This window comes from Loxodonta africana, chromosome 24 (genome assembly GCF_030014295.1).
Source record: "Loxodonta africana isolate mLoxAfr1 chromosome 24, mLoxAfr1.hap2, whole genome shotgun sequence".
NCBI lineage: Eukaryota > Metazoa > Chordata > Mammalia > Proboscidea > Elephantidae > Loxodonta > Loxodonta africana.
Window position 1 is genome coordinate 16,213,210 of NC_087365.1, and position 288,358 is coordinate 16,501,567.

The window sequence follows — 288,358 nt, forward strand, 5'->3', positions numbered from 1 at the left end:
AATTCTACAGAAGAATTCTGATCAAAAGAGGGAAAATGCAGAATTTTAAATTCTCAAAGACTCCAGGCTTTCTGGACCCATGGAGGGTGAATGGAATCCCTGAAACTATTGCTCTGAGATAATTTTTAAACTTTAAACATTAAACCAAAAATATCCCTTCAAGTCTTCTTAAAACCAAACAGTAGTTTAGCTTAACTAGTAGAGAATGTCTGCCTTGATCAAACTGACAACAACTCAAAAGATTACATAGGAAACTTAGGCGGCAGTGAGTTTATGTTAAGAGAGAAGGAACAGCTTGGGAAAGGAGGGTGACAGTGGTTGCCCAACTCGAAGAATATAACCAGTGCCACTGAACTGTACGTGTAGAAATTGTTGAATCAGCATATGTTCTGCTGTGTATATTCTAAACAGTAACAACAAAAATAAGTTATTAAAAAAAATCAATCATTGGATGGGACAATTGCGTTTTCAATGCCCACTTCCTCTCCTCTTCTGCCAACAGCACGCCTTCCTGCCCTTAAGTGTTCGTGAGGAACTTTGTCATTATAATCCATTTTTACACTGATGTACCTACTGGGAGTTGTAATTTCCCCATAAAAAGCTTTCCACGCTGATCACCTTTATTCTTTAATGGGCGTTGACCATCAGGGCATATTGTTCCGTCCAGCACTGGCTCTGCGGGTTGGGTTTCTATCTCAGTGCACAACATGAAAGCTTGGGTCTATCTGTGTCATGCAAAGCCAAGCCTTTCTTGAAGTGATTTGTTTACAGTGTCATTTGATGGAGTGGAATGTTCTGTAACTCATTTGAACTGTTACAGAAGCTTTGCAAAAAGGTCACCACTCCTCTTAGAGTTTCCAAATCTGGGCACCATCTGGGAGCTTGTTAAAGATAAGGTTTTCCACTGGCTTTTTGCATACCAACTAGAGCCAATTAGTGAAGGGCTACTCTTTCAGAGAAGTTTGTGCTCACATTTAGGGAGAGGGAGAGGGAGAGAGAGGAAAATTACAGTTAGTTGCCCAACAATATGCAAGCCCACTTTGCACCACATTGGAGTGCCTGTGTTAATAGTCTTCAACCAGGGTGTCAGTCTTAAAAAAGTTGAATACAATTTGCTTCTAAATGTTCTTTATTGATATTCAAGTGTGGTCTTGGGATTCAGTGCTAAAGGAAATTGTATTTCACCATTTATTCAGAATTAAACGGGAAAATGACAACTCATTCCTGACAGTAATAAAGGTTATGTATGCTCATTGTTCATTGCTCGCTTTGCATGGCACCAACAGTTGTTTCAAGTTGTTATAACTTCACATACTCGAAAGTCTAGGCCTCAAATTGGCTTGAGTTTGCTTTCTGTCCCCTTTCTTATGAGACAAAAGTCTTGAGTTTTTCAAACCTCAAAAGCTCAGCTGTAAAACTGTAGGAGACCAGCAAGAGAAAAAGGAAAGTTTCCTTCAAAGATGTCTCTAGTCTCTGCTGGCCAGCTTTGCTCTCTCCCTTGAAACATTAACTATGTCTTTTAACCCTTGTCTTTGGAAAACATCCAAATGTAGCAAACGGCAGAAGCAACATTTCTTTACCCTCCTGCCTGGAACTTCCCATGACATGGATGAGTTCTAGCTGGTACTTTCATGGGTGGAACAAGGAAGTCAGCTACTGCCCACCATCTTCACCCACGTCTGCAGATGAGATAAGTAAACACATAATGAGATCTACCGAATTAGAAATCAAAACCCTCTCTTTTGGCTGGAACCCTTGAAAGGGCCTAGACCAAAAAGGCTGCACAGTAGCAGCTAAAACACAGGCTCATTGCCATTAAAAATATTCCTAAGAAATGTGTGTGTGTGTATTTCTAGCAGAATAGTTGGAAGAGAAGCTTAAATCCAAAACTGTATTTTTATCTCTCCAGTCCCAAGTTAAAAACCAAAAAAAATGAAACCCATTGCCTTTGAGTTGATTCCGACTCACAGCGATCCTATAGAACAGAGTAGAACTGCCCCACAGGGTTTCCAAGGAGTGCCTGGTGGATTGGAACTGCTGATCCAAGTTAGAGACATTAAAAATAGCACAATGTCTCCCTCAGTCCAATTAACCTGGTCTGGAAACCAACTTTGTCTTGAGAAAGGGGGAGAAACTCATTGCCTTAGTCATACAGTGCTGCTATAACAGAAATACCACAAGTGGATGGCTTTTACAAAGAGAAGTTTATTCTCTTACAGTCCAGTAGGCTAGAAATCTGAAGTCAGGGCACCAGCTCCAGGGGAAGTCTTTGTCTATCTGTCGGCTCTGGAGGAAGGTCCTTGTCCTCCCCTTGGTCTGGGAGCATCTCAGCACAGGAACCTCAGGTCCAAAGGACATGCTCTGCTCCCGGTGCTACTTTCCTGGTGGTATGAGGTTCCCATGTCTCTCTGCTCATTTCTCTCTTTTATATCTCTGGTGGCGTAGTGACTAAGTGCTACAGCTGCTAAACAAGAGGTTGGCAGTTCAAATCCACCAGGTGCTCCTTGGAAACTCTATGGGGCAGTTCTACTCTGTCGTATAGGGTCGCTATGAGTCGGAATCGACTCGATGGCAGTGGGTTTGGTTTTTTTGTTTTATATCTCAAAAGAGATTGGCTTAAGAGAGTAATCTTGTAGACCTCACCAATATAACTGCCACTAATCCATCTTATTACATCACAGTGATAGGATTTACAACATATAGGGAAATCACATCAGAAGATAAAATGGTAGACAATCATATAATTATACAAAGGAATCATGACCCAGCCAAGTTGAGGGAGATTTTTGGGGGACACAGTTCAATCCATGACACTCATTTATATTCTTTTTGAGGCAACAAGGGAGGTCTTTCCAGCAAAGTCTTTATGCTCCATTCAGGAACGGCAGACTTAATCGTCAAGTTCAACGCTTGTCTCATCTAGCGCTCAGGGTGTGCTGACTTCCTGCGCCGGGAATATTTCAGTTGCAAGAGATCACCAATCTCATCAATAGCTTCCAAGACCTGCAACGAAGATTGCCTCCCGTCAGTTATCTTTAAACTCCGAAGTGGCTCTGCTCTTAAGACCAAAAAAAAAAAAACCAAACCCCATTGCTGTCGAGTCGATTTCAACTCATAGTGACTCTACAGGACAGAGCAGAACTGTCCCACAGAGTTTCCAAGGAGTGCCTGATTTGAACGGCCAGAAATTTGGTTAGCAACCATAGCTCTTAACCACTATACCACCAGGGTTTTCCTGACCTTTAGAACACGTGTTAGTGGTAAGCCCCATGAGGACCCACAGCCTTGCTTTGCTAGTTTCTGTAATTCCAAGGAAAAGGAAGAAGATCCATATCATTAGGTTGTGGCTTATAAGTACTAGAGAAATGTTGGATGCAAATTCACTTTCTTCCATGGGCTAACTCCATGTTATCAATGTTTATTTTATTTTTGCGGGTGTTAGGAGTGGAATAGAAGCATCTGACCCATCCTTGGTGGTGCAGTGGTTAAGGTTAAGTGCTCAGCTGCTAACTGAAAGATCGTTGGTTCAAACACATTAATAGCTCTGCAGGAGAAAGATGTGGCAGTCTGCTTCCATAAAGATTATAGCCTTGAAAACCCTATGGAGCAATTCAACTCTGTCGGATAGGGTTGATATGAGTCGGAATTGATTGGACTGCAATGCGTTTTTTTTGGTACCCATCCTTACCCTTTAAGGCATTTTAAAGTGTAATGACATATATGTTTATGCATATGAGATAAGGTTGCAGATTACAACTGAGGTTATGTCTTCAGCAAACCAAACTGGCCAAGAACAAAACAGGACTTGGTAGGAGCAGATGAGTATCCTCCTCTATACCCCAGACTTTATCTTCCCTCTCTCCAGCCTTTAAATACTCATCTCTATGTTGCATGGCATAATAGAACTTAAAATCACAAGGGACCAAGAACTCATCTGTTTCACCCCCCTTACTTTAAAACCAAAAAACCAAACCCTTTGCTGTTGAGTCGATTCCAACTCATAGCAACCCTATTGGATGGAGTAGAACTGCCCCATAAGGTTTCTAAGAAGTGGCTGGTGGATTCGAACTGCCGACCTCTTGGTTAGTAGCCAAATGCTAAACCACTGCGCCATCAGTGCTCCACTCCCCTTAGTTTAGGGAGGTAAATGTATTTTCGTCTTACAAATTTAAGAACTGAGATTCAGAAAATAAAGGATGTAATTTTTACTTCTAGAATATCACTGATCTTATGGTATTAATCATGTCTTTGAGCTTTTCTGAACCTGTTTTTTTTTAACCTGTCAAATGAGGAGGAAGACAATATTAGGGGCTTTGAAAAAGGGAAAGTGAGAGTAGTTAACATTAGAATGAATGGTGAATGGGGCTGATGGACTTTTGTCTTAAGGAAGTCTTTCAAACTGACATTGATTAAGATGTTCACCACCATGTTAAAAAACCGGTTGCCTTCAAGGTTGATGCTGACTCATGGAGACCCCATGAGTGTCAGAATAGAGCTGTGCTCCACAGAGTTTTTAATGGCTGATTTTTTGGCAGTAGATTGCCAGACCTTTCTTCCCAGGCACCTCTGGGTGCATTTGAACCTCTGACCTTTTGGTTGGCAGATGAGCTCATTAGTGGTTTGCACCTCCAGGAAATCCACCACTATGTTAACAGTAGTTTATTTCCGAGTGGTAGGATTATGGCTTATAAAAATGTTCCTCTGACTGCCCTGTATTTTCTAAAACTTCCGGCATCAAATCTAAGTACTAAGAAGAAGTAACAAAAGTTATATTTTACATGACATCTGTCTGGAATAGTTTCTGCCTGATCCTAGGTGAAGGTGGAGGATGTAGTAACTCAGCAGTTTCCCAAGTGGAGTACCTGCACACTTTGGGGGAATATATGAGACAATTAATGGAGGATGTGGGAGAAAACATTAAGATTTCTAATCATGTTTATGTCAACCTTTTTAACTTCTATTCTTATGTCTGTTACATAATATACAAATAATATATTGGCTATAGGATTGCTATGAGTCAGAATCAACTTGATGGCAATGGGTTTTTTTTCTTTTTTTTTTTTGGTATACATATATCATTTATACATAGATTTGTGTTAAAGCCCACTGACCAAAGACCACCAGGAACACGCCTGTGGTCGTATAAAGTTATGAGCCCTGGTGGTGCAGTGGTTAAACATTCAGCTGCTAACTGAAAGCTTGGCGATTGGAACCCCCAACAGCTCTGAGGGAGAAAGATGTGGCAGTCTGCTTCTGTAAGGATTACAGCTTTCTTGGAAACTATCCTGGGGTCAGTTCTACTCTGTCCTATTGGGCTGCTATGAGTCAGAATCAACTGGATGGCAATGGGTTTTATTTAGCTTGCCCTATCGCCTGTCAGTTTGTGATACTGTGTTGGCTTGCACGTTGCTGTGATGCTGGAAGCTATCCCACTGGGATTTCAAATTCCAGCAGAGTTATCTATGGTGGACAGGTTTCAGTAGAGCTTTCAGACCAGGGAAGACTAGGAAGAAAGTCCTCGTAGTCTACTTTCGAGAATTAACCAGTGAAAACTATGGATCACAACAGAACATTGTGTGCCTTGCTTGCTTTGGACACATCATCAGGAGGCATCAATCCCGAGGCTCTTCATTGCATTTGGTGAAGTAGAAGGCCAGCAAGGGTGAGGGGGACACTTGGTGAGATGGATTGGCCAGTGGCCACAGCAACTGAACACACTGGTGATTTTGGGGATGACGCAGGGTTAGGCAGCATTTTTTTTGTCTGATACACATAAGGTCACCATGAGTCAGAGTCGACTCAATGGTAGCTATCTATCTATTTAGCTTGCTGCGGCAAGGGAGAACACATGCTTGAAGAACCATGGGGCATCTTAGTAAGGAGTTGGGAGAGGCTTCTTATAAAATTTAGGCTTGTGATTGAGATGTTTCTGAGGAAGAAAGGATCAGTTTGGGGTTCAATGCTTTCGAGAAGCAGGGGGGTTCATGGATTGGCTATATTTACAGTTTTTATCTTGATGGAGGGAAGATTAAAGTGAGGCTAGAGTTGTCACTGGTAAAGGAACAGCTGTCATTCACATTAGTCAGAAGAGGGAGATATTACATCATTTTTGTGTTTCTAGAATGGCCTACTCTCTGTCTTGTTCCAAACGTGGTTACTGAGAAGACTTGCCTAAATACTGTTTATATTCTGTGAGCATTGTTTATGTTCAGTTGCTATCTTCATGCCGTGGTGGCTCAGCAGGATCATTTTTCACTCTCTTTTATGTTTATATAGAGTGACTTGCTCAAAAATTTTTATTGGTATGGGAACATGATTTCAAAGGTTTAGGGCAACTATCTAGATGACGCATTAGTGCTCCTTTCAAACCTGGGGTCTACCAGCCCCATCATCTCTGGGAGCTTGCTCCCTGGTCATGCTCTTATCTCTCCCATGTCCACGGTGCCCCTGTCTTCATGGTCTTCTTCCCTTGATATGAAAACACACATAAATCTTTCCCCATTTCCCAGGGCTTTTTCTTAACCTATTTTTCTTGCCCTCACAGCCAAACTTCTTTGAAGACTTGCCTACTGTTTCTTATCACCAATTCATTCCATTTAAAAGAAAAAAAAAATTGTTAATGTACTGGAAATAATACACCCATTTTAAAGAATCTGGAATATAGAAGTGTATAACGAACAAGAACAATGTTCACCCAACATCTCAAAGTCTAGAGTTAGCTTACTGGTTAGCATGCCATTCAATAAAGTTTTAATGTGTACCTACTACTTGCTTAAATCCTGAGAATACAATGATAAAACAGAAAGATTTGGGCATCGAGATTCCATGTGTGTGTAACTTAAGCTCAAACTACCCTCTTTATTCTTTTGTTCCTTCTATTCTTATTTATGGAGCCCTGGTGGCACAGTGGTTTAAGAGCTCAGGCTGTTAATGAAAAGGTTGGCACTTCGAATCTACCGGCAGTTCGAATCTACCAGCCACTTGTTGGAAACTCTGTGGGGCAGTTCTACTCTGTCCTATAGGGTCACTATGAGTTAGAACCGACTTGACAGCGATGGGTTTGGTTTTTGGGGTTTGGTTTGGTGGCCCAGTGGTTAAGAGCTCGGCAGCTAACCAAAAAATCTACCAGCTCCTTCTTGGAAACCTATGAGGCAGTTCCATTCTGTTCCGTGCAGTTCTGTGAGTTGAAATTGACTCGATGGCAATGGGTTTGGTCTTGGTTTTATTATTCATGTTTTGAGTTCTCCCAAGACTGTCCTCTGTGAGGAGCATCAAGCTCCTAATAATTGTTAACCCACAGTTTCTTCTCATCTCTCATTCTACTGGAACTTTCTGCAGTTTTTCTGGACTCTTTTGGACACTTGAAACTGTCTTCTTTTTCTCATGTTTAACACTACACTAATACATTTTTTAATACGGCTTCTTTAGCTGTCTCTAAGACCAGTTCCTCGCCTATGATTGATTCCTCTACTCACTCTGGTATCCCACATTGTCACTCCACCAGAGCAGGCCTTTAACCTGCTCATTCTGACTGTATCTCCTACAGATATAATGGTAGAAGACAATCATACCTTCTACCATTGGTGTTAATGATTGCTCAGTTCCCCGAACTACAGCAGCTCCAGCCTGCATACTCTCCCAAATTCCAGAACCTGAGTTTCTCTTCCATGGATAGCTTGTACATACCTAATTTCAACGTGTCTAGAACTGAGCTAATTTTATTCCCCACTCCCATTGAACACTTTGTTTCTGACTGTATATCTTATCTCATTTAACTGCTTTACCATCATTTCATTCGCCGGGGATAGAGACCTTAAGTTACCTTTGATTCCCACACATGCCCTACCTACATCCTGTCATTTGCCAAGTCCTGACAACTCCATGCATTTGTAATAACTGTTTATAGATACATTTTTTGTTTGTTTCCACTGCCATTGAGTTTGTTGTCTCTTATTTTGTTCCAATAGCTCCATTTTAGATCTTCTTCTTGCCTCTTTCCCCTCGGATCCATTTGTCACGTTTATTTTGTGGGGATGTGAATGTCATTCCTAGTTAGAAACCTTGAATGATGCTCCACAAACTTTAAAAAAAAAAGGCCTAACTCAAAAGTCACCTTCCCTGTGAATTTTCCCCATTATAATAATCCATCCCACCTCCATGCTTCTGTAGTTCATTGTCTATATTTCTTTTTCAAGATGAATTTATTGTCTGCTATTATCATTAGTTACATATTTATTAGTATTTTCCCCTAGGCTGGAATCTCCACCAGGACAGAATTGTGTCTTTTTTGCCCCAGAGTTTTGCCCACAGTAAAACACTCAATAGTATTTGCTACACCGCACTGACATTCTGAGACAGTTTCATCAACCCCAAACTGGTTGATATGGCTTAGTTCTCTGATGTCACTCACATAAAGATTGAAATCAAAGGATAATGAAATGGAGTTTTTAAATCATTTTCACTTCAATCAGATCCGGCTTTTGTGACAGATCTGTTTTTGTTGTTGGCTTTCCAACACCTTGCTTAGTTGGGTCATTTTTTTTTTTTAAATTTTGACAGGTTTGATGGCTGTGAAAAATATCAGAATACAGGAAGTCAATGCTGAAAGAGCATGTTAGATCAGCTTTTGCATTGAAGAACAAGTAAATAGCACACCATTCATCTACTCGGTCTTTTCTGTGAAACCTAAACACTGACTTGACCCGTATTCCCTAAATTATTTTCGTGTATATCTACTGAGTTGAGCACATTGCTGGACATTGCTGTCTTACCCTTGTTTTTTAGCAGTTAGTTTCATTGGTGTTGTTTTTCTAAATCACCCAGGAGAAACCCAGGGAACTCCAAATGCTGGTTCAATGAAAGAACTTGCTCAGAATCCAAGTTCACAGCATTAGAGACCTCCGAAGGCAACAATATTAGCCTGTGGCATACTCACTGTGTCTAAATCCTCTCGTGTATGTGCTGCCGAAACACAAAACCGTGCCCGAGCTCCTGTAAGGGGAGTGGCTGGAAACCCAACGACCACCACCCCAATCTTTTTCTTTAACAGAAGCCTTGCAAAAGCCCTAAGGGAAAAGCAAAAAAAGATTAGTTGACAGAATACAGGATTATCCTGCAAAATAGCCAACCAAACAAACCAACAAAAAACAAAATGAATTTGACTAATTTACTTTGACTAATTGAGTTATGATGATAAGTAGAAAACAAAGTTATTAAAATCCTGTCAAATATGACTGACCAGGTGATGGCACAGTCAATTATTGGACACTGCCCGTGACTGAATATCTAGTATCCTGGGGCCTGATGCACTCAGTAGACAGTCGTATGTGCCGAGTCTTTGACATTTAATAGAAAATGCTGACATGTGTAACTCTGGTTTAACAAGTCTGCATTGATGTAAATCCCTCATCTTCAGGGTTCCTAGGCATAATAACCAAACATCGAATACAATGCAATTACATAAAGAAAAGGTACATATTAAATGGGCATTCATGGCCCAGAGGTAAAATTCTTACCTATCGTGTGGGAGACCTGAGTTCAATTCCCAGCCAATGCAATTAATACACGGCCATCACCTGTCTGTTAGGTGCTAAACAGGTTTTAGTGGAGCTTCAGGACTAAGAAGGACTAGGAAGAAAGGCCTGATAATCCACTTTCAAACACCAGTCAATGAAAACCCAATGGATCACAATGGTCTTATCCATAACTGCTCATGGCTCAGGACTGGACAGTGTTTTGTTCTGTTGTGCATGGGGTCACCATTAGTCTGGGGCTGACTTAATAGCAGCTAACAACAACAACAATATATTAAAGGCAAGGATACATGTTTTAAAAACTTAATACCAATCATATAATGTGGAAATTTCTAATTTGAGGACCAGGATCAGAGAGTGCAGGATCCAACCTCAAGTGATATTTCCACTCCAGGGCCATGGATTTTATTTTCCATCAAACCAGAGATAGCAAGATTCTCTTCAATTTTTTAAATGTGAATGAACACGCCCAAGTTTACTCAGAGATAATAAACCATTGAGCAGATTAAAGAGCCAAGGGGTAGTAAGCAGCTTGGGAGAGAAACGTGTGGGTAGGTCAGCTTGTAAGATAGAAGTCACGTACCTACAAAACTTTTACTGCAGGGTAAAAGCCTTTTTAAGCTATAGCTCCTTCCCCTCAGCTGGTAATCTCAGTAATGATTGTAGAATGCCAAGCTCTTAAATCTGTAAAAATCTTGTCCTGAGAGCCAATGTCAGACAAAAAGGCATGTACCCGGAAAGTCAATCTTTTCCCGTTTGGGCTCTGAAGCTCTCTGCAGGAAACCTTAATGACTGCCTCTACCCACGAGTGAGGTAAATGCCACAGATCTGTTCTTAGCATTAAGAGGTTGCTGGTGTATTGTTTTAGGCTGGAAGCCTGACAGCACCACGGAAACCGCCAGCCGGAATTCAGGAAGAACCAGACATTGAGAGTCAGTCTGCTCATCCCTTTACCTCTCTCTCCCACTGGTCAGCAGTTCTGCCTTTGCATTTCCTTATGGAGAGTGTAGTGTACCAAAGGCAGCAGTGGAGACTGCAAGGTCCACAGAGAACACAGCCTCCTGGCCCCCTGGCTTGGGCAAGGCAAGATTCGCCCTATGATTGGGGCTGGGAAGATTACGAGGAGATGAACCTTTCTAGCTGAGAAAACTCGAAAACAAAGACCGCTCTTTCTCTTTCTTGATCACCCTATGGAAGGCTGCCCACGGAACTACACAGAATGAGAGCCCAAAATTGTCTGAGAGACAAGTGAAGTGCTTTTATTGCTAGAGTACAAACCACCTGACCCATGATCTCAGGCAAGTTTTCAGGACTCCCAAAAGATCATTCCCACTGTCTGCATCTTGCCCTTTGTATCAAAGGAAGCACATTTGCCAAAGAATGCGCAGCAAAATGTATGACTCTTAATTCTTGAGGCCACTCTGGGGCTTTCCTGGAGCACTTTCGAGTTTAAGCCTTACTCTTTCAAACCTAGCCTCATTAAGTTAATGCATATGATTGCCCCAAACAGTTTATATAATGACCCTCTGAGTTTGTACTTCCCAATGCAAATTAGAGCTGGCATAGGCTGAAAGAAACTAAACTATGTGAAATAATAATAACAGTAATAATAATAATAAAAACATGAGCACTGTATTGCATGTAGCGTCGCAGCATCTTGTGTGCCGCCATATTTAAGTACGTGGCAGTGCCTGTGGAGGAAGGTGCAAAACACGTAGCAAGGAGTGAATACAACACAGTCTTGATTATTTAAGTGCATGTTTTATGTGTGAAATCACAGTCTACTAAACTCACTAGAAGATTCCAGTGGTAGAGTTGTAACTGGACTTTGTTCAAAAGGATAACTGGCTGGAGATTATATTTTCATTCCATAGTAGGTGGAAATGTGAGAAAATCCCAATTGTTTAATAAAACCAAAGGTTTTTAAATTAGCAAATGAAAGAGGTACTTATACAATTAACTCCTGGTTTCAAAACCTTCTCTACATATATGCTTTCAATTCAAGAAATACAGAATTTTTTTCCATTGTAGTAATTGATGCCTTTTGAATCATCAAAACTGACATTAAAGAGAGTTAAAAGTATACTCCATGTTGTTTTAAAGAGATGTGCATTTTTTCATGTGGACTAACACTTGAGGGGATGTGCTGTGTGTTGAAAAGAGCTGTGGCTTGGGAGGCAAAGGAACTGGGTTTGAAGTCTGGGTTGTGCTACCTATGTGTGTGACTTTTAGGAATTTTACCTGAATCTCAGTGTCTTCTCATTTTTAAAATGAGGATAAGGATCCCACCCTCAGTGGGTGTTCACAGGGTCTTCCAGCCGTAGTGAGCATATAATCAACATTCAGCAATGTTGTTGTTGTCAGCTACCACGAAGGAGGCCCCCGGCCCATGGCAACCGCATACAAGGTGGAAAAAATGATGCCCAGTCATGTGTCATTCCCATGATTCGTTGTTAATGGGACTGTCACTATCCATAGGGTTCTCACTGGCTGATTTTTCAGAAGTAGATCACCAGGCCTTTCTTCCCAGTTTGTCTTTGTCTGGAAGCTTTGCTGAAACCTGTTCAGCATTATAACAACATGCCTGTCCCCAGTGACAGGCGGATGGTGGCTGTACAGGAGGTATATTGGCTGGCTCTTCCTCATCGAAGGCAAAAGTTTCTACTACCGAACCACAACTGCCCCCCTCAGCAATGTTAGTTACTCCTTAAAAACAATCTTATGTGGAAGGAATGAAATAGTTTGACTTACTGACCGTTGAACATAGCCGATTTGATGCAGAGTATAGCAGCACTTTTATCCACTATTTTTCCAGAATTTTTATTTTTATTAATATAACCAAAGGTTGTTAAGGTTATTTTGGAGAGCCATGCAACCATGTCAGCTTAGCTTAAACTTTCACTCAGTTGAGGGTAATAATTGTATTATTAGTAGTAGTAGCAATACTACCATTGATTGAATGCTGGAAGTATGCCAAGCACTGTATTAGTGCTTCATGCCTGTTATTAATATTAATATAATTGCTAATGTTGAGTAGCTCCTAAATAGCAAGCAACATATCAAATGCTGCATAGACTCATCTTTTTTAATCTTCACAATGACCTTACGAAGTAGGTATTATTACATCCCATTTAACAAATGAGAAAACAGGGGCTTTAGAAGGTTGGGTAACTTGTCCAAGCCCCTCCAACTAGGAACAGGCAGAGTCAAAATTCTGTTTGATTCCAAACACCTCACTATGCCCTAGAGCATAACTTAAATACGAAGCTTGCCTCTCAGTTCTATTTTTATTTTTCATGTGAGCTGTTGTCCATCCAGTCTCCTGACATATAAAGGAGCAGAAGAACTCCCTCTCTCATCCTGTTCTTGGACAGTTGAATTTTTGAGCCTAAGTGCATTCATTTTTACTATTCATGGAAACTTCTCATTAGGTTTTGTTCATTTTCCCAGCTTGTTGAGATTTTAATTCTGACTTTTGCCATCAGAGTTGCAACTATTCAGCATACTCCCTACTGCCACTCCTCCAACTCTGCACACTTTATACTTGGAATAATTTGGTGCCTTCATTTGAGCGAATGATCAAATATCAGATAGACATGAGCTAAGTGTTGATTCTTTCTTGTAGAACACACCATTTCCCAACCACTCTGCATAAATGTGGGTTTTCTCTTGTGACTTCCAGAATCATATGGGAAACGGTTTTGCATTATATGCTACCTTGAATCATTGTGTCCCTCTCCCTGCCATTAGCACAGAGCAGAGTTGTGTACATTTCTGTAGCACACTGTCTTCTTCACTACTACATGAATGTTTTCTCTGACCTAGATCCATGAAGAAAGGGCTGGGAATGGTGTGGCAGAGTAAAATCCTCATGTGTGTGTTTTCAACTTGTCATGTTGCTGTGGTAGACAACATCAGAGCATACTCCAAAGAGTCAGTGATTTTAGAACTTATAGCTCAGTCCTACCCACCCTGAGTTCTCAACTAATAGGCTGGTACTTTTCTACACTCTGTCCATCAATCCAGCTGTCAGAGAGTCAAACAGGAAGTTCTGGGGATGGGGTTGTGTTGGAAGAGATTCAGGACCTCTAGAATCTGATAAATATTATGATGAATATTACTTTCTACCAAGTGCTTGGTCAGAGGCACAAATAAACATTTTATATTTAGAAGAATTTTAATGAACCCCTTTTAATAACTGAGTTAATTAGTCTCTGAAGGAGTTGTGGTGGCACAATGGGTAAGCGCTTGATTGCTAACTGAAAGATCAACAGTTCAAACCCACCAGCCGCTCCATAGGGGAAAGACGTGACTGTCTGCTTCTGTCAATCTTCACAGCTTTGGAAACCCTATGTGGCAGTTCTACTCTGTCCTATAGGGTCGTTATGAGTTGGAATCGACTCAAAGGCAATGGGTTTGGTTTGGGTTTTAATTCATCTTTAGCAAGTTTGAGTATGGCTCATTATAAAATTATCCATGCCTTAGCGAGAAAAAGCTATTTTTTCTCTTTATGCAGTTGTTACTATTGATCAATTTCAGAGTGGTAATCAGTGGAAAACAACCCAAAATGGGCTTATAGCACCTGAACCCTGTTGCTGTCAAGTTGATTCCAACTCACAGCGACCCTAAAGGACAGAGTAGAACTGTCCCTTGTGTTTCCAAGGAGCGCCTGGTGGATTTGAACTGCCGTTAAAATTGGGTGTTAATAGCATGAGCTTTAGAGTAAAATTAGGTTTGAGTTCATGTCTTGGTTCTACTACATCTTGACATGTATGACTAAAATGACTATGGGTAAGTTATTTAACTACTCTTAACCTCAGTTTCCTGATACTCAAAAGGAAAATGCCTGCCTTCCAGGATAGTCATGAGAATTCAATGGGAGAAATCAGAGAGCTTTTTACATGTTGGGAGAGACTTCAGGAATTCTCCCCGAGAAAGGTCTTGGGTCAGAATGAAGCCCGGGATAAATGTTCTGACCCCTTAATTTGCAGTTGAGGCCTAGAGACGTAAGAGAATTTCCAAAATTCACAGAGCCTGGAAAAAGTATCAGCGAGAAAAGTGAGCCTGGCACCTGATTCCCTTCTAATGAAAGCCACAGAAAGGCCCTGCTGATGGTCTGACAGGTGGCTTCTGAGGAGTTGTATGAGACCCCATTCAAAGGGCATCATCCAGTGCTTCTCTGGCATTGAGAGCACCATCTTAGCTAGATTTCCTGGGTTTTAGGTGTTATTCTGAGACCCTTGGATACTTACGCTATTTTGCCAGGCATATAAAGGAGCAGGGGAACAACAGGAGACTCCTCATTGCCATAAACAATGAATCCCATTTGTTTTAGCCTCTGTCTGAAGTATCTCGTGTTTTTTGCAAGTTGTTGTACTCTCTGCGTTCCTGAAAGGAAACAGGTATGAAATCCATCAGTTCCCACCAGGAAGAAGGAAATGAAGTTCAGGTCGACTAGGCAAGCATTTCTAAGTCTTTCTGTAGGCCCGGATCATTGGTTAGGAGGGGCTTGAAGACAGGGCAGGGAACTATCTCCTGTTGAGCAGGTTTGGGCTCTGATGCCCAGGTACTGTCATAAGCCGAGAAGGTAGGATCCAGGGGGATGCTGCTGCTAGGTGTACTGCTAGCAAGCAAAGCCAGGATGGGGTGGGGGTGGTCTGGCAGTAAGGAAGGTGAGGAACTATCATTTACTAGATACCTACTGTATACAGGCTCTGGACTAAGTGCTTTATAAACATTGACTTGGGAGAAGGTAATGAGACAAGAAGTCACACACACACATACAACATGCACACTCACACACACACATACACACAGTCATTAGAGGCTTTTTAGCAAGCTGGGCTGGCCCATTAGATTGCTCCTCATCTAAGTCTCTAATCAAAGGATTTTTCATTCAACCTGAGACCAGGGCTATTGTGTCAGCCCATTGGTAGTGGCAGAGTAATAAAGAGAAGGAAAGAGAGGGACTTCTGCTTTCCCCAGCTGGAAAAGATGACAAAAGGGCAAGCAAAGTATACGTGTTCACAGCAAGGTTACTAGTACTTCAGCTCTATCCTAAGTGTGTGATTTAGTGAGAGGGTCACACGTGTGATATGACAAAGTGATTTAAAGAGCCAAAAGAGTTCTGAAGACACCTGTCTACTCCAGTTCTCTACTTTTTGGCAGCTAAGTGAGTAATCAGCCAAAACAAGAGAGTGTTTGCTCACTGAGGAAGAATGAATATTATTGGACATTTGTGGGTGCTCTTTAGTTAAGGAAACTCATCAAGTATCAATGATTGCATTTGATGCAGAATTGCTATTTAGTAGGAATGAGATGGTACAGTTTTAGTGTTTGTCTTCGGCTGACCTCCATTTTGATTGGTCAGATTTCCATTCTAGCTTGTCAGAGCTCCTGCCTTATGGCTATTCAGTATTTTGAACACCTTCTATGGGTGTCTGTAACCTTCTAGATGGAAAATGGGCAAAAATGTCAGTAAACATGGTCATACAGCCCTTTCTTGGAGAGATGGTCCCAGGTTGTGCTTTGAGAAAGGGTTGAGCAGTGAACATCTCCTGCTCAGCATCCTTCCTCCAGGGAATTATTCAGGTAGCGTTGACCCTACCTTTCCTCTTTGCTATAGGGTAGCATCCTCTCAATTATTAGTTCAATGACGGAACCCAATCTGGCCACATTAGAGCCTTTCTTTCAGATATTCTGTGGGAAAAGTGTAAGCCTGAGGTAATCCTCAAGCTACATCTTTGCCGCCACATAGAGGAAGCCTGCTTGAGAATAATGCTGACTTAGAAGAAAGCCGAGGCACTAGACAGTGAGAGTCCCAATAGCATTATTTGAACCCTTGGGTCCAGCCACGCCTGAGTTAGTCTATCTTTTGGACTTCCCTGTTGTGTGATCCAATACATTTTTCATTTTCGCTACTTTGAGCTGGGTTTCTGCCACTTACGATCAAATGTGTCTCGAGTAATATAGGTAGCCACTAATTGGATCAGGTGGCCTTAAAAGGATAATATAATATCAACACCCACATAATAAATAGAGTGCACATATATGGAATGTCAACACTGTTATAAGAACTTAACATTTAATAATTATTTTTGTTCTCTCACAATGATTGTATGAGGTAGGTATTCTCATTCCATGTTATAGATGAAGATAAGCCAATTAACTTACCCAAGTTCACATAGTTGGTAAGTAGCAGAGTCAGAGTTTGAAATCAGCCTCTCAAGTTCTAGAATCTGTGCTATTAATCTCTACCCTATGGTGCTCTGCCCAATAGCAGCAATGGATGGCATCTGCCCAGGTAATAGCTGCTGGCTAGATTCTGATGAGAAACCAAAGCTGAGGGGAGATTGGCTGTACCAAATCAGTGGTTTCCAGGTTCTCGGTATTTAGAGAATCTCATTGCTCTGTCCCAACCAAACTTTGACCCAGGCATCAAAATTCTTCCTTCTTTTTTCATCCTCTCAAGCTCAATAAAACTCTTCTTACTGATAAATGTTTAACATCCAGAATATATAAAGAACTCTTACAACTTAACAACAAAAAGACATAGAATCCAATCAAAAAATGGATGAACACACATTTTACCAAAGAGGGTATATAACAGCCAACAAGAACATTAAAATATGCTCAATGTCATTAGTCATTAGGGAAATGCAAATCAAAACCACAATGAGCTATCACTTCACACCCACTAAGATGGCTATGATTAAAACAACGGGAAAACAACAGGTGTTGGTGAGGATGTAGAAAAATTGGAACCCTCATCCATTCTACTGGAATAACAAAATGGTTTTTTATAGCAGCTGTGGAAAACAGTTTGGCAGTTCCTTGAAAAGTTAAACATAATTGCCATATGATCTAGCAATTCTACTCCAAAGTAGATACCCAAAAAATTGAAAGCAGGAATGTAAACAGATACTTGTACACCAATGTTCATCGCAGCACTAGTCACAAGAGCCAAAAGACGGAAACATCCTAAATGCCCATCAACAGATGAATGGATAAAATGTGGTACAATAATTGACTATTACTCAGCCATAAAGAGGAAGGAAGTCCTCATACATTTACAACATGAATGAACCTTGAAAGCATCATGCTGAATAAAGTCAGTCAGTCACAAAGGGACAAATATTGTATATTCCCACTTATATAAATTATCTAGAATAGACGAGTGTATAGACACCAAAGTTTATTAGTTACCGGGGTGGGTAGGAGGAAGGGGGACAGGAAGACACAATGCTTAGGAGACACTGAACTTCTATTAAGGCTGATGGTATAATTTGTGACTGGATAAGGGTGATGGTTGAACAACATGATGAACATGTTAATGTTTCTGAATTGTGCATGTGAAGATCACTGAAATGTCAAATGTTTTGTTACATATATTGTTACCACAATAAAAAAACAGTAAGAAAAAAAGACTATGCTCGTTCTATATTTAAGGCTCAAATCCATTGAAAACTTTCAAACTCGCAATTTCTTAGAATAAAATTTCCTTTGCCACCACTAATTTTTGCAACCACGAAATTTATTTCCAAACTTATGGTTGTATATACTAATTTAACCACGAATCACTTTTTTTTGGTATTCAAAGATTATATATATAATCTTAGATTATGTATATGCAGCTAATTTATTAAAAGTATGTATACAAAGATAAAAACAAAAGAAACCAAACAAAAAAACCTCTTACCTCTGCCAGCTGTTAGGATCATAATTATACCAAATTTTTCCAGTAGAAGTTGTAAGGTTGAAGGCTAAGCAAGGCTTTTATCAGCCTCATAGTGTGAGGAGGTGAATAGGGCATCAAGGACTAGAGTCCTGTACCCACCAAAGGGGAGGCCTGGTGAGCTCTTTTCACTTCTGGGGTACCAGAAGGGCTGACCCCAAGAAGTAAGGTGAACCAGAAGTAGATAGGCCCCCACAGGACACTTTTTTTATCCAATCATCTGACAGTTTTCACTAGGCTCTATCACTACCAAAAGACCTCAGGTCTTCCTTCTAGAGTTTTCCATTGCTCATCAGAACCAAATAGACTTAACCTCTGTGGAATATTAATTGAGTTGACAACATATGCAGAGAAATGGAGATTTAGTTGAGTGGAACACCAGCCAGAGCAGGATGTTGAATACCCCAGTTGTCTAAGCTTGTTTTCTGTCACTACACTTCACTCAACCCCACCTTCAGAGAAAGATCCCTCCCCAACCCTACCATTTCAAGTAGGCAGGTTGTGATAGAGAAAACATCTGGCTTATTTTATTTTCTCTGGAAGGCTGACTTTTCAACCCCACCATCCTGGCCATAGCCAATTGATGAAGAATGCCCCGACCCAAGGGCCGTCCATTTGAGTGTTGGCCAGTAGTCATAAAGAGGTCAATCACAGGAACTTTGCCAAAGATATGATAAATATGAATTAAACCAATCAGATCCTCTTCCTGGTAGAGTGTGGATTTGAAAAATTTAGAGAGAACCAGCAATGGGTGTTAGGAGTAGAAATTGACAGCTGTGTAGGGAAAAGCAGAATCTATGAATCTACAGATGGAGGAAGCCATTGGTTAGTAGCAACTCTGGTAAATCATGAAGAAGAGAGGTAAGGCCACTTGGTAGTAAAAAGAACAGGAGAAATGGAAAAAGAGAAGAACTATAGTCTAGTTGGGGAGGCAGACATTAATCAAATAGTCACAAAAAGGAATATAAAATTGCAATGCTAACGAGCTCTGTAAAGGAGTATTATGTGGTTTATGACAGCCATATTAGAGAGATTGGACTCAGACTAAGGAAGGCAGGATACCATGAGTGAGCTGAGATCTTAAGGATGAGCAAGTGTTAACCAGAAAAAGAGCCAGAGGAGAGCATTCCAGGCACAGAAAAAGGTGCAGTGGTCTTGTTGTTTGTAGGAGGGCAGAGTCGTTGAGACCCAGGCAAGGTGTGGTTAAGTGTGGGGCAAAAGGAGACTGGAAACATCTTTCCAGTCAGATCATGTAGGACTATATTGGCCATTTTGAAATGCAGTTTTTACGGGTAAGGTAGGAGGTAGCATGTAGGGCAGGAGTGACATGATCAGGCTTATACATGGAAAAAAATTACTCTAATATCAGCTTAGAAGGCAGAATAGAAAGGGGCAAAGTGGAAACAGGGAATCCAGGTAGGATGCTGTTGTAGAAATTGGGTAAGAAGATGTCCTCTTGACTAGGGTGAAGGCAGTAAACATGGAGAGAAGAGCCTGAATGTGAGACACATTTAGGAGGTAAAGACAGACAGCAAGATCTAATGATTGATCCTGGGGAGAGTGAGAGGTAATGGTCAAGAATATTCCTATGCTTGTGGTTTGAACAACTTGATGAATGCTAATGCTATTCATAGCACCAGGCCAAATACACATGATCAGATTTGGAGATTATAAAGTCTGTCTTGTACAGGATGTCAAATGTGAGACAGATAAGTGGAACACTAAATATCAGAATCTGGAGATATGAATTTGTGGGCCATAAATAAAAAGAAAAAAAAAAGAAATTTTTTTCTTTTTATGTATATAGGTGGTAACTGAAGCACTGGGCATGGGTCAAGCTGAGGAAGAAGAAGGAAAAGGAAGGAAAAGAGAAGAGAGCAGGAATTAAAGAATCCAAGAATTAATGGTTGGAAAGAAGACAATAAGCTTATGGGAGTGGCCAAGACAAAACAGGAACATCCAAAGAGAAGACAAATCAGGAGATGCAATGGTATGCATTGGATTTATCAACATGGTGGTCATTGATAAATATTTTCTTTGGGCACCGCGGATGTGACTTTGGTTTTAAAGAAACAGGTAGATGCAAGTATGGTGTTCATATATCCTTTTCTTTTCCTACCCACCTCCTCCAAAAAAAAAAAGGTAAGCCCTCCCTACAAAAAACTCCAGATGTGCAACATGAATACAAGTAAGGAATCTGGAAAGCTGTAGAAACATCAGTGTAAATTTTCTTGCAGATATCGTCTTCTTAAAGTGTTTTGAAAAAAGAACTGTTTCATAACATGCTGCAGTGTCCCTTGGAAACTTGTATGTGTACAGAGAGTAGCTTATTTGGAGGACAGAACTAGAAATTAGGGAGGAGAATATTTGTCTTTATTTAAAAAGAAAAAAATTTCATCCATACATCAAAACTGTCCGTTTGGGGAGTGGAGAACATAAGGAGTAGGGGCAGGAGAAGAAGAAAAGGGCCAGGGGAAGGCTTGTTTTAAAGAAGGTTATTAAAACGAAGGCACAGATATACATCCCAGCCACCAAAATGTATTCCATATGGCCTGTCCCCTTTTGCGTTCAGCACTTTTGTTGATCCTTAGCTGCACAATGAACAGATGACTTCATCAGGCTGGGCCTGATGATTCTTACATGTTCCCCCTCAAAGACGAGAAGGATTTCCTGGCCTGAAAGTGCATGAATGACTTAAATTGCTTTTCCCAGTGGCATTATCTTTGCACTTGCCTGTAATGACTCATCTATCATTGGGCTGCCCAGCTACTTAATTGGCCCCGTCTGTCCCTTCTGGCTTGATTAACCCAAGTAACTGGATCACCAGCTAATGTCACCACTTCACTGCTTCTAGAGCCTTTGGAGACTTGACCAAATATCATAATATCAATCCTGGGGGCAGCTGATTTGTAAGAACTGTATGTTTTATTCTTGACCTGTTTTTCCTGTATTTGAACAATTTAGCACAGCATGGTTGACAAGCCATCATGACACACTCTGTGGTTACCCTCACATAGGTCACATAAATGCCTTTGAGGTCTTTTGTGTTGGCCAAGATACAGCTCCTCTCAATTACTCTATTGCTCACTCTTTAAAATTGTAAACATTCTCATAGTCTTGGAGGGCCAGAGGGCAAAGGGGAATTTGTACACATAAAATGCTCCTCATCTAGAGAGGATGTGGGTGATTTTATTAATTATGTTGTGCTTTGAGGTCCTTGCTTGAGGAGTGCTTTGTAAAAGTAAAAGGAATTATTTGCACTTGTATGGGAATGGACATGCCAGGGGCACCTGTGCACTTTGGAGATAAGACACTGTTGCCCCAGCTACGTCACCACACTCCAAGCCCCTAATTAAATAGCTTCTGATCCTCTGTCCAGATATTACATAGAAGATAGGGAAGGTCCCCACTGAAATGAATCAGTGAATGGGTCAGTCTCTTAGACTGTTGTTATTACCTGCTGTTGCATCTGCCCCGACTCATGGCTATCTCATGTAAAATAGGATGGAACTCTGTCCAGATCTGTGCCATTCCCATGATAAGTTACAGATCAGACTATGGTGATCCATAGGGTTTTCACTGGCTGGTTTTTGGAAGTAGATTACCAGGCGTTTCTTACAAGTCCATCTTATTCTGGATGCCCCATTGATACCTGTTCAGCGTCATAGCAACACACAAGCCTCCACTGATTGATGGTGGTAGCGGAGTATGAGACGCATTGGCTGGGAACTGAACTACCAGTGCCCCCAGTCTCAAAGGCAGGATTCCAGAGAGTTTATACAAGTGTTTATTTTGCCACATTTTGGTCCTCTGAGGAGGCTGTTGAGTGAAAAAAGAATAGGCTTTGGAGTTAAATGGACTAGGAATCAAATTTCATTTGGACAACTTAGGTTTTAAAAAATCTGTGTTTTATCTGTAAAATAGAGATAAATAAGCTTATCTCCTGGGAAAACTGGGAGAAGTAAAGGGGTTAATGCAGGAAATGGGTTTAATACAAAATGCTTCCTACTGTGCTGGCACGTGATAGGGTACTGAAAAGGTTACTTTGCTTTTTACATAGAACAGAGTCTCAACCTTGGTGGCACGTCAGAGTCATCTGGAGAGTTTTCCAAACTCTCTTGCCAGAATGCACCCCAGACCAATGAAAGGCAGATCTCTGAGTACGGGAGAAAACATCAGTCTTGGTTTCCACAGAGTGCAGCCAAGGAGACTTAGTGTCTCAGAAATAGCTGCTGTTACTGCTCCAAATCCAAGGTGACTGTACACATGGTGTTAGGTGCTTGATGCGTCCTGGTCAAACTATGCTCCTTGGTTGGGTGTGAAAAGTAAAAAGTGGGTATATTTCTTAGGTTTTTCCTCGGCATGATTCCATTCCAGCAGTTACTGAGCATTTGGGTTCTCAGAGAGCAGATTTTGAGGGGTGACCTGCTCCCCTGACAGCTAACTGCTCCAAAGGATCATTCAGCTTGAGATGAACCCACTGTCCACCTCACCCATCACGAGGGTGGATAAGGTCATGTATGAACCCATCAGCATGACTGCCAAAAGAACAAACAGATCTGTCTTGGAATAAGTACAACCAGAATGTTCCTTCCAAGCAAGGAAGGCAAGACTTCGTCTCACATACTTTGGACATGTCAGGAGGGACCAGTCCTGAAGGACATCATGCTTGGTAACGTAGAGGGTCAGTGAAAAGGAAGACCCTTAATGAGATGGATTGACACAGTGGCTGCAACAATGGGGTTAAGCACAACAACAATTGTGAGGATGGTGCAGGACCGGGCATTGTTTCACTCTGTTGTACATAGGGTTGCTATGAGTCAGAACTGACTCGATGGCACCTAACAATAACAACAACATGAACCAGTCAGTGCAGACAACCTGAATGTCACCATCTCATTAGTTCAGATTTCAAACTCTGCTGCTTAAGAGCTCTGCTAGGTTAACGGAGGCCACACATACTTTAACCTTCCCTCCAATGCTGTTAAAACAAAAACAGCTGGGGCAGGAGAAGGAAAACAAATAAAACACAAAGGGTCCCACTATAAAGCTTTGCAGTCCCCTAATAAAAACAATGGTCTGTGGCATTTCCAAAACTATGTTTGGGACAACTGAATCTCCAGAGGGCCAGAACGCATTATGGACAGTGGAGACTCCCAGAACGAGCTGTCACAAGTTAAAGAAAGAAAATTTCTACTCTGCCGAGTTGGCATGCAAAGAAAGAGAGGCATTTCCCCCATAAGACTAAGCGAAGGAGACGGATTTGATGACCTCATGGGCCAATACTACTGTCACGCTCCATTTTTTTCAGACTTTTCAAGCTCACTTTCTCACAGAGGAAACACGAATATGCCCAGTTGCCACAAGGTGACTTATTTTATTATTTCCTAGGCTTAAAAATGTACATACAGAAACACATACTGCTCACTCCCACCTCAAATTATTTAGCACACCAGCATGGTTGGAATAGTGATGGGATAGTCTAAAACCACACTTCTAGGCAGCAGTCCTTGGAAAATGTGGCCCTTCTCTTTAGAGATGGGAAGTACCCTTCCATAGAATGTTTCTTATGCTTTAAGTTGATCTTTCTGAAAAATTAACCCAAGGAAAATCAGATTGGTATGAAAGAATGCCTGCAGGGTCTAAGAGTGCCTAATTCCCTGCCTTTCCGCCTTCTCTGTCTGCCCCTGGCGTGAGGACCCATCCTGTGGGCAGCGGACGGGGGAGGGCGGGGGGAGTGATGGACAGAGGCCTTGGAGTAAATTTTCGACATGGCAGCAGGAACCCAGCGTCTGTTATTTTAAGCACTGGACACCAGACAGGACATTTTGTTTCCAACACACTCAGGGGCAGAGAGATCTCAGGAAAAGATCAAGAGGCTACAGGGCAGCAAAAGTCATAAGAATCACATTGGCAGTGACAAGCTTCCCAGGGGGATGGAGAAAACAGCGTTTGGAGTGGTTTGTGGAGAGGAACACATATTTTTATCAGGCACTGAAGCTATGCCTTTTGATGTCTAGATTCCAAGGTTACGGCATGTTTTATAGTCACATCCACATGTTCCAAGGACTCTCCTGGCAGTGCAGGCATACCATTGTGGAATGCACGGAGGAGCAGCTGGACATCGAGGGTGGATGGTGTCTGCACGGCCTGATCTCAAGGGCCTTGGGAACAGGCCCCTGCCTCCGCTTCTCCACCCACTGTTGCCATACACCTTTAGAGAGTTAATTCACAACGAGGGTTGGGAATGGACATCTAAATGGACATCTAATGTGTACCTACTATGAGCCAGAAACTGTGTTTTTTTTGGAGTCCCTGGATGATGCACATGGACAAATGGTTAATGTGCTCACTCGAGGTTCAAGTCCACCCAGAAGCACCTTGGGAGAAAGGCCTAGTGATCTACTTCTGAAAAGTCAGCCGCTGAAAACGCTATGGAGTGGGGTTCTACTCTGACACACGCAGGGTCACCATGAGTCAGGCAACAGGTTTTTGCAGATGAGGAAACTGAGGCTTGGAGGTCACTAATGCGCTACCCAGCTGACCTGGAAACTGGCCATGACTACAGGACTATCAAAGTTGGCTCTTTGGAAAGAAGTTGGCAAGTTCACTCATGATGATGTGTGAATTCCATGAGTCAAGAGTTTATACATTTCACAAATGAAAGGGAAGCACTAGGTACAGGAGCTGGGCCTGCTGATAAGGTAGGCATATCAGACAAAAAAAAAAAAATTCCGAGACTGTTTGGAAGGAAATTATCTAATAGGAGGCAAGGCAGATATCAAATAATATATAGTTGAAATATGTGACTATGAAGTGAAATAATTGAAATAAGCAGGCTTTTCATATAGTACTCCTTCACGGATATTTATAAAAGGAGTTGTAAGATTTAATATTAATTTGCATTTAAATATAGAGTGATATCTTAGTAGGTCACTAATTATGGAATTTTAGACATTTAAAAAGATACTTTAGGAAGAAAGGCCTGGTGAGCTTCTTCTGAAAATCAGCCAGTGAAATCCCTGTGTGTCACAACAGTCCAACTGACAACTGACCATGGGGATGGCAGAGGACCAGGCAGTGTTTAACTTCGTTGTGCATGGGGTTACCTTGAGTTAGGGGCCAATGCGACAGCAGCTAGTAACAACAACAATGAAGTAATTTGGGAGGCCTTCTGGGAACCTTATAAGTTAATGATTCTTAAGCAATTCTTTTCGATCACCTCATGGACATATGAAAACTGGACAGTGAATAAGAAAGACCAAAGAAGAATTAATGCCTATGAATTATGGTGTTGTTGAAGAGTATTGACTATATCACAGACTGGCAGAAGAACAAACAAATCTGTCTTGGAAGAAGTACAGTCAGAGTGCTCCTTAGAAGCAACGATGGTAAGACTTTATGTCATATACTTTTCACATGTTATCAGAAGGGACCAGTCCTTGGAGAAGGACATCATGCTTGGTAAGGTAGAGGGTCAGCAAAAAAGAGAAAGACCCTCAACGAGACGGATAGATACCGTGGCTGCAACAACGGGCTCAAACGTAAGAATGATTGTGCGGAGGGCGCAGGACTGGGCAGTGTTTCGTTCTGTGTACACAGGGTTGCTATGAGCGGGAACCAAATCAATGGTATCTAACAACAGCAACAACAAAGCAAGAGAACACACCAGAGTCTTCTGGGATTTTTTTTTTCCCCCTCAGAATTCATCCAGTAACTCTCTTTTTCCAGAGATTCTGCTCCAGAAGGACTGGGGTGGACCTTTTAGAAAATGTGTGAATAATTGCAGTGTGCATCCCCATTTAAGAACCACTGCACCAAGGCATAAATTATATTGTGGTTGTTGATTCTACAAAAATAGAAGATTGATCCTGAGGAATCAGGATATCAAAGTATTTTTATACTGAAGCAAAGGGTCTGTGTGTCAGGTTCCATCTGCCCCTTAATCTATAAACAAGCCACTAATCATCTCTGAGACTCAATTTACTAATCTGTTAAATGGGCATGATAATATGAGCTGCTCTACCTATTTCCTAGGACTTTTGGGAGGATGTTTAATTCAGCATATGTTTATTTAGTACCTGTTACAGGCAGGTGGGCTGTTGAGTTCAGTGGAGGATTAAAATGAGCATGTCTACTATTTTCAAGGGGCTTTTTCACAGTGGTTAAAAGCTCGGCTGCTAACCAAAAGTTTGGCAGTTCGAATCCACCAGCCACTCCTTAGAAAAACTATAGGGCAGTTCTGCTCTGTCCTATCAGATCTCTGTGAGTCTGAATTGACGGCAATGGGTTTCGTTTTTGTTTGTTTGTTATAGATGAGAAAAAAATAACAATCATAACAGAAGGTAGAAAATTTACTGCACCCACGTAGAGGTATGAAGAAGTGCTCTGGAAGTCTAGAGCAAGGACCTAGAGGTGGTAAGTTAATATGTTATGTACCTATGTTTGTAAAGGACTTGGGGGCAGGGTGGGTAATTTACTTGCCTGTAATGCTTAGATTACTGTCAAGAAAGAATCATGAGGTCAGATCTCTGAGAGCCATGAATACCACTCTAAGAGTTGTAATTTTTTTGGTGGGTAATGGGGAGCCATGACAGCACTGTGAGCAGATAAGTAAGATGTTTCAAAGGGTCTAAGGAGAAGAAGCTCATTGTATATAGCGCATGGATTGGTATGAGTGGAAGAGTGGAGGTGGCAAAACAAGTTACAAGGCCAGAGTGGTAACAAACGTTTGAAGTGGGTGAGAAGTATTATCAGCATCTCTTTCTATTTGTGGCAAGAAGGTAAAGGAGGTGGAAAAGGACAGGTCCTAGGCTGACTAACTGAGTTAATGGTGTTACATGAAAGCGTTCTGAGAAACAATGCAAATCAAAGTAGCCATCAGGAAGCCTTACCCGAAGCAGCTCCCTATATACTTGATACTTCTGAATTTCAAAGTATTTTCTAAAGAGGGTGCCCTGAAGAAGCCTCAGAGAGATGGGTGTGGGGAAACGCTGAGGGTGAGGTCTCGCAGGCAGAAGATCAAGCCCATCCCTCTGTCCCCACCTGCTTTGGCAAAGTGCTCAAAGACTTTCAAGCCCAATTCCCTGGGTTTAGAATCAGCTCTACTATCTTGGGCAAGGTATTTCATCTTTCTGTAACTCAGGTTCTTTATTTGAAAAATGCGGATAATGATAATAATAATGCCCATTTCATACTGCTATTATAAAAAAAAAAAACAGAGTGTCTGGCACACAATATGCCCTATATGAGTATTCATAAAAATTTTTAAGTGTATGTTTTATATAATGGACTTCTGTGTACATTTCATCTGAAAAAAAAATTATGGTTCAAAAATATTAAAAACCAGAAGTTCCTGAGTAGTGCAAATGGTTGATTGCTTGACTACTAGCAGAAAGGTTGATGGTTTGAACTTACCCAGAGGCACCTGGTGATCAGCTTCCAAAAGGTCATAACCTTGAAAACCCTATGAAGCAGCTCTACTCTGTACACATGGGGTCTCCATGAGTTGAAATTGAGTAGATAGCAAGTAACAACAATAATACAAAAACATTAAAAATCATTAATTTGAACTAAAGACTTGATTGCCTAACTTAGACCTGCTCTCTAAGGCTGGGCCCCTGTAAGAGATGTGACTAACCAATCTGGTTATCCTTGTCTGCTCTTTAGTCTTCTTGGCGCCTGGGACATTCTCACACCTTCCTATTTCCTAGAATTAAGTGTTCATCAAAATAATTTTCATTTTCAATGCTGAAGTTGAGGCAGATGATGACCGGGACTCTAACTACAAAAAGTTCCTCTATTTTATAAAGGGCTGAAAACTTTATGGGCATTAATGAGTAGTTAAGACCTAACTAGGTCCGGGCGCTTCCTGAAGAAGAGATTGGAAGAGAACGAGGGATTTGACACGAGGAAGATTCTCCATTGTGGGCTTTGAAAATGGAGGAGGCCATGTGGCAAGGAATGTGGGTGCCCTCTAGGAGGTGAGAGCCAGCAAGGAAATGGGGACCTCAGTCCTACCACCCAAATAACTGAATTTTGCCACAATCACATGAGCTTGGAAGAAGACTCAGAGTACTAGTTGAGAAGGCAGCTGGCTGCCACCTTGATTTCAGCCTTGTGAGAACTTGAAGAGAGAACATCTTGTGCCCAGACTCCTGGCTCAAGGAAATTGTGAGATAATAAGTGAGTGTTGTTTTAAGCCACTAAGTTTGTGGTAATTCGTTATGCACAAATGGAACACTAGCACATTCTTTCTAGCTCAGAGGGCATGCTGGGCTTCTCCAGGCACAAATCCACCTATCTTAGCCTTCCCTAGCTGTGGCTAGTGAGGTAGCTGGTTTTCTTAACAAACTTCTCCAAACAAGAGTGCCCCTGGGTATGGCATCCACTGCATTTAAGGTCTTTGCAGCTTAGCGGAAATGAGCCTGTGACTGGAAAAATGCCTCAATGATCTACAAAGACCAGTGTGGAACCCCAGCTCCCCTTACTCTTGAAGTCGTTGTAGACTCAATTGCTTTTTCCTTCTCCAGTTGTACTGACCCAGTGTGGGATTCTATGATGTTTCATCACAATGCCACTCCCCCCACCTCAGAGTCCTTCCACACAGGGGAAATAAACCTGAGGAGGAAGCTTCTACGGGACTCACGTTGTAAAAGGATATCTTGTTTGTACGTCAGGTGGAAGGAAGTGCCACACTATCCTTCCACCCTAATGCCACCTAAAAGACAAAAAGATTCTCTTTACATTCTTGTTAGGTACATTTTTTTTTAAAGCCTCTAAGCGAGTGCTGAATTTACTGAGCTGCCATAAAATTCCACCCTTGGCTGACTCTAAGGTGAAGGCAAACAAAGGGACAGAAGGGTGTAGAACACTTTGCTAGCCATTTCTTCACAACCAGGCAAACTTCCCCACCTAGCTAGAGCTCAGTTTGCTGGCTAATTTAGTGTTTACTAGAAAAACCCAAGTTGTCCTACATGTACTTAAGCAGCACAGGGCAGAGAGGCAATGACTGTCACCTTGCTTGCTAACCCAACTTTAGGCATGCACACACACACACACAGACACACACACGACCAGGTAGAATTTTTTTTTACCCCCCAGCACAGGTGATTAATCATGGATGGAGGCAGGCTCTCAGCTGAAAGCCAGCGGAGCGTAGCTCTCACCATCTGTTTTGCATTAGCTATTGCTGAAATGCCAGTGGCCTGAAACCATTTAGAAAACACAGCCCTGCATGCCCTCTGTCCCTTTCTCTGCCTCTCTCTGCATCTCCAGCTGGTTACCAAGTGCCAAATGTATTTAGGAAGCAGCAGCTAGCTCCTTCCTCATCAATGCCAGGGTCCTTCAACACTGGGGCCCCTCGGGTGATACATTCAAGGTAGCGTTCTCTGTGGACTCCTCTGGCATTCACTGAGGGACCAGGGAGGGACAGAAATAAGGACATTGCTGAGTTTGAGGGGAGAATCATTATAGGAGGCCGGTTTTGTATTCCTTGAATCCTCTGCTGAAATAGATGTTGAGAAACATAAGCTGACCTTTTAAAACTTAGTGTCTAATTATGCCCCCCCCCCCCCCCCGTCACAATCCTTTTTGGTGTTCCCAGTCTCTTCCTCAGAGAAGACCTAGAATTCTGAGTGACTATTAAATCTCAACCAGAACAGCAGGGTAAGTGTTATGATGAAGATGGAGCAGTGTGGTTTGTAGCCCCAAACACTGGGTGCTGAAGAAAGGCAACGTTTTACTAGAGCAGTTTGTAGCTGTTATCTCATATCAAATATCAACAGTGGGAAAGTGAGACAATTCCTCTCTTGAACGCTAATTGCTGTTATCCAGCATATTCGTTGCTTCTCCCCTCTCAAAGTCCTAAATCTTCCCACTTAGTCACTCCCATTTTTAAACCTATCAAATTCAAGTGTAAAAATATGTGTGCCCTATTCCAGGGAACAGAACAAAGGTCGAAGGTCACAGCTGGAAGGCTCTAGAGCCACTTTCTCCAAGCCCACTTTGGGTTAGAAGCAAGGGTCACTGCCTCACCTGCCAATGGCATGATACAATTTTACAAATGATCATGATGAATAAAGTAATCAATGCAAAAGGATTTAAAAACAAGGCATGGTTGTGTTTTTCTGTGAGAATGCACTATATTTTCACTCTCATTCTTTTACAGTTTATCTTAAGCTTTGTCTCCAGAAGGTAAAGAAAAAAATTATTCAGGGTCATAAATTAATGAAGTTAATTGAAAGAAATAGAAATTTTATTTAACTCTTAAAAAAAAAATCAGTGTTATGGCACAGAATGAATTATCTTAAGCAAATTTTCCCAATAGACAGAACCATAGAAGCCAACAGCTTTTATTGCTTCCAAAATGCTTAAAGTGATGAAATACTTAAAGTGATGTTGGGCAGGATCATATTTTCATACTAACTCAACTTTGATATGAGGTCTCCTCTCCAGTTTTATTTTTCTACCTGGGCTCAGAATCTTCTCTTGTGGCTGGTTCCTCAACTAGTCAAGGGCTGGGTGCAAATGTGATAAATATCAGAGGCTCAGTCCCCGTTCAAACCTGTTAGCTTGCTTTCAGTACTCTCCCCAAAGAAGGGAGTGTCCTAGAATAAACCCATCCAACTCATATAAGTAGTCTCAATGCCCATGTTTTTGAATTGCAATTTTCATTTTTCCGATAATGATGCCATTTTCTGTCCCGTCATATCCTCCCTTTCCAAAACGTATGTCTGTAATATCTGTAAGTATGTTATGATTTCCTACAGGATACATCCTCTCCTGTTCTGATCTGACTTCTGGAGCTGTTCATGTCATTTTAAGTTCTTCTGGGGAAGCATTATCTTCAGGGTCCCCTTTATGCCTCCAGAAAGTGCACAGCATGGGAATTTAGTGAAACAATAATTAAAATGACACCAATACCTGCCATCTGCCTGGGACTAAGTTTTGTGAAAAAGAAGGCAGAAGCAGTTGTAATAGAAGTCAGACTAGTAGCCTTGAGAGTCTCTATAAAAGGAAACGAGATCCGCCTTCAGTCTTTGTGATTTTATTTTTATTTTGTTCTTAGTTGCTTTTATCCTATTTCAAGTTAAGAGTTTATTTACTAAGTCAATAGGGAGAGACTGGGAAAGTGTCTAAAATATATAACGTCTTCCTAGAGCATATGTCCGTCAGAAAGTCTGGAGAATGAATGCCTTGGACTGAGGTTAAGTACTACGGCAAAGACTGGCTAAGCTATTCACCAAACCCACTTCCTCTTCCTAGTCATATAGTTAACTTAATTTCCCAGGCTCCTTTGTGGCTACACAAGGCCATGTGACTGAATTTGGCCAATGGAATGTGGGCAGAAATAAAATGTGTCTTTTCAGGCATGGCCCATGAAAACATCAACCCTGATCATTCATGCTCTTTACCCCTCTGGCAGAAAACTTGGAAGCCATATGTTGAAGCTGGAGGAGTCACAGATGGAAGGAAGCTGGGTTCCTGGAAGAGGAAGACTTACCCAGTAGGAACACTCATTTTGGGCATTATATGAGCAAAAAATAAATTTCTATTGAGGTGAACCACTGATTAGTTGGGGTTTGTCTGTTATAGCAACTAATTCATTTTAATTAATACAGATCATATACAGAAGGACACCACAGAAAACTTTCAAGAATTCAAAATACCTTTCCTTGCCTGTATGGTATAAAGGGAAACCCTAATTTTCTGTGGGAATTTTAGTATTTCAATCTCTCATTACTTGTCTCCAAGTAATGTCATGAGAACATGGAGTTTCCTGATTGAAAAAGACCATAAGTGCAAATCATCATTAAAATGGGGAGGGCAGGGAAGATGGAAAATACCATTTTAGATACTTAAGAATCAACTTACCTCCTCTATTTTAGAAATGCACTTCAACTCGGACAGAGAGGATTAGTTGGTGCCCAGTCCTCACTGATTACTACGTATAAAAAGTCAAATGCACTTTTGAATTTTGCATGGTGGCTCCCTAGAAAACCATAAGTGAGGGATTCAGCTAACTGTCTGGGTAATTAAAGGAAAAACTCCATATTTGCTTCTGCTGTTTGGGTAGCATTGGCTGAATTACTCACCTTACTCACTCACCTCTATATTTGATGGCGTCTAGACCTTAGTATGAAAAATGAAATCACTGCCTTGATTTCATTTTACTCGGATCCACAATCAACACCCATGGAAGCAGCAGTCAAGACATCAAAAGGCACATTGCATTGGGCAAATCTGTTGCAAAGAACCTCTTTCAAGTGTTGAAAAGCAAAGATGTCACTTTGAAGACTAAGGTGTGCCTGACCCAGGTCATGGTATTTTCAATTGCCTCATATGCATGCAAAAACTGGACAATGAATAAGGAAGACCAAGGAAGAGTTGATGCCTTTGAATTATAGTGTTGGTGAAGAATACTGAATATACCGAGAACTGCCAGAAGAACAGATCTGTCTTGGAAGAAGCACAGCCAGAATGCTCCTTAGAAGGGAGGATGCAGAGACTTTGTCTCATACTTTGGACATGTTATCAGGAGGGATCTGTCCCTGAAGAAGGACACCATGCTTGTAAAGCAGAGGGTCAGTGAAAAAGAGGAAGATCCTCAATGAGATGGACTGACATGGTGGCTGCAACAATGGGCTCAAACAGCAATGACTGAGAGGATGGTGCAGGACGGGGCAGTGTTTCGTTCTGTTGTACATGGGGTTTCTATGAGTCAGAGCTGACTTGATGGTACCTAGCAACAGCAGATCTTAGCACATGTAACGTAAAACCATCCATTTATCAAAAGAATAGAAAAGGAACCCTAGATTTGGGCCCATGCAAGCATTTACCCGTGAAGTGACTTTAACTCCAGTATTTGAAACAAAATAATTCTATAGGCAGCCTCCGAAGGAATGATGCTGAAATTGTTTGTAAATGATTGGATTCCAAGGCTTGTCCAGGAAATCTGCTTAGCCCCAAACCCAGTCATTCGGTACCCATTTTGTCATATATTTGGTGCCTAAGGTACAATTAATTAGCTAATCACTACCTATTTGGAGGGCTGGGTTTTCCAGGAAGGAGTGAAATAACATAATAGGAGGAAAAAAAAAACAAAAACAAAAAACCCCTGCGGAATACTGGAAGAGATAAGGGTGATTTTCTGACTAGGGCCATTGAGATAGGACTTACAAGGCTGAAAAAGGGTTTAGGAGATAAAGAAGTGGGTGCAATGGGTTGTGGGAAGAGATGAGAGTCTTCCAGACAGGAAATACCATGGGCATGCATTAACCTGTTGCTCTTGAATTGACTCCGACTCATAGCGACCCTATAGGACAGAGTAGAACTGCCCCATAGAGTTTCCAAGGAGTGCCTGGTAGATTTGAACTGCCAACCTTTTTTGTTAACAGATGTAGCTCTTAACCACTATGCCACCACGGTTTCTGAGCATGCAGTGAAAAAAAAAAAAAATTTCAGTAGGGAGGTGGAAATGCCTGGTGAGCAGCTGATAGGATGTAGCTCAAGCCAGTCAGTCAACAGGTACTGATTGAGTTTGGGAACAGTGTACCTGCCCTCATGGCCCGTAGGGGAGACAGACAATAAATAAGGAAGCAAATGCATAATCCCAGGTGGTAACAGTGCTACAAGAAAAAAAAAAAAAAAAAGATGCAGAACAAGGGAGCGAGTACCACAAGAGAAAGGGGGAGAGCTACTAGAAAGTGTAGTTAGGGATGGTTTCTCCAGGGGCACATTGAGGGTAAGGAGCACCCAGGGGCAATCTCTAAGTTGTGCCTCCCCGCTCCCAGCACACTTTCCAGATGAATAGATGTTTGATAGTGGCAACCATCAACAGAAAGGCCTTTCTCCCTCTTGTCTGGCTGCCTCAGTCAGGCGTCTTTCATATTTATGACACCTCAGAATATTATTTCATGCCTCTTCTGGTACCTCCTTGGACTTGCATCTGGGGGCAAGTGCCCCCTTTAGCCTCCTGCTTCCCCCCACAATGTCTTTAGGTCTCTCTGGGTTGGTGGCAGGAACTAGAACAGTCACTCTGACCTGAACCCCCATTATATGCTGTTCCGAGTCCAGATATAACCTGGGCTTCAAGTTTGGGCTCTGGGCCTGTCCTGAGAGATGAGCTGGTGCAGCAGAAAGAACAGGGGTACTGGAGTGTGGGCTGGGGGGGAGGGGTAAGGAAGGTCTTTGGGTGGGAGGGGTCAAGAATGAGGGAGGTCTGCAAGCCTCTAGGAAATCAGGAGCGTCCCCTATTGTCTTCTTTGATTTGAGGGAGAAATTCTCTCTTTTTTTGTAGGGCTGAGAAAATTTTTATCATTTCCAATTTTGCACTTATCTTTGTTTTTCAATAGATCTGGATTTCTTTAACAGAATATATACTCCCTCTTCTTTCATTTTTTCCTTTTTTGGGTAGAAATCAACAGTTATGTTTAGTCCCACAGATCTTCTCAGTGAGTAGAAGCAGGAATTTTGCCATTAAGAGACAGAATACTCCATTTTAATTTTAGAATAGGCAACGTCACCATTAATAGTGGCACTATATATAATATAATCAAACGTGGGTTAAAAAAGATCACTTCCTGTTCAGGAATAGTAGAGAGCTTAACCCTAGAGGATGATATTCAAAGGAAAAGAGAAGAGTAATTCCATTGGCTGGATAGCCTCATTCCCTAACCCTTCTCAAGGCAGCATGGTATATAAACAGAACTCTCAGGCCACGGTAACACGCTCCCCACAGATGGAATGTTTTGAACACTTCTCAAGTGATCCAAGAAACGAAACCTCAGAATGATTTGGTGTGAGGAGCCCTCTGTTGGTGAGCACTCTTCTTAATATCTCCTGCTCAGAACAGGAGCAGATAACATTTTTTTACTTTCTAAAGGCAAAGGAAGCCTGGCTTAAGGAAGAATTCCTTATACCCGCGCAATGGCCAAGGAAGGGCGTTTAGTTCTAATTTGCAGAATCAGTTTCCGTATCCTTCTCTTGTTGGCCTTCTTGCTGAAGTCCACCAAAATCTGGGTTTTCATGCTCTGATAGGCTTTTTTTTCTACACTGAAAGTGAAGAATTGAGGTAATCATCTGAATATCTAAGTTTGATTGATAATATCTGAGATGTTTGAGAAAGGATAACAGTAAAAGCATGACTATTTGTGTTCTCTTTTCGCAGCAAGAAATCCTGCGTACTGGATCCAGACAACATTAAATTAAAACAAAAATACTCCACTGTTGTTCCATCTAATCAAACTCCTTGAGCATCTTGTATAACCAACTGCTTTATTCTTGAAAGATCATAACTTGTCATTCTGCCTTAATTTTACCTTTAGTTCCCCCCAACTACAGACTATCCATACACATCCTCACCCAGAAACTCCTTCTGTTTAAGGGCAGAGAGGAGCCAGTGTGACTTTGAAGAAAAATAGAGAAATATATTTTTCCTAACTTTATCATTTAAGTATAAGAGATTTCATTAGCAATGATGCAGGTGTATTCTACTGAAAATGGATATTCTACATTAAGAATTGAAATTCTGTATGCATTCTCTCTTGTAAGTAAATTTCCTCTACTTATTTTCCTTCCTAGGCATTCTACTGGCCACCTGATTATATGTGGATCAAATATCTTCATGCATATGGTAGCAGAAAGTGGCTTTGTGGTCCAAAAAGTTGGTGATTACTGCACCAGGCCAGCACTGGAGTAACAACAGAAAGACGGTTGATGAATCACAGACATTGTTACTTTTTCTTTAGCCATTTTGGTGAAATAAGGGACGATTGAGCCAATGGAGCTATCCAAATTTAAGTACGGGCCTGTTAATTATAACTAGAATATTCCAAGAGTGTTCATGTCTTTGATTAAGTTTTGTATTAAAAAGATTGATTCTATACTATGAGTCGGAATCGACTCGACGGCACTGGGTCTGGGTGGGTATACAACAATTTTAAAAATATCCATGGATTTAGTTCTTCAGATAAATGAGTCTGCAGATCTAAAAACTGCCCACTGGCAAGGAGGAAAAGTAAGTGCTTGATAAGACATATAGTTGCTATTTCATTCTGATATGAACTTGAAAGCATAGCAAGAACTACAGTATCTCATATTCAATAGATGCATCAGGTTGAGCAGCCCTTCTTCTCTTAGATAAGTGCCGATATTATTTCAACTCAGTGACATCAAAATTGTGATAATCATGGCAGGAAAATGAGTAGCCAAAAGAAGGGGAATAATTACCGTATAAATTCAAGTAGACTTCACAGGTATTATAGGAAAAGCAATTCTTTCTAAGTTGAGGATATGAAACATTTTATTGTAAGTTATTCCCATTATACATCAATGCTTGGTGGTGTTGCCCACTGAGGATCTCATTTCTTGCTATACTGATTCTACCTATTGAAAATGCACTGAAGCGATACATAATTTAAATAAATACTATGAATACTACCTTGTCCATCCTAAGGGACAGGAATTATTAGAGAATTGTTGGTATCTGTGTCAGATACCTACTATCAAATCAAATAATATAATTAATGTTATGACCATGAGCTTTTAATGACTTTACACACTTCTAAAAGTTATATGAAAGCATAGGTTTAAGGGACAGCCTGTTTTGAGGCACATGCATTTCATAAAGGCAAAAAGGTCTTTGCTATTCTGATATCAAAGCACTTACAGGTGTTGAGGAGGGACATGGGAGATGCTTGCAGCAACCCACTCCCTAGGGTTGATGAATTACAGGGGTTTAAAGAAGTGGATCAAACTGTACAGAAACATAAAGGGATAATTAGGGATAGGTGCGTAATTTTTTTCAGCTATCAATGGCATTATAATTAGTATATGCAGTGAAACTTGTGGAACTTAACGGAACTGCCTTGTTTTTCTGAGTCTCACAAATTTTCCCCCTTTGACAGCATGCGGTTTACCACTTCCTATCACTCTCTATTAGTAGAAAATACTTGTGTTTTCCTTCTCTGACAGGTTTCCCCCTTACACAGGCTCTGACTTTCAAAGGTTTTACTGTAAAGGTAATGAACAAAACTAAACATGGACACAGGCAAAATTCCAAGGAAGCTGCTGACCTTGGCGATCAAGTCCAGTTGCTCAGGTGGCTGACATTAAGTGTTTAGGGATTGTGCTCAAGCTTTTTCATGAAAAGATAACCCTGGACAGATACTTTATCAGCATTCTGCATTACAGCAAATACACGACCAGTGGCTTAACGCATTTCTTGTCGACGCAACTTGAAAATATATATTGAAGGCCTACTATGTGTCAAGCACTAGTGATATAAAAACAATCGCTTCTAGCCATAAGAAATTCACAATCTTTTGGTGCCTGATGGGAGGGAAAGGATGACTACAAGGTCACTGCACAGCAGTGGTTTTCAAAGTGTGGTCCAGAGACCAGAAGCATCAGTGTCACCTGAGAGCTAGTTGGAAATGCAACAAGCATTTCTGAATCGGAAACGCTGGGGGTGGGGTCACCATCACTTCAGGTGATTCTGATGCAAGCTTAAGTCTGAGAACCATATTTACATATGAAGGAAAGAAAGCAAGTGAAGGCTCTTATGCAAGGGGAAAAGTAAAAAGGACAGAAGGTGGAATTTTGGAAAATATAGAGAAAGGAGACCTAGGAGAAAAGGCGGAGGCAGAACAGACAGAACAATAAGAGAAAAACTGGAAAAAGAAGAGCATCTCCATGAATACGAGAAGATCATTTCAAAGAGAGAGAATGGTGACCAGTAGACATGCACTGCACAGAGGTCAAGTTAAATCTGACTGGATGAGAGGCAATTGAGTAGGTGGACAGGAGTGACCTTGAAGAAGCAGTGTCCATGGAGCAAAGGGGTAGAGAACAGGCTGGAGGAGTGAAACACTGAGCAGGAAATGAGTTGGAAGCAGGGGGAAGAGGCCCCTCTTTTGAGAAGGTTTGCAGGAATGGCAGGGATGAGATTCAGTGACTGTTTAAAGAGGAAGAAGGGGTAAGGGAAGGCTTTTTAGGAGAGTAAATTGGACAAGTTCATGGTTCAGAAAAGGGACCAGTGCCTTTAGAAGGTGGAAAGAAAAGGGAGAGATTCGAGAACAGAGAGCTAAAGGAGAAAGGATTGTTCATTTGCTTAAACAAGGGGGAAAGAAAGATTCAATAATTCAACAAATATTTGTTGAGAATTTATACTTGCCAGGCACTGTTCTTGGTGCAATGAATAAAATTGCAAAATACTTGTTCTCCTGAAGTTTATATTCTAGTGAGGGAAGACAAAGAGTAAGAAGATACATATATAATTTGTCAGGCGACCTTGAATGCTATGAAGAAGACACAGCAAGGTGAAGGGATCAGAAGCACAAGGTGCGGTATTTAGGATAGGGAGGCTTCCCAATAAGGCTCAATTTGAGCAGATGCCAAAGAGAAGTGAGCCAGTGGATTGCGCAGATATTGCTCAGTGCTGGAGGGACCAACAAATGCAAAGGCCCTTTAGCAGGAACTGTGCTGTGTGTTTTAGAACAAGTGAGGAGGTCAGCTGTCTGGAGTGGACTGAGCAAGGGAATGGCAGAAAATATGGGGGACTGTATCATGAGAAGCCTTGAAAGATACAGTTTGGGTTCTACTTTGAGTAAGAGGAGAAGATAGAAATTTCTGAGCAGAGGGATGACATGGTCTGAGTTACATTTTTTTAAAGATGATTCTGGCTGCTGTGTGGAGAAGAAGTTATAAAAAGTCAAGAATAGAAGTAGGGAGAATAGCCAGGAGGCTGCTCTATTCATCTAAGTGGAAGTTGATGGAAGTGGTGGTGGAGATGGGGAGACATGACCAGATTCTAGATATACATCAAAAGAATTGCTGCAGGATTTGCTGGTGGAGTATGTGTAAGGTCTGAGAGAAGAGAAAAATTCAAGATGGATAAAAGCCATTGAAAAAATTGGAGGTGGAAGGGAAGAAAGTAGAGGAGTTAAAAATAATAGTTACTGTTAACCTTTATTGAGTGATTACTATGTATCAACCAGAATGCTCCTTAGAAGTGAGGATGGAGAGACTATGACTTGCTTATATTGGACACATCATCAGGAAAGAGCTAGAAAGGGAGATCATGTTTGGTAGAGGGCCAGCAAAAATGACGTAAACCCTCAATGAGATGGGTTGACACAATAACCAAAACAATGGACTCAAATATACCAACAGTCGTGAAGGTGGCACAGGATGGGGCAATGTTTCCTTTTGTTATATACAAGGTCAGCACCATGAATCAGTGCCAAGTCGACGGCAGCTAACACCAACAATAAAACTATCTATCAGGCATTGGGCTAAGGTCATTATATACGTGTGTGTGTATATATACATGTAATACATCATTTAGCCCTCACTACAGCCTCAATTTATAAGGAAGGAACTGAGGTTAGTCATCTTGGATTGGAACTAGCAGTCATGGGACTAGCAAGTGGAATACTGGGGACCCGTTCCCATGTGGTCCGGCACACACCCTTAACCATCCACACGATATAACCTCTGTTTTCTTTGTAAAGGAGAAGGTTACCCAGAGTTAGGGAAAAGGGGGGAAGGCAGGGCCAAGATTGGGAGTTCAAAGAGAATATTGACTGATTAATAGAGATTTAAAAAAAATAATAGCAAGATAGCTGTTGACAATGCTTTCTTTAGGGCAGACATTTGTATGGCTTGGGGCTCACTCTCCTGTGGTTGCTCATGCCATGTTTAGATGAAGAAAATGACCAAGCAACAATCATTTTGGACCTTTTCAAAAGTGATTCCAATCACTGAGAGGCCCAATAGCTCAGTAGTCCTTTCAGCTGCCACAGTGGGTGTGGAGCTGATTGCCGGCTCCCAGTCCTATGACATAAACATCCCTGCGATCTTATGTAGCATAAACACTGACCTGAAATCTAGCAGGCCGGTGAGACGGAAGTTGAATCATGACATATTTATTAAGCTGAGCACTGGGTTTGACACTCATAGGAACGCCAAATTAATTCAAGACACATTTCTTGCCCTTCAGGGGCTTACAGCATTGGTTTGGTCAAGGGGACCACCCAGCATCCATTAGGATGGAGAAATCAAATCTCCACTTTGGGCTTGCTGTACCGCATGGAGTGACAGGCCAGGAGATGAAAAGGGCCTCGGTGCATGTGGAGTACGTGTACAGCTCCGGCTCTCGGCCTGTGTGCGTTGGCTCTGTGAGCAGCCCGGCTGCAGGGGGAAGGTGGCTGTTTGTGCATAAACATTGTCATTTCACTGGGACTGCTATTTCATCTTAGAACTTTGGCATCAAAGGAGCACTGACCTTATTCCCGTAGCTTGCCTTTCTTTGAAGCGTATGGCTTTGCATTGCAGATTAAAGTGAAGACATTCATCAAGGAACAGATCTGGCCAACCGCTCTCCAATCTGAACTCAAAACAAAGCCTTCAAAGGCTCCAATCACAGTTGCAGCCAGTGGGCCTGGGATGAAGGCTCAGAGCTGGTCTCCTTTTTCTCAGACCCCGTAAAGCAGCTCTCACATGACTACAGTGCATCACTTTGAGCTTTGGGCAACTTTACCCTGAAAGCCAGTTTATCTAAGCAGAACGGGGTGAGCTAATATAGTCCTCCCAACCTGGCTGCTTTATTTAAAGCAGGCATTGTCGTAAATGAGGTCTGCGTGATAATTCACTGTGTGCCTTTGAATTCTTCAAAAGATGTATCACGCCGGTCTACCTGAAAGCTGGCTCATGATTCTATCAATTTTCTTTTCTACTATTGTTCATGCCTTTGAAAAGAAATTGTGCTGTCTTTCTCACCGGTTCTCTGATCTTTGCTCTAAGAAAACATACTGTACATGTAGCATTCTCTGTTATTATTATTGCTTTTTTTCTAAAGTGACAAGAAGAAGAAAGTGAGAAACTTTAACTGGGATGTTAAATAAAGTAAAAAAATAATTCTGTAATTATAAGGCTACAACAGAGGATGAAGAAAATGCTTCCCCCCAAAATTGGTAATAGATGACCGACCAGCCAAGGACAAGCTATTATATCTTTAAATCTTTCTGCATGTCTTTAGCTGTGATAGAATGAACAGAGCGAGTTCTGTCTGTGAAGAGGTGACAAGCGAATCCAGAGGAGGGAAGGCAATGACTGTAAAGTTGGGACCATTTAAATCAACTGATTCTGCTAATATATACATGAAAAGGTTTAAGAAATCAGTGAAAATCCTTGTTGAGACATAGGCTAATTTTCAGAATAACATTTCTCTAGTCACTTATCTTTAAAATAAGATTAAAGGATAAGACTGGATGTTACAGGTCAATGAACTTATTAACTTGTACTTTGGCTTAAATCGCCAACTGATTTTCAGTTAAATGCTTGAAGTTTAAGAAGGTATTCATATGGCTTTGTGAGAAGACACTGGTTTCAGATCAGCAGGAAGGCGCTCAAGTAGGAATGGATACAGCTCCGTTTCTAGCATCACTTTTAAGAAGGTTGAAAGAGACTTGCTTACCCAATATTCATGTTCTCCCTTAATTTGCCTACCCTCCCGTGGGAATTGCTATGTAATTGGTTTTTAACCAATGGGCTGTAAGCAGGGTAGCAAGTGTCACTTTGAAACTGATGATGCTGTCTTTCTTTCTCCATCCTGGTGACCATCATAGAGGCTATGAGTTGAGATGGCTGAGCCTCAAGCTAGAAGCAACCAGAGTTCCCACCCCCATGAAGGCGAGCTGCACCGAGAGTTGTCTGATTCTATGAGACTTGGTGCATACAAGAGATAAACCTTGGTTACGTTAAGCCACTGAGATTTCTCAGGGTTTATTTGTTATGATGGCATAGCCCAACTTTTCCTGACTAATACAGGACCTTGGAGGACATCTAGTCCTACTTCATTTCTACAGTAAGAATCCTTTTTATAGCATTCCTGAGAAGCAGTCTAAATATTTCTTGAACATCTCAAGAATAGCAGGAAATAACAGCAGCAAGTAATACATAATGCTTACTATGTAATTGTTTCCAGACACAATTTTAAGTGTCTTTCATTGATTAATTTACCTATATTTCATAATAATAATAACTCATAAATAATTATTTTCCTCATTTTACAGCTGGGAGAACTGAACACAGAAAAGTAACTTGTTCAGGATTGAACACATAAGTTACTTGCCTAAGGGCACACAGCTAACAAGGAACATCAAGGGGGGGTCAAACCAGGGGAGCTGGCTTCAGAATCTCTGACCTTAACCATTGCACTATGCTGCCTCCCTAGACTGGATTCTTATTTCCTTTTTAGACAGACCATTTCAACAAGCCATGGAATCATAAAGACAAACCTAGAAAGACCTTAGAGATCAATCAATCTAGTCATTGCATTTTACGTGGTGGAAAACAGTCACCTTGTAGGCCATTTTCTTGATTTAGTGAAAAAAGGAAGGTTCATCCTAGAGGTTTTCAAACCAGTGTTTGGGGAGCACTAGGGCTCAGGAGAAGGGCCTTAAAGGCTGTTGGTATGGGAGTGGGTAGAGATACTACTTCACCTAGACCAGCCCTGCTTCTATATAGTAGACTTATGAGTGAAACTTGTACATGGATAATGTATTTTTCTGCTTCAATAAGAATAAAAAATGATGGGTCTCTCCATACTTCTATTGAAATAGTAGGCTTGGAGGGTTTCATTAGACAATGTGGGGTGAAAGTCAGCTGGAGGTGGGGGTAGATTGTACAGCACCATGACCGGTTCTGGGGTCAGGATAATTTGCTCCTTCTGTAAATGAGTGTATTAGCTTGACTCACAGCAAGAACTACCTTATTCATCACTGTATTCCCAACTGTGTGTGATGTATAGTAGACGCTCATAAACTTTATGGGAAAAGTAGAAGAAGAGTTCCAAGAGGCATTCATTGATTAAAACAATTCTTAGAAACAAGATTAAGTTTGTTTGGGATGAACAATGTAGCACACTCTATCTCTGGTGACCCAATGTCAAGGAAATAGTGGAAAGTTATCACTGTGTGTGTTCTGGCCATATAGTCTCAAACGGTCGGTGGTGGATTTCCCTTCCCCAATCTCTGGCTGGAAAAACAAGCAAACAAAAAAAGGATTAAAAGAGTGGAAGTATTAAATTGATTAGGTTGTCTCAGAGAAACACAACTTACAGCCCCAAGCAAACATACACCTCTATTTGCTTCATTTTAGCACACTATATTATCCAAACTTACTGATCACATTGAGCTGAAGTTGAAAGTTTTCTTTGCTTTAACAAAGGTTTCTTTTTTGCTGACAGCAGTTTTAGTACATTTAGCACATGATTTGATTTATACACCGGGTTATATAAAAGAAAAGAATGTATTTGAGATGGGGGGGAGATTGGTGGGGCATAAGAGAGAGGGAGGTCTGGGAAAGGAGTTCGTGGGAGCTGTGCTCACAGCTGAACCTCTTACCTTGTGTGGTCCCATCCATTCCCATGAGGAATTTAATCGATCTGATGATTTGCTCTGATACTGGGGGACTCATAGATGTGGCGTAAACAGCGCTATGTGAGTTAACCCGTAAGTAATCCACGAGGTCCTTAAACAAAGGGGAAACCCAAACAGAAGGAATATCAGTCTCAGTCTTGGTGGTGAGAATCATATCTTCTCCTTTCCTCTTCCATCGTAGCAAAAGACATTTAATCCTAGCATCTCAAAAGATGAGTATTGTTTGGCTTTCAGTGGACATCACCAAACTTTATTTTTTCTATCCTTCTATTCCAGTCTCACCCACAATAACCCAGAAGTTATGCAAAGGTAGAATTTGGCAAGTTTGGAGTTGAAATCTGTAAGCCAAAATGAGATATATAAGGAAAAATGATTACTCTAACCTTTTTGATCACTTACTATGTGTGAACACTGGTTTAGCATTCAGAGGTATCCCAAGAATACAGGAAGTATGTCTTGACCTTGAGAATATTATATAAGATTGTGCCCATGGAAAAGTGATAGTAGGAAAAGTAACAGTACATGCAAACTAGTATGTACAACGGGGCAGTGAGATTAGAGAGGAAAGAAAGAGGGCCTCCCTAGTTGGATCAGGGAAGGCTCTAGTCAGGTAGCGGAAGTGACTAAGCCTTGAAGAATGAAGAATGAAGATAAAAAGGAAAAGAAAATTTGTGTGTGTGTGGGTGGGTGGGTAGGTGGAGCTGGCAGAAGGAAGAGGCTGATCAAAGATACAGGAAGTAGAAAAGCAGGTGACATGCATAGTAGATTGCTCTAAAAAAATGTGGCTGTAATTCTTCCTCTCTTTGTACCCTTGCACTTCTACAATTTAACTGTGCAGTTCCTTCCATCAAGAGGCGGATGAATTCAGGTTGGCCTTGTGACTTGCTTTGACCAATGGAATGTGGCAGAAGTGATGGTACATTAGTTGAGCCTAGGCCTCAAGAGAACTTGAGTGTTTTTGTTCTCTCAGAACCCTTCTCATCTGCAATGTAAACAAGCCTTAGCTAACCTGCAGGAGGATAAGAGCCAGATGGAGTGAAAAAGAGCCTTCACAGCTGAGGCCATCCATCCTAGGCCAGCCAGTCCCCAGCTTACCAGCTGTGACTGTGACATGAGGGTAAACTCAGCTGTGGCCAAAAGAACTGTCCATCTGAGCCCAGTCTAAAGTGTTGATGGGTAGAATCATGAGCTAAATAAATGGTAGCATTTTTAGTTACTAAATTTTTTTTTTTTTTTTTTGTTGAACAGAAAAAGTAACTGATATAGCATGTTTGGAGAACAACAAATGACAGACTGGAGGTTAGTGGGAAATTAAACCAAAGAGTAGGTTAGGACCAGATAGACATAAAGGCAAGGAGTTCAGAGTTTATGCTTTGGGCAGTTGAGAACTATTGGAATTTTTGTGCAACACTATTTGGAGTGCTGATCTACTACATAATTTTGGTCTTCAATGGTAGGAACAATTCTTCACCTATATGCTTGACTCCTGAGGCCCAAAGAAAACTCCCAGGTAAGTCAGCAGAGAGCCCAAAAGAAGCTCCAATAGTCTAACACCGCAATGGGGAGCACCTTAAGGTTGGCATCTGGGTTTGCTCAGTCCCTGCTGGGCAGACCATCTGTGGGCCCGCTTGTACTGGCACACGGCCTGGGATCCTCAGGATGCCCTGTAGAAAAGCTAATGGGCTGATGACAGCTCTCTGCATTAGCAGTGGGACCTGTGATGGACCAATCACTTTCTCTTTGAAGGATAGTGACAGAGCTTAGAATGCCACTTAGGTGCCTTCCCCAATAATTCCCACACAAAGGTGATCTGAGAGAAGCTCTCAGGAAGTGGAAAAGAAGCGCTGACCTGTAATCCCCAAGAAGGATTCTCTGCTTTGGGCAGGCCCATCCCCTGCTCCCCTCCTTCAGTGGCTATATCAACTGCCACCTCTGAACATATCCATTCCTACCCAAATCCTGGGACCACACCCTGCCCCTCACTTTTCCATCTCTCTTGGGGTAAGTGTGGGGCATGGTTGTTCACAAATGCTTTAAAGATTCGTAATTTACCTCCTCAGTGAAGGAGGTTGCCTGACAGGATCCCTCAACCTGACCCACAGGAGGAACAAATCGCTCTGCATTTCTGTTCTTCCTGCCTCCTTCAATGCATCCTTCCTCCTAAATCCCTTCTCTCTCCCACTCTTCCTTCTTCCCTGCCTTCCTTTCTCCCTCCTCGCCTCCTTCATTTCAGAATCTTTGTTTTTTTGTTCCTTCCTTTCCGTTTATCCCCTTTCCTCCCCACTTTCCCTCCCTGTTTTCATTTCAAATCCTCCATTCTAAACCTTTTCTTCCTCTTCATTCTAAATCAGTCTCTCTCCCTCCCTCCCTGCCTTTCTCCCTTCTTCCTTTCCTCCCCCCTTCCCTTTCATCTTTTCTCCCAAAAAGTATGTAAGAAGGACTTACATAGGGCTATGATGTGCATATGTGCTGATGTCCAAGAGGGGAGGGGGATAGAAAGGGACCACAGGCTAGACCCTGGCATCCATTATCCATTTATATAATTAAAATTGAGTTTCTGTATATTCTGTTGTTTAATGAATCTTCTAAAAACTATTGGGTGGGCTTTCACCAAATTTGAAGAGTTTGTGCTACAGCTGCTAACCAAGAGGTCGGCAGTTCAAATCTGCCAGGCGCTCCTTGGAAACTCTATGGGGCAGTTCTACTCTGTCCTATAGGGTTGCTATGAGTCGGAATCGACTGGACGGCAGTAAGTTATATTTAGGTTCATCGCCTGATTTTAGGTACTGGCTGCACAACATTCAGGATTCACTTTGGGTAAACCCAGGGGCATTGCAAAGAAAGAGGTGGCCATTTTCTAGGGTAGCTGCAACCAACCTGTCCTTCACAGTCCTACATTCAGTGCTCCTCCATGACCAGCAGCAGAGATTTTTTATTTTATGTTGAGAGTGAATGTCTCCCTGCAGAGTGCTGGGGAAGCCAAGTAGAAGAGTGGGGTGGAGTGAAGGGATCAGGATGATGGAGGCTCATGTGGACCAGTGTCAGAAAACAGGTGTTTCAAGGAAATGATTTAGCCTTAAAGGATAGGTAGGTTTGGATGGATGGAGAGGAAGGAGAAAGACACGGGTATGTGCTAAAATTAGGAATGAGGATGGTGTCTTATCAGCAAAGAATGGAGGAGTCAATTGGAAGTAGTTGGAAAAGCTAGTGCTTCTGATCCCCTTGAGGGAGGCTTGATCCAGGAATTACAAACACAGTCTCTGGAATCTGATTGCTTGGGTTCAAACTGTGACTCTGTTTTGTGACCTGGGGAAACCCTGGTGGTGTAGTGGTTAAGAGCTATGGCTGGTAACCAAAAAGGTCAGCAGTTCGAATCCACCAGGTGCTCCTTGGAAACCACGTGGGGCAGTTCTACTGTCGTATAGGGTCGCTATGAGTTGGAATCAACTCGAAGGCAACAGGTTTGGTTTTGTTTTGGTATGTGACCTGGAGCAAATTACTGAACCTCTCTGTGTCTTACTTTTCTTGAGATAATAGCAATACCTACCTCAAGTCATTACGAAAATTAAGTGCATTAAGACATATTAGTAAAATGTCTGATACGTAGTGAATACCTGATGTCGTTCACAATTATTGTTAATAGATTGCCAACTCAAAGATTCTTAGAACTGGGGTATTTTGCGGGTACGTCACTGGGTTTTTTAAAATACAAAAAGCCCTCAAAATGTCTTTATTCTACCTCCCTCATTTTGCAGAAGGTTTTTTTTTTAATGTACTAAGGTTGAAACACTAACCCACATTAGCATGCCCAGACATCAAACCAAAGATTTCAATTCCAGCTCTTCCTCCATCCTTGTTGAGGTGGTTGCAGTAGAAATGGAAAGAAAGGAAAAGAGAGGGAGATTGAAGGATTCTGAAGGGGCAGACAGGGCTAGAAGCTAACACCATAGCTGATATTCATCGCTGCTCGAGGTTCTGTTTTAAGAACTCATTAACACATTTAAGTCTCAAAATAATCCTATTGTTTGGGGACAGAGAGACACAGAGAGGATCAAGGCAACTTCTGCTTATCCTGTGGTTCTTTTCCTAATCCACAGGAATTACTCTTTTTTTTTTTTTCTTAATTCCTGATAGACTCAATTTTATATAGTACTAAATCACAGATGAATCATATTATTCTAAATATGTTTCGTGTCTATTACTCTCGTTTCTCCAAGGAAACGGAAACCTTCCTGAGGGTAGGGATGGAGTTACTCACTTCTCTCATAGTCCACAGTGGTGAATACTTAGGAGGGACTTGGTAAAAACTTACGGTGTAATGGAAAGCAAAAGGGGTTTCAGGGACAGAGGATGGCGAGAGTCTCTGACAGACATAAAAAAAAAAAAAAAAAAAACCTAGTTGCTGTTGAATCAATTCTGACTCATGGTGATCCCACGTGTGACAGAGTACAGCTGTGCTTTATAGGGTTTTCAATGGCTGATTTTTTGGAAGTAGATTGCCAGGCCTTGCTTCCAAAGCACCTCTGGGAGCTCTAACCTCCAATGTTTTGGTTAGTAGGCAGGTGCATTAAGTTTTTGCACTACCTAGGAATTCTCTGAAGAACCCGGGGGTACTAAGCTGCATTCTTAGGAATGAATGTAGCATATCCACTTGGTCTTGAGGCATCCCTGATAAAGATCAGCTGAGGAAAGAAACCAAAGTTCCTTCAATTCCTATAAAGGCTCTTTTCCCAATGTCCACATCCCCCAATTTTCTTTCATAAATTTAGAAATTTCATAAAGTTAAGGTCATGAGCACTCTTAGTATGGGTAAGTATCTTATCAGTGGGATATCACTCCCTTTTAACCTAAAGACTGTCTTGCCCATAATTTTATCTCTTCTAGACTGAGCCTGCTTCCTCCTAGAGCCTACATTTAAGGACAGGGCTAATTTGCAAGCATGGCTCAGAGACTGGGGCTCTGTGAGTAATTTCTGGAGAGCATCAAGGAAAGCCTTGATTCCCTCCTTTTGTTCCCAGACTAAGTGCCATGAGCCAAGAATTAAGAGTTGACTTTGGTCTTTTGCAAGGTGAGTCTGGGTTGTGTCTTCCTCAGGGTGGGTTAGAAGTCTCCTCATACTGAGGTTTCCAAGTTCATTTGTAAGTTTGAAATCCTGATTCGTTTCTGTATCCATAGGCCTACAGTTCAAGGGCAAGGGTGGCTTTTCTTGAGGAACTCAGACAGGAGGGTCTTAGAATAAACATCTTGATGCTCATTCCACAACCCTCATTTACTTCAAAGGGCCGTTAAATACAGCCAGGGCCAGCCCACAGGGCAGAGCTGCCTTCTGTGAGGGGCCTGCCTTCGCCTGGTGTGCAGGCTTCTGAGGCTAATGCTCACCCCAACCTTGGCTGCCCTGCTCCACTTTCCTCCTCCAGAATTCCAGCCACACAGCTAATCAATCATGAAGGCTGCCTTTGTTTCATGTATTGACAAGCCTCTGGTTTGTCTGTGGGGGCTGTGAAAGCCAGTAGTTAGCACCAGGCTTGCAAGAGGACACAAGGTCCAGGAATAGAGAAATATTTGGATCATAGAAACTGGAATCTGCAATGTTGACCATATTGCCTCAGCAACTGGATAAATAAAAAAATAAATTAAGAATAAGAAACCTAGCCCCATCAGCTCAGGCTTTCTTCAAAGAAGCTGTTCATGGCATGGGGCTCTGACGGTAGAAAGAAGTAATGACCTGACATTTCACTTCAAAGGTCCTGAGGGCTCCAGGTTGGTCTATTCACAGCTCATCTACAGCAGCTCCAAACTCAGTGAGAAAGACAGCAAAATCTTGCCAGTTCTTAAGAGACTGTTTTAGCAGTATTCTTAGGATGGGAGGAGAAGGGCGCACCCAGGGCAGTACACTCCGGTAAGCAGAGATGAATTTGTAGCACATTTTGTGAGGGGGAGGCTGGGGCCAAAACAGAAACTCTACTCTGTGGAGATACCTTAGCACCAAGCCAATTTTTTTTTTTCTCCCCTGGTTTATTGCCAAATACTTTTTTCCTACCTGACACATTGGGTTGCTAATAGAGCTCTAAGCTTGACCTATTCTACAAAGATGTCTAGCGTCTCCTAAACACTACTATTGGGCTGTTAGAGCCAAACATCCTAAACACTGTTTTTGGGAATATACTCCCTCTATCACCAATGTTGACATTGTAATTTTAAAAAAGCAGAGCTGAGCCAGACATGCTCATTTTTTTTTTTAGACTTTTAGACCCAAGTGATTATGTCCAAATCTTAAGATCCATTAAGAACCATTAACATAGTGAAATTGAAATTATTTCGGGTTTCAGAAAAATTTAAAGTCTCAGGGTATACACTTTAACCTTCTTTTTTTAGCGTTAGTTTTGTTGCTTTTCTATCCATTGGTACAAAATCCTTGATATCTTGCAGTAATAACATTTTCCCAATCTTACGTTCTTTCAGTTAAAAAGCATAGTTTAAAAATCTTCACAAAATTATTCAAAGTTTAGGGGGATAAAAACTATGACTTAAAGTGAAGCAAAGAGAAAGATGAAAACCTAAACTTATAAAACCTAAACCTCAAGATAAAATTGGTTCTCAAATTTTCAAACCATGATTCTTCAATGGAATCATTTCTTGACTATTACCAACAGTTACATTAGTGCACGCTTGTTCGAAAAACAAATTTGGAGCTGAATTGCAGAGGTTTGACACCAGAAAAAGTAAACAGCAAGTGAGAGCAGACATATCTATATTCCGTTAAGTCATGGGCTCATTAGGCTGGAAGGGAACCGTATCCTATCTGCTGTCACCACAGCCGCAGGAATCCCTGGGCAGTGCGAACAGCTAAGCGTTGACATGAGGTTGGGACTCGAGCCCACCCAGACAAAGTTGGGGTTTGAACCCACCCAGACGCACCTCGGAAAACGGGACTGGAGATCTGCTTCTGAAAGATCACAGCCATGAAAACCTGAAGGAGCACAGTTCTCTGCACACATGAGGTCGCCATGAGTTGGAATCAAGCCCACAGCAAAGGATAACATCGTAGCCTCACCAAAACCATCCCAGATAGGTGTGTATCTGATTGTTTTCGTTTTTAAATCCTCAGGGAACAACACATGCACTTTCTCAGCTGCCGCCTTAAATCCTGCTTACCCTCCATGTCTTGAAAGGACCCAATATTTTCTAGGTCTTGTGTTTTGCAGAAACCCTGCTGGTGTGGTGGTTAAGTGCTACAGCTGCTAACCAAGACGTTGGCAGTTCAAATCTGCCAGGCGCTCTTTGGAAACTCTATGGGGGATTTCCACTCTGTCCTATAGGGTCGCTGAGTCGAAATCGACTCCAGGGCAGTGGGTTTGGTTTGGGTTTTGCGTCTTGCTGTCTCAGGGCTGTGGGTTTCTGCCAAAAACTAATTCTTGGCGCCATCTAGTGGTACACAGGGGGACTGCAGTGTAATGCGGAGCGGGGAGCAGAAAGCAGAGCCCAGTAAACCTAGCGCCCTCGAGTCGATTCTGACTCATTGCGACCCTATAGGACAGAAGGGGGAAAGAGAGAAGAGGAGGGATAGGAGGGAGAAATGACGCAGCTGTCTGAATCCAAGTATGGACATGACCAGTACTTTAAAGGGCAAGCAAATGAACAGATTTACATACCTTTTTTTTTTTGCATACTGACTAATGTAAATTATAATATTTTTGCAATTGCTCAAAAAATGTAAATTATAATATTTTTGCAATTGCTCAGTAGCTATCCCAAATTAATAGCAGCTACATTTTTTACATGTAAAGAAAAAAAAATTTTTTTTCTTTACATAGTAAAGAGCAAACACACTTTAAAAATATTGCAACTAAAAGGACTTCAGTTTGAAGAGTGAGAGAGAGCCATCTTGAGCTGTGAGTTGGCCCTTTCTTCAGGCTCGTCGCCAGCTTTTTTAAAGTGGGTATCCAATGAAGAAACTCAGAGAAAAATGTGGCAACCACCAGATTTGACAGCATTTCAAAGATTCACCTGCTTCAGTTTACTCAGGTGCCTTTGGCTCAGGAAACAGTTACACATGGTTAAAAATTCTGTAGCTCAGACTGCTGTTAATCACAAAACCACGAGCTTACAAAGCAATGTAGTCTGCATAAGGGAACCCCTAAATTTGAGAACCTCTGATCCCACTGCTTTCGACAGGAACAAGAAATGGAATATTTAACCTTTTGCCAAATTTAGCTGACTTTTGTCAAAGCCTGGGCCTTCCCTCTGTTTTTAGCATTACCCAGCTAATTCCCCCAGGACACTGGAGGGCGGGTGAAAACACTGCTTTGAGCTCCAGAGAGACTAGGGCTTATTAAAGGGTAAAAAAAGACCCCTGAAAACCCTGAACATCTTAAGCATCTGTGTGTCTCCTGGCAGGCTGAGTGGCTAACATGAAACCTGTTGTTTTAAATCACAGGGTTCCAATGACAGTACTATTTTCTGCTGCGCTCCCTGGTTTGTCTAACTGGCTTATCAGGAGTCTGAACTCTTGTTCCTGCTGAAATTGGGAATTTTCGATAAGCTTTAAAAAAAAAAAAAAAATTAATAGATAAGCTACAGGAGCTGGTTTGTGCCCTGCTGTCCACTCCTGGGCAGAGACACGCCACTTTCACACAGACTCTTTGGAACAGGTGTAGGCTTGTATAAGATAACTGGTCAGGATTTGGATGAGACTGTCATATAATGGGGAAGAGGGAGAGGTAACTGGGTCCTTTACCCTCAAACCCAGGCATATCTATATAATGTATATATATTCCTGTTTCTCCTTCCCTTCCCTCTTCTTGTTAATTTCTTTCAAACATGTATTGATGGTTGTTTTATTCTAGCAACCTCCTTGATGATATTGGCAATAGAATGACAGGGATAAAGCTCACTTGGTCAGAATTTTTAGATGTTAGAGGATGATTTGACCTATGGCTTATCCAAAATTGCTGGAGAAAGTTATTTTGCACAGAAAATCACTTAAAAGCACATCTGTGATACAGCCACTGTCTTCGTGAAAATTCTTAAAGCCTAAAACTGGTAGCACAAGGGGGAAGCTCCTTAATACCTGACCTTTGCCTACTGTTGTTATTACCCTTGCTGTGTTTTTCATGCTACAAAAACCAAGCTACTTCACTTCTCTAACATCCCCTTATCATTTCTGTGGCTCGGTATACATTATTTTCTGCTTCAGACATGTAACAATTCCCCAACCCTAAACATCGGTCTAAAAGACTGACATTCATTCCAGAAGACTTGGATACTCTCCTGTCCTGCACAGTTACTTATCCCTCTTCTTTGCACTAAGTCTTTACCTGTGTAACTGCTGATGTTGTCATGTTATAAGAATGTAATTACTCATCACATCCCCCTCTTCACAGGCTGAGCTCCTGGACATTCTGCACCTGAATTGTCTGAGAATTCACTGTAGCTAAACCACGGAGCTCAAGAAAGGGGTGGTGAACTGAACTGAAGCTCTCAGGAATTCAGAGAAGTCTGGCAGACTGCATCCCCAGGGGACTCGGGTTTTACACAGACACAGGAGGCCCCCTCTTACCTTCCTTCCAGCTATGTAGCCTCCTGAGCTTCCAAAGCTTTTGCTGAAAGTGCCCATCAACACATCAACATCACGAGGGTCCATTCCAAAGAATTCCACGACACCCCGGCCGGTGGGGCCCATGGTCCCAATGCTGTGAGCCTCGTCTATGTAGAGGTAAGCCTTGTATTTATTCTTCAGAGCCACAATCTGGGGCAGGTGCACAATGGAACCTTCCATGCTAGGTCACAAAGAGAGATGCTTGTAACTAACGTGAAGCCTCCTGGGAAGCTCTGCATTAGTTCTCCTTCCACTACATCTCAGACAGCCTGCCCTGACATCAGTCGGGGTGATGAGCACACACCATTCCTTTCTTCCTTCCCTCCTTTTCTTTCCTTTCCTCCTTTTCCTCCCTTCCTTTCTTCTTTCCTCCTTCTTTCCTTTTCTTTTTCCTTCCTTCCCACATTCTCTCTCTCATCCCTCCCTCCCTGTCTTCCTTCCTTGTCTTAAAATACACCCAACATAAAATTTTCCATTTAACTGTTTTCAAGTTATAATCCAGTAGCATTATTCACACTCACAAAGTCGTACAACTATTACCACTACCTAGATCCAAAACTTTTTCATCACCCCAAACAGAAAAAAAAAAAAAAAACAGAAGCTCAGTACTTTTAAGCAGTAAACTCCCACTCTCCCTTCCCACCAGCCCCTGGTAACCACTAATAAACTATGGTCTCTATACCCTTGCCTATTCTAGATATTTCATATAATTGGGATCATACAATATGTATCCTTTTGTAACTGACTTATTTCACTCAGCATAATATTTTCAAGGTTCACCCATGTGGTAGCATGTATTAGAATTTTATTCCTTCTTATTACTGAACGGTGTTCTGTTGTACACATGTACCACATTTTGTCTGGCTACTCATCTATTGATGGATATTGGGTTGTTTTCACCTTTTGGCTATTGTGAATAACGCTGCAAAGAACACTGGTGTGCACATATCCATTTGAGTCCTTGCTTTCAATTCTTCTGGGTATAAACCAAGGAATAGAATTACTGGGTCATGTGGTAATTTTATGTTTAACTTTTTGAGGAACCACCCCTACCAGCAATGGATGTGGGTTCCAATTTCTCTACACCCTCGCCAACACTTAATATTTAATATTTTCCATTTTTTTTGAAAATTATCCTTGTGGGTGTGAAGTGGTATCACATTGTGGTTTTGATTTGCATTTCTGTAATGACTACTATGAGAAGCCCTGGTGGCACGGTGGTTAAAGTGCTCAGCTGCTAACTAAAAAGTGGGTGGTTGGAGTCCACCAGCCACTCCACAGGAGAAAGATGTGGTAGTCTGCTTCTTTAAAGACTTACAGCCTTGAAAACTCTATGAGGTAGTTCTATCCTCTCCTACAGGGTCTCTATGAGTAGGAATGGACTTGACAGCAGTGGGTTTTTTGGTTTGGTAATGACTGATAAAGAAGCCCGGATGGCACAGTAGTTAAGTTTTCTTCTGCTTAACCAAAAGGGTGGCTGTTTGAACTCACCAGCCTTTATGGGAGAAACACATGGCAGTCTGCTTCTGTTAAGACTTACAGCCTTGGAAGCCCTATGGGGAAGTTCTACTTTGTCTTATAGGGTCTCTGTGAGTCAGAATTGACTTGATAGCAATGGGTTTGGTTTTTTTAATGTCTAATAATGTTTAACATCTTTTTATGTGCTCCTGAAATTCTTTTCTTCTTAAGGCACATTTCATTTGGTTATGGCAACTTTTCCAATCTTGAAAAGACTACTCGGGCATTTCTATGCTACTTGAAAAAAAAAATTACATTCAGTGAATTTGAGTGCTTTGTGTTATTATAGCTAATTCCCAAGTAAATAATTAGCTCACTGCACTATTGATCCAATTTGACTTCATAAAGCTGACTGGTACAACTAGATAGATCATTTTGGATTCTAGGTATTTTGGTAGTTTTAATTGTATGAATCTATAAGGATCCACCATTACCAGTCTGCAGGTATCTACTTGGCCAGTTCAGTCTGACCCAAACTCTTGCTTGAATTGCTTAAAGATTAAAAGAGGGAATTAAAAACACACAAACAACATGATTTAAGACGTCTGATAGTGTTCATTAAAGCACAACAGAAAGTCCTTAGGACCTCCTTTTCAGTGCTTCCAAAACCAAACCAAATCCATTGCCATGGAGTCGATTCTGACTCATAGCGACTCCACAGGACAGAGCAGAACTCTCCCAGAGGGTTTCCAAGGAGCAGCTGGTGGATTCCAACTGCCGACCTTTTTGTTAGCAGCCGAACACTTAAACCACTAAGTCACCAAGGCTCCTTTCAGTGCTTACTGGAACAAAAATGCCTGTTTGGGTTCCTGGCAGTATTGTCTTTTTCTGTTCCTTTAGGACAGTGGTTCTCAATCTTGAGAGATCATCAAAACTGCCTCCCTACCAGTTGCCATCAAGTCAATTCCAACTCATGATGACCCCGTGTGTGTCAGAGTAGAACTGTGCTCCACAGGGTTTTCAGTAGCTGATTTTTTAAAAGTAGATTGCCAGGCCTTCCTTCCCAGGCACCTCTGGATGGACTGGAACCTTCAATCTTTGGGTTAGCAGCCAAGGGTATTAACTCTTTTGCACCACCCAGTGACTCAGAAACCCCTGCAGAGCTTGCTAAAACACAGATTGCTGGCCCTGCCCCAGAGTTTCTGGTCAATGGGTCTAGGGTGGGCTGACAATTTGCATTTCTAAGACATTCCCAGCGGAAGGTGCTATTGCTGCTGGTTGGGGACTACACTTGGAGAACCACTGCTAGAGGAACCCTTCTGTTTGATCTCTAAGTGCTTTATTTTTCATGGCATCATGAATTGGAAAACATGTCAAGTCCTTCTGCAAAGGGAAAAATATGAAGTAAAAAATAAGTAAAATTAAAATTCATATTTACACAATACCCTGGAACAAAGTGGATTTAAACAACTTTGACTTTAATGGGTTCTTGGGATACTTTGTAGGCTGTGTCTACATCACCCACAGTTTTGACTGCACTGGCAGCCAGTTCTGTGAAAACACACAACTCACACAGTCACACACACAAAGGAGCTAGTCAAACAATTCAAGCAACCTGTCAACTTAATCCAAGAACTAATCCATTGAATCAAACAGTGAGGTGAACTTTTCCCCTTTTTCTTATTAATTTACTCATTAGATGAAATTTAATGTATTTAAAAAAACATACAAGTTTAAGTGTTAGGTCAATTCAGTCAAAACAGTCCAGCTGGTTGTGCAATTACCCAGACCAAGGGGTGTTGGTTTGAAGGAAGTACAGTGATCACTGAATGTAGCATTTGTGCTTTTCACAAACTCATTTTGGCTGAGTGAGTTCAGATTTTAATAAAGACCAGGGGCTTCTTTTTTATGCAAATTTGTGAGTTAATTCCAATTTTTTCATAGATTAATTGCTTGTGAATGTCATTTCCATAGGAGGGGAGGCAATGTAGCCATCTGATTGCTTAAGCTCAGATTGTGGATAACTCACTAACTGTGAACTTGGGCAACTTACGTGACACTTTGCCTCAGTTTCCCCATATGTAAAATAAGGATGTTCACTTCGTAGGGTGGTTGCAACAACCAGACATAACGCTTGTGAATTGCCTGACACATAACGAGCTCTCAGGCAATTGTTATTGTTCTTAGAAGGAGGTGCTCAGAAGGCAATGTCAGTGGTGAGGCCTGACTTGAGAAATCCGGAGCCCGGATGATGCTCTGTGCCGAATTTTCTGGGAAAGAGGCGTGTGGGTGTCACACAAAATAAATGGCTTTGTGTTCTCAGAATTCTAGAATTTTCTGCTAACCTTGAAAATGTTACAAGTTGGTAATACAAATATGTTCAAACCTGACAAGCTGCAAATAGCCATTCTTTGTTCTGGAGCTGAGCTTGGCAGGAGCCAAAGTTAACGTCAAATGGAGCTTGCAGACACTCAGGCCAGCTAATTAGCCATCTTTTGGTGGGCTGGTCTAGCTGACGTTAAGAGCCTGCCCCACCTGGTTTATATTTCTTCCTCTAAGATTAATGACTCTATGGATACTGCTCGTTTCTGGAGTTAACCCAGGGCACGTATAGAGTCCTAGGGAGAACTTAGCTTTTATAAAGAGTTACGTTCACCCGTGTTAAGTTTTCATTTCCTCGATGTGACCAAATTTGCACTGAATCTTTACCTGCAGTGTGACACTGAGCTTGGCCTGTACGTAGAAAAGCTATCTATGTTATTCCCATGCAATACTGTCAAAAATGCAGCACCAAAAATAATAAAGAAAACAAAAATAGCTCTTTATTCTTTCTTCCTGAAAGGGAGGTTGCATTTTTCTTTTGACTTCAATATAAGAAAAACAACTAAAATACAACTGTGGGTACAGATAATTCCACCAGTTAATTTGATGCTCTGTGCAGGGACTTAAGTTATTCTCAAACCAGCAAGCCTGTGAATAATTTCTTTATATCTTTTCTATTACATAATGTATTAGCTAAGTGACAAGTCTCCTTTTTAAAAACCTCCTTCTCACCACCTTGCCTTCCACATATAAACCATATTACCTACTGGCAGGATTTGGAATGAATCCACCAGTTTGCCAACTTACATGGTAGAAAAATCTCATTGGTGGGCCCAAAGTATACCCCAAGACAAGAAAGATGGGAAGAGAGTTAAAAAGAAACTAAGACTAATTAAAAATAAAGTAATTACTATTTTCTTTTTCTTTGTCTTTATTTACTTAAATTATAGAAATATAGGACAGAGTTTACCACTAAAGTTCTCAATCCTTATATTATTTGAGGGAGGAGAATGGCTTGTGTTCTTAAAGTAGGTGATATTCTGAGAATTTAGCATATATTTATGCATGTAGTTTTGGGAAGGGCTGGATATTATTTCTATACTCATTCTATTTTGAATGTTTGGACTTGAGGTTATGTCCCAGGATATTTGGGGCCTTATATTTTTTTTCTTGCTGGTGTATTTTTGAATAGTTTTGAGATTTCTCAACCATAATGAGTTGACAAGAAACCTAGACTTCTTAAAGACACAAAACTAGAAGAGTGTGGCTTTAAAACAGTACTTGAAGGGCATACAGAACACTAAAATAATTCTATTGTACTTTTAAATAAAATCTCATGGAATTTTAGGCTTCAAGTTTCAATCCCTTACTTTACAGTTGAAGAGCCTGAGGCCCAGATGGGTTAATGACTGATGTCAAATGATAGCTGTTTTTTGTTTACTTCTTTGGATCTGGACACGTGCTGAGTCTTCTGTTTGCACTGGGTTCCTCTCTCAGCAGGGCCACAGGTTTGCATCCCAGCTCTGCCTGGTCCCAGCTCTGCCTGGTCCCAGCTATGGGTCCTGGGGAAGTTACCTGAGCCTGTAATGCTCAGTTTTTTATATCTTCACAATAACTACAGGGTTACTGGGAGGCTTACTCAAAATTGCATATATGAAGTATTTAGCAAGGAGGATTCACACGATGGAGTCCCTGGGTGGTGCAAATGGTTACCGAGCTTAGTAGCTAAATGAAAGGTCGAATGTTCTAATCTACCCAGCGGTACCATGAAAGAAAGGCCTGGTAATCTACTTCTGAAAAATCAACCTTTGAAAACCCTATGACTTTTACACATGTGATTGCCACGAGTTGGGGTCATCTGGGTGGATGAAGAGCAAACAGCTTTGCTATGCAGAAGGCTTGTTGTTTTCTGAGCTGCAACTTCTTCAGCTGAAAATAAAACACAGGCACTCCCTGGGTTACAAACATCCGAATTCCGAACAACTACTACTTGCCCTTTGATGTTATGTAAATTTGCCCTCACTTTGAAATGATTGAACTAGCCCACAACAAATTCTTCATCACAGTCGCTTTCCCTTGCTGCACTGCAGCTTTTAAAAGAGTGAAAGGCTTCGAGCCTTTTCTTGCACTAAAATAAGGCTGAATAAGAACCATATGTACTTGTTCCAACTTACCTACAAATCTGACTTAAAGACACAGCTAGGAATAGACCTCATTGGTAACCTGGGGACTGCCTGTAATGATGAAGGCAGCCACCCTTAGTTGTAGGCTTATTATGAACCAGGCCTTCTGCCAGGCACTCAGTTACATGAACTCATTTAATCCTTACAAAGAACCCTACGGAGGGCATACAGCTGTAGGTGGTAGAGTCAGAATTTGAACCCCAGGTCCTAGACCTGTCTCCAAAGTCTGGGCTCCTTTACGTTTACATATAAGTAATAATACCAAGATGACTATGGAGGGTGACATTATTATTACTTTTGTGGAGTTACTCTGACTTCTTATAGGTGGTACCTAGCCTTCCGCTACCTTGATACCTGCCTGTGACTTTCAGATTTGACTGACTATTCTCTTTTGAAGTCATGAAAAAAATTATGTAGACTCTTTGTGGTGGTGTGTGTGTGGGGTGGGGGGGGGATGTTGCCTATGGTGGCATATGACAGGCAAGAGATTTAAAGTAAAAACCTTGGAGTGAAAACTCAAACGGGGCCATGTATGGGGTATTAACAAGCTATGTGTCCACAATGCATCTCTGAAAAACAGAAGAACGTTTGTGAACTATTGACGTTGCCTTCTTACTCCTGACCCTTTGGAAAACACTGTGGGAAATGATTATATTTTCTCATGATAGCAGCAAATAGGAACATCCACATGAAGGCTATTCTTCTGAGTTTTATAGCTCCAGAAGTCCACTCTAGACTAACATTATTTTATAGATGAGGAAACTGAGATCCTGTCTAAGAGGTGGCCAGCTTCTTGTCTATAAACACAGCCTTTTAGGTCATATTCTCTTTTAAAAATCAGATTCCTGTGTGGGTGAGAGAAAAGGAACTACTTTTTGAAGACAAGTCTGTGAAAAGTAGAAACTTCACTCTGTATAAATCCCAGGTTGATTGTACCACCATGCCAGACTGCCTCAAAAATGGCTGCCTGCAATTCTCCCTATTCTTCTACACACAAGCTTCTCCTCCCATCAAAGGCTGGAGTCTGTTTCCCCTCCCCTTGAATCTGGGTTGGACCTGTGACTTGCTTTGACTAGTGGACAGAAGTGATGCTGTACCAGTTTGAGGCCTAATCTCTAAGGGGCTAGGTAGGCTCTGCTTTTGCTGTCTTGGAGCCAGGCACCATGTTGTAAGGAAGCCCTGGCTAGAGTACTGAAACTAGATAGAGAGAAAAGAGAAAGAAGAAAATGGAACACCTCAGTTCCCAGTTGATAGCCAGCACCAAGGGCCAAAATGTGTGACTGAGGCCATTTAATGTTCCAGCCCTAGCTCAACTCCCAACTGAATTCAACCACATGAGTGACCCCCAACCAAAACCACAGGGGAAGAAGAACTGCCCAGTTGGTCCAGACAAACCATAGTACAATGAAAAATCATTGTAAATCTTTGCTGTTTAAGCCACTATGCTCTAAGAAGGTGTCTTAATCTGGGTTCTCTAGAGGAGCAAAACCAGTGAAGCAATACAAAAATATATATAGGCACACCTCATTTTATTGCACTTCACTTTTATTGAACTTTGGAGATACTGCGTTTTTTTACAAACTGAAGGTTTGTGGCAACCCTGCGTGGAGCAAGCCTATCAGTGCCATTTTTCCAGCAGCGTGTGCTCTCTTCATGTCTCTGTGTCATGTTTTAGTAATTCTACCAACATATCACATCTTTTCATTATTATTATATCTGTTATGGCATTCTGTGGTCAGTGATCTTCAATGTTACTATTGTAATTGTTTTGGGATGCTATGAATGATGCCCATATAAGAAGGTGACTTAATCCGTAAATGTTGTGTGTGTTCTGCCTGCTCCACCAACTAGCCATTCCCTCGTCTCTCTCCCTTTCCTTGGGCTTCCTATTCCCTGAGACATGATAGTATTGAAGTTAGGCCAGTTAATAACCCTACAGTGGCCTCTAAGCATTCACCCGCAAGGAAGAGTCACATGTCTCTCACTTTAAATCAAAAGCTAGAAATGACTAAGCTTGGTGAAGAAGGTGTGTTGAAAGCTGAGATAGGCTGAAAGCTAGGCCTCTTGCACCAAACAGTTGGCCAAGTTGTGGATGCAAAGGAGAAGTTCTTGAAGGAAATTTAAATTGCTATTCCAGTGAACACATTAATGATAAGAAAGCGAAACAGCCTTATTGCTGATATGGAGAAAGTTTTCATGGTTTGGATGGAAGATCAAACGAGCCACAGCATTTCCTTAAACCAAAGCCTAATCCAGAGAAAGACCCTAACTCTCTTCAATCCTATGAAGGCTAAGAGAGGTGAGGGAGCTGCAGAAGAAAAGTTCGAAGATGGCAAAGGCTGATTCATGAGGTTTAAGGAAAGAAGCCATTTCATAACAGAAGTCCAAGGTGAAGGAGCAAGTGCTGACATAGAAGTTGCAGCAAGTTCTCCAGAAGATCTGGCTGAGATGACTGATGAAGGCGGCTACGCTGAACAGCAGGTTTTCAGTGTAGATGAGACAGCTTTATACTGGAAGAAGATGCCGTCTGAGACTATGACAGCTAGAGAGGAGAAGTCAACACCTGGCTTCAAAGCTGCCAAGGACAGGCTGACTCTCTTACAGGGGCCAACGCAGCTGGTGACCGCAAAGTGAAGCCAATCTCATTTACCATTCCAGAAATCCTAGGGCCCTTAAGAATTATGCTAAATCTACTCTGCCTGTGCTCTGTAAATGGAACAACAAAGCCTGGAGGACAGCACATCTGTTTACAACATGGCTTACTGAATATTTTAAGCCCAGGATTGAGAACTACGGATCTGAAAAAAAAAAAAAAAAGATTCCTTTCAAAATATTACTGCTCATTGACGATGCGTCTGGTCACCCAAGAGCTCTGATGGAGATGTACAAGGGGATTAAAATTGTTTTCATGCTTGTTAACACAACATCCATTCTGTAGCCCATGGATCAAGGAGTAATTTTTGACTTTCTAGTCTTATTATTTAAGAGATACATTTCATAGGGCTATAGCTGCCATAGACAGTGGTTCCTCTGATGGACCTGGGTGAAGTAAATTGAAAACCTTCTGGAAAGAATTCACCATTCTAGATGCCATTAAGAACATTCAGTATTCATGCGAGGAGGTCAAAATATCAACATTAGCAGGAGTTTGGAAAAAGTTGATTCCAATCCTCGTGGATGACTTTGAGGGGTTCAAGACTTCAGTGGAGGAAGTAATGGCAGATATGGTGGAAATAGCAAGAGAACTAGAATTAGAAGTGCAGCCGGAAACTGTGACTGAATTGCAATCTCACGACAAAACTTTAACAAATGAGAGGTTGCTTCTTATGGATGAGCAAAGAAAGTGGTTTCTTGAAATAGAATCTACTCCTGGTGAAGATGCTCTGAACATTGTTGAAATAACAACGAAGGATTTAGAATATTACACAAACTTAGTTGATAAAGCAGTGCAGGGTTTGAGAAGATTGACTTCAATTTTGAAAGAAGTTCCACAGTGGGTAAAATGCTATTAAACAGCATCACACACAACAGAGAAATCTGTTGTGGAAGGAAGAGTCAATCGATGTGGCAAACTTCACTGTTGTCTTATTTTAAGACATTGTCAGCAGCAACCACCCTGATCCATCAGCAACCATCAACATCAAGGGACGACCTACCACAAGCAAAAAGGCTCAGATGATGATTAGCATTTTTTATCAATAAAGTATTTTTTAATTAAGGTATGTAATTGTATTTTTAGACATAATGCTATTGCACACTTAACAGACTACAGTATAGTACAGTATAAACATACTTTTATATGCACTGGGAAACCAAAAAATTCATGCGTCTCACTTTATTGTGATATTCGCTTAATTGCAGTGGTCTGGAATCGAACCTGAAATATCTCTGAGACATGCCTGTATAGAGAAATTTACATCTAGGAAATGGGTTACACAATTGTGGGTGCTGGAAAGTCCCAAATCCATGGGTCAGGAGGTAGCTGGAGGCTTCTCCTGGCTCACCTGGTTGTGAGGTCTGGTAAATCCAATATCTGCATGTAAGGTGCAAGCTGAAGACTTATACACACTTTCGTCCCAAGAACTGGAGGTTAGGTGACAAGAAGAGTGCAAGGCTGAGAGAAAGTGAGCCTTGCCAGAACCTCCTTTTATATACTGGAGGCAGGCCATACTCCCAAGGAAACTCTCCTTTCAACTGATTGGCTGATCACATCATATCGTATCATATATTACATCATGGAAGAGCAATCACTGAGAATCACAGTCTAGCCAGGTTGACACATAACATTAACCATCATAGGTAGTTTGTCACACAGTAATTGATGACTGAGTAGTCACCATTGCTAGTGCAATCTAGGCCAGTTTGATATCACAATGGCCTTGGAGTTAGAAGTCCTCACCCAGATACTTGTCTTCCTGAGACCATGGTAGGACACAGGCCAAGCAGACCATTTATAAGGCCTGCTGCTGGAAGGGCTTCTCTGTGTAACGGATGGGGATATTTGACAGTAAAACGATGGTGGTCCACTTCATTCAGCCATAATCAAAATGCTTAAAATGCAACTTTCCTTTAGAAGAGCTTGGTATGTTTATTTTACAGTTGGGTTCTATTTACTCTGGTTAAAAGAGATGCCTGGTCTCTTCTTCCTCTGTAGATCCATCCTCCAGCTCATCCCAGCCTGAGTGACAGGTGTTTAAATAAGGGCTGTTTCTCCTTTTCCAGGCTTTACAATGTGTCAAAGTTGGCACAAATCACAGGAGCAAGAACCATGCAGGAGATTAGGCCAGCCCAGAATCAATATGGGATCATTTTTCTAGAAGTATCAGGTTCAGAGCCAGCAAGTAGTTAATTAGTCTAGAACAGGGTTTCTCAACCTCAGCACTATTGACATGGTGAGGCAGATAATTATTTGCTGCGGAGGACTGTCCTATACATTGTAGGATGTTAAGTAGCATTCCTGGCCTCTCTTCCTTAGATTCTAGTAGCACTCTATCCCAGTTGTGACATCCGCTCTAGAGTGAACTCAAGACTTCACAAACAGGAAAAATTCTTAGGGCTGCCCCTAGGTACTCGTAGATCATGTAGAAGCTGACTACTAGAAACTCGAAATGCCCACTTTGCAACCCCATGGTAACACTGGGAATACTCAGACCACTAGCCACTGGGGCAGTAAGTACTGGAGTTAAACTAAAAAATAAAATAATACCAGTCTTTTTACAATTTTAAATTTGAGAGACTCCACTTCTTCTGTTGAAAAAGGCTGGAGGCACATTTTTTCTACTGTTTATTGTTTATCCGCACAGCAGAAACAACGTGCTGCTCACAGGGATGTGTGCTCTCTCTACTGATTAGAGTTGCTGGCTGAAAGAAATGCCACTTCTGCTCTCGAGCCTCCTTTGCAGCCATATTCCTCATTGTTCATAAGTTATCATACCCTCATTTCCTCCCTTTTCATATTTTTCACTTTTCTATAATTATCTCATAGGAGACATTTGCACTGATTTCTCTAACACCAGGGTCGATTCGAGAATTGATTTAGGAACATGTGCTCTGGGATAATGTTTTCTTGGCTCTTGGACTAAGTCACCTGCAAGAAGAGACCCTTGGATGCAATTTCCATTTCAGTGACAATAGTCGATTTAAGCAGAGAATGAAGCAACTTTAATCATGACTTGCAATAAAAAAGTACAACTCTAAATGGATTAGCAGTAGTTTTGTCTGCCATTTTATAGTCGTGAGTTTTAAAAGGGCAGAAAAATTCAGGGCTGAGGATACCTTCAGATGCTAAAACCCCTGCCCCTCTTCCCCTACCACCCCCACCCCAATCTGGGGCATGAATTGTACTACAGGTTAGTCCCACCTTGAGGAAAAAGGGAAGGCCTTTTGCAGTATGGTGCCAGGTTCAGCATCTGGAGGATGGGTGTGCTATCCATAAGGGTGTTCTGATGTTGAATAACTGGGCTTCAAAAGGCCTTTGAAACTCTAGGGTAGCAAAAGGTAGTGGAAGGAATCAATGAAAGTGTAGCAGGTTGAATAATATCTCCCCAAAGTTCATGCCCATTCAAAACCTCAGAATGTGACTTTATTTGGAAATAGGGTCTTTGCAGATATAGATAAGGATCTCAAGATGAAATCATCTTGGATTTAGGAAATGTACTGCCGTTCAGGCAATTCCAACTCAGAGTGACCCTATAAGACAGAGTGGAGCTGCCCATAGGGTTTACAAGGCTGTATTCCTTATAGAAGCAGACTGTGACATCTTTCTTCTGTGGAGTGGCTGGTGGGTTCAAACTACAGACCTTTTGGTTACCAACGAAGCATTTGGTAGTCCCCAAATCCAATGACTGGGGTTCTTATAAAAGAAAGGAAAGGGAGATTTGAGACACAAAGGGGTAGAGGGGAGAAGGCCATGCAAAGATGGAGGCAGAGATTGCAGTTACACTTCTACAAGCCAAGGAAACCTGGAATCACCACAAGCTGGAAGAAGCAAGCAAAGACTCTCCTCTAGAGCCTTCAGAGGGAATATGGCCTTGCTCACACCTTGATTTTGGACTTCTGGCCTCTAGAATTGTGAGTGAATAAATGTTTGTTGTCTTAATCCACAAAGTTTGTGGTAATATGTTATGGAAGCTCTCAGAAACTAATGCAGAGAGTTAGCAATGACCTGCGGGAGGCTTCACCAGCCACGTGGCCTCCTACTTGTTCTGCCATATGTGTAGATGTTGAAAGGGACAGACCTGACAACTCACACTGGTAGTTCCACTTCAGATGCCTCTGAAAAACCTATATGTAATTCATTGGAAGCAGCAGTCAAGAAATCAAATGATGTATTGCATTGGGCAAATCTGCTACAAAAGACTTCTTTAGACTGTTCAAAGGCAAAGATGTCACTTTGAGGACTAAGGTGCTCCTAACCCAAGCCATGATATTTTCAATCAATTCATGAACATGCAAAAGCTGGACGATGAATAAGGAAGACTAAAGAAGAATTGAAGCCTTTGAATTACCGTGTTGGTGAAGAATATTGAATATACATACCATGAGCTGCCAGAAGAACGAACAAGTCTGTTTTGGAAGAAGTACAGCCTGAATGCTCCTTGGAAGCAAGGATGGTGAGACTTTGTCTCAAGTACTTGGGACAGGTTATCAGCAGGGACCATTCCCTGGAGAAGGACATCGTGCTTGCAAAGTAGAAGGTCAATGAAAAAGAGGAAGACTCTTGATGAGATGGATTGATGCAGTGGCTATAACAGTGGGCTTAAACATAGGGACAATTGTAAGGATGGTGCAGGATGGGGCAGTGTTTCATTCAGTTGTACATAGGGTCACTATGAGTCGTAACTGACTTGATGGCGCCTAACAACAATAACAATTCATTTCTCTGTTTAACTCAGAGAGGTCAGCCTTTTCCCTTCTCAGCTAGTTGTGGGCCTCAGAATGTTACAACACCTCCAGCTATGACATACCTGTAGATGCCCTCCACCAGGATGAGAATCTTTTTCCAAGCTCTGTGGGTTCGTGGCTGGCCGTAGATTACTGCATCTCTCAGGAGCTTCTCTAGATTTTTTGTGTCTTGAAATAATAGCAAAAAAGAAATTGAGTTATGAGAGGGTTTTTTTTTTTCCTCCAGACAGCTTCATATTTTTTAGGCTTAGCCTCAGACCTAAATTTTCAGAACATCGAATTGCAACTAGAAAACACCTGGGGAAAAAAAGAGGTTAAGAGCTAGTAAAGCTTAACTCTGACAAGATGAATGCTCAGGTATGTACTAGTAGACAGAGTCAACGACACACACATATATAGAGAGAGAGAGAAAGAATTATAGCAAGGAAATGGCTAACATGGTTGTAGAGGCTGGTGTGTCCCAAGTCTGTTGGTCAGGCGTCAGGCTGGAAGCTTCTCCTGACTCATGTAGCTTTAGGGGCTAAGAAGCCCAAGATCTGCAGGTCAAATGGCAGGCTACTGACTCATGGTCTATGGAGGCTGACGAATCCAAGATTGGCAGGTAAGATGGCAGGTTGCTAGCTCAAGTCCCAAGAACCAGAATCTGATGATGATGAGCGGAATACAGGGTCCAGAGCAGAGTGAAAGCCAGCGAGGTTAGCTAGAAAGTCCATATATATTGGATTCAGGCCATACACTGAAGAAAATTCCCTTTAAACTGAATGGCTGCTCATAGCAGATGATTAAATCATTACATAACTGCCAAACTACATCATAACTGTGAAACCACTGAGAATCATGACTTAGCCAAGTTGACATACAACCTTAACCATCACAGTATACCCCTTGTCAACTTGTCACCTGTACACATCTCCTTAAACCATACATAATCTCTAAATAAAGACAATTATAAAGCCATACTTGCATCCAATATGATACAATTAACATGCGTACAACTGAATACGCACTAGCCCTGTTTACATCTTATATTTTATAAGTGAGGAAAACAAAAATATTTAATGCACACATACAAAGCAGAAATACTCATTAACAATTACAGTCCTCACTTCTGCAACTGGTCATGTGGCCGTGACTTGTATTTAGATGTACCTTCTTCCACGACCCATTCTGTATTTCGTATTTCCTTTGCCCTCACCAACATCTCAGTTGGTAGTAGTTCTTTGCCTGGTGAGGTGACCCAAACCTTCATTCCTGAAGGATCTGGGTCATTGGTAGTCATGTCGGAATTGAGTTGATGTCATTTTCCGCTGACTTTAATCACAGGGCATGATAGTACTAAGAGATGCCTTAGGGTATCTCCTGCATTCCAGACATACTCTTCTTTACCTCCATATGTGATATCAATCTGATTTCCTCTTGGTAATTAAGATCAGTCACAACAGCCAATATGGTACCTCCCTTCTTTGCCTGTTAATCCAGAGGCATAAGTATCTGAAAGTGGGGAGGTGCATTCTTAGCTTCCAGTTCAATGGAATCAGTGATGTTTCTCCAGGTGGGAGCATTCCTCCCTTTGGAACCGAGACCTCGAGACAGCAGAGCATAAGGTCATGAGGACAGGAAGCAAAAATTTTTTGAGTGGTTCACTAGGAGTTATAATAAGTGGTACCACTCTCATTTCCACCCCTTGATTCCTGGATCCATGAATCCTAGACATGGGAGAAACAGCACCATATGTTGGATGCTAGTTTAGAGCATATACAGCCTCCTGGAGAACATTGCCCCAACGCTGCAAGGTACTGCCTCCTAGCTGGCACCATAATTGTGTCTTTAGAAGCCCATTCCATCATTCTATCAGGCCAGCTGCTTCAGGATGATGGGAACCTGGTAAGACCAGTGAATTTCATGAGCATGGGACCACTGCTGCACTTAATTTGCTATGAAGTGAGTCTCTTGATCTGAGGTAATGCTGGGTGGGATACCATGATGGTGGATGAGACATTCTGTAAGTCTATGGATGGTAGTTTTCACAGAGGCATTGCTTGCAGGGAAGGCAAATCAATACCCAGAATAAGTCTCTATTCCAGTAAGAACAAAATGCTGCCATTTCCATGAAGAATGTGAACCAATTTAATCAACCTGCCACCAGGTTGCTGGCTGATCACCTAGAGGAATGATACCATGTTGAGGACTCAATGTTTGTCTCTGCTGCTGGAAAATTGGACACTCAGCAGTGGCTTTAGCCAAGATGGCCTTGGTGAGTGGAAGTCCATGTTGCTGACCCCATGCATAACTTCCATCGCTGCCACCATGACCACTTTGTTCAATAGCCCTTCGTGCAATGACAGGAGTGTCTGGGGAAAGAGGATTACTGATTTCCACAGAATGCATCAGCCTTACCACTTGATTGTTAAAATCCCCCTCTGCTGAGGTGACCCTTTGGTGATCATTCACATGAGAAACAAATATCTTTATTTCTGTGGCCCATTCAGAGAGGTCTACATACATGCCTCTCCCCCACACCTTCTTGCCTCCAATTTTCCTATCATGTTCCTTTCAAGTCCCTGACTATCCAGCTAAAAAACCATTGGCCAGAGCCCATGAATACAGTTGCACGTCTGGCCATTTCTTCTTCTAAGCAAAGTGAGCAAACAGGTGCACTGCTCAAAGTTCTGCTCATTGGGAGGATTTCCCTTCTCTGCTCTCCTTCAGAGAGGTCCCAGAGAGGGGCTGTAGTGCTGCTGCTGTCCACTTTTGAGTGGTGCTGCACATCACACAGAACCATCTGTAAACCAGGCACTGGTTTTCTCTTTCTTAGTTAACTGATGTTAAGGAACTCCTCATGAAGTCATAGATGTAGACTGGGAGATGGAAGGTAATGTGACAGGAGTGGAGACCATGGGCATTTGGGTCACTTCCTCATGCAATTTACTTGTGCCTTCAGGTCTTGCTCAAGCCCATTCTCATATATATATATATATCACTTCCATTTAATGATGGAGTGCTGCTGTGTCTGTCTGACTTTATGACTCTGTGGTCAGACAACACCCAGTTCAGCTCAGGCCACATGGTGACTTGATGGCCTGTGGTTAAGCATTTAGTCTCTACTAAGGCCCAGTCATAAGCTGAAAGCTGTTTCTCAAAAAGAGAGTAGTTATCTGCAGATGGTGGGAGAGCTTATCATAAGGGTCTGCATTGGGATTCACCAATAGGGTTCTGCCAAAGACTACAAACAGTATCTCTATCTGCCACTGCCACTTCAAGTACCATTGAATCAGCCAGATTATAAGGCCCAAGTGGCAGAGCAGCTTACACAGCAGCCTGAACCTGTTACACAACCTACTCTTGATCTGGGCTCCACTTAAAACTAGCAGCTTTTTGAGTCACTTGATAAATAGGCCAGAGTAGCACACCCAAATGAGGGATATGTTGCTTTGAAAATCCAAAGAGCCCCATTAGGTGTTGTGCTTCCTTTTAAGTCATGGAAGGAGCTGAATGCAATAACTTATCCTTTACTTTAGAAGGGATATTTTGGTATGCCCCACACCACTGGAGCCCTAGAAATTTCACTGAGGTGGAAGGTGCCTGAATTTATTGTGGGATTAATTTCCCACCCTCTAGCACCCAAACATTTTACTAATAAATTCAGAGTCATTGACATTTCTTCCTTATTCAGTCCCATCAGCATAATGTTATCAATATAATGGACCAGTGTGAAGTCCTGTGGAAGGGAAAGTTGATCAAGGTCCCTGTGAACTAAATTACGACATAGCTGGAGAGTTGATATACCTTTGAGGTAGGACAGGGAAGATGTATTGCTGGTCTTGCCAGCTGAAGGCAAACTACTTCCGGTGGCCTTTTGAAACAGGTATGGAGAAAAAGGCATTAGCCAGATCTGTAGCTTCTTACCAGGTACCAGGAGATGTATTAATTTGTTCAAGCAATGAAACCACATCTGGAACAGCAACTGCAATTGAAGTCACCACCTAGTTAAGTTTTTGATAATCCACAGTCATCCTCCAAGATCCATCTCTTGTTTGCGCAGGCCAAATAGGTAAGTCAAATGGGGATGTGGTAGGAATTACCATCCCTGCATCCTCCAAGGCTCTGATGGTGGTGGTAATCTCTGCAATTCCTCCAGGAATGTGGTATTGCTTTTGGTTTACTATTTTCCTAGGTAGGGGCATTCTAATGGTTTCCACATGGCTTTTCCTATCATAATAGCCCTAACTCCACTTGTCAGGGATCCAGTGTTGGGGCTCTGCCAGTTACCGTGTCTATCTATTCCAATTATGCATCCTGAAACTGGGAAAATCACCACAGGATGGGCTTGGGGACCCACTGGACCCACTGTGAGATGAACCTGAGTTAAGACTCTATTAATAACCTGACCTTCTTACGCCCTCACTCTGATTGCTGGGCCACAGTGACATTTTGGATCTCCTGGAATCAGTGTCAGGTCAGAACTAGTATCTGGTAATCCTCGAAAAGTCTGATTATTTCTTTTCCCCAATGAACAGTCACTCTAGTAAAAGGCCATAGATTCCTTTGGGAATGCTGGGAGAAAGAGTTATCATATAAATTTTTGGCAGTGTAGTGGGGTCCTTCTTCAAGAGGACTTGGTCTCCCATTTACTCAAAGGAGTGTGGGTCTGTAAATGTCCTCTAATGTAGGAATTGATTGAGGGGCCATGATTCTTTATTTTGGTGATTTGGGTTAGACTGCCTTTCACTTGATCTAGAATTCTTCTGCTTGTACAGGTCAAGTAAATGTTTAATAGATTTCCCATCTATTTTACTCCTATGGACACCATAACTAAGTAGCCAACTCCATAAGTCCATACAAGTAGGACTATTATGGTTACTGCTTTGACTCCCCTGTCCATTATAGTAACCACGCCCAGCTTGTCTTTGGCAATTAAATGCAATTACTTGGTCCCTACCACCACGGGGTTCAATCAGCCCCATTGTAATTAGGTGTCTTGATTCAGTTAGGGCAGTTCCCACTGTCAAATCTGACTTAAATAAAATAGCAATCACAGCAGGCTTCAAGGAAGTTGGGGCTTCCTCCACAAATTTGTTTCTCATCATTGTGGTAAAAGGTGTGTCCTCTGGACACTCCATGTGTGGATCTGTGGGTCTAACCTGATAAATCCACTCTAACATGCCAATTTCCTAAGCCTTTGGATACCTTCTTCTGCAGCATACCAAGGCAGGGCTGGTATTTCAACTTGATTTAATGTAGGCCACCATGTAATCCATGCTTCAGTGACCCTACCAAATAAGCTATTAGATCCTTTCTTAACCTCTTGAACTGAAACACTGAATGAAGAATCTGTGCTTAGTGGACGCATAACAATAAACTTTGACTGATCCAACTTTATGTTCCTTGCCCCATTATTACACACCCTTAACAGCCATTCCCACATATATTCCCCAGGTTACTGTTTGTATATATTAGAAAAGTCAAGCAGTTATTTTGGAGTGTAGCATATCTCCTCCTGGGTCACACTTAGTACTTCACCTTTTGGGGCTTGTTGGGACTTAAGTCCAATTATAGGTCTAGAAACAAAAATGGGTAGTGGGGATGTGTTTTGAAAACATTCAGCAAAGCCTTGTAAGGCATTTGCCTCAGACACTGCTCCGGGCAATGACTCAGATGCCACTTCTGGAGGTGATTGAGGTGCCACAGCAGGTGATATCTCAGACAAAGGCTCTTCAGACACAGCTGGGTTAATCTCATCAGTCAGGGGTGGAGGGGCTAATGGATTTGTTGGCAGGAGTGATTCAATGGAAATTAGGGGCTTGCTGTCCCATGCTTCCTGATTATTTGCCCATATGTCCTCATTCCAAGTTTCAGGATCCTATTTCTTCCCAATCATTGTCCTCACTTTAACTTCAGACATCATTCATGGTTGGGGATTCAACTGCCATTGTAATTCAGCCACTCTTAGGATAAGATTCTGAGTTTTTTTTTTTTTTCTTCCCGGCAATGTCATCTCTGTTACTACAAGAAATAAGGCTTTCTTTTAAGGTACAAGTGGCAACTTCGAGTTCATTTATGTGTTACTTAAGCTTTGACTCTGAAGCCCTGACTCATCTCTTTCTTTTACCTCTCACCAATACAAGATCTATTGGTGGTGGTATTTTGCATATTTCTATTGCCACTTCATGCCATGGATTAGCGGTGCCCTCTTTAATACTGGAAGCAGAGTTATCAACGCCTTTAAGACTATCTAGACTTGAGAACCAATTTAGAAAACTTATCCTTACAATTTGTTTCTCTAGAACCAAATGTCTTAGGCTGGGTTCTCTCAAGAGAAGCAAAACTAGTGAAGTATATATATATATCCTTCATGTGTCCATCAGTTTGTCATACTGTGGGGACTTGTGTGTTGCTGTGATGCTCGAAGCTATGCCACTGGTATTCAAATACCAGCAGGATCACCCATGGTGGACAGGTTTCAGGTGAGCTTCAAGACTAAGACAGACTAGGAAAAAGGACCAAATGGTTTACTTCTGAAAATAATTATCCTGTGAAAACCTTATGAATAGCAGCAAAACATCATGTGATACAGTTTCAAAAGATGAGCCCCTCAGGTTGGAAGGCACTCGAAAGATGACTGGGAAAGATCTGCCTCCTCAAAGTAGAGCCCACCTGTCGACCTTAATGACATAGATGGAGTCAAGCTTTCAGGACCTACATTTACTGATGTGGAATGACTTGAAATGAGAGGAAACAGCTGCAAACATCCATTAATAATCAGAATGTGGAATGTATGAAGCATGAATCTAGGAAAATTGGAAATAATCAAAAATGAAATGGATCACATTGATATCCTAGGCATTAGTGAGCTGAAATGGACTGGTATTGGCCATTTTGAATCAGACAATCATATGGTCAGAATACACAGAGTCATTATACCAAAAAGAATTAGTCGATGTTCAACCATTTCAAGAGGTAGCATGTGATGAAGAACCGATGGTACTGAAGGAAGAAGTCCAAGCTGCTCTGAGGGCACTGGCAAAAAACAAGGCTTCAGGAATTGATGGCGTATCAATTGAGATGTTTCAACAAACAGATGCGGCGCTGGAGATGCTCACTCGTCTATGCCAAGAAATATGGAAGAGAGCTTCCTGGCCAACTGACTAGAGGAGATCCATATTTATGCCTATTCCCAAGAAAGGTGATCCAACCAAATGTGGAAATTATAGAATGATATCATTAATATCACACATAAGCAAAATTTTGCTGAAGATCACTCAAAAACGGCTGCAGCAGTTTATCGACAGGGAACTGCCAGAAATTCAGGCCAGTTTCAGAAGAGGATGTGGAACCAGAGATATCATTGCTGATGTCAGATGGATCCTGGCTGAAAGCAGAGAATACCAGAAGGATGTTTACCTGTGTTTTATTGACTATGCAAAGGCATTCGACTGTGTGGATCATAACAAATTATGGATAACATTGCCAAGAATGGGAATTCCAGAACACTTAATTGTGCTCACGAGGAACCTTTACATAGATCAAGAGGCAGTTGTTGGGACAGAACAAGGGCATACTGATTGGTTTAAAGTCAGGAAACGTGTGCACCGTGGTTGTATTCTTTCACCATACCTATTCAATCTGTATGCTGAGCAAATAATACGAGAAGCTGTACTATGTGAAGAAGCACAGGGCATCAGGATTGAAGAAAGACTCATTAACAACCTGTGTTATGCAGATGACACAACCTTGGTTGCTGAAACTGAAAAGGACTTGAAGCACTTACTAATGAAGATCAAAGACCACAGCCTTCAGTATGGATTGCACCTCAACATAATGAAAACAAAAATTCTTACAACTGGACCAGTGAGCAAAATCATGATAAATGGAGAAAAGATTGAAGTTGTGGAGGATTCCATTTTACTTGGATCCACAGTCAACAGCCATGGAAGCAGCAGTCAAGAAATCAAAGGACGCATTGCACTGGGTAAGTCTGCTGCAAAAGACCTCTTTAAGGTGTTGAAGAGCAAAGATGTCACATGAAGACTAAGGTGCACCTGACCCAAGCCATGGTATTTTCAATCGCATCATATGCATATGAAAGCTGGACAATGAATAAGGAAGACCGAAGAATAAGAATTGAGGCCTTTGAATTGTGGTATTGGCGAAGAATATTGAATATACCATGGACTGCCAAAAGAATGAACAAATCTGTCTTAGAAGAAGTACAACCAGAATGCTCCTTAGAAGCAAGGATGGCGAGACTGCATCTTATATAATTTGGACATGTTGTCAGGAGGGATCAGTCCCTGGAGAAGGACATCATGCCTGGCAAAGTACAGGGTCAGTGGAAGGGGAAGATGCTCAATGAGGTAGATTGACACAGTGGCTGCAACAATGAGCTCAAGCATAACAACGATTGTAAGGATGGCGCAGGACTGGGCAGTGTTTCGTTCTGTTGTGCATAGGGTCGCTATGAGTCAGAACCGACTCGAGGGCACCTAACAACAACAACAACAATCATATGGTCTACTATGCCAGGAATGATAACTTGAAGAGGAATGGCATTGTGTTCATCCTTAAAAAGAACATTTCAAGATCTATCCTGAAGTACAACGCTGTGAATGATAGGATAATATCCATAAGCCTACAAGGAAGACCAGTTAATATGACTATTATTCAAATTTACACACCGACCACTAAGGCCAAAGATGAAGAAACTGAAGATTTTTACCAACTTCTGCAGTCTGAAATTGATCAAGCATGCAATCAGGATGCATTGATAATTACTGGTGTTTGGAATATGAAAGTTGGAAAACAAGAAGAAGGATAAAAAAAAAAAAGAAGTGAAGAAGAAGAAGGATAGGTAGTTGGAAAATATGGCCTTGGTGATAGAAATGATGCCAGAGATAACATGATTGAATTCTGCAAGATCAACAACTTCTTTGTTGCAAATACCATTTTTCATCAACATAAATGACGACTATACACATGGAACTCACCAGATGAAATACACAGGAATCAAATTGACTACATCTTTGGGAAGAGACAATAGGAAAGTCAATATCATCAGTCAGAACAAGGCTGGGGCCAACTGTGGAACAGACCATCAATTACTCATATGCAAGTTCAAGTTGGAAATGAAGAAAATTAGAACAAGTCCACGAGAGCCAAAGTACAGCCTTGAATATATCCCATCTGAATTTAGAGACCAACTCAAGAATAGGTTTGACGCGTTGTGCTCTAATGACTAAAGACCAGGTGAGTTGTGAAATGACATCAAGGACATCATACATGAAGAAAGCAAGATGTCATTAAAAAGACAGGAAAGAAAGAAAAGACCTAAATGTATGTCAGAAGAAGCTCAGAAACTTGCTCCTGAATGTTGAATAGCTAAAGCAAAAGAAAAAATAATGAAGTAAAAGAGCTGAACAGAAGATTTCAAAGGCAGCTTGAGAAGACAAAGTAAAGTATTATGACAACATGTGCAAAGAACTGGAGATAGAAAACCAAAAGGGAAGAACATGCTCAGCATTTCTCAAGCTGAAAGAACTGAAAAAAGAATCAAGCCTTGAGTTTCAATACTGAAGGATTCTACAGGGAGAATATTAAACAACATAGGAAACATCAAAAGAACATAGAAGGAATACACAAAGTCACTATACCAAAAAGAATTGGTTGACGTTCAACCATTTCAGGAGGTAACATGATCAGGAACCGATGGTACTGAAGGAAGAAGTCCAAGCTGAACTCAAGGCATTGGTGAAAAACAAGGCTCCAGGAGTTGATGGAATGCCAACTGAGATGTTTCGACAAATGGATACAGCACTGGAAGTGCTCACTCTTCTATGCCAAGGATTTGGAAGACAGCTGCCTGGCCAACTGACTGGAAGAGATCCATATTTGTGGATTTTAGTCCTTATTCTTGTTGATACATGGGTAGCATTTGACATGATTAATCTTCTGTTTAGAGCTCTCACCTCTGATTTCAGGACACTACTCTTCCTTGGTTTTCTCCTATCCCTCTTGCCATTCTTTCAGTATCCTTTTTTGTGTGCCATTTCCTCTTTTCACCGCTTTTCTTTTTGGTGCTCCACCAAGCCCTTCTCAGTTTTTTCTCCTTTACATACCAGTGAGTCTTAATTTAAATATGAATATGTCTGAATGTGAATCACCTGGGGAATTGTTAAAATGTAGATTTCTAGGTCTCAGCCTCAGAGGTTTTGAATCAGTTGGTGTGTGATGAGACCTAGAAGTGTGCATGTTTGGGGTCTTTGGACTCCTGGATCAAGAACTCAAAGCCAGACCTCTATTTTGAGTTCCAGCCACTTTTTAAACAAGCCCTCTGGCACTTCAAATTCAATATCTCCAAGATGGAGCTTGCGGCAGACCACATTATTAACCTCGTATCTGCCCCCTGTGTCACACCCTCTTTGCCACACGACTTTGCAGTCCTTCCCATTAAAGGGGTGGAGCATATTTCCATGCTCCTTGACTCACATTCAGCCAAGGGACTTGTTTTTGCTAATAGAAAGCAGAGAAGGGACAGTGTGATAGTTCTAAGCTTAAACCTCAAGGGACCCCACATGTTTCTGCTGTCCCTCTTGTGTTTTTTCTGCCATTGCCATGAACGTGCATGCCTAGGTAGTCGATTGATCCCATGAGAGGATGAAAGATTGCAGGGCAGTTACCTCAGTCCACCTGCAAAACTGGTGGTTGAGAAATAAATACTTATGGTTGTATGCCACCAAGGTTTTGAATTGGTATAGTGGTAGTTACTAATACAATACCAAAAGACCCTTCTTGATTTAGCCCCTGTCTATTTTTCTGACACAGTTTGTCAATGTTCTCCAACATACAGCCTACCAACTATCCTGTATGCTTTTTTCCTCTTATCTGTCTGAGGAACTCCCACTTACCACCTAAGCCTCAAATCAAACTTTTCTGGCCAATGATACAGTACAAGTGAGGTTAAGGGCTTTCTCTTTAGTGGCAATGACTCATCCAGGCTTCTTTTATGTATTTATCATTTGCCTGTTATTTCCTTTCATGTCTTTCCTCCGTACTAGGCAGGGACCTTATCTTATTTATCCTTATATTCGCCGTTCTAATACACAGTGTTGGAACCCTCGTGGCGTGGTGGTTAAGAGCTCAGCTGTTAACCAAAAGATTGGCAGTTTGAATTCACCAGCTGTTCATTGAAAACCCTGTCGGGCAGTTCAGTTCTGTCCGATATGGTTGCTGTGAGTAGGAATCAACTCGACAGCATGAGTTTTTTAATGTACAGTGTTTAAAAAAAAAAAAAAAATTTTTTTTTTTAGTGTTAGTGTGAGTAGGAATCAACTCGACAGCATGAGTTTTTTAATGTACAGTGTTAAAATTTTTTTTTTTTTTTTTTTAGTGTTAGTGCTAAATACAGTGAAACCTGTGAGAGATGGAATTAGACAGGATTGCCTTGTTTCCAAGTCTTTCAAGTTTTCCGCCTTTGACAGGATGCGGTCTTATCACTTTTCTGTTGCTCATTTTAGTGGAAAATACTTTAATTTTCCTTCTGGCAGATTTCCACTTTACACAGGTTCCGACTTCACGGGTTTCACAGTAAATATTTAATGATTGGATCAATTTTTTTTTGTGGAGAAAGAATGTAGACCAGGAAACCAGAAAGGGAAAGACTCTTTGGATATAAATAAGAATTATTAGAAAGAATAATTGCCTTATGTCTGCAACAATATTCATTTACAATGAACTGTGTGTGTGTATTTCAAGACAGGTGGATTATCTTCTGAACGGTCACCAGAGCATGGTTTAGTGACATTATATCACTCACCACTAGATGGCAGCCGAGCAAACAAAAAAAAACCCAGCAACTTTCTGATTTTGAGAATTTCAGGAATAATAAACCTTGTGGTGTAGTGGTTAAGTGACACGGCTGCCAACCAAAGGATAGGCAGTTTGAATCCACCAGCTACTCCTTGGAAACCCTACGGGGCAGTTCTACTCTGTCCGATAGGGTGGCTGTGGGTCAGAATGGACTTGAAGGCAACGGGCACCTATAACGCTACTGATTTCCATTTTTGCTTTAGGCTGGATTCCTAAATCGTTGAAGGAATCCAGGTGACTGGGGCACTGTCTCTTTTTCTGTAATCTACCACAGGCCTGTTAGCCTCAAAATGGTATAAAGAGATGAATACAACAATTCCTGTTTAAATAATGTTTTCTTCCTGGGACTTGGAATTTGTAAGTTTTTGTACATAGATGACATGGAATGAGCATGGCTCCAAACCCATGACAATAAAAATAAACCCAAATGATCTAAAATTAGCAGTCATTTAAAAAGAAATATTCTAAGATTTTGAAAAATCTGTAAAACCAGAGGCAATTGTATTGGCTTTATATCAAAAAAGTTACTCCAGGATGAAGTTTAAAATGAACATTGGTAGTCCTAAAGAGAAGTTTCTTTCCATTTTTTAATAGCAAACAGTACATGAAAATAAGCCTTTACATGACCATGATTTTTTTTACACATTTTGCAGACGGAAATGAGAGAAATTCCAGTCCCTTCCATGGCACGGAACGAACTCATTGTGTTTGGCTTGAACAAAGAACTCCATGGGGAGAGGCTTTTTGATTGAACTTCCTGAGTATCTACACTCTGATCCCTGAGCAGAGGGAAATCCATCAGCTGTGTTTCCACTGGTGGGAGCTGGTGGGGGAACTCACTGACCTCTTGGAATCATGGAAGCTAGAGAAGGAAAGGTCATGATGGCATCACTCTTTGTGAGTTCTGGACCAGGGTTAGGATCCCATCACTTCCTCTCTGTCTCTTAGACTCTTTCTCTAGAACATCATAGCGTATGGGTTACATTCAGCCCCATAGGGTTCAGGAGATTGTGGTTCGTGTTGTACAGTCCTTGAAGGAGTCTACTGTTTCAGCAAGCCACATGCTAACATCTGCAAGGGAATTGTTAATCATAATGCTTATTAAGGCACTTACACTAGCATTATATTAATTCTCATGACATCTCGTTTCTGTTTTTTTCAGATGCTTGAACTAATGCCAGGTGGTTTGTAAAAAACACTACCACCACCAAAAAAAAAAAAAAAAAACCAGAAATACCAGTTTGTGGTTGATTCACAAGAAAATTTTGCAATATGGAAATTAAGATGGAAGAATAAATTTGATGCTATCAATAAAAAAAAAAAAATTTTTTTTTAATCTGCGCACATAGTGCTATTGTGCAATGTTATCGTGAAATTAGAATGATAGACCATGAACTTGTAATTACTGCAAATCTGAACATCAACAATGCCTTAGATATTATTCACCACACAAGTTCTCACTCACAAAGGTGGTTTCCTTTGGTGTGTGAAAGAGTTCAAAGAGGGCTGGTGATCTGGACGATGAACATTTACCTATCAAAATTTAAAGCATGGAAGCTGGAGTCTGGTTTCTGGTGCAAAGTCATCCCGGTCTTTCATAGGCATGGCTAACTGGATTATTTATTGAATTACTTAATACCCTGAATAATCCAAGTATTTTCCAGCGACTGCCATAGCTGCCCAATATTCTTCGAGAGCCTGGTCCTGTCTTGCCCTTTAATTCAAAACCCTGGTATTTTTATCAGTGGGCCTCTGGATCTGGGGTAGCTCCAGATTTGGTCCTCTTCTTTTGTTCATCCATGCCTTTGACAAAGGCTGAGACTCACTGCCCAATTCCCCAGTGCTCTTTCCCTGCCCTGGATCTAGGAACCAGAGTTTAGGGATGGAAAATACAGCCTTCACTTTCCAGATGCTTCCTTGTGTGGGGCTCACCCTTGTCATTCTTAAGTTGCATCTGTGGAGTCTCCCCTCCATGAAATCACAAGGGCATTTCTAGTGTCTTGAAAGTTTGGTGCTTTTCAAGTTTTGAAAAGCAGTTTGGGCACACTCTTTGATTCAGGTTTTCTACATGGCTCTGTAAACATGTGGCAGGTGTTACATAGCCATGGCTGGTCAAAGAAGCAAGGTGATACTTTTGGAAGAGTGCAAAGGCAGCTGGGAACAGAGGATCTGGGCCAGATTTGAGGGTGAGGAAGTTGTAAGTGGCAGGGCCTGTTTACCAAGGGGTGGGGGGCGGTGGTTGTCATGCCGGCAACTTCTGACCTTGAAGACATGAGATGAGGGACAATCAGAGCTGAAACATGGGGTTAGGGAGTCCCACGCATTCAGGCTCTAGGTGTGACACAGCATGTAGGGCTAAGATCCTCAGGGAGGGGCCTGCAGAACTAGACAAAGTGCCCCACTGGGATCCCTAAGTTAATGGGGCCAATGCAAGGAGCGGGGCTGTGATTCAGAGAACAAGGTGGGAGCCTAGGGTTCAGTGCTGTGATCCTGTGTCTCTGGTTAGGCTTTCAGCAAAGGTAGCTGAAGTCAGAGGTGGCTGCTTTCCCCTTACCAAGGCTGCCCTGGCCCAGGGAGAGTTTTGCAGGCGATGGAAGCACTTAAGTATCATACACATCACTCTAACATCTACAGGAAGCAGGGGATGGAAAAGACCAAGGAAGGAGATAAAAGCACATCAGGATTGAAAACGAGGTCTTTGGAGTCAGACTTCTTAGGTTTAAATCCCAGCTCTCCCTCTTACTAGTTATTATTCTCCAAGCAAGCTACTTTACCACGTTGTGCCTCTGTTTCTATATCTGTAAACCAAAAAAAAAAAAAAAATCCAGAGGTGAAACCAAGATGGCAGACTAGTCAGATGCATTAAGCCATCCATGGCAACAAAGACCCAGAAAACCAAGTAAAACAGATACAGACATCAGTCCTGGAACCCTCAACCTTAAATGAAGGAATAAAGGATCAGATCAGAAATCACTGAAGAGACGAAGAAACTGATAGAAAATGGGGAAGGAATAGAGTGTAGGTTCCTCCGGTTAAAGAACCAACAGCATCAGGCAACAACGTGAATCTAGGACACAGGTCAGTATCAGCCAAATACCAACCTAGGTAATGAACTTTCCAGAATAAAACAAAACTACAAGATTCAAAACAGGGAAATAGAAATGTCAATCTGTAAATGATGAAAACATCAGAACACTAGAAGGGGGGATAGATGGTGTAGGTATAGAACTTTCAAATGGGGAGGAAGTCAAGGTGTTATCAAGTAATAAAAGACTAGTTCTAACTTTGAAAGATGAGGCTAAATTTCAAGGTAACCACAAAGAAAGTTAACACACCTACTTATCAAAATAATCAAAACATGAAGGCTCAATGAACAACAAATCTACAATAATGGAAGAAATGAAAAGAAAATCCACAAACAAAAGGAAATCAGCACAGGAGAGTAAGATGAACAAAGAAAATGTCAGCACCACACAAAAAAGAAAGCACTACACAATGAAAACAATATCACATCTATTGACAATCACACTGAATGTAAAAGGCTTAAATGCACCCATAAAGAGACAGAGAGTGACAGAATGGATTAAAAAAAATGACCCTTCAATATGTTGTCTACAAGAGACACACCTTTGATATAAACACATAAATATATTAGAAATCAAAGACTGGAAAATAATATATCAAGTAAACAGCATCCAAATAAGAGCAGAAGTTGCAATACTAATATCAAATAAAATAGACTTAAAGTCAAAATCCACCATAAAAGATAAGGAAGAACATTACATAATGATTAAAGGGACAATCCACCATGATGACATAAAAATAAATAATCTATGCACCCAACAACAGGACTCCAAAATTCATAAAACAATCTGTAACAGCACTGAAAAGAGAACCTGACAGTTTCACAATAATAATAGGAGACTTCAACACACCCCTCTTGGTAAAGGACAGAAAACTTAGAAGGAAACTCAGCAAAGATACAGAAGATCTAAAGGCCACAATCAACCAACTTAACCTCATAGACATATATAGAACACTCCATCAAACAGAAGCAAAGTATACATTCTTTTCCAATGCACATGGAACATTCTCCAGGATGGACCACATCCTAGGCCACAAAACAACCCTCAACAAAATCCAAAACATTAAGACAATACCAAGAATCTTCTCTGATCACAATACCATAAAAGTAGAAATTAATAATAGGAAGAGTAAGGAAAAAAAAAAAAAATCAAATACATGGAAACTGAATGACACCTTGCTTAAAAACCACTGGGTAATAGAAGAAATCAAAGATGTTATCAATAAATTTCTAGAATCAAATGAGAATGAAAACACATCATGCAAAAACCTTTGTAACACAGCAAAGGTAGCGCTCAGAGGTCAATTTATAGCAGTAAGTGCACGCATCAAAAAAGAAGGGACAAAATCAAAATATTAGCCCTACAACTTGAACAAATAGAAGGAGAACAGCAAAAGAATCCCTCAACCATCAGAAGAAAGGAAATAATAAAGATCAGAGCAGAAATAAATGAAATAGAGAATAGAAAAACAATAGAAAGAATCAACAAAACCAAAAGTTGGTTCTTTGAAAGGATCAACAAAAGTGACAAACCACTGGCCAAACTGACAAAAGAAAAACAGGACAGGAAGAAAAGAACCCAAACAAGAAATGAAATGAGGGACATTACAACAGACCCAACTGAAATAAAAAGGATCATAACACCGTACCATGAAAAACTGTACTCCAACAAATTTGAAAACCTAGAGGAGATGGACAAATTTCTAGAAACACACTGCCTACCTAAACTAACACAAACTGAGGTTGAAAATCTTGACAGACCAATAACAAGCAAAGAGATTGAAAAGGTAATAATAGTAATAAAAAACTCCCAACCACAAAAACCCCTGGCCCAGATGGCTTCACTGGAGAATTCTGCTGAACATTCAGAGAGGAGGTATCACCAGTACTACTTAAACTATTTCAGAACATACAAAAGGAAGGGACACTCCCAAATTCATTCTATGAAGCCACCCTGATATCAAAACCAGGCAAAGACACCAAAAAAAAAAAAAAAAAAAAAAAAAATTACATTCCAATATCTCTCATGAATATAGATGCAAAAATTCTACCAATAGAATTCCACACCATGTAAAAAAAATAGTACACTACAAACAAGTGGGATTCACATCAGGTATGCAGGGATGGTTCAACATTAGAAAATCAATCAAGGTAATCAATCACATAAAAAAAATTAAAAAATTACATGATCACCTCAACTGACTCAGAAAGGCATTTGATAAAGTCTAACACCCATTCCTGATTAAAAACTCTCAATAAAATAGGAATAGAAGGAATATTCCTCAACATAATACATAATAAAGGGCATCTATACAAAACCAACAGCCAACATCATTTTCAACATCTTTCGTTGAGAACGATGTTGGCTGTTGGTTTTGTATAGATGGTTTTGTATAGTTGAAAACATTCCCCCTGAAAACAGGAGCAAGACAAGGATGCCCTTTATCAGCACTCCTATTTAACATTGTGCTGGAAGCCCTAGCGAGAGCAATAAATCAAGAAATAAAGGGTATTCAAATTGGTAAGGAAGAAAAGTAAAACTACCCCTATTTGTGGATGATATGATACTATTCATAGAAAACCCTAAAGACTCCACAAGAGAACTACTGGAACTAATAGAAAGATTCAGCAGAGTCGCAGAATACAAAATAAACATACAAAAATCAATTGGATTCTTATACACCAAGAAAGAGAACTATGAAAAGGAAATTGGGAAAAAAAAATACCATTTACAATAGCCCCTAAAAAAAAAAAATAGGAATAAATCTAACCAGGGATGTAAAAGACCTATACAAAGAAAACTACAAAACACTACTGTAAGAAAACAAAAAGAGACTTACATAAATGGAAAAACATACCATGCTTATGGATAGGTGAACTCAACATTGTGAAATTCTCATATTCTACCCAAAGCAATCTACGAATATAATGCAATCCTGATCCAAATACTAACTGCATTCTTTAATGAGATGGAAAAACTAATCATTAACTTTATACGGAAAGGAAAGGGGCCCTGGATAAGTAAAGCATTGCTGAGCAAGAAGAACAAAGTAGGCGGCCTCAGAACCTGACCTCAGAACCTACTATACAGCTATGGTAGTCAAAACAGCCTGGTACTGGTACAACGGCAGACATGTTGACCAATGGAACAGAGCTGAGAACCCAGACATAAATCCATCTACCTATGGCCACCTGATTTTTGACAAAGGCTCAAAGTCCTTTCCCCAAATGGGAAAAAAAGTCTTTTTTTTTTTTTTTTTTAATATGTATTGTACTTTAAGTGAAAGTTTATAAATCAAGTCAGTCTCTCATACAAAAATTTATATACACCTTGCTATGGTTGCTCTCCCCCTCATAAGACAGCACAGTCCTTTCCTCCACTCTCTATTTTCATGTCCATTTGGCCAGCTTCTGACCCTCTCTGCCTTCTCACCTCCCCTCCAGACAGGAGCTGCATACATAGTCTCGTGTCTACTTGATCCAAGAAGCTCACCCTTCACCAGTATCATTTCCTATCCCATAGTCCAGTCCAAACCCTGTCTGAAGAGTTGGCTTTGGGAATGGCTCCAGTCTCGGGCTAACAGAATGTCTGGGGACCATGACCTCCGGGATCCTTCTAGTCTCAGTCAGACCATTAAGTCTGAAAATACAGTCTTTTTAACAAAAGGTGCTGGCAAAACTGAATGTCCACCTGTAAAAGAATGAAACAGGACCCATACCTCAAGCCAGACAAAAAAACTAATTCAAAATGGATCAAAGACCTAAATAGAAAACCAAAAACTCTAAAGATTATGGAAGAAAAAAAGGTCAACACTAAGAGCCCTAATACATGGCATTAACAGGATACAGACTATAATTAACAATACACAAACACCGGAAGATAATGTAGATAACTGGGATCTTCTAAAAATTAAACATTTATGCTCATCAAAAGACTTCACTAAAAGAGTGAAAAGAGAACCTACAGACTGGGAGAAAATTTTGGCCTATGACATATCTGACAAAGGTCTAATCTCTAAAAAATCTATAGGAAAATACAACACCTTTACAATGAAAAGACAAATAATCCAATTAAAAAATAGTCAAGGAAATGAACAGACACTTCACCTAAGAGACACATGAGGAAATGCTCGTGATCACTAGCCATTACCAAAATGCAAATCGAAACTGCAATGAGATACCATCTCATCCCTACATTATTGGCACAAATAAAAAAAAACAGGAAATAACAAATGTTAGAGAGGCTACAGGGAGATTGGAACTCTTATGCACTGCTAGTGGGAATGCAAGATGGTACAACCATTTTGAAAACAATATGACTCTTCCTTAAAAAGCTAGAAATGGAAATACCACACAATCCAACAATCCAACTTCTGGGAATATATCCTAGAGAAATAAGAGCTGTCACACGAATAGACATATGCACGCCCATGTTCATTGCAGCATTGTTCACAGTAGCAAAAAGATGGAAACAACCTAAGTGCCCATCCACAGATGAATGGATAAACAAACTACGGTGCATACACATCATGGAATATTACACAATGATAAAGGACAATAATAAACATGCAAAACATCTCACAACATGGATCAGTCAAAAGGGCATCATGCTGAGTGAAATAAGTCAATCCGAAAAGCCCAAATACTGGATGAGAGCACTATTATAAAAACTCATGAAAAGGTTTGCACACAGAAAGAAACAATCTTTGATGGCTGTGAGGGAGGGAAGGGGTCAGCAGGTAAAAACACGAAATAGACGATAGATAAGTGGTAACTTGGTAAAGGGTAAGACAGTACACAATAATGGGCAAGTCAGTACAGCTTGCCCAAGGCGAAGTCATAGAAACTTCATAGACACATCCAAACTCCCTAAGGACTAAGTTACTGGGCTGAGGGCTGGGGACCATGGTCTTGGGGACATCTAGCTCAACTGGTATAACATAGTTTATAAAGAAAATATTCTACATCCTGCTTTGGTGAGTAGAGTCTGGGGTCTTAAAAGCTTCTGAGCAGCCATCTAAGATGGCCCACCCCCATCTGGAGCAAGGGAGAGTGAAGAAAACCAAAGGCACAAGAGAAAGATTACTCCAAAGGACTACCACAGCATCCACCAGACGGAGTCCAGCACAACTAGATGGTGCCTGCCTACCACCACCAACTACTTTGGCAGGGATGACAATAGAGGGTCCGGGACAGAGCAGGAGAAAAATACAGAACAAAATTCAAATTCATACACATAAAAAAACACTAGGCTTGCTGGTCTGACAGAGACCGGAGAAACCCTGAGAGTATGGCCCCCCGGCACCCTTTTATCTCAGTACTGGAGTCACTACTGAGGTTCACCCTTCAGCCAAAGATTAGACAGGTCTACAAGGCCAACAATAACCAAAGTGAAGAACACGCTTCATAGTTCAATCACATATATGAGCCTAATGGGCACACCAGCCCAAAAGCAAAGACGAGGAGGTGGGAAGGGGCAGGAAAACTGCGTGAATGGAAACAGGGAATGGGGAGTGGAGACGGAGAGAGTTAACACATTGCAGGGTTGGTAACCAATGGCACAAAACGAGTAAAATAATAATAATAAATAATAAATAAATAAATAGAAAACGAATTTCCTCTGTAAACTTTTACCTAAAAAACCAAAAAACAAACAAACAAAAAAACCCAACCTAAAGCACAATTAAAAAAAAAGGAAGAAAGAAAACAGTAACACTGGGCTTGGTACCACATGTGCCAACCCACATCTGGAAATTTTTTCTGCAGTTTTGGGCTCAGCATTTTAAGCCGAACATTGGGTTTTTTGGTGTTATTGCTCAAATGAAGCCTTAAAATCAGAAAACAAAACAATAACAAAAAAAACCCCAAACCTGTTGCTGTCAAGTTGGTTCCAACTCGTGTGACCCTGTGTGTCACAGAGTAAAACTGCTACATAGGGTGTTCTTAGCTGTGTTCTTTATAGAAACAGATTGCCAGGCCTTTCTTCTATTGCACTCCTAGGTGGGTTCAAACCATCAACCTCTAGGTTAGCTGGTGACCACAAACAATTAAAAGGTAATAATAAGAGCATATACCTTGTGGTATAGTTATAAGGCTAAAATGAGTTAAAGCAGGTAGATTGCTCATTACGGCAAGCACCCAGTACCGTTAGCTTTGTTAAAAGATGTGAAGGCAACCACTGCATTAAAGTATACGACCTCCTCCAGGAGCACAAGTCAGACTTTGAGGTTTAAAAGGTCATGGCTTGTAAAGCAGTCCAACTGACTTTATAGGTTGGACCTTTCACTCAAACAACACTCAAGAGTGCTCGGTCTGCATACAAACACTGGACCCTTTGTTCTCCTTCTTCTTGGCTTTTCGTTGCCTCCAGGCAGAATCTTGATTCTTCTTTTTTTTTTCTTAAACTACTCCAAATTCTTGGCCTGGCCAGACCTCTGACCTCATAGCAACTTTCCTGGCTGAAGATACTATTTCCCCTCTCCAAGAGTAGCTCAACAAGGCCCTTGTGATTCACTGAGGACTGGGAGTTGCCTAAGGCCTGGCTACTTGAAGTGTGGTGCTCAGAATGACAGCATCAGCATCTCCTGGGAGCTGGTTAGAAATGCAGAATCACAGGCCCTTCCCAAACCTACTGAGTCAGTGTGCATGTTAAGCAGATGCCCAGGTAACTCATGAGGACATTGACATTTGAGAAGCATGTGTAAAGTCTACTATTAAAGCCTACTATTGAAGCCGGCAGATTCTGTGAAAAAATAACTGTCCTGATTTTTCCAAATCTCTGAAAGATGGTGAGCTTTCTAGAGAGTTAAAACTTACCCAGGGAATAGATAAGGTATTACTGGAATGCAACTGGAATCGTGTCCTGGGATAACCAAAGGTGTTAATACACTCAGTCCCAGGCTATGTGTTTACAGAAGGCCTCCAAGTACCCCATGGAGACTCCTATTACCTCAAAATGCACGGAATTGTGAGGGACGTACTTGTTTGTCCCTGGTTGGAGCTGACTCTATTTCTCAGGCTGTGAAATGGACTTAAGAGTCTATTTTGTGGCACACAACTAATCACAAAAACAACCTAAGGATTGCTTCTCTTACGAAGCTCACCACAGTAGAAAATGCAAAGAGATATTCTTAGCACTTAGCTAGAGAGAATTCGGAGACCAAAGTTTAACATTATGGGTTGAAATCCAGGCTACTAACATGATAAGGCTCCATTAGCTATCACACTGGATTGACTTTTTTTTTTTTATTCACTTTTATTGAGCTTCAAGTGAACATTTACAAATCAAGTCAGACTGTCACGTATAAGTTTATATACATCTTACTCCGTACTCCCACTTGCTCTCCCCCAATGAGTAAGCCCTTCCAGTCTCTCCTTTTGTGACGATTTTGCCAGCTTCCAACTCTCTCTATCCTCCCATCCCCCCTCCAGACAGGAGATGCCAACACAGTCTCAAGTGTCCACCTGATATAATTAGCTCACTCTTCATCAGCATCTCTCTCCTACCCACCGTCCAGTCCCTTTCATGTCTGATGAGTTGTCTTCGGGGATGGTTCCTGTCCTGTGCCAACAGAAGGTTTGGGGACCATGACCACCGGGATTCCTCTAGTCTCAGTCAGACCATTAAGTATGGTCTTTTTATGAGAATTTGAGGTCTGCATCCCACTGATCTCTGCTGTGCTCCCTGTCAGGGCAGTCATCGTGGCCGGGCACCTACTAGTTCTTCTGGTCTCAGGATGACGTAGGTCTCTGGTTCATGCGGCCCTTTCTGTCTCTTGGGCTCTTAGTTGTCGTGTGACCTTGGTGTTCTTCATTCTCCTTTGCTCCAGGTGGGTTGAGACCAATTGATGCATCTTAGATGGCCGCTTGTTAGCATTTAAGACCCCAGACACCATATTTCAAAGTGGGATGCAGAATGTTTTCATAATAGAATTATTTTGCCAATTGACTTAGAAGTCCCCTTAAACCATGGTCCCCAAACCCCTGCCCTTGCTCCGCTGACCTTTGAAGCATTCATTTTATCCCGGAAACTTCTTTGCTTTTGGTCCAGTCCAATTGAGCTGACCTTCCATGTATTGAGTGTTGTCCTTCCCTTCACCTAAAGCAGTTCTTATCTTGAATTGACTTTTACATTTACAAAGGTACACAAGACTCCATAGCTTTCTGGGTCCTACATATGGCCTGTTGTTAACTGGACTTCGCCAATGGTTAAGAACGGTAGCAAATGCTGTGTATGACTTGCCTATCTTCCCTCCAACCAGCCTGCTATTGCAAACGCTGGCCATTCTTTGTCCAACAGCTTATTTTGTGACTGTGGGAACATACTTGACCTCAGCAGGAGACAACCTCCAACCACCATGTATGGAAATTGGTGGATAAATACCCCAGCTCCCTCACCCTGCAGTCCTGTCTACATCGGCTCCCAGAGCTTCCAGCGGGATTGAGCTCCAGTTGTCCACTGTGGTTACCTGCTGGACAGCACACACTTTTTTCACTGCTTTCTCTTCTCTGTCTCCATTCCCTGCTCACATATCATTGCTTCCTGGGATCACCTCCTAAATAGACTTGCGCTTAAATCCTTGTCTCAGGGTCTACTCCTGGGAGGAACCAACCAAGACAAAAGCAACAGACTTGGGTTTACATTTTTACTCCCACCATTTGTTCTCTGTGTGCCCTTAGCGAGTCATTAATCCCTTCGAGCATCAGTTTTCTCATTAATAAGATAGGGATGATCATGAGAACTACGTATCCCAGTTGTTGTTAAAATCAAAGGAACTAATTATGTAAAGTGCTTAACATAGTTCCTGGCACCAATAATGCTGAATAGATAATAGTTATGGAAACACTATTGTCCATACTTGCATCCAGAAAGAGCTAATCTATGGTGACAAAGGATTCTGGTGCCCTGTTTTGAATTTAGCACATGTATGCTAAAAGTGTTCTTCTGAGTCTTTCGCTTTTCCTTAGGGAATAGTGCTTTCCTTTGTGTGTTCTGATTTTGCTCCCTTCCAGAACTTTCCTTCATTTTATTCTTCTCTGTTCCTCATTTTGGTTTTGTTGGAAATTAAAAGAACAAAAACAAAAAGCCCAAAAATGTTGCCATTGAATCGATTTCAATTCATGGCAACACCGTGTGTGTCAGAGCAGAACTGCATTTCACGAGATTTTCAACGGCTGTGATCTTTGGGCGTCGATTGCCAGGTCTTCCTTCCAGGGCACCTCTGGGTAGATTCAAACTGCCAACCGCTTGATTAGTAGCCAAACACTTAACTGTTCGTGCCCCCTAAGGATTTCTTACAGGAAACAGAGAGGAGCAAATAATGAATCGCTTGAAGTCAATGGTCAAGCCTTTTCACACAGGATTCAGTTTATTAGGATGGTTCGAGTAGGTTTAACTACACTTTAGGTATATTTTTCCTACATAGAATTAAAAAATTCAAGGGTACAGAATTCTTATGGATTGTTAGCTGCCCTACATAACAAAGGGTTTCCACTGGTGCTAACCAACAAAAATAGAACCTCCTCTCCACCAAAAGTCAGGGAGTATTGCTAAGGCGTAAGCAGAAGGCACAAGGTAGAGGAAAGTACAGGAGAGCAGAGCAAGTTGAGTTGTATGAAATCCCATGATTCGGTGCTTAAGAGCATTCCAGGTTAGGTGGCTATTCTCAAAAACCTGCCTTACAAGTTATTAGCTGGCCACATGCCTCCTGTATACACAGGAAAGCGACTTTACATCTTCCACAGATCCTTCAGCCACCTGCACACTATCATTCTAGTCTGTGTGGATGCAGAATAAGAGCCAAAACATCACTGTGTTTAGTATTATCCCGAGAATAGTGGAGCAAGAGAGAGCAAGTAGCAACTGATGCTGTACATGTTATGAATTTATTTAATTCTTTCCCCTTCCACTCAACTCATCTCCCTCACTTCTCAGGAAAGAAGCCACTCTAGGACCCTGGAAACGACCCCGCTCTGGAAGGTGGTCATTTTCATGATGTAAATACAGCAGCAGAGAGAGTACGGTCATGCAGTTTAAAAGTTATACCGAACATGTTGGTGAGTGGGAATGAGGGCTTTGTGTATCTGAGATGAAGTTTGTCTATCCTTGCTTCTAAGAAGTATTCTGGCTGTATTTCCTCCAGAACACATTTGTTCATTCTTCTGAAGTCCATGGTGTATTCAATATTCTTCTCCAACACCACAATTCAAATGTATCAATTCTTTTTCAGTCTTCTTTTTCATTGTCCAGCTTTCCCACGCATATGAGGTTATTGAAAAGACCGTGGCTTGGGCCAGGCCCAACTTTGTTATCAAAGTGACATTTTTGCTTTTTTAACACTTTAAAGAGGTCTTTTGCAGCAGATTTGCCCAATGCAGTATGTCATTTGATTTTTTGACTGGTGCTTCCATGAGTGTCAATTGTTTATCCAAGAAGAATGGAATCCTTGACAACTTCAATTTCTTCATCAATTTACACAATTTTTTTTTTAATATTATCTAACTTGCTGCTTGTATTCTAATTTTGTGAATTGATCCAATAATGTCCTTTGTGGCATTTTCCCCTCTCTTTCAGAATCCAGCCTAGAATCAGGTATTCCATCTAGTTATCAAGGCTCGTCAGCATCCTGTAACCTGGATCATTTCCTTAGCCTTCCTTTGTATTTTATTATATGAACAAGTTTAGGGAACACAATCCCTTTTCTTTCTTTTCTCTCTTTTTAACATAAAATTTCTAATTTGAGGTTGTCCAATGGTCCCTCATGATTAGATTCAGGTCATTCATTCTGATCTAAGTAATGTATAAATGATATTGACTTCTTCCTAATCCATGCTGTCCTGTTGAGCCACAAAAAAAAAAGAAGAAATAGCCTTTTGCCTCCTCCTCACCACCCAGCCACACAGCTCTGAGCCTGAAAGGGCATTGCAACACAGTTGAGTAAACGATTTGAGTGGGGTTGTGTGAGTATTCTGTGGGTGGGGAGAGTCAAAGGAGGCATGATGCTGAAGACCGTAACATAAAAAACAAGTCTTTAAACTTTCCTGAGGCAGAGTTATAGAAAGTGGAGAGTTATAACACTTCTGATAGTTAAATGACAATTCTAAGAGATCAACCATGTCACCAGAGACCTCATTGCAAGACCACTAATAATAATGACACTAATGTGTTTTGGTTACACTTAGCAATCTGGATGTTTAATGCACTTCAACCATTTGTTCCAGGTCACTAGAGGTTAACAAGACAGTAGTGAATATAAACATAATTGTGTTGGAAAAGAGGGTCCAATAAATCAGACAGAATTTATTGGTAATTTCACACATGATGTGTTTTAGACTAAGTTCCCAGTTTGAAGCGCAAGGGCAAAACCCCATCAATAATCTTTACGTTCTTCTAGAAGCAAGCCGACACTGTTGAATAAACACATTGATACTCACTGTTGTGTTTGAAGACCCGTATGGTTGCACCTGAGAGTCGGGCCCCAAGAACAAGAGATGTGTGGTTCAGCTCATCACTTAAAATGAGGCATCCCTGTGCAGAAAACAAGCACACAAAACACAAGCCTGTAAGTAAAATCAAAGAAAAATAACTTGTGGGAACAGGAAAATATTCCAAGAACTATAGCAGATTCTTTTAAAAGTCCTTAATTTTAAAAGGCCAAGAGTTCAACCTGGTGTCTATAGGGATAAAATCCATATAGAATTTGCTGATGAAAATGGGAAGTATTTGGAGGAGTTACATCTTTGCTTAAGCATTTATATGAGGGCTTCAAACTAATTCATTCTGGTTCCAACCTCTGCTGAGAATTTGCATTTCTAACACGTTCCCAGGCGATGCTAATTCCGAGAACCACTAGTAAAGCAGTGGTTCTCAAAATTTATTATACATAAGAGTCAAGTGGGGATCATGCTACTATGTAGGATCTGATTCAGTATATCTAGGGGTGGAAATGCAAATTTTCAGCAGGTGTTTGAATTGGAATGAACTGGTTCGAAGCCCTGATTTACATGTAGTTTTCTGCAAAGATGCTAATACAAAATCTTGTAAGGATCAAAAGGATTTGTGTTTGTCAGGAAAACTAATATACTTTGGGTGAACTTGCTGGAGCTCTTCAGTCCAATGCTGGATTCTTTTGGATGGTTTTGGTATACTACTACTAGAAGGGAGGGGGATGGATCAACTGGATTTTCTCCAAGACATTTCAAGCTACCATTTTCTGATTCTTCTCTACGGCATTAATGTTCCGCATAGAGAGAAGCATCACTACTTTATAGTTAAAAACTTTGGATTTGGAAAAGTATGGACAGCAACTCGATTTGAAGTAGAAAAATTCAGTCTAATTTACTGCTTATAAATCACTGTTTATGAAAGTACTTTTCTTTTTTAATTTAAAATTCTGAAATTATAATATCATTTGAATATACCAAACATGACTTTCCTTTTTTTTAATTCTAAAATATAAAATATAGTTTTTATAAAATTATAGCAGACATTTGTCTTTTGTGGCCATGTGGAATCTTTTAATTCTCCCTTATATTTTCGTAATTTTACACATGATGTGTTTTAAGTTTTTGAAACAAATATCAGCAAAATTTCTACATCTCCAAACTCTAGATGTATGTGTGTGTTTATGTGTGTGAGTAAGTAATTTTTTTTGTGAAACATTTGAGAGTGACACATAAACCTCATGCTATTTCTGCTCTAAACTCAGTAGAATGTATTTCCTAAGAACAGGGCCATTCTCTTACAAAATCACAATGTAATTATCACAGCCAAGGTGGTCAGTGTTTATACAATTCTATTATCAAATACTCATCACCTGCCTGTCAGTTTGTTGTACTGTGGTGGCTTGTGTGTTGTGATATTGGAAGCTATGCTACAAAAAAAAAAACAGTCATTTTAAATACCAGCAGAGTCACTGATGGTTGACAGGTTTAATGGAGCTTCCAGACTAAGACAGGCTAGGAAGAAAGACCTGAGGACCAACTTCCAAATATAAGCCAATAAAAACTTATGGATCACAACAGAATATTGTCCAAATTGCTTGCTTTGAATATGTCATCAGTAGGGATCAATCACTGGAGGAGGACGTCATGTTTGATGATGTAGAGGGCTAGTGAGGGCGTGGGAGACTCAGTGAGACGGAGTGGCATAACAGACAAAACAATGAACTAGAACATGCTGTTGATCATGAGATGATGCAGGGCTGGGCAGCGTTTTGTTCTGCTGTACATAAGGTCACCAGGAGTTGGAGTTGACCCTATGACATCTATTTATCATTTAATACACAGTTCAAATTCAAATTTCCCTAGCTGACCTAATAATGTCCTTGGTGGCTATTTTCTTTCCTTCTGTTTTTTTTTTTTCCTTCAATGCAGAAACCAATCAAAGATCACACAATGCATTACGCTATCATAAATGCTATTTTTTTAAACATAAATCTAATTATCACACTTGCTTACTTAAAATGAATCAGCCAGCTCCTCATTTTTCTCAGGATGTATTGCAAATACTTTAGCATGATTTATACTATAAGGCCTTCATCTCTGATCTCGTCTTCTACCAGTATCCTATGTTCTAGGTCCTCCAAACCTCTGTGGTTTGTGCATGGTACTACCTTTTCCTCATCCTAAGGAAACAACTTACTTATCCATTAAGATTCTATTCTAATGCCACCTGTTTGCACAGGCATCTCAGGCTTCAACAAGAAGAATTTGGGGCAGTCCTTTTGTCCTTCCCCATGTATGTGCATACCTTTTTTGTAGCATTCATCCTATTTTATTTAATGTGTTGTTTCTGTTACTAGACTATCAACTACACAATTTGTGAGACATAGATCTTACCACCTTTGTATGCCATGTATCTTATCTTGCCTCATATCAGGAAGAGTAGATTCTCAGTAAGTGGTTTATTGATTGAATAAATTAATGAATGACACTGGCAAATATTTCATGCCAAGTAAAAGCTTAATAAGTATTTGCTGGCTATACTGGACCCCTGGTTGCCCAGTGGTTAAGGTGTGTGAGACTGTTAACCAAAATATCAGTGTTTCAAACCCACCAGCTGCTCTGTGGGAGGAAGATGTGGCAGTTTGTTTCCATAAAGATTTACAACTTTGGAAACCCTATGGGGCAGTTCTACTCAGTCCCATAGAGTCACTATGATTTGGAATCAGCTTGACGGCAATGGGTTTGGCTTTTGGTTTTTTGGCTGCATTGCAAGTGGGGACTCAGGAACTTAAAAAAAGCTAAATGACTTTGCTAAACCATCTTTGAAGACTAATTTTGGTCCACATCTAGGGCTTCGATTATATATGTAGGAATATCATGATGAAGAGATCTTCTGGACAAATGGTACATTTATTCAAGAATCTGGATATCCAACCAGCTTTTTCTAAGCAATAATCATACTTCTATCAAAAGATCTGCTCAGAGTTACAATTCTTAAGAATAATACAGCAGAAGACAATATTGTTAACACATTCTCACCTTTCCAACTAGTGCAGGGATATTCATTGAGTTAGTTGCAAATCCCATCCCAAAGACCATAGCTGCTTCTACGTTCAGGAACTTAGCCACAAGGTCCTCCAGCTCTTTGTGCTTATCCAAGGTACCTGCACATGAAATGATATGAGGAGTGAGCCTTCTCTTTTCAACATATCAAAGATTGAAAACTCAAATTCCAGTATATACCTATTACCAGAAAACATGTACAAGAACGAACATAGCCGGAATATTTGTAACAGCCTCAATCTAGAAACAACTCAAATGTTCATCTATGGAGTGGACGAATACACGGCGGTGCTTTTATACAATGGAATTCAGCAGAGCAATGAGAAAAAACAAACTAGTGCGTGGACGAATCTTACAAATAATGATGTTGAGTGAAAGAAGTTGGGCTTTTAAAAAAGTAAGATACTAAACCCAAAAACATCCAAGCTCACTGCTGTCGAGTTGATTCTGACTCATAGTGACCCTATAGGGTTTCCAAAGAGTGTTTGGTGGATTTGAACTGCCAGCCTTTTGGTTAGCAGCTGTAGCTCACTGCAGCTCTTAAACAGTGCACCACCAAGGCTCCAGCAGACACTAGGAGACCATTCAGATGAAGTTTACAAACAGATGGAACTAATCTATAGTGTTAGAAGTCAGGAGGCTCACTACTTTTGGTGGGTGCACAAGGAGGATTTTGAGATTCTGGAAATGTTTTGATTCTTGATCTGAGTACTAGTTACACAGGTATGTTTGCTTTGTGAAAATACATTGAGCTAAATACTTTTGAATGGTACCCTTTTTTGTTTTATAATGCAATAAAATTTACAAAAAAACACCACAGTTTCTCTTTCCTCCATTCATCATCTCACAAGTAATTAAATTATCACCCTTCAGAAGAGGTCCCCCACATCTAAATAAAAGCAGATCCCATGACTTCCAAGTAATAAAACTAGTTATAATTTATTGAAACTTTAGAATGTACTTGATACTATGCTAAGTCCATTGTTTAGGTTATATCATTTAATCTTAAAAGCCCAGTAATGCAGATATTATTACCTTACAGATAAGAAAACTGAAGTTTAAAGAGTTTACAGATAAAAACCATCAGAGATAATTAGTTTAACTCCAAAGTTTATGTTTTTAACTACTCTGCTAGCTAAGAGATGCTTGCTGTATGTTTGCTCTCTGACCCCTTCTTAAACATAACCCCTCATGCCTTACTGACAGCAAATTTTAATGCTTTCCATATTTTTCTTTTTGCTACCCCTCTGACTTCTAGAGCTATGCTACCCAATATGGTGGGTCTAGCCACATGTGGCTAGTGCTGCAGAAGAGATGATTTTTTAATTTTATTTAGTTAAATTTAAATTAAAAAACTGAAGCACTGAAAAATATTTTGCTAAATACAACTTTATTATTTTGGTAGAATTATGTTTTGATATATATCGATGTTAGTAGAGACATACCAACAGAAGTGGCGGAGGGAGGAGCATATCAGGAATAGACTTATTATGTTAGGGATGATGGTAACAGTTATTCATATGCTAGACACTGTAGTAATTGTAAGTAAGGTAATGTAACATATGTGGTAATCCCTAAGAAACAACTTAGAAGAAATACTCCAGAGAAAAGAAGCAAGTTAACAAAAAGATTCACCACAGCAAAACACCCAAATGCAACCAACCAAACAAAAAATAATAAATAATCAAGATATAAAACAGTCAAAAAGCAAATAACAAAATGAGTGAGGTAGATAACTTGGTTTCAGTAACAACCTTAAATGTAAATGCTCTAAATACCCCATGCAACAGGTAGAGAGCGGCAAAATGGATAAAAGAAAACATGACCCATCATTTTGCTGTCTACAAGAAACCCACTTTAAACACAAGGACACAAACAGACTGAAAAATATTTCAAGCAACTAGTAAACAAAAAAGAACAGAGGTGGCCATACTGATATCAGATTAAAAAAAACAGCTTTAAAACAAAACCTGTTACAAGAGATAAATAAGGACAAAAGGGTCAATTCAACAGGCATATATAACAATTACAAATATATATATGCACCTAATTGCAATGCACCAAATACGTGAAACAAACTCTGACTAATATAAAGGAGGAATAGAAAACTCTATGATAATAGTAGGGAACTTCGACATATCACTTTCAATTATACATAGAACATCTAAAAAGAAAATCACTAAAGACATTAAGAACTTAAATAAAACCATAATCCAATTGGAACTACTGGATATATATAGAACACTCAACAACAGAACAATACCCATTCTTCTCCACTGTACGTGAATCGTTTTCCAGAATAGACCGTATGTTAGATTCCAAAACAAGTCTCAGCAATTTTAAAAAAGACCAAAAACATACAAAGCATATTCTTGGACCATAACAGCATGAAACTAGAAATCAACAACAGGTTAAATAAGGAAAAATAAAATTACATAGAAACTAAATAATGGAAATCCTGGTGGCATAGTGGTTAAGAGCTATGGCTGCTAACCAAAAGGTCAGCAGTTCGAATCCACCAGGCCCTCCTTGGAAACTCTGTGGGGCAGTTCTACTCTGTCCTATAGGGTCATTATGAGCCATCTTCTTGGACTGTAACAGAGTGAAACTAGGAATCAACAACAAGTTAAGTAAGGAAAAAATTACATGGAAACTAAATAATATATTACTAAAAATTATTTGGTCATACAAGAAATAGTGAAATTAAAAAATTCCTAGAATCAAATGAATGTGAAAACACAACATATCAAAACCTTTGGGACACAGCAAAAGCAGTACTCAGAGGAAAATTTATAGCAATAAATGCTTACATTAAAAAAGAAGATCCAAAATCACTAACTTAAACAGACAATGTGAACAAATATAAAAGAAAGAGCAAAAGCCAAAAGCAACCAGAAAAAAAGGCAGAAATAAATGAATTAGAAAACAGAAAAATAGTTGAAAGAATTAACAAAACCAGACGCTGGTTCTCTGAAAGGATCAACAGAATGTATAAACCACTGGCTAGATTGACAAAAGAAAAAATCTGGAAGAGCCAAATGACCAAACTAAATGAAACTGTTGACATTACAACCAATTCAACAGAGATAAAGAAGATCATAACTGATGACTGTGGGAAATTATAGTCTAACAAATTTGAAAACCTACAGGAAATGGACAAATTCTCAGAAACAAACTACCTATCCAAAGTAACACAAACAGAGGTAGAAAATTTAAACAGACTAATCACAAAAGAAGAGATTGAAGATGTCATCAAGAAAATACAACAACAAAAAAAAAGCCCACAAACAAAAAGTCAGGACCAGGTGGCTACACTTGAGAATCTACCAAACATTCAAACATAAGTTGGCACCGATCCTACTCAATCTCTTCAAAAACATAGAAGAGGAAGGAAAACTACCAAATTCCTTCTAGGAAGCCAACAAAACTGTGATACCAAAAAGAAAACTACAGCCCAACATCCTTTGCAAACATAGATGTAAATTTTTCAACAAACTTCTAGCCAACAGGCTACAGCAACATATCAAAAGATCATATACCATGATCAAGTGGGATTCATACCAGGATTACAAACTTGGTTCAACATCAGAAAATCAATCAATGTAATTGACATAAGTAAAACAAAGGAAAAGAACCACATGATTATATCAATCAATGCAGAAAAGATATTTGATAAAATTCAACACACTTTCCTAATAAAAACCCTGAGCAAATAGGAATAAAAGGGAAATTATTCATCTTAGTTAAGTGCATATATGAGAAACCAACAGCCAACATCATACTTAATTGAGAAAGGCCGAGAACCTTCCCTCTGAGAATGGGAATGAGACAAGGATGCCCATTATCATCACTCTTATTCAACATTGTACTGGAAGTCCAAGTCAGGGAAATAAGACAAGAAAGAGAAATAAAAGGTACCCAGATTGGAAAAGAAGAAATAAAATTATCACTATTTGCACATGACATGATTCTATACATCAAACCAAAAAAACCAAACCCCTTCCTGTTGAGTCAATTTCGACTCATTGTGACCCTACAGGACAGAGTAGAACTGCCCCATAGAGTAGGCAAGGAGCGCCTGGTGGATTCAAAATGCCAACTTTTTGGTTAGCAGCTGTAGCGCTTAACCACTACACCATGAGGGTTTCCATTCTGTATGTAGAAGACCCTCAATAACCCACAAGAAAAGTGCTGAAACTAAGAATTTAGCAAAGTTGCAGAATACAAGATCAACACACAAAAGTCAGTTGGGTTCCTCTACACTAACAGAGACTACTCTGAAAAAGAAATGAGAAAATAATACCATTTACAATAGCCCCCAAATCAATAAAATACTTAGGGATTAACTTAACAAGGGACATAAAACAGTTATACGATGAGAATTATAAAACACTGCTATAAAAGACTAAAAGAAACCTACAAAAATGGAAAGACAGTCCATGCTTGTTGTTCTTGTCAGGTGTGTTGAGTCGGTTGCGACTCATAGTGATCTCACGCACCACAGAACAAAACACTGCCCTGTCCTGCGCCATGCTCACAATTGTTGTTATTCTTGAGCCCATTGTTACAGCCACTGTGTCAATCCATCTCATTGAGGGTCTTTCTCTTTTCTGCTGACCCTGTACTTTACACCAAGCATGATGTCTTTCTCCAGGGACTGATCCCTTCTAACAACATGTCCAAAGTATGTAAGACGCAGTCTCGCCATCCTTGCTTCCAAGGAGTATTCTGGTTGTACTTCTTCCAAGACAGATTTGTTTGTTTTTTGGCAGTCCGTGGTATATTCAACATTCTTCACCAACACAATTCAAAGGCGTCAATTCTTCTTCGGTCTTCTTTATTTATTGTAAAGCTTTCACATGCATATAACGCAATTGAAAATAGCATGGCTTGGGTCAGGCTCACCTTAGTCTTCGAGGTGACATCTTTGCTTTTCAACACTTTAAAGAGGTCCTTTTCAGCAGGTTTGCCCAACGCAATGCATCTTTTGATTTTTGACTGCTGCTTTAATGGGCGTTGATTGTGAATCCGAGTAAAATGAAATCCTTGACAACTTCCGTTGTTTCCCTGTTTATCATAATGTCGCTTATTGGTCCAGTTGTGAGAATTTTTGTTTTCTTTATGTTGAGGCGTAATCCATACTGAAGGCTGTAATCGTTGATCTTCATCAGTAAATGCTTCAAGTCCTCTTCACTTTCAGCAAGCAAGGTTGTGTCATCTGCATAATGTAGGTTGTTATGTTAATGAGCCTTCCTCCAATCCTGATGCCCCATTTTTCTTCATATAGGCCAGCTTCTCAGATTATTTGCTCAGAATACAGATTGAACAGGTATGGTGAAAGAATACAACCCTGAGACACACCTTTCCTGACCTTAAACCACATAGTATCCCCTCGTTCTGTCCGAACAACCACCTCTTGATCTATGTACAGGTTCCTCATGAAAACAAGTAAGTGTTCTGGAATTCCCATTCTTACCAATGCTATCCATAATTTGTTAGGATCCACAAAAGCCTTTGCATAGTCAATAAAACAGATGAACATCTTCTGGTATTCTGTACTTTCAGCCAGGATCCATCTGACATCAGCAGTGATATCAAGTTCCACGTCCTGTTCCGAATCCAGCCTGAATTTCTGACAGTTCCCTGTTGATACACTGCTGCAGCCACTTTTGAATGATCTTCAGCAAAATTTTGCTTGTGTGTGATATTAATGATATTGTTCGATAATTTCCACATTCAGTTGGATCACCTTTCTTGGGAATAGGCATAAATATGGATCTCTTCCAGTTGGTTGGCCAGGTAGCTATCTTACAAACTTCTTGGCATAGATGAGTGAACACTTCCAGTGCTGCATCTGTTTGTTGAAACATCTCAATTGGTGTACCATCAATTTCTGGAGCCTAGCTTTTCTCCAATGCCTTCAGTGCAGCTTGCACTTCTTGCTCATGTATAGTAAAGCTTAATATAGAGAAAATGTGAATACTACCTAAAGTGATGTACAGGTTCAATGCAATCCTAGCACAAATCCCAACAGCACTCTTTACTGAAATGGAAAAACTAATGACCAGCTTCATGTGGAAAGGAAAGAAACCCTGAATAGCCAAAGCAATATTGAAGAAAAAGAACAAAGCAGGAGCCCTCACATTCCCTGATACTGAAACATACTATACAGTGATTGGAATCAAAATAGCCTGGTGTTGGTTTGATATACACATAGACAAGTGGAATAGAATTGAGAACTCAGAACTAAACCCAAACATCTATGGACAACTGATCTTCAACAAGGGATCAAAGTCCATTCAGTGGGGAAGAGATATACTCTTTAATAAATAGTGCTGGAAAAGCTGAATATCCACCTGCAGAAAATTGAAACAGGAACCATACCTCATACCGAATACAAAAACTAACTCAAAATGGATCAAAGACCTAAATGTCAAGCCTAAAACCAGAATGTTCCTGGAAGAAAATATAGGGAGAAAACTACAAGGCCTAATCTGCTGTAAAAATAGGATAATAAGCATTACAACAAATGCATGAATAGAAGAAGACAAAATAGATAAATAGGATCTCATAAAAATTATAAACTTCTGCTCATCAAAAGACATTAACAAAATAGTAAAAAAAGAACAAACATTCTGGGAAAAAGATTGTAGAAAAAGGCATATCAGATAAGATTCTAATCTCTAATATTTATAGAAACCTTCAAGAACTTAGTAACAAAAAGAAAAACAACGCAACTATAAAAGGACATGAAGAGAATCTTCACCAAAGAAGACATCCAAGAGCCAAGAAACACATGAAAAGATGCTCAAAATCATTAGCCATTACCCATTGCCCGTGAGCCAATTGTCATAGCAAACCTATAGGACAGAGTAGAACTTTCCCATAAGGTTTCCAAGGAGCAGCTGATGGATTCCAACTGCTGACCTTTTGGTTAGCAGCCCCGCTTTTAACAACTGGAGCATCAATGCCATTAGAGAGATGCAAATCAAAACTACATTGAGATACCATCCCATTCCTGCTAAAATGGCACTGATTAAAAAAACAGAAAACAACAAATATTGGCAAGGATGTGGGGAGATTGGAACCCTTATTCATTGCTGGCGGGACTGTAAAATGGTACAACCACTATGGAAAACAATTTGGTGCTTCCTCAAAAAACTAGAAATAAAGCTTCTTTATGATCCAGTAATCCCACTCCTGGGAATATATCCTACAGACCCAGAACTACTGATACAACAAGATATATGCACTCCTACTTTCATTGCAGCTTTATTCACAATAGCAAAACAATGGAAACAATGATAACAAGACAATAGATGAATAGATAAACAAATTGTGGTACATAGTGGAATACTACGCAACCATGAAGAACAAAGATGAAACATATAATATGGATGGACCTGAGGGTATAATGCAAAATGAAATAATTCAAGCATATAAGGACGAGTATTGTATGATACCTATTTTATAAGAAGACAAGAATAGATAAATATAGAGAGACCAATGTTCATTGGTGATTACTAAGGAGAAGAGAGTGGGAAGGTTAAGCACACTTTAGAACTTAGAGACTTGTTATATTTGGTGATGGGAAGTATGGCTCCAAGTGTGGAAATAGTGAGTGCAGCACAACTATAGTAAAGACGAGTGTTTGAGCACGAATAGAAGGGTATAGACATAATTAAAGAGAATGCCTGACAAACTGTGATAAATGTAACTAATGCCAATGAAAAATTATATGGAAATTTGTAAAAAAATTCAATAGGGGATATAAAATTTAGCAACAACAGCAATAACAAGTAAAAATATGTGCTTGGTTACATAGATATATCTAAAAACAAAAACAAAAAAAATGAACCCATTGCTGTTGAGTTGATTTCGATTCATAGTGACCCTATAGAATGAAGTAGAACTGCCCCACAGGGTTTCCAAGGAGCTATTGGTGTATTTGAACGGTGGATCTTTTGGTAAACAACCAAGCTGTTAACCAATGCACCACCAGGGCTCCACATAGATATGTAAGTATGCCTAAATATGTACAAGAAGGCATATATGAATAACTGTGGGTATATGTATACACATGTTTATGTGTGCTGCATATATTTTGAAGTATAAAATAAAGCACATATGGGGCATAGTTATGGCTACTTCCTAGATAGAACCAAACACTTCACAGGATTGGTCTACTGGGTTTGAGGGCTTAGGACCATAGTCTTGTGGGGCAACTCAGTCAATTAGTATAATATAGTCCATCAAGACAATGTTCTACATCCTGGTTTGATTAGTAGCATCTGGGGTCTTAAAAGCTTGTGAGTGACCATCTAAGATACAACTATTGGTCTCTACTTACCTGGAGCTAAAAAGAAAGAAGGAAACTAAAGACTCAAAGAAGAAACTAGTCTACAGAAGCAATAGTCTACACAAACGACGACATCACCTACCTTGAGACCAGAAGAACTAGATAGTGTCCGACTACCACTGCCTACCATTTCCACCAGAGACTCAATAAATGGTCCCAAATAGAACGAGAGAAAAATGTAGAATAAAATTCAAATTCCTAAAAAAAAAGGCCAGACTCACTGGACTGGTAGAGACTTAAATGAACCCCTGAGACTATTACCCTGAGATAATCCTTAAACTTGGAACTCAAACCACTCCCAGAGGTAACCTTTGAGCCAAACGACAGGTTGGCCCATAAAATAAATAATTATCACCTGTGAGCACTGTGCTTCTCAAAATAATCGTCTCGATGAAACCAAATGGTAAACATTTACCCTAGAGCAGCAACGAGAAGGCAAAGGGGTCAGGAAAGCTAGATTGATGGAAACGGAACAGCCAAAATGGAAATAATGAGAATGCTGATATATTGTGAATAATGTAACCAATGTCATTGAACAGTATGCAGAGAAATTGTTAAATGAAAACCTAATTTCCTGTGTAAACTTTCACCAAACACACACACACACACACACACACACAGCATGAGTACATAACCATTTGTCAGATTTGCTTTTCTCTAATGGAGATTGCATCCCAAAGGAAATGGTACTAAGAACAGGGAGTGAAAAAAACCACCGGCCTGGGCATAAGGAGCTTGGGTTCCCCTAACTAGCTGGGTGGCCTCTCGTCTCAGCCTCTGGAAAGATTAGAAGAGACACTGTTTTAAGCATCCTTGATGTTGTGAGAGCTCTTTCCTCCATGTACAGTGACCTTGTCCAAGTAAAAGCTCCCACTAACTCTCTAAGATCCATCTAAAATCTCCTCTTTTCTCTGATGCCTCTCTTAGCATCCTCAAGCAAAATTTATCATTTTCTTTTCTGAGATTGCATAACCTTTCTCTCATAACGATGATAGCACTTACTAAGTTGAACTGAGAATATTCACGGGGCAGTCCTCTCTGCTACAGAGAGAGTTCCTGGGGGGGCAGATAATTGTTCGAAATATTTGTCTTGGCCATCACAGCACGCAACACAGTACTGACACATAATAGATACTTGTAGAGTTACAGGCTGTCATGTGATGAAGAATAAAGATGGGCTAAGCCTGGTGGTGTAGTGGTTAAGTGCTATGGCTGCTAACCAAAAAGTCAGCAGTTCGAATCCACCAAGTGCTCCTTGGAAACTCTATGGAGCAGTTTCTACTCTGTTCTATAGGGTCGCTAAGAGTCGGAATTGACTAGATGGCAATGGGTTTGGTTTTGGTTTTAAGTCTACAGTAGGGAATAACACTGGGAACCTGGGTAAAGGGTATCTGGGAATATGATGCCAAGCACCCGTATATAATTTGAATGAATGACCTCAACTAAGCTATCTGTAGGTATGCATACTGTTCAGGTATCCCTCATGTGATTCAAGCATTAACCTTTTCTTTTCAAAGGAAGAAAATCTCCAAGTAGAGATGAGCTTTCTTTGGCAGAAGAATTAGTCTTCTAGTATTCCATGAGTTTGTTTTCTTAGAAGTGGATTTCTAACTAAGCATTGCTGGGCTAAATGCATACCATCACAAAGAGTTTGTAGATTATATGTATGCAAATAATATACTGCTACCACACACCCATTCTTATTCATTGGGTGTTTAAGGAAAAGAAAGACCAGGACTCCACACCCTTTTTGAGTAAAAGTGGTGGTAGGGGGAAGGAAACAAAAGCTTCTCTAGGATTTGCCTCAGTTTGACCTTTTCATGGAAGACTTCATAATGTCCATCAAGATATGTCCAGAGGTCAAAACAACTTAACTTTACTGATTTTCTGGGATGCCTGTCACTTATTTTCCATTTTTTATTTATAGACTCCATCTCCCAGGCATATGTGGTGTTTACCACACACTAAGTGAAATGTACTGAAAAATGTTTGATTAATTTAATCAAGAAACTACATTATAATTTAGAATGGCTGAATAATATGTTGACCAAATCCAGCAAATATATTTATTTAATTTGCTATTGTTGGAACTCACTCCCCCCACCTCCATTTTTACTATTATTAACTGCATTGCAATGAACATACATCTTTGAATACTTTTTCAAATATTTGTTAAGTAAAACCCCTGAAAATGGCTTAAATAGTTCAGTATTGGTATATTTCCAAATTGCCCCCCAATTTTCTCTATCAAAGTATATGCTCTTGTTGTTTTTAGGTGCTGTCAAGTTTGCTGGGATTCATAGCAACCCTATGAACAACAGAAAGAAACATTGCCTGGTCCTGTGCCATCCTCACAATCGTTGTTATGGTTGAGCACATTGTTTCAGCCACCGTGTCAATCCATCTCGCTGAATGTCTTCCTCTTTTTTGCTGACCTTCTACTTTACCAGGCACAATATCCTTCTCCAGGGACTTATCCCTCCTGATAACATGTCCGAAGTATGTGAGACGAAGTCTAGCCATTCTTGATTCTAAGGAGCATTCTGGCTGTACTCCTTCCAAGAGAGATTTTTTATTCTTTCAGCAGTCTATGGAATATTCAATATTCTTCACCAACACCATAATTCAAAGGCATCAATTCTTCTTCTATCTTTCTTATTCATTGCCCAGCTTTCTCATGTGTATGAGGAGATTGGAAATGCAATGGCTTGGTCAGGTTTACCTTAGTCTTCAAGGTGACATCTTTGCATTTTAACACTTTGAAGTGGTCTTTTGCAGCAGATTTACCCAATGCAATGCATTGTTTGATTTCTTAACTGTTGCTTCCATGAGTGTTGACTGTGAATTCGAGTAAAATTAAATCCTTGGCAACTTCAATCTTTTCTCCGTTTATCATGATGTTGCTTACTGGTCCAGTTGTGAGGATTGTTGTTTTCTTTATGTTGAGGTGTAATCCATACTGAAGGTTGTAGTCCTTGATCTTTATCAGTAAGTGCTTCAAATCCTCATCACTTTCAGCATTCAAGGTTGTGTCATCTACATATCACGAGATGTTAATGAGCCTTCCTCCAATCCTGATCCTGTGTCCTTCAAATAGTTCAGCTTCTCAGATTATTTGCTAAACATATGGATTGAATAAATAAGGTGAAAGGATACAACCCTGACACACACCTTTCCTGACTTTAAACCATGCAGTTATCTCCTTATTCTGTCTGAGCAACCACCTCTTGATCACAATTAAGTGTTCTGGGATTCCCATTCTTTGAAATGTTACCCATAATTTGCTATGATTTACAAAGTCGAATTCCTTTGCATAGTCAATAAAACACAGGTAAACATTCTTCTGGTATTCTCTGCTTTCAGTCAGGATCTATCCCTGGTTCTGGGTCCTCTTCTGAATCCAGCTTGAATTTCTGGCAGTATCCTATCCATCTACTGCTGCAACCACTTTTGAATGATCTTCAGCAAAATTTTACCTGTATGTAATATTACCAATATTGTTCCATAATTTCCACATTCAGTTGGATCCCCTTTCTCTGGAATAGGCATAAATATGGATTTCTTCCATTCGGTTGGTCAGGTAGCTGTCTTCCAAATTTCTTGGCATGGGGACAAGTTAGCACTTCCAGTGCTGCATCCATTTCTTGAAACTTCTCAATTGGTATTTACTCAATTTCTGGAGCCTTGTTTTTCACCAATGTCTTCAGCGTAGCTTGGGCTTCTTCCTTCAGTACTATCAGTTCTTGATCATATGCTACTCCCTGAAATGACTGAACGTTGACCAATTGTTATTGGTACAGTGACTCTTTGTATTCCTTCCATCTTCTTTTGATGCTTCCTACATCGTTCAATATTTTCCCTGTAGAATCCTTCAATATTGCAACTTGAGGCTTGAAATTTTTCAGTTCTTTCAGCTTGAGAAATGCCAAGTGCATTCTTGCCTTTTGGTTTTCTAATGCCAGAACTTTGTACATGTCATTATAGTACTTTGTCTTCTCAAGCCACCCTTTGAAATCTTTGTTTTAGCTCTTTTACTTCATCATTTTGTCCACTTGCTTTAGCTACTCAACATTCAAGAGCAAGTTTCAGAGACTCTTCTGACTATACATTTTGGTCTTTTCTTTCTTTCCTGTCTTTTTAATGACCTCTTTGCCTTCTTCATGTGTGATGTCCTTGATGTCATTCCACGACTTCTCTGGTCTTGGGTCATCAGTGTTCAATGCATCAAATCTATTCTTGAGATGGTCTCTAAATTCAGGTGGGATATACTCAAGGTCATACTTTGGCTCCTGTGGACTTGTTCTAATTTTCTTCAGTTTCAACTTGAACTTACATATGAGCAATTGATGGTCTGTTCCACAGCCGGCCCCAGGCCTTGTTCTGATGGATGATTTTGAGTTTTCCATCATCTCTTTCCACAGATGTAATCAATTTCACTCCTCTGTATCCCATCCAGTGAAGTCCACATGTATTTAAAAAATAAAAATAAAAAAAACCCACTGCCGTGGAGTAGATTCCGACACATAGCAACCCTATATAGTTACCCTTTATGTTGTTGAAAAAAGGTATTTTACTTAAGAAGTTGTTGGTCTTGCAAAATTCTATCATGTGATCTCCAGCATCGTTTCTATCACCAAGGCCATATTTTCCAACTATGGATCCTTCTTTGTTTCCAAGTTTCACATTCCAATCACCAGTAATTATCAACACATACTGATTACATGTTCAATCAATTTCAGACTGCAGAAGCTGGTAAAAATTTTCAATTCCTTCATCTTTGGCCCTTGTGGATGGTGTATGAATTTGAATAATAGTTGTATTAACTGGTCTTCCTTGTAGGTGTATGAATATTTTCCTATCACTGACAGCATTGTACTTCAGGATAGATCTTGAAATGTTCTTTTGACAATGAATGCAGTCCCATTCCTCTTCAAGGTGTCATTCCTGGCATAACAGAGCATATGATTATCTGATTCAAAATGGCTAATGCCAGTTCATTTCAGCTCACTAATGCCTAAGATACCAATGTTTATGTGCTCCATTTCATTTTTGATGATTTCCAATTTCCTAGATTCATACTTCATACATTCCACATTCTGATTATTAATGGATTTTTGCCACTGTTTCTTCTCATTTTGAGTCATGCCACGTCAGTACATGTAGGTCCTGAAAGCTTGACTCCATCCACGTCATTAAGGTTGACAGGGTGACTTTACTTTAAGGAGGCAGCTCTTCCCCAGTCACCTTTTGAGTACCTTCTAAGCTGAGGGGCTCATCTTCCAACAGTATATCAGACAATTTTCTGTGGGTATTCATAAGGTTTTCACTGGCTAATTTTATTAGATGTAGACTGCCAGGTCCTTCTTAATAGTCTCCATTAGTCTGGAAGCTCAGCTGAAACCTGTCCACCACGGGTGACCCTGCTGGTATTTGAATACCAGTGGCATAGCTTCCAGCATCACAGCAACATGCAAGCCCCAACAGTACACCAAAACAACAGATGCATCTACAATATCTAAGGGTGTCCTTTTTTCCTTGGAAATTACTGGATATTATTATGTTCAATTTTTTTTTGCCAATTATGTAAAAAAGTGGTTGTCAGTGTCTTAATCACTCTTTGATTATTAATGAGAATGAGTATTTTCTATGGGCTCATTGGCCACTTAGATTTCTTTTTTTTTTTTTAATTCTCTGGATTCCGACTCGACGGCACTGGTTTTTTTTTTTTTTTTTGGTTGTACGCTAGATTGACTTTTTAATGTAAAATTTCCATTGGACTATAACATACATGCAGAAAAGTAAACCACTAGCGTAGAGCTCTATAAAGTTTTATAAAGTGAACACACACATATAACTAGCATCAAGATCAAAAACAGAACATGACTAGAACCCTGGACATTGCCTTGTGCCCCCTTCTGGTCAACATCCATCTACCCCAAATGTAACCACTAATCCGCACATTCTCAACAGGGGCATTATTGGCCCCAAAGTGGTGAAACATTGGTTCTAGGATGGGGCAGGGGAGAAGATATCTTACTCTTTTTATATCTAAAGCACAGATATAAATGTAGTGTTACATAAATAGCTATATGGTATATCTGTGGTATTAAAATTTCATGGGGTAGGAGAAAATCCAAAACCAAGCCCATTGCCACTGAGTCAATTCTGACTCATAGTGACCCTATAGGATAGAATAGAGCTACCCCGTAGGGTTTCCAACAAGTGGCTGGTGGATCCTAACTACCGACCTTTTGGTTAATAGCTGAGCTCTTAACCAGTGAGCCACCAGGGCTCCAGGATTGGGAGGGTGATTGTGAAAAACATGTTTAGAAACACTATTCTGACCGTGTAGTTTTGCCTCTTTTGAACTTTATAAAAATTGAGGCCTTTTTTTTTAAATTGGGGTGTTCTTTTTGGAAGAGTCTTTACATGTTACAGTTACGAACATTTTTGATGAAAATAACATATGTTGAAAATAACTTTTTCTAATTTTGTCCTCTGACTTTTAACTTTATTATTTTTGATGTACAGAAGTTTAGGTTTTTTATTTTGCCGGATCATTTCCCTTAGGGTTTTTGAGAGTGCTTACTTTGGTTCCCTGGATTATGAGGACAAGTAGACTACTGTCTGAATCAGGCCTGAGACATCCGAAGGGCAAATGGCTATGGCTAGCGGTAGGGTTGGGAGCAGGCTGCCTCTCCTCTAATAAGGTGGAGTGCCTGTTTTCCATAAGTTCAGTGTAGTCTGCGAGGCCTGAGTCAGTTTGGAGGTCATTTCAATGGACCTCTCCCATCTAAGAGGGTATTCTTCCAGGGTGACATGAGCTTAGCTGGCATATTCTGGAGATCATCACAGGTTGTAGACCCAAGGGATTGGTCATAAGTGACAAGCCATAGAAGAGGCATTGTCCATATCAAGGGAAAACATATCTAGCAGGGCACTTACCAAGGAACACACACAGTTTCATTCTGCATTTGAATTGTCCGAGGAGTTATATTCTGTTCATTCTTTAATCATTCATCCATTTTCATTTTCAACTTTATATAGTTATCTTTGGTGGTAGTTGCTTTTATTTTTTTAGTATTTCAATTTCAACTACATTTGCAATTTACCTAGGTATAATTTACCAACAGAAACCCCTGGGTGGCATAAATGGATATGTGCTTGACAGCTAACAGAAAGTTTGGTGACTCGAATACACCCAGAAGCACCATGGAAGAACGTCCTGATGATTTACTTCCAAAGATTACAGCCACTGAAAACTCCCTGAAGCGCAGCTTTACTCTGACACGCACGAGTTGGAACCAACTTGACTGCAACTGGTTTTGGTTTTTAATTTACCTAGATGTAAGGTGTGAAGCAGGAATCTACCTTACTCCCCTACATGATCAGCCATTATCACAACACCAATTTTGGAATAATTCATCCTTTTCTCACTGACCTGAAATATTGTTCCTTATTCAACCATTTTGGAAAATGATATGGTGCTTCCTTAGAAAGCTAGAAATAGAAATACCATATGATCTAGTAATCCTACTCCTAGGAACAAATCCTAGAGAAATAAGAGCCATCATGTGAATAGACATATGCACACCCATGTTTGTTGTAGCATTGTTCGCAATAGCAAAAAGATGGAAACAACCTAGATGCCCATCAGCAGAAGAACGAATAAACAAACTTTGGTAAGTACACACAACGGAGTACTACGCAATGATAAAGAACAATGATAAATTTGCGAAGCATCTCACAACATGGGTAAATGAGGGAGGGCATTATGCTGAGTGAAATAAGCCAATCACAAAGTGACAAATATTGTATGAGACTGCTACTACAAAAACTCATGAGAAAGTTTACATACGAAAAGATACGATCTTTGATGGTTACGAGGGAGGGAAGGAGTGGGGATGGAAAAACACTAGACAATAGGTAAGTGGTAACTTCGGTGAAGGGTAAGACAGTACACAATACTGGAGAAGTCAGCACAACTTGTACAAGACAAGGCCACGGACGATCCATAGACACATCGAAACTCCATGAGGGACCAAATTGCTGGACTGAGGGCTGTGGGGACCGTGGTCTCAGGGAACATCTAGCTTAACTGGCATAACATATAGTTTATACAGAAAATGTTCTACATTTTGCTTTGGTGAGTAGCCTCTGGGGTCTTAAAAGCCTGTGAGCAGCCATCTAATATACTCTACTGGTCTCACCCCATCTAGAGCAAGGGAGAATGAAGAAAACCAAAGATACAAGGGATAGATTAGTCCAAAGGACTAATGAAGCACAACTACCACACCCTTTACCAGACTGAGTCCAACACAACTAGATGGTACCTGGCTACCACCACTGACTTCTCTGACAGGGATCACAATAGAGGGCTCCAGACAGAACTGGAGAAAAATGTAGAACAAAATTCCAACTCACTAAAAAAGAGCAGACTTATTGGCCTGACAGAGACTGGAGAAACCCTGAGAGTATGGCCCCCAGATACCCTTTTAGCTCAGTAATGAAGTCTGTGGTTCACCCTTTGGCCAAAGGTTAGACAAGCCCACAAAACAAAACGAGCCTAAATGAGCATACTAACCCAGGGGCAAGGACTAGAAGACTGGAGGGGACAGGAAAGCTGGTAATAGGGAACTTGAGGTTGAGAAAGGAGAGTGTTAACATGTTGTGGGGTTGGTAACCAATGTCACAAAACAATATCTGCATTAATTGTTTAAAGAGAAAGTAGTTGTTCTGTAAACCTTCATCTAAAGTACAATAATAAACATACATATGTAGTAATTTATTTAAAAAAAAAGAAATATTATTCCCTATAGGGTTGCTATGAGTCGGAATCGACTCAAAGGCAGTATCTATAAATGAGTGTGCAAAGTTATGTCTGTTTTTAGACTTTCAGTTTAGACTCACCCACCCCTATCCTGACCATAAATGTCAACAGAATTGTGATAAATTTATGTATTAATTTGGGGAAGAATTGATAGCATTAAAATATGTGGGGTATTCCCTCTCAAGAATATGGTATTTCTTTCAAAAATTTTTTAAGCCTTCTTTTAAGCCCTTTTTAAAATTTTATTATTTTCTTCAAATCAGTTCTATACATTTTAAAAGTAAGTTTATTTCCTAGGTATTTGCTATTTTTGCTCATTATTAATGATATTTCTTATCCAGTATATCCTCTTACTGATTATTATTGATTGTTGATTATATCACATGAATTAAAAAAATTGTTCTTTAATGAATTAATTTAATGAACCACTTATTATTTCTAATAGATTTTAGATTATTTAAATATGTGAACCAGAGGAAAGTGGACCAAAACTCTCTTTTAAGTGCACAGGGAGAGAGCCATAGAGAGGGTCTGTTAGGTCTAGAGTTTACTAATGAATAATTAATCTACTAATTAATAATTTAATATTATATATACCAAGACTCAAAAACTAATTGTTCACATAAAATTTACAAAGTTGTTAGAGAAAACTAGATTGTCATTACTAAAGATGTCACATACAGTGCAGAATTTGAAAGGGACAGCCAAGATCAGGGAGCACTGCAACGGAAAACAATAAGAGTATAGAAGATAGGAATTCAAAATGTTGAAGACGGGTTAAATGCTTCACTATGACTCCAAAGTGCCATTTCCCTCTGCCTCATATTCAGGATATAAAATCGCACAGCCCCATCCCTATCAGCCATAGAATGTTAAATTGTCTGACAAGAGAGTCCAGGCCTGCATTATTTCTGTAGTCCACTAATTTCTACTTGTACAACACATCATTTCACACCTTAAAAACAGCATTTACGCTTCAGTATGTATCTGTCGGAAACCCTGGTGGCGTAGTGGTTAAATGCTACGGCTGCTAACCAAAGGGTCGGCAGTTTGAATCCGCTAGGTGCTCCTTGGAAACTCTATGGGGCAGTTCTACTCTGTCTTATAGGGTCACTATGAGTCGGGATCGACTCGATGGCACTGGGTTTGGTTTTTGGTTTATGTATCTGTCTGGAGGTGGATTCTTTCCGGGTTTATTTCGGGGTTAGTTTAATTTTTGCAGGCCCTGAGTTGGACATAACCTTACTGATGTCTTGGGCACTTCCTTTGCTACTCTTTTAACTGACTTGACTTCCCTCCTGGCATGAAGGCATCCTGGTGGTGATGGTTGTAGCAGGGAGGCAGAGCCAGGTGCCTAGCTGGGACCTATCTTTGGAGTAGATTTAGTTTTCTCTTGAGTGTGTGTTTTCTTCTTCTTTTAATTACATTGCAAAGTTGAATTTAGATTTTTGGCCAAATCTTAGTCTTGTTATTTTTAATAGGCAGATATTCTCTAGTTACAATTTTTTTTTTTGGAGGGAAGTCAAAATAGTATATGTGGTCTTGCCTTTTACTATATTTTAAATGCTTCCTCTCAATTTCCTTTTTTGTTTTCTTTTTTATAATATGAGTTGTTACTTTCCTTATTGCCCCCTCCACTTTCTTAGAGCTTTGAACACTATTTTTAAAAGCTCTGGGAGTGTTACTTTTCAGTGATGAAAAGTTCTTACACTCTTCTAGTCTCTCGGAAAGCTATTGGGGTTACCAAATATTGCTAAACCTCTACCTTCCCGAGTTGTCATTTTTAATCCATTGGCACTGTTACATATTAAGGCTGTAAAGCCTATGCTTCCCAAAAGTTACTTGTAGTGTTTAGAATAACTGGCTTTTAAAATGATGTTCCTCCGAACTCTTGCGTGCTGTAGTAAGATTATTATTTATGCTGCAGAATATTTTCAAATGCCCCGTTTGTCTTTCTTCTTTCCTTTCTCCCTCCGTCCCTCCTTCCTTCTACCCCTCCCTCCCTCTCCCTCTTTCTTTGTTGAACCCTCGCTTAGGCTGTGTATTTGTCTAAAACTAGTCTCTCACTGTTAACTTGAAAAAATGTTAAAATCCTCTTCACTGAACCGGAGCTGAAATGCTAAATGAAGCAGGACAATAGTCCATTGATTCAGAAGGATGAGTAGGTGGAGAAAGAATTTAGGCTATGGGCAGTCCCAGCCAAGCAACTGCATCTCTGCCTGATTTTTCCAAGTACGTTGAGACTGCAGAATCAGGGGTCCATGTCCCACGCCTGGCCTCCATCGCAGGCTAACCCTTGGCTGTGCTAAGCTGCCTTCCTTACTTAAGTTGCTAGCTGTGATGGGGGGTGTTCTGTCTCACGGAGTAAGGGAGTCATCAGCTCCTGTCTGGGGTTGGTGCTACCAGTGCCAGAGGACACATTCCAGAAGGTTATTGACTCCATGTCTGTTGTGGCTGGGAGTATTTTCCCAGTCTCTGTCCCATCTCCAGATGGGCATTGTGACTGACCCAGTTCTTCTAAGCGGAAGAGAACTTTGCCCCTGCAGCCTGTTTATATCTCCAACTATTAGTCTTCAAAATGAAAACACATAAGATGTCTTCTACAAGAAACCTGGGCAACCACTTATTAACTTTGGAGCCGTAGCTAAGTATTTACTTAATGTGTGGATAAAAAAAGTAACGTAATTGTTAATTGTTTTTAATTGTAGCAAAGCCCTTTGTTTTTTAAAGCCCTTTCTGAGAGCTGGTTTTATCCAACAGGGCCTGTGGTTCCGTTTTCATTAATGGTCAACCCCTTTTTAGCAGACTTACCCCTGATTCTTAGGCCTGGAACTGACCTTGTTAACATTGCATGTGTTACCTCGGGCGGGAAGCTGTAGCAGAAAAAGCTGTAGCTATACTGGGAAGTAGGATGGTTAATTAAGCACCATTCTGGGCACATCATTTAGACATCGCAATGGTTAGTTTCCTCCTCCAGAAAATGGGAATAACACCACATTACAGGGTTTTTGTGAGGAATAGAGGAGATCATATTAAAAAAAAAAGAAGTGTGCCAGGAATCACAAAGTACTCTATAAGAGGAAGCTTGTGTATTCCTTTTCCCTGAAGTGAAGACAGGATGTTTTCTTCTCACGAGTTCACTCCTTTAAGAGAAAAATACTCTAGCTAAAAGACAAATATACAGGCAGTCTGTTCCACTTTGTTCATTCATTCATTCATTCACAGTTCTCTATTGAGGGCCTACTATGTGCCAGGCACTGCCCTAGGTACTGACATACAACAGTCAAAAGAGCGAACCCCTCTAGTCATGAAGCTTATGTTTCTGTGGAGAAGACAGGCAATATATAAATGCAAAGGCAAGGTCATTTTAGTCAGTGATAGATGCCATTAAAAAAAGTGGAATAAAGGGACTGAAAATGACTTGGTGGAGGAGGCACAATGAATGCTATTTTAGATAGTGTGATCCATAGTTATTTTTTCTGGAGAGTTAAAACATACAATTAAGAAACCACCTTGCCACAGCATAATCCTTGAAATTCCCCAAAGATTTTCATATCTCCTGTCCTTTTTGTACTTTATAATAGCTTTTTGAGGTGCACAATCAAGATATGATCTGGATTTGACAGTCAGCACAAGGAACTGGAGATCCAATTGGACAAAGTATCAAAATAGTGAATGCACATACCCATCTCCTGTCTGGTGCTGGCCACGCCCACGCCATATGCCTCTAAAACATCCTTTACTGTCCTCATAGATTCATTGTACTTGACTCCAAGGCCAAGGAAGTTATAGGAGCCCATATTGATGACATCTTTGATGATCTTTCCAGTAAACCTGCAGAGAGAGGGGCAAATGAGCACAAAGTGCTTTCCCATTTAATATCATTCTGAACAAACAAACGAAAATCCAAACCCATTGCTGTTGGGTCAATTCCAACTCATCATGACCCCATGTGTTGCAGAGTAGAACTGTGCTCCATGGGATTTTCAAGACTGTGAACTTTTAGAAATAGGTCTCCAGGCTTTTCTTCCAAGGTGCCTCTGGATGGGTTTGAACTACCAACTTTTTGATTAGTGCTTGAGTGCTTAACTGTTTGCACTACCTAGAGCCCTATAAAAGACTCTCACAAAGATGCCTTGTGCCTACCCTAAATCATACATTTTCTTTCTGCTTTTTTTTTTTTTTTTTTTTTAACTTGCACTACTGTTACCACAACAGGGCTTGCCTTTAGGGAAAAATAAACTCGTACTGAAGTTTGGTAGAACATTGGAGAGAGACATCCTAAGTCCGACTTAGCCCTGGTTTTCCTTGGGCACTTGCTTTCATGACACATAGGCTGTTTTTAATTCCAGCAGACTTTCAAAATGAACAAGAGCTATGCCGATCCCTTTCTCTTTCAATGAGAATTACGAGGGCACAATTTGTCAATAAAACTGAAAAGGGCCCCACCTGGTGGCTTTCTGTGTCAGCTCCTGCACCTGTTGGCATATATCTAGCTTTAGTTGCAATATAAACAGACACCCTTGACAACTTAATTACTGTGGCTTCTTCCACTGGCATTACAAGGGCTTAGGAAGGCTGAGCATGGAAGACTAGCCAGTTCCATGTCCTTTGTTTCTTGAGATCGGAAATCTGATGCCCCGTATTAGTATTTCCTTGAAAATAATTGTCTTTCAACCAACCCCCTCCAGGTGACTGCCTCACCTAAATGTCCAGTTGTAGTCATCTGACACCCTCTCCATTATATCGAACCGAGACGCTGGGCTGCTGCAGATAGGCCGGTTCCAGTTGTCTCTGATTCGCACGTATATGTTCCGCTTGAAAAAATTCTCAAAGTCTAGATAGAGTGGCACAAAATCCTGTTGTAACAGAGGCAGAAGTATAGCTTTAGACTCTTTTTTCATATTTCATTTGCAGTGGAAGATTGGGAGAAAAGCCGTACAAATAAAGCATCATCAGGTAATTTTGATCCAGGGCTAGTGGGTGAGGAGACAGGTAGCATGCAAAAATATATCTCCTAAGAATTTACTCTTTAGTGAAGGTAAAAGATGAAACAAATCAAGCTAACAAAGATGATGGGACAATATGAGTCCCAAAACAAATAACAAAGACAATGAGTTACTGCAGTGTTATGAAGGAGAGAGAATTCCATCTGAAGAGTAAGAGCAGGTGGCTATGTCCAAAGCAGTTTTAGTCAGAAAAAAAATTGAGACATCGGTTTCCTCTTAACTTTTAAAAATATGAATATTACCACTCACTGTGTTTTCAGAAGTGTGAATGGACTTAACTGTTGGACTTGTTGACAAAACTGTTGTCATATGGCTGAGGGCTTGGAAATGGAGCTCAGGAGCTCAGGGAGGCACCTGGCCTCTTTCACAGCTGAGGTAGAACCCCTGTGCTGCTGTATAACATGTAATCCATGCCTTGAGGGATTTGCGATCCGGCCGAGGGTAAAGCAAGACGTATCTAACTCTGTCATCTAACTCCTAAGAATTAATATAAGGCAGAAAATGGAAACAGCTGGAATTTTGGTCTAAGCTATTACGTTGGTTTCCGTAAGATTAAAGCAAAAGGAAGGGTCACATCTTTCTGGAGGAATCTTAGTTTACTTAGAGTAAACATTAAGGTAGAAAAATGGCAAAAACCGTAATTTTGATCTAAACCAAGTACTTTGACTGTCCGTAGGATTAGAACAAAAGGAAGGGTTCCTTCTTCCTGGAGGAATCAGAGCGGCTTCTGTAGGAGGAGCCTTGCAGTTGGACACTGAAGACAGAATAAGTTTGTTGTGGGCAGGGATTCTTGAGGAGGTCACTCAGGGTGAATAGGGCCAGTAGCTGGAAATGTTGGGTGTGTTTGAAAAGAGCAAGTAAGGATAAAACATAAGGCAAATCTTGTCACTCTTTGCTCAGAGCCTATAATGGCTTCCATCTGAGTCAAAGTCAAGTTTTTGACCAAGGCCTTGCATGGTCTGACTCCCTGTTACCTCTACGATCCCATCCCCTACTATCCTGAGTGTGGGTGAGCCTGCGAATATCAGCTGGGCACAGATGGTAGGAGCCCTAAATGTCTGCATGAACAGCGTGGCCTCATTCTGGAGGCAATGGGGAGCTGCTGAGCAGTCTGCGTGGGCTTTCACATTCTCCCTCTCGTCCTCTTTGAGTTCTTAGCACTACTTCCCCTGATGGAACAGAGGTGGCTTCCCCAGGGAATGAGAAGGACCGTGGGGAAAGGCTTTCTGGAAGACCTTATATACTACGGATTTGCCTCACTCATCCCCTGAGCTAGTTCATTTCAGAGGAAAACATGTAGGATTTGTAAGTTTCAGCAGCTGGCGGCTGCATCCAAGTCACAGCACTCTGTGGCACTGTATGCTTTTGGTCCTCAGTGACCAAAACTGTGATTACTTGTAGGAAAGAACGCTCATAACCACGTTATTGTGTGCCGTCGAGCTGATTCTGACTCATAGTGACCCTACATAACAGAGTAGATCTGCCTCATAGGGTTTTGTAGGCTGTTTTTTTTTTTTTTTTTTTAAATCTTTACAGGAACAGATTTCCAGGTTTTTTTTTTTTTTTCTCTCCAGAGCTGCTGGTGTGTTTAAACCTCCAACCTTTTGATTAGCAGCCAGGTGCTTAACCATTGTGCTACCAGGACAACTTCATAACTGCATAAAAATCCAAAACCAAATCCATTGCTGTTGAGTGAATTCTGACTCATAGCAACTCTACAGGACAGGGTAGAACTGCCTCATAGGCTTTCCAAGGTTGTAAATCTTTACGGAAGCATACTGACACATCTTTCTCCCACGGAGTGGCTGGTGGGTTTGAACAACTAACCTTTTGGTTAGCATCTGAGTGCTTTAACCACTGAGCCCCCAGGGCTCCTCATAACCACAAACTGGGGACTGTATATTGCATGTGAATTTGAGGCACTATTTGGAAGATGATTGGACAACTCTGTTGATTACACTTAGAAGTTAAAATCTCATACTAAATGTCTTTTCTCCCACATAGCTAAATATAGTAGTGTTTTAATATAATTTAAAACTGCCAGGGTATGACGGTCAGTCATATACCCTTATACGACTCACATATACCCATATAGTCTCACAGGGAAATGACATATTTTCGAGAGACAAGGAAATTCAGTAATTCCAGAAAAGTTTTTTCCAAACTATTTTTCTTCTTTGATTCAATAGTTTTTTTTTTTTTTCCAGGCTGTTTACTGCTCCGTGGATTATCCTATATATCGGCCGTCATCTGAGACCCTCTCATTCTAATTCTTTAAAGCCACATTTGAAATCATATTACATAGACATTCCTACCAAGTTAAAAGAAACAAGTAGGTCTGTAAGTAATATTTGTGGATTCTGAAATGGAAGCATAGTTTTAGGTTTTATGAGAAATTTTACTTAAAGCAACAGTTAGTTTAGGAGAGGAGGAGGAAAGAACCAAAATACTCTGTCTATAAAATTAAAACACAAATTAATTTCAGAGATGGAACCACAAAATGCACAACATATCAGGGGTTGAGGGGACATGGAGATTATGTGATTATATAGTTCAAGTATCCCATTTGACATGTGAGGATAATCACACCTAGCAAGGTGAGTGATTTGAACTCTGGCTGGTCTTCTGCCTAGTCCATTCTCCTAGGCACCCACTTCAGAGTGGCACCAGGCTTGAATCCGCCTGGCTTTTCCCAGCTTCCCTCTAAAACACCAGTGACGACAGTGAATGTGGCCCATGGCGTGGAAAACTAAGGCCAGCAGATTGCCAAAATATGGGAGGGGTGTCCATTAGTCATAAGGAATTTGGTGTTGACTTGAGGAAAACATCCCGAGGCTTGCCACCTGAGAGAAGGTGGAAAAATACTTTGTCCCACTCAGTCTTTCTACCTTTGGCTCAGTGATCCAGAATTCATACCTATGAGGAAATGGACAGCTACTTCTAAACTGACATAAATGCTCTGAGGGCAAGACACAGGATTTTGACCTACTTTGTGGGATCAGAAAAGACCCCTGGTAGTGCAATGATTGAAGAGATCAGCTGCTAACCGAAGGGTCGTTGGTTGGAAACCACCAGCAGCTCTGCCAGAGAAAGATGTGACAGTCTGCTTTTATAAAGATTTATAGCCTTGTGAGCCCTCTGGGGTTGCCATGAGCAGAATAGACTTGATGGCAGGGGGTTTGGTTTGGTTTTTCTGTGGGATCAGGGAAGACTTCTTGTTAGGGAGTGATCTTCACATTCAGCAGAAATTTTATAAATAAGCTACCTGAAACTCCTTTGCAAACAGGAAGAGCCAGTTTTATGATTGCACAGAGCCGTTTCTTTGTGGTTGAAGTGAGCACTAACCCAGATCTGAAACACTAGTTTAGCAGCCTACATGTTCCTGAGATAGACAATGAGCTTGGAAAACTACTTAGAATTCAAGAACTGGTCTTGGAATGAACTGACTTGCCTTTGGGGTGTCATCCTCTTCTTCCTCCTCACCTGTGAGGCTTCCTGCCTCTGCAAGGGTGTCTGTTCACTCCAACCCATTCCTTTGAGCACCAGGGATGTTTCTTCAGGAGCAATACCTTACAAAGATCAGTGCCTTCTAGTCTCAGGTAAGCCTCCCACCACACTTTAACTACACCAGAAAATGAAACTGGACTTGATATTGCAAGAACAAAAGTGTTTCAATAGGACATATCTTTATCCATCTGTAGATTTAATATGTCACTTTGCTTACTCATTATCTTCATTTTTCTTCCCGAGGCAAACGGATAGATGCGATAATTAAACCTAGGCTGTAAGGACATAATCATTTTGGGGTATAGGGTGAGGGAGGGGTCAAATGATTCCTAAATATGCAGCCACAAAAATGGTTTCTTCTGCAATGTGACAGTCCTGCTATGTGACAATTCTTCTGCTTTGTGACAATCTTTCTTTTTCTATCTTTCAATTTGTTGCTGTTGTTAGGTGCCATCGAGTTGGTTCCAACTCAGAACAACCCTATGCACAACAGAACAAAACAGTGCCCGGTCCTGAGCCATCCTCACAATCGTTGTTATGCTTGAGCTCATTGCTGCAGCCACTGTGTAAATCCACCACGTTGTGGGTCTTCCTCTTTTCCGCTGACCCTGTACTCTGCCAAGCATGATGTCCTCCTCCAGGGGCTGATCCCTCCTGACAACATGTCCAAAGTATTAAGACACAGTCTCGCCATCCTTGCTTCTGAGGAGCATTCTGGTTGTACTTCTTCTAAGACAGATTTGTTCATTCTTCTGGCAGTCCATGGTATATTCAACATTCTTCGCCAACACCACAATTCAAAGGTGTCAACTCTTCTTCGGTTTTCCTTATTCGTTGTCCAGCTTTCACAAGCATATGATGCTATTGAAAATACCATGGCTTGGGTCAGGTGCACCTTAGTCTTCAAGGTGACATCTTTGCTCTTCAACACTTTGAAGAGGTCTTTTGCAGCAGGTTTACCCAATGCAATGCATCTCTTGAGTTCTTGACTGCTGCTTCCCTGGCTGTTGATTGTGGATCCAAGTAAAATGAAATCCTTGACAACTTCAATCTTTTCTCCATTTATCATGATGTTGCTCATTGGTCCAGTTGTGAGGATTTTTGTTTTCTTTATGTTGAGGTGTAATCCATACTGAAGGCCGTGGTCTTGATCTTCATTAGTAAGTGCTTCAAGTCCTCTTCACTTTCAGCAAGCAAGGTTGTGTCATCTGCATAACGCAGGTTGTTAATGAGTCTTCCTCCAATCCTGATGCCCTGTTCTTCTTCATATAGTCCAGCTTCTCATATTATTTGCTCAGCATGCAGATTGAATAGGTATGGTGAGAGAATACAGCTCTGGCGCACACCTTTCCTGACTTTCAACCAATCAGTATCCCCTTGTTCTGTCCAAACAACTGCCTCTTGCTCTGTGTAAAGGTTCCTCATGAGCACAATTAAGTGTTCTGGAATTCTCATTCTTCACAATGTTGCCTTTCAATTTACATGGTACTTTATCATTTTCAAAGTGTTATAGCTATTTCTATTCAACTTTTAAAGACAAGTCAGAAAATTTCAGAAGACATATTAGGAATTGTGCCCAGTTTCAAAGCCAATGCACTTTCCAATATGCCATGCTGCCGAACCTGGTGTTTATAAGGAAGTGAAGAGAACATGTTCATGACGTATATATATATACACACACACATATGTCTCAAATTTGGATGCATATGCCTTTTTATTTGATTTAACAACATGCCTATTCAGTAGCAAATAGACTAATAGATTTGTAGAGAGAGAGAAAAAATCATTATGGAACACCAGTTATTCATTCGTGCCTACACTGACATATTTCTTCTCACCTACTGTTTTATTATTTCCTTTTGAGAAACAACTGTTTGTCTTACCAACATTAAGCTCAGAATAACAACCAAATGTGTTTGTGATTACTTTTATGTTGGTAAAGGTAACTATACAGTCATGTATTGCTTAACATCCGTGATACGTTCTGTGAAATGAGACGTAACATGATTCAGACATTGTGCAAACATGCCTAAATCGCGAGCAAGAGCATTCACTAATTTTCCACCTTCGTGTTGTTTCATAACCTTTTGTTTCACTTCCAGATAGATACTTCTCCTTTGCCTCTTGCTGCTGCTATCACTAGCCCTGGTTTTGCTGTGTTTGTGAGCCATGATGAACTTCACGGTAATAATTTCAAAAGAAAATTAAACAGATAGATAATACTATAACACTCAAGAGACATCTGATACATAAGACTGGATACTGCTGCCTACCAGTTGAAGCATACACTGTTAAATCATAAACTTTTTATTTGTAAGTAGTGAAAGTTCACATTAAAATAACAATAGAAAGTATGGTACAGTATACACATAAACCAGTAACATAGGCATTTATTATGACTATCAAGACATATGTATTATAGGTTATACATGTACTGTACCATTATACACCTGGCAAGCACAATTGCTTTGTATACAAGAGGCACGTTGCATGCAGGAAGCTGTTGTGTTTGCCACATTTAGTTATGTCCACTACATCCCATTCTCTGGGATTTCTGAACTCTATTATAATGTTATGGGGCCATGTTATGTGGTCAGATGTTGCCCGAACGGATGTTATATGGTACAGGACTGTATTTTAAACAATTGTTTGAATTATGATAAAACAAAGCTAAATTTAATTTCTCTTTTTAAGAAATTAGAAAAAAAAAAGAAATTGGGGGGGGCTTAATTTGCTGTATAAATTTTCACCAAAAACATAATAAAATATTATTTAAATAAAATTAGAAGGGAATTGAGTGAAGACGGCAGACTGAACATTGCATGAATCCTACCATTCATCTAAAAGTCCCATGAAATGGCAAAAAATATATTTAAAAAACAAAATAAATTTGTAAATGCCTAGAAAAACAATCAAGAGTATCATCGATGAATCAGAAATGTTGAAGAATCACAAGAGAACTCAAATATGATCCAATTAGTGGAGAAATAAAACCATAGGAAACCATAACGCAAAATATCTTCAGATAAAACTGGTGTAAACATAAGCTAACTTCAGGGGAACTTCAAGCTGCGCATCAATATCTACAAGAGGTTCAGTTATGTTATTAACAGGAAAGCTAGACCCTTTCATCCTCCTTCTTTTGGGCTAAGAAATAAACAGTAATATTGTCCTCAGGACAAAGCACTGTGGTGGGCAGCAAGAAATGTAAGAGCAGTGCCCCAGTGTAAAATGGTGAGGACTCTGCACATCAGGAAGACAAGCTACTGGTCCTGGAAACGCATTCCATTCCCCTTTTGCAATCGCTCAAGGCAGGTTAATGTTCTCAAATACAAGAATGTGCATAAAACAAAGTGCCACTATACTTGGGAACTAGCAAAATGAGAGGGAGGCACCAAATTCAACAAACAGAACAATTAACATCTGGTGAAAAGGATTTATAGGGCAAACAGAAAAGGAGTTAAAAACATATAGGAGTAATATCTTCAGGGAGACACAACTGAACAATGCAACCCTTAAAAGGATAAACAGTTCAGGAGTACAATGGACACAGATGAAAAGCAAATTAATAAGCTGGAATATTAAGTTAATTTTCCCAGAGCACAGTGAAAAAGGACAAAGAGGAATGAAAGAATGAAGGAAAAGTCAAGAAACATGTACGTCGGATTCAGAATATCCAATATATCTCTAAGACGAGTTGTAAAATTGAGAGAAGGAAGATGAGGAGAGGAAGAGAAAGAAAAGAAGGCAAGAGAAAGAAAAGAAGGCAAAAAAAGAAAAGAAAGAGAAGTAAGACAAGGTAGAGGAGGAAGAAAAGGGAAAGAAGACGGAGAGGAGGTACAGGAAGAGGAGGAAATTTCTAGCAAATGAAGAAGGTTTGAATCCTAACATGTGAAGGACACATTAAGTACTAAGTACAGCAGATGAGAAAAGAATTGTCACACTAACATACATCTGAGTAAATATCAGATCTCCAAGAATAAAGAGAAAAATCTTAAAAGTATTTAGAGAGTGGCAGGGGGCAGTTTATATACAAGGGAAAAAGAATCAGATTGTCACTTTTCATAGGTGACAGTGATGGAAAAGATTGTAAGAGAAAATTATTTTGAACCTAAAATCCTGTACTCAGCTGAGCCAGTAGCCAAATGAGACAATAGAAACACGCCAGTATATGTAAGAAGTCATAAAGTTTAATACCCAAAAGGCTTTTCTATAGTAATTATTTGAGTGTGTACCCCAACAAAGCAAAAAATGAAATAACTAAAGAGGAAACGAGAAAGAATATTGAGTAAAGAAACTGGTGGAATATGGCTTAATCCAAATAATTGTCAATGTGTAGTGTAAAAACAACAACAACAAAAGCCTAAAACTAAATAAACAAATGAAACAGAGGATGAGTGTGTGGGAGAAAGAAAGCAAAACTTACATTAAGTTCTTCTCTTGGTTAGTAGTAGATTCTAGATACTAAATATTGTTGTTAGGCGCCATCGAGTTGAGTTTTGACTCACAGCGACTCCATGTGACAGAGTAGAACTGCCCACAGGGTTTTCTAGGCTGTAATCTTTATGGGAGCAGATCACCAGGTCTTTGTCCTGTGGAGCCGCTGGGTGAGTTTGAACCTCAACCTTTCGATAGCAGCTGAGCACTTGACCATTGCATCACTCAGGCTCCTTAGATGCTAAATAATGGTAGCCGAATTCTAAGTTGAAATGTATGTTCAAAAAAGTAATGTATAATATGTTATTTTTGTGGTTAGTTGCTATTGAATCAATTCCAACTCATGGTGTCCTCATGTGTGATTGCAGAACTGTTTAGTAGAGTTTTCAAGATTGTGAACTTTCAGAAGCAAATCACCAGGTCTGTCTTCTGAGGCACCTCTGGGTGAATTCCAACTGCCAACATTTTGACTAGGAGTGGAATGCTTAACTGTTTGTGCTTCTATAATACATTATACCTGTTGCCTTAGAATCGATTCCAACTCATAGTGACCCTATGGGACAAAGTAGGACTGCCCCATAGGGTTTCCAAGGAGTGGCTGATGGATTCGAACTGCCAACCTTCTGGTTAGTAGTTTAATGTTTAATCACATTTTATGGAGTCAGGAGGGCTCCATAATATATCATATATTATATATATATAGGAAACCCTGGTGGTGTAGTAGTTAAGTGCTACAGCTGCTAACCAAAGGGTTGGCAGCTTGAATCCACCAGGTGCTCCTTGGAAACTCTATGGGACAGTTCTACTCTGTCCTATAGGGTCGCTATGAGTCGGAATCGACAGCACCGGGTTTGGTTTTTTATATATATATTGTATGCATAATTCAAGGTTGAAGTAAATATTGGCTGATTATTATTATTATCTTATTAAAGTATCAAAAACGAAAAAAAAACCAAGCCCACTGCCATTGAGCTGATTCCAACTCATAACAACCCCATAGGTTTCCAAGGCTGTAGATCTCTACAGGAGCAGCCTACCACATCTTTCTTCCACGGAGCTGCTGGTGGTTTTGAACCGCCAATCTTTCGGTTAGCAGTTGGTCACTTTAACCACTGTGCCACCAGGGCTTCTTAAAATATAGAAGCACATTATTTAAAAATATCAGTCTGTATGCTGTTTATAAAAGGCCCACATTTTCTGAAGATAGTGAAGGAAGGCTGTAAATAGATGGCCATTGAAGATACAAAATATTAATATCAGGTAAAATTGAATACAAGGTAAAAATCATGACAAAAAGGAAAAGCCACCAAGAACTATAGGAGCCACAGACTTATATATATCTGACAGTTACACTGAAATACATAAAGAATAATAAAAAAATAAACTAACAAATCCACAATCAGAGTGGAAGGCCTTCATACGTATTTCTCAGAAATTTTGTTTGCATAGACAAAAAATAAATCTAGAGGATCTTAATAACATAGTTAACAAGTTTCTTGCAATAAAAACTATTATCTTTGTACCTAATGGACAATATAGCTTTTTCCCCGACACACATGGAAAATTCTAAGGAATTCAAATGAAATTACCTGAGAAACTGTGAAAACTAAGGCTAGGAGAGAACTCATTAAAATCCTAGTAGCTAATAGTACAGTATGAAAATAAAAAATAGCTTTTTTATATTTCATCAGTGACTAAATTAGAAGATGGAATGGAGGGAAAAACAAAATGATAGCATTCAAGTAGCAGAACCATTAACAAAATTCTACCCAAATAATAATCCTCAGGGGAAATGGGTAAATCTTTTATAAAGAAAATTACAAAACTTTATTATAGGAGAAAAGAAATATTGAAATAGTGGAGAGATATATCATGTTTCTGTATGAGGAGTCTAAATATTGTATAGATGTCACATTTTCCAAAATCAACCTATAGATTGTATTTCCAATCAAAATGCCAACACTTTTTAAAAAACTCAATACTTGACAAGCTAATTCCATGGTATAAACAGAAAGAAAATATTTAAGAATTATCTAAAAATAATTATAAAATTATTTAAAAAATTGACAAATTGATCAATAGTTCCAGTCTGTGGGTAATAAAAGTGAACTATTCAATTAATGACGCTGGGACAATTGGAAATCTCTTTAAAAAATAGTCCACCACCTTAAATAAAAACAAATGACGACAACAAAAACCTGTTTCTGTTGAATTGATTCCAACTCATAGAGACCCTATAGGACAGAGTAGAATGGCCACATAGGGTTTCCAAGGCACAGCTGGTGAATTCGAACTGGCCACCTTTTGGTTAGCAGCTGAGCTCTTAACCATTGTGCCACCAGGCCTCCACCTCACATAATAAAAAAAAAAAAATAGTAATAAATTTCTGGTGGATCTGTGGAGTAAATGTATAAAATTAAAAACCACTAAATTATAAGAGTACTGAAAGAAACTATAGGAAAATTTTTTGTAGCTTTAAGATGAAAAAAAAAATACCTTCCTGAATGTGACTAACTCCCCCTTCAAACAAAACAAAACAATAACAACAAAACTAACAACAAAAACATAAAAGAAATATTTGATACATATTACTCAAAAATTAAAAATTTTTGTATGGCTAACTAAATATAACTTTGGAAATACAAAGTTAAAACCAAGAAATATAATTGGTAAATATTTAAATGCATTTAATAGACAAATTGAGGCTGTAGAAAGAGCTCTAAATAAGTAAGAAAAAAACAGTTTAATAATATGAGCAAAGGCTATGAATAGGCAGTTCACAGAGAAGTATAAAAAAAAAGTATAGATGACTAATAAACAGATGAAAAGAAGCTTAGTCTCACTATTAACCAGGAAAATGCAAATTAAGACAAGAACAAAAAAAATTTTACCCAGCAGATTGGCAAAAATTAAAAATATTTTTATAACATCAGTGTAACTATCGGTGAGGAAGCAAGCACTCTCAGATATTGTTGACTGGAGTCTAGCTACGTGTTTAAGCTTTTTTTGAAAGGCAACTTGGCAGTATCACTCAGAAGTTAAAATGTGGATTCCTTTGACTCTGAAAGACACTTCTAGGAATTATCCTAGAATTAACGCATATACTGTTCACTGAAGAATTACTTGCAATAATAAAAAATTGCAACATAAATTACGATATTTCATATTATGCAGTACCATCATGAAGATATTAAGAGATGAAGTAAACCTACACCAGCATGTAAAGATGCGCAGACATATTTGTTACTATCGTTTTTGTTAGCAGCTGTTGAGTCGGCCCCCACTCGTGGCAACCCCACGCACAAGGGGAGAAAATGCTTCCTGATCCTGTGCCATCCCCACGATCAGTTGTAAATCAGGCAGTTGTGATCCATAAGGTTTTCACTGGCTGATTTTCAGACATAGATTGCCAGCTCTTTCTTCCTAGTCCATCTTACTCTGGAAGTTCTACTGAGACCTTTTCTGCATCATAGCAACACACAGCGCTCAATGACAGGCAGATGGTGCATTGGCCAGGTATTAAACCCGGGTTGCTCACGTGGAAGGTGAAGGATCTACCACTGAACCACTGGTGCCTCATAATTAGGTAAAAAAGGCAAGTCATAGAACAATATGATGATATAATCACTTTTATATTAAGGAAAGGACAGAGTAAGTACAAATGAAAATATATGCAGGAAAGGGCATGCAAAGGGATGGAAGGATACATAATGAGATTGCTTTCATATTTTTTTCCCATAATAATAGGAAAGGGAAAAAAGACATGAGTTCGAGAAATGGCTCTTCATTAAGACTTGTCATGATGCACCCATTTCACAGATTGGTTTTGTACCAGTTGATGACTATTACCATAGCTCCACTTTATCAAAACCAACCAACCTTGCCTATTACCATAGATTCCTTCTTGCTGAGGGAAGCAAAGAGGTCTATTTTGTAGAACTATAAGGTGACATATCATTTTAGTGACATATAAGAAATTATTTATGTGTGTATATATATTCAAGTAAATATTGATCTGATAGAGTACTCACAGGCTTTGATCTGCTTTTGCTGATGGTCCTATTTTGCGAATTTCTAGATCTTTAAATTTTGGGTTGCCTTTACAACCTATGGCACATGCTCTGCTCGATGCAGTTGTGAAACGTCTTTATCCCTTGTGAGGATGGATTTTTGCTTCTTAGAAGCAACCAGAGGTATGTGGAACCAAGCCTCGTGAAGGAAATTGGGGATCACACTGGCCGGTGATTCCTGATGTATTTAATGCTATTGACTTCATGGTGATATTTTGAGTCAAGGAGCGAGGGAGTGAGCCATGTAGCTATCTGAGGGAGGAGCACTCTAGGCAGAAAGAAAATCAAATGAAAATCCCCTGAGGAGGGAGTGTGGGGGGATACTTGAGGAAGAACAAGGAGGTCTTAGTATTTGAAGCAAAGTGAAAGAATGGAGGAGTAGAGAGATGAATTTTGAGATATAAGGGGTGGAGTTTGCATTTTTCTTGGCCAACTCTAAGCCCTTACTCTGAGTGAAATAGGAAGGCATTAAAGGGTTTTGGCCAAAGGTGTGATGTGACCCAACTTAAGTTTTCAAAGGATCACGTTGGTTGTTGGTTGAGAAAAGACTGTAGGGGTCGAGGGTAGAAGCAGTTGCATCCAAACATGAGAAGATGGTGGCTTGGACAAAGCTGATTGCAGCAAGGTTGGTAAGAACTAATGTGATTACGAATATATTATGAACATAGAAGGGACGGAATTTTGCTGACATATGTGACTTGGGGTGGGAGAGAAGGGAGTCAAGGGTGACACTGAGGTTTTTGGCACAAGTACCTGGAATGGTGGAGTTCTGATTTACTGATGGGGGAAATTGTGAGAGGAACGTGTTTGGAGGGAAACACAAGTGCTCAATTTTGGATGTGCAAGGCTGAGATGCCTATTAGGCATGCAATGCAGAGGCCAAAGGTCATGTTGAGAGCTTGCTGAAGAATGCGACCTAGTGCACAGGTGGAAAGCTTTGTCTTGATAGAATAGATATTTCCTCCACAGTAACAGGGAGGAAGGCCATGTATGTGTGCACAGGTACAAGAGGCGGGAGTGTATGGAAATTCTGATTTTTTCCTTTTTCCCAGTGCAAGCCACCCAGAGGTTTTGGTTTGAAGGAGAAGGGGATAGCATGAAATAGTCACCTAGAAGAGTCAGTGACTAAATGTGTTGTTGTTAGTTGCCGTGGAATCAGACCCTGACTCAGGGTGATCCCACGCACAAAGGAATGAAATGTTGCCCAGTTCTGTGCCATCCCCACACTCAGTTGCAGAATGGGCTGTTGTGATCCATGCGCATGAGATGCTGTCTGGGAATGGAACCTAAGTATCCGGTATGGAAGGTGAGAATTCTACCACTGAACCATCACTGCCCCCAGCTAAGTGTAGACTAAAAGCAATAGGGTAACGTAGTATAATTGGCAGGCAGCACTAGGGACACCTGGAGGCTAGTGATCCTGAATGTAAAGAGAGTGCAATCTACATGGTGATGGGTTTTTCCCTAGCTGTGCTCAGCCTCTTGGAGGTAGGCACTGAGTTGGTGGAGATGGACATGGTGATGTTGGTGGAAAGTTGGTTGCCAGTATGCGTGGAGTATTATCTGGAGACTACACCAAGGGAGAGACAGATACAAGGGAGTTCAGGGTGTATCCAGGGAATGATTGTAATGAAAGACCAAGAAATTTAAACTACACAGGAGGGAGGAAAAGAGAACATGGGGAAATGTGAAAGAATGAAATAAGGTTAAAATCAAGGAATTATAAGCTGCAGGGAAGGGTGGGATAAAAAGGGTTGTTGGAGGCAGAACTGGAGCGAGTAAGCTGGTACTGAAAAGGCCTGGAGTAGGCCAGGTGAGGCCAATGTGCTGTCAAAGTTGAGATGCACTCATCTAGTATTACCATCCCTCGAGTTGCTAGTTAATCTGTAATAGTTAACTTCCAAGAGCCATCCCAATAAGGCATAGGTGAACTTGGATCACTTTATGTGGCACTGACAGTAGGACAGCTGACCACATGGGAGGGCTGGGCACCTCAAGGCTTCAAGCGATGGTACAGCTGCTCTCTGAACTCCACATTGAGAACCTCTGGACCAACAGCGCTTCTCAGATTTCCATGTGCATCCACATCACTTGAGAGATGTGGCAAAACAAAGATTCTGCTTCAGTAGTTTGGGGCTAGGACTGAGATTTTATCTTTCTAACCAGCTCCTAGGTGTTAATGGTGAGAAGGCTCAATGTGTGGTGTCAGGACAAGCAGCTTTGACACCACCAGGGAGCTTGTTAGAAATGCATATTTTTGTCTTCACCTCAAAGCTATTGAAGAAGAACCTGCATTTTAACATGATCCCCAGACAATTTGTGTGCACAGAAAAATTTGAGAAGCACCGATCTAAAACATTGGTTTGTAACCTTGACTGCACGTGAGAATCACTTGGAGGACTTTTATAAACCCCCTCTGCATCCCAAACTGATTAAATCAGAATATTTGTGTGTGAAGCCCAGAGATTCCAATGGGCAGCCAAAGTTGAGAAGCACTGGTCTAGCGTTATCATCCCCCAAACTGTTGGCTAATCTAAGTTCCTCCCGGTGCCCCAATAAACCTTTGGATTTGGACCCACCCAGGCTTAAACAGGAATTGCTTGTTTCCTTTGGATACAACTATATCTCACACCCAGCCACCTTAATGAACCCAATCCATCAAATCACTCAGGAGGAAATTCTTCCGGGCTAATCTTGCTGTTGCATCAGAATGTAAAATATGTATGCAAAAGGGCAAGTTTTAATTCATGCGAACATTCAGATGTTTGTCTTAAAATTTTCTATAGCTATAACTTGCTGAATTCTCTTTATTTCACGTGGGAGTAAAAATCTCTGGGGATAGGCCAGGAATGTCTGGGATTTACTTGAGGGCACTGGAGACTATCCAGATGTAATGTGAACACAAGATTGCAACGGACATGGTTTATAACAGGCTAGTGTCCCGTCAGCTGGGTCTCGTGGAACCCACTTAGTACTGGGAACATAGGGACTTCAGAAATGTAGAACTGTGCAATGGCTGTGCTTGAAGTTTTTGAGTCTCTGATGAGTCTTGACATTAATTTGGTTGTATTTGCTGATATGTCCTAGAGTTTGCAGAATTGGAGCATTGCATCATTGATAATCTAACCAGAAGCAAGAAATTGCAGTTCAATTCTACAGTTGCCTTTGATTAAAAAAGAAAGAAAGAAAAAAACGAAATGATACTGGTCACCCAAAGATGGAGAGTTAGAATTTAAGCAAAACATTTAAACCTTTTATCTGCCTGTATTGTCTTTTTGTTGCTGTTGTCTATCCAAGGTACCAAGTACAGTGGGCCTGTGAGTTTTTTTGTGCTCTCTTGGGGGGAGGTTGTGATTTTCTATTCTTTTCACTTAGTTGATACTCAAGTAGTAGAGATAAAGGGGGTCATCAGAGACTTCATGCTTTAGAGTCAATTGCAGGATATTTGGGCCAGAAATAAAAAAAAAAAAGAAAAGAATGGAAAAATTCACAACCTCCCTCCAAGAGAGCGCTGAAAAAACTGACTTTGTGACAAGGCTTTAGTTTGAATGGATGGTTAGGTATGCAAAAAGTCATCAGGATGAGAGAAAAAATTGGAAATTGGATTAATAAATCCTTACATTTGATTAAGTAAACAAAGTTCAAAGACAGAGTAAAATCAGAAATAGGAGCACCCAGTTATGATTTAAAAAAAAATTGATTTGTTCTACCACCACTTAAGTGTCTGCAATTTCTTCTCTGGGGTCATTTTACCCATAGTTGGTTTGTCTTGTGGGACAACTATTCTGCACTCCCACTGACCAGATTTTAGAATAGGATAATGCTCATTTCTGCTAAAAGAAATGTGGGAAAAGTAGCATGTTCCATGTTTCAAACAAGAGAGTTCAAGATACGGCTTAGAAGGCCTATTAACCTAAAGCTTGGACACTGTCAGCACTGGAATGGTGGTAGTATTAAAAGAATAAAGGGTCAGCCTGAAGACAGGGTTGCTAGTGACCAACTCCATTACAAATAAATAAATAAATAAATAAATAAATAAGGCAGTCCCCAGGTTATGAACAAGGTCTGTCCCTAAGTGTGTCTTTAAGTACGTAAGTCGGAACAGGTGCGTGTGGTTCTTATTTAGTCTTACTTTAGTGCAAGAAAGGCTTAAAGCCTTTTCACTGATTTAAAAGTTGCATGTGCAATAAGTGAAGGTTATTGTGATGAAGACTTTGCTGTGAGTAAGCGTTGGCCGAACTGTATCAAAGTGAGGGCAAATTTACATAATATTAAAGGGCAAAGACAAGTTGGCCTAAGTCAGACATTTGCAACCCAGGGACTGTGTGGATGTATATATATGTAGTGATAGCAATCAATTGTAACTTGTAGCTCTGACAGGCTCTCAATCTCTACAAAGGCACAAAACAATAAATAGCAACAAATATTAAAAAGTGTGTGATATAAATGGTATACCTACAGAGGTGAGTCAATTGACCAATGCTCTCTAACTCACAGAAATAAAGAGAATGCAAGCCATTTTGCTTGTAAAGAAATGTAAGACACTGATTTATTTTGTGCAATGACTTCTTCCTGTGGGGTAGTTCAAATACAAGTTCTTGTAGCAATAGTGATAGATGTTCAAGTAGAGGCTGTGATGCACTGCCCACATCCCACCATTCAATACTGAAGCACTCATCCTCCCAGATGCTGGGGGCATGGGATCTGACAGTTCTCCAAGGATTGCCTGAGGCTGAAAGGAGCTGCCTGACTGAAGATCAAGCCCCTCCCTGGTAGCAACCAGCACCAATGTAAGAGTCCAAAGGCCCTACCCCTTCCCTCAATTTGGAATGATTCTGAAGGACCACCCCTCCCCTAGAGCTCCCAATAGGATGAGCTGAGACCTTCGCTGTGATTGCATCACAATTTACCTCCCCTGATCCCACCTTGCCTTATTTACGTCCTCACAGATGTTGAGGTGAGAGCACTTCCCAACGCCCTTCTCACCTGTAAGCCTCCATCACAGAGTAAGCTTCCTGGGTAATCAACTTAAGGCGGGTATATTTTGTTTGTTTTTTCCTGCTTGAAATCTAAGAAGCCCTTTAGAAAAACAAAACTAAACTAGACTAAATAAGTAAAATAAAAGAAAAACTGACACCCTGGGTTGATCCAGCAAAAATACTGAAACTCAGGTTAGAAAATAGATTATAGATCTGAAGCCTAAATTGGCCGATTTAGGTCCACAGATGCCACACCTGAGAAAGTTACGTTTAATTCGCCCCTTTGTCCCGGTAAACACTCTGGAATGTGCTGATTTATAGGGCACCTGTTTTTCACAGCTGTTGAGCAGGGAGATTGGTGATAAAAACCTCTAGAAGTGTCATGTTGGTGTAGGGGAGAGGCCATGGGTACAGGAAGTTATACAACTCCTCGTGAGAATGGCCGAGATTGCTTTCACCTCTCAATTTTCCAGCTCATCATCAGTTCTACTAGCATCTGGGAATGCAGGTGGGGTTGCCTCCTGATCTATTTAACTGTTTCTATACCTGTTACCATTCAAGAACTTTTAAATCCTCAAAACTGTGTCTGTGGCCATCTTTTTGCCAGTTTAGGACCATTCCATTGTGATGGGTATGGTATTGCCATATACCTGTCTGACCAAACTAGAAATATGGGATTACCCTTGTTTCTTCTCTTTATCTCATCTTTTATACACTCAGCTGCCAAGACTTGTTTTTGTCTCCTACATGTCTCTACAATCAGCTCTTTTCTTTTTTCCATCTGCCTTTTCCAGTTGAAGCATGAATCATTTCTTTGCTAAACTATCAAAGTAGTATTGTCCCTTTGCTTCTAGTCTTGAATTGGAATTCTATCTCTAATACCTATTACATTCTCTGAAGTTCTTAGTTCTCTTCTCACTTTCTCTTTTTTCCCTATGGGCCCTTCCTGGGAGATCTTGTTTACTTCTGCAGCTTTGATTAATGCTGACTTGTTAAGATGCCACAATATCTGTCTGAGGCTTTTCTCTGGAGGTCCAGATCTCTAATATCTAGCTGCCAATACTTCAAACCTAATTTTCCAAAAATGAATTCACCAAGTCATAAACCAGGGTGTGGTTTTTGATCTGTCCTCTCCGTAATTTCCCCTGTTGAATCCACCATCCAATCTCCCTATCTCCACCTCTTATTGATCTCTTGGCATTATCTCTCATCACCACCCCTATTATCACTATTCTGGTCCCAGCCCCACTCACTAAGTTGTTTTTTTTTTTTTTTAAATCTGGAATTTCTGCATCAGCTTCTTAACTGGTTTTTTTGGTCTCCATGCTATCCTCCTGTGATCCATTTCTCATAAGGCAGTGAGCACGCTCTTTCTAATCTGCATTCGTCTGCCTGAAATCCTTCAATGTTTTCTCATTGGTTTTGTAATAAACATTCATGGCTTATAAAAACCCATTATAGTCTGGCCCCTGCGTGCTTCTCAGACAGTGCTTCTCCCCACATGTTCCCACTCTCACTGACAACACTCCAGTCACTGGAATTGCTTAGTTCCTTGAATGCACAATGCTTTCTCTTACCTCTGGGCCATCTCATACCATGTTCCTTCTCCCTGAAGACCACTTCTATCCACATCTTGCCTCACTCATTATTTTGCTACTTACCATCCAGCCTTTTGATCTTAGTTTAACTTGGTCTTCCTCCCAGAAGTCTTCACTTAACACCCAAGTTCAGGTTAGATGTTTCTCTTCTTTGCTCCCGTGACATCCTCTACTTACCACTACTTAGAATCTCCACTTACTCCTACTCTACCTATTTCCACATTCTAGGGCAACTACTTATTTCCTGGTTAGCTCCTAGAGGGCAGGGACCATGCCTGCCTTGTTTACTTTCATATCCTCAGATAGTAGTGCAGAGCCTGGCATAAATACATGCCCCAAAAGAATCTGATTTGCTTATTTAACCAATAAATACCTTGGCATAACCAGTACCCTCTTCTGCAAATGTCCTCCCTTTGCACCCGTGTTCACTTGGCAAATTCCTGTTCACAATTCAAGTCCCAACATAATGCCCTACTGATTCCCTAGGTAAGTCACAGTGTTCCCACATTACCCCCTCCCCATCATCACCTTTCATTGCCTTATTTTCTTGTGAGTCTCTTTGCAAACTAGACTTCAAAGTATTTGAAGGCAGGACCTATCTTTTCTTCTATGCGTATTTTGTACCTATTACCTAGTGTGTAGAGCATGTGCTCAAATACTTGCTAAAGGTAAGGGGATTATAATAATAACACTGGGCCTGATTTGCTTCTAAAGGTGAAACATTTGACTTAAGGAAATTACAAAAGATTGTTCCATAGCTTTTATCCATGGATGCGTCACTGTCATAAGTGTTTGTCTTATCACAGGTACCGGTCACTAGGTTTCAGGATTTTAAGTTCTCTTGTTACATTGATGTTCATGCCTCACCTATGTTCTTTGCCTTGATGTGTTCAAGGTTCAATTGCATGGAATACTCCATGCCCACACTGATACTATTCCAAAGCAATTTTTAGAAAAAAGAAATGCATGGCATCATAAATCCTTTGAAGCGATTTAGAGAACATATTAACAAAATGCAGGGCCTTTGCAGATCTCTGAATGTTTTCCATGTTGTCTGTCATGTTAGCTCTGTGTGAAAAGAGGATGATGCAGAGTTTTATAAGTATTGAAAGTATCTAGATCAATGATTCTACTCTGGGGATGATTCCGTGCCTTATGAGATACTTGGCAGTGTCTACAGGCATTCCCAGCCAATGCACCTCAAGCATAGTCACCACCCATCTGAGAGTGGAGGCTTGCATGTTGGTACAGTGCCGAGTGAGCTTCAGTGGAGATTCCAGACTAAGACAGACTAGGAAACAATGCCCGGCGTTCTACTTCTGAAAATCGGCTGATGAAAACTCACAGATCGCAATGGTTTAATCTGTATCTGATCTGCAACTGATCACGGAGATAGCACAGGACCCGGCAGTGTTTAGTTCTGTTGTGCGTGGGCTTGCCGTAAGTCAGGGGCCACAACTTGACAATGGACCTTTCTGGTTGTCACAAGTGTGTGGGGGCTGCTATTGGCATCTAGTGGGTAAGGCCAGGGAAGTTGTCAAATATGGTACAATGCACAGAGTAGCCCTCCACATCGAAGAGTTATCTGGTCCAAAATGTCAGTGTCGTAGTTGGGAAACCATGAGCTAGATGAACTAAAAATCTCACATTTCACTCAGACACACTTATTGATTCTGGGATTGACTGTAAATAATACTCAGCTTAAGAACCAGGAAATCAGGGTACGGTCCCCCCACCCCCCGGCACCCCTCCATGCCCTTGTTCTTATATTTCAATTTCTTCATCTTTAAAATGGTATTTCAATATCTATCTCATAGGGTATTATAAAAGTTAGATAGGTTAATATATGGCAGAACCTTTATTTCAGTATAGAGCAAATAGTTGCCCAATAAACGTTTGGGAAAAACAAGAAACAAACAAGTTCACGAATGGACAGGGAACGGGGGCTTAAGGAGAGGAGATAAAAGAGATGTACCCTGAGTAGTTCCTGAGCACCTCACTCCTTCTAGGAGCTGTACACACATCTCCACTTCTGAGAACACTTTACAGAAGAATTGACATTGACAAAGATCCAGGGCGGTGCACATACGTACTTTTTGTTCTTTTCGCTCTGCAGCTGCTTTGCATTTTTCTATTCCCCAGTTTCTCAAAAAGTCTCTGAAATAGCCAAACAGGGTTCCAAGTGCGTATCCCATGTAAGTGAAAACCATAACGTGAAGAGGTGCTTCCTCAAAGGATTCAACAATTGGCTTATAGAAATGTGGCTTTCCATTTTGCTGAAAACACAAAACAGAATCAAAGGTTAGCACGCTCCCATTATAAACATACTATGACACTTAATGTTTTGTACTAGTGACATTAATTTATTTTTCCTTGAGCATATTTAGAATTGTAAAAGCTGCTTGGAGAAAATTAGAAATGGATAATTGAAGATGATAATCAGAAATGTGAATTCTATTTTACAACCCCTAATGTAATAATTGATTCAGGTAAAATTCTCAACAGATGCTAAAACTATTAGGTGAAAAGTTAACGAGGAGCAATAACATGCCCTAATCACAAAGCTGGGGTCCCTCCCATAGCCAGGTGATCAAATTATATCACAAACGTTGGTAGGAACCAGCCACTCTGTATTCTTTCCATGATGTAATATTTAATACACAGTATCATCTATGAAACATTTTTGTCAAAAATGTTTAACCTGAATTTACGTAAGCTCTTATATCTAACTTCCAGTTTACAATAAATATAAAGAGGCCCTGGTAGCATGGTGGTTAAAGCACTCAGCTGCTAACCAAAGGGTCGGCAGTTTGAACACACCAGATGCACCATGGAAAAAGATGTGGCAGTCTGCTTCCAGAAAGATTTACAGCCCTGGAAACCCTATAGGGTCGCTATGAGTCAGAACTGTATGACAGCGGGTTTGGATTTTTGGGGTTTTATCTTTTTTTATCTGGGATAGAGGAACATGTTAAATGACTTCCTGAAGAAACAATCAGATAATTCAGAAGGTGAGATTTTCTCTATTACAATTGGCCTAATATTTTAAAAAAACCAACCCTCATAAGAAAAGAAGATTGGTAGTGGGGGGCGGGGGTGGGTCTTAAGAGACACAACAATCAAATAGAAACCTTGATTAGGTCTTGGCTTTCTTTGTTTTTACACACAGGCAAAAAAGACGTATTTTAGACAACTGTGAAAATTCAAATGTGAACTGTGTATGATCTAGAGTTAAGGAATTTTTGTTAATTTTATTAGGCGTGATAGTAGAATTACTGTTAATGGAGGAGAATGTTGTAGTCTTTGGAGACACACGCTGAAGCATTAAGGGATGAAGTGTTATGACAGCTGCAACTCATGAAGAGTTAAATATAGAGACGAAACAAATTTGGAGAAATTCTAACAACTATTGACTATATATCATTTGAGTCGGAATCGACTCGATGGCAGCGGGTTGGTTTTATTGACTATATATGGAGTATACGTATAAAAAAAAAAAACATTAAATTAAATTTAGGGATTTCTTTACACAGCCGTAGATAACTGGCATAAATATGTTTCAAATTCTAATATGTGTCTAAGGAATACAAGAACATAAATATTGTGCTTTTGTTCTTTTCAGTTCTTTGAGTAATTTGCTGTTTTCAAGTTACTTTTGTTAAACCATGGGATGTCCAGTATGATGGATCACTTTTACATGGCCTTTCTCACCACAGTCTTGCAATTCCTATCCAAGTGATTAAGTGTGACTGTGAAAATAAGGTAATTGTGGCCCACCAAAGGGAAACCCTGGTGACATAGTAGTTAAGTGCCACAGCTGCTCACCAAAAGGTCGGCAGTTCAAATCCACCAGGCGCTCCTTGGCAACTCTATGGGGCAATTCTACTCTGTCGTATAGGGTAGCTGTGAGTCGAAATCAACTCTGTGGCAAAGGGTAAGGGGATTGGATAGCTTGCTAATAATACAAATAAAGTTCATGGTACTAGTGTGAATGTGGGACCATGCAAATAAGGTCTATGGAACCCTAAGGAAGGGATCGGTCAGTTTTGCCATTCTGCTAGGCTTAAAATGAGCTACCCCAAAGCCAGAAAGGGGAGGATCTCACCACTGCCAAGGAAGAAGAACCATGAGTAGAACACATCCTTTGGACCTGGGATCCTTTTGCTGAGACCCTTTTAAAGTAGGGAGATAGAGTTTAACCCTGAAGACGGCAAGATAGTGAGAAGGAGCATCAGAGAAATGGCAGCAGAAAAGGCAGCAGAACCAGGAGACTGGCAGGAGACCAGAAAGAGATGGTCTGTCGGGCTACACAGCCCATGGAGCAAGGAATCTGAGCACCTTCAAGCAGGAGGTTTGCTGGTGTAGTTCCTCAGAGAAGATTTGAGACTTAAAAGAATAAGAAGGATTCGGGGCAGGGGGGCGGGGGGGTGGGGTGTAGCCTCAAACCAAGGCCAAGAGACCAAAGTGAGCTAGAGTTTGGGAGAAGGACAGTAGGTCCTTCTAGAGCATTTACCCATAGCTAATGTATGTATGGACATTACGTTGAGGCCACATTCAGTTGGACTTTGCATGCAGACCTTGTCATTCAGATTCTATCCAGAAGGCAATGAGTTACTATGAAAGTTTTTCAGTGAGTAAGTTGACAGTATGGAAGAGATGTTCTATGAAGTTTAATCTGAGCAGGTGGTTCAGAGGAGAGCTAGAGGCTAAAAAGCTGTTTAGGTGGAGCCCATGAATTAAGGGCCTGGCTGAGCAAGGCAACAGAAGGAATAGAAAGCAAAGCATGTGGGCATGGCATTTCAATTAGCATGGCCTTCTGTCTTTAATAGCAACCCTCATAGCTACCATTGGTTGAGATATAATGTTGTGAAAGTTACTGTTATGAAGAGATTTATATCCATCAAACCAAGTCATCCTCCCAACAGCCTCATGGGGTGGGTTCCCTTAGTTTCATGTGTATTTTGCAGATTAAAAAAGCTGAAGCTTAGAGAAGTTGAATAACCTGCCCAGTAACACATAGCCAGTAAGTAGCAGAGTCAGGATTTGAACCTCTGTCTGACTCCAAGCAATGTTGGTACTTTTAAAAATGATGCTAGGTTACCTCAGCTCCCTAATCACACTGCTCCTTTCCAACAAAAGACAGACCCTGGTAGGCTCCTGACTTCTTGATCTCCCTCCTATGTTCTTACACCAGGTGTGGTCTGACGGACAATTGATATTGCTAATCCAGTACCAAGACTTTGCTCCCCTCTTTTTTTGGCTCTGTTCTGTACCTCACCTTTGGACTACAACTGTCTCCAGTATTCTAGGTGACCTCCTGACCCAGTTAAATCCACCTCTTGGTTCCTTTCACATCATGGATGTATATAATAGGCTTCCTCACTGGATTTTCCCAGACTCTGGCAAAAGGGACAGAAATATTCATGAAAGATTTGATGAAACTTTGTGACTTGATAGGTATGAGGCCAAGGAAGAGGAAAATGAAAAATATCTGCAAGGAGCATTATCATATTGTTGCTAAAAACAAACAAATAAAAAAACTGGAATTAGAAGGAGACCAACTTCTTGGGAAAAGATGATGATGAATCTGTCTGGGACATATTAAGTTAGAGGTGGTGGCTGCACACAGAAGTGGGATTGCTCACCAGGAAGTTAGAGATACACGAAAAGGCAGAGACCCTGGCTGAATTAGAAAATCTGAGGGTCAACATCTGTGAGGCACAGTTCGAGCCATACTTGGAGGTGAATGTAATAAAGGACAAATCCTAAAGCGAGAAGAGCAGTGAGCATAAGGCAGAATTCTGGGACACACTGCATTTAAGAGCATTGCAGAGAAAGAAGGGTGGATACAGGGGACCCGATCTGGGTGACTGCAGAACCTTGGTTTAGCCCAAAATCAGCCCTGTTCACAAACTAACCCTTTTAGCTGACTTCAAGAATGGCTGTTATGTGGGTGCATTTACAGAGATAAATTTCCAGGACATTCAAGGTCAATGCATGAGGCTCAGCACAAGGCTTCCCCTTCTTCCTGTTCCTGGCCCTGTGTCAATTTCTGAGCTCCACATGGGGCCAAATGAAGCACAACATTCTCCCTGAATTCCACAGGCAGTGTCTGCTTGAATCGGCTATGAGGCAAGCCTGTGCTGTACACAATGGATTGTCTGCATAGATGCAAACCAAACCCTCAGTTGCACAGACTGGGCCTGTGTAACTACATTTTGCCCCCATGACTTGTTCTAGAAGAAAGTTATAATGAAAAGGAGAAACTTCTAACAATGCCCATAGGCCCAAATCAATTTTTACTTTACTCTTTTTCAGATAGCTTTATTTTTTATGTTACTTTATTTTGTTTTACATGGGAGAAAGAAAACAAGATGCCTTTGTGGAGAACGAATATATCTGGAAATGCACAGATCTTTCTTAATAGATGGAAAGTTACTTATGTACTATATTCCTTTATTTAAATTTGAAGTCAGCCACCCCTGTTGGGACAGATTTCTCAATCTGGGATTGGTTAGTTGTTCTGAAATATGAAATTATGTTCTGATCAAAGTAAACGAAGCATAGAATCTTGCTTAATAAGTTTGTTGGCCAAGGCAGACACAGCACTGCAATCTGCAATACACTTTGGACTAGTCTACCTTTTCTTTTATAGCCTTGAAAATAAACAGATTATAAGCCACATTGCCCAGAATGCATTTGGGACACTGTGACATCTGGGTTTTTTTTTTTTTTTTCGTTTCCTTCTTGCCTTCTTGTTACATAAAATAAACAGGACGTTGTATCGCGCTGAGTAGACTTATCTTTATAGACAGTTTCTCTTCCATTCAATTCAACAGATTGTTTACTAGTTGCCTATTTTGTACTGTCTTAGACTAACATTAGAGGGGATTCAAAATCAGTATAGCAGTTCCTCCCAGAATCAGTTGTATAATGGTGTGTGGACATGTTTTATGTCTGTAGGGTATAAATGGCCATAACATAAAACAAATTTTTAATCTCATAAGGGTGGCACAAATGGAAGGACCACATTACACTGGGTAATGAAGAGTGGCTTCTTGACGGAGGTGGCATTTGAGCCCAGCCTTGACCAAAGGTAAAGCATAATGGTGGAGAGGAGTTGTAAAGAAGTCAGACTACCTGGGTTCTAATCTTGGAATTTTCATTTGCTGACTATGTGACCTTGAGAAAACCACTTAATTTCTCTAGGCCTCAAATACATCAAGTTTAAAATAGGGCTAATAAAGACATTTACCTCCTAAGGTTGTTTTGAAAATTAAAGGAGATACTTTACGCAAAGTACCTGGCACAGAGTGAGTACTCAACGAATGTTATGATTTTTGTTAAATCTTCTAAATAGAATTGTTAGATGAAACTGTTGATATGGATAATGCTACCTTTAGAGAAATGTTTGGGAGAAAAGAGAAAGAAAATATACAGAGCTTTGGCCAATACCTACATGCAGGATGAAGAGGAAGAATGAGGGTTCACTAAGAACACAACACGTGGTGAGATGGGAAGAAGAAGGTTCAAGGTGGCTGAGGTTGAAATGCTGAAACTGAGGAAGACCATTGGATGAGGGTACTCTCACAGGAGAACTTGAGCAAGTAGTTTTATCCATCTGTTATCCCTGCAGCTTTAGATTGCAAGGATTTGAGGAAAAAGGTGAGTGAGTATAGGCAGTGGGGCAGCAAGTAGTGACTACTGATTAAAGAAGTGTGGAGTGAAGAATGAGAGAAAAGGGAGTGGCTTTAGATACTAATAAAGAGGAGAAATGCTTCTTTTGTGATAAGGAAAGTTTAGCATATTTCAGAGCTGAGGAAGAGACTCAAGAGATTAAGAAAAATTGGAGATAAAGGTAAGAGATGGTTTAATTCCTAAAGCAAGGCCCCTGAGGAGGATGGAATGAGTACGCACCACTGTCCTAACCAAAATGGCACAGACTAGCATTTGCCCCCAAGCATTTTGAAAAACTTGTGCTGCAGATCTTTGTCCTACTCTGGGCTCTTCCCTGGTAGTATAGTGGTTAAGAGCTACTGTAAGGATATGCTAAAAAATGACGAGCAGTTCTGAAACCAAGTCATTCTAAAGATTAACCACTCATTTGCAACCAAACATTTGTTTTCAGACTGAGGCAGGTCATGTAACATGGTATGCTCCATTACAATGCTAGGCTGATCCCTGGAAAGAAAAGCCAAGATGAGAATGAGAAGGAAGAGGACGCTTTCAGGCCTTGGTCAATCTACAAGGGTGGGAAGTTTGGGGAAAAGATGGGATCTGGGATGATGAAATGCTAAAGGAAACTTAGAGTACTGAAGATAAGGAGATGACTGTATTCTTTTCAGAGGTGGAATGTGTATAGAGTTTTCTAAATTATAATTGAAAGTGAGTATGAATACACAGGCACAAATGATTAGGCATCTCTGAAAATCTACAGCTAACATCATACCTAATGGTGAAAGATTTAATGCATTGCCCTTAAGATCAGGAACGAGACAAATGTGTCTGCTGTTGCCACTTCTATTTAATATTGTACTGGAAGTTGTAGCTAGGGCATTTAAGCAAAAAAAAAAAAAAAAAAGATCTCACATTGGATAGGAATAAACTTAAACTTATCTCTACTTGTAGATAACATGATCTTGTATATTGAAAATCCTAAAGAATTTGCCCACAACTTCACTTTTTTTTTTTTATTAGTGCTAATAGATCAGCAAGTTTGCAGGGTACAAAATCATTATAGAAAAATAAGTTGTATTTCTATACATTAGCAATGAATGATCCAAAAATGAAATTAATAAATAAGAAAATAATTCCATTTATAGTAGCATAAAAAAAGAATAAAATACTTAGGAAGAAACTTACCAAAAAGTGTAAGACTTTTAAAATGAATACTACAAAAACATTGTTAAGAGAAATTTAAAAAAGACCTAAATAAATGGGAAGACATACCATGCTAATGGATTGGAAGACTTAATATTGTTAAGATGGCATTATTCTCCAAATTGATCTACAGATTCAACACAATCTCTATCAAACCCCAGCTGTCTACTTTTTTGTTTTGTTTTTGTATAAATGAACAAGCTGATCCTAAAATTCATGTGGAAATGCAAAAGACCCAGAATAGCTAAAATAATCTTGTAAAAGAAGAACAAAGTTGGAGAACTCACAGTTGATCATTTCAAAATTTTCTACAAAGCTACGGTAGTAAAGACAGTGTGGTATTGGCATAGTGGAAAACATAAATCAGTGAAATACAATTGACAGTTCTGAGATAAACCCTCATATTTACGGTCAACTGAGTTTTGACAAGGGTGCTAAGACAATTTAGTGTCTTTTCGATAAACGATGCTGGGACAACTGAATGTCCACATACAAAATAATGAAGTTGTATCCCTTCCTCACACCATACAAAAAATTAACACAAAATGGATTAAATAACTAAACGTAAAAGTTGAAATTGTAAAATTCTAAGAAGAAAGCGAACAAAGTAAATGTTCGTGATCTAGGGAAGGCAAAGCCTTCTTAGACAGGACACCAAAAGCAGAGGCAACAGAAGAAAACATAGATAAGTTGAATTTCATCAAAATTAAAAACTTTTGAGCTTCAAAGGATACCATCAAGAAGGTGGAAAGACAATTCACATAATTGGAGAAATTTATTTGCAAATAATATTTCTGCTACAGGTCTAGTATCCAGAATACATAAAGAAGACTTACAATTCAATAGTAAAATGACAAACCAATTAAAAAATGGGCAAAGAAAGAATCTCAGTAGATATTTCTCCAAAGAAGACATACAAATGGCCAATAAGCACATGAAAAGATGCTCAATATCATCGAGCATTAGGAAAATGCAAATCAAAACCACAATGAGATATCACTTCACACTCACTAGTATGACTCTAATAATAAAAAAAAAAACCCAGAAAAAAAAAACCACAGATAATAACAAATATTGTCAAGGATGTGAAGAAATTAAAACTCTCACTCATTGCAGTTCCTCACAGTTACCATACAATGCAGCAATTTCTCTTCTATACCCAAGAGGAATTGAAATATATGTCCATATAAAAATGCGCACAAGATTTCATAGTAGCATTACTCATACTAGCTAAAAATTGGAAACAGTTCAGATACACATCCACTGATGAATGGATAAATAAAATGTGGTATATCCACAAGGAAATATTATCTGGCAGTAAAAAAGGATGAAATACCGATACATGTTATAACATGGATGAACCTTGAAAACCTTATGCTAAGTGAAAAGTCTGGTTGTATGATTTCAGTTTATAAAACACTTAGAATAGGCAAATCTAAGAGACAGATAGATTTGTGGTTGCCTCTGCTGAGGCATGAGGGTTTGGAGGAAATGGTAATGACAGGTAATGTGGCTTCTTTGGAGTGATGGAAATGTTCTAAAATTGATTGTGATAATGGTTGCACAACTCTATGAATATACTAAAAACACTGAATTGGACACTTAAAATTGGTGAATTGTATGGTATTTATCTGACAAATACCTTAAGCATTAGTGAGATTTGTGTGGCTTGTTGCAGTAACTAGTATTATTTACTCCAATTAATCCATCTATCTATACACCGTCTATCTATACAATTAAAAGATATGCTTTCAAGATTAAAGACCTCCTAAGATTCATTTCATTCCTGATGACCCTGAGTGCTGGGATGGACTTTCAGATAGTAGATGTTTATAGTTCATGTTTATGTAGGAATTTTTTGTCTTCAGAACCCCCAAATGCCCTGTGGTCCAGTTGCTATTTCTACAAAAGAAATGGAAGAGAGGGCCACGGCTTTGGGCTTCACGAGCTTAAACACTGAGATTTGAGTGCAAGTTTATCTTTATAGGACCATAAACTACCTTTTCAAACAGACTGTCTAGTAAGGTTTTCCATGTGGTGTGGACACACACTGTTGGTTACCTACCTCAGGGCCATATCCTGCATTCTTTATTTGTTGCTGGGAAGAGCTTTGATATTCACCTGAAAGTGACCCTTCCCTAGCCTTAGGGGTAAGTCATGATTAGAGCCCAAGCTTTCCATAGTGGTGTGACTTAGACAGGGCATGTGGTCCAGTGCTGGTTAATGGGAACTGAGGGAAAGTCCATTGGATGGCTCCTGAGAAAGGCTTTACTCAAGAATAAAAAGGAATGGAAAAAAAAAAAGAAATGCCACTGTTCTTTCCCAGACATTATTATGTCTGCTTGGGACCTAGGAAATTGTAGCAGCCATCTCGTGGCAATGAGAGGAGTGTATCTGGAGAGGCAGAACAGATACCAGAATGGAGAGATGAAAAGCACTATGGTCCTTGATATTGTTGGGTCATTGAATTAACAAACCAGTGGGCCACCCCAACAGCAGACTTCTTATTACATGAGATTTTAAAAAAAACAACTCATTTTTAATCTTCTTATATTTGAGCCTTTCATTACTTGCTGCTGAAAGGATCTCATCAGTCCATTTCTATCCCCAGCCAAGGAAGTGACAGGAATTGTAGACTAGATGAGAGATGGGTGGAGGGTTAGGGCAGGACTGATGGTCATCTAACATATACTGATATATCCATTTCAGTTGGATTGGTAAGTGCCCTGTTCTGATTGGTTGGTATACATTACAGACAGGTAAAAACCAAAATCCATTGCCGTCGAGTCAATTCTGACTCATAGCGACCCTACAGAACAGAGCAGAACTGCCCCACAGAGTTTCCAAGGAGTGCCTGGCGGATTCGAACTGCCGACCCTTTGATTAGCAGCCATAGCACTTAGCGACTACCCCACCAGGGTTTCCCATGACAGACTGATAGCATGATTATTATCACCATCCCTAATGGTAGGTAAAATTCAAAGCAGCCCTTTCACCGGTATAATACCCTACTTTTAGACTAAAACATTTGAGTTCCTGGATGATTCCCAAACTGCTGTTTTTTCTCTTCTAAAATGTTTTAAAATGTCAATTGGATATGGATAAAGTCATACAAAGATCATGAAACTGGAATGATACTAAAATCAGGAGGTTACAGAATTCTACCTTGTTTGGAAGGGTGTTTAATGCCTTAAGGTTGGCTGGGAATGTTTACAACAGCCTTGTGCCTTGTGTTTTATGGATAGAGATGTTTAGAAATCCCCTATGAACCCATATGTCTCAGCCTAGCTCATCTTCTGCTTAAATGTGTCACCTGATTCTACATGTATACAGTCATGTTTTATAAATCTACTTGGATAGAAGCAACTTCCTGGTAATTTTGCTTCTGATTTTTCAGACACCTGATGTAATTAATTATTAGCCGGTTTATTGGCATGGCCTGGAATAAAGAGATATTCCATATGGTACAATCCAAGTGGAAACCTCCTATCTAGAAGGCCCAGCAAGAGAGCTAGAGTACAAGAAATTGAGTTGCTTAGCTACCGCAAGCTGTTCAACTCAAGTCGTAAGATGACTTGCGTTAAAATTTATTTTCTCCAACAGTATCAAAACTCCAGCATCAAGTCTTTCTAAAAGGTATTGTGGTAGTTGCTGTTTTCTTCTCATTTCACCACAAAACCAACTGAGGTCCTGTGTTACCAGATCCTCTACCAGGAGATAGGATGTTCCCACGGAGAGACTGCAGGCTAAAAATTGGTACCAAAAGGAGATGTTCAGGGTACTGTGGGAAGTGAGAGGAGGCTGCATCTAAACCTGGCTGGAAGAGGCAGGCAAGGCTTCATGAATGACGGGTCAATTGAGCAAAGGCTTGAAGGATGAGGGATGGAAGGATGAGGGCAGTAGCAATGAATGGAGAGAAAGATCACTGAGATCAAGGGAGATACTCATTCTCTTTTTCCTAGACCACTGCAATCGCCTCCTAACTGGTCTCTTTACTTCATGCTGGTTTCTTAAATCTGCAGTTGCTAGAGAACTCTAGCTCTAATGTAGCATTTAACCATTATTTATAACAGCATTTCCAAAATGTTTCCTAAAGAAGGCCCTCACCAAAAAGGATTCTATGGAAACATTTTAAAAAGGCTATGTACCTCGTCTGTCTCCTTTTGAGGATTCACGATGTCCAATAGCTAGAATGTAACAGTTAGGAGGAGATATCTCTCTTGTTCATCATTATATTCCAGTGCCAGCTCAGGGCCTCACACATGGTAGGTGTGGGATAAATATTTGTCTGTGGAATCAGACTATTAAAGGCTATGAAAAATATCGAATTGAAAAACCATTTAATGTTGGGAAACCCAACACATATATCAAATGTGTTTTTCCCAAGAAAATTTTCATAGCAAAATGCTCTCTGGGAAGTGTTGGTTTTCAGCGTAAAACTAAGTTTCTTAGGATAGAAGACCATGACCTCCCTGATGTTCTCTGGCTTCCTGCCTACCGTTTGTTGCTTAAACGACATCAGACTACTTCCACTTCACACCCTCCTTTTTATCCCCTCCAAACCTTTTCTCTTGCTACTATTTTCCTGTAATTTCTTTGGTTTCTACTCCTTTTCCTAACTGTCCTTCCCTGTTACCTCCCCATCCCCATCCCCACCCCAAACACCTTTATTCTTTGCCTGCCTAATGTTGTTATTAGCTGCCATCAAGTCGACTCTGACTCAAGGTGACCTTAGGTACAACAGAACAAAATCTTGCCAAGTTGTGTGTCGTCCTCACAGTTCAAGCATGTTTGAGTCCGTCACTATGGCTCTTGTGCCAATTCATCTCACCAAGGGTCCCCTTCACCCTCGTTAGCCCTCTACTTCACCAAACATGACATCCTCCTTCAGTGATTGATCCTTTCTGATGATGTATCCAAAGAAAGCATATCAGACAATGTTCTGTTGTGATCCATAAAGTTTTTATGGCTAATTGTTGATAGTAGATCACCAGGCCTTTCTTCCTAGTCTGTCTTAGTCTGAAAGGTCTGCTGAAACCTGTCCACCATGGGTGACCCTGCTTGTATTTGAAATACCAGCAGCAGCATAGCTTCCAGCATCATAGCAATACACAAGCCACTACATTAAAGCTCCTCTTTCTTTCCTTTCCTTGCTGCCATCTAGATGTTGATGGCCCAATTGATTTTGGAAGCCACACGTTAAAGACTCAAGAGTCTTTGTTAGCCTAAGTCCCTGAATAACTGTGTGGAACAGAATCTCCCCCACTTCCCTCTCCAACTCCTCACCACTACTAATTATACTTAATATGAGTGAGAAATAATCTTCTACTGGGTTATGCCATTGAGGTTTGGTAGATTATCTATTATGCCAACTAAAACAAAAAAAACAAACTTTTGCCATCAATCAATTTTTGACTCATGCAACCCCATGTGTTACAGAGTAGAACTGCTTCGTGGGGTTTTCTTGGCTGTAATCTCTATAGAAGCAGATTGCCAGGCCTTTCTTTCATGGCACCACTGGGTGGGTTTGAACTGCCAACCTTTGGCAGTTAGTAGTTGAGAGCAAAACATTTGTGCCACCTAGGGACATATTATACCACCTAGTATTACCTTAACGAATACATACATACATTATTAAAATTATTTCATTTCTAACCCTTGCTTGGAAATGTTTGGAAGATGCCTGAGAATCAAGTAACCTCTGTGTCAAGAACTGCCTGGGCTAACCAAAAATTCAAATTTAAATTTCAGGAGAAGTTTAAGCCAGAAAATAAACCCAAACAAAGATTCAATCATAATCATGGAGCATGTCTTTGTGATAGGTGGTGCATGACGTGATAAAGTACATTCCAAGGCTTAGGCTTCGGTGACCCCAGAAGTCAAAGACAGAGGCAGGTTATGAACACAGAACTTTTGAGGGGGCAAGTTCTTTGTATGTTAACTAATTCAACACCTTCTTTCTATTGATGAAGTAGTTCGGTTCTTAAGAATTATGGCTTGCCCAAAGTGACATAACCAGACCTCTCAGGTAACTGGATTTCCTATCATCTTTGCTTTCTCCTTCACCATCTGAGAATTTAGCTACAACTCATGGCAGCCCGTGAGGAGTGCCACAGGCTTCCATAGGGGGCAGCCAGAAATCACAGAGAAGGTAGAATTGCTTAGAAGGGTCTAAAAGGTCTAAATGGAATCCCTGGGTGGTACAAATGGTTAACATGCTTGGCTGATAACCAAAAAGTAATCGGAAGTTCAAGTCCACTCAGAGGTGCCTTGGAATCAGCAGTTAGCAGAGTGCACAATGACTATCTGCCGAAGGAATGGGCGAATGAGGGAGAACTAAGATGGGGAAAGTTTAGGAGAGGAAGTGACGATTGGGATGGGAGAGCCCGCACAGGCACCAGCTGATGTGTAAGGATAAGAGAAAAGGGCTTCATACAGATATCTGGCAGGACCTCACTCATTACATACTTGGAGATGATATATATAAAGCCCACTGGAATTGCATTATGGAAGGCCTTCTATGCCAGGGTGAGTCACATTTTCTCTTGTAGGTGCTGGTGAAAGAAAGGTGTGCCTTCACTGAGATGCCCCCAATTAAAACCACAGGAGGAACATAGTGCAGACAAACTTTAGCCTGGACATAATTTCTCGTTAGAAGAAAGTGGTCATCCTTTACCACCACCCTGCAATGGTTGCATTCTTCTGATTTTGTTTATAGCCAGCTGGCTCACTTGAGGAACACAGAGCTGTTATTAAACTATCCCTGGAAACAAGACAGCAATGCACCGAAGGTTTTAAATCACTGAGAATTCTTGAGGAAACCCTGGTGGCGTAGTGGTTAAGTGCTGTGGCTGCTAACCAAAGGGTCGGCAGTTCAAATCCACCAGTTGCTCCTTGGAAACCCTATGGGGCAGTTCTACTCTGTCTGAGTCAGAATCAACTCCATGGCACTGGGTTTGGTTTGGTTTTTTGGTTTACTCTTCTTGATTCATTTTAAAATGAACCACGTGAGAACAATACTTATCCCTGAGGGGTTCAGAGGCTTTTGTAGACAGGATCTTGTTTATTCACATGATATTTCTAAAAGGTAGATGGTAGATAACTGTAATAGAATTAGAATTATCTTCACTTATGAGTTAGATACAAGGGCATTAAGCAACTTGGGTAAGGTTATAAAGCAGGAAAGGCAGGACCAAGTAGAATCTCTGTAACGCCATCACCTCCATAACACCAAAGTTGAAGCCAGAAAGATGCTTAAAATAAGACTATTGAGACATGACAGATTGGAACATATTTCAGAAATCAAATAGCTATGGGACTGACTCCCTTTCTTTCCCAGGTGGGTGTTGGTAGCAGCAAACACTCTGTATGAACGCCTACAGCCACATGCATGTACCTGTGCTGGGCACTAGAAGGAACACTCAGGTAGTCTCTCGTATAGCTCCCATCTTTATGGAACTCATGAGTTAGGGGGGAGATAAAACATATACCTAAAAATATAGCATTTCAAGATCCGAGAACACAAAGCATCCAGTGGCAACATCTAATCATAGCAGCAGTAAGAAACAAGCAAAAAATTCAATAATTCATTCAATATTTATATACTAATTTGTTCATTCATTTAGTCATTCGATGAATACTTATTGAGCACCTACTGTATGTCAGCCCCTGTGCTAGGTCTAGGAGATACAGTGGTGAGCAAGACAGACACAGCCCTTGACCTTATGACACTCCCAGTCTAGAGCTGTACTGTCTAGACACTAGCCACACGAAGCTGTTTACACTGAAACTTACATTAAATAAAATTAGAGATTTAGATCCTTAGTTGCACCAGACATATTTCAAGTGCTCAGTAACCACATGTGGCTAGGAGCTATGTTATTGGACAGGGGAGATAGGGGCTATTTCCATCATCATAGGAAGTTCTCTTATTTGGTGGTGGTCTAGATCAGAGTTGGCAAACTATGGCCTACAGACCAAATCTGGCCCAATGCCTCTGTTTGTAAATGAAGTTTTATTGCAACATATCTACACCCATCTATTTATATATTACCTATGGCTGCTTTTACATTTTAATGGCAGAGCTGAGTAGCTGGGACAGAGACTGTATGACCCAGAAACCTGAAGGTATTTACTGTCTGACCCTTTATAGAAAAATTTTGTGACCCCCGGTCTAGATGGAAATACATATGAAGAAAAAGTACTTAGAAACAGGGATATGATGAATAAGTAAGAGTACTGTAAGAGTACCAGGGTCTAACCTAGTTCAGGAAAAGGGAAAAGCCTTTCCAAAGAAGAAGTTGTTTAAAATGAGATTGGAAGAATCAGTTGGAGTTCATCAGGAAGAGCCTGAGGAGGAGAAAGGCCTGGCACAGTCAAGGGACTGAATGAAGCCTGGGGCTGGCAGGAGGCACTGAGAGTGAGGGCATAGACATGACTGTCAGGCCCAAGAGGGCAGGGGCTTTTTCATTACTATTTCCCCAGTGCCTAGAACAGAGTCTGGCAAGTAGTAGTTGTCCAATAAATATCTGATGAATGGGTGAATGATTCTATAAATGAATTGCCTGGGAAGGTCATGCAGGACTTGTAAACCAACTTCAGGATTGGAGCCTTGATCCTAAGAACAAGAGCAGCCATGGATGAGTTTTGAGCAAATGGTGGCCTGATTAGAGAGGCATTTTCAAAAGGGTCGGTGATAGCCCTGTGGATGAGGGATCTTCAGAGCGCTGGTGCTGGCAAAGATTCACAGCGATTTATGGTTGGTAATTTTAAAGGCTCCTCTGTATCCATCAAGGAAGAAGATTCAATGGATCACACTTCCTTAGTTGATGCTGCAATTTTGACCCTACGACTGAAAATCAAGGGGAGCCAGTCTCCTAAACTGCAGAGCAATGAACGGCAACAGAGGCCCACCCTAACCTCACAATGTGAGCATGTTTTCAGTGTGCCAGGTGGCCAGTGACTCACCGGCAAGTTACCCAGAGGTGTGAGGCTCTGAGCGCACACAGAGTCATTAGCGGAGCTCAGTGGGCTGAGCATGAATTACAAATGATAATTCTTTTCTTTGAATCAGATTGAACCAATGTCTTCTTGCACCTCCTTACTGAACTACTGTACCTGGGCCCCATCCAAAATATCCTGTGCCCCCGAAGCTTGATCAAAGAAGGCCTGCCACTTAGCACCATGTAGAAGCAGAAAGACTTCCTCCTGAGGACGAGAGAAATGTGCCAAGGATTCTGTCTCTATTCCTTTCTCTGTGTCTGTTAGCAGTTGGCTTGTGATTACACAAACTGGTTTCTCTACTTCCTCCCCTGCGTCTCACCTGATAAAACACACACGTTTTATGCGTGTCAAGAGCAACCTAGGAACCCATGACCTGGCTTGTCTTTTGCTTACCTTTAAAGACCAAGTGTGTCCTTAAGGAGACAATACTTAGCTGCATGCTCAGAGATTCTCTGGTTGAAATTTCTTGTTTTCATGGAAGACAGTAAATATCATTTTACTCTCTATGGAAACCCTTTGCTTCTTGAAAAAATAAGTATATTTCCTTCAAGCAACATATTTGCCACAACAGTTTATTTCCTTGCTTCAGAAAGGTCATAGATGTAATTACCGAATAATTACATTTTTCTTACCATGTGGCACATAATGTAGAAAAAGAGTAACCACTTCCGAGGAAAGACTAGCCTTGGCTAGTTTTAACCTATACTCCTGAATCAACCAATAGATCCAGTCACTCTTTCAGCCCTCATAGTTTCTGAATCCTGAGTACACGATGAGTGGAAGGCATGAGCCATATGAATGGGGTATGAAGACTGATATTAATACTTAACAAAAGAAAACTAATATTTGTGATATATTTGTTTCAACCGTTGAATCATTCCCTCAGGCCATGTGGGGTATTTTATCTGTTTCTCAGTCTACAGGCACCTAATCCAGTTACCTTGCTGAGATTTAACTAACAGGAGGCATGGCTCCTTAGAGGAAAGCCAGCACCTCTTCTCATGAGTGAAAAAAACAAATCCTGAGGTACATCACTTGTGCGGTTTTCGCAGATGCCTCCAATCATTTGCACAAGTTGGCAAAAAGTGTTAGTGACGGGGCTTGTAAGGGTTTGTTTTTGGTTCTATAATGTGAAAGGGAGTGTTGTGTTGAGGAGCTGGAGAATGGAAGTGGGCAGAGGTGTGTCTTGCCCTGGATCCGCCATTTTGGCATCTTGGACAACTGACATCAGCTATTTGAGAAAAACGAAACCTATGTAGCCTAATCAGCTGTAGCCCAAGTCTGAATCTCAGACTCTGGTGAAGGTGTTAAGAATTAAGGAAGGATTCAGTCTTTTTTTTTTTTTTTTTAATAATTTTTATTGTGCTTTAAGTGAAAGTTTACAAATCAAGTCAGTTTCTCACACAAAAACCCATATACACCTTGCTACACACTCCCAATTACTCTCCTCCTAATGAGACAGCCCGCTCTCTTCCTCCACTCCCTCTTTTCATGTCCATTTCACCAGCTTCTAACCCCCTCCATCCTCTCATCTCCCCTCCAGGCAGGAGATGCCAACATAGTCTCAAGTGTACACCTGATCCAAGAAGCTCACTCCTCACCAGCATCCCTCTCCAACCCATTGTCCAGTCCAGTCCATGTCTGAAGAGTTGGCTTTGGGAATCGTTCCTGTCCTAGGCCAACAGAAGGTCTGGGGGCCATGACCACCGGGGTCCTTCTAGTCTCAATCAGACCATTAAGTCTGGTCTTATGGTCTCTACGTCCCTCAGGGGTTCTCTGTTGTGTTCCCTGTCAGGGCAGTCATTGGTTGTAGCCAGGCACCATCTAGTTTTTCTGGTCTCAGGATGCTGTAGTCTGGTTCATGTGGCCCTTTTTGTCTCTTGGGCTTGTAATCACCTTGTGTCCTTGGTGTTCTTCATTCTCCTTTGAGCCAGGTGGGTTGAGACCAATTGATACAGCTTAGATGGCTGCTTGCTAGTGTTTAAAACCTCAGACACCACTCTTCAAAGTGGGATGCAGAATGTTTTCTTAATAGATTTTATTATGCCAATTGACTTAGATGTCCCCTGAAACCATGGTTCCCAGACCCCTGCCCCTGCTATTCTGGCCTTTGAAGCATTCAGTTTATTCAGGAAATTTCTTTGCTTTTGGTTTAGTCCAGTTGTGCTGACCTCCCCTGTATTATGTGCTATCTTTCCCTTCACCTAAAGTAGTTCCTATCTACTATCTAATTAGTGAATGCTCCTCTCCCACCCTCCCTCCCTCCCCCCTCTCGTAACCACAAAAGAATGTTTCCTTCTCAGTTTAAACTATTTCTCAAGTTCTTATAATAGTGGTCTTATACAATTTCCTTTTGCAACTAATTTCACTCAGCATAATGCCTTCCAGATTCCTCCATGTTATGAAATGTTTCACAGGTTCCTCACTGTTCTTTATCGATGCGTACTATTCCATTGTGTGAATATACCATAACATCCATTCATCTGTTGATGGGCACCTTCGTTGCTTCCATCTTTTTGCTACTGTAAACACTGCTGCAATAAACATGGGTGTGCATATATCTGTTCGTGTGAAGGCTCTTATTTCTCTAGGATATATTCCAAAGAGTGGGATTGCTGGATCATATGGTATTTGTATTTCTAGCTTTTTAAGGAAGCGCCAAACCAATTTCCAAAGTGATTGTACCATTTGACATTCCCACCAGCAGTGTAGAAGTGTTCCAATCTCTCCACAGCCTCTCCAACCTTTATTATTTTGTGTTTTTTGGATTAATGCCAGCCTTGTTGGAGTGAGATGAAATCTCATTGTAGTTTTGATCTGCATTTCTCTAATGGCTAATGATCGTGAACATTTCCTCATATATCTGTTAGCTACCTGAATGTCTTCTTTAGTGGAGTGTCTATTCATATCTTTTATTTGGGTTATTTGTCTTTTTGCAGTTGAGCTTTTGCAGTATCATGTAGATTTTAGAGATCAGGTGCTGATCAGAAATGTCATAGCTAAAAACTTTTTCCCAGTCTGTAGGTAGCCTTTTTACTCTTTTGGTGAAGTCTTTGGATGAACGTAAGTGTTTGATTTTTAGGAGCTCCCAGTTATCTAGTTTTTCTTCTGGATTCTTTATAATGTTTTGTATACTGTTTATGCCATATATTAGGGCTCCTAACATTGTCCCTATTTTTTCTTCCATGATCTTTATCATTTTAGATTTTATATTTAGGTCTTTGATCTATTTTGAGGTAGTTTTTGTGCATGGAGTGAGGTATGGCTCTTCTTTCATTTTTTTGCAGATGGATATCCAGTTATGCCGGCACCATTTGTTAAAAAGACTGTCTTTTCCCCATTTAACTGTTTTGGGGACTTTGTCAAATATCAACTGCTCATATGTGGCTGGATTTATATCTGGATTCTCAATTCTGTTCCATTGTTACGTGTATCTGTTGTTGTACCAGTACCAGGGTGTTTTGACTACTGCGGTGGTATAATAGGTTCTAAAATCAGGTAAAGTAAGGCCTCCCACTTTGTTCTTCCTTTTCAGTAATGCCTTATTTATCCAGGGCCTCTTTCCCTTCCGTAGGAAGTTGGTGATTTGTTTCTCCATCTCGTTAAAGAATGTCATTGGGATTTGGGTCGGAATTGCATTAAAAGTATAGATCGCTTTTGGTAGAATAGGCATTTTCACAGTGTTAAGTCTTCCTAACCACGAGCAAGGTATGTTCTTCTACTTATGTCTTTTTTGATTTCTTGCAGAAGTGTACTTTAGTTTTCTTTGTATAAGTCTTTTACATCTCTGGTAAGATTTATTCCTAAGTATTTTATCTTCTTGGTGGCTACTGTAACTGGCATTGATTTGGTGATTTCCTCTTGGATGTTCTTTTTGTTGGTGTAGAGGAATCCAACTGATTTTTGTATGTTTATCTTGTATCCCGATACTTTGCTGAACTCTTCTATTAGTTTCAGTAGTTTTCTGGAGGATTCCTTAGGGTTTTCTGTGTATAAGATCATGTCATCTGCAAACAGAGGTACTTTTACTTCTTCCTTGCCAATCTGGATTCCCTTTATTTCTTTATCTAGCCTAATTGCTGGCTAGGACCTCCAACAAAATGTTGGATAAGAGCAGCGATAAAGGGTATCCTTGTCTGGTTCCTGATGTCAGTGGGAATGCTTTCAGGCTCTCTGCATTTAGGGTGATGTTGGCTGTTGGCTTTGTATAAATGCCTTTTATTATGTTGAGGAATTTTCCTTCTATTCCTATTTTGCTGAGTGTTTTTATCATGACTGAGTGTTGAACTTTGTCAAATGCCTTTTCTGTATCAATTGATAAAATCATGTGATTCTTGTTTTTGTTTTATTTATGTGGTGGATTACATTAATTGTTTTTCTAATGTTGAACCATCCCTGCATACCTGGTATGAATCCCACTTGGTCATGGTGAATTATTTTTTTGATATGTTGTTGAATTCTCTTGGCTAGAATTTTGTTGAGGATTTTTGCATCTAAGTTCATGAGGGATATAAGTCTATAATTTTCTTTTTTTGTGGTGTCTTTACCTGGTTTTGGTATCAGGGATATGGTGGCTTCATAGAATGAGTTTGGTAGTATTCGGTCCTTTCCTATACTCTGAAATACCTTTAGTAGTAGTGGTGTTAACTCTCCTCTGAAAGTTTGGTAGAACTCTGCATGAAGCCGTCCGGACCAGGGCTTTTTATTGTTGGGAGTTTTTTTTTTTTTTTTTTTTTACCTTTTCAATCTCTTGTTATGGGTCTGTTTAGTTGTTCTACCTCTGTTTGTGTTAGTTTAGGTAGGTAGTGTGTTTCTAGGAATTCATCCATTTCTTCTATGTTTTCAAATTTGTTGGAGTACAGTTTTTCATAGTAATCTGATATGATTCTTTTAATTTCAGTTGGGTCTGTTGCAATATTGCCCATCTCATTTCTTATTCTGGTTATTTGCTTCCTCTCCTGTTTTTCTTTTGTCAGTTTGGCCAGTGGCTTATCAATTTTGTTGATTTTTCCAAAAAGCCAGCTTTTGGCCTTCTTAATTCTTTCAATTGTTTTTCTGTTTTCTATTTCATTTAGTTCAGCTTTAATTTTTACTATTGTTTTCTTCTGGTGCCTGTGGGTTTCTTTTGTTGCTCTCTTTTTGTTTGTTCAAGTTGTATGGATAATTCTTTGATTTTGGCCCTTTCTTCTTTTTGGATGTTTGCATTTATTGATATAAATCGGCCTCTGAGTACCGCTTTTGCTGTGTCCCAAATATTCTGATAGGAAGTGTTTTCATTCTCATTGGATTCTCTGAATTTCTTTATTCCATCCTTAATGTCTTCTATAATCCAGTCTTTTCTGAGCAGGGTATTGTTCAGTTTCTAAGTGTTTGATTTCTTTTCCCTGCTTTTCCTGTTATTGATTTCCACTTTTATGGCCTTATGGTCAGAGAAGATGCTTTGTAATATTTCAATGTTTTGGATTCTGCTAAGGCTTGCTTTATGACCTAATATGTGGTCTATTCTAGAGAATGTTCCATGTGCACTAGAAAAGAAAGTATACTTGGTTGCTATTGGGTGGAGTGTTCTGTATATGTCTACAAGGTCAAGTTGTTTGATTGTGGCATTTAGATCTTCTGTGTCTTTATTGAGCTTCTTTCTGGATGTCCTGTCCTTCACCGAAAGTGGTGTGTTGAAGTCTTCTACTATTATCATGGAGCTGTCTATCTCACTTTTCAATGCTGAGTTTGTTTTATGTATCTTGCAGCCCCGTCATTGGGTGCATAAATATTTAATATGGTTATATCTTCTTGGTGTATTGTCCCTTTAATCATTATATAGTGTCCTTCCTTATCCTTTCTGATGGCTTTAACTTTAAAGTCTATTTTGACAGAAATTAATATTGCCACTCCTGCTCTTTTTTGATTGTTGTTTGCTTGGTATATTTTTTTCCATCCTTTGAGTTTTAGTTTGTTTGTGTCTCTAAGTCTAAGGTGTGTCTCTTGTAGACAGCATATAGACGGATCTTGTTTTTTAATCCATTCTGCCACTCTCTGTCTCTTTATTGGTGCATTTAGTCCATTTACATTTAGGGTAATTATGGATAGGTATGAATTTAGTGCTATCATTTCGGTGTCTTTTTTTGTGCGTGTTGTTGACGGTTTCTTTGTCTCACTCAATTTTATGTGCTGGGTAGATTTTCTTTATATGTTGTCCTTTCCTCATATTTGTTGTTGGTGATTTTGTTTCTGCTAAGTCTGTATTTTTCCCTTGTATTTTATTTTGATGACTAGGATAGTTTGTCTCCTTTGTGGTTGCCTTATTATTTACCCCTATTTTTCTAAATTTAAAGCTAACTTTTATTTCTTTGTATCACCGTATCTTCCTCTCCATATGGAAGGTATATGATTACATTTCTTAGACTGTCTTTATTATTTTAATGTTGTCTTCTTTTATATAATAACATCGCTGTTACCCTGTTTTGGGCTTTTTATATATATATATATATATATATATATATATATATATATATATATATATATATAATCTTGCTTTGTTTTTTTGGATTTCCTTCTCTGGGTTGACTTCTGGCTGCTCTGCCCAGTGTTCTAATCTTGGGTTGATATCTGATATTATTGATTTTCTAACCAAAGAACTCCCTTTAGTATTTCTTATAGTTTTGGTTTGGTTTTTACGAATTCCCTCAATTTGTGTTTATCTGGAAATGTCTTAATTTCGCCTTCATATTTAAGAGAAAGTTTTGCTGGATATGTGATTCTTGGCAGCAATTTTTTTCCTTCAGTTTTTTAAATATGTCAGCCCATTGCCTCTTGCCTGCATGGTTTCTGCTGAGTAGTCCGAGATTATTCTTATTGGCTCTCCTTTGTAAGTGACTTTTCCTTTATCCCTCACTGCTCTTATAATTCTCTCTTTATCTTTGGTTTTGGCAAGTTTGATTATAATATGTCTTGGTGACTTTCTTTTCAGATCTACCCTATGTGGAGTTCGATGAGCATCTTGGATAGATATCTTCTCACCTTTCACAGTTTCAGGGAAGTTTTCTGCCAACAAATCTTCAACAATTTTCTCTGTATTTTCTGTTACCCTCCCTGTTCTGGTACTCCAATCACTTGTAGGTTATTTCTCTTGATAGAGTCCCACATGATTCTTAAGGTTTCTTCATTTTTAAAAATTCTTTTATCCGAATTTTCTTCAAATATATTAGTGCCAAGTGACTTATCTTTGAGTTCAGAAATTCTAGCTTCTACTTGCTCAGTGCTGCGCCTCTGACTTTCCATTGAGTTGTCTAATTCTGTAATTTTGTTAATCTTCTGAATTTCTAATTGCTGTCTGTCTATTGATTTTTCTAGCTTATTAAACTTTTCATTATGTTCCTGAATAATCTTTCTAATTTCTTCAATTGCTTTATTTGTGTGTTCCTTGGCTTGTTCTGCGTGTTGCCTCATTTCGTTCCTGATGTCTTGAAGAGTTCTGTATATTAAACTTTTGTATTCTGCATCTGGTAATTCCAGGAATGCACTTTCATCTAGATGATCCCTCGATTCTTTGTTCTGAGAGCCTGTTGAGGTGTTCATGGTCTGTTTCTCTGTGTAACTTGATATTGACTGTTGTCTCTGAGCCATCTATAAGTTATTGTATTAGTTTATGCTTGCTTACTGTGTCGTAGCTGCTTTCTTTGTTTTGTTTTGGTATACCCCTATGGGTTGCTTGAGTGAGCTAGCTGGATTATTTTCACCTTTGGAGCTCTGGTGTCCTGTCCCCAGCTGGCTAGAGCTGTTATCACGTGTATCAGTCTAGGAGTCCATTCAGTTTTCTTGTATGAATTCAGCTCAGGTTTCCAGGTAGCTGATCATCAAGTGTGTGGTACAGTCTCTGTCCTACAGTCTTAGGGGGACAGGGGTGATTGATGTATATACTGGTATCTGATTGCAGCAGGGGGCCACACTCTGAACAAGGCAGGGGGCTGAGAACCAACACCCAAGTGTCTCTGAGGAAAATGCATTCCTGTTTCCTAGAGCGTGCTGGTGGGTGGGTTCTGCAGATGGACCATGGGCACCCAAAGTTTTTTGTTGTAAGAACTTGGAGGTACCAGTTATCTTTGGAACCCTGTAGCGGGTGGCTGGGTGACCTGAGTGGAGCTACCAGTCCTTATGTCCCTGATGTGGGTAGGTGAGGACCTTGTTTAATAGGCAAAGCAATGTCAAACGTCAAACACCCACCTCTCCACCACACAGCTGAATTGGTTGGAGTTTGCCAACAAGGGCCTAGTCTCCCAAAATAGGCCCACACAGGTCTATGAAGAAGGAAAAGGTGGTCAAGGTCCATGGACGGTTTATGCCTGGACAGGTGCCACTTTTGTCCTGAGCTCCCCCAGTTAATGGAGCAAGCAACGTATCTTTTCCCCTCAATTGCAAATTTTTTCCTTCCCCAAGGCCGGGACGATGGCTCTAGGTGCTCAACAGAGCCTATCTCAGGCCCAGGGATTCAGCCACTGAAGCCGGCTTGGGGGTTGGGGTGGGGGGCGCGGTAAAATATACGCAACTACTTGGCTTTTGCTGAGAGTGCCATTCTTCTCAGGTTCCGGAGGTGTGGGTAGGCTGTGCAGCTGGCTGCTTCTCCCTGAGGAAACTGCAGCCCAACACTAGTAGCAGCCCACCACCGCTGCCACCGCCACTCCAGGAATGGTGCCCGAGGGCTCCCTGCGATTCAGGTCCGGTAACTCCTCTCCACTTCTGAACGGTCTCTTCCTCCCCCTGCCCCTCAGTTTGTTGTCTAAGCTTGCCTTTGATGCTCAGGACTCCCAGCTTGTCACAAATATACTCATTCCACTTGTTTTTTCGGCTCTTTTTTGTAAAGATGACTCACCGGAAGCATCTGTCTATTCCGCCATCTTGGCTCTGCCTTGGAAGGATTCAGTCTTAAATGAAGTAGGAGCCAGTAGCTGTTGCAGTCTTTGATTCTGATTTTGACAAATGCAAAACCAATGGGAGAAAACATTCCACTATTGTCTTTGCATGTTCTCCTTGCTTAGTTTAACCATTCCTGAATGTGCTGTATAGGTCTATGAAGATATTTGCTGAAATGTTCACTAATGCATGGCGAAATGAGAAAGAATTGGATGTATGTATAAAGATGTATACATATACACACACATGTGTATACATATATGTGCATGTATGTATCTCTGTATATACATGTACACGTATACATACATATACATATGTGCACATTTTCTTAGGGACTGTCCCTTAATCAGATAGTATGTCCTCACTATCTTTTGGGGTTGATATATCATTTCCGTTGTGATATTATAGATGATGGTGACTGTAGATGATGGGTTATGATTTTTTGGATTGTGGCAAAATAAAAAGTTCACATACTAAGATTGGTCACCTTTTTTTTTATCTTAAAGGTCTGTGAAATTCTGAAGTCTGGAATTCCTTGGGCAAAACTACCAGGTATCAGTTCTCTTAGCTTTCACATCTTTTGGTCCTATGGAGAAGTATGCCACCAGGATTTAGAAAATCAGATAACACGCTTTGCTCAAATCTAAGATCAGTTCTGCTATTATTATTTTAATGCATGAGGAGAACTGGAGTCTGGTTTCTATAGGACTAAACATCAGAATTGGTGGCTGAAAAACATGCCATGTTCAAAATTTAAAGTGTCCCCCAACCATGTCATCAATGTAATTGCCTCAAGTAAGCTCAGCAAAAGAACCAAGGAAAGAATTAACTCTCACACTCTTGCTGGGTCTGGAAGTGTTCATATGTCAGGTTTTTTTTAAATAGAGTCAATGCTGATAGAAGGCTCAGAAGAAGAAATTTCTGAGGAATACACATGTGCCATAACATAAGGATGTGAAGATAAAAGGTCAATTATTTTTTCAGAAAAATGTGTCAGAAATTATGGTATCTGATGCACTGCGTAAGTCACTCTGCTGCCTGGTTAAGAAATCTGAGTTAGAAATCATGCTGTTCTTGAAGACTTTTAGAATAGCATGGATATATATACGTACATATATATACATATATTTTTTAATTTACTAAGACTGCCCTCGAGGTTGAGCAAGTGTAATAACTGAGATGGCCTTTTCTTTTGCTGTGAATGGAAGGACGAAGGCCCTGATGTTTTCAGGAAGGTTGGAGGTTCGAACACACCCAGAAGCACCTTGGAAGAGAGGCCTGGCAATCTGCTTCCAGAAGGTCACAGCCTTGGAAACCATATGGAGCAGTTCTACTCTGCACACCCGGGGGCGCTATGAGTCCTAAGTGACTCAACAGCAACCATGACCAGCAATAATAATAATTGTAAGTCACAATCGATGGAGTTGTATGTACTGAATAAGGGCTTGACAAATGTATACTGTAACCTGTCCTTAGAGACATCCTTGACATTACAGCCAGAGTTTGGAGTTGTCGTCCAATTGTGTTTCTATCATCCATGTGCCTCATGGATACAAGGATCATTGTAGTTGATGGTGAAGTTATGGTGCAAATAATTAGTTATGTTAAAAAAAAGATCATTGTCTTAATTTTGGGTCCCTCAGAAGCAGACTCTGAAGGCTTAAGTGTAAGTTGTCTATTTGGAAGTCACCCTCAGGAAGCACTGGTAGAAGAGGGGGAATGAGACATGGAAGGGAAGGACACCAATAAAATATGAGTTATTAAGCCAGTTATCGCTGTAGGAAGCTGGAACTCAATTCCACTGTGAGTTCTGGGAGACAGTATAGGACATACCCAGAGTTATTCCATCTAGTGGGCAAGGGAGCTTGGATATTTATCTTCCAGCTCCTGTCATCAATCCTTAAGGACTGCTCTAGGAAAAAAAAGCAAAACAAATCTATATAGCTGTGATGGTTAAAGTTGTTTGTCAATGTGGCTGGGCCATGATTCTCAACGGTTTGGCAATTATGTAATGATTGTAGTTCGGCAGTCATGTAATGAAGTAATTTGGCAGTTATGCAATGATGTAATCAGCACCCCCATTTTGTGATCTGATGTGAGTAGCCAATCAGTTAAAAAGGGAGTTTCCTTGGGGGTGTGGCTTGTATCCAATATATGCAGATGTTCTGGCAAAGCTGGCTGGCTGGATCCTGCATCTGGCTTGTCATCATCTGACCTCAGTTCTTGGGACTTCAGCCAGTAGCCTGCTATCTGACCTGCCAATTCTGGGATTCTTCAGCTTCTGCAGCTCCATGTGCGAGCAGCTTGCCATGTGACCTGCCAGTTTGGGTTCATCAGCCCCCTGCAAGAGAACCCAGCCTAAAACAATAACAAACCTACTGCCATGGAGTCGATTCTGACTCTTGACAACCCCACGAGTTACAGAGTAGAATTTCTTCATAAGGTTTTCTTGGCTGAAATCTTTATGGAAACATCATAAATAAATGCTTGGCACATAATAGCCAAAATCAACTCAAAGTCAGTGGGTTTGTTTGTTTGTTTTGAATCTTTATGGAAGCAGATCACCAAGTCTTTTCTTCTGCAGTACCACTGAGTGGGTTTGTACTGCTAACCTTTAGGTTAGTAGTTGAGTGCAAACCATTTGTGCCATCCAATTTTCAGGCATTTCTGGCCTGTTGATCACTAGGGCTTCAAGCAGGCTATAGAAAGCCCTCAGGTAAAGGATACAGGTGCTGGAGTTTAGAAGTCAGTCTGCATAGATGGAAATAGAGTCAAGAGGAGAAGTGGACCAGGCACCAACAGCATCTGCTACAGTCATCCTGATTCTATAATTTGTCTTTCTTTACACCTAACCTTTGCCTCTCCATATTTTTATTATCTAATATTCAGTTTGTTTTCATTTGAAAACTTGTTGGTATTTTACTCAAGCATTTCTGTAACTGTGTGTTAAAGGCTTCTGTGGCCAAATATGTATTCCCTTGACATCTTCTGACTTTGTTTCACCAAATAAAAGTTAGAAGTAGAAATAAGGCAGATTCCCACAAGAGCCAAAGTTATTAATGTTGTTGTTACCTGCTGTCGAGCCAGTTCCGACTCATAGCGACCCTATATACACAGAACAAAACACTGCCCAATCTTACACTACCCGCAATCGTTGTTATACTTGATCCCATCGTTGCAGCCACTGTGTCAATCCATCTCCTTGAGGGTCTTCCTCTTCTTCACTGACCATCTACTTTACCCAGCATGATGTCCTTCCCCAAGGACTAGTTCCTCCTGATAACTTGCCCAAAATACGTGATACAAAGTCTCACCATTCTTGTTTCTAAGGAGTATTCTGGCTGTACTTCTTCCAAGACAGATTTGTTCATTCTTCTAGTAGTCCATGGTCTATTCAATATTCTTCACCAACACCATAACTTAAATGCATCAATTCTTCTTTGGTCTTTCTTATTCATTGTCTAGCTTTCATATACATATGAGGTGACTACAAATACCATGACTTGGCCAGGCACACCTTAGTCCTCAAAGTGACATCTTTGCTTTTTAATACTTTAAAGAGGTCTTTTGTATCAGATTTGACCAATTCAATACATTGTTCGATTTCTTGACTGCTTCTTTTATGGCGTTGATTGTGGATCCAATAAAATGAAATCCTTGACAACTTTAATCTTTTCTCCATTTATCGTGATGTTGTTTATTGGTCCAATCGTGAGGATTTTTTTTTTTTTTTTTTTTATGTTGAGTTCAATCCCTACTGTAGGCTGTGGTCTCTGATCTTCATCAGTAAGTGCTTCAAGTCCTCTTCACTTTCAGCAAGGAAGGTTGTATCATTTGCATATCACAGGTTGTTAACGAGTCTTCCTCCAATCCTGATGCTGTGTTCTTCTCAGCTTCTTGGCATACAGATTGAATAGGTATGGTGAAAGGACTCAACCCTGATACAGGCCTTTCCTGACTTTAACCACTCAATATCCCCTTGTTCTGTACAAATGACTGCCTCTTGGCCTACATACAGGTTCTTTATGAGCACAATTAAGTGTTCTGGAATTCCCATTCGTCATGTTATCAATAATCTGTTATGATCCGGACAGTCGAATACCTTTGCATAGCCAGTAAAATACAGGTAACCATGTTTCTGGCATTTTATGCTTTCAGCCAAGATCCAGCTGACATCAGCAATGATGTCCCATATTCCACATCCCCTTCTGAATTTGGCTTGAACTTCTAGCTGTTCCCTGTCAATGTACTGCTGCATTTACTTTTGAATGATCTTCAGCAAAATACATTAGTAATAGCCCTTGTTTATGGAGAATTTTCTCTGGTGCCTGGTACCAATCTAACACTTTATATGTACTTTCTTATTTACTTCTCACAACAGCCCTATCAGGTAGGCACTACTATTATTCCCATCTTCCAGAGGAGGAAACTGAAGCACAAAGATATTAAGCTACTTGCTCAAGGTCACAGAGCTATCAGTGTGAAGCTGAGATTCAAGACCAGGCAGTATGAAGATAAGGCTGTGCTTCCAACTTCCATGTGATGATTCGATTTATTAGGGAGGCAGGGCTGTGAGGCCTACCTAGAGGTATGCGATATTGGTGGTGTTGTTAGCTGTCACCGAGTCACTCTTGAATCATGGAGACCCTATGTACAACAGGATGAAACACTGCTCGGTCCTGCACCATCCACATGATCAATTGTGGATAGGACTATTGTGATCCATAGGGTTTTCAATGACTTATTTTTGAAGTAGATTGACAAACTAGTCCATCTTAGTCTGGAAGTGCAGCTAAAACCTGTTTAGCATCATAGCAAGACACAAGCCTCTACTGACAGACAGGCAGCGGCTATGCACGAGGTTCATTGGCCAGGAATTGAATCTAGGCCTCCCACATGGTGGTCGAGAATTCTATCACTGATGTACCAATGTCCCCACTTATATGATGTTAGGAGTCATAAAATCCTGGCTCTACTATTTGCCAGCTATGTGAGTGATAATCTGATCTCTTCAAAATTTTCCGTCTGTATAAAATTTGAAAGCATGTTGTGAGAACAAACAGTAATACTCCCAAAAGGGCAAACACATTGTAGGTCCTCACATATGGTAGTGCAGTGTGATGAATTAGTATGGTTTTTCTTGCAATGGTCTTGTAGCTCTCACCCAGGTGGTCGGGCAGGGATGTGAAAATAAGATAATCGTGGCCCACCAAAGGGATTGGTCAGTTTTGCCTTAAAAGAGAGCCAATTCCAGTGCAGAGAGAAGAGTCCACCACCACCAAGAAAGGAGAGACCAGGAGGAGAGAACTGGCAACAGAGACCTAGCAGCAGGAGATGGTGTGGTGGGCTTCCTGGCCCATGGAGAGAGAAAGCTAAGTGCCTTTGGGCAGAGGCCGAGGGCCAGGAAGAGGCATGCCAAACCACTAAGAGAATTATAGCCTAGACAAGTTGACAGCTGGGGAGAGACTGTCCTAATGACGGAATTGTAACTGTTACTTCCCTTATAATAAACCCCATAACTGTGAGTATGGTTTTTGAGTTCTCTGTGGCCATTGCAGTGAATTATCAAACCCGGCAGAGAAGTAGAGAGTGCCGTGTGAGGGACAGCTGGTGTCAGAATTAGTAAAGATGGCGGAGAGAGGAGGCTTGTCTGGGCTTGTCCGGCCTCTGCCCCATGGGAGCCAGCCTTGCACCATACCATCTTGGTTCTTCTTCCCCTTGTAGGGTTGGAGAAGGTCAGATGCTCCTTCCATGTTGTTTTTATAGGTAGCAATCATTAACTGAAATTATTATTCATTTCTCTGACATGGTCTTCTGTGGTACACAAAAAATGAAAGCTCTATACATGTGAATATGGAATATACCATGGACTGCCAGAAGAACAAATAAATCTGTCTTGAAAGAAGTACAGCCATAATGCTCCTTAGAAGCAAAGATGGCAAGACTTCACTTTATGTACATTGGATATGTTATTGGGAGGAACTAGTCCCTGGAGAAGGACAGCATGCTTGTTAGAGGGTCAGCAAAGAAGAGGAAGACCCTGAATGAGATGGATTGACACAGTGGCTAAAACAATGAGCTTAAATATAGTAATGATTGTGAGGATGGTACAGGACAGGGCAGTGCTTCGTTTTGTTATACATAGGGTTGCTATGAGTAGGAATTGACAGCACGTAACAACAGCATACATGTGGCTCTTATTTTGGGATATAGGAAAGGGGGTGCCTTTCCTTCTGACATGAAATAAATGTAATTTTGCAATATCAATTTTGAAATTGAGACGAAAGAAATTTGCAACAGCAGGTACCATTTTAAGAGTCATTAAATATTGTAGACCCTGGTCATTGCTTTAACAGGCTGAGGTTTCAAAAGTATAACTTCCCAGAAAGGGCAATGGGCTATGTATCAAGAGACTGGGGAACTCACATTGGCTGTATGAGGTAGTCATCTAGCTTTGCTGAGCCCCATGTCCAAAAAGATGGGATGGAGTGGAACTGTAAGCATTGCTAAAGTCCCTTCTGAAAATAAAAAGAAAAATGGCTCTTGACCTGTTTGCATTTACAGATGCACAACCGGGAAACTCTCCACTTGGCATCCTTCCAGTGTGCCCTTCTTTACCTCTTTAGACACTAATTCACATGCAGCCAGTTCTCTTATCCAAGCTTTAAACTCCCACTGCTGAGTGAGCAGTATTATAGTACCTTTCCATAGTCGATAACTATATTATGAAACCCTTTCCAACAAGATCAATCAAAAGGCAGTAGAGATCAAAACTCATTGAATGATATAATGTAGATTTGTCCATTTCATTATATGTAAATTAAAAAAAAAACTATCAACGATCACTGACATCTAGTTAATGATGTGCATGCTGAAAGATTTAGGGGAGAAGGGTACTGATTCTACAGCTTTCTTTGAAATGCATAATACATACTGATTGGTGGATGGATAGAAGGATGGATGGATGGACAGACATATAATAAAACAAGTACAGCAAAATGTTGACCAGCCTCTGTTATAACTAAAGGTGTGGTCTTAGGCAAGTTTATCTAACTTTTGTGTGACCTATTTCATGTCTTAGTCTGGATTCTCTAGAGAAGCAAAACCAGTGGAGCATATATAGATATACATAGAGAGAAAGACCTACTTGAAGGAAATGGCTCATGCAATTGTGAGGAAATGACTCATGCGATTGTTGGGACTACCCAATGACTAGCAAGTCTCAAATCCCTTGGTCAGGTAATAGGCTAAAGACCTCTGCTGGCTCACATGGTGGCAGAGACTGACAAACCCAAAATCTGTAGGTCAGGCAGCAGGCTGGAGGCCTCTACAGAGATTTCTGCAGCCTTATGTCCCAGGAACCGCAGGTCAGGTGATGAGAAGAGTATAGGGCTGAGAACGAGAGCGAGAGCAAGCTTTGCTCAAGCATCCATTTACATACTGGAGGCAGGTCCCACCCCCAAAGAAGCTCACCTTTCAACTGATTGACTGTTCGCATCAAATCACAAAATGCAAGTGATTATATAGTGTCTGCCAAACCACTGAGAGAATTACAGCCTAGCCAAGTTGACATGTAACGTTAACCATCACATTTCCTTATCTAGAAGATGGGAATAGTAACAGTATCTACTTTATAAGGTGGTTGTGAGGGTCAAATGAGTTAATATTTGTAAAGTTCTAAGCATACAGTGTGATGCAAAAGTTTGTTCAACAAACTTGTAAAAATCATTTCATAAACTGGGTCATGGGTAAGAAATCAGACCATACTGACTTCCATGAGCATAATCATAAACAGGCCTGCACACCCTGGGGTATTAGTCATTTCCCTCTAAAACACGCATATTTCATCTCCAGCTAAGAGGCAGCAGGAATTGTCAGGATGAATCGATAGCATTTAATTTCCATTTTCGTTTTCATCAAAAAATTTCACTTGCCTAATTATATGTAAAATCTGGATATCAATATAAAATCGTGTCACTACCTGGTCACACGAAGTAATCTAATGACTCCTCAGTTGCCTTCGAGTTAACCCCGTGTGTGTCAGAGTAGAACTGTGCTTCACCTGGCTATCAATAGCTGACTTTTTGGAAGTAGATTGCTAGGCCTTTCTTCCAAGGTCCCTCTGGATGGACTCAAATCTCCAACCTTTCTGTTAGCAGCTGAGTGCGTTAACTGTACCACCCAGCAATTTAGTGATTTTTCAAAAGGACACAGTGGAGAGTAGCCATGTTCTCCAACAAAGGCTAGGAAACTAGTAAATTAACACAAGTTTCTGTACTTTGAAGTCTACAGAGAAGCCTGTGGATTGCATAGGAGCTTTTTTTTTTGTCATTTAAAGAACTAGGTATATGGACAACAAATGGTAGTTTAAATAACAAACAAACAAAACAAAACAAAAAATAGGCTTATATGAGAGCTCTCCCAGACAACAAGTACCTGGTGGTGTTTATTCATTCCACAAATATTACTGAGTATCTACTTACTATGTGCCAGTCTAAGTGCTGGGGAGACAGCAGTGAACAAGGGAGAAATCTCTGTCCAAGTGGAGCTTACATCCTATATGTTGAGGCACACAAAAAGATGAAATAAATGAATATGTGCACATGGGTGTGCTCTCTCTCTCTCTCTCTGTGTAGATGATGTTAAGTGGTAAAGAAAAAAAATAAACAAGGAAAGGGGTAGGAAGTGAGCCAGTTTGCAATTTTAAATAGGACGGTGAGCCTCAGTCTCACAGACAAGGTGACACCCAAGTAAAGGCCTGAAGAAAGGGAGGGAAAGCGCCACGTGGATATTTGGGGTAGGAGTGCTCCAGGCCAAGGGAAGAAGATGTGCAAATGTCCTAAGGTGTGAGGATGCCAGGCCTTGTGAAGTACAGGTGGCTGTGGGGGTGAGGGCGAGAGGGGAAGGAGATGACTCACTTGCAGGAAAGCTGACTCACAGAGTTGTCAAGTTCATGCTGCATCTCAGCTAGGACACAGCAAGAATCCTTGGTTTCTCTCACTGTGGTCTTCTTCTTGGGACTGCTTTAGCTTCCTCCAAGCATGGCAGCTAGGCTTCAAGCTTGAGTGTTCTAAAAGGCCTGGGTTCAAACTGCAAGGCTTCTTATGGCTCAGTCTCAGAAGTCACAGAATGTCTCTTCTGTCACATTTTATTGGCCAAAAAAGTTATTAATTCCAGCCCAGATTCAAGGGGAGAGGAATTAGACTGAGTGTGTGTGGGTCTCCCCTTCTCTGTGGAAGTAGGCATACATCTCATTCCTAACAATATCTTATATTTTAGAAAGGCACGGCAGACTAGGGCATAAAAACTTGGGTTCTAGAATTGAGCAAACTTGGTTTCCAAATTTGGTTTTGCTACTTATAAGTCTCTGTTTTGTCACCTCAAAAATGGATCAGATAATAATAGTAGTACCTCACAACACATCATTTTTATAGATGATGACTCTACAGCCCTTAGAACGCCTGGCACTTGGAACTCCATATATGTTAGGGGTTGTTATAGTATTTTCTTCACTACCTCCCAAAATTTTTAACCACAGACTACACATACTTGGAGCAGATGTTCTTGATTATTGGTGGTCACAATGAAAGCAAAAGCACTCTTGAATGTCACTGATACCTTCAGCAACTGGAATTCTGTTCGGTTCTTAAAATTAGGGTCACTAGGAGTCCCTGGGTGATGCAGATGGTTAAGCTCTTGACTACTAGGAAAAGATTGGCAATTCAAACCCACCCAGAGGTGCCTCAGAAGACAGGCCTAGCAATTAGCTTCCAGAAAGTTATGGCCTTGAAAACCCTATGGACTATAGTTCTGTTCGGCACACATGGGGTTGCCATAAGTTGGAATCAACTCAATGGCACTTGGTTTGGGTTTCTTGTTTTGATTAGTATTGTTATGAGAATTAAATGAGGCAAATAATATAAAAGGACTGGAATGTAACAACTACCAAAAATATTACCTATTAGCTTTACTGTTATCAAACTGATAAAAATAACCATATTCTTTAAACTAAGTTCAACTTAATTTTGTATTATATAAACACAACCTGAGAAAATAGACTTTTATTTCTCTTCTCACAGAAACTGATACCAAAACGCTTATTTCATTTTCTTCCCTTCCATTTCTTTCCCTTTTCCTTTCCTCGCCTTTCGTGTTTCCATTTGTATTTCCTTCATTTCTTTTGCCCATTTTTTTTCTTTCTGGTTTTTGAACTCTTTTGGACTGATTTGTAAAAGCTCTTCATATATTAAGAACGCTTGCATTTTGTGACCTGAATTGTAAACATTTTCCTCTTCTGTAATCTGTCTTTTGATTATGCTCTGGTAGCAGTTTTGTTGGTTTCTTTTCTGTTCTTTTTTCTATGCAAGAAGAATTGTTTTTTATTTGGCAAAATTTTCAACCTCTTCCTTATGGCTCCTGGGTATTATGTCATAATTATCAAGACTTTCCCCTTGTAGAGAATATTTAAAACCTTACAATATTCTTTTCCTTCTACTTTTATTGATTAGTTTTACCGATTGTGAATATTAATCTGTCTATTCATGCGCCACTACCAAACCATTCTCATTCTTATGCTTTACATGGTTTAATATTTGGCAGTGCTTTTTTTTTAGTCAACCCTCATTATTCTTCTCTTTAATGATTTTTATTTGTTCTCGCTTGCTAGGTTTTGCACATAAACATTTAAGTAGTTTTGTCTGGTTCAAAAAAAAATCTTTTTTACTTACTGGGCTTACATGAAATTTATGGATTACCTTAAGCAGAATTAACATATTTTTCATCTTGAATCTGCTGACTCACAAGGATCGTATGCTTTTCCACTTATTCTAGTTTTCTTTATTGTCCCTCAGTAGCGTTTTCATATATTCTTCAGATTGATTTTCATTTTACTTGTTAAGTCTTCCCAGGCATTTCATGTCTCTCAGGATACTTTCAATGGGGTTTTTACCTCAGTTATGTTTTCTAATTGATTTTATATTTTATTGGCCTTCTCGAAGCTTTTTGCTTTTTTTATGTTTTAGATTTTTTATGTAGTTAAAATTCATGAACTTTTCTTTATGGTTTCTGCTTTTTCACTTTGGTTGAGTGCAAAGAAAAGCAAATCATGGCAAGTATAGTCAACCCTGACATACTCTTTTTCTTTTTTGCCAGCCACAGTTGGTAGGCTCTGTTTATTTTGCTTAATAACATAATCCAGTTCTCTCTGATGATTAATCCATTGGGCCGGGGCTAATCCATAAGCGTGCTTTAAAAGTCACCAGATATTCAAATCTAAATGCCCGAGAAAGCCACATCTGATCCTGCCAATTCTTCTATCAAACTTGTATCAATTACAAATATTTAAGGCTATTGCAGACACTCTTAGTGCCACACCTAGACCCCATTGTATTCTGATGACTTCTTCCTGGGGGCACCTGCGACTCAGCCCGAGGGCTTTTACGGCTACAGGAGTGTGCTCGATCCAGTTGAGCAGGCTACAGGTGCCAAGAGATTAACCTCCTTGGAAAAAATTTAAAAATTTAAAAAAGCATCCCTCAATTCCTAATGGACAGGAGTTGGTTGATAAATACCTCAGTTTTCTTGTGCCTCAACTGGGACAACTTTGAAGCATGTTCTACACAATCCCCCAGAGGTCTCCAGCAAGTCTGAGACCCAGGTGTCCATAGTGATAATCTGTTCATGAATATATTGGCTTCCTTCCCTTCTTTGTCCCATTCACTTTCCTGTCCCCCTACAGTGTTTTCTGGATTCACCTCCAAAACAAATTTCTTGCACTCAAATTACTATCTCAGGATCTATCTCTTGGGGGAACACAAACTAAAACAAAGGCGTTTCACAGTCTGGTTCCCACCTACTTTTGTAGTCTTATTGCCTGTGTCTCATCATTCAGCATCCTAGGCTTAGTCTTCCATTGCCCAAACATATCATGTTCTGATGTTTTGTATCTTTCTAAGAGCTTTCTCTCTACTTAGAATGCCTTTCTGTGCCCATGTGTGTAGAAAACTCCTACTCTGCTATCAACTCTTCAGTTGAATATCACCTTGTGGGGTGGCTTTTGCCTTCTTGGCCCAGGTCAGATGTTCCTTCCCTGAGCTCCCAAGCATGTTGCACATATCTCTATTGTGATAAACAGTTTCCAAAGATGGTCGCAACAATCTCTCTAATCTATTAAGAAGCAGAGTTTATTTTCCTTCTACTTGCATCTGGGTTGGTTATAATTGGCTTTGACAACAGAATGTGGTGGAAATGACATTTTGTGTCTTCTGATCTAGGTCTTAACAGGCCTAGCAGCTTCCTTTTTCACTCTCTTGGAAGCCAGCCATCGTGCAAAGAAGCTTGGACTACACTGACGAATAATGAGAGACCACATGGAAAGGGTGTCCTTGTAAAGGTGACACAAGCTGCACCAGATAACAGCTAGCACCAAAGCCCCAGTCAAAGGAGTGGATACTCAGTCCATTCCATCTTCAGCCAGCACCATGTGGAACAGAGATGTGTCATGTCTACCAAGCCCTACCTTAATTCCTGACTCAGAGAAACCATAAGCAATACAATAGCTATTGTTTTAAGCGATTGCATTTTGGAGTGGTTGTTACGCAGCAGTAATAACCATGATATCTATTATAATGCCGATCATTAAAACATGTAACGACTTGTATACTTGTCTGTCTTTCCCATTCAAACTGTGAGCTGCTTATGAGTGGAGATAGAATATTTTCATCTTTATGAATCCAGCATCTGAAACACAGGGATTCTTTATAACAACAAGCCCATAAAAATAGGGATTCCTCAGGGAGATCACAGAGAAGCTTGTCACGTTAGGGATTTTTTTAGGAACGGGGACTACAAAACAGAAGTTGTTACAGAATGATGGTGGGAGACAAAAGGAAGATGAAATTTTAGAGCAATTGAAAGTGATACTAAAAACTCTATTATTTTATAAATTCTCCTAATGATTGGCAAGATGACTGAACTCTATTTTAATCAGTGTGCAGCATAGGTGAGCCCCACAGTCACTGGTATTCAAAAGAACCTGTCAGGCAGCTACCACTGGGTGCAATGAAACTATCAGTCTCGGTTCTCACTCTGCAGAAGCACATACTGTCAGAGAAAAACAGAGATGGACCAGAACACTACAGGCCTTTAGGAAAACGTGGGGAAAATAGGAAACTCATCTTAAATGGTTATAGAACTAGAAAGGATCTGCATGATATCTGGTTTAGTGATTTCCCTTTATTCTGCATCTACGGAGCCCCATCTTGGTCACAGCCCTCCCTCTCACTCTCTAAGCAGGGGCCTCACTGAGTTGAGAGATGTTTCTCAAAGGTCCTATGCTCTGCCATGACTCACAGCCATTGTGTTTTCTTCCTCCTTCTTTATACTATATGACCTTCCCCATGCCCTTCACCAAGCTAATTCTTTACATTCATCTCTGGAGCTCCTTTCCCTTCTTTCTCTCATTTGCGACCAAGAATAAACTTCCCATTTTCTCTGCCATTTCAAATATCTCAAGACTCAGTTCAAGTCTTCTCTCCTCTGCAAAGCCATCAATAACCACCTCAGCCTATGGTTTACTAGAAAGTTAAGAGAATTGGCTTTGGAATAAAATGATTTAGGTTTAAATCATGACTATGCCGCTTATGATTTTGCACAAATTCCTTAATCTCTTGTATTTCTTCATCTGTACAATGGGCATGGTGTTACCACTTCATGAGGTGAAGTGCCTGGCTTGGTCCTCATGCGTAGCTTGGCATTAAGATATGTTATTTTCCTTTCCCCTCTTCAAATTTCTGAATTTCTGGTACTTAATATCTGTACCACCCATTTGTCCTCAAACTATACCAGCCTTTTGGCAGCTCTTGTCCTTATATTCATGTTAATATTATTGTCCTGCTTTTGATATAAGCTTTTCCTAATAGCTAGATTATAAACCTCTTATCTTTATATGTCACAAGGATAACAGATTATTAATAAATATTGGAGAATGACTAAATGGATAGATGGATGATAGAACAAGCAACTACTTCCTTAGGGCTCACTTTACCTGGTAATGTTATAACATTCAGAGTCAAGACTCAGTACATGCTGAATCAGACTACCAATAAACCCAGGATACTTTTATTTTTTAGGGAAGGAACCATTAGGGCAAAGGGCACAAATTGTCTTTCATCCTATAGATGATTAATTTAATCCATGAAAATGCAGACCCCATCCCATTAAAGGACTATATCCAGGGGGATGCAGTAGTAAGACTGCTAAAGACACAAGGTCTACCTCCCTTGGTTAAAAATAAGTGGGAGTGAAAAGCAATTATGTGGATAATAATTCCAAATTAATCATATGGGGATTAAGTGACTCAGTAGGAAATATTGAGTTTATGGATTAAGACACTAAGGGCACTTCTCTCTCTTAGATGTACATACTCATGAGGCAGGAGAACAAATCTCTCAGAACAATAGAGTTCTGTTACTGACTAAGCCCCCATCAGTCAGAAGTAAGAGGTAGAATGACATATTAGAAGTGAACAAAGAAAGAGACTTAATCAGTGATGAAAACCAGTTATCATTGCATCCTCAGGGCGTATGAAGTTTAAAGACAAAAAAACAAGCAATATGGTCAAGCTCCAAAAAACTCCACAAAGGAACTCTAAAAGGTTTCCAGAATGGAAATATTCTGGCCGCCTTGACAATCTTGAGGTTGGGTTATCAAGCCTTGACTCCAGGGCCAGAGTGTTGAAATCAGGCTGTGTTGAAACAAAGGGAAGGAGGGTTCCTAAGCAACTGCTTAACAGTGATGTCCATATTGTTTTTTTTTTTAATGCCAGGGAACCCTATGCTCAACAGAATCTTATAGGGTCCTTCGGTATGCAAAAGAGATAAATGTGTTGCTGTGTGGTTGCAAATAAGCTGGAAGACAAAGGGTAAGAGGATCTTGAGTGGGGAAGCCAGTGGGATTTTAGATGCCATTCCATAGCAGTCCCTGGTGGTGCAAATGATTAACATGCTGAGCTCCTAACTGAAAGGTTGGAGGGTCGAGTCCACCCCGAAGTGTCTTGAAAGAAAGACCTGGTAATCCACTGAAAAATCAGCCATCGAAAATCCTGAGGAGCACAGTTCTCCTCTGACACACATGGGGTCACCACAAGTCAAAATCAACTCAGTGGCCACTGCTGGTGGTGATCACAGGAACTGAGGTCTGGCAGAGTGTGTTTTGAAGACCGTTAGCCTAGGATATTTGCGGCCTTTTGGCTTCCAAATGAGATTAACAGCCAAGGTTTTTGGTCAAGATCTAGTTTGGTAAAAGGCCCAGAGTAAAATTGTCTAAAACTTGTGGTTGAGAATCATGATGGTGAAGACAATTCCCTTCCTATAGTGTGTGTGTGGAGTGTGGGGGAGGGAGGAAGATAGGCCCTTGTTTGCCCTGTTACACCAAGATCTCAGCAGGGTTTATTCCTTCTGAAAAATATTTTTAAGCTATGACTGAGGCTTTCAATGGAAGCCAATTTCAACTTAGCGACACCTAAATATATCCAAGCCAACAGGCTCTGGGTAGCTCTTCAGAAAGCACTGTCAGAAAAGGCAACAGCAGCCAGGACATTTTCTGCTGCTCAAAGGGAAGCCTCAATGTTCAAAGATATTTATAGTCTTACAGGAGCAATTAGTAACAAATCGTTTACCAGTTGCCATCGAGTTGGCCCTGGCTCTTGGCAACCCAATGTGTGTCCAGGGTAGAACTGTGCTCCTTAGAGTTTTCAACAGCTGATTTTTCAGAAGTAGATCGACAGGACTTTCTTCCCAGGCACCTCTGGGTGGACTCGAACTGCCATCTTTCAGTTAGCAGCTGAATGCATTAACTGTTTGCACCACTCCTGGACTCAGATGAGGCTTTAGGATCCTGGCTTTTTCCTTACTTAGAAGTGGTTGTAACCACAGTTTCTACTCGTAGGCATTAGGAAATATCGTGGCTATAAAACCAAGATAAAGTAAAGAGACAGAAGTACAGTTTTGAAGGGATCTCTGCCCAAATTAGAGCCCTCAGGATCAGAATGGTCCAGATGGCCGGTAGACAAGTGGCCAGTGATTTCCAGGTGTCGCAAGGACAAGGAACATCTTGGGTGGTGGTTGGAATCCAGACCTGGTGATTGAGTAAACAGTGGATATGACTGTGATTGTCCTCATGCAAATGACGGGAGTTGAGTGCTTTCTCTTGCATGGCCCACCAGATTTCACATACTCAGCTGGGTGATGCCAGGCCTGAGGTTTCTGGGAGACACTTCCCTGTCTAGGGTAATGCCTTTTGTTAAAAAAAAAAAAAAAAATGGTTACATTTTTGGGACCAAGGCACATTTCTGGGATCATACACAACCCAGGCTCCACAGTACCTCTCACCTCTTCCAACTGGACACGCTAATTCAATTTCTTGACTAGAACACCAGCCTCCACCAGCCCCACCTGTCCTGTGATCTTAGAACAATCTGACCTTCCCCCTGGGTGGATGCTGATTCCCCAGGATAAATGAGTGATGGAGGATAGCATGGGGTTGCCTGAGCATCTCCTTGTTTTCCAACAGTGAAGCTACCTGTTTGGCTACTTAAGTTTGTGCCTGGAGCATGTGAGCTCATCCCTGCTGCTCAGAGCAGAGCAACAGGCCATCATGTGCGAACTGGAAGGACAAGATTTGGGAAACTGCCTTTTTACAAGTACACCTTGTATATCAGACCCAGATGGCCAGGTGTACTTGTAATCCTGAGTTCTTTCTCCATACATCCCCATCAAACATTCTGTCGTAAGAGGAGCAAAAAACAAAACAAAAAACTCAAATGTCAAATGGGAAAACAAAAATCTGTTTCAAAGATGCTGTTTTGGTTCCAGTGAGCATGTCACAATGAGCCACACTTTCTGAAGTGTCTTGGAAAGAAATGCCTGTGATGTCAAGTTTCAAAGAAAGACTGGCTTAAAATCAAGCTGTAAGCTATGACAATGCTCCACTGAACACCAAAGAGAATTCACTTTTCAACCAGGGAGGCATTTCTCATGTATCAGGGGAAAATGCCTCCCATCCCGCATAATCTCAGTTCTTCTTTTTCTAATAAAGCATGCTGAATGTAGCACGTTGATGTTTCTTAGCTGAGGAATTTGTGCCTTCACAACCCTGCCCCATTAGAAGCTTGGTGGAGAAAAAAAAGCTTAGTATTTATATTTCAGGGAGTTTAAGGTTGTGTGGGTACAAGTGTTTTCTTTATTGAGTAGAAAAGGCATTCTCTCTTTAATCTGTACCTAAACTTTTTGGTACCCAAGCATTTAAAATGAACTGAAGAGTCAAAACAATAAAACACTTCATAAAAAAAAAAAAAAAAAAAAAACCTCAAAATTATGACAGGTTTCAACAGCTTTACCAAAAAATGCTGAAATATTCAGGTTATTAGAGTAAGGTGAAGGGGGTGAGTGGCTCTTACCTGGGCTTCTTTTGAGATCCCATTCCTCCTGCAGTTTCCACTATGTGAGCCATTGCTCTGTTTCTCCTGATCGTGAAGACTCCCGTTGCAAACAGCACTACCTCCGGGATTAGCCATTTGTGTGAAATGACGGAGCCCGGCAAGTTTACCTCCAGAGGATCTTGTCGAGCTTTTAGTTTTCACGTTGGCGAGGGGATGGGATAAAACACTTCTTCGGGGCTGAGCCCTTAAAAGGAAACCTACCAATCAGGCTTTTCCAGAAGAGGAGCAGCAGCCTATCTTTTTGCCAGATCTTTGAAATGAAAAACAAATGGGTACCTTTGCATTCCTCAGCTGCAAAGAGTCAGAATATGGGCTCCAAGGCAACAAACCTACTTCCAAAATATCAAATGTGGGTGCCCATGTTAGCTCCTGATGTGGACTGAAGAAACTAGTGGCAAACTGTAAGGAGGCGGGCTGGGAGGTGGAGAATCTTTTAAAGACATACACACATACTTCCACAGCCCATTCACACTCAGAATCTTCTAAGTAAGGTCAATTCTGAATTTATATCCACCTACCACATCCCCTCCCTCTCATGTCTAATTCCATTTTTTGGTTGTCAACCAAGCTGAAAGGTCAACTTTTCTTTTTGCAGAAAAATAACATTTAGAACCCACCAAACTTTAAAACCAGTGATATCATGAGGGGTACCAATCCATTAAGTATTTCAGTAAGACAGAATCTAGGAGATAGAATATTTGATTCTAGTCATGACTTCATTACTTTTACAACATGAACTTGGGAGCATCATTCGCCCTCTTCATGCCTCAGCTTCTCCATCTGTAATACAAGACAAAGAAATTTTAGTGGACTAAGTCTGAGGTTGTAGTAGGAAAATAGAATCATGACATGGGTTTGTTACTGATACAGGTGTGCGAGACAGATAGTGGTTGCAAGGTTTAGTCCAGAAACACTGCCGGTTTACTCATTAACTCTTACTCTCTAAATGCCCCGGTCATCAGGCATCTTTTTTCATCATCAAATGCAATTGTGGTGACATGGTCTGCTGGAGAATGTCAATCATTGGCAACCCATTTGAGTCCTCCAAGCTCACTCTCATGGTTCTCCTGAATCAAAATTTTAACATCAGTCACCTAAAAAAGAAACCCATTTCTTTGGTCAATGGACAAACAACAGCAGCAACAAACACGAAAACAGAAACAACCTCCTTACCTAGTTCTCAGCTCTCCTGGGCAGGAGCTTGTTTCCCCTGCAGAATGGTGTGGCTTACAGAATGGGGAGGCAAGAATAATGCTTCTCCCAACCATGATTTGCATGTGAGGCGATAGAATTTATAGCAAGTACATAGACCCTGATTTGTGTCTCAGGTTGAGAATTTTTATTCCATTTCTACGTAATCTTTGTCATCAGAGCAGAACTAGCTTTTCGTTGGTCTCTCTCCTTTGAGGCTGTTACACTGGGAGTTGGGAGCTAAACTTGTATTGGTTTATTATATTTCTTTCTACCCAAAGGAAACCACTATCCTGATTTCTGTCACCATAGATTACTTTGGCCTCTCAATCTTATATAAATAGAATAATAAAATATATGTTTTTTGTGCTTAGCTTCTTTCATTCAATGCCATATTTGAGAAAAATTTCCATGTTGTCAGATGTAGCAGTAATTTATTCATTGTAACGGATATCTAGTAATACATTTTATTAACATACCATAATTTATTTATCCATTATATTACAGATGTTTTGGACTGCTTCCAGCTTTTAGCTATTCAAAGTATTGATACTATAAATTTTCTTACTATATATTTTGGTATGTATATACCCTTATACCCTAGGACAAGAATTTCTGGTCATAATACGTACATGCACCTAGCTTTGGGAGATATTGACAAAGTTTTCCAAGTGCTTTACCAGTTTATTCTTCACCCAGTAACGCATGAACATTCTGGTACTCTACATCCTGACCAACACTTGGTATGGTCAGTGTTTTAAATGTGATTGCTCGTTGATTGTTCGCTGTTTCAATTTTCTTAGGTACAATTTACAATAATAAAATGTGCAAATCCTAAGGGTACAATTCAATGAATTTTGACAAACACTGAGCTCGTTTGAGGAACCTTGGTGGCAAAGTGGTTAAGAGTTCAGCTGCTAACCAAAAGGTCAGCAGTTCAAATCCACCAGCTATTCCTTTGGAAACCCTGTGGGGCAGTTCTGCTCTGTCTTATTGGGTCACTATGAGTTATAACCGACTAGACAGCACCTAACAACGAGCTTGTTTGAACTGTAAGGTTCCAAGTTGGTTTAACTATGAATTTTCCTATCAAGGAGGCTTTGGGAATTAAATTCCTGTGGCTGAAGAGGGAATACAGTATTTACTTATGCTCCTAACCCACTTTTTCCAGTGGCAGGCATAATGTACAGGCACACTGCAGGCAGTCAATCAGAGTCTGTGGACTGTTGGATTGACCCAGTTAGTATGTTTTAACTGTGCAGAGGCCGTTTACTTACTGACCTGAGTGGCACTTGCCCAGGAAAGGGGACGCCAGAGCAGTAGCCTCTGAGTCTCAGAAACATCACATAGTAGCCTAACATCAAAAGAGTCTTCTTGTTCTGCACAAGGTTCTTGTTTCTGGTGCCAAACCACAACTATGTGATAGCAATGAACTCAAGGGCATTCAGACTTCGAAATAGCTGTTTTCCTCTTTTTTTGCTATTGCCACATCCCTGAATGAGTCATATAAAAGTAGGTATTTATGCCATGGTTAAAACACATACTCTTCCATGTCCCTGGCACACCACCAGTTCTTGATGCTTCACTCTTAGCTTCACTACAGAAATGTACCATATAGTTGCAATTTTTCTGCAAATAAAGAAGAAGAGAAAAAAGAAAGAGCTGATTTGTTAAAAATTGATGTCCTGAATGTTCTTCTATCAAATAAAACACTCTTAACTCTCACTAATACATGTCAATATTCCCTGGAGACTGGGCGGTGTTAATAATTGGCTCTCTGAGATTAGGCAAATTAATCTTTCTAAATCTTGATTTTTCCATCCATGAACAAGGATAACAGCCTCCTAGGGCTGTTATGAGAATTATATGAGAAAACATCAGGTAGCATACAATACCTAAGTTTAGTATATCTCTTCCTCCTTAATCCATGAGCATTGCTACTAATGATAGAAAGACATTCATGGAGCTGTTGAGACTCCTCGAAACAAAGGCTCAAAGACCACGAGCTGTGAATTTGACTGATCTAAGTCCATCCATAAAGGATGGCTCAGCAAGAACATCTGTGGCCCCAAACCAACCTGGTCCTTTCAACACTGCTGACCAAGAAGCCAGAAAAGCAACCTGGGCATTGACAGGGCCACACTGCTCAGTTCAAGTCTGACACCCACACTGATGTGACCCAGCCTCTGTGATCCTCAGAACATGGCTGGGAAGTAGGGCAAGGCCCCTCCCACTGCCACCCACACGTGCCTTTTCTGTCATTAATTCCCTTCAGATTGCTATCCTCACAACTTAGAAGCATCTTTCTTCCAGTCCATCAAGAATGTCCTTCTCTTCTCAAACCTGCTGCTGACGCTCATGTGAGTCTTTTGTGTTCCTTTAAAGGCTTTGCTTTTGGAACACCAAAATCCAAAAGAGGTTCTTTTTTTATTCTTCTACTTTCCACTCTGTAATTCCCCCTCCTAGTTCAATGATAATACAAAAACTTAACAACTAGGATGAGGGATGATGGGAAGAGTGAAAACACCCACCATTACTGCCATAGATTGAATGTGTACCCCCAAAACATGTGTCAACTTGGCTAGGCCATGATTCCCAGTACTGTGTGGTTGTCCTCAATTTTGTGATTGTAATTTTATGTTAAAGAGGATTAGGGTGGGATTGTAACACCCTTACTAAGGTCACATCCCTGATCCCCTTGAAGAGAGTTTCCCTGGGTGTGGCCTGCACCACCTTTTATCTTACAAGAGTTAAAAGGAAAGGGAAGCAAGCAGAGAGGGTGGGACTTCACTCCACTAAGAAAGAAGCACCCAGAGCAGAGCGTGTTCTTTGGACCCAGGGCTCCTGCTCAGAGAAGCTCCTAGTTCAGGGGAAAATTGATGACAAGGACCTTCCTCCAGAGCCAACACAGAGAGAAAGGCTCCCCCTGGAGCTGACACCCTGAATCTGGTCTTCTAGCCTACTAAATTGTGAGAAAATAAATTTCTCTTTGTTAAACCCATCCACTTGTACTGTAAATTTTCACCTAAATCACACTAAAGTATTTAAAAATTGTTTTAGTCATCTAGTGCTGCTATGTTGTTGTTATTGTTAGGTGCCATCGAGTCGGTTCCGACTCATAGTGATCCCACGTACAACAGAACGAAACACTGCCCGGTCCTGTGCCATTGTTACAATCGTTGTTATGCTTGAGCCCATTGTTGCAGCCACTGAGTCAATCCACCTCGTTGAGGGTCTTCCTCTTTTCCGCTGACCCTGTACTTTGCCAAGCATGATGTCCTTCTTCAGAGACTGATCCCTCCTGACAATATGTCCAAGGTATGTAAGGCGCAGTCTCGCCATCCTCGCTTCTAAGGAGCATTCTGGTTGTACTTCTTCCAAGACAGATTTATTTGTTCTTCTGGCAGTCCATGGCATATTCAATATTCTTCACCAACACCACAATTCAAAGGCATGAATTCTTGTTAGTCTTCCTTATTCATTGTTCAGCTTTCACATGCATATGATGCTATTGAAAATACCATGGCTTGGGTCAGGCACACCTTAGTCTTCAAGGTGACATCTTTGCTCTTCAACACTTTAAAGAGGCCCTTTGCAGCAGATTTACCCAATGCAATGCATCTCTTGAATTCTTGACTGCTGCTTCCCTGGCTGTTGATTGTGGATCCAAGTAAAATAAAATCCTTGACGACTTCGATCTTTTCTCTGTTTATCATGATGTTGCTCATTGGTCCAGTTGTGAGGATTTTTGTTTCCTTTATGTTAAGGTGCAATCCATACTGAAGGCTGTGGTCTATGATCTTCATTAGTAAGTGCTCCAAGTCGTCTTGTGCTGCTATAACAGAAATAAATTCCACATTCTGTTGGATCACCTTTCTTTGGAATGGGCACAAATATGGATCTCTTCAAGTCAGTTGGCCAGGTAACTGTTTTCCAAATTTCTTGTCATAGTTGAATGAGTGCTTCCAGTGTTACATCCATTTGTTGAAACTTCTCAGTTGGTATTCTGTCAATTCCCGGAGCCTTGTTTTTCGTCAGTGCCTTCAGTGCAGCTTGGACTTCTTCCTTCAATACCATTGGTTTTTGATCATATGCTACCTCTTGAAATGATTGAATGTCAACCAATTCTTTTTGATACTGTGTCTGTGTGTATTCTTTCCACCTTCTTTTGCTGCTTCCTGTGTCATTCAATGTTTTGCCCATAGAATCCCTCAATACAGCAACTCGAGGCTTGAATTTTTTCTACAGTTCTTTCAGCTTGAGAAATGCTGATCATATTCTTCCCTTTTGGTCCTTTAACTCCAGGTCTTTGCACATTTCATTATAATACTTTCTTTATCTTCTCTAGCTTCTCTTTTGAAATCTTCTGTTTAGCTCTTTTATTTCATCATTTCTTCCATTACCTTAAGCTACTGTATGTTCAAGAGCAAGTTTCAGTGTCTCTTCTAACATCCATTTTGGTCTTTTCTTTCGTTGCTGTCTTTTTAATGACCTTTTGCTTTCTTCTTGTTTGATATCATCCCACAACTCTTCTCATCTTTGGTCATTAGTGTTCATCAAACCTATTCTTGCGGTGGTCTCTAAATTCAGGTGGGATATACTCAAGGTTCTTTTTTGGCTCTTGTGGACTTGTTCTAATTTTCTTCATCTTCAATTTGAACTTGCATATGAGCAATTGATGGTCTGCTCCATTCTGCTGTGTTCTGACTGATAATATTGAGCTTCTCCAGCATCTCTTTCCACAGATGTAGTCTATTTGATTCCTGTGTATTCCATCTGGTAAGGTCCATATGTATAGTCAGTGTTCATGTTGTTGAAAAAGGCTATTTGTAATGAATAGGTCATTGCATTGGTCTTGCAAAATTCTATCATGCAATCTCCTGCATCCTTTTTATCAGCAAGGCCAGATTTTCCAACTGTTGCTCCTTCTTCTTTGTTTCAAACTTTCACATTCCAATCACCAGTAATTATCAATGCATCTTGATTGCATGTTTGATCAGTTTCAGTCTGCAGAAGTGGGTAAAAATCTTCAATTTCTTCATCTTTGGCATTTGTGGTTGGTGTGTAAATTTGAATAGTAGTTGTATTAAATGGTCTTCTTTGTAGGCATATGGCTATTTTTCTATCACTAACAGTGTACTTCAGGATAGTTCTTGAAATTTTTTTGACAATGAATGCAACGCCATTCCTCTTCAATTTCCCATCCCCGGGATAGTAGACCATATGATTGTCTGATTCACAATGGCTAATACCAGTCCACTTCAGCTAACTAAAGCTTAGCATATCCATCTTTATGCATTCCATTTCATTTTTTACGACTTTCAGTTTTCCTAGATTCATACTTTGTACATTCCAAGTTCTGATTATTAATGGATGTTTCCAACTGTTTCTTCTCATTTTGAGTCATGCCACAGCAGCAAATGAAGGTCCTAAAAACTTCATCCATGTCATTAAGGTTGACTCTACTTTGTGGAGGCACTTCTTCTCCAGTTGTATTTTGATTGCCATCCAATCTAAGGGGTTCATATTCTGGCACTATATCAGAAGATGTCCTGCGGCTATTCATAAGGTTTTTATTGGCTAATTTTTTGGGGAGGAGGGGAGTAGATTGTCAGGTCCTTCTTCCTAGTCTGTCTTAGTCTGAAAACTCAGCTGAAATCTGTCCACCAGGGGTGACTCTGCTGGTATTTGAAATACTGGTGGCATAGCTTCCAGCATCACAACACGCAAGCCACCACAGTACAAAAATCTGACAGATGAGTGGTGTGACTCAAAGAATAGTTTCTTTAATCATAGGTCTCATATAATTTAAAAAACTAGTGTCTGTCTCATAGGGTCGCTATGAGTTGGAATCGACTTGATGGCACTGGGTTGGTGGATTAAGTAATAGAGCTAGATTTTGAGTCACTATTTAGATTACTTTACATCCTTGTGCCTCCCTTGTATTACCCTAGACCATTTTATAGATAAAGTTGCTGAGGACTATATAGTTTCTTGTAAATGTATGAGAAGACCTTATGGTCCTCATTTAAAGCCTTTCAAAAAGAAAAAAAATATTAACTTTGGGGGTGTAAATTCAAAGCAACATTTGATAAGGAATCAAGACTGACCAGCCAATTACTTTTGCATCCATACTCTATAGAAAGGAGTCCCTGGGTGGCACAAACAATTAAATGCTAGGCCACTAGCTGAAAGGTTGGCAATTCGAATCCACCCAGAGGTGCCATGAAAGAAGGGCATGGTAATCTGCTTCTGAAAGTTCACAGCCTTGAAAACTCTATGGAGCATTCTACTCTCTACACATGGGGTCGCCACAAGTCAGAATCGACTTGAAGGCAACTAACAACAGCAACTAAGTGGAAGCTAGCCTGCAGGACTTTGGATAATGGGTATTAGTTGCATCAGGAATATATGATGTTTGGGAGGCTAACAATCAATAATCCAGGTAAGGAGACAAGACATGGACATGTAAAATAAAAAATGCCCATATGTTTAAAAGATTTAATCTGAATTTTTTCAGAAAAACAATAGATGAGACATCACAATTAATTAGAAATTAGTGATCAAATGAATGTTCCTCTCCTTAGTGGAAAGAGAAAAAGCAGAGAATATATGTTTTATATCATGTTGGCATTCAAGTTCAAATTTGGTCAGTCCATCTTAATTAGTTTCCTTTTTCTCTCCTCTCTAAACCACAAGGAAACTGTGATTCAAAGTTGAATGGTACCAGCACTGGGGTACTTTTGACAGTGTATAGAATTCTTGCTTTTCTTGAGACTGACTTGCCTTTGTTGAATTTTTCTTGCCCTGAGCTCATGATTCATGATATTTTCCAGAACAACTGTAAACATTTTTCTTGAGTTCCCAGACATAGTAAATATGTGGGGCCCAGTGCAAAATAAAAATACAAATGCCTTGTTTAAACATTATTAAGAATCTCAAGAGGGCAACAGCAAAACATTAAACCAGGAGCACAGCCCTTCTATGTGCAGGGGCCCAGAGTGATTGCACAGGTTGCCTGCTCATGGCACCAGCCCTGGCTATGTGTGTGTTCCTATTCTGGAAGAAGAGTGAGCTGGCTTTCAAGACCTTTGGCAGTTAAAGGGCCAGAGGCACAACATCCTGCTAACTCAACGCATTGCATTTTTCACCCAACAATGATAGGCGCCATCTTCCTCTCGGCTTCTTGCCCCTACTATGCCAGTGTTGTGTAAAGTGTGTCTAGCTAGTCAGAGCTATCCCAACCACCCCAGGAAAGCAGTAACCAAGATTCTACCCAGCTGTGTACTGAGCCCCAATTGTTGTGAGGCATGAAAATTATTAAGAATGCAATTGTCCTCTACCATGAGGTCCTGTAGTTATAGTACTGATATTCCTGGGAGAACTGCACCGTCTACACTACAACTTCAGCTGCCTGCCATTCTTCACTGCACCCACCATCCAGATATTCATGAAAATGGCTCTGGAGTCTATAAAGCAAAATAAATCTGGAGGAAGGGGGAATATTGGGAAGAGCCTTGAAAGTTGTACAGACTTTTATGCTAAGATTTTGCCCTGTAGAGATGTGTGTGTGTGAATGTACACATGCTTTCTTCTACTGTGCTCTGGCTATGGAGGGACAGTTCATGGATCCTTTTTGCCCTCATTACTCTGCAATTTGACCATGGCACACACACAAGTAGCAAGCTGCCTAAGGTTGTTATTATTTTTCATGCAAGATGTACCCATATTTGTAAAATTGGGGTATTTATATTCTTAATAGGAAATATCACCTACTTCATAAATCAAAGAGGGTAAAAGGATATTCAGTAAAAAGTCTCTCCTTTCACCAGCTTCCATACTCTCCTCTCCATAGATGATCACAGTTATCAGTGATCTATTTTATGTAAATTCAAACATATAGGATTACATAGTGTTTGTATGGTTGCATACCGGAGTGCTTCAACTGACATTTTTGCACTTCGCCATTTATCTTGGAGATATTTCCATATTAGTTAAAAGAGAGCCTTCTCTTTTTTATTTTTTTGAGGCAATAGTGTAAGGCAGTCCCTGGGGTATGAACAAGATCTGTCTCCTAACTGTGTTTTTAAGAATTTGTAGGCAAGCCGGAACAAGTGCATATGTTTCTTATTTAACCTTACTTTAGTGCAAGAAGGAGCCCTGGTGGCACAGTGGTTAAGCATTCAGCTGCTAACCATAAAGATTAGCAGTTCAAATCCCCCAGTCACTCCTTAGAAACCGTGTGGGGCAGTTCTACTCTGTCCTATGAGTCAGAATTGAGTCAATGGTAATAGGTTTGTTGTTGTTGTTGTTAGGTGCCGTCGAGTCGGTTCTTACTCATAGCAACCCCATGCACAACAGAATGAAACACTGCCCGGTCCTGTGCCATCCTTACAATTGTTGTTATGCTTGAGCCCATTGTTGCAGCCACTGTGTCAATCCACCTCGTTGAGGGTCTTCCTCTTTTCCGCTGACCCCGTACTTTGCCAAGCATGATGTCCTTCTTCAGAGACTGATCCCTTGTGACAACATGTCCAAGGTATGTAAGGTGCAGTCTCGCCATCCTCGCTTCTAAGGAGCACTCTGGTTGTACTTCTTCCAAGACAGATTTATTTGTTCTTCTGGCAGTCCATGGTATATTCAATATTTTTCGCCAACACCACAATTCAAAGGCATGAATTCTTGTTAGTCTTCCTTATTCATTGTCCAGCTTTCACATGCATATGATGCTATTGAAAATACCATGGCTTGGGTCAGGTGCACCTTAGTCTTCAAGGTGACATCTTTGCTCTTCAACACTTTAAAGAGGCCCTTTGCAGCAGATTTACCCAATGCAATGCATCTCTTGAGTTCTTGACTGCTGCTTCTCTGGCTGTTGATTGTGGATCCAAGTAAAATGAAACCCTTGACAAGTTCAATCCTTTCTCTGTTTATCATGATGTTGCTCATTGGTCCAGTTGTGAGGATTTTTGTTTTCTTCATGTTGAGGTGCAATCCATACTGAAGGCTGTGATCTTTGATCTTAATTAGTGAGTGCTTCAAGTCCTCTTCACTTTCAGCAAGCAAGATTGTGTCATCTGCATAACGCAGGTTGTTAATAAGTCTTCCTCCAATCCTGATGCCCTGTTCTTCTTCATATAGTCCAGCTTCTTGGATTATTTGCTAAGCATACAGATTGAATAGGTATGTGAAAGAATACAACCCTGGCGCACACCTTTCCTGACTTTAAACCAATCAGTATCCCCCTGTTCTGTCCGAACAACTGCCTCTTGATCTATGTAAAGGTTCCTCATGAGCACGATTAAGTGTTCTCTAATTCCCATTCTTCACAATGTTATCCATAATTTGTTCTAATCCACACAGTCGAATGCTTTTGCATAGTCAATAAAACAGAGGTAAGCATCCTTCTGGTATTCTCTGCTTTCAGCCAGGATCCGTGACATCAGCAATGATATCCCTGGTTCCACAACTTCTTCCGAAACTGGTCTGAATTTCTGGCAGTTCCCTGTTGATATACTGCTGCAGCTATTTTTGAATGATTTTCAGCAAAATTTTGTTTCTGTGTGATATTAATGGTATTGTTCTATAATTTCCACATTCGGTTGGATCACCTTTCTTGGGAATAGGCATAAATATGGATCTCTTCCAGTCAGTTGGCCAGGAAGGTGTCTTCCATATTTCTTGACATAGACGAGTGAGCACCTCCAGCACTGCGTCTGTTTGATAAAACATCTCAATTAATATTCCATCAATTCCTGGAGCCTTGTTTTTCTCCAATGCCTTCAGAGCAGCTTGGACTTCTTCTTTCCATACCATCAGTTCCTGATCATATGCCACCTCTTGAAGTAGTTGAACATGGACTAATTCTTTTTGGTATAATGATTCTGTGTATTCCTTCCATCTTCTTTTGATGCTTCCTGTGTCATTTAATATTTTCCCCATAGAATCCTTTACTATTGCAACTTGAGGCTTGAATTTTTTCTTCAATTCTTTCAGCTTGAGGAACTTCGAGTGTGTTCTTCTCTTTTGGTTTTCCATCTCCAGCTCTTTGCACATGTCATTAGTGCAGGAAAAGCTTGAAGCCTTTTCAATGATTAAAAAGCAGCACATGAGCCAGTGAGTGTTGTGATGAAGAATTTGTTCCGAGTAGGGATTGGTTCAATCTTTTCAAAGTGAGAGCAATTTATGTAACATTAAAGGGCAAATAGGAGTTGTCCTTAAGTAGGACATTCATAACCTGGGGACTGCCTGTAATTCATTTTACAACGCCAATTTGTGTCCTGTTGGTGGGCACCTTCGTTGTTCTCACCCATACCGCCACTGAGAATAACCACATACATGTATCACATTTAGCACAGTGCCAATCATATCTGCAGGATGACCATCTAGCATTGAGTATAACTGCTGGATCAGAGGACGTGGGCATTGGTAATATAATCTGTTATTTATGTGAAATATTAAGTTCTCTGTCTTGAGTGGAACAGTGATTTTGTAACACAGAAAACAGTTTTTAGAATGCAAATTTTAATAATTGTCCCATTAAAATTCGCAATGAACTCGCCTGGCAAGAACCTGACGGCTGTTTTGTGGGACAGGAGCTCAGCCAGTGCACTGTCTCCTTCTCTGTGTGGTGCTAATGCTAAGTGGCTTCTGCAGAGACTCACGTGGATCTCAGGCTCCTTCTGCCTGACTTCCCAGTGAGACTTCTGTTAAGGGCATTGTGACTCGGGTTTAACTTGCCCTGAAAGTCTGAAACAACTTAAACATTGAATAGTCAGAATGTAAAACTTGGTGCATCTGTAAGGAAGGGTTGGTGTGAAAAAATGCGGTAATATTTACAATTTATATGTAATAAAAAGCATAGATTGTAAAACTATTTATTTCATAGGAACAAAAGGTAGAAAGAAATTTATGGAATTAAGAGCTGTTAAAGAGTTAGGGATAAATAAAAATGTTCATTCTCACTTCTTTATTTGGAATAAATATAGGCCCACAAGAAGTTGCAAGTATTGTGTGAAGAGTATTCTTTCCCTCAATGATAACCACAGTATACTGGCAAAACCAGGAAATTGGCATTGGTTTAATACTATTTTTTTTTAATCTTTGTATATTTATCTCTTTAAAAAAATATATTATACTTTAGGTTGAAGTTTGCAGGGCAGATTAGCTTCCCATTCGAAAACTTTATATACAAATTGTTTCTGACGTTGCTTGCAATGTGTCAGCACTCCACCCTTTCCCCTGCTCCAGTGGCCATTTCCATTTCTCCAGTTTTCCTGCGTTTCAGTGGCTTCTTTTGCCTTCGCCAAGTTGTGCTGACTTCTCCTACATTGTGTATTGCCTTTCTCTTCAACAAATGTAACACATGTCTCCTACCTAGTTAGTGGTTCTGCCTCCCCATCCTTCCCCTGCCTGGTTAACAGTCAGATTGTTTCTTTCTGCCTGTAAACCTTTTCTTGAGTTTCTCAAATAGTGGTCTCGTATGATATTTGTCCTTTTGTGATTTATTTTTTCTGTCAGCATAATGCCTTCCAGGTTCATTTAAGTTGTGAGGTATTTCCCTGATTCATCACTGTTTTTTACCGTTGGGTAGTATTCTGTTGTGTTTATGTACCATAATTTATTTGTCCATGCAATGGACACATAGGTTGTTTCCGTCTTTCACTATTGTGAATAATGCTGCAGTGAACATAGGTGTGCACACATCTATTCATGTGATGGCTGTTATTTCTCTAGGATATAATCCTAGGAATGAAATTGCTGAATTGTGTGATATTTCTATTTCTGGTTTTTTAAGGAGGCACCATATCGTTTACCATAGTGGTTTCTCCATTTTACATTTCCATCAGCAATGTATGATAGTTCCAATCTCACCACAACCTTGCCAGCATTTATTGCCTTTTTTTTTTTTTTTTGGTCAGTGTTATTCTTGCAGGAGTGAGATAGTATCTCATCTTGATTTTAATTTGCATCTCTCTAATGGCTAATGCGAAACTCTGGTGACGTAGTGGTTAAGAGCCACAGCTGCTAACGAAAAGGTTGGCAGTTTGAATCCACCAAGAGCTCTTTGGAAGCCCTATGAGGCAGTTCTACACTATCCTATCGGGTCACTAGGAGTTAGAATTTTTTTGGAATGGCTAATGATCCTAAGCATCTTTTCATGTATTTGTTGGCCACCTGAATGTCCTCTTTGGTGAAGTATCTGGTCATATCCTTCGCCGATTTTATGATTGGGTTGTTTGTCTTTTGTTGTTGAGTTGTTGAAGTGTTCTGTATATTGTAGAGATTAGACCTTTATCAGATACGTTGTTGTCAAAGACTTTTTCACAATCTGTAGGTTCTCTTTTTACTCTCTTGATAAAGTCTTTGATGAGAATAAGTATTTAATTTTTAGGAGGTCCCAATCATCGGTATATCTTCTGGAGTTTGTGCATTTTTAGTTATGATTGATATCCTATTTATGCCATGAATTAGGGTCCCTAGTACTGTCTCTATGTTCTCTTTCATGATTTTTACAGTTTTAGATTTTACATTTAGATCTTTGATTCATTTTGAGTTAGTTTTTGTGTATGGTGTAAGGTATGAATCCTGCTTCATTTTTCTGCAGAGGAAAATCCAGTTTTTCCAGCACCATTTTTTGAAGAGACTCTCTCTTCCCCATCTAATGGACTTCAATCCCTTGTTGAAGATCAAGTGTCCATAGGTGGGTGGATTTAGGTCTGGGTTTTCAACTCTGTTCCATTGTTCTATGTGTCTGTGGTTGTACCAGTACCAGACTGTTTTGACTACCGTGGCTGTATAATAGGTTCTGAGATAGGGTAGTGTGAAGCCTCCTACTTTTCCTTTTTTGGTCCTTTCCTTTCTATATAAAGTTGGTAATTAGTTTTTCCATCTCATAAAAGAATGTTGGAATTTAGATGGGAATTCCATCATATAAATAGGTCACTTTCATAATTTTAAGTCTTCCTATCCATGAGCACGGCATGTTTTTCCATTTATGAAGGCTTCTTTTGCTTTCTTGCTGCAGAGTTTGGTAGTTTTCTTTGTATAAGTATTTTACATTCCTATTAGATTTATTTCTAATTATTTATCTTTTGGGGGACTATTGTGAATGGTATTGCTTTCCTGAATTCCTTTTCCAAGCTCTCTTTGTTAGTATAGAGGAATCAGACTGCTTTTTGTTTGTTGATCTTGGACCTGCTACTTTGCTGCATCCTTTTTTTAGGTCCAGTAGCTTTCTTGTGGATTCTTTAGGATTTTCTATGTATAGGATCATATCATCTGTGAATGTGGGTAGTTTTACATCTTCCTTTTTTTCCAATTTGGATGTCCTTGATTTTCTTTTCTTATTGCTCTAGCTAGGACTTGCAGTAAAGTGTTGAGTAAGAGTGGTGATAAAGTGTATCCTTGACTGGTTCCTGTTCTCAAGGGAAATACTTTCAGTTTCTTTCTGTTGAGAATAATGCTGACTGTTGGTTTTGCATATATGCCTTTAATTATGTTGAGGAATTTCCCTTCTATTCCAATTTTGCTGAGAGTATTTATCAGGAATGGGTTTTGGACTTTATCAAATTCCTTTCCTGTATGAATTAAGATGGTCATGTAATCCTTTTCCTTTGTTTCATTTATGTGGTGGATTATATTGGTTGATTTTCTAATGTTATTGAACCATCCTTGCATATCTGGAATGAATTTCACTTGGTGATGATGTATTATTTTTTTGATATGCTGTTGGATTCTATTGGCCAGAATTTTGTTGAGAATTTTTGCATCAGTGTTCAAGAGGGATATTGTTCTATAATTTTATTTTTTAGTATTATCTTTGTCTGGCTTTGGTATCAGGGTTATTCTGACTGGCTTCATAGCGTGAATTCAGGAGTATTCCTTCCTTTTCTATGCTCTGAAATAGTTTGAGTAGTATTGGTAACTCTTCTCTGAATGTTTGATGGAATTCTCCAGTGAAACTGTCCAAGACAGGGCTTTTTTGGGGGGGGGGGGGTAATATTTTTATGACCTTTTCAATTTCTTCTTTTGTTTTGGATCTGTTCAGATTTTCTATCTCAGTTTGTGTTAGTTTAGGTAGGTAGTGTGTTTCTAGAAATTTGTTCATTTTCTTTAGGCTTTCAAATTTGATAGAGTATAATTTTTCCCAGTATTCTGTTATGATCCTTTTTATTTCAGTTGGTTCTGTAGTAATGTCACCCATCTCATTTTTATTTGGTTTATTTGCATCTTCTCCTTTTTTCCTTTTGTCAGTTTGGCAAGTGTTTTGCCAATTTTATCGATCCTTTCAAAGAATCAGCTTTCTGGTCTTGTCGATTGCTTCAATTGCTTTCCTGTTTTCTGTTTCATTTATTTACACCCTAGTCTTTATTATTTGCTTTCTTCTGGTGGCTGTGGGCTTCTTTTGCTGTTCTTTTTCTATTTGTTTGAGTTGTATGGTTAAAGTATTGATTTTGGCCCATTCTCCTTTTTTGATGTATGTGTTTATTGCTATAAATTGACCTCTGAGTACTGTTTTGGTGGGTAGGTTTGTTAATTTTCTTCTTGGTTACTGAGAGGTTTACTTTTATTATCCTATGTTTAAAACAGCCTTTTTTTTTACGATGACTTTGACTTCCTCTTCATATGGAAGTTCTATAACTACACCATTTATTCCCCCTTTTTGTTTTGAAGTTTTTATTAGCTTCAGATTGTCATCTCTGGTTCCCTGTTTTCAGCTTTGTTACTTTATTTTAATTTTGAGAGTTCTTTGTCTTGGTTGGTATCTGGGTAATAGTGATGTATGCCTTGGTCTCAGGTTGTATTCTGATGTCATTGTTTCTCTGTTTGAAGAATTCCCTTTAACATTTCTTGTAAGTTTAGTCTGGTTTTTTACAAATTCCCTTAATTTTTATTTATCTGGGAAAGTCCTAATTTTGCCATTTTATTTGAGAGACAGTTTTACTGGATATATTATTCTTGATGGCAATTCTTTTCTTTCAGAGTTTTACATATTTCATCCCATTGCCTTCCCTCATTCATGGTTTCTCCCAAGAATTCATAGCTTAGTCTTATTGGTGTCCCTTTGTATGTGATATTTTGTTTTTTTTATGAACTGATCTCAGAATTTTTTTTTGTCTTTGGTTTTAGAAAGTTTGACTATGATGTGTCTTGGTGATTTTCTTTTGGGGTCTATCCTGTAGGGGGTTCATTGATCCTCTTGGATGGAAACCTTCTCATCTTTCATGATGCCAGCCAAGTTTTCTGCCAGCAATTCCTTAAAAATTCTCTCTGTGCTTTTTCTTGTCTCCTTCTCTTGTCAATCTACATGTGAATTCCAATCATGTGTAGATTGTTTCTCTTGATAGTGTCCCACATAATTCTTAGGTTTTCTTTATTCTTTTTTCCTGATTGTTCCTCAAATAAATTAGTTTCAAAGAATATGTCCTCTATTTCACTGATCCCCTGTCTTCCTTTGATTCAATTTTTCTTCTGTGTCCTGCCACTGAGTTATCTATTTTAGATATTTTATTATTAAGCTTCTGGATTTCTAGTTGTTGTTTTTATATGGTTTCTGATTGTTTATGTTGTCATTTTGTTCTTGTATTGTTTTCCTGAATTCTCCCAGAGTACTGTCTGTGTTTTCCTGGATCTCTTTGAGGATCCTATATGTAAGTCTCTTGAATTCCTTATCAGGTAGTTCTAGTGCCATTTATTTCTCAGGAAAATTTTCTTTCTTTTATTCTGGTCACTTGTTTGAGCCATCCTGTCCTGTATAGGGTCGCTATGAGTCGGAATTGACTCAACGGCACTGGGTTTGGTCCTGTATCTTTATCTGGTATTGTTTGTCTTCTCTGAGGCATTGAGGTGTTATTTTATTTATTGATTGATTGTATGTTTCTTTGCTTCACCTTGGTTTTTTGTTTTGTGGTGACAAGTGTGTGTTCTGGGTCCCTCTACAGCCCTGTGGGACCATGGAGTCCTTCTGCGTTGGTGCTAGCAGTTAGTGCATCATCTGGAGAGCAGTACAGATCATCTTTGTGATATCAGGCAAGTTTTTAGCCAGCAATATTTTGAAAATTCTCTCTGTGCCTTTTCTTATCTCCCCCTGTTCTGGAATTCCATTCAAGCATAGATTATTCCCCTTGATATTGTCCTACGTAGCTCTTAGGCTTTCTTCATTTTTATATGTTCTTTTTTCCTGATTGTTTCTCAGAAAAATTAGTATCGACGGATTTGTCCTTTACTTTGCTGATCTTTTCTTCCATTGATTCAATTCTGTGTTCTGCCATTGAATTATCTGTTTCTGATATTTTACTGTTAAGCTTCTGAATTTCTAGTTGCTGTTTTTGTATGGTTTCTAATTGTCTGTTTATGTTGTTGTTTTATTCTTGTATTGTTTTCCTGAATTCTTCTAGTGTTTTGTCTGTGTTTTCCTTGATCTATGACAATATGATATGTAAGTCTTTTGAATTCCTTATGAGGTAGTTCTATTGCTGTTTCTTCATCAGGAAAACTTTATTTCCTTTTATTTTGGTCACCTGCTTCAGCCATTTTATCTTTTGTCTTTATTTGATTTGATATTGTCTGCTGCCTCTGAGGCATTGAGGTGTTATTTATTGGTTGATTATTCATGTCATTTTGGTTTTTTGTTCTGTGGTGACAAGTGTTGTGTGTTCTGGGTCCCTCCACAACCCTGTGGAACTGCAGGGTCCTTCTGGGTTGCTGCTAGCAGTTAGTGAATCTGCTGGGAAGCAGGACAGATCGTGTTTGTAGCCACAGCTTAGCAATGCTACCCAAATGGACAGAATAGGCCCTTTATGTGGGCACAGATTTGTTTCTCAGTAGGTGGTGGGAGAGCAACGGGTCTCAATGAGTGTGGCATTGGCCTGTGGGAACTGGCTAGGTGTAAGATGGGTGTTGCTGCAGCTAGGTGGTTGTTGGATGTTGGCACAGGGGATGCCTGCTCATGATTGGAGTCCATCGGTTGCACCTGGTGGTTGTTGGTGCTGGGATGTGCCTGATGAGACATGCCATGAGGTTGTTGGAAGAGTGCATAGGGGTTCATCTGCTAGTTGGTGAGATAGGGCATGGGGCCCACCTGCTGGTTGCTGGGTAATGGCACTGAGTGTGTTTCAGTTACTGTACAGGCTTGGGGGGATTGCACTTTTTGCTGGGCAGCTGACATGGGGGTGCTTCTGCTGGTTCCTGGGCTGCAGATGTGCTCGTGCCAGTCGCCAGGCTGCTAGGGTACTTGTGTTGGTCATTGTGTATTCCTGGGGTGCAGATATACTCATGCTGGTCAGCTGGCTGCTGGTGTTCTTACTGCAGTCATCTAGTTGCAAGTATGTTCTTTCCAGTCACTGGGAAGTGGACACATTCCCTCCAGACACTGGGAAGTGTGTGTACTCCCACTAGTCACTGGGCAGAGGGTGCGCTTCTGCTAGTCACCAACTGCAGGTGCACTCCTGCCAGTCTCTGGGAAGTGAGCTCACCCCCACAGATCACAGGGGTGCAGGCACACTTCCACCAGTCACTGGGCAGGGGTGTGCTCCACGAATCACCAGATTGTAGGTGCATTCCCACTAGTTGCAGGGAAGCAGTCACACTCTCCCCAATTGCCTGGGTGCAGGTCTGCTCCTGCTAGTTGCTGGGAAATGGGCACATTCCCATTGGTTGCTGGGAAGCAGGTCCACTCCCACTGATCACTGTACTGCAAGTGTGCTGCTGCCATTCACCAGGAAGTGGGACCTTTCCCGCTGGTCACCAGGCTACAGGCACATTCCCACTTGTCTCTGGACAGCAGGTGTGGGCTTGCCACCACAGGTTGTGGGTGGGCGGGGGGGGGGTTCTCCTGCCTGGCCAACCCAGGTGACTAGGGTCCAGCCTGTTTAAATGTGGGGGGTGGAGGAGCCCAGAGGCTGGCTGTGTGGAGAGCCTCTAGTTGCTACTCTGCTGTTTTACTATCCAGTGGGTGTTTCCTGGCCAAATGGTCAGACTCATCCACTGGTGGGTAGACTCTTTCCCAGTTCCTGGCTCCTTCCATGCTCTGTGGTCATCAGGATCACTGGAGCTCCTGCCCCATCTTCCTGCAGTTCCTGTTTTTAACTCCAGTTTGTGTTCTGTTCACCTTATTTCACTACATTTTGTTTGCACGTTATCTCTTTCTCGTTGTGAGTTCCATATAGTTGCCTTCCTTTGCTCCTCAGCAGGAACACTGCCTGATTTGTCCCAAGATGGCCATGTTGTGCCAGGCTGAGTGGAAAGGCACCAAGGGTCTATATCTCTCCATGTCCGCTGTTTACTTTTTGTTTCTCTTCCCACTCAGATCTTGGTATTATTCTTCTTTCTTCTGGTTGATATTCAGGATTCCAACCTTGTCTTCTGTATCTGTTTCACTTGGTTTCTTGGGTCTTTAACGTAGGAAAACATTTTGGTGCATCAGTCTAAGTTGCTATCTTGGGCTCCTCATTGTTCAATGCTATTAAGGTAAATATAAACCTATTACTGCATTAGTCTTATAATAAAATATGATTAAAGTTGGTTGATGTTAACTGTGTGATAATTTATTGCCAAATATATTATAATATATATAATATTTATTATAATAGATATAATACATATATATATACATATATATATATAAACCACCTCATAATAACTATATAATACATATAATATATTGCTCTTTGGCCCCTGAAATAATTAGAAATGAAATTGTATATAAAGTAGACTAGCAATTCAGAAATAAATGTTAACCTATTTAGAGGCAGGGTTTATTTTAATCCTTTGGCCAAGAGAAAGTAACCAAGCTGAACTATATTTGGGTACAATATTTAATTTTTTGTCCAAACGTATAAACATAATTCCCTTTTTTACTCCAGAATCTTTTATTTTTAATAAACAACTTTGAATCTTAACAAAAAAAAATTTTTTTCTGTCATATTAAAGATGTTTTTCCATTGCATATGTTTAAAACATACCTTCAAAAATCTGCGCATCAGTCATCAGTGTACAGCTTAGTAAATCTTTGCAAACTGCCCATTTTTACAAACCAGAACCCAAATCAAAGAGCAGAGCATTTCAGCACTCCAGAACCTTCCACATGCTCCCCTCCAGTTGTAAATTTCCCAAGAACAACCGCTATGCTGACTTCTAATAGCATAGATTAGTTTTGCCTCTTTTTTGATATATGTTAATGTAATTATACAAGACGTACCGTTTTGAGTCTGGCTCCTTTTGCTGAACATTATCATTGTAAGATTTTTCCAGATTGTTGTATGTGATTATAATTTGCTCATCCTTATTACTGAATAGCATTTATTTTAAATAGTTTTAACATTATTAGAGCTGATATAGTAAATTTCATTTTCCTCCAAATCTTTCCTCTGACATGCCCACACTTTGTGATGAATTCAGTCTACTCTGAATTGAGGTGGAAAAGGAAGGTTGTATATTAACCAGGTGTTGACCTTTGAATAGAATCTTGGTTGCCTAGAAATCGTGATGTGTTCAATTTCCAGAAGTTACAGGCTGACACAGTTAATGAAATCACCTTCCTTCCAAATGTCTTTCTTTTCCCCTTCCCATGAGTGAGCTAGTGTACATAAGCCTACTGGTGACATACCACATCTGTGTTCAACCTGGCTTTCCAGTTCTGAACCTGACAACTTTTCCCTCATTCCATTTCCAGCTAGTTAATTTCTAGTTCTTGCCATGTTAATGCAAGGATGGGCAAGAAGAAATCACATACACATAATGACATGTGGAAGAATTTATGGAAATGAACCACAAGTAGAATGTACATCAGTTACATCTTAGCTTGTTTTGAACGTAGGGATATGTCATCAAACATTTTTTTCTAACGTTTTTGAAATTTTCCACATAAAACTTTATTCTTTTCTTTGTATAACAGCTATATTGAGAAACAATTCACATGTGATATAGTTCACTCATTAAATGTATATAATTCAATGGTTTTCACTATGATCACAGGGCTGTGAAACCATCACCACAATTAATTTTAGAACATTTTCTCACTGCAAAAGTAATCACTACTGCTAGTAGTCACTTCCCATCCCCTACTCTGCTAGCCCTAGGTAATCACTGATGTACTTTCTGTCTATGTAACTTTGCCTATTCTGGACATTTCATAAAAAAACATAATGATACACTATGTGGTCTTTTATGTCTGGCTTCCTCCACTTAGCATGATGTTTTCAAGGTTCATCCATGTTGTAGCATGTATCATTGCTTCATTCACTTTTATGGCTGAAAAATAGTATGAGCACATATTTTGTTTATCCATCCATCTGCTGATGGACATCTAGACTCTATTTTTTGGGTGTTATGAATAATGCTTCTAGGAACATTCATGTGCAAATGTTTATGTGGACAAGTTTTCAATTCTCTTGGGTATATACCTAGGAATTGAACTGCTGGGTTATATGGTAACTTTATATTAAACCTCCTGAGGAACTGCCAAATGTTTTCCAATATGGCTGCATCATTTTACATTTCCACCAGAAATGTGTGAGGGTTCCAAGTTCCCCACATCTTGCCAACATTAATTATTAACTTTTTTTTTTTTTTTAATTATAGCCATCCTAGTGGATGTGAGGAGTTCCTGGGTGATGTAAACAGTTAATGTGCTCAGCTGTTAACTGAAAAGTTGGAGATTTGAGTCTACCCAAGGTACCTTGGAAGAAAGACTCAGCAATCTACTTCTGAAAAACTAGCCATTGGAAACTCTAAGGAGCACAGTCCTACTCTAACACACATGAGGTCATTATGAGTGGAATCTAATCAATAGCAACTGGTTAGTGGTGTGAAGTGTTATCTCTTTGTGGTTTTGAGTTGCTTTTCCCTGATGGCTAGTTTTGTTAAGCAATTTTTCATGTGCTTATTGGGCATTTGAATATCTTCTTTGGAGATATGTCTATCCAGATCCTTTGTCCATTTTAAAAACTAGGTTATATGTCTTTTTATAATTAAGTTGTAAGAGTTCTTTATATGTTCTAGATGTAAGTCCCTTATCAGATATATGACTTGCAATATTTTCTCCCATTCTGTAGGCTGTCTTTTCACTTTTTTTATGATATCTTTTCAAGCACATTTTTTATTTTGATGAAATCCAATTTGTCTTTTTTTTTGTCTCCTGTGTTTCTGGTGTCATTGAAGTTTATTTTAAAAGTTGATTTCAGAGCATTTTTGAATTATTAATGCTTAAAATATCATTGCATATTTTCTTCTCGGAACTTGATATGTTTCCTATCATTTTAAAGAAGAATTTCAGGTGGCAAACCAGCCAACTTTCTGCATGCTTTCAGAAGGGTGGAATTCATATTTGTAGCATAGGACAGGTTTGTATGAAAATCTTTTTTCTAAAATTAAATGGGAATTTCTTCTTTTTTTTTTTTAACAAAGGAAATAAGATTATCTAGGAAGTCAATGTCCTCGGAATCAACCACAGAAAAACTGCTTTTGTTTCTGATTGGCATCTGATCATTTTGACAGCCCAAATGAGAGTCTCTTAATACTGTATCCTTACTGACTCTGGGCCCCAGGCTGGACTAAGTACTGTGGGAGGCTGACAAGCAGTACAGGATAAGTTCTGCCCTGTTAAAGATCTCATGCGGTAGGCAGAAGAAGCTCATCTAACACACACGAAGCAATCAATGATCAATCTTTCTAATTCCCAGGATATCCAGTTTAATGCTTTTGAAGTTGTTGTTATGTGCCATCAAGTCAGCTCTGAATCATAGGAACCTTAACATATAACAGAAAGAAACATTGCCTAGCCCTGTGTCATCCTTGCAATCATTGTTGTTTGAGCCCATTGTTGAAGCCATGTGTCAATTGATCTCATTGAGGGTCTCTCTCTTTTTCACTGACCTTCTACTTTACCAAGTGTGATGTCCTTCTCCAGCAATTGGTCCTCCCTGATGATACGTCCAAAGTAAGTGAGACAAAGTCTTGCCATTCTTGCTTCTAAGGAGCATTCTGGCTGTACTCCCCGCAAGACTGATTTTTTCATTCCTCTGGTAAAAGTTCATGGTATATTCAATATTTTTTGCCAGCACCATAATTCAAATGTGCTGACTCTAAAGAATGTAACCAATATCACTGAACTGTATGTATCAAAATTGTTGAATGAGTGCATGTTTTGCTCTGTATATTTTCAACAAAAATAAAATAAATATTTTTAAAAATGTGAAGGAGGTGGGGCCAAGATGGCAGAGTAGTCAGATGTTTCCGGTGGTCTCTATTACAACAAAGACCTGAAAAGATAAGTGAATCGATTATATATATGACAAGCTAGGAGCCCTGAACATCAAAAGCAAAGTTAAGAAATTGGACTGAAAGGCAGGGGGTGGGAGCGGGAGACAGTTCAGAAGCAGTGAGGAGTTGCCGGGCCTGACTCAGTGACAAAATCGGTGCCTCACAGACCTGATCCCCTGGTGCTACCATGGCAAGGCTAGAGGTAGTGTTTGCATGTGATTTCCTCAGCAAGAGAGAGTGAGTGGTGCAAAGTCTACTCATGCCTCCAGAATCAGCAAAGAACAGTGTTCTTGGCAAAAGATAAGTACTTGCATCTAATTTGCCATGCAGATCACAAAGCACCCCTTTCTGAAAGAACTCTCTCCCACTTATCTGATCCCTCATCCCTCTGACCCAGGCCCCAAGCCTGCTTCAGTAGTGGTCTATTTCCCTGGGCCTGAGGTTGGTCCTGCTGCACATTCTGAGACATTCTACTGGCATTGGAGAAGAAACAAATTAACAAATGGGGAAAAAATAATCTGCCAGCTCCTTTAAACTGGGAACTCAGGGCAGAAGTGGCTCCTGTCCTGGCACAAGTGGCTCCTGTCCTGGCACAAGTGATCCATGGACTTCAAATGCCTTTCACCTCTGCATGGACTTGCGTGGGCCCATTTCAGCATCTTAGGCCCTTGTTGGCAGGGTGCAGTGGTATAGGTGCCTGAGGTCTGGCTTCAACTGTTTCAGCTGTGTGGTGGAAAGGCAGGTTTTTGATGTTTGACACTGCTGTACCTATTAAGCAGGGCCCTCACCTACTCACATCAGGGACCTAAGGACTGGGGACTCCACCCATGCCACCTAGCCACCTGCAACAGGGGTCCAAGGATAAGTGGTGCCTCCCAGTCCTTGCAGCCAAAAGCATTGGGTGCCCATCGTCTGGCTGTAGAGCCCACCCACCTGTACACTCTAGGGAACAGGGATTGCTTTCCTCACAGACCCTGGGAGACAGTTGTGAGCCCCCTGCCTTGCTCAGAGCATGACCCCCTGCTGCAACCAGATACTTGTGCCTACACCAATCACTCCTGCTCTTCTAAGACTGTAGGTGAGAGCTTGCACCACACACTTGGTGACCGACTACCTGGATACCTGAGGTGAATCCATATAAGAAAAATGAATGGACTCCTAAGCTCATATACCTGGTAACAGCTCTAGCTATCTGGTGACAGGATGTTAGAACTTCAAAGGCACCAATAATCAAGTTAGATCACTCAAGCAGCCTATTTGGGCATATCAAAACAAAACAAACCAAGAAACTAGGACACAGTAAGCAAATATAAAATAAATTAATACAATAACTTGCAGATGGCTCAGAGACTGCAAGTTATTGTCAACAAGCTTCGAAAACAAAGAATCAAGGAATCTTCTGGATGAAGGGAACCTCCAGTAATAACCAAAGGTAGAATACAAAAGATAAATATACAGAACTGTTCAAGAGATCAAGAAGGAGACCAGGCATAATGCAGAAGAAGCCAAGGAACACACAGATAAAGCAGTGGAAGAAATTAAGAAGGTTATTCAAGAGCATAATGACAAATTTAACAGGCTGCAAGAATCCATAGAGAGAAAGCAATCAGAAATTCAGAAGATTAACAATAAAATTTGAGAATTAGACAACTCAATAGAAAGTCAAAAGAGCAGAATTGAGGAAATGGTGAGATAGAAGATAAAACACTTGGCACCAGTATATTAGAAGAAAAGTCACTCAAAAGAGTTTTAAAAAATAAAGAAAATCGAAGAATCATGTGGGACTCTATCAAAAGAAATAACCTACAAGTGATTGGAGTACCAGAACAGGAAGGGAGAATGGAAAATACAGAGAGAATTGTCGAAGATTTGTTGGCAGAAAACTTCCCTGATATCATGAAAGACAAGAAGATATTTATCCAAAATGCTCATCAAACCCTACATAAGGTAGATCCCAAAAGAAAGTCATCAAGATATATTATAATCAAACTTGCCAAAACCAAAGATAAAGAGAATTTTAAGAATGGACAGGGATAAATGGGAAACTCTGGTGGCATACTGGTCAAGTACTATGGCTGCTAACCAAAGGGATGGCAGTTCAAATCCACCAGGTGCTCCTTGGAAACTCTATGGGGCAGGTCTACTCTGTCCTATAGGGTCGCTATGAGTCAGAATTGACTCCACAGCAACAAGTTTTGAGGGATAAATAAAAAGTCACCTACAAAGGAGATTCAATAAGAAGAATCTCAGACTACTCGGCAGATACCATGCAAGCAAGAAGGCAATGGGATGACATATATAAAGCCTTGAAGGACAAAAAGTGCTAGCCATGAATCATATACCCAGCCAAATTGTCTCAAATATGTAGGTGAAATTAAGACATTTCCAGATAAAATGAAGTTTGGGAATTTTCAAAAGCCAAACCATAATTACAAGAAATACTAAAGGCAGTCCTCTGGTTAGCAAATCAATAACATCAGATAACAACTCAAGACTAGAACACAGGACAGAGCAGCCAGATATCAACCCAGATAGGGAAATCACAAAAATAAATCAAGATAAAAATACAATCAAAACAGGAAAAAAGTGATGTCAATATATAAAAGATGACAATATTAAATAGAGAGGGACTAAAAATGTAGCCATAGATCTTTCATATGGAGAGGAAGTAAAGGAGATATAAAGAAATAAAGGATTGGATTAAACTTACAAAAATAGGGGTAAATATTAAGGTATCCACAAAGGAAACTAACAATCCTACACATCAAAATAAAAAACAAGAAAAACATAAAGACTTAGCAAAAATAAAATCAACAAAAATTAAAAAGAGGATTAGACAATATATAAAGAAAAACTACTCAGCACAAAAAATTAAGTGGAAAAAAGAAACTGTCACCAACACATAAAAAAGACATCAAAATGACACCACTAAACTCCTACCTAGCAATAATTATGCTGAATGTAAATGGACTAAATGCACCAATAAAGAGACACAGCGGCAGAATGGATAAAAAAACACAATCCATCTATATGCTGCCTACAAGAGACATACCTTAGACTTAAAGACAGAAATAAACTGAAATGCAAAGGATGGAAAAAAATATATCAAGCAAACAACAATCAAAAAAAAGCAAGAGTGGCAATATTAATTTCGGACAAAATAGACTTTAAAGTTAAATCCACCACAAAGGATAAGGAATGACACTATAAAATGATTAAAAGGACAATATACCAGGAGGATATAACAATATTAAATATTTACCTACCCAACGACAGGGCTTCAAATACATAAAACAAACTCTAACAACACTGAAAAGTGAGATAGCTCCACAATAATAGTAGGAGACTTCAACACACCACTTTTGGTGAAGGACAAAGCATCCAGAAAGAAGCTCAATAAAGACACAGAAGATCTAAATGCTACGATCAACCAACCCGACCTCATAGCCATATACAGAACTCTTCACTCAACAGCAGAGAAGTATACTTTCTTTTCCAATGCACATGGAACATTCTCTCAAATAGACCACATATTAGGTCATAAAGCAAGGCTTAACGGAATCAAAAACATCGAAATATTACAAAGCATCTTCTCTGACCATAAAGCCATAAAAGTAGAAATCAATAACAGAAACAGCAGGGAAAAGAAATCAAACACATGGAAATGGAACAATACCTTGCTCAAAAACTACTGGGTTATAGAAGAAATTAAGGATGGAATAAAGATATTCATAGACTCCAATAAGAATGAAAACACTTCCTATCAGGACGTTTGGGATACAACTAAAGCAGTGCTCAGAGGTCAAATTATAGCAATAAAGGCACATCCTAAAAGAAGAAAGGGCTAAATTCAAAGAATTATCCCTACAACTTGAGCAAATAAAAAAGAGCAACAAAAGAAACAATTAGGCACCAGAAGAAACCAAATAGTAATAATTAGAGCAGAATTAAATGAAATAGAGAACAGAAAACAATTGAAAGAGTAAATAGAACCAAAAGCTGGTTCTTTGAAAAGATTAACAAAATCAATAAACCATTGGCCAAACTGAAAGAAGCAAAAACAGGAGAGGAAGAAAATATCTTCAATAAGAAATGAGATGGGCGATATCACAACAGACCCAAATGAAATTAAAAGAATCTTATCAGATTACTATGAAAAATTGTACTCTAACAAATCTGAAAACCTAGAAGAAATGGACACATTTCTAGAAACACACTGCCTACCTAAACTAACACAAACAGAAGAAACCCGTAACAAAAGAAGAGATTGAAAAGGTAATTTAAAAATTCCCAACAAAAACAGCCCTGGCCCTGATGGCTTCAATGGAAAATTCTACCAATCTTTCAGAGAAGAGTTAACACTCTGAAGCCACCATATCCCTGATACCAAAACCAGATAAAGATGCCACAAAAAAAGAAAATTACAGACTATATCCCTCATGAACTTAGATGCAAAAATCCTCAACAAAATTCTAGCCAAGAGAATTCAACAGCATATCAAAAAAGTAATTTGCCACGACCAAGTGGGATTCATACCAGGTATACAGGGATGGTTCAACATTAAAAAAAAAATCAATGTAATATATCATATAAATAAAAGACAAGAACCACATGATCTTATCAATTGATGCTGAAAAGGCATTTGACCAAGTCCAATGCCGATTCATGATAAAAACTCTCAGCAAACTAGGAATAGAAGGAAAATTCCTCAACGTACTAAAGGACATTTATACAAAGCCAACGGCCAACATCGTCCTAAATGGAGAGAGTCCGAAACCATTCCCTTTGAGGATGGGAACCTGATAAAGATGCCTTTATCATCACTCTTATTCAACATTGTGCTGGAGGCCCTAGCCAGAGCAATTAGGCTAGATAAAGAAATAAAGGGCATCCAGATTGGTAAGGAAGAAGTAAAAGTATCTCTGTTTGCAGATGATATGATCTTATACGCAGAAAACTCTAAAGAATCCTCAAGAAAGCTACTGAAACTAATAGAAGAGTTCAGCAGAGTATCAGGATACAAGCTAAACATACAAAAATCAGTTGGATTCCTCTACACCAACAAAGAGAACGTTGAAGAGGAAATCACCAAATCAGTACCATTTATAAGACCCCCAAAGAAGATAAAATACTTAGGAATAAATCTAACCAGAGTTGTAAAAGACCTATACAAAGAAAACTACAAGACACTACTGCAAGAAACCAAAAGAGCCCTACATAAGTGGAAAAACATACCTTGCTCATAGATTGGAGGACTCAACGTTGTGAAAATGTCTATTCTATCCAAAGTATCCAAAGTAATCTATAGATACAATGTGATGCCGATCCAAATTCCAATGACAATTTTTAAGGAGATGGAGAAACAAATCACCAACTTCATATGGAAGGGAAGAGGCCCTGGATAAGTAAAGCATTACTGAAAAAGAAGAACGAATTGGAAGGCCTCACGTTACCTGATTTTAGAACCTATTATACTGCTATGGTAGTCAAAACAGGCTGGTAGTGGTACAACAGATACACAACCAATGGAACAGAATTGAGAATCCAGACATAAATCCATCCACATATGAGCAGCTGATATTTGACAATGTCCCAAAGTATGTTAAATGAGAAAAAGACAGTCTCTTTAACAATGTTGCAGGCATAACTGGATATCCATCTGCAAAAAAATGAAACAAGACCCATACCTCACACCACGCACAAAAACTAACTCAAAATGGATTAAAGACCTAAATATAAAATCAAAAACCATAAAGGTCATGGAAGAAAAAATAGGGATAACTCTGAGCCCTAATACGTGGCATTAATGGAATACAAAACATTGCTAACAATGCACAAACACCAGAAGAGAAACTAGGTAACTGGAGCTCCTAAAAATCAAACACCTGTGCTTATCCAAAGACTTAACCAAAAGAGTAAAAAGATTACCTACAGACCGGGAAAACGTTTTTAGCTATGACATGTCCTATCAGTGTCTGAGCTGTAAAATCTACATGATACTGCAAAAACTCAACAACAAAAAGACAAATAACCCAATTAAAAATGGGAAAAGGATATGAACAGGCACTTCACCAAAGAAGACATTCAGGTGGCTAAAAGATACACAAGGAAATGCTCATGATCATTAGCCGTTAGAGAAATGCAACTCAAAATACAATGAGATATTATCATCACCCCAACAAGGGTAGCATCAAGCCAAAAAACACAAAATAATAAATGTTGGAGAGGTTGTGGAGAGACTGGAACACTTATACACTGCTGGTGGGAATGTAAAATGGTACAACCATTTTGGAAATCAATTTGGTGCTTTCTTAAAAAACTGGAAATAGAACTACCAGCAATCCTACTCCTTGTAATATATCCTAGAGAAATAAGATCATTCGCGTGAACAGATATACACACACCCATGTTCATTGCAGCACCATTTATAATAGCAAAAAGATGGAAGCACCCAAGGTTCCCATCAATGGCTGAATGCTTAAATAAATTATGGTATACTCACATAATGAAATACTATGCAATGATTAAGAACAATGATGGGTCCGTAAAACATCTCATAACATGGATGAATCTGGAAGGCATTATACTAAGTGAAATTAATCAGTTGTAAAAGGACTAATATTGTATGATACCACTACTATAAGAACTCAAGAAAAAGTTTAAACACAGAAGAAAATATTCTTTGATGGTTATGAGAGTGGGGAGGGAAGGAGAGGGGTATTCACTAATTAGATAGTAGATAAGAACTATTTTAGGTGAAGGGAAAGACAACACACAATACAGGAGAGGTCAGCACAACTGCACAAAACCAAAAGCAAAGAAGTTCCGTGAATACAACCAAAGGCTTCGAAGGCCAGAGTAGCAGGGACGGGGCGGGGGGATCATGGTTTCAGAGGACATCTAGGTCAATTGGCATAACAAAATGTATTATGAAAACATTCTGCATTCCACTGTGGTGAGTGGTGTCTGGTGTCTTAAACTCTAGCAGGTGGCCATCTAAGATGCATCAATTTGTCTCATCCCACCTGGAGCAAAAGGTAATGAAGAACACCAAAGGCACAAGGTAAATGTGAGCCCAAGAGACAGAATGGGCCTCATAAACCAGAGCTGGTAGAACTAGATGGTACCCAGCTACCACCGATGACTGCCCTGACAGGGAACACAACAGAGTATCCCTGATGGAGCAGGAGAACAGTGGGATGTAGACCTCAAATTCTCATAAAAAGACCAGACTAAGACTAGAGGTACCCTGGAGGTCATGGTCCCTGGACCCTTTGTTAGCCCAAGACTGGAACCATTCCTGAAGCCAACTCTTTATACAGGGATTGGACTGAACTATAAGACAGAAAATGATACCGGTGAGGAGTGAGCTTCTTGGCTCACGTAGACACATGAGACTGTGTGGGCAGGTCCTGTCTGAAGGAGAGATGAGAAGGCAGAGGGGGACAGGAGTTGGTTGCACGGTCATGGGGAATACAGGGTGGAGAGGAGGATTGTGCTGTCTCATTAGAGGGAGAGCAGCTAAGGGTACATAACAAGGTGTGTATAAATTTTTTGTATGAGAGACTGACTTGATTTGTAAACTTTCACTTAAAAAAAAAAATAACTAAAAACAAAAAAAAGTAACTAGACTGTCCTGATCAAAAAGGGGAAAATGCAAAACAGAATTTCAAATTTTCACGGAATCTAGAATTTCTAGAGCTGTGGAGGCTGGCTGAATCCTAGAAACTACTGCCCTGAGGTAATCTTTAAACCTTAAACCAAAAATATCCCCCAACGTTTCCTTAAAAGAGAATAGTTTAGCTTAACTAGTAAAGAATGTCTGCCTTGAGCATTTTGCTTTTTAAAGATCTATGTATATGGGATCAAATTGACAACAGCAACACAAAAGATTAGATAGGAACCTGATGGAGCACTGAGTTTATGTTAATGGGGGCGGAACAACTCAGGAAAGGAGGGTGAGAATGGTTGCGTAACTGAAAGAATGTAGTCATTGTCACTGAACTGTATATGTAGAAACTTGAGTTGCTGTGTGTTTTGTTGTGTATATTCTCAACAACAAAAATAATTTATTTTAAGTTAAAAAAAAAAGTGTCAACTCTTCCTCAGTCTTCCTTTTTCTTTGTCCAGGTTTCACATGGGTATAAGGCAACTGAAAATACCAGGGCTTGGGCCAGGTGCACCTTAGCCGTTAAAATGACACTGCTTTTTAAGTTTTTAAAGAGGTCTTTTGTCTCAGATTTCCTCAATGCAATGCCGTTTGATTTTTTGACTGCTGCTTCTATGGGCGTTGATGGTTGGTCCAAGTAGAATAATCTTGACAACTACTGTAACCTGTCCACCGTGGGTGATCCTGTTGGTATTCGAAATACCAGTAGCGTATCTTCCAGCATCATAACAATGTGCAAGCCACCACAGTATGACAAACTGACAGACAGGCTGTGGCTTTTGAAATAAGTCCTTAGTAAATATTATTTATTGAGTAAACTAGATTAACTTAAAGATTGTATCGAATCAGGGACTGAAGTGTGTGGTGTAGACTATGATTATGGTGTGACTCTGGACAAGCCTCTTCACCTTACCTAAACTTGGTTTATTCATCTTCAACTGGGGACAATAAAAATGCTCAACACTGAAGGTTGTAAGGAAGGACAAATACGACACTGCCTATGCAAGAGTGCATTGTAACTGTCAAGACTCACAGCTACCATGAATGCAGGAACAGAGAGGAGTAGCTAGGACCATGGGCTTTGGAATTAAGAACTGGGCTAAAATTTAGTAGCTCTGTGCTATTGCACAAGTCCTCACCTGAAAATTCTACTTTATGAGATTTTTGTGTGGATTCTTTTTAATGAGGTCGTATATACAAAGGACTAAACACAGGAGGTTCTTTTACATTTTAGGTGAAGGAAGCAACAGGTGCAAAGCACAGAAGTACGTAATTCCCACAGGATGTGAGTATGTGTTGGTAAATATCCAAAAAGTAGATCTAGGAATACCTGGAAGAGGAACTAAAACAGAATCAGAAGACTTAAACCAGGCACAATAAGAAGCTCTGAAGACTTTTAATCAACTATTATGTCTGATGCTTATCTCAGGCCGGAGAAAAGGAAAACTGTCATCTTGGGAAAAGCCCTGTTATGGTAAATAGGAGGCCTGGATTGATTTAGTTCTGGCTCTACTACTGGTTAGCTGTGTGGCTTAGACCATTCATTTAGCCTCTCTGGTCTTTTTCACCAGATAAGTTCCTTAATGTTTATTCTGAGAATCATTAAGCTCTAAGCTGCTAGTCCTAGCTTGTTTAAAGTTTCTACTGTCAGACTGTTGCTGAAGTTTGGAAAATAAAGATTGTTTGGTCTCCTGGGGCTGGGGGCAACTTTCTAACACCTATACACTTGGTGTTTTGCAACATCCTTGATGGTTTATGTGCCAAAATGCATAAGCATATATAGACATTCGATTCCAATCCAAAGTGGTGCTTGGGAAATATTCCAAATTGCTCAGGTATCTTCCTGCAATAAGACTCACAGCCTCAGGAATTTTCTGCAATGCATTTCTTGAACTTTCTATTGACTTAGAACATCTGTATAGAAAATGCTCAAGGCACAAGTGTCCTGTGTGCCTAGTTTTCACAAAGTGAACACACCTGAATAATCAGTTCCCAGACCAAGAAAACAGAACATGACCAGGGCCCAGAACCCTTCCGTGCCCTATTCTAGTTACTACCTCCCCCAAGGACAATCACTGATTTCTAATAGTATTGAGCAGTTTTAAAATATCAAAAAGCTCATTGAAAATAAAGATTACTAGTTTAAGAGACTTTAAGTGTCCTCCAAAAGTCGAATCCTTTGCTTGTTTCTGAAGAAGTAGATACAACACTTTTGGGAAATAATTTGGCAGTACGTCTTAAGATCTGTTAATAGTTTTATGCTATTCTGCTTGTTTTAGTCATCTAGTGCTGCTATAACAGAAATACTATAAGTGGATGGCTTTAACAAAGAGAAATTTATTTTTTCACAGTCTAGTAGGTTACAAATCCAGATTTAGGGCATCAGCTCCAGGGGAAGGCTTTCTCTCTCTGTCTGCTCTGGAGGAAGGTCCTTGCTCTCAATCTTCCCCTGGTCGAGGAGCTTCTCAGAAGCAGGGACCCCATGTCCAAAGGACGGTCTCTGCTCCTGGTTCTGCTTTCTTGGTGGTATGAGGCCCCCAACTTTCTGGTTGCTTTCCTTCCCTTTTATCTCCTGAGAGATAAAAGGTGGTACAGGCCACACCCCCAGGGAAACTCCCTTTACACTGGATCAGGGAGGTGACCTGAGTAAGCGTGGTGTTAAAATCCCACTCTAATCCTCTCAACATAAAATTACAATCACAAAATGGAGGACAACCACACAATACTGGAAATCGTGGCCTAACCAAGTTGATACACACATTTTTGCGGGGACATAATTCAATCCATCACACTGTTCTTGGAAGTTCATTCAAAGGAAACACATTGCTCAAAAAAGAATTTTTTTATACTCATAAATATTTTTACTTCACTCTTATCTGTTATTAAACTCAGAAGTAACCTAGACATCCAGCAATAAGTGAATCATTAAACAATTTGTAGATCAAAAAACCAAACCCAGCGCCGTCGAGTCGATTCCAACTCACAGCGACCCTACAGGACAGAATAGAACTGCCCCATAGAGTTTCTAAGGAGTGCCTGGCAGATTCAAACTGCCAACCCTTTGGTTAGCAGGCGTAGTACTTAACCACTACGCCAGCAGGTTTCCAATTTGTAGATACGAACCGTGAAACATTAAGCAGCTGTTAAAAAAATACTCTTTATCTATTGTCTATTTAACTTTGGTGAAGTGTAGGAGAGTACACAACACTGGGAAAGCAAGCACAACTTGTACAAGGCGGGGTCGTAGAAGCTCCATAGACACACCCAAACTCCCTGAGGGACTGAATTGCTGGGCTGGAAGCTGTGGGGACCATTGTCTCAGGGAACATCTAGCTCAAGTGGCATAATATAGTTTATAAAGAGAATGTTCTACATTCTACTTTGGTGGGTAGTGTCTGGGGCCTTAAAAACCTGTGAGTGACCATCGAAGATACTCCACTGGTCTCACCTATTCAGGAGGAAGGAAGAATAAAGAAAACTAAAGATGCAAGGGAAAGATTGGTCCAAGGGACTAATGGACAACATCTACCAAGGCCTCCACCAGACTGAGTCCAGTGACCGGCTACTATTATTGACTGCTCTGGAAGGGATCACGATAGAGGGTTCTGAACAGAGCTGGAGAAAAATGTAGAACAAAATTCTAACTCACAGAAAAAGACCAGACTTACTGGCCTGACAGAGACTAGAGAAACCTCAAGAGTGCAGCCCCCAGACACAATTTAGCTCAATAATGAAGTCACTTCCGAGGTTCATCCTTCAGCCAAAGATTAGATAGGTCCATAAAACAAAATGAGACCAAAGGTGCTCGCCAGCCCAGGAACAAGGACTAGAAGGCAGGAGGGGGCAGGAAAGCCGGTAATAGGGAACCCAAGGTTGAGAAGGGAGAGTGCTGATATGACGTGGGGTTGTTAACCAACGTCATAGAATAACACGTGTACTAACTGTTTAACGAGAAACTAGTTTGTTCTGTAAAGCTTCATCTATAGTACAATTTAAAAAAATATTCTTTAACAAAAGGGAAAGTACTTATCTTGTAATGCATTACAAATTGAATTGTGTCCCCCCAAAATATGTCTTATAAATTCCAATCCTACACTTGTGGATGTAATCTCATTTGGGAATAGGGTTTTCTTTCTTATGTTAATGAGGCCATATCAGTGTGTAACGTGTGTTTTAAGCCAATCACCTTTGAGTTTTAAAACGAGCATATTAGGCACAGAGAAGAAAGCAGAGATGGGGATGATAGATGCCAGGCCACATGAAGATCACCAAGGAACAGAGGAAGAAGCTGAAATGAGAGAAGGACCTTTCCCCAGAGCCAACAGCAAGAGAAGGCCTTCCCCTAGAATTGGTGCCCTGAATTCAGGCTTCTAGCCTCCTTAACTGTGAGAAAATAAATTTAAATTTCTATTTGTTAAAACCACTTATTTGTGGTATTTCTGTTATAGCAGCACTAGATAACTAAAAGAGAATTTTTAGTAAAAAATTAAGAGTCTAAGATTGCAGTATGCTAGCATTACATCTTTATAAAACTCAAACGCAAGTGGACAAGAACTAGAAAATATTTCTGCAAGGATGACATTTGTTTTCCACATCTGTTATTATGTTATAAAATTGTTAATGCAATAAAAATTCTGATGGACAAAATAAAAAGATGCAAGCTTTTCTATTTAAAATAAAGAAAGATATATAACAGTACAGTCAGCGCTTTTAAGGTACAAAGGAACAAGAAGACTTCCAACTTTCGTTTTTAAACTAAAAGTCAACCGACAGCTATCAGAACGGCAAAAATTCTAAAGCACAACTACCTCCAGTGTTGGCAATGATTCAAGGAAATGGGCACTTTCACATACTGATGGTGGGTTTATAAACTGGCACAAGCTTTCAGAAAACAATCAATAGCTGGTAAAAGAAAAATCCATGCACCCTATGAGTGAAAAGTTTTTGTCTGGGAATATATTCCAAATAAGTAATAGTGCCAAGACTCAAAGGCATATGTATAGCTTATTTTGTGTAGAAGAACATAGAAACGCACAAACAACAAGAACGACAACAACAACAACAAAAAACTGGAGACAACCTGAATGTCCATTAGCTGCTCAACAGTTGGATAAATTGTGGTACTTTCATAGATTGAAACATTTTGCAGCTATTAAAAGGAATAACAGATTTCTAAGATTGACTTGGAGAAATACTCCTGAGTGATTGCTGAGTGAGAATAAGAAGCTGAAGAGTAATGTGAACGATACAAAATCATTTCGTAAAAACATTGCAAATCATCATAAGCATTTGTGTGGTCATGGAGAAATATATGGAATTATTCTCTGGTTACCTGGGGAAATGAGAAGGTAAACATTCATTCCTAATATATCCTTATATCGGTTAGTTTGAGTAGGTGTAACTGTGTAATTTCTAAAAAAGAACTTAATAAAAAGATAAATATTTTTAGAGATCAGTCATTTTCCCAAAGCTCTTATACTTAGATACTGACCAATAATTTCCCTGACATGACAAACTGCTAAGTACAGACTTATACCAACTAGAAAATTTCATCAAGGAGAGTGGTGATTGAGTGGTAGAATTCTGACCTTCCATGTGGGAGAACTGGGTTCGATGCCTAGTAAATGCACCTCTTAAGAAGCCACTATCTGTCTGTTAGTGGAGTCTTGTGTGTTTCTATGATGCTAAACAGATTTAAGTGGAACTTTTTCCAGAGTAAGACAGACTAGAAAGAAAGGCCTGGCAATCTACTTCCAAAAATAAGCCAGTGAAATCACAACGGTCCAATCTGCAACCAGGCAGCATTTTGTTTGGTTGTGAATAGGGTGACCGTAAGTCGGATGCTGACTCAATGGCAGTTAACAACAACAACAGACTATTTCATCTAATATTAAATGGCATGTGTTGCTGCTGTAGTTGTTTGCCAGTCTTCACTTCTGATTCCTAGTGACCCTATAGGACAGAGTAGAACTGCCCCATCAGGTTTCCTAGGCTACGTTGAAGCTGTCAAGGATTTCATTTTACTGGGAACCACAATTAATGACCATGGAGGCAGCAGTCAAAAATCAAATGACATATTGTATTGGGCAAATCTGCTGCAAAAGACCTCTTCAAAGTGTTAAAGAGCAAAGATGTCACTTTAAAGACTACGGCATGCCTGACCCAAGCCATGGTATTTTTGGTCGTCTCCTATGCATGTGAAAGCTGGACAATGACTAAGGAAGACTGAAGAATTGATGAACTTGAATTATGGTGTTGGCAAAGAGTATCGTATATACTATGCATTGCCAGAAGAACTAACAAATCTGTTTTGGAAGAAGTACAGCCAAAATGTTCCTTAGAAGCAAGGATGGCAAGATTTCGTATCACGTATTTTGGACATAGTATCAGGAGGTACCAGTTCCTGGAAAAGGACAAAATGCTTGATAAGTAGAGGGTTGTCAAAAAAGAGGAAGACCCTCAATGTGATGGATTGACACAGTGGCTACAACAATGGGTTCAAACATAGCAACAGTTGTGAGGATGGTGCAGGACTGGGCAGCGTTTCATTCTGTTGTTCATGGGGTTGCTCTGAGTCAGACATCCATTTTGCTCTTTTCTTTCTTTCAAATAATTTTTGTTTTATTTATGTATGGTGTCCTTGGCATCATCCCACAACTCATCTGTTTAACACATCGAGTCTTTTCTTGAGATAGTTTCTAAATTCAGGTGGGATATACGCAAGGTTGTACTGTGGGTTTTGTGGATTTGTGCTAATTTTCTTCAGCTTCAACTTGAACTTGCATATGAGCAATTGAAGGTCTGTTCCACAGTTGGCCCCTGGCCTTGTTCTGACTGATGATATTGAGCTTCTCCATAGCCTTTTTCCAAAAAGGTAGTCAGTTTGATTCTAGTGTATTCCTTAATTTGTTCAGTAAATATAAAATTTTCCTCAGTGTTGTCCAAGAACAATTGTCATGAATTATGTCCCCCCAAAACTGTGTGTATCAACTTGGTTAGGCCATGATTCACAGTATTCTCTGGTTGTCCTCCATTTTGTGATTGGAATTTTATGTTAAAGAGGATAAGGTGGAATTGTAACACCCTTAAGAGGTCACATCCCTGATCCAATGTAAAGGGAGTTTCCCTGGGGTATGACCTGCACTGTCTTTTATCTCTCAAGAGATAAAAGGAAAGGGAAGCAAGGAGAGAGTTGGGAACCTCATACCACCAAGAAAGCAGTGCCGGGAGCTGAGAGCGTCCTTTGGACCTGAGATTCCCAAGCTGAGATGCTCCCAGACCAAGGGGAGGCTGATGACAAGGACCTTCCTCCAGAGCTGACAGAGAGAGGAAGCCTTCCCCTAGAGCTGGTGCCTGAATTCAGACTTCTAGCCTATTGGAATGTGAGAGAATAAACTTCTCTTTGTTAAAGCCACCCACTTACAGTATTTCTGTTATAGCAGCACTAGATGACTAAAACAATTTTTTTAAATTTTATTCTGATTTAGGTGAAAGTTTACAGTGCAAATTAATTTCTCTTTCAAAAATTTATATGCCCATTTTTTGTAACATTAGTTGCAATCCCCACAATGTATCCACACTCTCTCCCTTTCCCTTTTCACCCCAGGTTCCCCCATATCCATTTGTTCAGTTTTCCTGTCCCTTCCTGCCTTATCATCTTTGCTTTTGACCAAGAGTTTCCCATTTCTTCTCATATACTTGATTAAGTTAAGAAGCAGGTTCCTGTGTTATTGGTTCTTTTATAGGTCTGTTTAATCTTTGGCAGAAAGGTGACTTCAGGAGTGGCTTCAGTTCTGAGTGACTGGGGTAACCCGGGGCCATAGCTTTAGCGTTCCCCCAGTCTCTGTCAGACCAGTAAATCTGGGCATTTTTTTGTGAATTTCAATTTTGTTCTACATTTCTCTCCTGCTCTGTCCGGGACCCTCTGTTGTAGTCCCTGTCAGAGTGGTTGGTGGTGGTAGCAGGACATTATCAAGCTCTTCTGAGCTCAGGCTGGTACAGGCTGTGATTCATGTTGTTCATTAGTCCTTTGGACTAATAATTTCCTTGTGTCTTTTGTTTTCCACATTTTCCTTTGCTTCGGACAGGATGGGACCAATAGATAGCCACTCCCAAGCTTTGAAGACCCCAGGCACTACTCACCAAACTAGGATGTAGAACATTTTCTTTATGAATTGTATTATACCAATTGACCTAGATATCCCAAAAGATCATGGTGTCTAGCCCTCGAGGTGTTTGAATGTGCTGGGAAGCTTGTATAACTTGGCCTTGGTCAAGTCGTGCTGACTTTCCCAATATTGTGTGTTGTCTACTATCTAGTTAGTGATTCCCCTTCTCCACTCCTCCCGTCTCACATAATCATCAAAGATTGTTTTTTTTTCTATGTGTAAACCTTTTCTTGAGTTTTTATACTAGCAATATCCTACAATATTTGTACTTTTGTGATTGACTTACTTCACTCAGCATAATACCCTCCGGATTCATCCAAGCTGTGAGATGTTTAGCGGATTGATCATTGTTCTTTATCATTGTGTAGTATTCCATTATGTGCATGTACCATAATTTGTTTATCCATTCGTCTATTGTTGGGCACTTAGGCTATTTCCATCTTTTTGCTATTGTGAATAATGCTGCAATGAACATAAGTGTGCATATGTCTCTTTGTGGGAAAGCTATTATTTCTCTAGGATATATTCCTGGGAGTGGGGTTGTTGGATTATATGGTATTTCTATTTCTAGCTTTTTAAGGAAGTGCCATATCATTTTCATAGTGGTTGTACCCATTTTACATTCCCACCAGGAGCGTATGAGAGTTCCAATCTCCCCACGACATCTACAAAATTTTGTTTTATGTTATTTTAATTTTTGATTAGTGCCAGAAATGTTGGGGTGAGATGGTATCTCACTGTAGTTTTGTTTTGCATTCCTCTAATGGCTAATGATCATGAGCGTTTCCTCATGTATCTGTTAGCCACTTGAATGTCTTCTTTGGTGAAGTGCCTATTCGTATCCTTTGCCCATTTTTTAATCTTTGGATGAGCATAAGTGTTTAATTTTTAGGAGCTCCCAGTTATCTAGTTTCTCTTCTGGTGTTTGTACATTCTTAGTAATGTTTTGTATACTGTTTATGCCGTGTGTTAGGGCTCCTAGCATTGTCCCTATTTTTTCTTCCATGATCATTATCATGTCGGGTTTATATTTAAGTCTTCAATCCATTTTGAGTTAGTTTTGGTGCGTGGTGTGAGGTATGGGTCTTGTTTCATTTTTTTTTTTGAAGTGGATATCCAGTTATACCAGCACCATTTGTTAAAGAGACTGTCTTTTCCCTGTTTAACTGACTTTGGGCCTTTGCCAAATATAAGCTGCTCATATGTGGATGAATTTATTTCTGGATTCTCAATTCTGTTCCATTGGTCTATGCATCTTTTGTTCTATCAGTACCTGGCTGTTTTGACTACTGTGGCAGTATAATAGGATCTAAAATCAGGTAGTGTGAAGCCTCCCACTTTGTTCTTATTCAGTAAAGCTTTACTTATCCCAGACCTCTTCCCTTTTCGTATGAAGTTGGTGATTTGTTTCTCTGTCTTATTAAAAAATGCCATTGGAATTTAGATCGGGATTGCATTGTATCTGTAGATTGCTTTGGTAGAACAGACATTTTCACAATATTGAGTCTCCCTACCCATGATCAAGGTATGTTTTTCTGCTTATGTTGGTGTCATTTGGTTTCTTGCAGTAGTGTCTTGTAGTTTTCTTTGTATAGGTATTTTACATCTCTGGTTAGATTTATTCGTAAGTATTTTATCTCCTTGGGGGCTGTTATAAATGATATTGATTTGGTGAGTTCCTCTTCGAAGTTCTCTTTGTTGGTGTAGAGGGATCCACCTAATTTTCATACTTTTTTTTTTTTTTTTATATCTTGTATCCTGGTACTTTGCTGAAATCTTCTACTAGTTCTAGTAGTGTTCCTATAGGTTCTTTGGGGTTTTCTATGTATAAGATCAAGTCATCTGCAAATAGAGATACTTTTACTTCTTCCTTACCAAATTGTATGTACTTTTTTTCATTTTCTAGACTAATTATCTGGCTAGGACCTCCAGCACAATGTCGAATAAGAGTGGTGACAAAGGGCATCCTTGTCTGGTTCCTGTTCTCAAGGGGAACGCTTTCAGATTCTCCATTTAGGATGATGTTGGCTGTTGGCTTTGTATAAATGCCCTTTATTATGACGAGAAATTTTCCTTCTATTCCTATCTTGTTGAGAGTTTTATCTTGAATGAGAGTTAGACTTTGTCAAATGCCTTTTCTGCATCAATTGATAAGATCATACGGTTTTTGTCTTTTGTTTTATTTATGTGGTGGATTACATTAATTGTTTTTCTAATGTTGAACCATCCCTGCATACTTGGCATGAATCCCACTTGATCATGGTGAACTATTTTTTTGATATGTTGTTGAATTCTATTGGCTGAGATTTTATTGAGGATTTTTGCATCTAAGTTCATGAGGGATATATGTCTGTAATCTTTTTTTGTGGTGTCTTTACTTGGTTTTGGTATCAGGGTTATGCTGCTTTCATAGAATGAGTTTGGGAGTATTCCATCCTTTTCTGTGCTCTGAAATACCTTTAGTAGTAGTGATGATAACTCTTCTCTGAAAGTTTGGTAGAATCCTCCAGTGATGCTGTCAGGGCCAGGACTTTTTTGTTGTTGTTGTTGGGAGTTTTTAAATTACCTTTTCAATCTCTTCTTTTGTTATAGTCTATTTAGTTGTTCTACCTCTGTTTGTGTTAGTTTAGATAGGTAGAGTGTTTCTAGAAATTTGTTCGTTTCCTGTAAGTTTTCAAATTTTTTAGAGTACAATTTTTCATAGTATTCTGTTACAATTTTTTTTAATTTCAGTTGGGCCTGTTGTGATATTGCCCTTTTCATTTCTTGTTGGTTTTTTTTGCTTCCTCTCCTGTTTTTCTTTTGTCGGTTTGGCCAGTGGTTTATCAATTTTGTTGATCTTTTCAAAGAACCAGCTTTTGGCCTTCTTAAAGCTTTTCAGTTGTTTTTCTATTCTCTGTTTCATTTAATTCTGCTCTTATTTTTATTATTTCCTTTCTTCTGGTGCGCCAGAGTTTCTTTTTCTTCTCTCTTTCTATTTGTTTGTGTTGTAGGGTTAATGCTTTGATTTTCATCCTTTCTTGTTTTTGGATGTGTGCATTTATAACTATACATTGACCTCTGAGAGCTGTTTTTGCTGTCTCAAAGGTTGTGGTAGGATGTGTTTTCATTCTTGTTTCATTCTTCATTCTTGTATGGCCCTGTAATTTTTGAGCAAGGTATTGTTCAGTTTCCATGTGTTTGATTTTTTTTTCCTTGATTTTTCTGTTGATTTCTATTTTTATGTCTTTGTGGTCAGAAAAGATGCTTTGTAATAATTCAGTGCTTTGGACTATGTTAAGGCTTGTTTATGGCCTAATATGTGGTCTATTCTGGAGAATGTTCCATGTGTGTTAGAAAAGAAAGCATACTTGTCTGTTGTTGGGTGCAGTGTCTTGCATATGTCTGTGAGATCTTCCATGTCTTTATTGAGCTTCTTTCTGGGTGTTCTGTCCTTCACCAAAAGTGGTGTGTTGAAGTCTCCTACTATTATTGTGAAGTGGTCTAGCTCTCTTTTCAATGCTGTTCGAGTTTGTTTTATGTATTTTGGAGCCCTGTCACTGGGTTTGTAAATATCTTTTATGGTTGTGTGCTCCTGGTCTATTGACCCTTTAATCATTATATAGTATCCTTCTTTATCCTTTGTGGAGTATTTTATTTTAAAGTCTATTTTGTCAGAAGTTAATATTGCCACTCCTACTTTTTTTTGATTGTTGTTACTTGATATATTTTTTTCCATCCTTTGAGTTTTACTTTGTTTTTTGCCTTTAAGCCTAAGGTGTGTCTTGTAGGCAGCATATAGACGGCTTGTGTTTTTTTATTCATTCTGCCACTCTTCATCTCTTTATTGGTATATTTAGTCAGTTTACATTCAGCGTAATTATTGATAGATATGAGTTTAGTGCTGTCATTTTGATATTTTCATGTGTGTTTTGTTGACCGTTTCTTCATTTCACTTGATTTTCTGTGCTGAGTCATTATTTATTTATTTTTTTTCATTGTTGTTGATTTTGTTTGCTGAATATATTTTTCTTGTTTTTTATTTTGATGTGCAGGATTATTAATTTCCTTTGTGGTTACCTTAATATTTACCCCTATTTTTCTAAGTTTAAACAAATCTTTTATTTCTTTATATCACCTTGACTTCCTCTTCATATGAAAGATCTATGGCTACATTTTTTAGTCCCTCTTTTCTGGTTTAATGTTTTCATCTTTTATGTAAAGATGTCTCTGTTTCCCTATTTTCAGTGTTTTAGCTTTGCTTTGTTTTTGTGACTTCTCTATCTGGGTTAATATCTGGTTGCTCTGTCCTCTGTTCTAGTCTTGGGTTCTTATCTGATTCTATTGATTTTCTAACCAGGGGACTCCCTTTAGTATTTCTTGTAATTTTGGCTTTGTTTTTGCAAATTCCCTAAACTTCTGTTTATCTGGAAATGCCCTAATTTCACCATTATATTTGAGAGACAGTTTTGCTGGATATATAATTCTTGGCTGGTAATTTTTCTCTTTCACAGTTTTATGTATGTCATCCCACTGCCTTCTTGCCTGCATGGTTTCTGCTGAGTAGTCCTACTTAGTCTTATTGACTGTCCTTTGTAGACGATTTTTCGTTTATCCCTAGTCACTGTTAAACTTCTCTTTTTATCTTTGTTTTTGGCAAGTTTGATTATAATATGTCTTGGGGACTTTCTTTTTGAATCTACCTTGTGTGGTGTTCAGTGAACATCTTGGATAGATATGTTCTCATATTTCAAGATATTAGGAAAGCTTTCTGCCAACAAATTTTCAACAATTCTGTCTGTATTTTCTGTTCTTCCTCCCTGTTCTGGTATTCCAATCACTCTTAGGTTATTCCTCTTGTTAAAGTCCCACGTAATTCTTAGGGTTTCTTCATTTTTTAAAATTCTTTTATCTGATTTTTCCTCAAATAAGTTGATGTCAAGTGCTTTATCTTCAGTCTCACTAATTCTGTTTCCATTGCCTCAGCTTTGCTCCTAGACTTTCTATTGAGTTGTCTAATTCTGACATTTTATTGTTAATCTTCTGGATTTCTGTTTGCTGTCTCGTATGGATTCTTGCAGCTTGTTAAGTGTGTCAGTATGCTCTTCCCTAATCTTCTTAAGTTCCTCTGTTGTTTTGTCCATGTGCTCCTTGGCTTATTCTGTGTTTTGCTTGATCTTCTTCCTGATCTATTGAAGAGTTCTGTATATTAATCTTTTGTGTTTTACCTCAAGTAATTCTAGGAAGTTCTCTTCATCAGAAGATTTCTTGATTCTTTGTTTTGGGACCTTGCTAAAGTCATCATGGTCTACCTCTTTATGTGATTTGATATTGGCTGTTGTCTCTGAGCCATCAATAGATTATTGTATTTATTTATTTAATGTTTGCCTACTGTGTCCTAGCTTCTTGTTTTGTTTTGTTTTTATATGCCCAAATAGGCTGCTTATGTGGGCTACTTTGATTATTGGTGCCTTTGAAACTCTAACATCCTGTCATCAGGCAGTTAGATCTGTTGCTAAGTATGTGATCCCAGGAGTCTGTTTTCTTTTCTTGTATAGATTCAGCTCAGGTGTCCAGTCACCAAGTGTGTGGTGCAGGCTCTCACCTACAGTCCTAGATGGGCAGGGGTGATTGGTGTAGGCACAGGTATCTGGCTGCAGTGGGTGGGGGGGGGGGTCACATACTGAGTAAGGCAGGGAGTTGACAACAGCCCCTGAGTGTCTGGGAGGAAAGTATGTTCCTGTTCCCTAGAGTGCATAGGTTGGTGAGTATTCCAGCTGGACTATGGGCACCCAATGCTGTTGGCTGTAAGAACTGGGAGGCACCACTTGTTCTTGGACCCCTGTTGTAGATGGCTAGGTGGCATGGGTGGAGCCACCAGTCATCAGGCCTCTGTTGTGGGTAGGTGAGGACCTTGGTTAATAGTCAGAGTGGTGTCAAATGTCATGAGCCTGTCTCTCCACCATACAGCTGAAACAGTTGAAGTTAAGTCTGGTATAGACTCTGTTGTCCTGTGCTAATGAGGGTCTATGCTGTTAAAATGACCTCACACAGGACTATGCAGTGTTGAAAGGCATTCAAAGTCTGTGGACCTCTTATGCCTGTGCCTAGGCAAAGGAGCTGTTTGTGCCTTGCTTAGAGGAGCTGGCAGATTATTTTTCCCTATTTGTTAATTTGTTCCCTCTCCAAGGCCAGGAGAATTGCTAAGGGTTCAGGACAAGTTTTACTTCTGGCCCAGGGGATGCGGCAATCACTAAAGCCAGCTCAGGACCTGGTGCAGAATGGGGAAGAGTCAGATAAATAGCAGAGTTTTTTCCTAATAGGTGTTTTTTGATCCGTGTGGTAGGTTAGATGCATGTACTTATCTTTTGCTGATTGAATGCCATTTTTCATTGGTTCTGGAGGTGTGAGTAGAGTCTCCACAACTTGTCTCTCCTGATGTGGAAAATGGGCCCCAAGTGACACTGCTTGCCTCACTGTGCACAGCTGATCCAGCTTGCAGGGTTCCAGTTCTTCCCAGGTCAGTTCTGGCAAATCCTCGCTGCTTCTGAACCATCTCTCCCTCCCCCTGCCGCTCAGTCCGATTCCTCAACTTTGCCTTTCATGTTCAGAACTCCTAGATTTTCATATATAATTGATTTACTTGCTTTTTCGGGTTTTTGTTGCAAGAGGGACCAAAGGAAGTATCTGACTACTCCACCATCTTGGCCTCACCCCTTTTCACGCTTGTTTGATGCTCAGTATTTTTCTATTTCATTTTTAATTTCTTATGTTACCCACTGGTTTTTAAGCAAGGTGATATTCAGTGTCCATGTATTTGATTTTTTTTCCTTGTTCTTCCTGTTATTGACTTCTAAATTTACGGCATTGTGATCGGAGAATATGCTTTGTATTATTTCAGTATTTTTTTTATTTGTTGAAGATTACTTTGTGGCCTAAAATATGGTCTATTTTAGAGACTGATCCATGCGCGCTGGAAAAGAAGGTGTACTGTGCTGCTGTTGGGTGCAGTACTCTGTATATGTTTATGATATCAAATTGGTAGATTGTGTTATTTAGATATTCTGTATCTTTGTTGAGTTTCTTTCTAGTTTTTCTGTCCATCTTCAAAAGTGGTGTGTTAAAATCTTCTACTATTATTGTAGAGCTTCTATGTCTCTTTTCAGTTATATTAGGGTTTATTTATGTATTTTGGAAGTCTGTCATTGGGTACGTAAATATTTACTATGGTTATGTCCTCTTGGCCAATTGATACCTTACCATCAAGTTGCCATCAAGTCAGTACTGACTCATAGTGACCCTATAGGACAGAGTGGAACTGCCTCACAGAGTTTCCAAGGAGTGGTTGGTGGATTGAAACTGCTGATCTCTTGGTTAGCAGCCAATGCTTAACCACTGCACCACCAGAGTTCTAAATGATCCCTTAATCATCGTATAATGTCCTTCCTTGTCTCTTATGACGGAGTTTGATTTAAAGGCTATTTTAGTAGAGATTAATATTGCTACTCTTGCTCTTTTTTGATTACTGTTTGCTTCATATATATATGTATTTTTTTGCATCCTTTGATTTTTAACCTATTTATGTCCTTGTGTCTCTTGCATGCAACATATGGATGGGTCATATTGTTTTATCCATTCTACCACTCTCTCTTGACTGGTGCATTTAAACTGTTTACATTCAGTGTGACTATTGAGAGATATGAATTTACTGCTGCCATTTTGTTATTCTTTTTTTTGTGGTGTTGATGGTTTCTATTCTCCACTTAACTTTCTGTCCTAAATTCTTTTTTTCATGGATTGTCATTTCCTTTGTTTTTGTTCATTTTGTGCTTACTGAGTCTTTTTTTTTTTGGTGGGTAAGTTTGTTAATTTTCTTCATGGTTACTGAGATGTTTACTTTATCATCCTATGTTTAAAACATCTTTTTTTTTTTTCACTGCCTTGATTTCCTTTCCATATGGAAGTTCTGTAACTACATCATCCATTCCCCCATTTTGTTTTTTGAAGTTCTCATTGATTTTGGATTGACATCTCTGGCTCCCTGTTTTCATTTTTGTAGCTTTATTTGCATTTTGAGAGTTCTTTGTCTTGGTTGGTATCTGTGTGATGTTATCATGTATCTTGGTCTCAGGTTGTAATCTGATGTCATTGGTTCTCTGTCCGAAGAACTCCTTTTAATATTTCTTGTAAGGTTGGTCTGGTTTTTACAAATTCCCTTAATTTCTTTTTTATCTGGGAAATCCTAATTTCACCATTGTATTTAAGAAACAGTTTTACTGGATGTATGATTCTTGGTTGGCAATTCTCTTCTTTCAGAGTTTTATATATTTCATCCCATTGCCTTCCTGATTACATGGTTTCTGCTGAAAAGTCAGGGCTTAGTCTTATTCATGTGCTTTGTATGTCATATTCCATTTTTCATAAGCTGCTCTCAGAATTCTTTTTTTAGTATTGGAAAGTTTCATTATGGTATGTAATGGTGACTTTCTTTCGGCATCTATCCTGTATAGGGTTTGTTAAGCTTCTTGGATGGAAACTGTCTCATGTTTCATATCAGGGACGTTTTCTGCCAGCAATTCTTTGAAAATTCTCCCTGTGCTTTTTCTTGTCTCCTTCTGTTCTGGAATTCCAATCACACTCATAGATCATTCCTTTTGATAGTGTCCCACATAACTCTTAGGCATTCTTCATTTTTCTTGATTGCTCTTCAAATAAATTAGTATCAAGGGATTTGTCCTCTATTTCACGGGTGCTTTCTTCCATTGATTCAGTTCTTCTACTGTTTCCTGTCATTAAGTTATCTATTTCTGATATTGTATTGTTAAGCTTCTAGATTACTAGTTGCTGGTTTTGTATGGTTTCTAATGGTCTGTTTAAGTTGTCATTTTTTTCTTGTATTGTTTTCCTGAATTCTTCTAGAGTATTGTCTGTGCTTTCCTTGATCTCTTTGAAGATCCTATATGCAAATTTTTAAAATTTCTTATCAGGTAGTTCTATTGCCATTGCTTCATAAGGAAAATTTTTTGTTCCTTCATTTTGGTCACTTGTTTTAGCCATTTTATCCTGTATCTTTATATGATTTGATATTATCTGCTGTCTCCAAGGCACTGAGGTGTTATTTTATTTATTGATTGTATGTTTGCTTGTTTTGTCTTGGTTTTTTGTTTTGTGGTGACAAGTGTTGTATGTTCTGGGTCCCTACACAGCCCTGAAGGACCATGGGGTCCTTCTGGTTTGGTGCTAGCAGTTAGTACATCTGCTGGAGAGCAAGACAGGTTGTCTTTGTAACCACAGGTTAACAATGCTACCCAAATGCTCATGGTAAGCCCTTTATGTAAGCACAATTTGTGTCTTAGTATGTGGTAGGAAGTCAAGGGGGTCTCAGTGTGTATGGTGTTGGCCTGTGGGAACTGGCAGAGTGTTGGATGGCTGATGCTGGCGCCAGGTGGTCCTTGGGTGTTAACACAGAGAATGTCTGCTTGTTATTGGAGCCTGTTGGGATGCAACTGGTGGTCACTAGGTGGCTGGATGTGCCTACCAAGTCATGCCCTGTGTTTGTTGGAATAGTGCACACAGGTGTGTCTGCTAGTCACTGGGCTTGGGCATGGAGAACACCTGTTGGTTTCTGGGCAATAGCACTGGGTGTGTTTCTGGTTATTGTGGGGGCTTGGGGGAATTACAGTGGTTGCTGGGCATCTGATGTGGGCCACTTCTACTGATCACTGGGCTGCAAGTGCACTTGTACTGGTCACCACATAGCAAGCATGCTTACATCAATTCCCAGGCTGCAGAGGTGCTCATGCTGGTTGCCTGGATGCAAGTGTGCTTGCTGCAGATGCCTGGTTGCAGATGTGCTTTTGCCAGTTACTGGGAAGCGAACACACTCCTGCCAATCACAGGCGTGGCAATACGCTTCTGCCAGTCGCTGGGCAGTGGGCACTCTCCCGCCAATTGTCAAGTTGCAGGCATACTCCCACCAGTTCCTGGGAAGTGGCCATACTCCCGCCGACCTCTGGACTGCAGATCACTAGAAAACATGCCTTCTCCTTCTTGTTGCCAGGCTGTAAGTGTCTCTCCTGCTGGTCTCCGGACAGGGGGTGTGGGGTCACTCTTACCTGTAGCAGATGTGGGGCTAGGGGACTCTCCTGCCTGGCCACCTCAGGCAACTAGGGTCACCCTGTTTAAGTTGGGGGGGGTGGCTGCAGACTGGCTGGCTGGGAAGTTTGTTGTTGTTTCTCTGTGGTTTAACTACTCAGTGGGTGTTTCCCAGCCAAATGGTCAGGCTCTGCTTTTGGCGAATGGGCCCTTCCCCAGTCCTGGCTCCCTCTGTTCTCTGTGGTGGACAAGAATCATTGGTGCTTTTTCCATGTCTTCCTGCAGTTTCCCTTTTTAGCCCCGTTTTACGTTCTGCTCAACTTGTTTTAGTCCAGGTTTTTGCACAGTATCTCTTTCTCCTGTTCTAAGTTCTGTATACTTTCCTTCCTTTGATCTTCACCCAGGAATGCTACCTGCTTTGTCCCAAGCTGGCCATGCTGTGCTGGGCCAGGTTGCAAGGAACTGAGGATTTATATCTCTCCATGTCCATTGTTTACTTTCTGTTTCTCTTTCCACTTGAAGCTCAGTCTTATTCTTCATCATTCTGTATGATGTTTGGTGTTCCAAGGTTGTCTCCTATATCTGTTTCACTTGGTTTTTGGATCTTTGATGTAGGGAGATGTCCTAGTGTTTTAGTCTAAGTTGCCATCTTGGGCTCCTCCCAGTTCAAAACTAGTTGAGGCAAATATAAATCTATTGCTGTATTATTTTTATAATAAAATATGATTAAAATTAGTTGATATTAACTGTGGGATAATTTATTTGGTTTAAATATAAACCACCTCATAACGCCTATACAGTATATGTAACAGATTGTGCCTCTATATTCATAACAGATATTGGTCTATAATTTTCTTTTTTTTGTGGTGCCTTTGCCTAGCTTTAGTATCAGACTTATGGTGGCTTCACGGAATGAATTTGAGAGTATTCCTTCCCTTTCTATGCTCCGAAATAGTTTGAGTATTACTGGTGTGAACTCTTCTCCAAATGTTTGGTAGAGCTCTTTAGTGAAGCTGTCTGGACCAGTGCTTTTTATTGTTGGAACTATTTTTATTACCTCTTCAATCTGTTGTCTTGTTATAGGTCTGTTCAGATTTTCTACTTCAGTTTGTGTTAGTTTAGGTAGGTAGTGTGTTTCTAGAAATTTTTCCATTTCCTCTAGGTTCTCAAACTTGTTGGAGTACAGTTTTTCATAGTATTCTGTCATGACCATTTTTATTTCAGTTGGGTCTGTTGTAATGTCCCCCATCTCATTTCCTATTGGGATTATTTGCTTCCTCTCCAGTTTTTCTTTTGCCAGTTTGACCAGTTGTTTGATGATCTTTTCAAAGAACCAATTTTTGGTCTTTTTATTCTTTCTGTTGCTTTTCTGTTCTCTATTTCATTTATTTCTGGTCTATTCTTTATTATTTTCTTTCTTCTGGACCCTATGGGCTCCTTTTGCTTTTCTCTTTCTCTTTGTTAGAATTGTAAGGGTAGTGTTCTGATCTCGGCCTGTTCTTTTTTGATGTGTGCATTTATTGTTATAAATTGACCTCTGAGCACTACCTTTGCTGTGTCCCAAAGGTTTTAGTATGTTGTGTTTTCATTTTCATTTGAATCTAGGAATTTTTTAAATTTCTTCTATTACCCAGCTGTTTTTATCAAAGCGTTATTTGGTTTCCATGTATTTGATTTTCTTTTCCTTGTTCTTCCTATTATTGATTTCTACTTTTATGGTAGTGTGATCAGAGAGAATGCTTTGGATTATTTCAATGGTTTGGATTTTACTGAGGGTGCTTTGTGTCCTAAAATGTGGTCTATTCTGGGAAGGTTCCATGTGTGTTGGAAGAGAATGCATATTTTGTTGCTGTTGGGTGGAGTGTTCTATATATATCTATGGGCTCAAGCTGTTTCATTGTGGCCTTTAGAGCTTCTGTATCTTTGCGAATTTCTTTCTAGATATTCTGTCCTTTACAGAGAGTGGTGTGTTGAAGTCTACTATTATCGTGGAACTTTCTATTTCTCTTTTCAGTGTTGTTTGTTTTATGTATTTTGGAGTCCTGTCTTTGGGTATGTAGATTTTTATAAGGGCTATGTCTTCTCGGTGAATCGTCCCTTTTATCATAATATAATGTCCTTCCTTGTCTTTTATGGTAGATTTTGCCTCAAAGTCTATTTTATCTGAGATTAGCATTGCCACCCCTGCTGTTTTTGGATTACTGTTTGCTAGATATATTTTTTTTCTATTTTTTGATTTTTAATATATTTATATCTTTGTGTCTTAGGTGTGTGTCTTGAAGGCAACATATTGATGGGTCATTTTTTTTTAATACATTCTGACACTGTCTCTTTATGAGTGCATAAACCACTTACAGCTGATTACATCACTACATAGCTACCAAACTACATCATAACTGCCAAACCACTGAGAATCATGGTCCAGCCAAGGTGACACACAACCTTAAACATCACATATGCCTACACTGTTTATTCCCCCTTTTTATTGTATTGCTGTTGTAATCATTTACAGATTGATGTCTCTGTCACTCTGTTTTAAATCTTGTAGCTTTGTTTTATTATTGAGAGTTTTTTACCTAGGTCAGTATCAGTGTTGTTGGCGCTCTAACCAAAGAATTCCCTTTAATATTTCTAGTAAGTTTGTTTTGGTTTTTATGAAATCCTTTAATTTCTGTTTATCTGGAATTGTCCTAATTTCACCATCATATTTGAAAGACAGCTTTGCAGGATATATTCTTGGTTGGCAGTTTTTCTCTTTCAAGGTTTTTTATTTGTCATCTCATTGCCTTCTTGCCTGCATAGTTCTGCCAGGTAATCAGAGCTTAGTCTTATTTTTTCCCTTTTATATGTGCCTTTTTATTTTTCTCTAGCTTTCTTTGGTTTCTTCCTTTGTCAAGATTCTTTGTCTTTGGTTTTGGCAAATATGATTATGGTATGTCTTGGTGACTTTCTTTTGGGATCTATCTTATATGGGATTTGTGGAGCTTCTTGGATGGTCAGCTTTTCATCTTTCATGATTTTTGGGAAGTTTTCTGCCAGTAAATCTAAACAATATTCTGTGTGTTCCCCATTTTCTTCCCCTGTCCTGGAACTCCAGTGATGTGCAATTGTTTGCTCTTAATTGTGTCCCACATAATTTAAGGTTTTCTTCATTTTTATTCAATTTTTTCTCTGATTTTTCCTAAAACAAAATGGTGTTCATGGATTTGTCTTCAATCACACTGATTCTGTCTTTCATTGTTTCAAATCTGCTCCTAAACCCTTCTATTGAGTTGTCCATTTCTGAAATTTTGTTGTTTACCTTCTGGATTTCTTGTTGCTGTTTTTGTATGATTTCTAATTGCTTATTTATTTTGACATTTTATTCTTGTATTATTTCCCTGAATCACTCTATTGCTTTGTCTGTGTTTTCCTTGATTTTGGTTATTTTCTCCTTGGTTTTATCAGTATTTTCCTTGATCTCTTTCCTAATCTCTTGGACGGCCCTCAGTATTAGTCTTTTGAACTCATATCAGTTAATTTCACTGCCTTTTCTTCTACTGGAAGCTTATCTGTTTATTTTGTTCACTTGCTGGAGCCATCTTGTTCTTTTTTATATATTTTAATATTGTCTGCTTTCTCTGAGATGTTAAGGTATTATTTTATCTATTTATTTATTGTATGGTCATTTTTTGCCCTGCTTTTTTGTTTTGTTTTACTATGTCAGGGTGGCTAGGCCCAGCTTGCTTTGCTGCTTGCTCATCTGTGGGCACAGTACCCTCACCACCTTGGCCAGGGGGCAGGTCAACAGCAAGCAAGGCAAGCCTGCTTCACTGTACACTGGTTTTGCAGCTGAGGGCAGACTGGGTGGGTGCTGTCTGCCTCCTGATGTTGGTTTAGTGATGTGGGAACATTCATAGCCCCTCAACAGATGGTTGGGGTGTTGAAAGGAATGGTATGGGCTTGCTTCCCACCGCTCAACAGCTGGTCAAGTGGTGGGAAAAGAGGTGTTGTGTGTGTTCAGTGTGGTTACAGGCCTGAGTGCTGGAAATGCTCTAGCTGTGGTGGCATGGCAGGGGCTGGCTAGAAAAGGGGAAGTGGCTTACAGAACTAGATGTTAATGAGAAAGAAAAGAAAAGAGAGAGAGAGAAAAAAGGGGGGGGAACCGCACTGTATCAGCCAGTGAGTAGGAGTGGGGCTGACCTGAGGGCTGGTCAGATAATCTGAACGTGTTATCAGGAGGGACCTTTCCCTGGAGAAGGACATCATGCTTGGTAAAGTAGAGGGTCAGCCAAAAAGAGGGAGCGCCTCAATGAGATGGATTAGCACAGTGACTACAACAGTAGGCTCAAGCATAACATATGGTGCAGGACCGAGGAGTGTTTCATTCTATTGTACATAAGGTTGCTATGAGTTGGAACTGACTCGATGGCACCTAACAACAACAGATTGTGAGGGAATAAATTTCTCTTTGTTAAAGCCATCCACTTATAGCATTTCTGTTATAGCATTAGCATGAGATAAATGAGACAGGTGGGAAAGTGTGTTTCTCTGGTTACCAGGTGCTCTGTCTCCTGTTGGGAGCTCCGTGAATTTGCCTTCCCATACTCTCTGTCTGGGGTCATTGCTGGCTATGCTTCAAGATGGTGATCCTGTGCCTACTTGACAGGGGACCTCCACTCTGTATCCCTCCTTGTTCTCTGTTTTCCATCAGTTTCTTCTTCCATTTGGTGTTTGATCTAGTGCTTTATCCCTTCATTTGATGTTTAGGGTTACAGGATTGACATTAGTATCTATTTTCCTGAGTTTTTCAGGTCTTTGATGTTGAGGGCTGGTATCCTGTGTTTGTCTAGGGTGCTATGTTGCTCTGCCTCCTCTCTCCAAGAATAATTCTGAGACATAAGGTAAAAAGAACAAGAGCCTCCTCTTGATTTCTGGCATCTATAAATATCTGAGCCTCATTTTCAGTTAGTAAAATGCTGCCATCCCTTCCTCTGTTCATATATACAGGGTTGGGTCATAGCCAGCAATGACCCCAGATGGAGAGTATGGGAAGGCAAATTCACAGAGCTCCCAACAGGAGACAGAGCACCTGGTAACCAGAGAAACACACTTTGATCTGCATCCAGGTAGGGCTTTTGGCATTCCACAATTTCTAACCTGTTCGTACCAGCCCAACTTGCTTTATTGTTGGGATGGGGTTCCCATCAGCTCTGTCCCAAGAAACCACCTGATGAAGGGTGAGATAAGAGTTTGTAATTCTCCAGCTAGTATAGCATTGGAGCCATACCAAGAACAGAGGGAACATTTCTTGGATACATAGAAGTTCGGTGTCTGACTCCCATGGCCTATAACAGGCAATGTCCTAAGATTCAACTATTCCTCTTGCCAAAAGATAAGCAGTCAACCAAAGGGGCTAAGGATCATCTTAGATGAGCCAGAGAAACTGTTGCCTACTGACACAAACTTGGCTAATTTTTTGTTGTTGTTGTTGCTGTTAATCTACATTTCTTTTCCAGTATTTACTATTCAGGTATGAAAACTCTTACTTGTGATCCTTGCCTCATTATCCTCCGAGGCATAGGACAGGAACTTATGAGATGTATTACACTGAGTTTTGAAGTGCTTTCTGATTACAGAAAAAGAGGAATTCCTGCCTTGGATCTCAGGGAACATTTGGCCTAAACCCCCTCTCGGACCCACCAAATATCCCATGCTCACTATCTTTAGCTAATAAGAAAATTTTGTTCCCAAAGTTTGTTTATAAATTACTTTGGACGTCAACATTCCATATTTCTCAGAGAAACAATATTTTAGCTTTTAAGAGAGAGTCTTGCTAAACAGGCCCTTTATCTTTTGACTGATAGAAATGTATTTGCATTGTGATTTTCTGATTTATATAATGATCTCTTACAAAAATCCTATGACAGAGTGAAAGGTAGATATTTTTATGTCTATCTTATGAATCAGAAAATTCAAACTAGAGAGATTAAGCTACTGGCCCAAGATCTCACCCTGTGGATGAAGGTGCACACAGTTTTATTTGGAAGTGCAAGAAAAAATCTCCTCTACTCAATAGCTTATACGGCAGGGATGATACTTCAGAACACTAATCAGTTGTTATTTCTCTCATCTATATAAGGTCTAGAACCCTTTAGTGACACTATTGGTGTCCTGAATTAGAGCAAAAGGTGTGTCATTTCACACCTAAACTCCCCTGTTTTTTGTTCATATGTATTGATTTTTTTGTAGTTTGTGTTGGCCTGAGTAAACCCACTCACAAAAGAAAAAGCAATAAATGAGAATGTGTATTTGGCATAATCTGCTCAAACATACACATATTTATAGTTGTATAAAAATGACCCCTAATCAGGGATATAATAAAGGTAATAGTCATAGAGGTTATTCTTAGAATGCTTTTAATGGACAGCAGTTTTTTTTTTTTTTTTTAGATGTGATGGCTTTTTGCAGCAGAAATTACTATACTTTCTTTTCAAAATGCACTCATATTTTCCACTCAAAGAAATTATTGTTCTCACCTTGACTGCCTCTTTTTGCGGGAGTGAGTTCATATGGCAATATAAAGAGAAGATGCTGGAGGAATAACAAGACTGAAACGGTGGAAAATATCTTATAATTTATCAAGCTATGGAATTCCACAAATACAATTTATTAAGAAAAAAAAAAGTAAGTTTTTCTTACCTAATCTGTGTTTTAGAGATTGTACCATACTGGGAATAAGTGAATCTCATAACAATAGTTATTAAACAGTATTTTCTGGCTGTACCTCCCAACCCCTCTGCAAGAATGACAACTCCTCTCAGATTCCTCCTGAATCTTCTTGGGATGCCACTGCAGGTTTCTCACATGCATACTTCAAGTAATAATTCTTATCTTGGAGAAGGGGATTTGTGAGGACAGGTATTCCCCATTTCCTTCCCTAACATTTTGACTCCTTATGCTAATGTCTCCCTGTCTACCCTTGGTACTGCCACTGCCCCGGTGCCTGCCAGTGTTCTCCAGAGGCAGCTGGTCCATGATATCAAGGGCCTCAATTCCTGGCCCTACTGGCCCCAATACTGTTGACCAATTGTTCTGTCCTAGTATCATGGACAGTTTACTGAAGGAGACTGTAGTTCTTTACTTGCTCTTTTATTAGTATCTCCTTCCTCCCTTAGGTCTCCAATGTATTTGAGGGTTGCACTGAAATTTCCATCTCCCCTATTGTCACATTCCTATGGCACTACCCATCATTCCTGAACCAAAATTTTGGCTTAGACTTCCCCAGAATGCCATTAAATATACCTTAGTGTTCCCACCTCACAAGCCACCCAGTCATGTCCAGATACATATGAGTCTTTAAAATAAATACAGTTTAGATTCTAACTGGGTCTCTTCTACACAGACTTGGTTTTCAATCATTGAAAGCATTCCAAGGTCCAAAAGCAGCCTTCTTGGGGTCATAAACTATCAAAGGAAGTTACCCAGCTATAGCCCCCACCCCTTAGTTAATAGTGAGCAGCCTTGGGAGGCATAAATGACAACAATTTAGGCTCTTTAAGACCTCATTCTTCTTGAAGGGCAAATTCGTTCTGTCCAGAGGCTAAATGTCCCTTGGAGGATCAGTGATATCCTGGGGCGCTTCTCCCCATCACAACTAGAAGTGTGGAAGATTCCCATTACACATTTCAGTGTTCTCCATTCTCATTTGTGGACTCGCTGCCTTGTCAGGGAGGTGGCATAGAAGAGAATTTTTCTTTATTTACTTTCCACCTTAACGTCCTGCTTTCCACAAGTAGGCCTGATTTCATTTGTAATTCAATGTCTGTTCAGGCAGGAGTGCCCTTGGATTTCACTTGCAGAGTAGAGTGGAGGAGAGAAAGATGTACGTGCAGAGCAACTGGCTCCACCCAGGGCAGAAATGACTTTTGATATCTGATGGCTAGAGAGCCTCAGGCAACCCACCTTGTACTTTTTAGACACCATACCACCCTAAAGCCTTGCTTTTTCTGAAGAATACTATGCTGAATGCTGAACTATTCCATCAAATTATTTCTCTCTAACCTAAGCCTTGGTGGCAGTCATTAAGGACTCAGCTGCTAACCAAAAAGGTTGACAGTTCGAATCTACCAGCCACTCCTTGGAAACTTTATGGGGCAGTTTTACTCTGTAGGAATTGACTAGATGACAATGGGTTTGGTTTTAGTAACCTAAGTGGCAGTGCTATATAAAGTTGGAAATATTTCTTTGAAGTCCTAGAGCTTACTGTTTAAAAACAATCCCGAGACTTCCTTCCCTCGATACTCACTGAGTTTGCATTCACAGGGCCTTCTGCCATAAGCATCTTCATAAATAATGTCAGATATGTGCTATTACATTTAAACCCTAAGCATTCTGATCACCATTGCCCCAGCTGTCATTATCAGAGATCTGGCAAAGACTCTCGAGTGATCTTGGAAAATCATTTGACTTCTCTGAGCTGATTCACGCTTTTCTCACCCATTGCAGTGAAACCTGCAGGAGGCACACAGGAGGTGTTCAACAAAGGACTGTTGAATGAATGAATGAATGGGACTCAGTTTACTCATCAGTGAAGGGAGGAGGTTGGACTGGCCTATTCTAAGCGTCCGTTCAGCTCAGACATTTGATGAGTCTTTAAATCCATATCGTCATAGCTGTTCAGCGTACAGTGTCATGTGTTCTTCAAACAAGTTAGACATGATGACGCCTTATAAATAGTTTTCTACCTCAAGCAGAGGACACTGACTTGCACATACATTTGATGTCACAGAATGAAAGCACATTCATTATACACGGAATTGGCTTCAGAATAAAAATTTCCTTTTGAAAAGTATACTGATATTTTCAGAAAACTTTTTTAAAAAATAATGAAAAGATAATGAATTTTTTTTTTTCTTCAGGTGACCAAAGCTTAACTCAATTCCTCTATCATACATTAAAAGAGTCTAGGCCATTTCATCCAAGGTGGGTTGATTGGTGTCTTGGACTGTTATTTACAAGCTTCCAATGAGAAAAATCATATAAATGTGTTACAGAGTTGGTTATGATTTGAGGTGCTATGCCTAATATGAGACAAGCTATGTAGCTTTGGTTGCCCAATTAGGGTCCATGCCCTGGAGCAGTTGAGCCAATGAAATGTATTCCAAGTCAGAAAGAGAGAGAAAGTTTATTTAGGAGGTGTCCACCAACGAACAATCTGACAGCAACACAGGCTGTCTCTATGGAGCCCCAAAAGGCATTTTCAAATTAGAGTTTATATATGATTTTTTACAAAGGTTAGAAGTGTCTTTGTAGCCCACAGATGGCATGGCCGGATGAATTATTCATTACAAGATAATTACAAGAGACTCTCTATCAGACTAAATAGATACATGCTGGACATCTCCTTATCAGGCTTAAGATATACATGCCAGGTATCTGGGTTCTAATCTTCCCGTGGGGGGTGGGGGTTGTAAGTCACAGGTGGCAGGATTGGGCAAAACAAAGTCATTAACAAATGTATGTGGAAAGGAGAAAAAAAAAAAAAGAAGGCAGGCAAAAAAACTTATAGGTTCATCATGGCATTAGTTATGTCAAGCTCTCAGTTCCCCACTTTGAAAAGGAGAAAACATGCTGGGGAGTATTAGGGTCATACTTTGGAGGCAGACCAATATGAGTTTGAATTATGTTTCTCGATCTGCTCCGTACCAACTCTGAGCTCTTAACTGTTCTCAGACTCAGTATTTCCATCTGTATAATAGACTATATATATATATACTATTTCACCTATGTTTTCAGGCTTTTGGGATACTCTGGCGTATTTTTTGTACCTTTTCCAGTCTGAAAAATTAAACCCACTGTTTTAAATTTACTGTATATTTTTTGAAAATGTAACTAACATGCTGTTTTAAAATAAATTCATTTTATGGTTTCCAACTTTTTAGATACCCTGTAGATGCAATGCAGTTTCCATTTATGGAAGTGAAATGCATGTTAGTGGAAAATAAAATCTTATCCTGAAACAGAGGACACAAACTCCAGGAAATGACCTGGAAACACTCTCAGGAACTATGAGGAGCTGTTTAATTTTCTCAAACTAGAAAACAGGTTATTGAGGATGAAATGTAAAGGACCAGTGAGAAACAGGATTCACAATGATCGGTATGGAGGGAAGACGCCTATAGAGAACCTGAGAGCTCAAAATCGCCATCCATCATGGCCAGGTTGATAAACTCTAGATGTAGCAAGAAGGGAGGAGCCCTTGACCTACTAAATCCCTATTGGCCCATCACCTTAGTGCTGCTTTTCTATGTCATTGAGGAAAGTCTCATGATGCACTGTGATAAATTGGGTAATCTGGACATAGGACTGTGTCCCCAGTGTCCCTAACCAGTATGACTTTCATCATCAAGTGTCCATTTACTAGCTTATGGTTCATTTTTCTTCTGCTGAAATTGACCTATTATGAGACTTAGCAGCATGGAAACAGACGATCAATTTGTTCCATCTCCTACCTGTTTACATGGGTCAGTTCTAGGTAACTCAACCCTTCCAAATTGGACTGCAGGAAGAGATCTCAAACTTAATGTAGTCCAACCTTCTTTTGCAGTTGGGGAAACTGGGGCACAGAACAGTGTAACCCGTACAGGAAGTGCACAACTGGCTAATGGTAGCACTGAGGTAAGAACTAGTTTTTCCGGACCCTAGGCCCAGTACTTTGTGCCTATCCTATGCGGAATGTACCTCAGCAAAGAAGAATGACTTAAATACACACCCATATTTCTAAAAGGAAATGTGTCTTGTAGCGACAGTTTTGGAAGAGGTCCCTCTGTGGATGGGCCTGATGCTGAATGGCTGATTCCCTGAAGTTCCAAGTAGAGGTCCAATGCCATGAAAACAACAAAGAAACACTGTATAGTGAGAGTCCAGCTGCGAGTACTACTGGGATTTGGCATAGACTCAAGAACTAGTCTGAGTCAGAGCTGAATCATTAGGGCGGGTGGGCAAGGCCCTTGCAGCTGAGGTAAGATTTATTCTAATGAACCTTCTGGGGGAGTGCCTTGCGCTATTTCTTGTGTTCTGTTTCTGTTTGTGGCTTATGCAATCACACAGACTATGCTAAACCCTTTGCTGTGATGTAGTCAGGTGGCTTCACATCCAGAAATTCCTCTTTACAAAAATGAAAAAGAAAATGAAGCCAGAAGTTTAGCATTTCCAGGCAGAAGACTGGCTGTCTTTTAAAATTCCCTTCATACTACTTTTCCTTTGACTATGGCATTCTGAGTCTTATAGCCAATAATCTCATTTCTTGGCTTACATGTAATTCTAACCATTATGCCTCAAAAGATCATTTCTGTATCAGCACTATCAATGGGTGATAAAAAGTCAAGTTCTGTACTGACTAGTATGGTATACACCAGCTGAATATGGCTAAATTTAGACCAGTTAAAATTAAGTGGAATTAAAAATTCAGTTCCTCAGTCACATGAGCCACATTTCAAGTACTCAATAGCCACACATGGCTAGTGGCTTCCATATTGGACAGTGAAAATATGAAACATTTTTCTCATCACAGAAATTTCTATTGGGCAAATGTTGACCAATTTAGTAAAGATTAAATAAATGGGCTTGGGCTGGTTACTAGATAAGATAAGCTGATTGACCCTCCCAGTGAAAATGTTGGATGGAGTATTTTCTAAAAAAAATTGTTTATGTGCTTCATTAAGATAGCATAAAAAAAAAATCTGTAACCTCCAAACAAGTGAAGGGAGGAAACTTGTGAGGTAGGTGAGTGCCACAACTGGAGTTACCCTGGAGTTTCTGAGAATTTTGGAGAACTTGAGCTTCTGATTCGGCTTTATGGGATACAGCATACAAGAGGTAAATGTTAGAGCCCAAACAAAGTAGGAGAATATTAGGTAATCTCATAATCCTAGAATCCTTAAGAGCTGCGCCCTCAAAAGTAAGGTGAAACTAGAAAGAAACCTCACCTGACAAAGGTGACATTAGAAACAAAAAACAAAACAAAACAGAAACTTGCTTTTTTCAATCTTGTTACTGGAGGAGAAAAAAAAATTCTTCTAAAAATGCATAATCACAAGCCAGCTCTTACATGGGTTTTAATCCAAATTCACACTGCCTTTGTGGTCTGGAAATTTTAATCACATAATTTAATGTGAAGTGGTACCAATTTAGTGATGCCCAGAAGCACTTGGCAAGTAAAAATGCATATCCTTTCTGTGAAACCTCAAAATCAAACTCACATTAAAAAATTCCCAAGGATAAAATTTCCACAAAAATGAGCAGCTCACAGTAAAAAATCACAAAGTGCATTCCAGGGATAAAGAGAAACCAGCAGATAACAGGAAAACGATCACAGAATATAAAATAATTATATGGTAATTAATTTGAAAACTTAGCTGAAATGGACAAATTCCTAAAAAATGCAAGTTATACAAAATGACCCAAGATCAAAGGGAAAATCTGAATATTCCTATAGCCATCTGTCTTAGTCACCTACTGCTGCACGACAGAAATACCACAAGTGGATGGCTTTAATGAACAGAAATTTATTCTCTCACAGTCTAGGAGGCTAGAAGTCCAAATTCAAACTATTGGCTCCCAGGGAAGGCTTTCTCTCTGTTTGGGCTCTGGGGGAAAGTTCTGGTCATCAGTCCTCCCTGTCAGAGGAACTTCGCAGTGCAGGGACCCTGGGTCCAGATGACACACTATTCTCCTGGTTCTTGTTTCTTGGTGGTAGGGGTCCCTCTGTCTCTCTGCTGGCTTCTCTCCTTTATATCTCAAAAGAGATTAGCTTAAGACAAAATTTAATCTTGTAAATTAAATCCTGCCTCATTAACATAACTGCCACTAATCCCATCTCATTAACATCATAGAGACAGGATTTACAAAAATCACATCAGATGACAAAATGATGGACAATCAAACAATACTGGGAATCATGACCTAGCCAATTGATACACATATTTTTGGGGGGCAAAATTCAATTCATGACAACATCAAAGGATTTGTATTGGTCCTTAGTAGTCTTTCCATACAGAAAATCAATCGGCACTAGGCCCATTCGTAATCAAATTTACAATGAGCTCCATTAGTCCAGGAGTAAGTAGTTCCAGTATTATAAAAACTATTCTAGAGTATAGAAAAAAGAGAAAATACTATCTTACTCATTGACGATGTTAGCATAAACTTAATATACAAGTCTGACAAAACATTATGAGAAAGGGAAATTATAGGTCCATCTTAGTTACCAACAGAGACACAAAGAATCCTCTACTAAATATCAATAAACTAAACCCAGTAAAATATGAACATTGTATTTATTATTACCAGGCTTGTTTATCCCAGGAATTAAAGTTTGGTTTGCTATTAGAAAAATCATTACTGGGAGGTATCTCATTAGTAGATTAAAGGAGAAAAAATATCTGATCATCTCAATCTGTGTAGAAAAATCATGTAACAAAATTCAACATCTGTTCATGATAATGCAAAAAGCAAACAAACGTAGCCTCTCAGCAAACTAGAAATGGAATTTTCTGAATCTGATAAAAGGCCTCTATAAAAAATTTTACAGCAAACAGTATTTAATGTTGATATGTTGAAAGCATGTCCTTTAGGATTAAGAACAAGAAAAAAATGCAAGCTATTATCACTTATTTTCAACACTGTAGATCTTGAATGGCTCAGTAGGATAATAGAAATACACAAAATGTATAAATAGCTGAAAGGGCTAAACAAAATTGTCATTATTCGTATATGGTATGATTGTCTATATCAAATATCTAAATAAAATTTTAATTACATATTGAAAATTATAAGAGAATTATAATGTGTCTGAATACAAATAAAAATACAAAATTAATTTCCGTAAACCAGCGGCAATCAATTAGATGAAGCAGTTTTTAAAAAGACTATTTAGAAAAGAAACATGAAAATATAAAGTACTTAGGAATTAATCAAATAAAAGATACAATCCCTTTGTGAAAAAATTTTTAAAAAATATATTGAAGAATATTTTTAAAAACCTAAATAAAATGAACAGATGTGCAATATTCTTAAATAGAAAGATTGCATTCCATATAGCAAAGATTTAAATTCTTCCCAAATTGAACTATAGATTTAATGCAATTACAGACAAAACCCCAAAAGAGTTTCCAGGCATACAACTTGAGAAGATAATTACAAAATTATATGATAGAATAAAAAGTCAAAAATAGCCAAAACACTCTTGAAGAAGAACAAAGTGCAGAGACTTTCCTTACTGTCTTAGTGCTGCCATAATAAAAAATACCATAAGTGGGTGGCTTTGAAGAACAGGGATTTATTGTTTCACACATTGGAGGTTAGAAGTCCAAATCAGGACATCACCTCCAGGAGAGGGTCCTTCCTTGTCAGTAACCCTGGGAATTTTTTGGCATTCGATGGAGTTCTTTGATGTTCTTTGGCATTCCTTTGCATTACTTGATATTCCTTGACGTCTGCCTTTCTCCTGTGTGTGTGTCTCTGTTCCTATTCTGCTTTTTATAAGATATTCCTTAAAAGTGATTAGGTATAGGACTTACCATTCTCTAGTATGACCTCATTAACATGACAAAGGAAAACATCTATTTCCAAACAGGGTCATATTTACAGGTACAGGTTTTAGAAATTCAACAAGTAATTTTAAAGGACACAATTCAATCTAGAACATTCTACCTTTTGGCCTCCCAAAATTCATGTCCTTCCCATGTGCAAAACATACTCACCCTATGATGTCATTCCCAAAAGTCTTAATACAGTTGAGCATCAACTCTATGTCCAAAAATTTCAACGTCTGTATCATTTAAACCAAGTACGGTTGAGACTCTGACTGTGTTCCATCAACCTACAAGTTGTCTGCTTCCAAAGTACAATGGTAGAATAAGGTACAAAGGTAGAACAAAGCACAAAGGTAGACATTCCCATTCCAAATGGGAGAAATTGGAAGAAAATAAGTGAAAAAAAGCACCAAGAAGGTCCAAAACTCAGCAGGGCAAATCTTATTAGTTCTCAATGCTTGGAAATAATCCTGTTTTCCAGGCATATCTAGGCAATGGCCCTGACCCCTGGACTCCTGGCATTGGCCATGCTCCCTAGATTCTTTATGGAGCCCTTTGGCCCTGGGCATCAGCCCCACTTTCCAAGAACAATGGGACAGTGACTGTGTTCTCTTATTCCCGGGAGGCCCAGTTCTCCTGGCCCATTGGCACAGCAGCCCTACCCCCTCAACTTTGGGTAATGGCTTCATTCTTCTGGTCCACTGGAAGGGCAGCTGCACCCTCTGAAACCAAGGTGGTGGTAATCCCACTCTTTGAAACCTAGATGGTAGTCCAACTCTTTGAAACCTAGGGGTGGTGACTCCACCCTTTGAAACCAAGGAATTGGCAGCCCTGGCCCCATGCTCTCTTTGACAGTCCTGCTGATCCCTGAATTGCTTCTAGTACTGTTCCTTCCTTTTCCTGGAAGACAACAGATGTTTGTAACCAAGTAGCTCCATTGATCCATTTCTTGATAGTAGAATTCCAGGAGGCAGATAGCTTTCCTTCATTTAATCCTGCCTCTGACCCTTTCAGCCTAAGTTGGCAGGGTTTATACCCATAACCTGGTCTCCTTTCCAGGACACAGTCTCTTAGTTTTTACAAAAGAATTTTCTAAAACTTCAAAGTCTGAGTCTTTTTTGCACAATTTATTTCTCAGTCTATCTCTTTCCTCCCACATTTTACTATAAACAGAAAGGAGAAACCAGCCACCCCTTTAAGATTTTGCTTAGAAATTTCCACAGACAAAAATTCAAGTTAATCACTTACAAGTTATACTTTCCATGAAATGTTCAAACATAATTCAGACAAGTTCATTGTCAACTTTTGAATGTTTTTTCACATTATTTGTGCTTTATAACAGGATGTCCTTTCCTCCAGTGTCCAATAACATGTTGATCATTTTCTATTAATACATCGCTAGAAGACATTTAATGCCCACATTTCTAGCAACATTCTGTTCATGATGATAGAAGCTTTTCTCTTAGCTCTCAATTCTTTCTGAATCCTTATCAAAATCACCCAATCCAATAGACTCATCAAGGCAATTTAGACTCTTACTAAAACCTCAGTGGTACAAATTAATAAACAAGAACTACATGCATCGACATGGATGAACCTTACGTTCTCCCTTCTGTCCATTAGCCCATTTATTCATTCATTCACCCAACCAACTTAGGTCATCTTTCCTGAGCATTCCCTTATAGGCTATACATTTCCCAAGCAAGTTTCCTCATATAAGTTGCCATATACAATATAAACAGTTTTACCAATTATTTTCCTTTCAAATCTGATTATTATTAACTCTTCTAGTATGCCTTTGCTGCATTATTTTCATATCCTTATTGGGTTTTTTGCTCTTGTGGTTTTTTGGTACAAAAATAAATTCTTAAAAAACACATTATTTTGTGACTTACTTTATCTTACTTATAAACAGTGTACAATGTCAGTATGGGTTTAATTAACTTGTTTTAATATTTAATGATTAATATCCCTTTGTAGTTGAAGTTAAAATTAAAACAAGTCCACGAGAGCTAAAGCACAAACTTGAGTATAACCCACGTGAATTTAGAGACCATCTCAAGAATAGATTTGACACAGTGAACACTAATGACTGAAGATCAGATGAATTGTGGAATAAAATCAAGGAATCATACATGAAGGAAGTAAGACTCATTAAAAATACAAGAAAGAAAGACCAAAATGGATGTCAGAAGAGACTCTGAAAGTTGCTCTTGAATGTAGAGTAGCTAAAGAGAAAGGAAGAAATGATGAAGGAAACGGGCTGAACGGAAGATTTCAAGGGGTGGCTTGAGAATATAAAGTATCATAATGAAATGTGCAAATATTAAATGACACAGGAAGCATCACAGAGAAAATATTAAATGACACAGGAAGCATCAACAGATGAAAATAATACACAGTCACTGAACCAAAAAGACTTGGTCAATGATCAACCATTTCATGAGGTAGTGTACGATCAAGAATGGATGGTACTGAAGGAAGAGGTTCAAGCTGCACCGAAGGTATTGGTGAAAAACAAAGCTCCAGGAATTGACAGAATACCAGTTGAGATATTTCAACAAAGGGATGCAACGTTGGAAGTACTCACTCATTTATGCCAACAAATTTGGAAGACAACTACCCTGCCAACCAACTGGAAGATATATATATTTGTACCCCTTTCAAAGAAAGATGATTCAACAGAATATGAAAATTACTGAACAATATCATTAATATCACACACAAATAAAATATTTCTGAAGATAATTCTAAAACAGTTGCAGTAGTACATTGACAGGGACATGCCAGAAATTCAAGACAGATTCAGAAGAGGGTATGGAATGAGGGATATTATCGCTGATGTCAGATGGATCCTGGCTGAAAGTAGAGATTACCAGAAAGAGGATTACCTGTGTTTTATCGACTATGCAAAGGCATTTGGCTGTGTGGATCATAACTAATTATGGATAACATTGCAAGGAATGGGAATTCCAGAACACTTAATTGTGCTCCTGAAGAACCTGTACTTAGACCAAGAGGCAATTGTTCAAACAGAACAAGGGAATACTGCGTGGTTTAAAGTCAGGAAAGATGTGCGTCAGGGTTGTATCATTTCACCACACTTATTCAATTTGTATGCTGAGCAAACAATCCCAGAAGCTGGACTGTATGAAGAACAGGGCACCAGGGTTAGAGGAAGAATCATTAACTATGTATGATATGCAAATAATACAACCTTGCTTGCAGAAAGTGAAGAGGACTTGAAGCACTTATTGATGAAGGTCAAAGACCACAGCCTTGAGTATGGATTATATCTCAACAAAAAGAAAACAAAAATTCTATAACTGAACCCATAAGCAACATCATGACAAATGGAGAAAATATTGAAGGTATAAAGGATTTGATTTTACTTGGATCCACAATCAACATTCATGGAAGCAGCAGTCAAGAAACCAAACGACATACCGCACTGGGAAAATCCGCTGCAAAATCTCTCTTTAAAGTGTTAAAAAGCAAAGATGTCACTTTAAGGGCTAAGGTGTGCCTGACCCAAGCCATGGTATTTTCAATCGCATCATACGCATGTGAAATCTGGACTATGAATAAGGAAGTCTGAAGAAGAATTGATGCCTTTGAATTATGGTGTTGGCGAAGAATATTGAATATACCATGGACTGCCTGAGAATGAACAAATCTATTTTGGAAGAAGTACAGCCAGAATGCTCATAAGGAGCAAGGATGGCTAGCCTTTGTCTCACATACTTCGGACATGTTATCAGGAGGGAACAATTCCTGGAGAAGGACATAATGCTTGGTAAAGTAGAGGGTCATTGAAAAAGAGGAAGACCCTCAATGAGATGGATTGACACAATGACTGTAACATTGGACTCAAGCATAACAACCATTTTGAGGATGGTTCAGGATCGAGCGGTGTTCCACTCTGTTGTACATGCGGTTCCTATGAGCCGAAATCTACCCTATGGCACCTAACAACAACAATACCCTTTGTAGGGATTTACTGCAATTTACTCAGTCATTTGCCCGTAACCATGTTTTCGGTAACCACGTTCTAGTTTCCTAAAGCAGCAGGAGCCCAGAGAATTAAGGAGTGTCTGGAGTGGGGAGCTAGGAAGACCCAAATCATTGTATTGAATTTCAAGGGCTTGCACTGTGTGTGACACTGTCCACTCTATCAACTTTCTAAACAGTATCTAATTTCCACCCCAAACTACTATTTTCTCTATTTGCTTATTACCGGAAAACACACCTTCAGGTAATAGCTTACCTTTCCTTCTAGAGAGAGGCATATGTGTTATACAAAATGCAAGGTTGTATATTCCTTCTTAAGTGGACTTTTAACTACGTTTAGCTCACTTTGACTCTCCAACCAAATCACATCAGTGACAGATTCCACAGATCTTTATCTTGTTTTTAACATGAAACCCAATTGCTGACTCCTCAAACAGATTACTTTTAAGGACACACTTCTTAGAGCTGAATGGGTGAGAAATGATAAATAGTAATTTAATTTTGTTTCCTAAGCTAATTACATGAAGATATGCAATCCTTTTTTTTTCACGTGATTTCTATCTACCCAACATATAGAAGAGCACTTTTTTTTTTATAAGTACATAGTACTTCACTGTGAGAAATAAATGCCACCAAATCAAAGCAAATTTCATTAACCATGAACTTCATTGTATAATTATTTTTAAATGTATAAATATGGTATTTAAGCATACCATTGGCTTTTTCATTTGTTGTTGTTAGATGCCATTGAGTTGGGTCCAACTCATAGCGACCCCATGTACCACAGAATGAAACACTGCCCAGTCCTGCTCCATCCTCACAATTGTTGTTATGCTTGAGTCCACTGTTGCAGCCACTGTGTCAATTCAACTTGTTTTGGGTCTTCCTTTTTTTCACTGGCCCTCTACCTTACCAAGCAAGATGTCCTTCTCCAGGGACTGATCTCTCCTGATAACATGTCAAAAGTACGTGAGACTTGGCCTCACCATCCTTTCTTTGAAGGAACATTCTGGTTGTACTTCCAAGGCAGATTTGTCAATGGTACATTCAATATTCTTTGCCAACTCTGCAATTCAAAGGCGTCAATTCTTCTTCTGTCTTCCTTATTCTTTGTCCAGCTTTCGCATGCATACCAGGCGATTGAAAACACCATGGCTTGGGTCAAGCGCACCTTAGTCTTCAGGTGACATGTTTGCTTTTCAAAACTTTAAAGAGGTCTTTTGCAGTAGATTGGCCGAAAGCAGTGTGTTCTTTTGATTTCTTGACTGCTGCTTCCATGAGTGTTGATTGTGAATCCAGGTAAAATGAAATCCTTGACAACGTCAGTCTTTTCTCCATTTATCATGATGTTGTTTATTGGTCCAGTTGTGAGGATTTTCATTTCCTTTATATTGAGGTGTAATCCATTCTGAAGGCTGTAGTCTTTGATCTTCATCAGCAAGTGCTTCAAGTCCTCTTCACTTTCAGCAAGCAAGGTTGTGTTATCTGCATAACACAGGTTGTTAATGAATCTTCCTCCAATCCTGATGCCCCGTTCTTTTTCATATAGTCCAGCTTCTGGGATTATTTGCTCAACAAACACATTATATAGGTATGGTGAAAAGATACAACCCTGATGCACACCTTTCCTTGCTTAAACCACACAGTATCCCCTTGTTTTGTTCCAACTACCGCTTCTTGATCTATGTACAGGCTGTTTATGAGCACAATTAAGTGTTCTGGAATTCCCATTCTTTGCAATGCTATCCGTAATTTGTTGTGATCCACACAGTCAAATGCCTTTGTATAGTCAAGAAAACATGGGTAAACATCTTTTTGGTATTCTCTGCTTTCAGCCAGGATCCACCTGACATCAGCAATGTTCCATGTCCTCTTCTGAGTCTGGCTTGAATTTCTGGCAGTTCCCTGTCCATATACTGCGGCAGCCACTTTTGAATAATCTTCAGCAAAATTTTACTTGTGTTTGATATTAATGATATTGTCTGATAATTCCCTAATTTGATTGGATTACCTTTCTTGGGAGTAGGCATAAATATGGATCTCTTCCAGTCAGTTGGTCAGGTAGCCTTCTTCCAAATTTCTTGGCATAGATAAGTGAGCACTTCCAGTGCAGCATCCATTTGTTGAAACATCTCAATTGGTATTCTGTCAATTCCTGGAGTCTTGTTTTTCATGAATGCATTCAGTGCAGCTTGGACTTCTTCCTTCAGTACCATCTGTTCCTGATCATATGTTACCTCCTGAAATGATTGAACATCAACCAATTCTTTTCAGTTCAGTGACTATGTGTATTTCTTCCACCTTCTTTTGATGCTTCCTGTGTCGTTTAATATTTTCCCCTTAGAACACTTCAATATTGTAACTCTAGGTCTGAATTTTTTCTTAAGTTCTTTCACCTTGAGAAATACCAAATGTGTTCTTCCCTTTTGGTTTTCTATCTCCAGGTCTTTGCCCATGTCATTATGACACTTTGCTTTGTCTTCTCAAGGTGCCCTTTGAAACATTTTTTTCAACTCTTTTAAGTCATCATTTCTTCCCTTCCCTTTCGTGGCTTGACATTCAAGGGCAACTTTCAGGGTCTCTTCTGACATCCATTTTGGTCTTTTCTTTCTTTGCTGTATTTTTAATGACCTCCTGCTTTCTTCATGTATGATGTTCTTGATGTCATCCTACAACTCCTCTGCTCTTCAATCATTAGTGTTCAACATGTCAAATGTATTCTTGAGAAGATCTCTAAATTCAGGTGGTATATACTGAAGGTTGTAATTTGGCTCTCGTGGACTTGTTCTAATTTTCTTAAGCTTCAGTAGTAAGACTAAAATAATGTCTTTCGTATTACTTTTTTTTTTCCTTTTAAACACACCCGTTTTATCTTTCCTCACTGATTTTTTCAGAAGTTTTGGTCACAATCTACTTTTTGAAATATAGGCCATTAATAAAGTATTAATTTTTTAACTTGTCATCTCTTACAAAAATAGTTACATTAATTTAAAAATTTAAAGTATATTATTTTATCATTATTATAGGATTTATTGATTTTCATATTTCACCGCTAAGATTTTTTCAATCATCATTTCCACTCTTTTCATTTATTTTGTTTGATTCCTCAGGTAGCATCTTCAAGTGTTTTGATTCATTTGGTTTATTTTTGAGGAAGGGAAAGTAGTTGTTACATTTTCAATTGTCCTTTTTTTTTTTTTTTACTACGATATGATTAACATAAAGAAAATGCTTGTGTTGTGTGTTCAGATTAATGAGTTTTGACAGTTGTATAACTTCTGTAACCCCCGCCCAAAATATTATGCCGAACATTTGCATCCACCCAGAAAGTTTCTTCATCTACCTTTCCAGGTCATTCATCACCTGTCTCTTCACTTCCTCTCTCATCAGCCACTATCTGATTTCTATTACCATAGATTAGTTTCCCCTGTATTTGGGTTCCATTTCAAATAAATGTAATCATGCAAGAAATATTCTTTTGTATCTGGCTTATTTTACTTAACATTACATTTTGAGGTTTGATGATGTTATAGTATAGTAGTTCATTATTTTTTATTGTTAAGTAATATTCTATCAATATATGACAATTTGTTTATCCAATTCTTTGATGATCGACATTTGGGCTGTTTTTGGTTTCTCAATATTATGAATAAGACTACTATAAATATTCCTGTATAAGTCTTTTGATGGACATATGTTTTCATTTCTCCTAAGTACCTAGGAGTGAAATTGCTGGGTCATATGGTCAAGTTAAACTTTATACAAAACTACTATAATACGTTCCTTCTATGTTTATTTGCCAGCTGTGCCCTCCACTATGAAGTATTTCCAAAGTATGCTATGCCAATTTTTTACAGCAACATGTTTAAAAAAATGACATAGCGACTGTCATGGATTGAATTGTGTCCCCCCAAAATGTCTATAGGCTGGGCTAGGCCATAATTCCCAGTATCGTGTGATTGTCTACCATTTTGTCATCTGATGTGATTTTCTTGTGTGTTGTAAATCCTATCTCTCTGATGTTGATGAGGTGGATTAGAGGCAGTTATCTTAATGAGGCAGTACTCAACTGAAAATATTAGGTTGTGTCTTAAATCAATGTCTTTCGAGATCTAAAAGAGAGAATCAAGCAGAGAGACAGGTCTTTTACTCATTTAAAAAAAAATGAGTTCATTTTTTTCTCTTCTTTCTAAGTCAAGTTTATTAAAGTTTAATTTGCATACAATAAAACACGATCATTTTATTGTATAATTTCACAAATCATGACATATATATATACACATACAAACATTGTCAATATCAATTGAGATGTTTCAACAAACCAATGCAGTGCTGGAAGTGCTCACTTGTCTATGCCAAGAAATTTGGAAGACAGCTTCCTGGCCAACTGACTGGAAGAGATCCATATTTATGTCTATTCCCAAGAAAGGTGATCCAACTGAATGTGGACTTTATCAAACATCATTAATATCACATGCAAGGAAAATTTTGTTGAAGATCATTCAAAAGCAGCTGCAGCAGTATACTGACAGGAAGCTGCAAGAAATTCAGGCCAGATTCAGAAGAGGGTGTGTTATCAGGGAAATCATTGGTGGTGTCAGATGGACCCTGGCTGAAAGTAGAGAACACTAGAATGATGTTTACCTGTGTTTTATTGACTATGCAAAGACATTCGACTGTGTGAGTCTTAACAAATTATGGATAACATTGTGCTCATGAGGAACCTGTACATAGATCAAGAGACAGTTGTTCAAGCAGAACAAGGTGATACTGAGTGGTTTAAAGTCAGGAAAGGTGTATGTCAGGGTTGTATCCTTTCACCATACCTATTCAATCTGTATGCTGAGCAAATAATTCAAGAAGCTGGACTATACGAAGAAGAATGTGGCATCAGGATTGAAGGAAGACTTATTAACAACCTATGATATGCAAATGACACAATCTTTCTTGGTGAAAGTGAAGAGGACTTGATAAGCACTTACTGATGAAGATCAAAGACTACAGCCTTCAGTATGGATTACACCTCAACATAAAGAAAACAAAAATCCTCACAACTGGACCAAAAAGCAACATCATGATCAATGGAGAAGAGATTGAAGTTGTCAAAGATTTCATTTTACTTGGTTCCACAATCAACACCCATGGAAGCAGCAGTCAAGAAATCAAAAGAGGCATTGCAATGGGCAGATCTGCTGCAAAGGAGCTCTTTAACGTGTTGAAAAAGAAAGATGTCACCTGAAGACTAAGGTGCGCCTGACCCAAGCCATGGTATTTTCAATCACATTATATGCATGTGAAAGCTGGACAATGAATAAAGAAGACTGAAGAAGAATTGACGTCTTTGAATTGTGGTGTTGGCAAAGAATATTGAGTGTACCATGGGCTGCCAAAAGAATGAACAAATCAGTCTTGGAGGAAGTACAGCCAGAATGCTCCTTAGAAGCAAGGGTGGCAAGGCTGTGTCTTACGTACTTTGGACATGTTGTCAGGAGGGATCAGTCCCTGAAGAAGGATATCATGCTTGGTAAAGTTGAGGGTCAGTAGAAAAGAGGAAGACCCTCAACGAGAGGGACTGACACAGTGGCTACAACCATGGGCTCAAGCATAACAACAATTCTAAGAATGGCCCAGGACCGGACAGTGTTTCATTTTGTGATACATAGGGTCACTATGAGCTGGAAACGACTCGATGGCACATAACAACAGCAACAAATGTTACCACAGTCAAGATATAGAATGTTTCCATCATTCCAAAAACTATCTTCATATTCCTTTCCAGTCAATGTCCTCCATCCTTGGCCCCAGGTAACCACTAATGTAGTTCCTGTCACTACAGATTAGTTTTACTTTTTCTAGAATTTTATGTAAATGAATCACATAATATATATTATTTAAAAATTTTTTTTTTTTCTTTATGGCTCATCTTTCTTGGTGTCCTAGCCCAAGACTGAAAACATTTTCTTTTAGAAATTTTGTAATTCTAGATTTCCACGTAGGTCTATGATCCATTTTAGAGTCATTTGGTGAAAGGACGCCTTTCACCATTGGATTGGTTGGTCCCTTTGTGGAGAATTAATTGACCATTTGTATAGGAATCTACTTATAGACTCTATTTTATTAATATGTGTTTATCTTTGTGCCAGTACCACAGTCTGGACTGTCAAGTCTATCCTTTGATCTATGTGCCTATCCTTATGCCGGTACTACACTCTCATGTTTACTCTAGTTTTGTAGTAAGTTTTGAAATTGAGAAATGTGAATTCTTCAACTATGTTCTTTTTCAAGATTGTTTTGGCCATTCTAAGCCTCTTACATTTCCATATGCAATTGAGGAATAACTTGTCTATTTATACAAAAAGGAAGCTGGAATTTTGATAGGAATTACACGGAATCTGTAGATCTATTTGGAAAATGTTGTCATCCTAACAATATTGTCTTCCAACCCATGAACATGGAATGTCTTTCCATGTATTAGATCTTCTTTAATTTCTTTCAACAATATTTGTAGTTTTCAGTGTATGGTTAATTCTATTGCTAAAAGTTTATTTTTATGCTATTGTAAATGGAATTGTGTTCTTAATTTCATTTTTGGATTGTTAATTGTTAGTGTTTAGAAATACAACTGATTTTTGCACATTGATCTTGAAATTTGCAACTTGCTAAACTTGTTTATTAGCTCAATAGTTTATTATTTTGGTGTGAATTCTTTTTGATTTTCTGTATATAAAATTCTGAATGTCATCTACAACTGATAGTTTTATTTTTTCCTTTCCAATGCGATACCTTTTATTCCTTTTTCTTGGAGAATTGTTTTGATTAGAACCTCCAGTGCAATGCTGAGTAAAAGTGATAAGAGTGGACATCCTTGTTGTTTCTGACCTTAGGGGAACTCTTCCTGTTAAGTATGATATCAAGTGTGATTGTGACTGTGGGTTTTTCACAGATGCCCTTTATTGGGTTAAGGAAGTTTCTTTCTATTGTTAGGTTTTTGTTCTTATTATGAAAAAAAAAAAGGAAGCAGTGGTGCATTTTGTTCAGTGCTTTTTCCTTGTTTTTTGAGATAATCATGTTATTTATTTATTTTTCCTTCATTCTAACAGTATGGTGTATTCCATTGATTGCTTTTTGTATGTTGAATCAACCTTGAATGCTGGAATAAGTCCCACCTGGTCACGGTTTATAATCCTTTTTATAGCTTCCTGGGTTAATTTTGCTACTATTTTGTTGAAACTTTTTGCATCTATATTCATAAGGGATATTATCCTGTAGTCATATTTTCCTGTAGTCTTCTTTTTCCTTTGTCTGGTTTTAGTGTTAGAATAACACTGCTCTCATAGAATGAGTTAGTAAGTTTTTCCTCCTCTTCTGTATTTTGGAAGAGTTTGAGAAGAATTGGTACTAATTTTTCCTTGTTTAGTAGAATTCTCCAGTGAAGCCATCTGGTCCAGGGCTTTTTTGTTGTTGTTGTGGGGAGATTTTTTAATTACTCATTTAATTTCTCATTTAATTTCTTCAATTATTATGTGTTTGTTGAGATTTTCTACTTCTTCCTGAGACAATTTAGGTAGTTTATGTGTTTCTAGGAATTTGTCCATTTCATTTAATCTATCTAATTTGCTTTTTTTCTCATAATTTTTATTTTCTTCATCCTTTCCCTCTAAAACTGGAAATTTCTCATGTTTGTATAGTACTTCGTTAAATTTATTTCTGCAGCCTTCAAACTGCTTCCTTTCACTTTTTTTTTACTAGCAATAACCTCTTTGATTTTCATGCTACCTTTTCCAATGTCAGAATATTCTCTTTATTATTTCAAAGTTTTAAAAATTCAGTATCTTCTTTGATTTGTACTGAGAATGCAAATGAGTATTATCAATATTATTTTTAGACTATATGGGGCACCTACTTTACAAGTCTCCCATTATTTTTATATTTTTTGAAAATATGCATGCTTCCTATATTGTCATCATTGTATTCAGATCATGTTTAATCCATCTCTATGTCTATCTCTGTCACTGTATTTATTTTCCTTAAACCTTGACCTTGCTTTCACTCCCTCACATACTTTGTCTCTACATTCTATTAATGGACAAGTTATGTTAATTATACCAGGGTTGATATGAGTTGGAATTGACTCAATGGCAATAGGTTTGGCTTTTTGGTTTTCTGCAATATCTTTGATGTATCTCCATTTCCTCTGGAACTGTTCAATTCAGGGCTTCTAAAACTTCTCCACGGTAATTGTAATAGTTTCCTAATTGTCCTACCTATCTCTTAGTTTAGTTCTTCTCTTTCTACCACTCTAATTGATTCTACACTGTGCTCCTGGGCTCATTGTCTTAAGGCCAACTCTAGTCAAATAATTACTCAGCTCAAATTCTTTCAGTGGTTTCCCAATCAAATGCTTTGCCTGATAAGTGAAGGTTCTCTAAATCTGACCCTTAATTAATTTCTAATTTTATCTCCCAGTCTCTAATACCTATATTCCACACACCCTGCATTCCAGCCAAAGCAGCTATAGGTGATTGTTCCCCAAAACTCCTAGCTGATTTTTGCCTGTCTGCTTTTCTTCATGCTGCTTCTTTCCCCTCACATCCTTCCTTGGCATCTCTCATCTCCATATCCTCTCCATTCTCCAGGACTTAGTTCCAACTGTAACTTCCTCTAACACCTACTCCTCCAAACATGAAATTGCACACCAGAATTCCTTTAGAACTTGGTTTTTGCATTTATTTTAATACGTTTCACTTTCAGCTTTTTATTATACTTATTTCTTATATGCTTTTAGGTCCTTCCTAGCTACAAGTTGGTTTGAAAGTGAGAATAATTTTTATCCCATTTCTTCCATTCAGAGTGGGCCCTCGAAACTCTCAACTGAAGGAATGAGTAAGTTGATTGAGTTGTCAGTGGGAATTGTGAATGCTGTTTATGATCAGTGGTGGCCACTCTTCTTTTAAGTGGATTTTATCTAAGTATGGACAATGAAATACACCCTACACTCTTCTTTGGTTTGTCTTGTACATTATCTGATACATATGTTTGGCAAGAATATGTACTGTGGTTTAAGTTTGAGTTTTGTTTTCTGTTTTTTGTTTGTTTGTTTTCTCTCTTCTCCAAATCATTATAGGAAAGGACCCAACACTCTGGATCTTTGTTTTCTAGCCTCAGTGGCTTGTGTCCCCATGGGAAACAGTAACTGTTGAAAGGAAACATTTCTTTCTGTCTTGTGAGAGGCTAAGCCAGAAGTTCTCAAACTTTTTGGTCTCAAGACCCCTTGACCCTATTAAAAATAATTGAAAACCCCAAAGAGCTTTTGTTCACTTGGGTTTTATCTGTTGGTGGCTTTGACAGTTTTGCATCTGGATCCTTGTTTGTGCTTTTGCATTCATTATATTGTGATATCACATGTTTTGTAGTCTCTGGAAAACTCCATAGAATATTCCTGAGAAAACAAAACAAAAGGTAAATAATGTCTTTGTAGTATCATATAAAGAGTTTTCAGCACGGGTCAGACCATCTGAGAGTATCTCTGGGACCTCAGGGTTCTCTGGACCATATTCTATCCACTGCTCTTTTGATTTGTTGAAGTGATTGGATAGGAGTCTGCCTTAGTCATCTAGTGCTGCTATAACAAAAATACTGCAAGTGGATAGCTTTAACAAAGAGAAACTTATTCTCTCATAGTCTAGGAGTCTAGAAGTCTGAATTCAGGGTGCCACCTTCAGAGAAAGGCTTTATCTCTCTGTTGGTTGGGGGAAGGTCCTTGTCATCAATCTTCCCCGGTAGAGGAGCTTCTCAGCATAGGGGTCCCAGGTCCAAAGGATGTGCTATTCTCCTGGTTCTTTTTCCTTGGTGGTATGAGGTCCCTCTGTCTCTCTGCTTGCTTCTCTCTTTTATATCTCAAAAGAGATTGCCTTAAAACACAATCTAGAAGATGGCGGACTAGGCAGACGCTACCTCGGATCCTTCTTACAACAAAGACACGGAAAAACAAGTGAATCGATCACATACATAACAATCTACGAACCCTGAACAACAAACACAGATTTAGAGAAGGAGAATGAACTAATACGGGGAAGCAGCGATTGTTTCCAGAGCCTGGAGCCAGCGTACCAGTCAGGTACGGCACAAGCACAGAGAGCTGCTCCACCCCCCCTGAACTAACCCTGGGACGGGGACCAGCCGGTTCCATAGGCGGCGTGGGACGCAGCCGGTAGGAGAAGTCCCCGGGAGGCAGTGACTGGCCTTGGAGCAGAAAGAGCAGCATCCGAGCTGGGGAACCGTCCCGCAGGGATTTGGACTGGACGCAGGTATGGCATAAACACGGAGAGTTGCTCCACCCCCCTGAACTAACCCCGGGAAGGGGACCAGCCGGGTCACGCGGGCGGTGTGGGACGCAGCCGGTAGGAGAAGTCCCTGGGAGGCAGCGACTGGTATTGGAGCGGGGAGAACAGCGTCCCAGCCGGGACACTCGGTCACGGCACAAGCACAGGGACCTGCTCCACCCATCTGAACTAATCCCGGGAGGAGGCCCAACTGGTTCTCGGGGGTGGCATGGCCACGCGGCTGGAGGGACGAGAAGTCCCCGGGAGGAAGTGACTGATTTTGGAGTCGAGAGTGCACTGTCCCAGTAGGGAAGCCTTGACGCTGGGCGTGGGGCTGGAAGCGGAGGATCTGACCTTGACTCCAGCGGGCCAGACCCCCCGGGGGCAATCTCCACACAGCCAGCACACATAGGCGACGCGCCCCGCGGGAATCTCAGATATAATAGTCATTCCAAGCAAGACAAGCAACTCTGGCTATATTCTGAGGTGCTATTCTCCTATCTCTCTGTTCCCTCCCCCACCCTCCCCAGGCGGCTTCATTAACATCTGAATATCCTGAGCCAGAGGGAGAACTCTGATAGGGATCTGACTGCATTTTTTTTTTTAGCCGATTTTCTGGAAAAACTAGTTTCCAAGTGATGGCTCGGAGACAACAATCCATATCAAACCACTTAAAGAAGCAGACCATGACAGCTTCTCCAACCCCCCAAACAAAAGAATCAAAATCTTTCCCAAATGAAGATACAATCTTGGAATTATCAGATACAGAATATAAAAAACTACTTTAAAAAAACTTTACAGAATGCTTAATGATATCACAAATGAAATTAGGATAACTGCAGAAAAAGCCAAGGAACACACTGATAAAACTGTTGAAGAACTCAAAAAGATTATTCCAGAACATACTGGAAAAACTAATAAGTTGCAAGAATCCATAGAGAGACAACATGTAGAAATCCAAAAGATTAACAATAAAATAACAGAATTAGACAATGCACTAGGAAGTCAGAGGAGCAGACTCGAGCAATTAGAATGCAGACTGGGACGTCTGGAGGACCAGGGAATCGACACCAACATAGCTGAAAAAAAATCAGATAAAAGAATTAAAAAAAATGAAGAAACCCTAAGAATTATGTGGGACTCTATCAAGAAGGACAACCTGCGGGTGATTGGAGTCCCAGAACAGGGAGGGGGGACAGAAAACACAGAGAAAATAGTTGAAGAACTCCTGACACAAAACTTCCCTGACATCATGAAAGACGAAAGGATATCTATCCAAGATGCTCATTGAACCCCATTTAAGATTGATACAAAAAGAAAAACACCAAGACATGTTATCATCAAACTCACCAAAACCAAAGATAAACAGAAAATTTTAAAAGCAGCCAGGGAGAAAAGAAAGGTTTCCTTCAAGGGAGAATCAATAAGAATATGTTCTGACTACTCAGCAGAAACCATGCAGGCAAGAAGGGAATGGGACGACATATACAGAACACTGAAGGAGAAAAACTGCCAGCCAAGGATCATATATCCAGCAAAACTCTCTCTGAAATATGAAGGCGAAATTAAGATATTTACAGACAAACACAAGTTTAGAGAATTTGCAAAAACCAAACCAAAGCTACAAGAAATACTAAAGGATATTGTTTGGTCAGAGAACCAATAATATCAGATATCAGCACAACACAAGGTCACAAAACAGAACGTCCTGATATCAACTCAAATAGGGAAATCACAAAAACAAACAAATTAAGATTAATTAAAAAAAAAATACACATAACAGGGAATCATGGAAGTCAATAGGTAAAAGATCACAATAATCAAAAAGAGGGACTAAATACAGGAGGCATTGAACTGCCATATGGAGAGTGATACAAGGCGATATAGAACAATACAAGTTAGGTTTTTACTTAGAAAATAGGGGTAAATAATAAGGTAACCACAAAAAGGTATAACAACTCTATAACTCAAGATAAAAACCAAGAAAAACATAATGACTCAACCAACATAAAGTCAAGCACTATGAAAATGAGGATCTCACAATTTACTCAGAAAAACGACTCAGCACAAAAAAATATGTGGAAAAATGAAATTGTCAACAACACACATAAAAAGGCATCAAAATGACAGCACTAAAAACTTATTTATCTATAATTACCCTGAATGTAAATGGACTAAATGCACCAGTAAAGAGACAGAGAGTCACAGACTGGATAAAGAAACACGATCCATCTATATGCTGCCTACAAGAGACACACCTTAGACTTAGAGACACAAACTAAAACTCAAAGGATGGAAAAAAATATATCAAGCAAACAATAAGCAAAAAAGAAGAGGAGTAGCAATATTAATTTCTGACAAAATAGACTTTAGACTTAAATCCACCACAAAGGATAAAGAAGGACACTATACAATGATAACAGGGACAATTGATCAGGAAGACATAACCATATTAAATATTTATGCACCCAATGACAGGGCTGCAAGATACATAAATCAAATTTTAACAGAATTGAAAAGCAAGATAGATACCTCCACAATTATAGTAGGAGACTTCAACACACCACTTTCGGAGAAGGACAGGACATCCAGTAAGAAGCTCAACAGAGACACGGAAGATCTAATTACAACAATCAACCAACTTGACCTCATAGACTTATACAGAACTCTCCACCCAACTGCTGCAAAATATACTTTTTTTTCTAGTGCACATGGAACATTCTCTAGAATAGACCACATATTAGGTCATAAAACAAACCTTTGCAGAGTCCAAAACATCGAAATATTACAAAGCATCTTCTCAGACCACAAGGCAATAAAACTAGAGATCAATAACAGAAAAACTAGGGAAAAGAAATCAAATACTTGGAAAATGAACAATACCCTCCTGAAAAAAGACTGGGTTATAGAAGACATCAAGGAGGGAATAAGGAAATTCATAGAAAGCAACGAGAATGAAAATACTTCCTATCAAAACCTCTGGGACACAGCAAAAGCAGTGCTCAGAGGCCAATTTATATCAATAAATGCACACATACAAAAAGAAGAAAGAGCCAAAATCAGAGAACTGTCCCTACAACTTGAACAAATAGAAAGTGAGCAACAAAAGAATCCATCAGGCACCAGAAGAAAACAAATAATAAAAATTAGAGCTGAACTAAATGAATTAGAGAACAGAAAAACAATTGAAAGAATTAACAAAGCCAAAAGCTGGTTCTTTGAAAAAATTAACAAAATTGATAAACCATTGGCTAGACTGACTAAAGAAATACAGGAAAGGAAACAAATAACCCGAATAAAAAATGAGAAGGACCACATCACAACAGAACCAAATGAAATTAAAAGAATCATTTCAGATTATTATGAAAAATTGTACTCTAACAAATTTGAAAACCTAGAAGAAATGGATGAATTCCTGGAAAAACACTACCTACCTAAACTAACACATTCAGAAGTAGAACAACTAAATAGACCCATAACAAAAAAAGAGATTGAAACGGTAATCAAAAAACTGCCAACAAAAAAAAGCCCTGGCCCGGACGGCTTCACTGCAGAGTTCTACCAAACTTTCAGAGAAGAGTTAACACCACTACTTCTGAAGGTATTTCAAAGCATAGAAAATGACGGAATACTACCCAACTCATTCTATGAAGCCACCATCTCCCTGATACCAAAACCAGGTAAAGACATTACAAAAAAAGAAAATTATAGACCTATATCCCTCATGAACATAGATGCAAAAATCCTCAACAAAATTCTAGCCAATAGAATCCAACAACACATCAAAAAAATAATTCACCCTGATCAAGTGGGATTTCTACCAGGTATGCAAGGCTGGTTTAACATCAGAAAAACCACTAATGTAATCCATCACATAAATAAAACAAAAGACAAAAACCACATGATCTTATCAATTGATGGAGAAAAGGCATTTGACAAAGTCCAACACCCATTCATGATAAAAACTCTTACCAAAATAGGAATTGAAGGAAAATTCCTCAACATAATAAAGGGCATCTATGCAAAGCCAACAGCCAATATCACTCTAAATGGAGAGAACCTGAAAGCATTTCCCCTGAGAACGGGAACCAGACAAGGATGCCCTTTATCACCGCTCTTTATTCAACATCGTGTTGGAAGTCTTAGCCAGGACAATTAAGCTAGACAAAGAAATAAAAGGTATCCAGATTGGCAAGGAAGAAGTAAAGTTATCACTATTTGCAGATGACATGATTATATACACAGAAAACCCTAAGGAATCCTCCAGAAAACTACTGAAACTAATAGAAGAGTTTGGCAGAGTCTCAGGTTATAAAATAAACATACAAAAATCACTTGGATTCCTCTACATCAACAAAAAGAACATCGAAGAGGAAATCACCAAATCAATACCATTCACAGTAGCCCCCAAGAAGATAAGATACTTAGGAATAAATCTTACCAAAGATGTAAAAGACCTATACAAAGAAAACTACAAAGCTCTACTACAAGAAATTCAAAAGGACATACTTAAGTGGAAAAACATACCCTGCTCATGGATAGGAAGACTTAACATAGTAAGAATGTCTATTCTACCAAAAGCCATCTATACATTTAACGCACTTCCGATCCAAATTCCAATGTCATATTTTAAGGGGATAGAGAAACAAATCACCAATTTCATATGGAAGGGAAAGAAGCCCCGGATAAGCAAAGCACTACTGAAAAAGAAGAAGAAAGTGGGAGGCCTCACCTTACCTGACTTCAGAACCTATTATACAGCCACAGTAGTCCAAACAGCCTGGTATTGGTACAACAACAGACACATAGACCAATGGAACAGAGTTGAGAACCCAGACATAGATCCATCCACGTATGAGCAGCTGATATTTGACAAAGGACCAGTTTCAATTAACTGGGGAAAAGATAGCCTTTTTAACAAATGGTGCTGGCATAACTGGATATCCATTTGCAAAAAAATGAAACAGGACCCATACCTCACACCATGCACAAAAACTAACTCCAAGTGGATCAAAGACCTAAACATAAAGACTAAAACGATGAAGATCATGGAAGAAAAAATTGGGACAACCCTAGGAGCCCTAATACAAGGTATAAACAGAATACAAAACATTACCAAAAATGATGAAGTGAAACCCGATAACTGGGAGCTCCTAAAAATCAAACACCTATGCTCATCTAAAGACTTCTCCAAAAGAGTAAAAAGACCACCTACAGACTGGGAAAGAATTTTCAGCTATGACATCTCCGACCAGCGCCTGATCTCTAAAATCTACATGATTCTGTCAAAACTCAACCACAAAAAGACAAACAACCCAATCAAGAAGTGGGCAAAGGATATGAACACACATTTCACTAAAGAAGATATTCAGGCAGCCAACAGATACATGAGAAAATGCTCTCGATCATTAGCCATTAGAGAAATGCAAATTAAAACTACGATGAGATTCCATCTCACACCAGCAAGGCTGGCATTAATCCAAAAAACACAAAATAATAAATGTTGGAGAGGCTGCGGAGAGATTGGAACTCTTATACACTGCTGGTGGGAATGTCAAATGGTACAACCACTTTGGAAATCTATCTGGCGTTATCTTAAACAGTTAGAAATAGAACTACAATACAACCCAGAAATCCCACTCCTAGGAATATACCCTAGAGATACAAGAGCCTTCATACAAACAGATACATGCACACCCATGTTTATTGCAGCTCTGTTTACAATAGCAAAAAGTTGGAAGCAACCAAGGTGTCCATCAACGGATGAATGGGTAAATAAATTGTGGTGTATTCACACAATGGAATACTACGCATCGATAAAGAACAGTGACGAATCTCTGCAACATTTCATAACATGGAGGAACCTGGAAGGCATTATGCTGAGCGAAATGAGTCAGAGGCAAAAGGACAAATATTGTATAAGACCACTATTATAAGATCTTGAGAAATAGTAAACCTGAGAAGAACACATACTTTTGTGGTTACAAAGGGGGGAGGGAGGGAGGGTGGGAGAGGGTTTTTTATTGATTAATCAGTAGATAAGAACTGCTTTAGGTGAAGGGAAAGACAACACTCAATACATGGAAGGTCAGCTCAATTGGACTGGACCAAAAGCAAAGAAGTTTCCGGGATAAAATGAATGCTTCAAAGGTCAGCGGAGCAAGTGCGGGGGTCTGGGGAACATGGTTTGCGGGGACTTCTAAGTCAATTGGCAAAATAATTCTATTATGAAATCATTCTGCATCCCACTTTGAAATGTGGCATCTGGGGTCTTAAATGCTAACAAGCGGCCATCTAAGATGCATCAATTGGTCTCAACCCACCTGGAGCAAAGGAAAATGAAGAACACCAAGGCCACACGACAACTAAGAGCCCAAGAGACAGAAAGGGCCACATGAACCAGAGACCTACATCATCCTGAGACCAGAAGAACTAGTTGGTGCCCGGCCACAATCGATGACTGCCCTGACAGGGAGCACAGCAGAGGACCCCTGAGGGAACAGGAGATCAGTGGGATGCAGACCCCAAATTCTCATAAAAAGACCAAACTTAATGGTCTGACTGAGACTGGAGGAATCCCGGTGGCCATGCTCCCCAGACCTTCAGTTGACACAGGACAGGAACCATCCCCGAAGACAACTCATCAGAAATGAAAGGTACTGGTCAGCAGGTGGGAGAGAGGCTGATGAAGAGTGAGCTAATTATATCAGGTGGACACTTGAGATTGTGTTGGCAACTCTTGTCTGGAGGGGGGATGGGAGGATAGAGAGAGAGGGAAGCTGGCAAAATTGTCAAGAAAGGAGAGACTGAAAGGGCTGACTCAAGAGGGGGAGAGCAAGTGGGAGTAGGGAGTGAGATGTATGTAAACTTATATGTGACAGACTGATTGGATTTGTAAACGTTCACTTGAAGCTTAATAAAAGTTATTAAAAAAAAAAAACAAAAACATAATCTAATCTTGTAGATTTAGTCCTGCCTCATTAACCTAACTGCTTCTAATTCCACCTCATCAACATTACAGAGATAGGATTTATAACACATAGGAAAATCACATCAGATGACAAAATGGTGGACAATCATATAATCTGGGAATCATGGCCTAGCCAAGTTGATGAATATTTTGGGGGGACACAATTCAATCCATGATAGTGTCCTTAGCAGAAGTGGAAGTGATGGTGAAGGGAAATTGCCGTTGAGAAAGATCAGCAAACTCCTCTTGACTGGGGAATAAATGTAAGGCCTCTGGAGGCTACAAATTCTGCTTTGTTGGGTATGGTTATGAGGTGCACATAGGACGGTTGTACTCTGGGGTTATCAGCCTTGGTAAAGTTTCCCAGTCCTGAAATCCTAAAGGTTTCAGGTTTCAGGAACCAGGCTGGCTTGATCTGGTGGCATCTCACTAGGGCCCAACATTGACTGGGCCAAGTTTGCTCTAAGATTCAGGTTCTCAGCAAGTACAGTACTGCCTCCTAGAGGGAGCTTTGAAAGTCACAAGGGCAGTTTTGGTTGTCTAAATGATTGCGGGGCGGGGGGGAGGGGAGAGCCCTGGTGGCATAATGGTTAAACTCTCAGTGATTTGAACCCACAAGTTGCTCCATAGGAGAAAGATGTGGCAGTCTGCTCCTGCAAAGGTTACAGACTTAGAAACTCTATGAGGCAGTTCTACTCTGTCCAACAGGGTCACTATGAGTCAGAATTGAATCAACTTGATGGCAGTGGGTTTGTTTGTTTTTAATTATTGGGAAGAGTGGTTGGTGCTGCTGGCATTGAGTGGGTGGAATCTTGGATGCTAGTCATCCTACAATGCACAGGTCTGTGCGCCATATATTTCCCATGGCCTCCAAACATTTATGAAGTTGAAAACTTGGTTATAATTTTCCAAGCTTAAAATCTAACTCTATAGGATATAAACACAAATCTTTTTTTGTCATAATTTTAATATACACTGAATTGTCCAGAGATAAACCATCATATGGGAAACCCTGGTGGCGTAGTGGTTAAGTGCTACGGCCGCTAACCAAAGGGTTGGCAGTTCAAATCCACCAGGTGCTCCTTGGAAACTCTATGGGGCAGTTCTACTCTGTCCTATAGGGTTGCTATGAGTCAGAATCAACTCGACGGCACAGGGTTTGGTTTTTTGTGGTTTAAACCATCATATAAACCAAGGGAAGATTCTACTACTTTATTGAGAGTGTTTTATCATTTTAGAAAATAACATCTTGAAGGCAACAGTGTTTGTGGTAATTGAAACTACACTGCTGCACACCTGGACCAGTCTGCATTTTGTAGTTGTAGAATTATATGTATAGATGCAATCCTTAGATCATTTCATTACATCTCCTAAATACTCCTTGAGCATTTGTATATTTATGTACATGTTGCTTTATCATAAATTTATTTTACATATCGTTTGTATTGAAGTTTAGAAAATATACTGGTGTTTTAAAAAATGTTACATCTAGGTAGGTTGTTAAGACAGAGGTTCCCAGGCTGCAGAAAATTCCACTGCCTCAAACAGCTTGCTTGACATGCCCTGTAGCTTTACATTAGCATCCTGCTTCCCTTTTCCTTAACTAGATGAAACTGGTAGGATCCAGTTTAGATGCCATTTTGACATTCTGGGTAAGCTTTCAGCTCATTAAGTGGCCAATGCATATTAACTCTCTGGCCTCTGGGTGGCATTTAACTGCTATATTCTGAACGTGAGATGCATGAAGTTATATGTAAACCTCATTGTGCCTGCATATGATTAAGAATGTTGCTGATGTAACTTGTATGAACTTCCCACTTGTAAATCCCGTAAAAATAATTTCCCTCTCGCCCTCACTGAGCAGTCTTGGAGTCATCAGCCCCGACTGTTCCTTTCCTTGTGCAATGAAGTAAAGCTGCCTTTCTGATCTCCCACCTCAACCCATTGTTTATTGGCTGTGATGAGTGGTGCCGAACAGGACCTAGAGTTCCCGTTAACAATGTAATCTATGAATTTTATTTCAAGATTGTAAGAGGAGCATTATAAGATGTTTGCTATAAGAAAGGAGTGGTGAATCCGATGAGATGAGAATCTTGGAAACTTTATACAACCTTACTTGGGGGCAGGTAGGAAGTGGGTGAGAACACTAATAACAACTGCAATAGATTTAATATTGATTTATTAATGTTTTCCAGAGATCAACCAGGTTTGAGTTAGCTTGTCAATTTTTTATATTTTACCCATAACAAACGGCTTAATGATAAAGGTGTTTTTTTATTTTGGACTTTTATTAATGGTGTTATCCAAACCTAGAAACTCAGTTCAGCTCTGTCCTGGATGCTCACTGTTTTGTCACCATTAACAGCCATCATCTCTATTTCCAGTTCTAACTTGGCAGTTCTCACCAGTGGGCCTGCCATGTGGCAGCTGTAAATAACTAAGATGCGGTGGTTGGAGAATCTGTTATAGCCTCCCAGAAGAAGATATCTATACTATACAGGGAGGTTTTGTTCATATAGCTTTTCAGTGGGCTCATTTAGAACTAATTATTCAAAGAGGCTATCAGGTCCACTTATCATATAGCATTTCATATGGAAAGCAGTAGAAGTGAAGTAGTGTAAGTATGGGCTTTGGGACCAGACAGACCTGTGTTTCTGATCCATTTACTAGTTGTAAGGTCATAAGCAAGTTACTCACATGTTTTCTGTACTCAACTTTTCCTCATTTATCATGGTCTTGTTATGACAATGAGAGGAAATAAAGTACTCAGTATTGCACATTGATCCACAAATCAACCTTAAATTTTTTCTTTAATAATTATCATCAATGTAAAATTTAAGATATGTTGAGGAATACCACTTTCCATATCACCCTGAACTGGTCCTTGAAACAAAAAAGAGTTAAATACTCTCCTTCTAAAATGGAAACCACTGAAGCCAGGCTCTGCCTCGAGCCTATCAAGAGGGGCACACCATCCTTACGATCCTCATAGTCACCTCAGTGCTCCTACTCAGGCTATAAAAGAAGAATTGAGATAATTGAGGGGATTTATAGAAAGTGTAGGTGTAAGGCTGGTGAAGCAAGTGTTCATGATAAAGGTGCTTTCTCACCTCCAAAGGCAAATGATAGAGTCTTAAGTGAATCACCCATAATGACTGAGAGTCCTGCAAAAGGGAAATGTCATGCCCAGATGGACATCTCCTAAAGCATGGACGCTGGTTCCTCTCCCCAGAGTCTAATGAAGAGGGGGAGGAAAAGAAAGAAGGCTGGGTAGAGAGCAGGACTCAATGATGCAGATGTCTGCAAAGTCTTTTACACAGTCTTTTATCCTTTGAAGCCACAGTTAGAATGCAAAGAGATGAAGTCATCCAGAGAGGAACCAGTTTTGAGTTAGCTTGTCAATTCTCCAGAGAAGAAAGCTGCTTAATAGGCAAAGGCTGCCTACCAAGTAACAAGTGTGTGGGGTTTTCCACCAGGAATGGAAGATAGGTGTAATAATAGTGTGGCAGGTGTGTCTGACCTTTTCTAACCTCACAAAGGTAAAGGGCAATCAAGAGCAACAGCACAAGCCTGATTCTTACGAGATGGAGGTCTGACATGCCTCTTCTCTCTGACATTTTGACCAGTTTTGACACCAACCGTCCCTGCCACGACACTGTCTACTCCTCTTCTTGGTCTAATAATTCTTTTCAATGGCCACACAGAACTCATAGACAATACTCATGATGATGGGGTTTATTAGGGAAATAACAGGTTACAACTCAGGTTCAGGAATGCTCAGGATACAGTTCTTCCATCAGGACAGCCCCTTCTCAGCTCTGCCCATAAGCATGCCTCACTGGCCCTCAGCCTCTGCCCTGCTTGGGCAAGAGTTACAAAGCTGTTTTAGCTCTGCTGATAAATGCCTCGAGGCATCCCTTTTGGCCACTAAGCCTCAGCCAGAAGACACTCAGTTCTAGCTCTGTGAGTTGGCAAGTCTAGCTCCACCAAGTGCTCCAAGGCACCCAACTCTGCCAGCAAGCCTCCTGCTCGAAGGCGCTCAGCTTTCTCAGTCAGTGGACCAGGAATTCCACCAAGCCATCTCCGGCTGGTCTCTCCTGCCACTGTTTCTCTGCCACTGCTTCTCACCATCTTCAGTGTTACAGCTCTCTCTCTTGGTCTCCTGGTTCCAGGAGCTTCCCAGCACAGGGATCCCAGATCCAAGGGACATGCTCCACTTTTGGCTCTTCTTCCTTGGCGATGTCCTTTCTTCCCAACCCTGGGATGGCTAATTTTAAGCCTAGTGGAATGGCAAAAATTACCAGTCCCTTTGGTGGGTTACAATTACCTTATTTGCACAGCCCTATCACTAGGGTTTTTTGTTTTTAATCACTAGGGTGGCAGGCAGTTAACAAGACCGTGGAGAGAAAAGCCACACGAAACTGATCTATCACACTGCATTTGGGAAGGTGGAAAGAGGTTGAGTTGGAGCCATTACATCAGCAAATTGTGCAGTAACAAGATCCTGTGAGACTCTCAAAAAGTTTTCCATACACCAGTGACATTTCTAGGGAGTGCAGGGGGGTGTTAACTGTGCTGGGTGACACTGTCAGAGGAGGTACCACCAAAATGACTGTCTACAATATTTTTGTGCAGAGTTTCAGAAGAAATTTATTATGTTTTATAAAAATATTCCTGTACTTATAACAATAAAACATTTGTAAACCCAGCTTAAGTAAACCAAACCAAAAGCACTGCCATCGAGTCAATTCTGACTCATAGTGACCTCACAGGGCTTCTAAGGCTGTAATCTTTGCAGAAGCAGACTGCCACAGCTTTCTCCCACAAAGCTGCTCGTGGTTTTGAACCACCGACCTTTTGATTAGCAGTTGCGTACTTTAACCATTGTGCCTCCAGAGCTCCATCATTACACCTGCAAGAGTAAAACTCTATGCTAATTTACTTTTTGAACCTTCTAATGTGCTCCAGTCACAGCTGTCATTATTACCCAATTGGAATGACACTTTGAATCGTGGTTTTATCTGTATATTCTACAAGCATGCACTGTTTTTTTCATTGTTGCCATTGTTTTTATAGTCACTGATTTTGTCAAATTCTCTGCTGTTTTAGCTACAATATTGTGGTAATTAACATGCGGGGTGACACCATGAGTTATCACACTGGGTAACACCAACCCTAGTGACGTCACTGTCATACACAGCCCGTGAGAGTTAGCTTTTGGTGGCCAGTCCATGGCAGCTCAAGAAGCAGCAACAATTTTGGAGAGAGGATAACAAGCTTGTCTAGTAAAGTAAAATGCCGTTATTATTTTCCCTGATCCCTTTTCCTCACTCAACTTCAGTGGAACTGGAGGCTAGAAGAAAGAGGGATTCTAGAGATGGTATGTGTCTTTCTCCTTTGTCAACTCCAAGGCACTGGTGAAGAAGGAAAAGGAAGGAAAGAGCAGACTACTTTCCTACCCATTCTTAAGGTCAAGCCTTTGCTCGAAGGGGAGAGATTAGATTTAAATAGAAAATGAGGTTAAAGTTTTAAAATGGACAGAATCATGGTAGTTGAAAGTTGGGGGATCTGCTTAAGACTTCCCTCTGGGAAATCCAGCAAAGCTTCATGGAAAGTAATAATGTGAGAAATAGGTAATCATTTGTTTCTAACTCACAATCTGAGACTTACTCAACCAGCCAAAAATGGATTTAAAATAATCAAAATTTACACAAATCACCCTTGCAAGTAGTCAATTAAAAAAAAAAAAATTGTCATCAAGTTGATTCTGCTCCGTGGAGTTTTCAATGGCTGGTTTTTTTTTTTTTTTTTTTTTTGGAAGTAGATGACCAGGCCTTTCTTCGGAGGTTCCTCTGAATGGACTCAAACCACTAACCTTTGGTTAGAAGCCAAGTGTATTAACAGTTTGTACCACCCTAGGTAGTCAATAAAATAAATAAATAAGCCTGTTGTGCCATTGAGTTGATTCCAACTCATAGTGGCTCTGTAGGACAGAGTAGAATTGCCCCTATAGGGTTTCCAGGGAGCAACTGGTGGATTCAAACTGCTGAACTTTATTTTTTAGTTAGCAGCCATAGCTCTTAGCCACTGCGCCACCAGGGCTGTAGTCAATACAGCTACACAAAATTTAGGAGGATATTAAGAGATAAGTCCTCACTTTGATAAGCTACCTGCACAGAATATTTTTCTTTATGTTGATTTAACCGAGAATAGTGTGTTATCACAAGTATTTTTGTCAGGTCTTGTGGTTTCAAATCAGTCTTTTATCCTGTGAGGTAGATTCTGCTAGTTGCCTCCCCAGTAGCCTTGACAACAGAACCCATCTTTGTTCAGGTATGGGGCAGCAATGTACCCCAGGGGATGGATCTAACCATCTGGATCGATCATAGCACCCCCACGTCTCTTGCTGGTGAGACTGCTCCAGGGACAGTAAGAGATAGATTTCTGGCCAGTGAGTTGTAAGTGTATGTCTGCTGGGGAGTGTTTGGAAGAGGTTCTCTGCTCTCTGGAAAATCCAGAGAGGAAAGCTGTTCTTCTTGCCTTTGTGCTATGTGGTGAGAACATGATTCTCGCATCTTGTACCCACAAGGGAAGGTCCGCCTGACACACTGAGGAAGTCAACTGAAGGGGGAAAATATATTTTTCCCATTTATTTTACTTTTTTCACAAGTATAATTTAGTGACATCAATTACACTAATCATATTGTGCAACCATCACCAATATTCATTGCCAGATTTCTATCACCATAAACAGAAGCTCATTGCTTCCTGAACATTGGCTCCCCTGGAGAAAAGCAGTTTTAACCTAGAAGACATGACAGAGCTGGAGCACCCTTCACCCAGACCTCATAGGATGCAGGTGAACAACACTCTCTCTGGTAGGTTACAGACACCACGTATCTGACCTTGCACAAGAGGCTCTAGTGGACACTCTTGGCCTGAGAGGGGAAAATGCCTATCCTGGATTCAGTGGAAGAAAAGGCAGCTCAGCCCATGACTCTGTGGAAACAGCTGTTAGCAAATCCCTTTGAAATCAGCAGAGATCAAGTTAATTAATCATTATTTATTAGGTGGAGTCCTGGGTGGTCCAAAAGATTAATGCACTTGGCTGCTAACCAAAATGTTGGAAGTTCAAGTCCACCTAGAGGCACCTTGGAAGAAAGGCCTGGTGATCTACTTCTGAAAAATCAGCTTGGTCCTACTCTGACACACATGGGGTTGCCATGAGTTGGGAATCAACTAGATAGAAACTGGTTTTTATTTATTAGATGCCCACAGTCTGAAAGATTATTCATTTGCTCAGAGCAATACAGATATGGGGTCTCATTCTATAAAGAGCTTCCAGGGTAAGCTACTGCTGTGGTCTCTGTACTTGGTCCTAAGGGTTTTGAAAATCAAAAACCAAACCCACTGCAGTCGAGTTGATTCTGATTCATAGCAACCCTATAGGGTGGAGTAGAATTGCCCCATAGAGTTTCCAAGGAGTGCCTGGCAGAATTGAACTGCTGACCTCTTGGTTAGCAGCCGTAGCACTTAACCACTACATCACATCACCAGGGTTTAAAAAAATCTCAAAATTCCTTCAGGTCATTTAAAAAAAAAAAAAAAGTCCCTCCCAGTAGTTGAAAATTGCAGGATGACTGAGCTTCAAGTGACATCTTGTGGCTCAGCATGAAATAGGAGCATCACTAAGAAATTATTCCTGCAGACTGGCAAATAAGTAGGAAGAGGGTGTCCTGATAATAGGTAAGAAATAAAGACCACTTTACTTTTTCAGATTTTATGATATTTAATTGTCTTTTAAATACTATTTATGAGAAAAGTAATCTGTAACTATAATTGTTGATTTAAATGTATTTTTAACTAAAAAAAAAAAAATGGCCACGACCTGTCTGCAGGTTTTTGTGCTGTGCTGACTTGTGTGTTGTTATGACATTGGAAGCTATGTCACCGGTATTTCAAATACCAGCAGGGTCATCCATAGTGCACATGTTTCAGCAGAGCTTCCAGACTATGGCAGGCTAGGAAGAGAGACTTGGTGATCTACTTCCAAAAATTCACAAATAAAAATCCTATGGATCACAACAGAATATTGTCTGATACAGTGCTGAAAGATGAGCACTCTAGGTTGGAGGCCACTCAAAATATACAGTGGCCACAGCAATGGATTTGAGCTTACCCACGGTCATGAAGATGGTACAGGGCCAGCCAACATTTTGTGCTGTTGTACATAAGGTAGCCATGAGCAGGAACTGATTTTTGGACAGCACCTAGGGCACTGCATGAGGTAGATACCTTACAAAACATTGCTTAATATTCCCAAGACCCATTCTCACAACATATTTTTGCTTCTAGACATATAAATAGACTTAAATCCCAGCGATCCCCAAAAGGCGAAGTACAAAGTGTGACCCAGGAGGAGGTACGCTACACTCAAAAAAAAAAAAAAAAAAAAAACTGCTTGATTATCTGGTATGTACAAGCAGAAATCTGGGGAATATGTGCCAAAATGACTACTAAGGATGTGGAATAACGGTGCAAGAAACAGAGATGGATCATTCTGAGTTTATTGACATGAACCCACTAAGCACAGATTCTTCATTCAATGTTTCGGCTTGAGAAGTTAGGAAAAGATCTAATAGTTTACTTGGTTGGGCCACTGAAGCATGGACTATATGGTGCCCTACACTAAATCAAGTTGAAGTACCAGATCTGCCTTGTTATACTGTAGAAGAAGGTATCCAAAGGCTTAGGGAAATTGGCATGGTAGAGAGGATTTATCAGGTTAGATCCACAGACCCATATGGAGTGCCCAGAGAACACACCTTTCACCACAAGGGTAAGGAACAAATTTGTGAAGGGAGTCTCAACAACCTTGAAGCCTTCTGTGATTGCTATTTTATTTAAGTCAGATTTAACACTAGGAACTGTCCTAACTGAATTAAGACACTTAACTACAATAAGGCTGATTGGACCCTGTGGTGGTAGGGGCCAAGTGGAGGCACTCAATCAACAAAGACAAGGTGGGTGTGGTTACATAATGGACAGTAGAGTTAAGGCAATAATCAGAATAGTGTGACTTGTATGGACTTATGGAGTTGGCTACTTAATCATGGTGTCCCTAGAAGTGAAATACACAGGAAATTTTCTAAATATTTACTTGATCTATACAAGTGGAAGAGCTCTAGGTCAAGTGAATGGCTGTATAACTTGAATTGCTAGAATAGAGAGTCATGGGCCCTCAGTTATTTCCCAGACTTGAGCCAGTTTACGGATCCACAACCCCTTGAGTGGGGTGAGGCTGAGTGGCTGAGTCCCCTTGAGGAAGAACCTTACTACACTGCCAAAAATTTATACTGTGAATCTTTCTTCCAACCTTTCCCAAAGGAATCCATAGCCTTTTCCATTGGGAAAAAAGGAAATAATCAGAATTTTGGGGGGGGGGGGTTACTGAATGCTGTTTCTGAATTGACACTAATTCCAGGAGACCCAAAATGTCACTTGGCTCACCAGTCAGAGTGGGGCATATGGAGGTTGGGTTATTCAAGGAGTCTTAGCTCAGGTTCTTCTCACAGAGAATCCAATGAGTTCCTGAACCCTTCCTGTAGTGATTTACTCAGATTCAGAATGCGTAATTGAAATATTCTCAGCAACCTGTAGAACGCCCCCCCCCCTCCACTGAAACCATAACAAGTGGAGTCAGGGCTATTATGGTAGGAAAAGCCAAGTGAAAGCTATTAGAACTGCCCTTACCTAGGAAAACAGTAAACCAAAAGCAATACTGTGTTCCAGAAGGGACTGCAGAAATCAGTGGAACAATAAAGTACTTGAAGAATGCAAGGATGGTGATTCCCACTACATCCCTATTCAATGTGCCTATTTGGCCTGTGCAAAAAACAGATGGATCTTGGAGAATGACAATAGAGTATCAAAAACTTAACTAGATGGTGACTCCAATTGCAGCTGATGTTTCAGGTGTGGTTTCATTGATTGAGCAAAATTAATACATCTTTTGGTATTCAGGTGTTGAGTTGACCAATGCTTTTTTCTCTATTCTGGTTTTGAAAGAACACCAGAGGCAGTTTGCTTTCAGCTGGCAAGGTCAGCAATACACCTTCACTGTCCTACCTCAGAGGTATATTAGTTCATCAACGCTATATCATAATTTAGTCCACACGGACACTGATCACCTTTCCCTTCCACAAGACTTCACACTGATCTATTACATTGATGACATCCTGTTGATTGATAAAACATTTGCATGCTAGAGGGTAATAAATTAATCCCACCAATACTTGCAAGTTTCTTAGTATGAAGGGGAATGCCACTTCCAAAACTGATGTAGGACTCCCTTCAGGAACTCCTGCAGCTCATATGGCCAAGCATTATGGCCTCAGTTCAATTTTGTATAGTGACTCTGGCAATATAGTGACATGCACTTATCAAGGAAAATCTAGAAGAGAAATGTCTATTGTGGGGATCATTTGATTTAAATAAGCTAACTTTTGTGTAAATAAGAATCTAGAGGATCCAAAATAAAGCAAACAAAATGAGATGTCTTTTTTCGTTGATACCTAGAAGCTTCCAAGTGACATCAAAACAGTAAATTTGCCTCCCTGAAGGAAACTATCTCCAAATAGGCTAAACAAATCAAAGAATCACAATGCCAGAGCTCTATAGCTCATTTGACCGCTGTTCCAGCTCCTGTCTCTCCTCCTCCACTTGCTTCTCCAACATTCACCCCTCTTTATCCTTCCTTACCATTCTATTCCTTGAAAATACGTTACCTGAACTCCTTTATTAGCCTAAGGAATTTTTAGAAAAAGTTGAACCTAAACCTGTTCCTGAAATGCCCTTTAAAATCCACCCTGTAGCTTGAATGTCAGCACTAGAGAAAACCCTAAAGAAGTTAGCATGTCCTTTGTTCCTTGGGCTCAGACTGAATTACGTAGAATTGTTAAGATTTTCCAGGTATGTGAAAGGATCCTTATAAATTTGCTTAAAAAAAAAAAAAAACCCAAAACTAAACCTGTTGCTGTCAAGTCAATTCTAATTCATAGCGAACCTATAGGACAGAATAGAACAGCTCCTTAGGGTTTCCAAGGAGCACCTAGTGGATTCAAACTGCCAACCAAAAGGGTTAGCAGCTATAGCTCTAAAACCTGTTAAAACCCATTGCTGTTGAGTTGATTCAAACTCATAGAGACCCTATTAGACAGCAGAATTGCCCCCATAGGGTTTCGAAGAGTGTCTGGTGGATTGGAACTGCAGAGTTTAAAATTCTCACTGAAGCTTACCAACCTAGGCTGCCTAATTTATACCAACTGGTGCATCTACTAGTGAGCCCGTGGTATGCTCAAATTTGGTTGGAAAATGTAAACTGGAAAGAGGCTCAAGCCAGTCTTGCTTTAGATATCAACAATACTACTGAGGAAATACTTAAAGAAGCTCAAAAAAAAAAAAAAAAAAAAAGGACTAGCAAAGCTTTCCTTCCATGGTAGAGTGGACAAAAACTCATTCCTGTGTAGAACATAAGCATGAAACCATTTATGATTATCAAATAGACTATGTCAAAAATTTGTTGAACATTCTGGGTTAGACCAGTGACCCTGGGAGCTTCGGGGCTTTTAATGCAGCATTTATACCAGGCCTAAATCTTGAACTCTCAGCTTTAGCCAAGAGGGATAGATTAGATTGGAAAGTAGCTCTGATTGCTGAACTGACTGGTTTAACTCATGAACTAGCTTAAACTATAGAGACTAAACAAAGTGCTAAAACAAATAAATTGATGGTCTTATAATTGCAGCAAATACAGACTCAGCCAAGGGAGAAAATCTCACTTTAAAAAAGAGACCATAGAAACAGCAATGGATCCAGGACTAATGTTTATCTTTATTTCAAGAAACCCAAATGTTTTAAAAATGATTGTTTTAGATTAAAAAACAAATCTAATAATACACCAAACCAACAAGACATCACCTAAACTATAACTTCATACCTGTTGTCACTGTGAATGCTAGTGCCATTGGCAGACAAGCCATCAGCATCAGGCCATGGCATGCCTCTAATTCCCCTGTTTATCCTTCAATGCCTTGCTTTTATCTCACCCATCTATTCACCTGTCCCAGTGTTGTTTATAGTGATAGACGTCCTATACCTTCTGTTGCCAACAACAGGTATTTATACTGCTTTAGTAGATTTTTGTAATTATCAATATTCAGAAGCCCCAATTTGATCTGTCTTAAAGAAAAATTGGAATTAGGAAGCTTGTCTAATGACTTCCTTACTGAAAAATTGCTTGAAGAAGCAAACTGGACTATTTCTTTTCCATTTACTTGAACCAGAATGGAAGTGATATGTTCCCCTTATGGGTATGTGTTCCTATGTGGAGGATCAAAATATTTAGAGAAAAATTCTGAAGTTAAACCTTTTACTTGGACCTCACCTTGTTTAGATATATGGAGTATGAATGACCAATGCATCTTAGGAACCCTTAGAGTCCCATTAACTTTCCATTCTTATAATGAAAATATACACTGGACACGTCATTTAAAACTCCTCTCCCAACCCCACAGATAAATTATTATGTCAGATAAAAATCCTACGGTAGAAGAATCAGGAGATGGATGGATGTTCCTCCAAGCCCTCCTACCAGTCTATAGTATCCCTGAGCTTGAAAGATCTATTCATAATCTATCAGCTACCATGGAAAATATAGGTAGTGATGTTGCTGATAGAATGAAAGCCCCCACCCTCAAACTTTTTAAAAAATCCCTGGCCAAAGTTGTACTAGGTAACAGAATAGTTCTTGTTTTTCTCCTGGCCCAGTGAGGAGGAGTCTGTGCCATCACTGACACCTTTTGCTGCTCATGGAGAAATACACGAGAAGTGGAAGAAGACATTAGACAAATCCTTCAGAAAGCTGCTCGTCTCCATATGCTGCCTATGCCCGATTCTCCTTTTCTTGATGTTTTCAGTTGGTCACCGAAGAGAGTGGGATCTTGGATTCCCTGTTTTACTTATGGATTTGTTGGTACTTATCATAGTTATTGTTATTAAGAGTAATTAACTGTTGTATGAAATGCTTTACAAATGTTATAACTCAAAACACAATGTAATATCTATGAAAAGACTAATGTATATTGAAAGCAATCATATTTCAGACAGACTCGAGCTCAATCTCTGAGCTGGCCCTTCAGAAGCCAGGTTATTCCTATAATATAGCTTTGCCCTACATTAATCCTAATGTAAAAATACCACAGAAGCAAAAGGCTAAAGCTATGGCATGGTGAAGACATCAAATCAACAGAGGGTGCCAAAGCAAGCCATGACCAAACATAAGTGGCGTCTGGAGTCTTAAAGGCTCATGAAGATGAGCAGCCATCCAAAATAATTGCGTGCTTGAAGTCCATGCAGAAGAAGGCACTCTTTTCAATGGTGGTTGATAAAGTGATCAAAGAATTTATCTTGAAATCCTTGATCAAAAGAAGGGAATGTGTAACAGCTTTTAAAATTGAGGTAGGGTGTATTTGAAAAAGCTGGCTCAGGCTATTCACCTGACTCCATTTTGTTTTTTCTGTTTTCGCCATAACAACATTTAATCTTTGCAGCCAAGGAAATGTTTTTCTCCATAGCTAGGCTACGGAATATCAAAAGCAGTTTTTGTGGCTCCAGAGGGGGGAGGGAGTTATCAAACCCTTTGTGTAAATTGTTTTCAAAAGATCTTTCCCTGAAGCAAGTTAATCTTTACACTCTGTTTCCATAGAATCTATCATGTAATCATTTTGTGACTGCCTTATGACCCCCTTGAAAGCACACAGATCACCAAGTAGTAACGAATCAATAAAGCACACATATATTCTTTAAACTAGTGACAGCAAAAACTCGGCTCCCAGATATCCTGCCCTCGATTATCTTACCTCACTAAGCACAATCAGAATGTCATTAGGTTTTCCCCAAGGAGCCTTAAAACAAACAGCTCATCTTCAGCTTGTTCCCAAGAAGCTTTGAAATAAAATGTAAGCCCCCAATCCAGAATTCCCACATACCCCTGATAAACCAATCCCTTTTGAGCCCCAACTTCTAATGATTCCACCTTGCACAGATCAAAGTTTGTTACTTCGAATCAAAACAATGTACTTTAAGTTCTTTGTTCTCACTCTATAAAAATCTCTCTGGAGCTTCACCACCTTGGAGCTCTGATTTTCACTTTGTGGGAGTCAGTGTCTCCCTGGCTTCAGGCTGCCTTTTCTCTCAATAAATCTCTTTTTTTATTTTAAACAGCTTATGCATTTAAACAGCTACAACGGTTTCTGGGTGGCATGGATGGGACCCAGATGTTCCTACATGCCCCTCAAGCCGGGAAATAGAGGTAATTTGGAGACTAGTCTAGGATACTGCCAGAAGGGGTCATTATGGAGGAGAAAGACGCCTCATCTTGCAAGACCCTGGGGTGAACCTCTGGACTAGGACCACGACTGTATACTGGAAGGGCTTCACAGCACCACCCAAACTGTCGTGAGGCCCAGTCAGTAGGGACAAAAGCTGGATACTATTCAGTTATGTAGTAAGTGATTAACACAGGAGCCAGCAGCATCTGAACAACAGCAGGGTGAGCACTGACCCTTGTCCCAGGACCATCATGGACTCTGAATGCAGATGTGAGACTCTCCTTCGCCAGGGCCCATGAAGCCACTTCTGTCCACACCTCTCCTCACCCAGATGCTATGCTGCTAAGGTGAGGAAAGGAAGAAAGTGGTGGAATCTGACAGATTGTGCATTTTACCTAGTGATCCATTTTATGCACAGTTTAAGATACTGAATCAGATGTTGTTGTTGTTAGGTACCATTGAGTCAGTTCCAACTCATAGCGACCATATGTACAACTGGACGAAGTACTGTCCAGTCCTGCACCATCCCCACAGTCGTAGTTATGCTCGAGCCCATTGTTGTAGCACTGTGTCGATCCATCTTGTTGAGGGTCTTTCTTTTGTCGATCCATCTTGTTGAGGATCTTTCTTTTGTCGATCCATCTTGTTGAGGGTCTTTCTTTTTTTGTTGTTGTTGTTGGCCCTCTACTCTACCAAGCATTATATCCTTCTCCAGGGATTGATCCTTCCTGATAACATGTCCAAAGTATGTGAGATGTTGTCTCACTATCCTTACTTCTAAGGAGCATTCTCGTTGTACTTCCTCCAAGGCAGATTTGTTTGTTCTTTTGGCAGTCCCTGGTATATTCAATGTTCTTCACCAACACTGAAACTCAAAGGCATCAATTCTTCTTCAGTCTTCCTCATTCATAACTCAGCTTTTGCATGCATATGAAGTAATTAGTCTTCAAGGAGTCATCTTTTCTTTTTAACACTTTAAAGAGGTCTTTTGCTGCAGATTTGTCCAATGCAATGCATCTTTTGATTTCTCGACTACTGCTTCCATGGGTATTGATTGTGGATCCAAGTTAAAAAAAAAAAAAATGGATGTTTGCAGTTGTTCTTCTCATTTTGAGTCGTGCCACATAAGCAAATGAAGGATCTAAAAGTTTGATTGCATCCACGTCATTAAGGTCGACATTACTTTGAGGCAACTCTTCCCCAGTCGAATTCTGAATGCCTTCCAACTTCAAGGGCTCATCTTCTAACACTATATCAATGTTCTGCTGCTATTCATAAGGTTTTCACTGGTTAATTCTTTTCAGGGTAGACTGCTGGGCCCTTCTTCCTCATCTGTCCTATCCTGGAAGCTCAGCTGAAACCTGCCCACCATGGGTGACCCTGCTGGTATTTGAATACTGGTGGCATAGTTTCTAGCATCACAGCAATACACAAGCCACCACAGTATGACAAACTGACAGACATGACTGAATCAGATAAAGGTTACCAAATTGGATTTTTACCAGTTACTATCCATGCCAGGTGTGGTGACAGGAAGGTGGCACAGGACAGGGGCTTCTGGGGCACTGGTAATGTCCTATTTCTTGATCTGGGTGCTGAATTCATGTGTGATGGTTGTGTGTCAACTCGGCTGGGCCATGAGTCTCAGTAGTTTGCAGGTTATGTAATGATATAGTTTGGCAGTTATGTAATGGTGTAATATGGCAGTTAAGTAATGATGTAATCATTCCACATTTTGTGATCTGATGTGAGCAGTCAATCAGCTGAAAAGGGAATCTCCTTGGGGGTCTGGCCTGCATCCAATATATATGATGTTGTGGCAAAGCTCAAGAGCTCTGGATCCTGCATCCAGCTGATCATCATCTAACCTCCAGCTCTTGGGACTTGAGCAGCTAGCAGCCTGCTGTCTGACGTGCTGATTTTGGGACTCATCAGCTTGCATAGCCCTGTAAGCCAGTAGCCTATCATGTGCTCTGATTCACCAGCTTTCATGGCCCTGTGGGCTGGCTAGTGTGGTGCCCGAACCATGGATTTGGGACTTTCCAGCCTCCACAACTGTGTGAGCTATTTCCTTGAGATAAATCTCTCTCTCTCTCTATATATATACTTCAATAGTTTTGTTTTTCTAGAGAACCCAGCCTAAGACATTATGGGTATGTTTGCTTCACGCAGCAATATGTTTATGATATTTACCCATTTCTTTGTGTTACTCTTCAACAAAAAAAAGGCTACTTAAAAAAATCCAACACCTATCAAACTCCATGAATATTCACACCCACATGTAAGCCACCAGGTGGCACTTGTGAGAAACAAAATTTTATGATGTCACATTTTCACCACACATTTGAGTGTAGTGTGTGTAAAGGTGTAAATTTCTTCATGTGTTTTTGTTAAAGCAGGTCAGAAATCTGTTAACCTGGAAGACTCCCAAATACGGTGGTAGTGATGCTATAGCAAAAATTCAGTCCAGTTGTGTATTTAATATTCTCTAGAGGATTAAGTTCTCCAGAAGAATTTCAGGTGAAACCAATTAAAAAACAGATTTAGCCATCATAGTATATGTATACTATCCTTATAAATGTGATAGTAGTTGAATCACATTTTTAATATATTTTATTGTTATTTTGATAAACTTTTGGAAATAAGTTTTCCAATATTCTTAGAAGTTTTAAATCAACTTTATCTAAAATCATTACTAAATTGGCAGTAGCCTTAAAAAGACAGCACCACTGGATGTTAAAACAGGACCAAATACAAAAATACAACCCAACACAAAGCTCAGATACTCCAGAATCCCATAGCAAACCTAACAGAGATAATATTTCTACTGCTGTATGTTGCCCATTCCCAGCTTATGACCTTTGACCCAAAAAGCTCAAGAGAGATACAAATTATGAAAAATAGTCTCCTCTTTCCAGAGGAAAGCCTAATGTCAAATTAAAAAATGAAAGAGACATTGGGAACCAGTCATCTAGACGTAACATTTCCAAACAGAAAAACTAAATATAGTGGGACCTGCTTATAGTGAATTTGGATGTTGTGATGTGCCCTGAAATGGAATGAGGCTCAGGTTGTTCCAGGCAGAACTCTGTTCTGTGATTGCTGAAACTCTTCTTCTGGTGAAGGTGCTTTAAGATTTGAAAATAAAAATGTCTATCTCTTCTGCTTCAGCCTGAATTCTGTCCTCAGTGAGCCATGTGCCTCTCTCAAGAGTCTGACAAGGGTTGTGACACTGTCTACCTGTTTTCTGCTCTGTAAAGGTACAGCTTTCCTCACTTTCTATTGTTCCCAGGGAAGTAGCTACTAATTATATGTATTTCTAGTGACCTAGGGCATTCTGTCTTGGTATGTACTGAACAGAAATGGTTGTGTATGTCTACTACAGACATACTAAGAATGTTTATAGCAAGTTATAGTGCAAAGGAGAAAAAAGAAAGAAGAAAGTGGGTCAAGTCCATACCTCTTAGGATGTTGGGTGAACCGTAGACTCACTCAGGTTCTTTTCCTACCCATGATATAGTCCTGGCATCTTCCCACACCACGGCCTTGCAGTGAGACAAAAGGAGATGTTGCATGTCTGAGTCTTTCACAAGCTGCATTTCCAAGACAGTGCTTCATGATTCTGGATCTATTTTTGGAAAGAAAAGTAGAAGCATGTCCATAATTCATGATATTTCCAGTGTTTGATATCTTGCTGAAAGGTCCAAAGAAAGCAGGGTTGGCAATGTCAAAATGTAATTGGCCCAATTAATGAAGCTTAATAATCTGCCACATGAAGTGATGTACCTATAAAATAGCTTGTGTTGCAATACGAAGTAGCAGTAAGATAATTACTTCTTTATATTCAGTCCTACCTTACTGTAGCCAACAGTGTTGGTGCCCATCCAATGTCCTCTCTCACACCTCTTGTATGCACACCTATAGATTCCAACTACCAATACCTACATCACCAGACCTGGGTGCTTCTGGTGAATGAGCCTTGCTTTGCCTGCTCATGGAAGACACTGGAAGTGCTGGAGAATTAACACCCCAAGAGCTGCAATCCTGGCTCTCTTACTCCTCAAGAGGGATAATCTGAGGCATGTGTTCTACACTGACTCCCAAGGCTCTCCACTGGGATTGAGCTCCATTTATTCCAGGGATAACTGGCAAGATTCCATATCCATTATGGGGGGTTTTTCCTCCTCTGTCTCACATTCACACTGCCCTGCTGCTGTTTCCGTCACCTTCCAGATACACTAATTGCACTCAAATTCTTGTCTCAAGGTTGGCCTCTGAGTAATCCCAAACTAAAACAGTTTTGTTTCTTGCTGTTGGATTTGTCATCTTATTTGTGGGCTCTAAAGCCTCTTTCCCCACCCTCCATGCCCCAGGTCATAGGAAAAAAGTTATAAGATGCTGTTGGGAATGGGTACTGGTTCATATTGGTAGGTGTTTGTATATACATACTCGGCTTTTCTCAAACTGAAAAAACTGAAGAAAATATTCAAGCCTCAAGCTGCAGTATTGAAGGATTCTATGGGCAAAGTATTGAATGACGCAGGAAGTGAGAAAAGAAGATGAAAGGAATACATAGAGTCACTGCACCAAAAAAGAATTGATTGATGTTCATCCATTTCGGGAGGTAGCATATGATCAAGAACTGATGGTACAGAAGAAGGAAGAAGTCCAAGCTGCACTGAAGGCACTGGTGAAAAACAAAACTCCAGGAATTGAAAGAATACCAACTGAGATGTTTCAACAAACAGATGCAGTGCTAGAAGAACCCACTCATTTATGCCAAGAAATTTAGAGAAATGCTACTGGCCAACCAACTGCAAGAGATCAATATACCTGCCCATTCCAAAGAAAGATGATTCAACAGAACTCAGAAATTATCAAAAAAATCATTAATATCACACACAAGTAAAATTTTACTTGAAGATCATTCAAAAACTGTTGCAGCAGTACATTAATGCGGAACTGGCAGAAATTCAAACTGGATTCAGGTGAGGAATGAGACTCAGGCTATCATTGCTGATATCAGGTGGATCTTGACTGAAAGCAGAGAATACCAGAAAGATGTTTAACTGTGTTTTGTTGACTATGCAAAGGCATTCAACTGTGTGGATTGTAACAAGTTATGAATAACGAATGAGAATCTCAGAATACTTAATTGTGCTCGTAAGGAACCTCTACATAGACCAACAGACAGTTGTTTAAACAGAACAAGTAGATATCGTGTGGTTTAAAATCAGGAAAGGTATGTGTCAGGGTTGTATTCTTTCACCATGCTTATTCATTGTGTATGCTGAGCAAATAATCTGAGAAGCTGGACTATATGAAGAAGAACACAGCACCAGGATTGGAGGAAGGCTCGTTAACAAGCTGTGATATGCAGATGACACAACTTTCCTTGCTGAAAGGGAAGAGGACTTAAAGTACTTACTGATGAAGACCAAAGACCACAGCCTTCAGTATGGATTACACCTCAACATAAAGAAAGCAAAAGTCCTCACAACCAGACCAATAAGCAACATCATGAGAAAATATTGAAGTTGTCAAGGATTTCATTTTACTTGGATCCACAATCAATGCCTATCAAACCAGCACTCAAGAAATCAGACATATTACATTGGGCACAGCTTCTGCAAAAGACCTCTTTAAAGTGTTAAAAAAGCAAAGATGTCACTTTGAGGTCTAAGATGCACTGGACCCAAGTTATGGTATTTTCAATTGCTTCATATGCATGCAAAAGCTGGACAATGAATAAGGAAGACCAAAAAAGAATTGATACATTTGAATTATGGTGTTGGCAAAGAATATTGAATTAGAATAAAGAATGCATTGCCAGAAGAACAAATATCTATCTTGGAACAAGTACAGTCAGGATGCTTCTTAGCATGGAAAATGGCGAGAATTCATCTCACTGACTTTGGACATGTTTGCAGGAGGGACCAAACCCCGGAGAACTCATGCTTGATAAAGCAGAGGGTCAGTGAAAAAGAGGAAGATCCTTAACAAGATAGATTGACAAATTGGTTGCAAAAATGGGTTCACACATAGCAACGATTTTGAGGACGGCACAGGGCTAAGCAACATTTTTTTCTATTTTACGTAAGGTCAATACGAGTTGAAACTAACTCAGTGGCACCTGTCTGAGTTCTTTAGAGAAGCAAAAACAAGTAAACCATATAAACATCTATATAACAAAAAACAAAACAAACCTATTGTGGTCAATTCTGACTCATAGCAACCCTAAAGGACAGAGTAGGGCTGCACCATAGGGTCTTGAAGGAGCACCTGGTGGATTCAGACTGCCAACCTTTTGGTTAGCAGATGTAGCTGTTAACCACTATGCCACCAGGGTTTCCAAATATCTCTTTATATAAGAGATTTATATCAAGGAAATGGCTAAAGCGATTGTAGATTCTGGAATGTCTGAAATCCACAGATAAGGCTCAAGGCTTCTCCTGATTCACATAGCCACAGGTGCTGGCAAACTCAATATTGGCAGATCAGACAGCAGGGCTCTTGCTCACAGGCTGTGAAGACCGATGAATGCCAAATCAGCAGGCAAGACCACAGGTAAGCTGCTAGCTCGAGTCCCAAGAACCAGAGGTCAGATGAACAGGGACCAGCTGCAGTATCCAGAGGGAGCAAAAGCCCAAGAACTTTGCCAAACAATCCACCTATATTGGATGTAGGCCATACCACCAAGGAAACTCCCTTTCAACTGATTGGCTACTCATAGCAGATCTCATCATGGGGGTATGATCACATTATATGAAATCTCATCATGGAAGTGATCACTTCATGTCATGGAATGAATTGTTTCCCCCCCAAAATATCTGTCAAATTGGTTAGGTCATGATTCCCAGGTTTGTGTCTTTGTCCATCATTTTGTCATCTGATGAGATTTTCCTATATGTTGTAAATCCTGCCTCTACAATGTTAATGAGATGGGATTAGTGGCAGTTATATTGATGAGGCAGGACTCAATTTATGAGATTGTGTTTTGAGTCAATCTCTTTTGAGATATAAAAAAGAGAAACGAGCAGAGAGACATGGGGACCTCATACCACCAAGAGAGCAGAGCGTGTCCTTTGGACCCAAGGTTCCTGCACTAAGAAGCTCCTAGACGAAGGGAAGATTGATGACAAGGACCTTCCTCCAGAGCCCACAGAAAAAGAAAGCTATTCCCTGGAGCTGGCACCCTCAATTTGGACTTCTAGTCTACTAGACTGTGAAAGAATAAATTTCTTTTTGTTAAAGCCATCCACTTGTGGTATTTCTGTTACAGCAGCCCTAGATAACTAAGACATATCATCATATGGCTGTCAAACTATATCATAACTGCCAAACCACTGAGAATCATGGCCCAGCCAAGTTGATACTCAACCTTAATGATCACAGTACCTAACAACAGCAACAGTCTGTAAGTATGCAAGGAATATGGTATATTTTTAGGGATGAATACATATGTAGAAAAGTATAAAGAAACATACTGAAGTCATAATTCCCTAAGTCAAGACCT

At 39.9% G+C, this 288,358-nt stretch overlaps 1 protein-coding gene across 1 annotated transcript; it reads right to left on the reverse strand.

Annotated features, from left to right (window-relative positions):
- Positions 1 to 2,796: 2,796 nt before the first annotated feature.
- Positions 2,797 to 181,854, reverse strand: SPTLC3 (serine palmitoyltransferase long chain base subunit 3). Its single transcript, XM_003411470.4, is given in 13 exon segments — positions 2,797 to 2,925; positions 2,928 to 3,003; positions 8,936 to 9,065; positions 14,786 to 14,921; positions 43,677 to 43,803; positions 53,272 to 53,491; positions 66,740 to 66,845; positions 93,058 to 93,151; positions 96,109 to 96,233; positions 117,007 to 117,155; positions 118,026 to 118,180; positions 139,015 to 139,197; positions 181,167 to 181,854. Coding segments are annotated over 13 exon segments (1,653 nt in total). The 5' UTR covers positions 181,284 to 181,854; the 3' UTR covers positions 2,797 to 2,890.
- Positions 181,855 to 288,358: the final 106,504 nt, after the last annotated feature.